Below are 288,358 nucleotides of genomic sequence, written 5' to 3'. Positions count from 1 at the left end.
TGCGGTTAGCCGCTATTCAAGTCTAAATGTAAGGCTCGCGACCTTTAATTATAGAGGTCAATGAAGCTAAGTGGTCAGTACCATATTATATTTACAAAAACAATGAAACATCCGAATTTTACAAAAATTATAATTTTGTAAAAATTAACGAGAATTATGATTTTATTAACAATGTGCGATGTATTGAGGTACCTAATACCAAGACATGCGTATATCATCCTCATCTGAGGTATTACACCACGGTTAGTTAGCCTGTCTGTGTTTAGCTTTGTCTTTAAAGCTATACCGAATATTTATAAGGTTAAACGTTATGATAATAACAGCTTGTTTGTATCCGAATGAAATCTACGAGCTCGTACAAAACCCTATCACCAATTTATATAAAATTCATGTATATTTATTACGAATCGACAAACTGTTGCAAGGTATTGAACATTAGAATTATGTAACAAGCGGTGAAATAATATGCAATTTATTGAGACATTTATTTCGCGCCATGAATTTAAATGGCGACTGTCATGGCCGACGCGCGGTGAAAATTAGGTTCTTAATTGTGTACAGTGTATTTAAAAGTCTGTAACTACAACCGATTTTAATCAAATTTATATAAAATTCAAACAAAAAAGCGTGTGCATAATTTACTTATATTTATTTTTAATGCAGAGGATAATGTGAGATTTTTTGTATTGATGAAAAATAACAAAAAATGCTTTATTTATACCAGCATTTAAAGCATTTTATTAATAAATGTAAAAAACAAAAGGTCGTGCTTACCGCAAATCCAGTAAACCGAAACGTTTGACTTTGTTTTGATAATTTTTATACTTAATAACAAGTAATTAAAATATATTTTTATCAACTATAACAATAATGTACACCTATATCTAGTAAATCAATTAAAGTTACGTATATTTTAATTTATTTTAATGGAATAATATTTGTATTATGTAGTAACATTAAAATTCAGATTTACATTTTATTGTATCATAATTTCATTTATTTATATTTGAAAACAATTATTTTCAGTTTCAAAAGCCATAAATTGTAATATTTAGTCGCTAAAGAAGCATTACACTATTTACGCTCTCTCATTGATTGTCAAGATTATACCGAGTAGGTACTGGTTCATATCCTAAAATAAATATTGGACAACATCACATACATAACTTTGATCCCAATGTAAATAGCTAAAGCACTTGTATTATGGAAAATCAGAAGTAACGACGGTACCACAAACACCCAGACCCGAGACAACATAGAAAACTAATGAACTTTTTCTACATCGACTCGGCCGGGAATCGAACCCGGGACCTCGGAGTGGCGTACCCATGAAAACCGGTGTACACATCTTGCCTTTTCATTAGACTGTGAAAGTTAAGGGATAGATAATGCAGTTGTACTAAGCTGCAGTTTGCGTACATACTTATGTACGATATGTGATTATACGCAGTTTGACGAGACATCAATATGTTTTAATTTACGATTTATAAAAACAATTATTATATCTCATTAAATCAAAATATATTTAATTCAAATAGGTACTTTTGAATCGTCACTACAGAATTAGGTACATGCAATGTAGATTTTACCGAGAAGAACCGGTAAACAAGGTAGAAACTATTTTACAATAATTCAAAACAAAGTTATGTCAATCAATAACAATAACGAACAATAAAAATTTATGTAATATATCCAACCTGATAATGAACAAATACTCCGCGCTTTTTAACACGTGTATTTTAATAATCTTAAATTAAGTAATATGCTAATATATATATATATTAATTTAATTATCAAAGTAAAAAGATCAAGATACGCGTTACAAATGTATTTAATGTAAAAACAAGCCACAGCACAAGAGCTATATATAGCAAGAGGAAATATGTTTTAACGTATTGTCTAAGAAGTTTGTTTTGACTCATTCTCTATTATTTATGTTATGTCCCATTATGAAATCTAAATTGCACAATAGTCGAAAATTTATTTTTCCGTTTATAATAAAATTTAAGGTCAGACAATTGATTATATATATTTATTTGTTGTAAACTATATATTAATGGTTATTAGAGGCTTTAAATGCCTCATTTTATTATAGTTATTTAATTTTGTTTATTAAACATCCTATAACCTATTAACTATTGGTAAAATAACGTCATACTTTTAAATTAAAAAAAAGTGAATATTTTTTTACATTTTTACCGTAAAAATTTAGAAGGTTGCCTTAATAAATCTACCACCAGTTTGAAAATGAGCACCTGGGACCTGAGAAGAACCGACTAATACGTCATATTAATTTTATTTTATATTTTATATAACATTTTACAACTTAGTGTTAATAGTACATGCGTTAAAATTTGTGGAAAAATCGATCAATGTTTTTTCGTACGTTGTTTTAATTTCTTCAAATAAACATATTACATACATATTAAATAGAATATGTTTGTTGCTTCATTAACAAAATATAATTTGCTTAATTTTCCTTTTATGATTCACCTCGTGATCTGCGGAAAACGTAACCTGCGGATAAAATTCTACCATATACAGAGGAGCGTTTAGTTCCAATCTTTTTCCTTAAGTTTTTATTTTCCCACTTCGGTATTGATACATAACTTTTGAATACATAAATAAATGAATCATAAAAATCTTACAAGATACGAAAAATCATTATAAAAACGATACCCGCAACATTTAATATTTTCAAAAACAACTTTCAATATTATCAAAAACTAAGTTCTCTTTGTAAATTAAATTATATATATTTTTTTACTACTTTTAAAATAGCCCGTAGGTATTTAAAATTGACATAAAATTACTTTCAAATATCAACCATTTTTCAACGGTAGAAAACACCAGCATGTCAACCTACCTTTTTAAAAAAATATCAGTAATTGTATTTAAAAAAAAAAAAACAAGTATTGTGCGTCAAACATATACATATGTAGGTATTAAGGTATCAATATACGAACAGTTTTATTTCTATCTATGCAAACCATATGTAAGATAAAGATCAGATAATTAAATAGAACTATCAAATTAAAAATGGTATAGATTACGAAGTTTAAAGGTAAGTATATCATATACCCATATGAGTTACCATTACCCTCTTTACATTTACCCGAAATAAGGGTAAAATAACGATACTGTATATAGAGCCTTATTACACGAATATTTCATTTATGCGTTTATTTATTGGGATTTATGAATGTTATAAACAGAATTATTTGAAAATAGCGCCCTTCGAAGGCCGATAGGGATGACTGATGAGCTTAGAATACTCTAATTCCATTTTACTCTATCTCTACAGAGTATTAGCGCGCTCCTACTAATGTCACCACCTAGCTTATATATTTTAAGGAGCACTTTATTCATAAAGATACGTCCTCACCTCTACTCTCCATATAATATATATTTGACATTTATGCGAATGACAACAAGTCAATACAATAGCTGTCACATTAATGCAATACGTCACAGATAATCAAGAACAATTGGAATTCAAAGGACTCTAAAAACTATCTCCGCCCACGCTTCACGGACTGTCACCAACGAATTCCATTGTAAATCTATGGATTAGTATGAAAGTAGTCCAAGAGATACCTAATACTTTTGTACCTAAACAAAAAATATATATTACATTGCAAATATTCAATTGGTCCATGATACTATATTAAATTGAGATAATGAAAATGCAATTATAGTATTATAGTATTAGACATATTCTTCTATAAATATTAATATTAAATATTAAATAAATATTGGACAACATCACATACATTACTCTGATCCCAATGTAAGTAGCTAAAGCACTTGTGTTATGGACATCAGAAGTAACGACGGTACCACAAACACCCAGACCCAAGACAACATAGAAAACTAATGAAGTTTTTCTACATCTACTCGGCCGGGAATCGAACCCGGGACCTCGGAGTGGCGTACCCATGAAAACCGGTGTACACACTACTCGACCACGGAGGTCGTCAAAACGTAAGCATTTCATATCGTTACAACTTGTAACACTGTTTATATTCCAATATTAAATTCCAATTAATAAGTTACGTAAGAGATTTGAAGAATTCATTTGTGTTTTTATAGAATATTAAATATGAAATAATTCTGTTACTTTAATTTATTAAAGTATAATCTAATACCACGAATACTACTACTATTGGGCACCTACTGGCACTTATGATGTCATTTTGTGTGACACTAATGTTACTATAATGTTAATTTGTGTAATCATGTTTTATAGACCAATTTGTTATACTAATCGATTCGTATATAAGTTTGTGGACATATAACATTAACACTATGCCCTTATTGAACAAGAAATTATTAGAAATATAATGCCCTAAAACTATAGACCTGCATACCAAAGATATGCTCGCCACTTTTGATAATTTTTTCAACACGCGTTTACATTAAAGAACCCTCTAATAATTTATTCAATAAAAATATATAAATGTACATACATATTGTAGGTTTTGGTTAGGTTAGTAAACGTTGCAAATTCTTTGCGCAATTGCTAATATTTCTTTAAAAACTAATATTGTTAGTGCAACTAATAACTATGGCACTAATCCTGTACATTTTTGCTTACAGACCATCTGATTGTAAATCCCACCAATGGCTAATGCTATTTACAGTGTAATAAATAATATTTAATACATAATATTCCTTATACAATCAATGCGCTGCCCACCAGAGAAGCTAAGAAATGATATCCCTAATGTCTGTCTGGCTCACCTTGTATACCTGAACACATCAGACGACACTCAAATCACTTAGTAACAATGCCGTGTCGAATTATAATTTTACCGGCGAGTGAATCTACGAGGCGAAACTGGAAAACTCAGTGTACTCTTCCACGAGGTTTATTGCATTAACAGTCTTCGATATATCTATAATACGAGTGACCGGCGAATTGATCCAGTGGATAGCATTGAAGACTGCAGATCCTGTGTTCTTGCATCAAACGCAGGGACAGACAAATAACAATGATTCCCCCGGTCAAGTCGGATTTGACCGGATTATGAGGGTGAGAGAAAAATAATGTACTTATGTTAGTGCACATATTTGAATACTATAAAATCTTCTGTTTATTTGCTTATCCCCACTACGAATGCAGTCTATGACCGAAATCTGTCAGATGGACATCATCATTAATCAAGGAAACCGCTTATCGTCAGATCCATTTATTCGTCTAGTCAATATCGTATATGTAATATAAATGTTAATCTACTTTATGAGTTTGAATGCATACGAATATGAAAAACTAAACCTATAGTACCGTGTAGTTAATTTTAAAAGCTATTAAAGATGTCCGATTAATTAATATTACATTTAAGATCTGCAATTGTTTATTACAGTTAAATATGTTATTATTTTATAATAGAATTAAATTAAGCGCATGATGTGAGAATTTTGAGGTATTATGTATGTATGTATGTATGTATGTATGGATTCTATGCATGTGAAAAATAAAAAAATAAACTAAAAAATATAACGCGAAAAAAATTGCAAGTATAAGTTTGTTGTACATCTCATATATGTAAAAACGAAATCAATTGAAATATAATTTATTCAAGTAGGCTTGTAAAAAAAGCACTTTTGAATCGTCATTTAACGAACTATATTAAGTGAAGCTACCATCGGATCGGAATGTAGATTCTAACGAGAAGAACCGGCAAGAAACTCAGTAGTTATTTGTTTTCAACATCTAAAAATACAATCATGTTAGTTAAATACAATTATATATGTACGTAATATATCTGCCTGGAAGTCAACAAGCATTAACTTCACGCTTTTTTATCATTTATATAATCTTGTATCGAATAATATGCTTTCTTTTGTGAACGATTTGAATTTATGAAACGGCAAAGTTGAAAGGCAAATAATAATAGTAATTGAGTGACCTTTCTCAATCGCTGGTTGAAAGTATAAAGATAAGAAAAAAGAAAGAACTCCTGCAATGAATACAATTGGCGGTACCGATGGCCGATACCTGACCCCAACCGTATAGGACAGTAAGGTAAAAGTAAAAGAGACTACCGAGCACGAAAAGTTTATATATAATATGTTTTTAATGTATTTATAAGGATATAATGTCTGTAATACTTTAAAGTAATAGTTGGATAGAGGTGAGTTTCTTCTCATCCGACTAAAGAGTAACCCACTAGTGGTTTAAGACGAGACTATAGTCTCCCCTAAGGATAGACCCGTGGAATGTGGCATTGGCAATGTGGCAATCTCTTGTTGTCTCCATTCCATGTAGAGGACGGCTGTCTCTCGATTTTAGTGGGTAAACATCCCACATACTCCACGCCCAGTCGGATGGATACAACGTACAAATTCCTTGCCAATTACAAAAATAACTATAGAGTAATGTTTTAGTTTTTTAAAATTACTCTTTCTTAGATAAAATATAGTATAATACCTAGTTTTCAAATGAATTTGTTTAACCGCTTAATTTTTTTTATTATACACATTTCCGGAAAAATATCCGAACCCATTTACTTTAACATTTAAATATCAATCTATATTTACAATGAAGTAATAATACTTTGACAATAATAACAAAAAATATATAAAAAAAAACTTTAGTTTTTAACTTTCGACGTTTATCAAAAGTGAGCGATCTCCTGGCCTATTAATACTTGAGACTGGTCGTCCTTGTCCTTGGCGTCTTGATGATTTAGCGCTCTAGGCGCTGCAAGGGCTAAAATACTATGGAATTACAATATGTCTCCACCACACACTGACCTTATCGGAAACTGTCATCTAAATTATGGAGAAATTAATCGGGATGAACTAAAATATTCAGAATTACTAAAACATATATATTATATACTATAACATAGTAGTGTGTACACCGGTTTTCATGGGTACGCCACTCCGAGGTCCCGGGTTCGATTCTCGGCCGAGTCGATGTAGAAAAAGTTCATTAGTTTTTTATGTTATCTTGGGTCTGGGTGTTTGTGGTACCATCGTTACTTCTGATTTCCATAACATAAGTGCTTTAGCTACTTACATTGGGATCAGAGTAATGTATTTGATGTTGTCCAATATTTATTTATTTATTTAGTGTATCTACGACATATATTTTCGAGGGTTTCTTTAAATTATAACAAGCATTTTCACGTTATCAGTTACAATACTAAATATTTACAGGCCTTATATTAAGAAAACTACATTTACATTATAATTGAAGTATCAAATAACAAAAAAAACTCTAGGTTATGGTGTATTTTGTTGAAGTTTACAATACGAGTGTGACCCGGATGAAAGTCACGATGCATGCCATTTTTTACATACCACTATCAAGCAACGGCCCATCCGCATTGCTACTTAACGTTTACGTTAAACTACGTATAAATTAAAACGTAAACGTATTATAATTAAATATAGTTAAAGATACGATGTAGCTTTCTAGAATGTTCTGTTAAGTTATGTTAGTTAAGCTATCGACTAATATTCTTAAAAGACTTTTTTTTTATTTATGGGTTTAAGCCCAAATTTTTAGTCCTGAATACTAAAACTACAATACTATGAAATATTTATAGTTCAAGCTCTTGAATAGTAATCTTATGACATACATTATACGTTACTATTAGTAAGTAGATGATACCGAGATAAATTAACATAACAGAGTAAATTTTTTTATTGTTTAATAGGTAGGAAGACTAATATGCGATCACCACCTCCTATAGGACATTGACACTAAGAAATATTAAAATCTTAGGAACAACTACGATGGTATAAGAATATATAATCATTTAATGTTTGTTACTTTTCAAATACGTACTCAAACTGGTGTTAATAATGGTAAGGGTAGCACCTACTTACACATCCCATATTCTACCGGCAAACACCAATATTTAGTATAGATCCGGTTTTACGGGTGTAGGAGTCAGTTTAATTACAGGCACAAGGGATATAGCTCCTTAGTTGCCAAGGTTGGTGGCGCATAGGTGATGTGATGAATGATTAATATTTCTTATTACCGTATGTAACAGGTTACCTTTTGCCAGACTATCTACATTTTGACATAAAATACCGTTGTAACCTATATTAAAACCTTTTTTTGATTTAGATTTTAAAACATCATCATCAAATTATTTTTAAATCACAAAGTGACATAAATCGAAAAAATAAAAACTACTAAAATACTATTTTACACAGATTATATATATATAAACTAAATAATTAACCCCTATTCGTGTCACCATAATAAATACCGTCATGAATTATTGAAAGATTGATAATAATTCAAAACCAGCAAAGCCAACGAGGGTTCTGTTACAAAACCACAAGGGCTCCGCTGGCCGCATGACAATATTTAGCGGCTGTTGTAACAAAACGACATTATAAATACAAGTGCCGGCCGTGAGGCTCACAAGTGTGTGAGACGCCATAGCCACTGCAAAACGCGCGAAAGTTTGACGTTTGCATTCGGAAAAATTTAGTTACAATGTTCGTTTTGAAGGTTAGTATTCTTTGTTTTGTTTATTTATTGTAAAACGCTTGTTAGTTATTATTTTTTTAAACGGTTAATTTTTTATAAAAACATTTTTCTTTTTATTTTGTAATTTGTTTATATGTTAGGATAATTAGGGACGTCAAAAATACAAATATGTGTACAGCCAAAAAATAATAACAAAGAAAAGGCTATAAAGTACGATAAATAATCGTTAAAATAAAAAAATCAACGTATTGTGCAATATAGAAATATCATCTATTGTTTTAAAACCGTTAAATTAAATAAATATAAAATGCTTTAACATAATCACATAGATTATAAATAATTAAAAAATATATAAAATACGTAATACTCACAAATATTCATTAAATATAAATATTTTTTAAATCAACGTATTTATTTCAATCGAACCTTATATAAAGCCACTCACATATTTATTTAATAAGAAATCCCATAAAATCCTTACAAGATATATCTAGCTATAGCTTTAATCAAAGCAAAGCGTCAGATATTTTTGATATCATTTATGTCAGTTGGTATTTAGTTTAAAAAAAAAAAACTAGTTTGAAATAACATTCGAGTTATACCTTTTTCATGACACAGCGACTTTATTATATCGTTTAATGAGATTCGAGTCTTTTTTTTAAATGTATGTTTCGTAAAGAATATTATAATTGAATATTAGTATTAAATATTTAGTTCGTTACTTTTGATAAAACTATTATCAGCATTTACTCAATTGTTAATTTACAATAAAAGAAATACTTAAAATTAACATAATATAACAATATACGTAGAACATAAATAACTTGTACATTAGTTTTATTACAGAATGTACTGGTAATATTATACAAAGCTATCAAAACAAGGATAGTTGCATAGGAATGCTGCAAGGCATAACTGCGCGGGCGCAGCTTTACGTAACAACCTAAAGTAACAACTGGATCTAATGGTTAGGAAAATCGTTATAGTCTGTAATTTATAGGATTACTATATGATCGGCCATTTTATGTTGTGTATATTAGGTGAAATGTTGCGTAGTATATAATTTCGGTTTTCATAAATAGTATTCACTTGACCAACTGGACATAAGTACAATATAAAATATTTTAGGATCATTTTCTTAAACATATACATACGTAATATGTTATAGTAGTAAAGCTTTTTTTCTTATTAATTTAAAAACATATCTTTGATCAAAATTATCCTTATTTTTCGTAAAATAATAATAGCTTATAAAATTAAAATATGGTTTTTTTTTATAACTTCTGTTTCTATATATATATATTTCTATGTATATATTTCTATGTATATCTTTTATATGCGAACGTACGTATAGCTAATATGAAATTAAAACCAAATATATAATATACGAAATGATTTAGGCGTGTACATTTTGTTTGAGTTACAAAATAAAGGTTATACTGTTTTGTTTTAAATAATTTATGAGTCAGGTTGGCGTTTACATATTATTGTATTTATACCAGAGTTCGCGGATATATATCAATTGTTTTTTATCTTGATATATATCAATTAATTTTTTCCTATCTTCTGAACAACACTCATAGATCTATGCTTAAGGCCTGACTCTGAATGATTTCTTTTTATGATTAGTCGATTATAAATTAATATTAAAATGAAATTAGTTGATTTATCTCACAAACAAATGAAGATATAATAATAAAAGGTACTTGTTTTTAAGTGTTAAAATCTATATATATATATATATATATATATATATATATTGATTTTTAGAATTACATTAAATTATGTCCTGTTATTTACAAAACTATCATTAATTATAAAATCACTTCGCACCGGTTCCGAATTTTGAATCAACGAAAAATAGGCAAGGAACAAAGATGTCAATATTTTTATAGTAATACATTACATAAAATATTTATAAATCATATTCAACTCTAAAAAACAATATTATTTATTTCACGAGACTATAAAAAATATTAATAAATAATACGTAGTACTTGTAATTACGTCTCGACGTAGCGCGTCGTGTAGCAAGGTCGTTACGAAGATGCGTAGACTCATCTTCAATGATGTGTAGCACATCTAATAGATATTCTGAGTTATACGTCTACGAACTATATTACGGTATGTTTGACGTCTCGTTCGTTTATTACAGATACATTTAAAATAGTTGAATTGGTTTATATAATAATAATTTAGTACTACATAATGAACACAATTGATTTTGAATGTGAAGTGTATAAGATTGGTTTTATAAGGATGACGTCGACATAATATAAAATTAGTTAAGTTATCTCTTTGATATTGTAAATATTATTTTATTTATATTGCTGACTGTCAGCTAATTTTAATTTTCCGACCGTGACAAATACGAGCTAAGATTGATTATTCAATAAGTACGAGTCATGATCAGGTTATTATTGATTGAATTAAATATCCAATCCAACAACAAGTTTTCGGGTATTGTCTATTAGACTTATGGCTAACTAGTACATTGAGAAAAGTTAGTAATTTATCAAAAAAAAATTTGCTAAATAGTAATTTAGTTTCGTGCTAATGACTAACTCGGCCTGATTACACGAAACATTGATTTCATTCTTGTATATAACGATAGTATTTTTTTGTTTCTTAAGAGATTTATTATTTTTAAGTTAGTCAGCTTTAAGCCTAATTCTCAAATATACAATTAACTTGAATACAATATTTACCTGACCCTATAAAAATCATTTTATAAACTTCAATTGTAATCAACTATCAGATTAAATATTATATGTCTCCGAACAACTGCTTATACATGTGCCAATTTTCTTGAATATTTTGTCTATGAAAACAAACCGAACTAACAAAAAGTAGTCTTTAATGTCTTTGCAAAATACCTTCCTCTTTATATAATTTATACATGGACATTCCTTATAATCCATTTTTCTGGTAAATCCCGTAATCGATGTGTAATCGATGTCCAGATCCATGCTATCCCTATGCAAATACCATTACGATTAAATTAGTGTTTCTTCTTTGTTAGGTAACAAACGGTTCTTTTCGCTAACTATGTGAGTATAAATAATTAAGATTTTCTTTACTATTTCATTGACACGGTGTAACTTGTTACGTTGCCAGAACATGACTAAGCGACCTTGAGACGGCGAATTTCTTCAAAAGCCAATGTTACGTGAAACAATTAAATGTAACTAGGCCACACGCCCGGCGTTGCTTAAATCGCTATCGTCGAGAATACTAATAGCCTGTACGGAATAACAATAGCCTGGTTAACCGACTGCGCAAGACAAAAATTCGGTTATATTATATCTATATATGAATATATTTATTAATATAATAAATATATTATATCGGATAAATTAATGAAGAGGTCACAGATGGCGATTATTATTAACGGTATCCTGGACTATTATCAGATAATGGGGATTAAAAATGGAGGTCTTATTCATGACTGGCTGACTGTATAGCAACCAGTACAGCCTCTGAATCCATAGTCCTTTAAGACAAGGAAAATATGTTAGTGGATATTTGATAATTACAAAAAAAATATATTGAAATATGTATTGATTGATTAAAACTGATTCGATAAATAACATGGTCAGCGTTGTAAGGTTCTAAGTTAACTTATTTAAACTCAACCTCAATGCAATAATATAGCATTGTATTGAGTGAGGAACAAGACAATGTCTTTGCTAAATCACCAGCTGGGCATTTCCAAGGCGATAGTAACAATAATATATTTATTAAACAAATCGAGTAAAGCCTTAATAACACTGCTACTAAACCATATTATTCAAAAATATTAACGCTATGATTCATTGGAATGAAACTATGTATGTGAGTTATCTCCGTTATCTCCGACGTGAATGTTGTTGTTTCTTTACCGACGTCACATACGACCTTTTTTGATGTGTCATGAATATATGTATGGACAAAATCGATACCTTGAATGACTTCATTTAATGATTTTCCTTTGTTGAAAATAGTTGTTTAACCAAAGATAACATTGCGATAAATGTCATTATTAAAGATTTTCGTTGCTTATTGATGTAACGAGAATGCTACAGCTAAAAATCATAAAGCATTTATTAATATATATATATACATGTACTATTAAGATAACGTTCTATACACATATATATACATATAAGGACTGAGTCCCCTTATTCATCTCGCAAGCATTATACGAAGAAAGCTATACCGATTTTTATAAAACATCATACCACAATCTCAATAAAGCCTATTTATAAATACACACACTTAGAACCTATATAAAACTACAAGACAGGAAATAGAACACGATCAACAAACCCTATCCTCATTTTAAGTTATCAAACGAACAAAGTCATAGGCATAGCTTATTGATAAAAATATTAAAAAACAACAAACATCTATGTACGTAAAGCTATGTAGAACTACGTATATTAAATATTTAATTATTATTGACGTCGCATTCCAGAGGCTTCGACGGAGTAATAAGCTTTCGATATCATAGCGATGAATACGAGCAAGGCCGACCTCTTGCGAAGGTTTCATAAGTTTGTTTATGTATTCAAATACGAATTCCATCTTATTAGTTGCGTATTTGATGTACTGGTCGTTGTGTCATTGAAATTTAACTACGTGAACACAACTTAACAACTTAAAGTAGTTCACAACTGGGCATGTGCCTTTTCCAAAGTGTGGCAAAGCGGTATTCAAGTTTATAAATAATCAGTATTTGTAAAAAGTAAGGAAGATCGTCTTTTAATCCTGCTTCGGATATAAATCCAGTGTAAAGATTTGGCAGGAATTCCATCATTCATCCTAAAGGGCTATAGGAATGAAGGATATACATAGAGTACACCGCCTTGTGATATTTTCTATTATGGTATTATTTTATCTAAAAAATAAACCTCATAATTAAGATATTTTGTACAGATGTTACAAATAAATAAGTACAATTCAAATTCATTTTATTAGATAGTCAAAATAAAAAGTATCAACTACAGGCCGCTGTGCGAATATATTTCAAATGTACATAAGTTTATATCGTTTTCTATTATATTATATAAGAAAACATAAGTAGATTTATAATAACATGAAATTATATGCTAATTTTTAAATAATTACTTTATTAAAAATAATAATAAATCTTGTGTATATGTGAATTTTAAAACCCAGTCCGTTTTAACTTGAAAAAAATTTTATTCAATAATCTCTATTTTAACCAATTAACACATTCCCAATTAGTTAGATTACTTATCTTTATTTTTTGAAGTACGTTTCCGTGTTTATAGCGTTATATTCTAAAAAATATACTACAAAAATTGTATTAAAATGTAGACCATAAATGAGACTATCAAACATCATTGGAATTTAAACAAAAAGTGTCTACAAAACTTCAATAGAAACGATCACAGAGTATTCTTAAGTCGTATTGCGGGTGGATATCGGATACACTTACATAAATAAAATTATTAACTATTGATTGAAGAACAAGGATTTGAATAATTTTATATAAAAATAAAACCATAAATTGTTTATTTAATTAGAATGATATTGTATTTACGTACGACTCTATTATTTGTATTTAAGAATGACTTCAATTGCAATCAAAAAAATTATATCCTTGATAGAATTATATTTGTTAAGTCAACCTTGTAAAATTGTATTTGTTTCTTTGGCTTATATAATATGTAACAGTTCCGTAAGTAATGTTTTTTGAAAAAATAAATTATAAAGATAGATAAACAGATAAGAATACGGTATACATCATTGTAAGACGGTATTATCACTAATAGTGATCTTGCAAGCAAGCTTGACTAAACATACAGAAATGACTCAGATAAATATTATTATCTGGAAAGAAAATAATAATTTAAATCCGCTTTTTAAATATTTAAATGATCAAAATGATTTAAGTCATACTAAAATATTTTGCGATTGATTTAAATATATATGACACATGCGGGTTTCCTTATAAACCAAGACAAATATGTCTTCGCGGTAATTTCGAGAATGTATCATAAACACGTCTTAAGTATACATGAACAATATACTATGTTTACAAATAGGTGTATTATCTTATAAATATTTAGACGGACTGGTTTATGGGCCGCCAAGACGTATTTGCGCCCTAAGAAATTTTAACCATTCCTTGCATCACAGTCGCCAACCTAGAGGAACGAAGATGTCGTACCTGTAGTTACTGATATTGTTATAAATATTGGTTTATGGCGGAATGTACCCAGACGGGCTACCACGAAGCCTTATCAACTGGTAAAAGGCTTTCTCTGCTAATAAAAATATATAATGTACATATCTGAAGCAACAATAAGTTTTTATCACGCCTAACGTGTGGGTAAACACGCAGACAATTTACTACCTACTAATATTAAAAATAGTTCCGTATATAACAAGGTTAGCCAACATTCACTATTCTTTGTTGCTGATAAAACCAACGCCTTAGGTTCGGAAACTGTTCTAGATTTGTTTTCCGTTTTAACTGTTTATCAAAGGTCGAATACCGAAACACTGAATCATATTTTCGTAATAATTTTAAAGTCACTTAATTCTCACACTGACACGAAATGTTTTTTACCGCGTTAAACGCAGGCAAGGATCCTGTATGATTAATCAAATTGTAAAACCATATTTTTTTTAAGTTGTTTTATATAACAATTTAAAATGAGCAACAATTTCTTCTTTAACATATTAAAAGTTATAAAATACTCTTTAGTTTATTAATATAATTCTTATTAGTAAAGTGGACGTAACAGAATAATATACCTGTCTAGTGAGCCAGTAACATTTATCTAAACTGTTGTTTCTTTAAGTATGTGCTAATTTTCGTTTAACTTTATCTCTATATAGTTCAAAACAAGTCGCTTCCCGCCGTCTGTACACTTAGATCTTTAAAACTGAGCAATGTTAATGCAGTTTTCATAAATAAATAAAATAATTCAGGAGGAAGATTTATTTATTTATGTGTATAATATTCATATTAAAGTAGATTAAGTCAAGAAATTTAACTTTCCTAAACGGAGACATGAATTTTTCTTTTTATGTCTGTCCTGCGATCTAAAAGTGTTATGTAGAATTATATACCCTCATTGTACCCGTGTATATTCGACACAAGTAGCTAGAAATGTTATATAATGCTCTATGATTTGTTTATTTTAATGCGCAATCATAAATACTCGTTCCATTTAAAAAAATAATATCTCATATGATTGTCTATTGGCTCTATATTGAGAAATCTATAGGCAACATCACGCTACGACTAACGGGGACTGAACGTTTAACTTCACGAAATAGTTAAATTCATTATAAATAAATATACCTCGATGTTGTTTGTGCGTGCATCGTACCCCATAATTTTGTATGCAGTCTATCAGTCTGCCTCAGGCGATTGAAGAGTTAATACAAGATATTATACCTATCAATATAACGCTTTCCATTGTCTGCCTCGTTAGTCTAGTCTCTGATCTAGTGGTTAGGATATATGACTGCAAATCCTGAGGAACTGGGTTCAAAACCCAGATCGAACCAATAAAAAAGTTATTGGGTTTTTCTCTTAATAAATATCAGTAACAGCACGAAGTCTGAGAGTTGGAAGTGTGCATTCAAAAAGTACGTAAAGCCGTTGGTTCCGCCCCTAAACTCTTTCCGCTCGTGTCGGATTAGTCGTCCTACCAGATTATGAGTGAGGGAATTGAGAGTTTACCTGTGTTTACGCACACACTTTAACTTTATAATCTATCCAGCATAGTTGGCCGAAATTGGTCAGGACGATATTATAATCTATGTTTTTGTAACAAATATAACATTTTATATTTAATTTATTTTCAGGGAATGTTGCTGTCCGCGCTCTGCGCGTTAGCATACTCGCAAAACTACGGCCCGACGACGACCCCGGTGCCGATCCTGAAGCAGATAAATAGACAGAACGATGATGGATCATACAGCTATGGTTACGAAGCCGCGGACGGTTCTTTCAAGATTGAAACGAAATATCCAAGTGGTGACGTCGCCGGCAAATACGGATACGTAGACGAAAGCGGAAAAGTTCGCGAAGTGTCATACGGCGCGAGTAGCCAACGAGGATTCGAGCCCGAAGGTTTGTTTCATATTTTACTACGAACACACATACAACTCCATGTATTCGCATCTGTTATTTTATTTCTTTATAGATTTTCGAAACACCATCGGCATTTTCACAAATTGTTGAGTAAATGTCGGAAAAAAGTTTTTGTTCAGTGTGATGCAACACGACAGGCGTGTACAATACACATGTATAACAAAAAACTACACTCGTACATCAATATATATTTAAAATAAAAACAAAAACATGAACAAAAATATGAAATAACATAAATTACTACAAATTAAAAAGAACTAAAACATAAAATTAAAACAAAATATATAATTTGACACTAAATAAGCAAAGAGTAATAGTAGTAAATTTAATCGACATTCTATAAATATACTATGTTGAACGTATTGGAGCAGCGTGGAATAAGCTCCAAACCTTTCCCTCAAAGGGCTTAACCGAAGGCTTAGCCGTGCTGAGGAACTTCTACAGGTGTTACTTTACATCTGTTTGGCAAAACCTCCTTTTCTAGCTTAGCTACTTTCAAGCTGTTTAAACGCAGTTTATAGATACCAATCACATTTACAGCACAAAAACGGTATACACATATCCAAGGCCTAGTCAAATTTATTCATGATTAATACCGTTATGAAAATGCTATATTTAACAAATATATTCAGGTATGTCTGTTTTTTTTTTGTATTAGGTAGGCCAACGGGCAATTGGATACCTAATGATAAACGGTTACTACGGCCCATAGACATTAGCGCCGAAGAAATTTTAGCCATCCCTTAAATCTCCAATGCACCACCAACCTTGGGAACTAAGTCCCTTGTGCCTGTAGTTACACTGGCTCGCAAGGGTGACCTTCAAACCGATACACAAAGCACGAAACCTTACTACCAAGTATATCAGCCTATCACCAATTTGTATAAAAGTTATTGAACATCGCCAAAAAATTAAGTACCAATCATAATATTAATTATGTAACTGAACACTGATATAAAACACTCTCTTATTTATATGAAGTTTTTTTTATGAAAAAAAGACATAAATAATTGGCCTAATTGCGACCACAGGCGGTACTTGCCAATGTAAATGCATTACCAAAGATTATACAAGTAATTAACGGTCAAGTGACATTGAATCTAAGTTTACAAAAACTTCTAAAGTGGGTTAAGAACTACTAAAATTATATTACGCCATCGATTACGTTACCTACACTAATTTACTTGAGAAAGAAAATGAATGCTCGCAAATCAATCTAATTGATTTTGTAATGCGTGTAAAGGAAGTGTTCATAATTAAAATGATTAGAACCTTTGCGAACTAGAAAAGAATTAGAAACTTTGTAGATTACTTTGATACTGATATTTGTTAATCATTTGCAAGCATCGATACAAATGTGTCAACATTTCTAAAGTATTTGTTGTATATAGTTAACGCATAGCTCGAAAGCGAGATACTTTTATAAACACTCAGCTTTACTTCCTACTTACCTTATTTGGTGGTGGGGTTTTGAGTAAGCCCGTCTGTGGTACTAGTAATACTTAACAATGTCATGTTCCGGTTTGAAGGGTGAATGAGCCAGTGTAAACACAGACACAAGGGACATACCTTCTTAGCTCCCAAGGTCAATCTCGTCAATGGGCGGTGGTGACCACTTACCATAAGGTGGCTAACTCGCCCACCTACCTATATCATAAAAAATTAAATTATTGTAAAATATAAGGAACATAATAGCGTAAGAACAAATTAATTTTTCTTATTAAAATTTCCAATAGAGCGTAAATACTATTATACGAGTGTGACTCACTATGGGCAAGATGTGCGGATAGTACATTAATTTATATTAGAATTGCGATTATACTTAAAAGACGCGGATAAACAGATACCTCAAAAGTCGGATACGCGTTCCCGGGGTTTCGCAATTGTCTGTGCGCAGCGGTATTCACTAAATGTCAGAAGACCTACTAGCTCGTTTGGCCGCAAAAAATGATTGAAAAGAAAATCTTGATTGATCAGCTTATAATTAATCAGTTACTTTATACTGTTAATAAATTTGTGCTTCTTGTTGTATAGTTGCACAAAACCATTTGCTGGTTCTTTGCAGTCTGCCCTGGTTACCACTTAGTGGTTATACTACCGAAATATTTAGTAAGGGAATTGAACATAAGAGAAATTACAGGCACATAGATAGTACTTAACATATTAAACATGGTGACCATAATCAAAATATACTTTATTAAAGTAGACCTTTATAAAATACACCTTTGAATCATTACACACATATGAAAAAATAGAAAAAAAACTGGTGAGTCAATATTTTTCTCCAATAAAATAGGTGTGTTGAAAAACTACCCAGTTGAATCTATATATCCGACTAGAAAATCAATAAATACTAACGCTTTTTTTAGTACCTATAACATATATTGACCAATATACCAAATAGTTTACGAAACCAACATTTGTCATTTTTTTTATCATCCAGAATATTCCAAACTCCCTTCTCCAGTCACGAACGACTCGGCTAAACACAATTTCTATTCTGGTTACCTACGGTAACCTTCACGGTCTAGTTGTACAAGTAGTTGACCGATAATTTAGAATTAGGCATGAAACAGATTACATAACTATAGTCGTTCACGGTCAATTAAATTAAGAATGAAGAACGTTAAAACTTTTTGAAATAACACAAGTTACGCTCGAAATCTTTCCGTATATAAAATAATATACTAATTAATTACATAATGGATTTAAAAAAAAAATATTTATAATTATTTGTTGAGACTCATCATACACGTTTCATCAAAATGCAACAAATGACACGTTCAGCTTTACACCACGCAGGATCAATTCATCCAGGGGTTACATCGTTGAGGTTAATTATTTAGAAATTATTGATTAAATTATAAGTTATAGTTGTTATATGCAATCTCCTGTAATGTTACAGGCACTGGCATCATGGTACCACCACCTACATTACACGACCCATCAACAAACGCCTTGACCGATGGCCAAGAAGACGACGGCCAATACCGAGAGGACCCGAGGATCTACGAAGACCCAAAATACAACGGCCGAGCCCAAGCGAGACCCAGTGCTGTGAGACAGTACAAACAACCAGTCCAACCTCAAGCTAGCTTTCAATCGAGCTTCCAGTCCCAACCCCAGCCCACGTACCAACAACAACAGTACCAACCGCAGCAATACCAGCCACAACCCCAGTACCAGCAACCACAGCCCCAGTACCAGCAACCACAGCCCCAGTACCAACAACAACAATACCAACCTCAGCAGCCTTCTTACACGCAACAAAGCAGTCTTTTCAGTCAGTCTCCACAACAGTTTCCCCAAGAGAGACCTCAGAGCCAGGTCTACCATCAGCAGCCCCAGTTCTCGTACCAAGCGTACACACCCCAACCTTACCAGAACCAGAACTACCAATCTCAAAATTACCAAACCCAGAATTACAATCCCTTTAATGGTCACCCAGCACAAAACTTCGACCCCAACACAGGATCATACTCTATCAATTTCACTGGTTAGTTAAAAATTTAGTTACTAAGAACATACCTCATGGCGTTCTTGGAATAATTAGAAAAGTTAAGACTTAGGTTTAAAAATTAAATTGCTTTGGTTTGATTTCGAAAAATACGAATTTATAGTCTAGAATGGAAAGTATATTAGAAGTATCTTATTTATCTATATGTTTATATAATATATATATTTATATATGATTTCTATGTATTTATTTATATATTTAATCCCAGATTAAAGTTTATTTAAATTCAGTTATTTAATCTAAATTTCAATTTATCAAAGATTTTTTAATAATAATTTATTTTATTTACTTATTTATATCATAGAAATTATTTACATCACGTCTGATATATTTTCCGTTCTAAGGAATGACTCAAGTTTCATAGTATAAGTATATAGTAATCCCTCCGCTATTTGCAGCCATTTAAAAAAAATCAAGAATTTTTGTACAACAACGCATTTTAAGCCTATCCTCAAAATTATTAGTAAAGATTTTGTTTACTTTATCGTCTAATAACATTTGGTCTTGAGACACACACACACACAAATACACACACTCAAACGCATTAAGAAATAAGTACCGCTTTCATTTGTAAATATGTAATACGAAACTTACATGTATCTCTTTTTAACACAATTGCATTCATACTTTGGGGAGCATTTTTTATCTCTTTCTAAATAAATTCAATTAATCTTCGCCATATTACATATCCGTGTCTTAAGATTAAATGTTATTTTGCATACTTAGTACTAGTCAATATTTCGAAAATAAATATTTCGGTACATTAAGCTTTACATAAATTATTTTTATGAAATATATTTTCATATTGATATAATTATATGACCAGTGAAATTTTATATTAAGCTATGTACGTATACTTTTTATACATTTATACCTAAATATATTTTTGTTATGTAATATTTATATAATTATATATATGTTTCATATTCATATGGAATTTAACTTTTCTGTATATTATATATCTTTAATGTATATATCGTTTTAATATATTATATTTAGTATATTTATACTCGTGTATATATTATTATTTCATACAAAGATAATAAAATAGTATACTATATATATATATATATATATATATATATGTATGTATATTTTATAAAATATAGTAGTTTTTTATGTTTAATATGTTTATTAATAATTAAATAAAATCTATTTATATTTATGAAAATAGTATATAATTATAGAACATATTTATATATTATAAATAAATCATTACTTTTTATTATATGTAATTATAGTAGTTTTATATATTTGTTATATGTATCAATAATTCAAGGTATAGTGCGAGTTGCGCGCGCATGTTTCAATATGGCTGACGCGTCTCGTGGACGAAGTTATACGTGTTCAGGGTGTAAATAGTTTCAATAAATACTTACATAAACATTGTTATTGTTTTCTTTCCCGATAAAATAGAAAGTTAACATTCGCCCCTAAATAATTCATTTTATCGATGTTATTTATACATTATGAAATAACTTTAGAAAAAGATGAAGTGACATTATGATTTATAAATCAATACTTTAATTTTTGATTTAAACGTTTTTTTTTTTTAATTTATCGAATACAGAACGGCATATGCCAAACTGCCTATTTGGTAATATTTGCTTATCAAAAAAAAACAAACACCAATTAAAGCGATGATCATAAATAATCAAATTAAATTGTATGTCGTCTTAAAAAGCCTGACATAAACTCACAAATTGATTGCGGAAATGCCGCTATTTTAAGTTATAACGTTTATTGACGTAATTATTTATAAATTTCACTTTCGATCTTTTGTTGAGTGTTTTTTTATATTTTCAAATAATATTTAAAATATAATAATTTCTGTTACAAAATTTCAGTCACAATCTATGACGATGATTAAGGTGTGAACATGCAGACTTATAAGGTCTGTATTGTTATTAAAACATTTAAATGTAATTATATTTTTAATATGAAGCAATCCGGAGGCAGTCGTTTCGATGTAGTGGTTATCATCTATGAACTAGTTCTATGGTAACATTTAACACAAGCATTCCTTAAAAATTTGTTAAAAAATTATTACGGAACACAACAATACGACGTAGAATAAAAACGGTAGAATGTATAATAAGTGGTACCTGCCTAGCTCTACCACCAAGTGGTAGAGCCATCTATCAAGCAGCGTTTTTAGTATATTGGAATGAAAGAAATGGAGGCTGACAGACAGACAGTACAGACAGACTGTATTTTTGCTTTACTATTTTCTATTTTCAAAAATGCATTAAATGTCTAATTAATAGATTAAACTGTTAACATAATGTATACATTTGAAATAGTTCAAATTTCACCCTCAAATGTAATACTTGTAGCAAAAAATAATAATAATTATTATGACTGAATTAATTGGAATAATAAATCTATAGTCATAACTGTGCTACGCAAGATACTTATTACAAAGATGACGAATCTCGTTGGCCTGGTGACTAGCTTATTAAGCTCCCGAGGTCCTATATACAAACCCCGACTCGGATTAATAAAACTTGGTAAGATAAATTATTTAAAATTCAATTAAAGGTTTGAAAAGAGAAATTTTAAACGAAAGTAAACCATTTCCCTATCATTTTTTTTTATGGCATTGGTTGGCGGACGAGCATATGGGCCAACTGATGGTAAGTGGTCACCACCGCCCATAGACAAAGGGACTGTAAGAAGTATTAACCATTCCTTAAATCACCTATGCGCCACCAACCTTAGGAAATAAGATGTTATGTCCCTTGTGCCTGTGATTACACTGGCTTACTCGCCCTTCTAACCGGAACACAACAATACAGAGTACTGTTATTTGGCGGTAGAATATCTGATGAGTGGGTGGTATCTACCCAGACGGGCTTGCACGAAGCCTTACCACCAAGTGAATAAAAATTAATCAAACGGCAATCTAATTTCCTTAACTGGGAATGCTGCTCAGTTTGTCTACTCGCCAACCAATGAACATGATGGCCCAATGGTAGTTTATGATCTACAGTAATACCAAGATTTCGTATCGTATTTAAATGTCTAAATCAATCAATCAATTAAATTATACTTTATTCAAGTAGGCAAGCACTTTTGAATCGTCATTTAACAAACTATATTAAGTAAAACTACCTGTTCGGAATGTAGATTCTACCGAGAAGAACCGGCATCCTCATCCTCATAGTTCAACATCTAAAAATACAGTCATGTTAGTTAAATACAACGGGCATTTAAAGAATATAACGAATTTGATACATTTTGTATATTTAACACTATGTTATTGCTGCTAAATCAATGTAAAATTTAGAGCTTTCAACTAATTTAAAATGAAATAGAATTAGTTTTTTTTTAATATCAAAGAAGTGACATGAAATACTATCTTGTACCTAACATGCTTTAATACCTTTTATGGTAAATCTTAATGTATTGCTAATATATTTAATATTAAGATGTCGTTTCTGGTATACTTTAAAAGGGCTTACGTAAGAGATTCGACAAACAAGTCTAAATGAAATATTAATTTCTTCCGTCTTTTTTATGATGTGGGAGTTACAGAAATGTTAAAAGGTTAGTTTTAAGATGTTACGGCACTTACCGGATACTTGCATCATTAAATCTTATGATTTACAAATATTAAATATATTGTAGTTTGGTATTTTCTGTTTGTATAAAAATATTTTTGTCCAATATTAATTTTATTTTTCAAACGCTTAATTAAGGTTCATACAATCTACATATACAACAATTTATTTACATAGTTGAATAGAACTTCATAAGTCTCAAATATATTAATTTATTTTAACATAGTTACAATATATTACATAAATAATTTATAATAGTAAGAATATGTAATATAAAGTATCATATATATTATCATATGTAGTTTAATTTAGAGTATTTGTATCTTTGGTCGCATGCCACATTAAAAGTGATAAAAAAATATATTTTATTCATGTACTAGCTTGCGTCCTCGACTATCCTCAGAACATCACGAAATTTATGTTAAAATAAAATATGTAAATTTTTCATTACCCATTACCCATTACCCAAAAGCACAGACACGAAAAACTTTTTGTTTCTATTCATTTATCATATTTTATGTATTCGTATTGAACTCACCTAAATGAACTCCATGTTTCCTATTAATTTTATTAACATCGCTAAACCTGATATCCTTATTTTTAGGTTTCAATTTAAATAAAATTAAAATTATACAAATATTTTTGAGCAATAGAGATTACATAAAAAAGATATATAAATAAATATACCATTTTAATAGTTTCAGGGGAAGAAGGAGTAGGCATGTCGTACAGGTATTAGGTCCATTTTTACAGAAATAAAATAGCCTAAATGATATTCCAGCCTATAAACCATATCTGTGTCTAATTTCATTTAGTTCCGTTCATCAGTTCTGGCGTGATTGGGTAACAATAATCCATCTTTCCAAACACTCGCAGTTATAATATTAATAATATATACATTGTCTTAATATTTGGCTTACTTTGTAAAACTATAGTTCAAACCTTGATCAGTGAACGCTGCATATATGCACTGGTCTCATGGCCTCTCCCAAAGTATGCCAAAGATCCGGTTCTTCGCAACCAGTCTGGTCCCACCATCTTCTTCAGGTCACACTATATTGACCTAAAATGAGTATTGATAATTTTTATTCCGGTGATATTCAGATTCACTATCAAGTGAATCTACTTTTGTATAAAGGAAGTCACCCAATCGTTTTTTTTTTAAATAAACCATTCACCATTACATGCCATTAAATCTTTAAGAGTTTTTTAATTACGACGACCCTGAAATAATTTCCTTCCGATTAATGGTGACCATATACATTATGTTGATTTGTATTTAATTACAGTCGAGTATCGGAAGCTTAAAAAAAACTGTAGCCAGATTACCTTAAGTGGATAGCCTTATACAGGAGGGAACCAACAGAAGATATTTATATTTAAATAAATTCTTATATAGATAAAAGAGATTATAAATATAGAGTTCACCAGCATACTTCGTGGCTAAGCTTCTTGTGAGTATTGTGATTGACAAACATTAACTTTATTCATGGGGCTTGGCTATTGTATTTATGTACACCTGATAGTAACGCGACACCAACCTCGAGAAAATATCATATTATCTCCCTTGTTAGTTACACTGGCTCACTAATCTTTGAAACAATACTAAGTAGCGCTGTTTAGCGATAGAACATGTTGAGAGGGTACTGCCCAGGCGGGCTTGCACAATGCCCAACTAAGAAATAATAGATTAATTATTAAACTTTCTATTATTATACATTTTGCTAAAATTGCCATTGCTGATTAAAAGGTGAAGATTTTTTAGTTGTTAGTTCGAATATTTCAAATGAACATCAAATTAGCCCCCACCTAACCGATTACAGCAGAAACTTTATACACAATTTTGATAAATATTAAAACCCTAGGACAAAATAGTATAAACTTAATTCAAATCAAATCAATTTTATTCAAGTAAACTTCACAACGAAGCGTTTTTAAATCGTCGATATTAAAAAACTACCACCGTTTCGGAAAGCAGCCTCCAGCGAGAAGAAACGGCAAGAAACTCGCATAGTTGCTCTTTTCAAATAAACAGATTTACAATGCTGTTTTTTTTACAAAAATTAGTGTCCTGTGATGGAACCCGAGCCTAAATCCAGGCGTTTTTATCTAAAAAGTACTCTTTTAATGAATAATAAGATTTATTTATTAATTTAGTCTTAATAAACTTTTTAAATTTCGTAAATGGTAAATTGGTTACATTTCCCGGTATCTTATTATATATGCGTATACCATTGCATTGATAATAGCATCTCCCATCGATTCCTAATTCTTTCATTATTTTCCATTGTTCCAAAGCAAGCGATCAAACGCAAACAACCAGGTTCAAAAAAAAGACAAAGCACCAAAGGCTCAGGATTCCTCAATAAGACATTTGTTTAGATAGTAAAATGATGAAATCCGGTATGCAAAACAAAATATATATTCATAAGACTATTATGTCGTATGTTGACGATCATTATTGAAATATTCTTCGAAGTAATATGTATTGTTATCGTACAACTTTTTGTTAAAACCGTCCGACACGACACTCGTGTACCATTGTATATGGATAACATGTCAGGAACCTTCACATGTGTAGAGAATAACCGTGCGTTCCTACTCCATCGGATGAAGGATGTATGAATGCATGGAATACGAACAAAAACTAACATTCTCTTTTATAAATATACCAGTAAACCCAGCAGACGTTGTCCCGCCTTTGTATAATATCAATAGTCAAGGCGATCATTTGACTGGTATATAAGTTCCGCAGCGCCATCTAGTGACAACTTAAAACAATTTGAATAGAATCTCATTTCATTATATTAATAACACCACTGGGTCCAAGGGTAAGGAGGCATACCTCGAGTCCCGTACCCTGGTTGACCTCGGCCAAGATGGAAGAACCCTCACACACGTTAAATTAAAATATGTAAACAATTACAAAATCTAATAAAAAGACCCGCTGTGTTTTTCTCAGGTATCTTGTGTAATAATGTAATAATCAATAACGAAGTGTAGAGACTCTATCTCGCGTAAATGATTTTGAGAATGTGTATAGAACCTTCTTTATGATTTTTTTTTTCAGTTATAGCCAACTAGTGTTGTCATAAAAAGAGGCCGATATGCTTCTTTGATCTTCAAACTTATTTCACACCAGAACAACAGACAGAGTTACTTTCGCATATATAATACGTATAGAGCGTTTCGGAGAAGATTTTCGTACATAAAAACTAGAGGATACCGTCTGTCAGTTGTTCTAGTCAAACGTACATAAATAGTTTCCAAAACAATTTCAAATTATATATTAATATAGATTCCTACCAAATGTCAGACTAAATGTTACAAGGTTAACGAGAAAACCGAATTATAATTAACATGTAAAATTATTTATAAATTTAATAAGATGCAGTAATTATACCATTTACAAAGCTGAGTCATTAAAAAAAATGAGTCCGCTACTGGTAATATAGTTATAAAAATATATCATTAATCATCTTCATTAACAGCCTGTAAATTTCCCACTGCTGGGCTAAGGCCTCCTCTCCGTTTGAGGAGAAGGCTTGGAGTATATTCCACCACGCTGCTCTAATGCGAATTGGTGGAATACACATGTGTCATAATTTCTTTGAAATTAGACACATGCAGGTTTCCTCACGATGTTTTCCTTTACCGCCGAGCACGAGATGAATAATAAACACAAATTAAGCACATGAAAATTCAGTGGTGCTTGCCTGGGTTTGAACCCGAAATCATCGGTTAAGATGCAAGCGTTCCAACCACTGGGCCATCTCGGCTCCAAAAATATATGGAAATATTATAATGATTTATAAAAGTACTTTTGAATCGTCATGTTACAGTGTTAAAATAAATCTACCGTAAAGAACAGACAAAAAACTCAGTAGTTACTCTTTTCCACAATTTTAATCACATAGTAAAGAACGTTTACTTTTTTTAATAGTCATTAAATATAATATAAATAATATAATTAAAGTATTCACGTGACAGGTGAGAGGTGGGTTTTCATTTTCTACCCAGAGGATCGGAATTGAGGTTCGTCGGTTAAATGCTTCTGGCATTCTTGCCATTATTTCACGTAGTCATGGTTTATACATTACCTTTTTTAGTATTTGATTTGTAATTCTTATGTAAATAAAGTAATCTTAGATACTTACGTTAAAATATTAATTTACATAATCAATAAAAAATATATTATGGTAACTTTTTTAGCTTCATAACCCCGCGCCTTATTCGTTTATTTGCTCTTTGTTGGAACCAAATTCTAGCAAATCTTGATATCATAGCTTGTTATTTTTAACAATTTCTATCAAAGACGACACCACATGGGGCATATTGTGTTTTATCCCTAATTACAAACTCTTTAAACCCTCGTATTTTGTAACTCTTTCAATAGTCTACATACCCACTTATACATTTTCATCTTCAAAATTGGAGCAATTGCATATAACTATCTCTAATTTTACCGGCCTTAAAAAGTTAAATAAAAAAGTAGCGTATGTTCGTGTTTGGGGTTCAACATTGCTTCGTAGTGCAACAAACAGACAGGCAGAGTTCTTTATAATTTATATAAAGATATAGAAAACCTATGCGAATTGAGTGTTTTACGAATGGTCTTTTATAAAACGATATGTTTGTAGAATATAATAAAGCTTGTAAATACGATCTAAAACTTTTTATTGAGAAATGCTAGTCTTACGTTTTTTGTCAATCAATAGAGAACCGCCATGTTATCTCAATACAGATTAATGAATAAAACTAAACCGTCTGTGTTCAAATTACTCTGCACTTGCTAAATTTAAGCTTCGTCGATCTCAAATGTCACTTCCTTGTATAAATAAATAAAATGAATATCAAAGACAAATATATAGATCTTATTTGTAAGGGCGTAAGAACTATCATCCACGATTGAATGATAGCCGGTATTCTCTTTGGATAATTTAATAGTCCAAGCAACTTTTCAAGGTGGCGTAAGTGTCGGTTTAAAACATAGCCGATTATATTTACCGCTTGAATCAACATACAAACAGGATCTTGCCTTATTCATTTCGATGTACAGATAGATTTTAAGTGACTTATGTATTATATTATCGCATCTTGTGATTGGTCAAATTACATGATTCTTTTTTTTTATGATTGTATTTCCCAGGTGTTAATTTCGCTCGGAAACTTTTTATTTATTTATTTAATTTTTGAATACATTGGTACTATTTACTGTAAGATTGTGACCCAAATTTATTTCTTTTTCTGAACTTTACATTTAGAATACAATCTAAAATAAATTTATTGTTATTTTATTTTGAATAGTAAATATTTCAATATTACTAATACACGTTCATCAATCAAATAAAATTGCTAAAAAAATTAAAACTAACTTAGATTATTTTAACTAATTAAAAAACAAAATATCTTACTAATTACATTGGACAAAAACTGAAAACTCAAGATACATAATATAAAGACATTGCACTCCCTTAGACCATGATATTTTACCTACGTCCAATCAAATGAACTAACTTTACTTTTTTCTGAATGGTCATTGGTCGAGAAGGGCTGATGACTCATTACGAAATCAATGAAAGTTCAGTATTTAGTTCGATTAGCTAATCTAACTTTTTAAACCACTTTTTTACAAAAATAGACCAAGATCTAAGCGCCCAAACAAAATTTACCTCAAACTACTCAGTCACTACAGTAGTATTTTTCATTATTTGTAATAATTAAAAATAATAAGAAACCACTTCAGAAATGTTAAACGGAAACTAAAGGAAAATTCGTTGTTAAAAATCAATTTTCAAATTTTTATACAATAAACCGCGTAACTACCAAAATTATTCGAAATTCAACACAAAATACTCCATTATAAATTTATAATCGAACTTATTTTTAACTTTAATAATATGTTCAAATATTTATACGCCTATTGCAAAAAAAACAACATACTCTTTTAACAAACAATAATGTTGATAAATATACCGAAGGCTAAATTAAAAATGGCGGACAGTACCAATACAGATAAACTCGTTTAAAGAGATCAATTTGTTGTATCGATTTGTAATATTATTTATTATTTAACATTCTGTTCTGTTCAAACGATCCTTGATATCGGTGAACGCAGTGTGTATAGACCCTTTTAGCCATTGCTCAAGCCATCTCGTCACTAACACGAGACCGGTTCGAGCATGTCGTATGCTCTGTAAACGAAAGCTCAAGGTCAACTTGCATTTCCGTCATGAGTGCAACTGTTACAGAACCTCCAGGTTTTATTATGAATAATTATTATATAATTATTATATTCGTTAATTGGCTTAAAGGTTAAAACATTTCAATGTTGTTGTCTAGCGTGTCTTTGATTACTTTATTTGCACGTTTTTTAATTTTGATTATATTAATATATACATATAAAAAAACATAGTGGTTGTTCGTGCACAATACATATTTTTTTAAATTTATTATTTTCTATATTAGTCGGCTATGGTTGTGTTAGTAGGTGTTTATTACAAAGCCAAATATTGTTAAATCCTGTAACGACGTAATATATCGGGTGTTCTGTTTTAATTATTATTTTAATTATTTATGGTAGAGTTAATTATGTGACATTCTAAATTAATTAGTAACAAACATTCATAAGATCGGTAATGATTGGTCCTTTTGTATTATCACTGTTTCTATGAGATTTTAAGATTATTTTTCTGTCTGATTATATTTTTACAATATTTTCGTTGTATTTGATGTTTTTGAAATTTGAGATTTGATTTGGTCACACTAAATTTTCAAATGCCGCTCTTAATCTCCGCGTATATCTGGCGTACCGTAACAACAGGTCACACACGCACCATAAACAGGTGGCGCTACTTTGCGCTTACTCAAGATCGCGCGCGGATGGTAGTGAAAGCATAGTGAATATGACCTTGTGCATTGATTTATCAACATAGCCACCGCCTGCGCAAATAACGCGTGCCCTCGAGCAGACGCTATCATTTGCGCTACTTTTCGCTCTGAGAAATGAGTCATTTAGTTTCCTATATATATTTTTTTATATTTATTATACATATTATATTTTTTAACATATTTTGTAATAAAAATAGCTAGAAATGGGGGCAATTCATTCTGTAACTTGACTTCTCTCTCCTCTGCATCAACTCTGTATAGATTTTATAGTTTTACTAATTAAAGTAATTTTAGCTCATTGTCATATATTAATATAAATAGTAGTGAGTTTTAAAATTGGTATCATTGGAGCTGGATTCCAAACGGTAGATTTCTTGTACGCAGATTATTAGCCACTGGTAGTTGGGCACTTAAATATTACTTTACCGACACTGGGAATACTTAGAACAGTAGCTGTAAACCAGCTCTACCAAATGGTAGGTAGGTAGGTACTCATGGGTGTAAATACACCCAAGAGTTTTTGTAACAACATTGCTAAATTTATTGAAATATGCTGTTCATTATTACTTTGGTTGAAATTAGTTGATTTGAATCACAAATGTATGAATGTTGTACACAAGTGAGGACAAAAAAACACAAACAAATCACATACATATAAACGTACGAATATATTTCTAAAAATCACAGAACAAATACCAAATCCAGCGAAATCTAGGGCAACGCCACTGATTATTTATATTTGCAATAATAACCTGTATCTCTTTAATAGTGTTACATTGACGGTAATAAAATATTGCAACTTTTTAAGGTTATTTAAATTTATAGCCAACACATGCGTATTAGTTACACTTTATAATCTTTGAAGGAAATAAAGAAAATGCCTGCGCTTAACACACTTGACAATTGGTCACTAAATTGTTCTTTAATGACCGATTGTCATCCAGCCTAGACAAAGAGTCCAGCATCCTCACACAGATAACAGACCTATATGGAAGATATACTAAATAACAACATGCAGTGAAATAAAATTTAAAGTCAATCAAAATAATAGACATTAAATACGACTGCGAACATTGATAACTGTAGACATTTGTTTATTTAAAATATTAATAAACGTCATGACATTATATTCGACCTTACATTATTTTTCGTAGCTGGCGGAAGGTCTGATACACGAAAAAATAATTCACAGACTTTTATAGCTGTCTTACATGACATCAATCTTGGAACTGCTTTTGTTATTCAATTAGTTTCCGGATATCGTAAAGGGTACCTTGACGCATGCGCGTAACAAAACTACCCTTATCATAAGGGACTGAAGTTGATTGACTGTGATAGCATGGACGGATGTTATTCTCTCTTCTGATGCAAATACTGTTCATAAGAAAATAATATAATTAACACTTAAACAAAGTTAAATTTTGTAAAAAGTTAATACATATCTAATAAATTAGAATCACGTTTTATTTAAAGCGAATAGGAAAGATTTAACAAGTCCACCTCGAGCGGTTGCATTCTTTATGCTAAGGTCGCCTGCGCTTGCGCCGCCCGACCCTACTTCGATTAATATTACAATGTATTTAGATTAGTCTGTAACAAAGCAAGTGTAATATAATAAATGTTCTACAGCTGGACGAATGAAAGGGGTAGCCATTCTCAGGAATTTAATCCAGATCTCCATTTCACATTAGGTCTTATTTTTTCAGATTTTAGATCAAACGGGGCTTGTAATAAATTACATTATATATATCAACGTATATTAATAAACATATCTATTAATAAATGAAGGTCTTAAAACACAAAGAGTTTTTATATAAACTGGCGAGTGATATCAGATCTATCGAAAAATTAAATTATTTTAAGTTCTCCCTCTGTTCGTATTTAATAATATAATTTATTTTCTTAAGGTCTTTCGAAAAACGTGACAAGATTCGCTGGAAAACCTTGTCGTCTGAATATCACTCATCAATTAATATTCTTATAGTGTTACGGGCAACAACGTTAACAAAATCGAAATATTTATTTTAGTCAAGGCTGTTTAAGCCCTTACAAGCACCTTTAAATCGTTTTAGCCCATTTTACAAGTTTAAAACTTAGAGGCGAGTTCGGAATTTAGAGTTTACCACGTAGTAAATTATGATATAACTGTTTTTAATATTGTAGTACCAATTGCAGTTAAAATATTACCTTATAATAATTAGAGATGTTTAAGATTTATGTAAAAATTAATATATGTCATTATTATTATGGTGATAATGATAATGATTTCTTTATGAACATCGGCCACGCAAGCCTGTTCGAGTAGTCACCAGCACTCATCATGTACTCTACAACCAAGCAGCATCACTTACCATTTTTGTATTCCAGTTTGAGTCGTGAGTGATCTAGTCTAACTTCAGGCGCAAGGGACTATCGTAGTACCCAATATCATCGGTGCATGTTAGAAAAGATTACCTCTTACGTCGCCAATATTAGTAACGGTGGTGATAACTTACAATCAGTTGGTCGAATTATCATAAAGCGAACGGCTTTGCAATTTAAAAAAAAAGGAGCGCGAACCTTGCGTGACGTCATAATGTACAAGCGAAAACACAAGTATATTCTTTATTCTTTCAGTCTTATAATCAGATACATAGATCTCATATATTATACACATAATTATGTCGAAGTCCATTATAGATAACAAAAAGTAATATATATGTATTATAGTATTATATAATTTACCTGAAAATGGAATCATATCGATTACGGTCTAATAGTTCGGACAATATTAATTTAATAATATTCAACCGCAATCAGAGTCTCGAATTGTGGTATAACGTATCAAGTTTTCGAGTTCAATTTTGTTGTTTTATTGTTACAATGGAAGACTGAAAAGATTGTACCCTTCAAAAAAGATCACTCATTTTAATTTTTTGTAAGAAATTTTCATAAAATTACATTTCGTTGTCAATTTCTTTTTCGGACAAACTATGTATATATAGTTTCAGTTAAGTTTAACCTTAAAACAATTCCATATTCGACTTATTGACGTCAATCTGTTTATACCATATTCCCAAATGTAAATAGTTTGTGAATTGAATATTAACAACCGTTTGACAACTTCGATCAAAATTATATTTTTGATAAAAATACATTTTTAAACTTAAAATACATTGGTTACAAATATAAAATGTATTAATAAATAAATCTTAAAATACATATCGAGTGATATTTTACATTGTTTTATGAATAAACTAGTGACCCACTCCGGCTCTGCACGGGTGCACTCTATTAATAAATAAAATGATACGATATTAACATAGCACTCGGAAATAATGTAGATTTCAAACAGAGTTTTTATTTTATAATCGGTCATTAGTACCGGAGAACACTTCTCATACAAACAAACAAATTTTATTACTTTATTATATTAGTATAGATTGTATTGATTCTTTGTTTTTTATTATATTAAAGTGTACAAAGTTATTACAAGTATAAAGTCTATTATTAATAATAAGCCAATCACTTCTCGTGTGCACAAAATTGTATATGTCATGTATTTTTGTTTTTTTTAAATTTAGCCTCTGTTTTAATATTATAACCAATGATTTTATTACTTATTTTGATATTCATTTCATAGATTTCGACATTATACTGATTTTTTTATGATGTATGTTTATTTTTTATATAGTATCACTAACCCATATAAATATTACAATCAAATGAAAATAATAATAATCAGAAAAATATACATAACAAAGTATTATTAATCAATAAAGTATTACTGTTAGTAAAGACTGCTCGACGAGTAAACCTATTTTCTTTTAAAGTTGGATGGAAAGTGACTACCACCACCCATGGACATCTGTAACACCGGGGGGCTTGCAGGGATATTGCCGTCCTTTAAGAGATATATATTCTCATTTCTTGAAGGTTTCCAAGTCGTATCGGTTGTAAAACTGCCGGCAAAAGCTGAATTCACAGAGTTTTTGTGCGAGGCAGAAAATACTTTGAAAATAGCGCTTTTGTGGATTTTCGGACAGGTGATGCGGATGAAACTTTGACGCGACGCCCGAAGGTAAGATTTAGTGGCCCGGATTAATCCAAACAATTCCTCGGAACATTCATCGTAAAAAATGCGGCAGAAAATGCAGAGTGATCCAACATCACTACGCAAAAGCCAAAGAATCAAGCAGATGGGAAAGAGCTTGATATTCGATAGTCCGAGCCGTCCCCGACTCCTTGGTCTATTGGCGTCCCCGCTCCTAACACAAGTGACGAGCTTAAAAGGAGGCGTAAATAAGAATATTAGTAATTCCTTGATTAATTTGGGACATAGCTAGTATTCTTTATATATATAAAAAAAGATTTAGTTAACATATATAAATATTGATATTGGTATATCTGCCTGTCGCCATAAAAGTTGGCAATTATATGATTTTTTTATGGAGAAGATTTTTGTGTTTTGTTCATGTTATCCATCACGAATCGCCCGGAAAGTTGAGGAAGAAAAATATTTGAACGCCAGTATCAGATAAAATTATTTTTTATATAACAATTATCAGATAAAAAATATTATTTACAATTTGAAAGAGGCATTGCAACGCTAGGCCGGTATTAGCTATTTCTTTTTTCGTAAAGTGTTAGTTTGGGCAAGTGGTTCCCATCGCCCATAAATATCAGTACATTAAGACATATTGACCATCCCCTACATGACAAATGCACCATTGACCTTCAGAACTATGATATAACGTCCATTGTGCCTGTGAGTTACACTAGATCACTCTCCCTTCAAATTAGAATGCTGACACCCATGAGTGTGTGATACCTAACCAGACGGAATTGCATCCAGACACCATGTAAGTAGTATGTAATATAAAATGACATAGACAGAAACACGTGTAAAATAAAGTGTTCGGCGGCCTGCGACTTTCCCTTTATAAACCTAATTTCGTTGCCAAGTGTCAAGCAGAGCCGAGGCCGGTGTCCTAGGCGACCTAAAGTGACATAACACCAATTCGAATGCCGTTGGCATTGTGATCGATTGCGAACTATTACAAGCAATTCTTTGTTCATTGTATCGTGTGAATTTTTGAAGAAAAACTCTTTAAAACATTCATAAGTGAACGCTCTAATTTAAAAGATGCGTATTTTTCCTTAAAAGAATCAATGTTTATTGCATCTATATACGTTCTTATAAAATGAATCTCGAATCTGATCTTGATTCTCTAATGATATATAAACGAATCTAATATTACAAGAATATATTTTTGTATAATTATCACATAACTATTTCCGTTATATGCGTGCATTTTTTATATTTCAATTGAAACATATTTTATTATGGTTTTTCCAAAAGGACACTAAAACAAGGTCTTTATTATTATACTATTTAACTTGGTACTGTAAGAAATATAAGTCGTTTCTAATACCCTTTCCATTTCCCACCCTTGAACTGGAAAATTATAACAACCTTTCATAGTGAGAATCTACGTGGTGTAAGAAGTAACTATGCTAAAATTCAAGTTAATTGGACCTGTAGTGTAAAAGATCTCGTGATATATATTAATTAGATTTGGATTTGTTAGTGGCTTTGTGCAAGCCCGTCTGAATACGTACCACCCACTCATCGTATATTCTTCCACGAAACAGTATTACTCAGCATTGTTGGGTTCCGGTTCAAAGAGTGGAGAGTGAAACTCAATTAACTACGGATAGAATATCTTACTTCCCAAGGTTGATGGTGAATTCGTATTTTATGGAAAGGTTAATATTTCTTACGGGGCCTATGTTTGTGTACAATGGTGTCTACTTTTTTTTTAAGGCATAGATTGGCGGACGAGTATATAAGCCACCTGATGGTAAGTGGCACCAACTCCCATAGACACTGGCGCTGTAAGAAATATTAACCATTCTTTACTTTGACAATGCGTCACCAACCTTGGGAACTACGACGTTATGTCCCTTGTGCCTGTAGATACACTGGGTCACTCACCCTTCAAACCGGAACACGACAATACTGAGTACTGTTGTTTAGCGGTAGCACCATGTGGCCGCCCATTAATGTACCTTTTTATAAAATTAAAAAAACAGTGTAAATTTATTTAAGAGCAATAAAAGTCAACTTTATCTGTCACGTTAGAATAAGATGGCATTGTTTTTCATAATATCGTTTAATTTAAAGATTATGACATAGAATCAAAATCCCTGATTGGTGCAATATCCGACATGTGCTTCTACGAGCTTTTTGTAATAGATGTTCTATACGCAGAAGTAGAGCGAGAACGTTTCTGCGTTCTGCATCTCATCAGACACGTTTAGTCACCCCCTCGAACTGCTCAGCATACAGCGTGCGTTATCCCTTCTTTGCTCATGGACGACATTGTCTCGCAACGACAAAAGTGCATGATTATTTAACAGAAATATACCGATGTGAGTTTATATGAACGATACGGCAACGTGTTTCGGTAAGCAAACATATCGAAACCGTATTGAATGCTGCTCCAATGAATCAGGAAATGTTCACAGTTTACCTTGAGTTAATAACTTCAATATTAATTTAAACTAACTATAGGTCAAAGAAGCGAAATTCAGACAAAAGGTTAGGAATATGAAAAAAACAAATCTGCAATGGAGAAAAGCGTGCTATGGTAAATTTCTTTTCCGAGCGATAAAATCCACTCAAATCATAACTAATCAGGACAATACAAGTTTTGGAGATGCTATAATTATGACACCTCAGACTGGTAGAGACACACGTCAGACGTCGTCGAAAAAGTTGGTCAGAATTTTGAATTTAGATAACAAAATGATCCGCATTCGCTGTAAGATTCGATATTATGTAGGATTTTTTTATATTTATTAGAATGACAATAACAAACAACGTGATTAATGTTTTTAAAGATTGTCAGTGGGGAGATGTCAATTGTAAAGAATATAAGACGGTGACGTACTTTGATACACAGCCGACTGTTGGAAATATAAAGATTTAATGGTGTAACTCTCAGTGTGTGTTCCTTTGTTGAGTGTGGCACTTGGTCTCTTGGTCTTGGGTTTACCTTGTAAACTGAAATTAAAACGTTAAAATATTATATTGTCATGTTAAGCATACGATTTTCACGAACGACCGTTTGCTCTTAAGCGGTGTAAACGTTTCCAGTCCATCTCTCTACGCAATAAATTATATCAATTAGTAACGCCGTAATTCCGTTGAGGAAGTACAAATCGAGAAACACATAATTATAATAAATAAACAAGTAAGCACTTCTGGATAGGTACCACCCACTCATTAGATATTCTTCCACCATATAGAAATATTTAGTATTGCTGTGTTCGGGTATGAAGGGTGAGTGAGCTAGTGTAACTATGGCACAAGGGACTTATAATCACGGTTTCTAAGGTTGCGTTGACGATATAAGGAATAGTTAATATTTCTTACAGCGCCAATGTCTATGGGCGGTGGTGACCACTTACCAACAGGCTTGGTCGTCCGCCTATCTATATTATAATAAAATAACAATATATACATCTAATATATATCTGGAGCCAAGATGGCCCAGTGGTTAGAACGCGTACATCTTAACCGATGATTTCAGGTTCAAACCCAGGCCCCACTGAATTGTCATGTGCTTAATTTGTGTTTATAATTCATCTCGTGCTCGGCGGTGAAGGAAAACATCGTGAGGAAACCTGCATGTGTCTAATTTCGACGAAATTCTGCCACATGTGTATTCCACCAACCCGCATTGGAGCAGCGTGGTGGAATATGCTTCGAACCTTCTCCTCAAAGGAAGAGGAAGGAGGCCTTAGCCCAGCAGTGGGAAATTAACAGGCTGCTAATGTATGTATGTAATACTTTATTGAATAAACAGTGAAATTGCAGGAAGAGAGATTTGAATTTAATTAAAATGTAGAGCTGAGACTCAAAACTCGTTCAGAACATTTTGTATTCAACGATGTATCTGAAGATACTTTTAGCACTTTGCTATTCAAGAGTGCATGTCTTATTCGAGTCATTTCCGGTTAATATATAAGTCAAAAATTTCTTCCGATTTATTTAGATTTCCCTATGCCAAACATTACTTAAAATAGTCTTTAAAAACTCAGAGCGTATCTGAATTGACCATCAATTTTGGCTTACAAGAAAACATTTTCACCGAATCAAATATAAAAAAATAAATGTTCATTAATATAAACAATAACAAGACTGTTATTATTTAAATATCATAACCCTTCTGATTTTTATTACATATTTGTATAATTATTTATAATATAAAAAAGGAGGTTACCTTCATATACTTGTGTGTAACTTAGTGTCTATGGAGCCATCTTTCAAGAAGATACAGTTATGATTAATTAGTCTGTCAATGTAGCAATGTTGCCATAATTACTTGATATGGGCTGATTTCTCGGGGCGCAAGGGATTATTGCATCCCCTGTTCGATAATAAATAAACTAAAATCAGTGAAAGGCCCGCACGAAAGGTATATAAGGGGCCAGCGCGCGCACCGCGCCTCCGACTTGACGACATGACGGCGTTAGTGAGATTGGTACGTTTTATTGTTCTAAATTTGATTTTTATTTTTTTTTTAATTTTAAGGGAAAGGAAGATAATCGAAAAAGGATTCATTAGTTCTTTTAGAAATATAAATAGTAATAATATAATAAAAATATTAGTAATACAAAAAATATTATTTAAACACAATTGTTTGTTTATTATTATTATTTTTGATAATCACTCTTTACAAAAAAAAAATGTATCTATTTTCGGTACAAAAAAATATCTATGTCGACATCAAATTAGATATAAATCTGAGACGTTTTTTTAACTTTGATTGAAACTCCTTGACATAATAATTGTGTAAGTGTGTCCGTGTAAAAGTGAATTTCTTATTAACCCATGAGTGATAGCATCTGTAAGTGATAGTGAATTAGGTTCGCCGTTGTGATAATGAAAGTGTTTGAAATTGTGCAACAATATTACTATATAAAATAGGGCAAAGTGTTAGAAGAGAATTTATGCATTGGGTTCCGTACTGATTTCTAGTAGTTAAGTTAACTATTAGATGTTTCTTTTAAAGGCATAAGGGCTTTATTAAAACCATAACTTAACGCACATTTATATGCGAATATTCCTTTGACGTATTAATTTGATTAACAACTTGATTGTCTCAATTTCTTATCGTTATAGTTGATTTGTTTAAATATTATATTGTAGTTGATTAATTGTTTTTATTTTATTTGTTTCCGCTGTCTGAACGCACGAAAAAACTCCACGGCGTATTTCAATCATGTTTACAATGCGTAAAATTGTTTTGGTTTTTTTTTTTAATAATTGGCTTTTTATAGAAACCGTGAATCACTTGCGACGTTATTACTTTATGTGAAGTTTACAAATACAATGTATTATTACAATGTTTTGATATAAACAAATACCTGTATATCACAAATTTTATAAGTATCAGTCATTACGTCTGATGTTGAAATAACCGATATATAAAAGCAAAAAATATCAAGAATTATGGACACTGAAAACTCTAATAAGTACATGTACGTAGAAAGCAAGTTTTGTGCAATAAATTTGTCATGTTGAAACGTTACATGACTGAACAAACGTTGCAAAAATATCAATCTTGAATTACATATCGTAAACAAGTTCGGTACAAGAATAAATTGCAGGGAATTACAATACGTCTGATTTTATAAATACCTTTTATATTTAACGTATCTTATGCTTAGTATTTATATAGAAACAGTTTATGTTAACAATTATTTTCATTGAAACTTATATAGATCAACTTCAATGTAAATTCTTGAAGACTATACCTATTTAAAGAAAAATATATTCCATTGCATCAGGTATAGAAAATATGAAATAATATGATATATTTCAAATAATGGTTTATTTTCAAGTTACTTATCAAAATTAATTTCAAGTGTATTGAACTATAAGTTTTTCAAAATGAAACCTGTGTGTAACTTACCTATTAAAATAGTTCACACTAATTTAATCCAAGAGTTTCATTTGGTCTGATTCGGTCATCTCTCCTTTATGTATACAAGTTAAGAGATAGAAATCTCTCAAGAGCCGTTGTCTTGCTATACTTACTAAACATAGTGGCTTTTTTGCAACAACATATAAATTGTGACATTCCAAACACGACCTTGTTATTATATTTAATTGAACATTATATAAAGATATTAAAACAAAAAATATATATCCATTTGCCTTTTAAATCTATAAAACATGACAAAATAATTAAAAATTCCAATACAAGGTGATCTTGTGTACATAATTCATTCAATATACTTTTCCATAACGATAAAAAGTTTCAGAATAGCCACTTCGTTTATCAATACATTATCTACCTTATTTTGATTATATACGGCTCATTTTTAAACAAAGGGAGGAGTGTTGCTTGAGTTACGTGTAGGGTAGCCAATTGCCAGGTATTTCGAGGTCTTATTGTCGCATGCCTTCATAAAAGTGACGGGTTTATTAATTAAAGTAAAATTATATATCGCTATTACATGCAAATTAATAAAACTTAGAGGAATTTCAATAGTATGCGCGTTAGCCAGGGTCGTCTTTTCGGGGTGGGTACGGAGTTGCATCCTTGACTGAACGTTTTAAAGTGGGGTACTCTTATTACAGAAAATATATTCGTTATTTAGTCTCTGTATATAAGTGGTAGAAAGCGTCCAAGCAGGTATTTCCGATACGATTTATTTTTACGATTATTATTATTTAAAAAAAATTATTTGATTACTAAATTAATAATAGTATCTTATTATTAATTGTTTGTTTTAATTATTGCAAACATTATAAATATATTTTTTTTAAGATTAAATATCGAAGGTTTGACAATTCTAAATCACACGCAAAATGCTTTTATTGTACATTAAATTTATTTGCTAATGTTTTTTAAAATGGAATTTTTAAGTGCCTATTTGTATATAATAGAAACAAAATAATATCTTGTATGCTTTTAACTCTAAATATAGAACGACAAAAGATATCTGACTTGTTCTACACACTATAATATAATTATATTATGATTGCCTATTATTATCGTATTTGAACCAGAATATAAGTAATAATTATCATCATAATTAATTGCTTAGTTACAATTTATAATGATTTCCATAATATGATGAAATAAATATTTTTAAAACTGGCAACCCTATAAAACGTACGTAACTCAACTGTCCATTGATTGCATTAATGATATTAACCATTAGTTTCGGATATACTACGATGGCACAACTGAAATAAATAGTGCGTTACTGGCAGAAAGTACTGACGTCTTTATCAAATTGAAACGCTGATTAAAAAAAAATGACCTATTTTCGTTAAAATTGTATTGCATTATAATTTAGTTATTTTTATTTATGAATAATTTCTAGTACAATATACAAATACGGTTTGAAATAAACGTAAACGAAATAGGTTTGTGAAAGTAAATTAATCTTAACATCATAATAATCATTTACTATTATTTTTTCAATATATTTTTTAAAGTTTGTTTTAAAAATACTCCACTTTCGATCAAGTTCAGACCTGAAAATAATTTAATGTCAATGTCAATAAATCAATGAATATTCTATCAAAATATATATTTACAGTGGCAATGTTGTTGAATATAATTTTATTTTAAATAAGTATTTTTAAATAAATGAATATTACTCGCTGCCCGGTTTCATACTGATAAAATTTGTACAAAGTCACGCTACGACCCACGTGGTCGGAGCAGTTAAATTATACGTGGGAGAACCCGCGTGGAGCAGCTAGTATTATAATATAGATAGAGACTCAAGGAAATATTTCTTATCTAAGCACGTGTTGCCATTCGCCGCTCATAGCCCCAACATCTACTAACAAATTGACAGTTTATCATAATGGACACGAAGCGCAATCGTTGCTGTCCAGTCGTCCTGTTATACAAACGCAACCATCCAGCTGCGATTCGGTTAAAGTTGGATCGGAAGATAATCCGGATCGTATTGTATCCGATATAAATAAGTAGAACTGGTCCTCAGTTACAATTAAGCTGGCGTTCATTTTTTGAATAGTCGCAGTTTGATCGACTATATTGAAGAACGTATCATTACGGTTATAAGTTATTAGAATTGGCATCCAAGTCATGCAATGCAGAAAACTTCGCATTGTTCATGTTATCCTTGATTTCGGTTAGGAACTGTTTGTACTTTATGTTACGGATATAACATAAACTAATTTCGTATATTACCTTTCCATTGTGAACGACTCATGAATAAGTCATTGAATGATTTCGATGAAAAACAACGTTGATAGTTTTGAATATAGAATGATCTTTACAAATAATAAAATGTTTAAAAAATGCAAGCTGGTTAGTGAAAAGAATAGTAAATTATATTTATATACAAGTTGAAATTAATGATGATAAAGTACGCTGCTGGACTCGCCAAGCAAAAGACAGGATTGAATGGAAATCTTTAGAGGATGCCTTCGTCGGAAGACAAGCAAGAGATTAACGACCTTGAGCATATATTTAACTTCAAAAGTATAGGACACATTCAAAAAAAAAAGTATAAATAGGAACAGCAATAAAGGCTTTATTATTATAAGTACGCTGTTCTTACTTAAATGAATAAGTCAATGATGTTATGTATTTGAACTGTCCAATCTCAGCAGAATCATTGTTCGTGAACAACGTTATTAACAGTGTACTAACTATGGTGCTTCTCATCATTCTGTTGCACATAATTTGTAATCTAAACGTATCATGTCTTATAATTTAACAAAATTGAAAGTTTTCCTAGTATTTTTGAATCCAAATAAAGGAAAGAGATAGCAATATTTACCTAATATTATTTTTATTAATATACAGCTTCACTAAAATCAATCAAATATGTAATATGTCATCCTTCACTAATATGGCTGATCGGCAATGGTTCTACTTATAGTCTGTGATAGATGAGTCAATGCATGCCTTGTAACCCACCATTCATCACCTATTCAACTGCCATAGAGCAGTTAGTATTGCAGTGTTGCGATTTGAAGGGTTATTGAACCAGTGTAATCAAATGCATAACATCTTAGTACTCAAGGTTGATGGTCCTTTGAGTGTGTAAGTGATATTACAGTGCCAATGTATATGGGTGTTGGCTTTGAAGTTATGTTATATCTAAGGAATGCACTGAGTATTAAAGGCATAATTTTAAGGTAGGTGAATTACATCTGGATCCAGTTGTAATTCCACAACGCCCTGCACTACCGGTAATTAGATACTCTAGGAATTGTAGGGCCTCCATCAAATATGCTCTATGACGGGAAAGTCTATTTCATATCATACGTCACTATTGTAATAAGAAGTTTAGTAGTACTCGTTCAATTAAATAATAGGTTATATTCATAAATATTAATTAAAATTACATATATGTATGCCAAATGTTTATTTTTTAGTACCAGCTAGGTTTGTTTTGTTGTTTATAAAAAAATAAAAAATCCTTAATTGTATGGCGGCGCACTTTCGAAGCTTCACAAAAGATTTGTGCTAAAGCACATAGATATAGCAGATTAATGATTATCTAAATATTTTAGTATAATAAAAATATTGTGAGTAAAATTTTTTAAAATGTTTTTTTTTTTTGGATTGGCTCCTTTTGCGGAATCATGACCCGACATTCAACGAATTTTTAAAAAGTCAAAACTTCAAGTTGTCGGACATATCTCGTATGTCATACTTTCGTGGTCACCGGTGACAGGCCGCTGAACCGTGGCCTCTAACGAGACTACTTTCCGATTCGACGCCCTTTGTATAAATTATTTTACAAATTATATCACAGACAAAGAGCTTTGTTATTGGATATAGATTTTAGTTTTAAAAAAAATACACGGGTTGTGTCTTGTTAATAACTTCCGGGTTAATAATCTTAACAAGGATATGTTAGGTTACTATTAAAACATTATATTTAAATATATATATGTAAAAGCAACAATAATATTACCTGCTGTTTTATAATATTTATCTGACATATATACTTAAAAATATATTAAATAAAAAATCCAGAAGTGGTTACAATGTCATGGTTGACAGATGACAATGATCATTCCTTTCCGACCAATAAATTTAATTCAATTAATAATTTTAATTTTTTTTTTTTCATTTTCTGCATAAAACATTAAAAAAAGTTTAAACAGTCATACGAGAGTCCGTATTAATAAATATAATTTTACTAATATCACTAATTGACAGTGATGATTTTAGCATCGGCTTGGAAATGAATAAAGATTCAGACGTAATATTAAAATACGTAAAAATTCTATTTTTGAACTTTAAGAACGGTTTTTTGCTTACGGCTATTTTAAACCTAACGACTTTATAGCCTTGGCAATTGATGATTTTAAAGCTAATTAAATGTTTATAATATATAATATACCTACTAGGTTAGTGTATAAGTAGAATGTAATAGAACCACTTGTAACTTTAAATTTAACTGTAAAACGACGATTCAATATGACTTGTAAAGGCATAAAGTTTATTTTGATTATTATTTGGAATCATTTAAAAGAAATTGCCTTTATCTACATATAATATTTAATCTATACATCGTTAATTAAATTGGAATTTGCATGACATATTTAATACGATTTACGACATTATACATTATACGGCGTGGAGAAAGAATTTTATTTAATTGCAGATATTGATTTTGAAATTGTCATAAAATACTTTAAAATATCTGTGTCAACATTATATTTCTGATAGTTAATTACTTTAAGTATTTAATAAATAATTATAATGAAGGAAAGATTGCGTGTATTGTATTGCTCGTTTGTATTTTGATTTTTAATAGCTTGTCTATCTGTCAGTATGCTATATATTTGGAAAAAAATAAAGAAATATATAATCTATATTTATTTCTTTAATTTTTTTTTCAAAAATAAGATCTTTACGTATAATTTTTTCACAGATAATTAATTTTCCCGACACTATAAAGTGGTTGTTTTAATTTACTTAATAAACATATATCTTTAAAATACTCTTGCACCAACTCTTAAACACGTGCCAATCGCCATTTTACTAAGCACTTTTTTTATTCGCAACAGCGGAACAAGGTCGGTTGGTAATCGTACTAAATATTTTAGCAGGTAACATTATCACGATATTTATACAAGCAGATATAAAGTAATAGACTGTTTCTGTGGCAAAATTGTGTTCATTGTGCGTGTAAAATGTTTCCCAACCTTAAGAAATACGCTATTCGTAGATACTGTTGAGCAAAATTGCGGAAACGAAAGTTTGTATAATTAACTCATAGCGATACTCGCGACAGGCTTCACTTGATTCATTTGTTTAATAATAATGACTATTAATAATATAATGAAGATTTCATTGATTTTAAATTGACGACCTCCGTGGTCGAGTAGCGACACTCCGAGGTCCCGGGTTCGATTCCCAGCCGAGTCGATGTATAAAAAGTTCATTAGTTTTCTATGTTGTCTTGGGTCTGGGTGTTTGTGGTACCGCCGTTACTTCTGATTTTCCATAACACAAGTGCTTTAACTGCTTACATTGGGATCAGAGTAATGTATGTGATGATGTCAAATATTTATATTTATATTTTATTTTTTAAATAATTAACCCTTTATGATCAAGCCTTTCCGGACACTCATGACATTTTTTCTTCTTAGTATTGTTTTGTTCCGGTTAAAGTTTGAGTGAGCCAGTGTAACTACAGATACAAGTCATAATATCGTTTCCAAGCTTGGCGGTGTTAAGTGGTTTATATTTCCTCGTTCGCTTATCTACAGAAAATTAAAAAAAAAATTAGATTAAAAAAAACTATACACAAAACACATCGTGACTTACATATACGTATTCAACTATATATATATCTATATTTACTTTAAAATCAACGGAATTTTTATTTACAATTTTGAATTAAATTTCACAAAAAGATTAGTCAATAAATTAACAAACTACTGATAAGTAACGCGATGGGTATTTTATGTCGTCAAGTGAAATATTTTCGAATTTACATAACGTAACGTACATCGCTACGATGTCAAAAAATTAAAAAATAATATCACATCAACATTATTCTATTTAATGGAGAATTACCACGAAGTTTTGCATTAAATAGAGTATAAAAATTTTTTAATCATATATCATAAAACATATCCTAGTCTCTAATTGCGAGCGACCTGAACCCGAATTAAAAACTTTATAAGGAAACATAAAGTTAATCCACTAAGCCCTTTGTTTTAAATTTAAATTGTTTTCAATTATTTTTTTATGGCATTTGTTGGCGGACGAGCATATGGGCCACCTGATGGTAAGTGGTCACCACCGCCCATAGACAAAGGCGCTGTAAGAAGTATTCACCATTCCTTAAATCACCTATGCGCCACCAACCTTGGGAACTAAGATGTTATGTCCCTTGTGCCTGTGATTACACTGGCTCACTCACCCTTCTGACCGGAACACAACAATACAGTGTACTGTTATTTGGCGGTAGAATATCTGATGAGTGGGTGGTACCTACCCAGACGGGCTGGCACAAAGCCCTACCACCAAGTAAATTTAAATTTTAGGATTACTCTAGACATATACTCATCGAATTCTATAAGTTAAATATTTTTATCAAAGTCAATTTGATGTTTTCCAGGCTATCCTTGCAATATGCTCGTGCGCGCACGCTCAGTACGCGGAAGAGCGAGCGCCGCGGTACATCGCCTCGGAGCCGAAAGTCGCTCCTACGCCTGTTCCTATACTTAAACAAATTAACAAGTAAGTAACAAATTCTATTTTTGGTATAACACATAACATTTAATTTATAAAATGTATCTTTAATATTTTCTACTAAACTATTTATTATTATTACAAATGAAGCATAAGAAAATTAAGTGGTGTTTGTTTGGGTTTGAACCCGCAATCATCGGTTAAGGTTGCACCATAAAGACTGAGCTGTCTTGGCTATTTATATGCTTATGTCTTCAAAAATAATATTTCATAATTACGAATAAATGTACTGTTTTAATAATATCGGCTAAGAACGGCTGCAAGAGTAATACCTGCGCCGATGGTACCATAGACCATGAGTGTGGGTGCAAATTCAGATGTAATCTATGTTACTTGACTGTCATAATTCAATGGAATAACAAAACAAACACATATTAGACGTCGACCAACCGCTTAACGTGCTTTCTAATGAACGGAAGTCAAAGTCAAAAACCTTTAGTTACACCTGCTGATTGTCAAAAATTTACCATAGTGTAACACTGTCAGTTCTTTAGGTCTTTGGATAATTTTAATAGCAGAAAACCCCTTAACTCTTCTCTTCGAGATTTTGAACGAGGGATTGAACGGAGTACCTTGGAACTGTAGCAGCAGCAGCAGCAATAAACTGACAAATTGTTTCTAATTCCAGGCACAATGAAGACGGCTCCTACACATATGGATATGAAGCCGCAGATGGTTCCTTCAAAATTGAGACCAAGTCGCCAAGCGGAGAAGTCAAGGGGAAATACGGCTACAAGGACGACACGGGGAAGGTTAATCTCAGTTTACTTTCTTTTTTTTCTGTTAATTTTGTTTAAATTATTTACGTGCACTTAGAGTATAAAAATTGTCACGAGTTGGCTGGAAAATCTTTAGCATCAAAACTTTAATTTTGACTGTCACTAAATTCTAAATTTTCTTTTATTCATAAATTAAATAAGGCTTATTTACAATATACAACAATATATACGTGATGTCAATAAAACACTGCTTACCGTCGATAGTCTATTAAAAATATACATAAACCAAAAATAATTAATATTAGGTAAATAATATAGAAATTAAAATTTGATTTAAGTTAAATACATCAGCCATAAAAACCAGAAAAGGAAAAAAATAAATAAAAATGTATTATTTAATTTTTCAGGTCCGCGTTATCGAATACGGAGCCAACAAATACGGCTTCCAGCCAGCAGGCGAGGGCATCACCGTGGCGCCTCCCACCCTCGTCGATGAATCCACACGTGACGAAGGCCTAAGACCTGGCAAGGGACAGGTATTACATTTACAGTAGTTTTAAAACTAAAACATTCTTTAACAATTTATCATCAATAAAATATGTTCCAAGATTATTTCTTCATTGAAGTATTCAAGAGTGCTAAAGTATATAATGCTATATTCTTAGAGATAAGATCTTGGCACTATTGGCACATTATGATTTCCTATAATAGCGGATAACTTTTTAAAATTAAAAATAATTCTTGTATTCCAACAATCGGTATTGAATATCAAGAGAATTAGCACTAGTACACATCAACACAGTCATGAAGTCACAACCCTTACACAAAATCTTTTTTTTTTAACTTAAAAAAAATATAATCGATTTTTTTGCTGTCTGTACGCGTAGTCGTCTCACGCACACTAAGACATATTGTAAGTACGAACGACACCCATAATAATTCACGCCGACAATAATCATTTAACGCGGAGGGGCGCGCCTTCGTAAGTGAATTTATATGCAAGAAATTATATTAACAAAAAATATATAGTCATTATCATTATAGTAATTAGATATATAATTATAATAAAGGTATTTTTTATTTATTTATTTTTAATTATTTCGTAACATAGCATATTTATATTTGAACGATATATTATATAAATGAAATACGCATGAAATTAATATTTAAACAGTTTTATGTCAATCAGTAGTTGTGCGCATTTGTCACATTTCTAAATAAACACTCAAAAATCAAATTATGTAATATTAAAAAGACCAAAGCTTTTTTTTCACATTGTGTTTAATTCTATTCAAATTTATTTATTACTTTGACTTGCTAATTATAATCACCTGCTAAGTGATCATTAAATACAAAAAAAATATTAAAATTATTTTTAGAACGGACGTTCTCAGTATCGCGAACAGTCTGTCGACTACGACTATGAGGATTCCGCACCGGCGCCTACCCCGCGCCCCGCACCTCGACCTGCACCCCGCCCCGCCCCGCAACCCGCCTACCGCGCACCCCCTCAACAGCAATACAGACCTGCCCCTCAACCAAAAGAACAATACAGACCTGCCCCACAACCGCAGGAACAGTACAGATCTGCCCCACAACAGCAACAACAATACAGACCTGCCCCACAGCCTCAGCAACAGTACAGACCTGCCCCACAACAGTCTCCCACACCTCCTAAGGTACACCTTCATATATCTATATACTAGAATGTGAAACTTTAACGAATTTTTGAATTGCAATTGTAGCAAAACACACCTACAGTTGTATTTTCTTGTATAGGTAATTGAAGCGTCAATATCGCAATGGGTTATGGGTGGTCTAACGACTAAATGTCGCAGGTCTGATCCTAACCCATTGGGCTATTGCCACTTCTAGCACTAGCTTTATGATTAATTGCAAGGATAAATGGGGATATTAGTGACTCCTTAAAATTACATTGCTATTATTCTTTAAAAAATCGATTACTGCGCAAATGAATATCAATAAAAAAGTTAATTCAATAAGACTATTCATTTCATTAGAGTTTATTTAAATTTTTTAATTTCTTTATTTTCGTCTAAATAACTAACTTTATTATTTTACTTTAATACTAACTCATTTAAAACAATTTAGCCGGCGTTCTTCGCGGGAGCGGCCCCGGTACCAGCCGAAGACAACTTCTTCAACCCTGAGCCAAGCCAGCCGAGACAGCAGCAGTATAGGCCCAAACAGGACTTCAGACCTGCCCCTCAGCCCCAGCAGTTCTCCCCCAAGCACACACAAGTGGATTTCAACCAGGACTTCAACTCAGCTCCTCAATCTCAACCGGGTTATCAATCGAACCAGAGGAGTCAACCGTTTTCGATGTTAGATCAACTTCTAAAGGAGTATGCTCTCCCTCAGGGAGGAGCCGCACCCCTTCACGATATTACGTTCGGATCGTACTAGTTCGAATAATCGATTACATTTTGTAAATATGTAGTGTACTTTTAATTAAACGAATTTTTAAATTATATCCTGTTTTTACTGACTCTCATAGCCATTTTAATACAAAAATAAATTAATTAAAAAGTTATATTTTAATAAATCTAATTTGTTTATTCTTAAATTATAATAATTCAATAAAATTCGTACCTATGAATAACAAACATAGATCTAAATATATTTTAGAGTCTCCTAAGTAAAATGAAATCAAATATATTAGAATACTTAAAAGTCGATTTACGATAATATAATGTAGTTGCACTTATTGTTAGTTTTGGATTCCTCCTTTTTGAAGTCGGTTAAAAATAGGTTTCAAAACGCATCATGGCTTTAATTAGTAACATATAAAGTCTAAAGTAAAATAATAAGTAATATTATTCAATGTCAAATCTTAATATAGTGCACTGAAATGGCGCAATACATCTAACAAAACACTCTATTGTTATGAATATTTTAACTAAAGCACCGCGAGGCCGTGGGATCGATTCCCATGCATAAAATGAACAATAACGATATGTAAAGATTTTTCTCATAACGTTGTGTAATGTGTACGATAACTCATGATAGGCACGTGAACAGATAACAAGAAGTGCTTTAACAACGGATAAAATGATTATGTCTCTATGATTATGTTCTTACATACCTAAACGTCTAAACCGTTTCGAAAAATAATAATTCTCTATAGTTATATAAGTGTCCTCACACAAAGTGCGATTAAACAAAGTTTATTAGTTCTTTATATCGAGAGATTCATAATGACAGTTAAAATCTTAAGACTTTTATATATTGGGGGCCATTTAAATATCTTTTTATAGAACAGGATAACTGATGGTAAGTGGACACTATATCATTCATAGACTGACGTTGTAAGAAATATTAATCATCCCCTAAATCTTGGAAACTAATGTTATATCTCTTGTATCTAAATTTACACTGACTCACTCAACCTTCAAACGAACAAACACTGGTTTAGCGTTAGAATAAATGATGGGTGGTGTACATACCAATCATACAAAACAATCTTTCACTACCCACCACGTAAAAAATGAGTACTATTATCACGTGAAATAAGGTAAGTAAACAATAATCATTGTTTAATACAATGATTATTTTAAAAATACAATATAAACACGTTTATCTTGAGTTTAGGTTGAATGTACTATAAAACTATTCTGTAGTTTCAAGTTATTTTTTAAGAACGGTTCATTTAACAAACAATTGTAACATTCAATACAAATACTTATACCTTAGCTCGCGTTTTCAGTGTCTTAGTGATTAATAAGTTACATATTTATATAGCCCACCGAGATATCGTGGCGAACAGTAAAGCACCCGAACCTTCAAAATATTTGTTACGGTTGTAATAGCGCCACGAATAAGACCACAACTTGACAATTTTTTTTTTATCCTAATATATTTGGACACCTGCTTGCTGTAACTGTAAAGCCATTACGATAAAAATATCGTTACGAAATAAGACAAACAACAAACATAAAAATACTTTAAACTAATATCACGTTAAAAGTTACGACAACCTTTGAAATGGCATAATGGATCAATATAAGGAGCCTTTCAAAGGTTTACAGAAGACTACAATGTCCCTTGTGGTTTTTGTGCTTGACTGAGTTTATGTGTTTATATATATATATTGTATTTGGTATTATTTATGAAGAGGATACCAGAGGTTTTCATATATACACAGAACCATATTAACCATGTCGGGGCCTCAAAACAATGTACATCGCAGGGCTTCTCTTTAGCTTCCAAAAAAATTTTTTTTTGCAATGCAATTTTATTCACAATTACAATGTACTATAATAGACAGAAATTTCATTATCCTATTCAAACAAGAGCAATCTTTCTTTGGCTTCAAAAATTTCATTAACCAATATATTTATTAAAGCCTTACTTCCCAATTTCAATCTGCCTAGAAGCCCCTAGCTCATGCGGGGCCTCTAGGCAGTTTCCTTAACATTATCCGTATATAATAAAAAATAATCCAGTCATGTTCATACATATCAAATAAGGATAAGCTTCCGTTGCTTCAGTTTACTAGAGGACTTACATTTTTAAAAGCTTTTATTTAACATGTATATATTATTTCTATAAAAAAATGTAGATACTCGGCTGCAAAGCAAGCCTGTTTCAGGAGGTTTGTCAGACATTTCACTGACGAACGGCAATGTATTGTCGTGTATCGGCATATGTAATGCCACCGAAAACAATAAAGCAGGGCAACTAGAATGCAAAATAAAACTCATTATTTCTATATACATACTACTTTAGAAATCTCATAAATGTCGAGTGTCTGTATCTCTATTTTCTGAACCTAATGTTTTGAGTACATTTGGAAAAACATTGTACGCCTCGACTCATTCGATATATATATATATATTTATTTGCTTCATTTTATTATAAGCGATGTGTAATGTCCCGTCATGTCAGATATGAATTAAGGTAGAGATTTTTTTATATATATTGTCCTGGTCGACATACGACTCCACTCCACCTGATGGTAACTTAAAAAAGTGGAGTCCAAGCGCGAAGACGATTAGTACAGTCACGTATAACGAGCTGCATAGTTGATGTTTAATCTATTTTCTACTGATATTAATATTTTTATTAAAACGTATATTTTTATAGATTCATAACTCAAAGAAATTACATATATTTAATATAATTTCATTTAGCCATAAATATAAAAAAGTAATAGTCATTTTAATCGCTTGAATCTGTGTTCCACTTTGATGTATCATAATCATCTATGTATTGCGTCTCGCGAGACAAGTGTGGGCGTTTTAGTACGACGTGCCACTGGAAACAATGGAAATTGTGGTCGCAAAATATTACACACATTCATTTGTCGTTCATGTTGCTTTACTTGCAAAATAGCAAAATTAACCAAGTTTTATCTAAGTAGGTGCAATCGTAATTTGTTTCATTTACATGGCTGTTTTCTGGTATTAAAATTTGTTAAACGACAAAAATTTTATGTGTAATATATTAAATGTTTATAAAATTGTTGACTTGGGAATAAGTTTTAACTTAAGAATGTTTCAATGAAACCATTCTAGTTTTTTCTGCGAAAGCGTAAACCAGCTTAAAGATAAACAAACAGTAAAAGTGTTCATTTTGACTTCTATATTGTTCACTATAGTATAATCTGCAGTCAAGGCCCTTTGAAGTATTACTATGAACTGATTAAAAAAACAAAAATGGAATTGGGTAGGGCATTAAAAATTCCAAATTAATAAAAAAAAACTTTATCTACAGTATAAAAACATTTCTACGATCTATGTATATAATATTCACATTTGAGTGTAAAATTAAAGATTAATACTTTTGACTCTAGTTCTATCGTATCACTTGAAATAATTAGTTTCCATGTGTAGGTTTTGGATTTGTAGAACCTTCTTCTCCGAGTATTTGAACATTTCTTACCTGTTTCCTCGGCGGCGCTGCGGTGGTCAGCTCCGTCGCTGGAGGTGTCGTGGGCACATAATCAGGATTGATGGCCAGGAGTAACATTTTAAGTAACAAAGCTTCTCGCACTTCTACTGGAAGATATTCTACGGGTTCATCTATGTGATTAGAAGCAGAACCTTGGGAATCGTAAGGTCGGGAGTACCGTCTCCTTGGCACGTATCTCTGACTCTCATATTGAGGATCATCATAAGTGGATAATTGATTGGAGTATACATCTTGTCTGTATTGAGGATCGTACCTGTAGTCGTATCGTTCGTCATCCTGATAATGACGGTGCTGCTGATAAGCCTCGTGTCGATAGGATGGAGGCTGGTATGGTGGACCAGGCATGATCTGATCCATAATAGCTTGCAGGCGATGCTGTCTCATTATCAGAATATGGAGCAAGCGTTTAAAATCACGCGTACTCACTGGGGCAGATATAGAATACGTCTCACTTACCGGATCGTATCTCTGATATAACGGCTGCGGACGGTATGAATTTACATACCTTGGCTCATATCCTTGAATGGGCACACCTCTTTCATCGACCGGTATTTGAACTATTCTAGGAGCTGGGCGAATTTCGTATGGAATTGACGCAGGCTCTTGAACCGAAGCCTTTGATTGCGGAGGTTCTTTCACGTATTGCGTGTCCAATACTTTATCTTGATATTCATAATGGAGAAAGGGCCGCTGGTTGCCGATTGGAATTGGTGCACCCGGATTGTCTCTCAAATACTCCTGAGTTCTAAACTGAATCGGGGAAGGCCTATGATATATAGGTTGCTGATAAAGCCTTTCGTCTGGCTGTCTTTGTGCTGGGATATGAATTGATGGAACCGGATTCGACGTAACCACATTTTCATGGTTGAAAACTCGGCCAGTGCTTGCTTCTAATGTCGTTTCTTGATCATCCAATTGCGTATCTTGGTACTGCTGTTGAATTTTTTGTCTTGCTGCTAGTAAAGAGTGAATGGGTATAAGCCTTGGTCGTGCTGTAGTGGTTGTAAATAAAGGCCGCACTGTACCATGTGATAGATGACCACCATAGACATCAGTTGAATCATCCCCCATAGATTGCTGTAGACTCACCATGTGATGATTGGAACTCGTTCCTGCTAATTCGCGTCTAGTAGTGATAGATTTGTTAACGTCTGGCTCTTTTTCGATAACATGCTCATAAACTGGTTTCAATGTTTGCGGTGTAGCTGTAGTGGTTTGTTTTGTAATAAGATCATCTTTCACTGTCACCGGCACTGGCTTTGATAACTGCGTTCGTGTTTTAATTGCATCCTCTTTCCTGTACAAATTTATAATACTGGCTGTTGTTTCTTCACGATTTTGTTTATCAGTAGTCATTTCTACTGGCCCTCGGGTAGAACTGGAACCCGGTCTTCGTCGGGGTATCGCTTGTATAACAGTTCCTCTCGTAGTTGCACTGCTTCTTGTTGGATAAACAGCGGTTGCTAGAGGTCTTCGTGTGGTTGATGAGACAGTTTTATTGACTCTCACTACCATTGTTGGTGTACTAGACGTCGTACTGGTCGTAACTGGTACCGGTGTACTATCACCCGATGATGAATATGTCACACGTTTTATTTCACCATCATCATCAACATATCCGAACGTTCCTTTGACATTGCCTAAAACGTCTCGGCTTTCGATCTTGAATGTTCCATCGTTTGCCTCATACCCAATCGTGTAAGATCCATCTTCGTTCAATCTTCGTATCTGTTTAACTATTTCAACTTTAGTCGGATCAGCTGTTTCGCTGGCCGTGAGGATTTCTTTGGTTGAATTAATTGGTGATTCAGTAGAAGTAACATTTTCTGTCACGTTAGTAGCTGTCGCTGCTACTGTTGTAAAACAAGCGAGGAGTATAAGGAGGTTCATCTCGGTAGGACGACAGCAGCCGCATGACGGCGCTACGGCGACCGCCGCATTCACTAGTCCCCTATATAAAATAACGCCCCACTTGACTCCCTAGCGTGCGAACACCTTACGCAAACACCTCTATTGTTGTCACTTTATTATCTGAAACGGAAAATCTTTTTTCTATGCATATACTTGCGTTGTAAGATCGCAATTGTTTAATTGTCCATTCGAATAAAGTGCGTGAGCTGTGGACATTATTAAACCTATTTAATTCACTTCTTGCGTATCGAGTTCACATTAAACTAAATAATTCACCTGATGTCCATTTCAATTTTCACAATATTTTCTTTGACAGTATTCACACGGTTTCGTTCGTGCTAATTACGAATGTCTAAGAATTATGAACGAAATTTACTTTCAAGGTTTCACTCGCCTGCTTGAAATGAGCAATGATAATGGGATCGTTGCGGTGACAGCAAAATGGGTTTTTGATAATTATTATTAAGTTTCTTGAGCTAAGTTCTAGCCTATTTTAGTGTGTTTTTACTTTAAATTTTCAACAACTAAATAAAATGGATATAAAGTTACATTACCAATATATTCTTATGATTTAAAATTTTAGTAATTTAAATATTATAATCTGTTTTTAAAGTTATAATTGTTAATTGAATCATTAAATTACAACTACAATAAACATAGTTAAACCGGAACTCTAGAATATATAATAAGAATTTCTTGAATATACGATATCTTAGAAGTATTTAACATACATTAGTGTTAATTACATGAAATATTTAAGTAAGATGATGACTGGGAAGATTTATTTGTAAATCAGTAATAAATAGAGTTACGACTCAGAAGTAAATACATAATTGTGCGCAGTTGTAGTAATTAGTTGCTGTTACGAAGCCCTTTGTTATATTTCTGATCATATCAGTTAAATTGTAGGTTTTAATGCGACCCTTCGTTCTTATCTCAGAATGCATGTTGTTTGAATAAAATATTTTTTTAAAGAATGATATACAAAATTTAACTTGGACCCGATGTCGTTCCAGCGTTTAGAGCAATTTAGCTCTTACGAAAGACTGCAAGATCAAAACAGAAAAAAATAAACTTGCTGATCAGGTGTTTAATTTGTATTATATTCTTATTTACCCCAATATGGGTAGTGGAGATAAAAATCGTTGGGAGCCTGTCTGCGTTTCTTACCGATAGGAATCGGATACCGAAATCATATTTACTAAATTCTTATAAAGTCTGATTTAATACAGTATTTTAATTCATTAAAAATAATGAACAACAATTATCAAGCTATTGACTCGACTTGAATTGACATAAAAAAAATGTGTTACCAATAAATATATTGCGTTGCATGGGAACCTTATGCACTGCATTTAACTTACGCGGTAGTAAAGATTTTTGCAAGCCTATTTTGTTTTCCTCGTTGGGAAAACGATTTTACGTTTATCCCTTACATGAAGTCGGGGGATATATGGGACTCGCCAGTGCCGAGGTCGCCCCAGCTTACGGGAACACCCGGTACCCACTTCCCCCTTACCACCACTACTTCTACCTAACCACCTACCCCTAAAACCAATGCAATACCGTCCTCGTAATATATACCTGGCCTAACCGACCTTTTTTTTCGCTTATATTTCTTTCCTAAACTTAATAAAGTGTGTTCTCCTGTTTTAACTTAATGTAAAGTATGTTTTGGATGTATAAATTGTACGACTTTTGGGGAGACATATAAATAAATAAATATATTAAATCTTTTAATAAATATACTGACACTAAATTTTATATTACAAATACTTATTTAACTTTACCTGTTAATCTGTGGGTCAAATCTTGCAACTGTAGTATAGCTAGTGCCATTCGATTTAGCTGATTTAAGAACATATTCTAAACCTACAGTATCATTTAGAACTATAAGTTATCATATTACTAAGACGAAGTCCGTCGCTGACAAGATGTCGCGGCCAACTGACCGGCACGTATGGGGTTTGGTATAGCTCAATTTGAGCTCATATAAGTTTTTATTTTTGTTTTCTTTGTTATATATATTTATTAACAAGTAAAGCTGATTCTTAAAACATTTAATTTTATAAATATTGAGCACGACGATATTTTTTTTCAATGAATTATTCTTATTCCAAAGCAATAAAAAATGAGTTTAAAAGAGTTCTAATCATCAATATGTGATTATTTTTATAAAAGTTTGCAATGTTTTTCTATCGTAGAATCGTGTATCGATTTCCTATAAAGCCTATATAAAACCTCAAGACGAAATATTTTTTAGTAAAATAAAATCATTTAAACTATTTTTAAACATACTATAAGTATTTCAAACGGGATATTTACCATGTTTTTTATTTTTATTTGGTGGAGCTCGATATTTCGACATTATCTACGAATATCTAAATTATCATTGTTATTCATCACCATCAGTATTAAAGTAAAAGATTCAGACATGTCACGATAGTCGCCCTCAATTCAATCGAAAAATAAATAATTTAATTTGTGCTCAATTCTAATCATATGGTTTATCTTATTGGTTTTATCAATTATTATTTATTATATAATAGTTTAAAATGTATTATATTTGTTATTTTTAATTATTATGCTTATGTTAAATTTATATTTTCAATAATTACATTGTGTAATATGATAATGCACGGTGAGACTACCTGTAAGTAGTAGAACCTTTGCCTTGAAAATTTTGAAATGTAATTTTTATTTTTTTTATTTTGGATGTGATATTGTATCTACCGTTGGTTGACCTAATGAAAATAAAATGTCTTGTTCAGTCTCGTGTATCCGGTTCATAGTAATAAAATTAATCATGTTAATTTAAAATCTTATATCATTAAAATTCAATTAAAAGCAAATCTGGGCGGACGCGAACGCAATTTTCTAAGACCATTTCACAGTATTTCATTATATTATTAAACTGTGTAAATATTGCTGTGAACTGCGCCATCTTTTGTTGGTAAAGTGAACTATTCCATGCACGTTTAAACTCATCATATGTGAAGTGTGGTTGTAATAACTATGTGTTAGTGTATATTGTGTCGAATAGAGTGCACTGCTTGTAGGTGAATATTATAAGTGCGGAAAAATCTCTTTTACATTTTCAGGATGATTTTGTTGTGATTTGAAGTTCAAAAAATATTCATTTTTTATATATATATTGGACAACATCACATACATTACTCTGATCCCAATGTAAGTAGCTAAAGCACCTGTATTATGGAAAATCAGAAGTAACGACGGCACCACGTACACCCAGACCCAATACCACGAAGAAAACCAATGAAATTTTCTGCATCGACTCGGCCGGGAATCGAACCCGGGACCTCGGAGTGGCGTACCCATGATAACCGGTGTACATACTACTCGACCACGGAGGTCGTCTATTATAATATTGATTCTATTATAGTATGTATATTTTAAAAATGCTATTATGGAATGATGATATTAATTGATTATTGTTTAAGCGTGTAATGTTTTCCTATAAACGTGTTGTCTGTGCCTTTCTTTATCTTTCTATTATTTTGATTGAGTCTAGTAGGTATCCGCTTGCGTGTTTATGTCAAGGCAGCGTCATTACGAAACTTGTTGGGTATATGGCACCCATGTGCCATGAAAAACACGTAAAGATTTAGTCCCGCTCCTGAAGTCCTTACGGTCGTCTCGGTTGCCGTGCCATCGGATGATGAGAGTGAGGAAATTGAGAGTGTATCTGTGTCAAACACTTGTGCAGTATTTAGGCGCCGTGGCCGAAATCGGTCGGGACGACATAATTCTTTAATGTTTTATGGCTATTATCATAGTTTGTTATTTTTTGATGCTATAAATATGTCTAAGGCTATGTGTGTCTTGTGATGTCTATTGATATTGAGGTTATTAAACTCGCAACTGCGGCAATTTTTTATTTCAAGAACGAGAATATGGACTCTACATAATGAAGACGAATAAGTCGGTTAAAAACAACCCTTTTACGACATATAACCGCTATAAAACATAAAAATATCTCTAAAATTTTAATTTGTCCGATATCACCTTGCGCGCTGCTGTTATTGTAATAATATTTAAATGTTTCATGTGATTAATGTGCAGTAAGTCCGAATGTCAAATTTCTCATAATGTTTTCCATCACCGCCAAGCACAACACGATAAACACAAAATAAGCATTTGAACATTCGGTGGTGCCAGCTTGAATTTGAACCCGTAATCTTCGGTTGAGATGCACGCGTTCTAACCACTGGGCCATCTCGGTATTTATTTCATCATAGTAGATTTTCATGTCTTGGGGCGGCAACAACGCCTTCCTAAATACAATTTAAGAAACTTTCTGGGGCGCCTCGCTCATGCTCCAAGACATGACCATTATCGGCGAAGAGCACAGCAACCCGCGGCGCCCGGTTGTTTATGCACTCGCGCACCCAGGATTAAAACAGGCCCAGTAACACGGTTGTTTTAATGAAATAGGTAGGTGTAAGTGCCACCACCCATACACTCGGTAAGAAATATTAACCATTCTATACATTGCCAATGCTCTAGCAACCTTTGCGAACTGAGACGATACTCACTCGCCCCTCAAACCGGAACACAACAATACTGAGCTCTGGAGCCGTCTTTTTTGTGAGAGCTGCTTTTTTGGCTAGCTCGTCCGCTCTCTCATTGCCCGTCTTTCCTACGTGGGCTCGTAACCAGAAAAACCGCACCGTTCTTCCCTCCTCTTGGATTTCTCGTATGCACTCCTTCATCTCAAGAATTTGAACATCCGTAGAAAATGGCGACTGCATATATCTTTTATGGATACATAAGTCACATCAGAGAAATTAGTAAAAATATGTCGTATATTTATTTTAATTTATTTAACTAGTTAGTAAGTCTTAATTCTTATAAATATAACATTTTTTTTTCAAACCATTTCTGTTCATAAAAATGCCTTTGACTGCGTCCAATCCAGTACCGTAAGAAATTTATATAAACTGCTACAAGGTTGGATTGACGTGGATTATATCAAAATGTTCGTTTTAAAATAAACTCATATCTACATCAGAAATCCAAGGTCGTTGCCTAATTTCCAAACAAATAACAATACTCGGAATTACTATATTTATTATTTAATTATTTTTTACATACATACATTTATTAATTCTTAAATGTTTCGTTTCACTAATATATTATCCAAGTCAAAAACTATGCAACTGAGACGTAAGATCGACATACGGGTTTATATTCAATGAATCACATTACCTAATGGGACACGGCCTAGAAACTACAATAATCATTGCGCTGAATTCCGCATTCCTTATAACTATGTAATGAACATTACTATGATAATTAGATGACTCGGTATTTATGAGCTCCGTACACGAACGGCTCAGTTTCAATTTTGACTCTTATCTGATTGTCTTCATTTCATCAAATGCTGTATCGTCTTCCTTTTATTAAATGGTTTTAATTAATTGCATGTGTTAGTGTGTGGGTTATCTTGCAAGTGAATATTAAAACAGCTCCACACATTGACATATAGGTACGTGTACTACTGCTCCACATAACAAATTGACCTCAAAGTTTTGTTACAAATTTTGGAATACAAAATATTTTTCGTTTTCGAAATATGAAAACGTTGTTTAGAATAAAACAGATATTGAAATCAGATATCAATTACTAAATACTTATAAATATAACCAGCATTATGACACAGAAATGAAATGAAACATAAAAATTTTATAAGATTTTAAATTAACATGGTTATTTTTATTACTAACAGTATTTAAAACGGGATATTTACCATGTTTTTTTATTTTTATTTAGTCTCGTGAACAAGACATTCGTAGATAATGTCGAAATATCGAGCTCCACCAAATAAAAATAAAAAACATGGTAAATATCCCGTTTTAAATACTGTTACTAATAAAAATTTTAGTATCAATATTCACAAGTTAATTGTTTAAGAGGGTACGTGAATTGACTTAAAAATGTATTTTGGGTTTTCATGTATCATATTTATAGTATATAGAATATTCTCAAAAGGTATAATAGTAGACAACAATTTAAAGGACATATTATACTGCATACTATTATAGTCAGAATTTTAATATTTAACTCTTAACCTCAAACCTTATCTCTAGATATTAGACGATATTTGAATGAAAGCACTGATTGACGAATAAGACTTGAGGCGTGCAGTATTTGTAGCACACTACCGGCCGATAGATTGATGTTCTCGATACTAATTGTATAATATTTAATGATAAGACACTAATAAGATAAGACAGATAGCCTGTAAATGCCCCACTGCTGGGCTAAGGCCTCCTCTCCCTTTTAAGCGGCTTGAAGCTTACTCAACTACGACAATGTGGGTTGGTTTTCTTCACCGCCGATCATGAGATAAATTATAAATACAAATTATAATCTAACATATGCTCAATATCGTTGTAAATTTGGTAAATTAGTTAGAAATTTGTTTTATTGTGTTTAAATCTATTTTATCATCATGATTAGTCAATTATAATTCACTGCTGGACATAGTCCTCTCCTAAAGTGCGCCAAAGAACCCAATCGGGTCACACTACCTTTTTCAGGTCATCGGTCTACCTGACTGGGGGCGTCCTACGCTGCATTTGCCGATCCACGGTGTCCATTCTAGGACTGATCTGCTCCGACAGCCAATATAAGTGACAGAATACAATTTTAGATGTAAACAATAATCACATCCTTGTTTATGTCACCTATACCTGTTACCGTTCTTTTGGATTTTTAAACTAAAACTGACATTTTTCAAAATCGGTTGTTTTTTTACCAGATGCAGAAAATACAAATTTTTATTTTCAAATATTACTTATTAATATCGTGCCTCAAAAAATAACCTAATTTTTCAAAAATATAAAAATCTGATAAGAATTACACAGTTAATAATTGTTGAATTAATTTTATTACTTAAAATGATTATTAAAACATCAACTTTTTAACAAAAAGTATAGATAATGAGTTTTTTAAGGTTTATAATTAATCCTTGATGTTTATGAAAGTTAAGTAAAATTAGTAAGTAGAGAAGAAGAAAATGTGTTATTGTGATGTTATGTTCCGAGCGCTTGTGTCGTATTACTTATGAAAATATATAGGAATACTTAATACTACAAATACTAGGAATATCAAATCGAGATCAATGTTTCAACTACAGCCTAATATACTCAAATTCCCTTCGATGGACTTACGAACAACTCATATTTTAGAACCAATAGAGACAATAGTCCTTTTATTATTTTTCTTTTATAGTTTTTCCGTGACAATAATCAGAAGTGATGTTTGATATTCACAGCACTACGGCTACCTAAAATCTAAAGCCTAGCTTAACGTACGTACGTTCGGTGCGGAATAAGGCCAAGCTCATGTCTCCCAAGATTCGACCAAATAGTTCCAATATAACATAGAAAAATAACAACAATTTTGTGCGATACGTAAATATACTCCCCGTACTTTTTTGCATGTCAATTTTAATAATCTATTTTAATCAGAGGACCCCCTTTCTTAAGCTTGCCAAGACGAAAATCTCTTTAGAAGTAGCCTATCTCAACGTTTATATCGGTTGTTCAAAAGTATTCTTCCCACTGAAATTCCGGCATTTCTGGTAAATTAGACTTAAGTCAACTCGGCAAATAACTCTTCACCTTAATTCTCATTCGATCCTTGAGAGAAACTTCGAAAGTAGCCCGTACCTTAATTCTCTAAGTGACTTCAAACATGAATATTTAACACTGTAAGTATCCATGACATGATTGCGTATATCATTACGATAAGAAAACACTCATTAAATAAAAATAAAGTTGAAGTTCATATTTTTACCAGTTACTTATCAAATCTACGACCCTAGCTACTTCTACTTATGTCTTAAGTTAAGTCTTAAGTTTTTCCACATAAAGTGGAAAATGCTGCGAATATCTCGGACAATCTCACTCGATATAGTTAGTGGTATGTCATGAGATCTATGTTTTTTCGTTTAATAATTCATTCATATTAATAATTTTCTCGATTGTACAAGCTATTATCTAACTTGACGTGGTAATTTTAAATCAATCCCACCCAAAGTAATTTTTTTAGATCAATGGTAAATAGTCAGCCATACAGATGTATGTCCTCCTACATTAAATAATTAATTTTAAAAAAGGATTGTCATAAAAATAAAACTAAAACAATTTATTAATAAAATTATAATTTATTATAAAACAAAATATTACAAAAAGTTGGTATTTCGATTTTACAAAACGCTCAAACACAAAACATCGTGGACTTTCTCGTACAAAAGTGGTTTACAATTATATTTAAATCTTAAAACTAATTTTTATTTTAAGGTACTGAGACGCAGCATTATGTACACTCGCGGCCTGCCGCCTGTCCTTCGAACTAGATACCTCACCACACTGCACTATACGACTGATATTTAAGACTTGTACGTTATTTATGGCTATATGGACTCAGTCGATCGATAGATTTATCTAGCTCAGGTATTAAACTAAATATCTAGAGCTGAATGCCGTGACCTCTCAGAAAAGCGTCGATCTGTCCCGAAGAAGGGTTCTCTCCTCTCGGTACGTAGTAGTATTGTGGCGATTGGGTAGCTCTCTGAGGAGCTTGGGATTGAGCGAGAGCTAATCTTTGTGCCTGAGCTCGCGCCGCCGCTCTGTCTCTCTGCAGTTGACTTTGCTGAATTTGCTGCTGTTGAGCGAACAGCTGCTGAGAGCTTTGGAACTGAGTCTCGGCTTGTTGTCTCTGGTAGATCTCCTGAGCGTTAGCCGGTTGGAGTTGCTGTCTGTATTGGACTGGACTGGCTTGACCTGCACTTGAGGGAATCTGAGGGGATGGAACAAAAGGTCTTTGCTGTTGCTGTTGAGCAACGTACGGTTGAAGACGTTGGTTTAGGTTCAGTTCTCCCTTAGTTTGAGGTAAAGCCTGGAAGAGCTGCGTATCGTAATGGCCGCTGGAAGGATCGTAGACTAACTCAGTCGAGTACAAAGGATTACCAGAAGGTGAAGGTGCTGCATGAGTAGTTTTAGTAGGCGCATTTAATGAGGCTGGAGTAGTAGATGGGCCTTGATTATCACGGTGGAATTTCGCGAATTCTGCAGCAAAATCGATCTGTCCCGGTCTTCCTGAATTTAGTACAGCTGTCGGAGTAGGAGCGGGTGAGTATTCGGGCTCAGGGCTGTACTGAATCTGGGGCTTTGGTGTCACTTGTACAACTTGATGTGGTCTAAAAGTGGTCGCTGGAGGTAGCGCTCTGGGAGTAGTAACAGGTACAGGTCGAGGTGTGATAGCAATTTGCTGAGCTTGGTAAGTCGGTCGTAACGCTGGTCTAGCGGGCTGTGGGCGTTGAACCACACGTTGTCTGATGTGTTGAAGAGGTTCTTCTTCGGGTTCTTCATCAGCGTCCCTAAAGTCGTTTTGGAAGTAGGTAGTCGCTGGTCGTGCTGTTGTTGGCCTATAGGCTGGTCTGCTCGGATAATTTGGTTCTGGGTCATCTCTCTCCGCTGATTCTGGGGCTTGAGCTTCTTGCTCTTCATCGTCAGGTTTGTTCGGATCGCAAGGGTTACCTGACACGTAAGTGAACTCTCTTTTATTGCCGTCGGGGTCAATGTAGCCGTATTTGCCGCGGACTACACAGTCGGTGCCTCTTGTTTCTTCCTTGAAGGATCCGTCTGCCGCCTCGTAACCAAATGTAAAGCTACCATCGTCGTTCACCTAGAATTGGAAGGAAGTGTTTAATTAAAAATATGAACCTTAGTCCTGGTTTTGAGTTACAAGAAAATATTAAAAGAAGAATAAAAATTAAGTCTTTATTACGTTTAAAAACAAAACTAGTTTGTAATATATTGGAAAAACTTAGATACAATAAAACCTGCCGCAAATTATTATTGAGAATTGGTAGAATTCATTACTTTTACTCCGATTTCATCATTTTGAACCAAAACGCTTAATAGGGTAATTTTTATGTTCATTACAAATTATACATCATTCGGTTACATTTTCGACATATTTAGAGTGTTGTAAATGATAATTCGTAAATATGAAAGTTATAAAATATACCTTGTTATAGTTCCTGATAGTCTGCACAGGCGGCTGTTTTGGTCCTTCTTGCAGCTGAGATTGTTGCTGCTTCAATCTAGACGGAGCTGAGGATCTGTGCACTGCTCTCGGTTCGTATTCTTCATCAGCTCGGTCTTGGGCTTGGTATAGTCCATCGTATGCATCTTGCGATACTAAAACCACCTGTAAATTATAATTGTCTTTAAATGATTTTTTTTTAATCAAGGTCATCAAATTTAAGGCATAAATACTCATGCCCTATTACTGTAATGTTACGAGTTGAGTTTCAACGCGCATTATTCAAAAAAATTCTGTATACATTCTGTATCTTATGCATATGGAACAGAACAAATTTAACGTCTCGTTACTTATAACAAGACTGACAGTAACGAAACGTAAGATATTTAATATAATTAACTACGTCGATGTCATTAACGTTATTTGTTGAGTTACGTTCGACATGCTTCTGGAAGGTTTCGTATTTTCGTTCAATTAAATCTAGTTAAGCCGGATAATATTTCCAAAACATGACGATAGCTACCGTAAGTAAACTTGACTATGTATTTAATTTATAAAAAACCGTTACAACTTACTGCTTTCCGATTTTTCTCAGTAGAATCTACGACCCTAAACCGTAGTATCTTTACATTCAGTTTGGTTTTTCAACAAAGATAGAGTTCATACAGAACATTTTGATTTTGAAACAGTCAATGGAGGCCACGAGATTTGTTTTATTAGACATAAATGACACGAGATCTAGTTCATAACTAAATGCTTTTGTTAGCGTTTGTAATTGTAATTAGAGCCTTTAGAATATAGTTTTTATTACGTTTTTAAAATAAACTATTTTCTGTTAACTGAATATTAATATATAAAAAGCGTGAAATTGTAAACGTAATTGATAATGACACTGACATTCTCTTTCGACTATGTTTTTATATATAACCTATTTATAAAAGTTAAATAACCAGAGCCGAGATGGCCCAGTGGTTAGAACGCGTGCATCTTAATTCATTAAGAAATTTTCATGTGCTTAATTCGTGTTTACAATTAATCTCGTGCTTCGGCGGTGAAGGAAAACATCGTGAGAAAAGCTTTAGAAATAAAATATTATATTATTTCAGAATTCTAAATATAGATCTTACTTATTATATTAGGATATCTTTGTATTATTAATATGGTATTCAACCTTAAGAGTCAGAAGAAATAAGTAATACACAAAATTGAAATAAAACTTATGAACCTAATAACATTCCTTAATTATTTCTTTATTTGATAATTAATTGATAAAACTTGTAAGTTTCTGGAATGTCATTTAAACTTAAATATCCATTATACCATATTTTTTAATTAACCCTGTGTAGACGGATAACAATTACGATTGACTGCATTTTTACACTAATGTACTAAATCTCCTTTAGTTGTGCGAACTCAGCAACCAATCTAGATATGTATATTGCTGATGTTCAGTAAAAATACAAAATAATAAACGCCAAAATTTATAAAAATAGAATGTAAAAAAGGCACGGGCAACTGTGAGCCCGTGGAAGTTGTAAAAAAAATAAAAAAATAAAAACAATTTAAATAGTACAGTATTATCAAAAAGTCTACTCAACATTGACTTTTTAACAGTATTCTCGGTATTCCTATTTAATAATATATAACAAGTACTAGGAACATTGTAAATAATTTAAAAAAAATATTAATAGAATGTATAAAAACATAAGAAATAAGAAACAGAGACATACTTGTTGACCCCTTTCTTGTGCCTGAGGCTCGTAATCGTAAGCGTCTACTTGCTGCTGGAGGCGTGGACGGTGCCTCGCAGCCATCCCTGTCGCCAGCACGAGACATAAAACCTGAAAGAGAGAGACAGATATTTTAAAATAGCTGGTACTTAAGAACATGTTGATCATCATCATATTCATGACGTTTAATTTAAGTGAATGCAGATGTTTTTATAGCTATTGCATATCTAGCTTAAATTACTGTCCAAGCGGTAATTAAGGCTAGACGGTTTTCTCTTTTCCGCTCCTAAAAACTACATACACTGACCAGCCCACATGGATTGCGAGTATTATTACATAATTCATTCATTCATTAAAATTTTAAGTTATCCTTTATTAATGAACGTTCGAAAATATTTTTGACCATGAGGGACAGACACCCTACGATGTGGTAACAATTCACAATTTGTAACAAAACAAGTACAATAGTAAAAGGTGGAAGAAACCAAGTATCAATATGCTAGTATTGATTTCTGAAATACGTGTAACCTAAGCATCCGATCTAGATCTCTTGATACTTGATATAATCTCAAAACCTAAAACCTTCGTCATTTTATCTGCCCTCTAAAGGCTAATCCAGTAGCAACATTATGAATTATGTTTTACTTCGACGTCGTTGTTGAATTAAAATTTGAGAGGTCGGTGACTTCATTTTCTCTAAGGTTACCAGAAACATTATGAGTATAAAAAATTGTGACCAATTACGTCGCTAAAGAGCGTTGTTCTAAAAGATTGTCAGGTTGCAACTACCACCAAGAAATATTGTCATTGGGGATAAGAAAAAATGACTGATGTAAATAAGATGGCGGCAAGTTTAGATAGTGGCACTCGCCACATACTACAATATCTTATTTAACTGACTGTATCCTTAACGCAATGTCTTCAATGTGTACGTCTTCAAAAAATGTCTTAATGAATATGTATATACTTAATTAATATTGTTTTGAAATAACGAAACAATAAAAAATAAGTACTCGTAAATTGTATATTTAAATTAGTCTTGGGAATATTTCTCAATTCTCATTAGGTATAACTTTGCTGCAATTTATTGTTGAAACTTTTCAAAACATAATTCTACAATTAGCGTCTAATTAGCATTCAAATTTTTACTTCAAATGACAAAGCAATGATTGCTAAAAAATTATTGAAGCTTAAACGAGAAACTGTCGGGCGTTTTTAAAAACTTTTAATGTTGTTCCTAGACGATGACCATACTTTAAGTACAATTATTTTAAACAGACCATATTCATGTATGTAATATACTCATTGAATATTTTAGAAACTATGATTTTTCATTGTTTCTATAAGGCCAGAGACGCGGCTGTAACCATCTACATGCCCCGGGCTGGACATATATTGGGGTCGTGTATTTATATTCAGGGTCGGATAGGGGACCAGAGACGTCCCTTATAAAACATAGACGACATTTTTTTCGTTGTAGTATGATCAAGGACCGACTCTAACGTTATGTGTCAGGGGACTAAAGACATCAAAATTTGGCACCCTGGGCGTGCAATTAGACTTTTAGAAGAGCTTGGATTCGCTGTTTTACAAGATAGAATAACTATAATGTTACCTTCGTTTCGTAATGTGTGTGTACTAATTAAAACTTGAAAGAAAGTTCACTAGTTACTCTTTAGCTTAGATACTTATTGAATATTAATTAGATTTGTATTTCAATATTGCATAATTATTAAACACATTCGACGCTGTATCGTCGATAGTGTTTTTTTTATATTTTAATGAAAAAAAACAATTAAAAAACTCTTGTTTGTATCGTCGACAGTGTGATCTGGTAAAATTCATATTGAGCTATTTCGTTTAGGTCTAAATATTTTGGTATAACATACGTAATATATTAGTTTAATTATTTCGTAATTGTCAGTTTTATAACTAGAGTTACGCAATCCATTGCCTAATAAGGAAAATGTTTATAAATATGCGTAAGAACTGTAATTTTCTTTGCATACTATATTATGAAACTGTTAAGATCAGAATTAGGTGAATGAATCTAATTGTGTTTTTAACATTTCATGTAATTTCATTTAATAAAACATTGCATATAAGGTAAGACTTGCCTGCATCGTTGGTTTAATGTTATAAGGTTATAAATGTAAAGGACCTGGGTGGCCAAATCAATTACATATTTTTTTAAATATAATGTAAGCAATTACATATTTATTTTTAAATATAATAAAAGTAAATACTATTTAATGTTAATTTTCAAGAAGTATCAGTAATGCTCGGGTTTAGGACGCAGCGCGTGTGTTTGAAATTAGTCAGAATTCAAACGGTTTCGATGCAGTTAAAATTGCAGCTCTTGAGACTAGCTTTAAAAATCGAAGAAATTTTTGACGCAAATCCTGCAAAACAACCATTGGAATATTTTCATTGTGCTAAGTGTTTCATACACTAGATAATATACACTTATATTAATAATACAGTTGAAGTCGCATAGTAAAAAAACAATTAACGTTGATTAATTAATTAAGTTAGCGAGCTAATCTCATTTAAAAACTCACGCGATTTTAGTGGACGTGGATTACTAACTTTATGTATTTGAAATAAAAAGTAAAGCATATTTAATAAATGACACTCATAGTGGCACATAATACATACCATACTAAAATTGAAATTGTTTGCTAAGTAAAAATTGTTGGCATACCGACCTAGTTAGTCTGTGACATAATAGGGCACCCATGCCTCGGGGAAAAGTGAGACAGAGCAAAAAATATATTTTGCGTAACGTTTCAGGTATGCGGTGTAACCCACAAGTAGGCGTGGAACGATTAAAACACTCGTCTCGACTTGAAATGTTGCTTTTTATAGTGATCGAATTTTAATCATTCATTTGCTGACGTGACCAAATTAGAGATTAGTTTATTAAACCTGGTTCATATATTATTGGTTATAATTTAAGCGATCATTTAGTGAATACTTTATATGCATATTCGTTTTATTTCATGGTTTCATTTGTTTGGATATTGTATAATATAGCATCTCTATATGTATTTGCATGCCTTTCACAGTTGATGAATCAATTGAAATGAATCCATTTTAATCTATTAACGAGTGCTGGTTATCATTGATATGTTTCAGGATCTCCTTAGCCATTTCAACGTCCCATCAAATATTTCCACAGACAAATGTTTAATTTTAAACTTTTTCTAACATTTATTTTATGATCATACATATAAAGTTCGGTATCAAATGTTATCATAAACATTTGATAGCGAACGTTATGTTTATGATATAATGTTATAACATATTAAATAATGATATTATTCTCATGTTATATGTTACTAGTTAACCTATTAAGAGGAAAGGTCATGTAGCAGTTATGTGTCAAGTTAATAACTGGATACGATGGTGGTTAAGTATCGAATGATTTTATAAGATGTAATTTACTAAATTTAACTTACAATGAATTTTATTTAACTAACCTTCTCTGTACTATATTGGGAAAACATTAATTAATATAAAAAATCATAATACTTTTTCCGTAACTGTAGGTACTAACTTTATAGAATTTAGTGTTACAGTTTATTATATAAAAAAAAAATCGCATTTTTGATGTTACAGATTAAATTTATCAGCAGGTTAAATTTTAATTAATTCTATTAAGTATATTCTGCGTGCTGTTTTTTCATATAAATTAATAAAATTAGTTTTAACATATCCAAGCATAAATCGCAGTTTGGTTTTATTTACAGATTTTAATTATATAAAAATATCAATTCAATTGGTAAACAATTCATTTCGCTCATATCTCAATTATAAGATTACGTCATAGTTTTGTTTCACACAACCGGAACTGTCCCAATTTTCCCCGTGTTGATACTAACACGAGTGATACTCCAAGCAATGACGGTGAAAGCTGATAATGACTTTAAAATAATAGAGTCTACAAAATTATGATGAATGAAGGAAGACATGATTATAAAAATATATAGTAAAAATTGTCTATTATTATTATTTTTTTTTATTAAATATATCGTACATATAAATTACTTATACGTGACTTAAATTATAGATTACGAAATAGTGTAGCTCGAAAAAATAAAAAATCGTATTAATGCGGTACAGTGGTGTTTCCTTAGAAAATTTATTAACTCTACTTTTGAAACGTATCTAAATAGGAACATTTTACTATATTTATACTATAGTTATAACATAAGAATTTAATGTTTATTATTCCGTCGTGTTATATATTTAAAAATAATGTATTTAGCTAATAGGTCAACACGCTTAAATAATCAAGAGTTAAATTACCGCGAGATTCAGTTTTCTTAAACTTTTGGACGTTAATTATTTCTTTAAAATTTACAATAATCACAAAGTTCATATATGTGTAATTATTTACTGAAACGTGTTTTAGGAATTTGATTCTTATGCCCAAGGCAATAGGATCTAATGGCTTATATAAGCTTATTGTACAATAATAAGAGACAATAAGACGTGTAAAATTATTGTGAAAGTAATTTTATGTCGCATTGTTACGTGTTTTGAGATAAATTGTGAACTTTACACCAGTTATGACAATACGATTTTCACATTTTTATTACAATTTTTTTTTCGTCTAAATTCACACGTTACACGAGTAATGTGTCAAAACTTATTTATTCTATGTACATATTATGTAGAACGTATTTGCGAACGACGCAATTCTGAGGCGGAAAATCGTATTCTGTTTATTTGAACAATTCTTAACAAAAATAATATTATTGTAAAAAAAAAATTATAACCTATGTTGCCAAGGTGAAAAGAACTCTTTTTAATTTAAGAAAATTCTAAAATTAAACCCTATTCCAGTTACAATACATACTTTTTGCTTTACTTTATAAAAATAATTATGTATTAATGATTTAATGTTTATTAAAAAAATAATATAACAAACTCTTTTGCTTAATCAAGAAATACATTACGCAAGTGACTTTGAACTACCTAATATATCAATCAATTCAATCGAATGAGACGAAAAATAACTTTAATTATATCGATCGCTAATCACTAATTATTAACAAATTAATGTCAATAATTCTTATGCAAATAAATATATTATATCGATAATGATGAAATTAAATGTGATAATCTACGAAGTATATTCTAGTATTTCGTAAAACTGGATCGATCACTGTAATAAACTTACAGATATAGTAGTTATAGGCAATTAATGGAAATTACTCAAAATTATTGATTTCAAAATATCACACTTAGTAGTCGATTTGTAAATATTTCATAATACATTATCAGACTATGATTTCGGATTATGTGAAGAACGGATAAGTGGTCCAAGAACTAAAACAGATTACAAATTTACTAAAATCATCCTTAACAGACGACGGCGTGCGTATATTTTGGTGACGCCGCGCCGTTTCATATTAAAAAATTTTAATTTCATGATTATTTTAAGTTATTAATTTGATTTATTTAATTATTTTAGTATAGATTTTAAGATAAATATTATATATATGTGAAATTAATGTGTGTTTTGTTTTAATGTTTTCCTTTTAAGAAATCTATTTTAATTTGTGTTTGTGGTCTAGGCAGTCGATTTTTCGCAAAGCGTCGTTTTTTTTTTTTTTACGCCTGTCATGACGCTTTACCACACGTAGGTTATAGACTTATAATTCCAAAAAATATTTGGACTTCAAACGCATTTAACGTAGAAAATATCAACTATGGTCAATAAACTATTGATTCTCTATTTGTCCTTTGAAAGTTTAAAATTAAATTAACGTTAAACAATAGCCCTCTATTTTAAGGAAAAATTAGCGCTAACATCGTAATGTGTTGTATAAAGAACCATGCAATTGTTGCCTAACTTAGCGAAAGTTCCTCGTGTTTGCAATATAAATAGTTGTATGAATAGCGAACGTAAATAAAAAAAATTAATATCATCAGAACTCTAGCTTTATTGTAACAAGAAAACAAAATCATATTCGTTTTTTTTTTTCACAGTCGTTTTAATATTTAAAAAAATAGTTTTGAATATGTCTTTCTTGATTAAACTAATTAGTTTTATGAAACTGCTCATACTCTTGGCGATCTCGTAATGTCTTAATGCCGGGCTGATGCTTAATTGATATTGTTAGTTTTAGGAGCTAATTCCACCACGTTTGTCAATTTATTTACACATGCAAAATATATTCATCCAACTAATACAGATTTTATCACGATGTTCTCGACCTTCAAAATAAAATTCCGTGTCGATTACTCGATTTTGAATCCGCAATCTCCATTTAAGATCCACATTACCCAACCACTGGGCACCTTGGGCGCGTTGCCATATGAACAACTGACAAACTCTCACTTCGTTACGTAATAAACTATGAAGTCGTTGAAGTTGTTAAAAAACTGTTATCTCTGTGCACTAGTTTTCAATAAAGATCGTTGACCACTCGATTCCAAGAGTTAAAGTTCTACGAATCACGAGAAAGGTATTCGTCCTTAGCTCCGATTCAATAATGTCGCCTAACGACATTTCGCAGACCGTTTCAGTCCCACACGATAGTAACCTTAAGCTCCTTCTCCTTTGCACGAGATTCATATTTAACGCTAATTATACGTATTAGAAATAATATTGAAACCCTTGAAATATAAACATCCAAAAATAAATAAATGTTAGTATTAAAGAGACTATTTACTCGATCTCTACTCGAGTTATTAGATTCAAAATTATGTTGAAAATTTCAGTTCGATCAATAGTATGACTATATTCATTTTCAAAGTTAGCTTTGACAATAGCTCCAACATTTGATTCACAAATTTTAATAAGTGAAGTCAATAAGTAATTGTAGGTAAACTATAAAATATAATTCTATATAAATATGTAATTCATAGGCTATACATAAATGGTAAATAAAAACTTGTAAATAATATTAAACTGGAGTGATAATACCGTTTTATACTTCAAGTAGTAGTAGTGAACTAATAACTATTGTTGTTAAGGTGAAACGTGTTCCGTAATTACACTGGCTCACTGACCTTTTATTAACATTCATATCAACCAGTTATATTGAAGCTAATTTTAAATCTACATATGTATAATAAAATTTAAAAAAAAAGTTTTTTTTTTGTAAGCAATTGTTAAGATGTTTTATTTGTTTTCTCCGTTTAAATATTGATGTATATTAAATATACTTGATTGTTTTTTTTTTTATATTCTATAATATAAAAACCGTTCGCATCGCTTCGCTTTCCACGACGTGTGGATATATGATAACATACTGTTTGGTATCACGAAAAAGACTTTCTTAACTTTGCCGTTTCATAGACTCAAGTACTTAGTTTGTAAAAAATACATTGGTAAAGAAGGCATATTATTCGATACAAGATTATATAGATGATAAAAAAGTGTGGAGTTAATGCTTGTCGACTTCCAGGCAGGAGACATAACATACATATATAATTGTATTTAACTGACATGACTGTATTTTTAGATGTTGAAAAAGAGTAAGTACTGAGTTTCTTGCCGGTTCTTCTCGGTAGAATCTACATTCCGAACCGGTGGTAGCTTTACTTTAAATAGTTTATTAAATGACGATTCAAAAGTGCTTGTAAAATCCTACTTGAATAAAGTATATTTTGATTTGATTTGATTTGAATGCCCTAAAGAAAATTATTAGAAATTATGTTTTAAAACAAGTTTCAGAGTAAAGATTTATGTTCGTTTACTGATAAAATATCGATTATAAATTGTATCTGTGTGTCAATAATTCTAGCTACATTTCAAAAAAACTAAAGTAACACAAATTAAAGCTATTCGTATATGTGTGTCAAAAATCGAATTAAAATAATTATATTTACATACCCGTTTTGATTACACGATCTGTAAATATTATCAATGTACGTAATATTATAGGCTATGTCATAATATCAATAAATAATGTTACAATTAATATAAAAAGCATGTCAAGATCATACAAGTGTTCAATACTATTTTATAATAAGAGCTTAGTGATACGTCACATCGGTGTCAAAGCTAACGTACAGCCTCGTCAATCTGCATATGTGAGCTCTTATTCCGCATTCGTGCTTCGACATCGGAGGTGTACTTATTGAACTATCAATTCGAAACTTGACCTTAATATCGGCTTTGATCGTTCCATAATATGGAATTAAAATAAATGAAATGAATAATATATAAACACACAAACATATCATATAATCTTAATTATATACTTTGTATTGAGTAGAAAATAGACGAAAATCAGTTCTTACGCTTTTATATGGATCGTAAAATGAGTTATTTATTTGCAAATATATTTTGCATATTAGAAATGAAAATCAACAAATAGTTAGTATGTACATAAGTGTCTCCAGAATAAGAACCTTGTTTATTTATTCATTCATGTGTGCGTATAAAGTTTATGTGTGTGTTTGTGGCATTGATACAGCTGCAAGCCTGTGGTTGTTTGTGAAAAAGTTAGGAATGTTACGATGTACGACCCATGTCTTGAAAGTCGTTACGTCTAAAAGAAGTAATGGCGCTCTATAATTACGCTTTCGAAACTTCCTCTCGGATGCAACTATTTGAATAAATAAACGTCTATTTTGAATAAATTATTTCGATAAACATCGTATATAGAATTTGAGTTCACTTTATATATTTTGTATAAGTATTTTTGATAGGTCGAGTGTAAATATGCGTATACGCTAACTGAGTCGTTAAATTGATAAACTTGACGTATTTTTATGAAAGATAATTAAAATTAAATTGTTGAGTTGAGTTTTTGGAGTCTTTTGAAGCTAAAAATATATGAAATCTTACAAGAACTGCGAGTATGACGGCTAAATTCTTTGATTAGTTATCAATAGTAGGATCAATATATCGAACATGTCTTCGTAACTTAGCAGCCGTGCAAACGCTTGTGTCCGGGCCGATGTTGTATCTTAGTTTAAATTGTATGTGTTTTATTGCTAGACAGCATCACAAATCTATATTTTAGGATGGCAAATTGATAACAAAAAGTTTGCATTGAACTTTAAGACGACTTCTTCAATGACTTGGAATTTTCCGAACATTTTCACACAATGCTTGATTAGTTGAACAAAAATTTTACGCTCTATATATTTACATAATTTGAATGTTGCAAAATAATTTTATATCTAGCCAACAAAATTCTCTACTCTAAATACTGTTGTCTAGCCGCAGGCGACGTTACGTTCACAAATCGTGACCGCTTTAAAACAATTATATCTAAACATATTATGTAATACTTGAATAAACCATGTTCATTGAAAGCCATTCAAAGAAATGTTCTGAGCGAATCAGACTCTAATATGTCATTTTTAATAGCTTTAATGACTCAGTAGGAACATTAAGTTTATAATAGATTATGAACGCTTTGTTGGTTTGGTTGCTTATATTGCTCCAGATACCTGAATGAAATCCTGAATTCGCATTCTGTATCAGTTAAAACGGCACAATTGTCCGCTGTGCGATGTTTTATATTTTCATATATTTATACGTAGTGTCGTTTTTATTTTCTACCACATTTTTAAACACATATGCATTATCTTTAACATGAGCGGAAAGAGTTCAGACTCAGGACCAATGGTTTTACATGTTTTCCCAACAACACTTTCAACTTCTTTACTCCAGGCTGTTACTGAGGATTTTTCGATAGAATAACCCATTAATCCCTAATCCGCCCGACAATATCACACAACTTTATGTCAAAATATAACACCAATACTATAATTATCCTAGTAATGTAACATATAATTACTAAGCGTCTTCAACTGTATGCATTTCTTGGCAACCTGGAAATGATAAACCTTTTACAAGTCTTTCTGGTGATTGTCGTAAAGTTGTCTAAATGAATAAAACAAATTTCCAATCTTTCTTTTTAATAACAAAATAAATTTAAAAATGGTTCGACGTCCAAAAATAGAACATGATCCACTAATAACAATTTAGTAACAAGATAAATTTCGACGATTTGCGATCTGTGTGATAAATGAGTCTGTGTATCCCGCGAAGTTGTCGAGATTTTGCAAGTCCGAATGACGAAAGTTGTCGAGATTTTGCAAGTCGGAAGATCCGAGGATCGAAAGAAAAGCCGTCGTCTGAACGCAAATGACAAATAAATAACTATAATCAAATTACAATTTTGTATACAATTTCTTTCGCCACAAGCGTCGAAGGTTGACATTTGATCGGGTGATTGTAGACTTTTGCGAGATTAATGATCACCAAAGATTTCCTATCAACTTTGCCTAGATTTATGCTTAAATTTAAAAAGGTCGCTGAGTTTCGATAAAATTGCTGAACGACGTTCATAAAACTAATATATCAAGCAATAAAATCGAACGAAAAATCTATTATAATATTATAAATGCAAGAAGATCTGTCTGTTCCGCTTTCGCGGCCAAACCTCAGGCATTCTTATTCCTAACACCAGACGACCAATCCCTAGAATTCGAGTAGAATATAATTTTAATAAATATAATTGTTGGGCTAAGATCTCCTCTTCTCGTTACGAGAAGGTTAGGAAATTATCCATCACGCTCCGCCAATGCATGTTGGATGCGTGTTATCCGACAGAAGCAGGTCTCTTGTTGTTGAACTGGCAATCTTTGGTTACAAGATACTTGATCGTTTCAATACATGCACAATTAGTATTGGTTTAAATATTTTTGCAATTAATATAAGTAAGAGACTCCTCAGATATTCTACCGTCAAGAAGCATTAATTAGTATTATTGTGTTCGGGTTTCAATGATGATTGAACTGGTGGAACTACAAGCACAAGAAACGTAACGTCTTTGCTCCCAGTGTTAGTGGCGCATTGACGATGTAGGAAATGGTTAATATTTCATACAGTAGGGGGCAGTGATCACTTACCATAAGGTGTTCTATTTGCCATTCTAAAAAAAGCCATAATATAAGTCAAAACATTCAAAATATATTGAAAATGTTATTAATTTTAATGAAATCGATGTGAAAAGTTTAACATTTAATAAAATGAAGCTTAATTAAAATGTATACTCCGTAATATTATGTAAAGAATATAAAATAAACGAGCCGTCTAATAGATTAACCCGAGGCTTCGCTAAGGCTGGCGCTATTGCCTCTCGGCGAACCAAGTACCTACATAGGTAATCATGAGAAATGTTACTATCAATACGTATATAAGTAACAGGTTATTCTTAACACGATTTTAGATTCTATATATATACCCTTAGCTCATGAAATGGAATGTTTTTTCAAATGAAATTGTATTAATATTTGTATAATAATTAACAAATTAAATTGTCCGTTTTACATACCACTAACGAATAGACAAAGAACTATTACTGATGCCGATTAACGACCCATTTTATTGTCATAATTTGAGTGAACTGAGTGTTTCGTGAGCAAAATTACTGGAACGTGAGTGATTATATCTAGTGGTCAGTACTTTAACAATCAGCGAGTACTTGATTTAATTTTCAATTCTTTGTTTTCGACAATACACTATCCTTAATAATTATACACCAGTTGAAAATGCCACTACATAAGTATAAATTAGTCATAATCATAATCTATGTCATCATAGGTATACTGAAGACAAGTCCAATGTATGAAATATACCTTAAAAGGTAGGTGTTAGGAACGGTAGATCATGTTTGTACCCATGACAATATGTATGTAAAATTTCGCAATCATCGGTTAAGTAGTCAAGACGTCATAGCATAAGAAAATAAATTTCGCATTTATAATATTAATAAGTAAGCGTAACAGACTGTCAGACAGAGTTACTTTTCATTTATAATATTAGTATATATTAATTCTATGACGTGACATTTGAAGAGCGCCTTCTTGCAAAAAATGAAATATTTTTACTTTGATTATATTCATTACTTTTGATATATTTTGTCCGTGTCCGCGCTATTGTTTTATATTAGTTATTATTTTATTAAAACAACGATATATGTCAATATAACAATATTCAATTTTTAGCCTGATGTGTATGTTGTTAGTTTGGCGTTGACAGTGTTACAGGTTTGAGACCCGAGTACTGAGATTCAGTCGAGCAGTAAGCGTTCCGTCCAAAGGGTTCAAATATGTTGTATGTATCGGTCTTCTCGTTGCCAAAGTTATTGTGACCCCATGGTCTCATTCAGGACGTGTATAATACAACACAATCATAAATGCTAATAATACGTAAGTGATGAAGATATACATCAACATATGGAGACATACAAACACACAAATATCCTTCTAAAAAGTAGAAACGAGTACATTCAATTTGGAAATGAATTATTTACGAATTTTAAATCATTCTAGATTATTCTTAACTTATCTATCTATCTTAAACATTCATATCGCAAACAGCCTAAGATTTAGCAACTAGCGTACAAATTCTTTCATACACATGTATTATATTGAAAGCCGATAATATCTGAAAGCTTAAACAATACTTTAGATAAAATCACGGATAATACTCGTTACAACACGGCGGCTCTGTTTGGTCTTGAAACTATACAACTTTGCGAATGGGATATTGATCGTGCGCACAAATTCGTTCAAGTAGACTTAATGGTTTCGACTTTCAATAGCTTTAATTTCCAATTAAGTTATCATTTATCGAAATGACATTGGCAGAAATGATTAACCATATAGATATTTCATAGGAACTTATTATATAACTTGGCTTTAATTGAAACAATTATAGCCTTTCCTTGTGTTTCGTATGCAAAATAAACCACAGCGGTACTTAGACCACAAATCACTTTAAAATTAACGTAATAATAACTATATGTCGAGCTAATTGTACCGCTTTGAATGAGGAACAGGAACCCATTCAAACACACACATCAATATATTGTATGATTACCGCAAATTAGCGAAAGTTGAACAAATTATTTATAAAAAAAACACACACTTCACGACGACGTTCGATCTCTATTTCGAATCTCATTCAAAAAACATTCCTTCAACTCTACATAGAAAAGTTTAATATGCTTATAAAGATTTATTACGCATAAATAGACTCAGTGGAATCACTTTCGCTATGTCCGGACATTACGCATGCGCGGGGCGCCTTTAGAAAGCTATACTTAGTTTTCACTGACTCCGAACGAACTTATCACGTTAGACACGTGACTGTTTCTTGTAATATAAAGTAGAAAATAAATAGAAAATTTATCGAGCTACAAGATATTAATGTTATTTTTAACATAGCTTTGTTTATCCGTAGAGAATTGATAGTTATAATAGAGGAATTTTAGCCCTTCTTCCTCGAATGTAAATTACGATTTAATTTGAAAAAGGAATGTGTTAATGACTTACTCTCTAATTACTCGATCACATTGCTAAGATCAGGTTTAAAGGCTGTCGGCTTTCATCCCATTAATGGCACTACCTTGGCCATTTTTTTATCATATATTATTAACTATATAAAATTTAATAGATTTATGAACCGAATTTATTTTTAATCTGTCGAGTCTATTCTACGTACAGATAGAAAAATATTTTATTCAAGTAGGCTCTTGCAAAGACTTACGGCACCGATTCGGAAGTAGATTCAACCTAGAAGAACCGTTATAAAATTAAATAATTACTCTTTTCCATCATTTAAATCAGATATAATTGAGTATAATTAATTACGTTTCGTTAACCTCTCTAATTAATAAAAAATATCTATGCATCAAAATCATCGAATAGAACCTATACGCTTCGTGATCTATATAATATTTTAATAAGTAGTTACGCATTATTTAGAGGCAATTTTTTCACTTAGATTTCAATTAATATTATTAGTTCGCTTTAAGTATTTGCGGAATTTTGTTATAGAACCGTGTCCAAAGAAGATTGACTAAAAGAGATTGACTTGGTGGGGAATGGAAATTAGTATTCTAGTTTGTCTTTTACTTCTCGTGTTCATAAAATGTATATATAACATAGTTAGAATATCCTAATACATATGTATAGTAGACAAATGTATATATATATATATTTGTGTATATACTTTGTGTCTCTGTGTGACGTCCGTGAATCCCGCACCGTCAAGTTTCACGCGGTAATTCAGCAACGCAACCCTCGATTGCTCAGCTTACAATGAATATTTCTATTCATTAAAAATATAATTAAATTAATTGAGATTATCATCCAGTTGATATAGATATTTATTATTACCCATTAATTACTTATTTATTTATATTCATAGGTTGAAGATGTCAGTATTGTTAATAAACATTTTTGTCTGTCCATTCTAAGTTATGTGTTAAGTATACCTTTTAAAAGCGATGTAAAATTATTCTTAAATAAAGGGAGAATGTTATTTAAGTATAATACACGCTATCGGAAAAAACCTATCGCATAACAATGTGTAATTCACTTCGTATCGAAACGGTTGATTTTTTATGTAATTTCTAGTAAGTTCAAGGCGTTGAGAAGATGCGCCGGACGAGGCTCTCACAGTCGCATCGCAAACTTGCAACATGAACCTCGTGTCGCAACCGTCGATACTAAAATAATAAGGACAATTATATTGTGGAATAACTGACTTTTTTTAAACATTGCGTATGTAAATGTACGAGAGAATTGTATGATTTGGTAAACGCCGACAGACATTTTGTCATCGAATGTTCTAGTCGCTTACTAATCGTGTTGCTGATTGAAATTGAGCATCACATTTTTACTTAGGCACATTTTAAAGAAATATATGATTTTGAAATTTTTCTTCTTATTGGCTTTAGCTATATTTAAAGTATCAATGTCAAGGGTTATTACTTGCCTAAACAGTTTTCTAAATTCGATACGTATTGTACTGTCACAACATCGCTAGTTTAAATTTAAGTTGATAAGCAAGTCGTCACGTTGAGACAAAAAAATAGTTAACATGACCTTTATCGTTTAACAATATGAAAAACAAACGAAAATCAATCGTTTTAACGTTCGATCGAATTTTAAAAATACTTTTTTATACATATTGTAACGCAACAGTGACAACCTACTTTGTTAAAAACATATCGAAGGGCGTCTCCAGTCCCGAGATTATAAATAGACCGAACAGATCTTAAACGGACTATATACTTATTTTCAAAATAGTTTTCATATATAACAATTTTATATATACAAGTTATAAGTGTACTTGTCATTGATACATAATTGATAAGAATGAACTATACATCGAATGAAGAATGACCGTTTAAAACAACCTGATTGATTTAACCATTCGATCGTTAACAACAATAATAGAAATACTAAACAAAAAACGTGATTGATAATCTCGTGTAATTTCTCAACGCCATTAAACGAGTTATATCAATCAGTTGGATATGATACGAAATAAAGCAAAATTGACCTCGACCTTTGGGTATCATTAATCTGCGCCCGCGCCGCCGTCCGGCCGCTTTGCACTTTCACTGGACGCATAGCCTTGACAGTTCGACCACATTTATACTAAACTTTGTACACATACCGACAATATATGTATATCGATGTTTCCTACTGTTGTATTTACTTAATCATACAAATTTATTCATAGAATGTACCCATGCTTTCTTTATATGAGTTTAATATTAAGTTTATTTATTTATATAAATGCAATATTTTTTATAAGGCAACTTTTTAACAGACTCTCATCGAGACTGCGTGCGTGTTAAAAGACGAGTCCTAAATATTTTTAAAGGTGGACTTATTGAAATGCACATTTCACTTAATTAGTTATGCAAATCGCCGCTCTACATTCGCGACGGCGCCCTTCCTTTGATTTTACTCGATGACCTTGAAAGTTGGAATTATTCCACTGTATTTAAAAAAAAATATTCAAGCGTATTGTTAAATGAGATATTGTAATTTTTGTTATAAATTTCATTTGTCATTTATATTGCACGAATTTCAACTCTATCTATATTTAATCTTAGATTTTTTATCATAAAGGTCGTGAAAGAGTATTTAATACTTTATTGGTATATTATCTGGAGTTTGCATTTACTTTCAATGTTAAAAATAAAGCAAAATTTATATATAATATACGCATTATATTTTTATTAGTTATATAAGAATATAATATAATATATTTAACTTGCAACGAACAATGGGCAATGATGTTACGCTTTACGACACAAGCGTGAAAAATGATGTTCGAACAAAAGACTGCAACGCGCTACCTACTCACGCTCGAACAACATAAGCATTCATTAGATTCAACAAACAAACATTTAAAACATTATTATTAATTATACCTACCGAACACTTTGTGACTATTCTGATTCTTGTATTGCCAATGCGATGCCAAATATGGAATACTAGCTGCCCGTCTCGACTTTGTGTGGGTAAAATTCCTACAAAGTTACCCCTCCTATCCAATCCTCCTATCTGTAGCATGGATAACGTCATAAATTTAATCTGTGGTCCAAATTCTAGCTATATAGACTCAGTGGTTTTGGTGGGCGGTGATATCCGGCCACTTGGCTCTAATGCTATCAATATTACACTACGATATAGGTACCTTGATATTTGCGTGTTAATTTATTGTATCATCAATTGTTATTACGTACATTAAGTTACGTTAATTATGTAAGTAAAATATTACGATTATAGCGTGCACACGATTACAGTCATGGTCACTGCGTCCGTCTGTTTGTTCGTCAGAAATGAAATTGAACTAATAAATAAAAATATTAATTCCAACATTTTACGTCCATGGTCAAATATTATTTAAAAATGAAATTTATTATATGATTATATTTTAGAACCAAAGAAAAAAAATTTTAGTAACTGACGCGAAAACTGGCTAAAATATTTTAAATACGTAATTGACTTTTAAATATTGTATGGTGTATTTGTACACATATTTCAAAGCCTCAAATTCAAAAACTTCTATTTTGAGTCACATTACAAAAAATCTAATATGATTTTTTTAAATAAACCTAATAAGAAAAAAAGGCTTCTAAGTATAGCCTGTAAAGATTCCAAATGATAAACACTCATTAAGTACATGATAACTAAGTGATACTTGCACGGAGTCGAACGCGCGATCAGTTAAAACCCGCGTGTTCTAACATTTCAGCTCCCAGCTTTAAATGTAATCATTCGATATTCGCGATATATAATTCATACAACCTTGAAAGTACCGGAAGCCGCAACAATAAGCTAAGTTTACGATTACCCGTAAAGTGAATATGTTGCAATATTATACACATAATATATTGAATATCAAATATTATATTTTATTTCATGGAAGCCGAGTGGGCGCTCGAACAACGCCCGATTGTAAAAGGTTTCTCTGTAATTTATTCTGCTCCTAAGTTGAATGTGTTTGATCTATTATGCTTCTTGTGGTGTACACCGACTCAGTCACTTATAAAAAAGGGGCGATATAGCGTAGTGGTAAGGTTAAGTGAGGTTTAATCAAAGAAAGCGGGTTCAAGCTAACACTGTTTTATACGTGTTTAATCATAACATCGTGAAAAATCTACTACATGTGTGTCCACCAACTAATATGGGGGCGTGGTGGGATAAGCGCCAAACTTTTTCTTATTTAAAGAAGATCTCAGAAAGAAGAAGTATGTCGATATATTACAACAGATCCTGCTGATGTACATTGTTTCCTAATCAAGTATCAGTAGTAAGTTTAGAGTTAATTATAAATATTATATTGAAGCTAAAACTCTCGCATTTTACTTTATATTTTATCGAACCATTAGTGTATTTTTATGGTATGTTCAACAACTTGACTCCGTGTAATGGCTTTGTGCGTAACATTTGTTAGATATTTAGCCGCCAATTCTATAACATACGTGCCGGCGTGACGTATTATTTTAACCGTATAATTACAATCACATAAAGTATAAATATCAAATAAAGTTCCGCTCTTAACGAAGCATGTTTATTTTAAAGGCACGCTAAATAACAATACAAGTATTTAACAATAATACATACCACTTAGCCACGCACAAACAAGTGCGCCCAGCACAAACAGTTAGTTGTACATCTTTCTCATCCAGTAAACTACTAATTTAATTTTTCGTTTAACCTAAATATATAGAGATAAGTCATCATAATATTATAACGCCAAGCTTCCGACTCAGTAGTCAACGCGTCAAATCTGAGTCATAATATTAAAGAATATATTAAAAATAAAACAAACCGAGAAGTATTGTGCGATAAAAAATACGGATATGAATAAAACGTGTGGTTAATATTCGTTGATTTTTATGCAGGATATATAAGTAGGTAATTGTAAAACATTACAAACAAACTAAATGTTTCGACAATAATCCGTATCAATTCGCAATACGTTGGCCGGTTTATTTATTTTGATCTGATTGTAACTTTAAGCTTAATTAACCTATTTCTTGTGAACTCGATTGAATTAAGTTTGTTTCATTTTCATTTTGTTTGTTTTTTATTTAATTCATTAAATATATAAAAATGTTAAAGTAATTCACAACAAAATCATTAAGTACTTCGGAATTTCTTTATACTTATCGACTTCTGCTATTACTCTACATTCTTTAAAAGGTTAGAATAATACTGCAGCTTTAGAAAGGATATCGCCAAGGCCGGACGGTGTCCGCTGCAGACACGCAGACGTATGTATAATTGCGTATATCGATATACATATTACATGGTAGCGATTTAAAATAGTTTGACTTTAATTTTTTCTAACGAGTGCTCATATTTATTTGGTTATCAATTTGATTGGTTGATTTTTTTATGTTTTTGACATATTATTTATAAACCGACTTCTTTTTTGTTGGGACACAATGTTTCGTTGCGTTTATATTTGAAGAAAAAATTTAACAAGGGATAATGAAATACAGAATTAATTTATTTTACTTCGAATTTAAATTGTGATTTATTTTCTGAGATATGGTTGGAAGTCGTTTATGTTTCGTAATCATAGAATTTTAGTTAAATTTGAAATGATTGTGACTAAAATATAAAAATTAGTTACCGTACTTTACTTGGTAGGCTTTGTTCAAGTCTGACTGGATAAATACCACTTACAATTTACTCATCACAGATTCTACCGCCATACAGCAATATTTAGTATTGTTATGTTCCGGTTGGAAGGATGAGCCAATGTAACTAATGTACTAGGAATGAAGAACATCTTAGTTCCCATGGTTGGTGGCGCATTGGCAATATAAAAAATGGTTTTTAATCACCTACGATCAGGTGCTCATCACATAATATTTCGTTATAGTTATATACAATTTTATAACATTATGAAAATATTTATTTATCTTTTTATTTTATTATAATCATATTTAATACGCTCTCTAAAAATGATTTAGAGAGCGTATTAAATATGTTTTAAAGTTAGTTACCAAATATGGGTCAGACTTTCAACATACTCATGACTATGTAACTGAGGTGCACGAGATGAATATTAAAAAAAAAAATAAGTCAAGGAAAACTCAACAATTCTTGCCCAGATGTGTACCTACAATATATTCTACGTTGATCTAACCGAAGATCCATTGGGCGACCGCGTGTCGCAATGAGCGCCCTTCGTAATGTCCTTACAAGTACATTCCGCATAAAAATGCCGCCGGAAGAATCGTTAAGGTTACTGACATATCTCTCCACTCGTACGTGCCATCCACTTTTAATTCATGAATGGATGTTTACGGTCATGTGTGTATAAACTACATTCCTCTCGATTATACCTTGCGGAACACTAGAACGCGCATTGCAATCTTTTTTATTCGTCATTACTGGTTCTTGAGAATCCATTGGTATATTAAATACTTTATAATAAGCAGTTACCACTTTCTATTTCAGTTTAGTATGAATATTGGTTGATTTAGCATTATAAGCATAAAGGATCGAGACATTGAAAATGGCTATTAATAACTTCATATCTTCAAAATAATAGCATATTTGATGAGGATGGCATGTACTCCTGTCGCTAATAAAACTCTTTATTAATAGATTTTAAATTAAAAAAAAAACTGATTCTGGTATTTTTCCCGATCCACTAAACCCAGTTTATCTCGTGAAATGACAATTAGAAAGTAATTTTAAGAGGCTATTTGAATAATACCAAATAAGTTATCCCAAATATATAAATTTGGGACCATAACTTATATATATATGTGTATAAATTTCCGTACATACTCAGTGACGTGATTGCCGGTTACAATATTTATTATCCTCCCGTACTTACCTGTAAAAAGAAAAATTTTTTTATTATTTTATCATATTATATCTAATATCAAAAACATATAATAAAAGCCGAGTAACAACGAGAACACTCGACAAGACTGACTAAACACTATTGAAATAAATTACGAAAGTTACTACTTCAAAATAAATCGTTACGAGTACTGACATTGTGCATTAAAAATAATTCTAGAAAAAAATCGTGAGAGAAAACTACAATGTGTCCGCGCAGTTACCGCGGTCTCGTACGAGCGGCCTCTAAATTTGATCTCATAGCCGTCATTGTACAATTGAATACAAAATTTGTATATTTAAACCCTCGTACAGCGCTAAAAAACTCAATATTGAAACATTAAGCCAAATACTGTTATACTCTATAGAATAAATATAAACCTTGTAACACATTATAAATGTTTTGTCATTTAAAATAATAAAATTTGAGTGAGTCAGTGTACTTACAGGCATAATCTAGGTTCATTGCCGTTGTAAGGAGTGGTTAATATGTATATATATTATTATATATTATAAGTAACTTTAAAAAATATTGATGGAAACGATCTTTTTAATAAGTTTAAAACGTAATATTATTTATCTATACTAATATTATAAAGAGGTTAAATTTGTTTGTATGTAGGGGGTAATCTCCAAAAGTAGTGATCCAATTCTAAAAATGTTTTCACTGGTAAATTATATTCATATTACATAATTTTCCTTATTAATGAATTTCACCCGTGCAGTGCAGTAGGCACAGATACAACCAAGTATCTACAAACGAATATTTATGAGTTATTTCAGCGAAATCCTTGCGTGTAATTACAATAATTACAGGAAAGGATTTGTAATATTAAAACCTTTGACAACACATTAACAAAGGACTTTTGTCCAGCTTTGGGGATATGTTGTCAATATATTACCTAATATTATTTATATATCTAAATAAAGTGTCGCACTACAAAATAACTAATACAAATGACAACTTTATCAACTTGGTGTGATAGCTTCGCTTGCCACTCACGTCATACAACTTTACTAGTGTGAGTGTACTTTTATCGACGCGCTCATCTTTGATAGCATATCTACATATAAATAATTAATCAAAGTATATTTCCTATAACGCCTCTAATTCTAGTATAAGTGACTATTCATTATTAGGTTACCCATTTGCCTGTTTGCCTTTCCATTCCTTAAAAAAAAAAAAGAAATATTTCTTGCAGATATTATACGTAACACAAGGTTATGCATATCTGTAATTAGTTTTTACGTAATTAGTCTAATTTAATGTACAAATATTTCTTAATTAAATCAAATCCCGTAACGATGAATTCGTTACGGAATTTTGATTATTTATATTATTAATGTAAATAAAATATGATAATATATTTATCATTAAATAGTATATATATTTTTTTGGTTATGAAAATTATTACGTCAATCAATGTCACTAAAAATGTCAATTTTAGTAACAAACGTCAACTTTTTTGTTTTTTTTTTTTTGTTATGAAATACAAATGTTAATCTGTAACCTGTTCACAGCTGGTTTCGAGTGTAGTAGTAACGAGGTTGTGTAACCGCGTTAAACTGACTCGTAACAACCGGTCCGAAGGGCAGAATGTAGAGCAACTCGTAACACTAGATCAGTATACGCTTTTTGTTTATTTTGTCAAAGCTGTTGTTTCGTGTCCGTATAGTCTAGTTCTTTATTAATCATTAAAAAATTATGATTTCTTTTTATAATTTATTTTTGTATAACGCGTGAAGTTTTGTTCATAAATTAAATAAATTCCTTAGTTAACATAACTTTATTCTTATTGACTGACTGACTCATAAGTATTTAACGTTCATCTAAACAGTAGTGAACTTAAATAACTTTATACCAATTAAAATTAAAAATAGCAGCTTATCAAATCACGACTTCAAAGAATTCTGGCAAGAATGCTAGCAGTATTTCCTCGTTTAATAGCGATTATCTGGGCGTAAAATGAACCAGCTGTCCTGTTATTGATAGAGTTCAATAAACTTCGTTTTAGATATTTTAGAAATATTATCAATGTGGTTCAAGTGGTATCAGTTCAACAACCGTATTAAATTAATTAATAAATGTCTTATTTAATTCTTCGACAACCAAACTAAATTTTCATTTAACATAAGAAGTAGGTATATATTTTCAACTGTATTTAAATCTGATATAAATATTTAAATCCGAATGCTAATTTTAATTTTCATCACATTGATTATTAAAACGAACGCTTTCTATCGTATTGTTTGTATGGAAACTTGGTTATAGAAAGCGGTGAGAAATTTTAGCTCAGATTTATGTTATTAGATAATTACTACTTTCTCTGGTTTTTTTTTTATTTATATCATAGCTAGGTGGACGGACTAGTGGAACCTGGTGGTGTACTGATCACAGGCATTGGCACCTATGGAACTAATGCCCCACTAAACTTAGGAACGGACCGTTCAAAATGGAATGCAACAATACTAAGGATTGTTGATTGGCGGTAGAATACAAATATATAAGTAGAAAGTACCCAGACCAGGCCCCATGGATAAGAGGGCCCCCAGGTAAGTCAAGTGAAAGTCAAAAATATACGATAATGCGAAAGAATTACCTAATTTTATTAAATTAAACAGATCGTATAATTTGCGGCCCTGCGAATCCTGCAATTAATCAAACCCATTCAATTCATTTAATTCAAGTCTACATTCAGGTGTGTCTTAGATGGGCTCCTAAGTAGTATTAGCCTAGGGCCCCCTAAACTCACGGTCCGGCCCTGGCTTACACAGATCCCTACCTCCAAGTAAATTAAAGTTCTGTGTTGTTTTTATTAATTTAATTCCAAATGTTATCACGTAGTCTATTAGTATAACGTCAGAGATCATGTTAACATCGAACATATAAATGACTAAGTTTAAAATTTCTTCCTAACTAAAACTTAATCAGGTCAGCGATACAATTTCACTTGAAATATCATTGTTTTTGTTTAAAATTCATCTTGTGTTATTCTGTGAAACGTCACGATACCGACATACATACAAACGAATTGCTTAATATCGTTCAAAATTCATCCCATGTTCGGACGAGGAAAAATATCGTTACGAAATTTTCGCGTTACAAAGTAATTGAATTGTCAGTCTAACTAAGACCTCAAAAACAAACCAAACTTTTTCCTGCGATTTTTACTAATGGCCGGAGTGATTCATAGTGAAGGTAAAGGTGTATAATTCATTGTGGTTTTGTGTGAATTGGCGGAAATACGATTTTGTTCGTTGAAATTGTCAAAAAAAAATAAAACCGACAAGTAGAAATGTATATGATAACGTAAACATTTTATGTAAGTATAACCTTATTCTATCCAAACAAAGTCGGGACTCGTGGCTAGTATTAGTATAATACATTAAATGTTTTTCAAATAACTGTTGATTTTTGACAATGCCACTATATATTTAAATAATGATAACTGCCGTGGACTGTATGTGTGTCTTTGTGTTACGCACTTGCGCGTGACTCTGCTTTGTTGTATAACTGCATGTCAATGAGTCGTAAAGAACTTAAAATTGGTGGAAACAACTAAAAACTCACTGCAGCATGAAATTATGATTTGACAGAAAACAATACATCAAAATACTTTAAAGTTTAACGTTAAATTTCGCTTATTTAATATTACAGATAATAGATATAAGTTTTAAAGGATTTTTTTAATGGTAATTTAGAAATTTGAAACTATTGCTATGTAACCCGTGTGCCTTTACCTATGGAGTAAATTTGAAAGTTTTAAAGCGTAGTGAGCAACAAATGATGTCATTCATCTTTAGTAAAATTTTAAAAACGAAATTGATTACCAAATCAAATTAAATTCTCAAATCTTTATTCAATACTGAAGTATACTCTTATTGATATTCAAACTGCCACCGGTTCTGAAAAGAAAATACCCTGACCTAAAAGAAACTACAAAAGAAACTCAGCAGGTCGTTTTTTGTGATTATTTACATACTACATTTAATGTAACAAAGAAAAATCCAGACGGCGATCTTTGAATTCCCAAGGTGTGCTATTAACCATGAACTCAGTAATTGTATTATGTTCAATCATAAAATTTAAAATCAAAATCAAAATATACTTAACTATATTCAAGTAGGCTCATAAAAGCACTTTTGAATCCTCATGTTATAGTGTTGAAATAAATGTAAAACTACCACCGATTCGGAAATTAGATTCTACCGAGAAGAACCGGCAAGAAACTCAGTAGCTACTCTATTTCACCATGTCAATTACAGAGTATGCCAGTATAATTAAATTGTTATATATCCTACCTAGAAATCATTATCAATACTAAGCCCACACTCTTTTACCTTTAATATAATCTTTAATTTTACATGGGTGGTAATTCAGAGAAAATAGTACAGAGCAGACATTTCTTTCAAGCTAAGTTTGATATACCAGTTAAACTATAGCTCGTGAGCTATAGTTGATAATGATACTCGATTACCATTAAACAATAAGCTTGTTACAAAACATCGGCGCACGCATCACTGCTTTCCAAACTATGTATGATTAATAACTTGCACCATGCATCGCGAGTCATTTATAATTATTCGTTATGAGCCCGTGACTTTTGCTCCGTGAACGCTTATTATTTCATTAACTATTGTTTAAACATATTATACGTCTGCTTCCTTTCTTCCAAAATACGTAGTTCACTTTTTGTATATGTAAGTTTAATTCTATATATGTATAAAGCTGTTGAATAAAATAAAAGTAAAAAATGAAAACTTTTTACGAACTATGAATAAATATATTTTTAAATTTTAATATAAAACTACTAACTTAAACATTTGAAATGATTATGTCAAATAATTTATAAATGTTTATATATTTTGACATCTCGATACATGATTTCATTTAACAAAAGCCATGCGATAAAAACAATAATTGTACTTAGTATTTATAATATATATTTTTTGCTTAAACAAATAATCAATAAAACACAACCAGTACCAAAATAACTATTAACAAAGATCAATAATCGCACGATTTTAAATAAATCTATTGACTCACTTTCAATAACATACTTTTTATCCCCGACATTGAAGTTTCCAATTCACCGACTGCGTCGTGATAATAAAACATAGGTACCCTAAGTTATGTCCTAGAGAACACAAAGCTAAACGATAAGGTCCTATTGTCTTCGTTATGTCGCAACCTTGGTTGCTTTATGACCGAAACGAGATTTAAAAGAGTAATGAATCATTCTTCGCATTAATTATGAAAAATTCACACGTTATAATAGACAATTTGAATTTTATGTTTGAGGAACTGTGGCCGCTACTTACATATGAGATATGTAATACCTATACTTTTTGATGATAGAGATATCAATTCTTTGGGAATCCAAATTCTGTCAATTTCCTACATCTTGAAATTCTCACAGTATTAGAAGGATATTCAAGCATTGTTGCTGTTTACGTATACTTGTTGACGTTTCTTGAGAACATATGATGTTATCGACTACGAACTAATTATATCCTACGTGTTATTGCATACCGAACAATTGATTAAGTTCGTATAAAATAGAATCCTGTTCCTATTATCATAATAACAAAATGCTCTTTGAGGTCGTCAAATGCGCTGTTTATATAATATGAAGTAAATAGACTAATCGATCAAAATATGTCGTATATACAGCGAAGACGAAGCGAAGAGTACGAAGAGTACAAAGTATACAATAAAGTCGCATCAAACCGAATGATTCAAGGGTAAAGTGTAAATGTATAATGCATACATATTATAGCAGAGAAAAGCCGCGAGTTTCCTAGCCGGTTTCTTTTTCAATTTACGTATGTTTTTCAATCAAAAGTTGTATATTGACTCTTATTAATATATCTGCAATATATATAATTAACAATAAGAATATAAATATATCTGCAAGAATTTATTTCAGAAATAAATTGAGTAACATATTTTTGAGCTCTGTTTATGTATTTAAAAATCACTTAGCACAGATTTGAATACTTTATTTATTATTATTAAAAAAAAAAAAAAAGACAAACACATATTTACATATTATTCATACAGCTATCATTTATAAATATTCAGGGCGTCTTTAAGTAAACAGCTTAACAACTTTTTATTTAATTAATACTTGCATTTCCATATATAACAAATACCGCGAGGAAGTATTTAAGAAAAAAACACAAGCCCAAGGCCCAGAGGTTAATCAGGAAACCCGTATTGTACTCACGAAGCCAAGAACAAGCGTGACCAGTAACACGTCCGTGGAATCCTTTTGTATACGTTTTTCATTGTTTTTTTTTTATAATCATAGACAATTAAATGTTTACACGCATCATTGACCTCTACAAGAATAATTTGTTTATTACTAGAAAATCAAGTGAATACTGTTACATATACAACCTTTACATACGAATAACTGTTATAGCTACATGTTTGTTAACATGTAAAAAGACGAGCCAATTGACCGAGACGGTATTTAAATGTTCGACAGTCAACTTCGTCATAGGTAAAGTGTCAAAAAACTAGTACTTTTTAATTGTGATGTTACTATAATGAATTAAAAGTGAAGCTTACGCCGGTTCGGAATGTTGATTCTACAAAGAAAAAATGACAGGAAAATCAGTTGTTACTCTTTTCCATTTAGTAAATTTACGAAGTATATCATCATCATAAAAATAAAACTACTCTCACGAACTGAATTCCAATAACCAATTCATCTATTACTATTTTTCCGTAGAATAACTAATAAATGAGCAAAATAAAATAAATAATCTTCCTAAGTAGACTTGCACAAAGTCCTCCAACAAATAAAGTTCTAGGTATCTGTTCCCTTTCCACTATTAAAACAATTTGCATCTGTTTACCGCCTAAAGTCAATACAACATACTCCGCAAATAACAAGCGACCTAACCCAATCAAAGAAATTAAAATTTCAACAATACTTTTAAAATATTGAAACATGGCAATAAATGGCTAAAGATAATTTTGCAATACGCCGATACTTTGTCTGATTAACATTGTACAATACAATATAATTGTATTTGCGTTACTTCACCTTCAGTTCACGATAAACTCTTATAGATAGGAACAAGGCTGACGAATGATTGGTCATTATTACCATGGTCCATGCTAAACCAAAATCAAAATATACTTTATTCGTTAACTATATTATATTATATTCACAGTTTTTATAACAGTTTTGAGTTGTAAGTTGAGGAATTGTCAGCAGCAGTTTCAGGTTTGAAAGCAGGTAAAGACGAACTCTAAATTAATATTTACGGTCGTTTCGGATTTGTACTTTGCACAGCTTCATTCTCTTCAGAAAATGACCGTAAAATCGACAAGGACATTACCAGCGAAGAAATGAAATAGCCTCATTGATATCAAGTAATAAAAGAGATAAGTTTCATCTTTTTATACGTGTGGTAACAAAATATATCTTTATCGTTTTGGCGTGTCTCTGTAGACAGGCTTCGCGCAGACAAGCAAAAACCGTGTGAAAATAAAAAGCTCATTGTGTATTATCAAAACACGAAGAGAAACGACAATACGGTATGGACAAAGTTATTTTGCACATCTATGTTAATAATTATCCGATTATTATTATTATTATTATATGATTTTTTAGTCTACAACATATATCCTCAAAATTCAGATAATCGAGATATTACAATATTAAATCCTATAAAATTCAATGTCATGCAAGTTCAACGGGCGGCCATGTTTGACGTTTACGGGTGCGTTCAGAAAGCTTGTTTCAAATAATAATTTCGTACAGGGGTATGGAAACTTCTCTTTATAGATTTATACAGTTATAAATTTATAGATCAACTTTTATGAAAATGTTATATGAAAAGTAAAAACGAGCGAAGCCGGGTTTGTCATCTATTTCTAAATAAAATTACACACATTTTAAGATTAAATAAATAAATATTAAGATTTTCGATATATGTAAGTAAGCTAAAGTCTAAAAGGCTCATTATCACGAGACGTGTGACAGATTCCCACGTCAAGATGACGTTGAAGTACTTATCACGCAATTGTTCTATAATGTATGCTGATTTGCAGCATAGATCTTGTGTCTAATAGCGGCGCAGATTTCACGTTTATTTTTAACTATACGTACTGATTTATATTTAGAATTTATATAAGGCTTTGTAACAAGATATTTTTACAAATTTCAAGTTTAATAAATTCTCATGTAAGAAAAAAATATTTGATAAAATATTCATTGTTCGCCTATTTATTTGATAGAAATGAAATAATTATATTAGAGAATATTTTTTTAGTTTAGCAACACAGACAGTTTAATTGCTTTTAAGTATCCTGTCTGCTGTATCTATGTTGCCCAACGAAATAATAATTAAAATATAGTAACTCTCTCAAGACGTGTGTAACTTATAACAATGTCTTCTGCAATTTGAGAACTCTATAATCTTATTTATTTCAATTTAAGGACAATTAATTACAAACGTCGTTAAGTTTGATAAAGTCTAGAACAATAAAGTTTCGATCGATGCAATCCATTGTTAATATTTTCAGTGACCTGGTTTTTTATTAGTTTAACGATCACTATCTCATAGACTCTTACTTGAATTATATTTTAATAGTATGTTAGATTGAAAATCGTAATGACCTTGAAGATAAAACACATTTCAATTCTGATTTTTTATATATTTTTAAAGTCGATTATGGTATACATAATGAAATAAAAATATACACCAAGGTTTTTTTATTTTGGATATTTGATATTATATATTGATTTGATTGTTTATGTATCTCAAATATAAAATCCTGACTGAAATCCAATCAAAATACTCTTTAATCAAGTAGGCTTAGAACCATCATATTAAAGTATTCTTACCCTATGGTTGGATTTATAAAAATAATTAAAGTTCAGTACTAATCAACGAAAGCTTTAAAAGTTAATACGTCGTCTATATTATTTAGTATCATTACATATTTTGTTCTTTAATTAGGAGAACTCTGAATTAGAGTAACCACGTGCGATACTCGATTTAGCTAAACAAATGTACAATGTATGATATCTTACAAGATTTTCTTTCCAATAGAGCATAAAATGGAGCATGCCAGTTACTCGTCCACCAATATCATTCAAAAAAATATCTAGTAATCTATTTACTGGCATTACTTAACTATTCTAGAACCTAACTTGCTACGCCTACCTTCTATTTCGAAAACATGATTTAAATCTGAATAGTTCGTTCACCTCGTTGTCACGTTACTTGCAAATTGACTGACTCGCTGGTCTCGTGGTTAGATTATAAATCCGTTAGGTAGACCTAGAGGTTCTTGGTCCCCAGATTGAGACAAAAAAGTTACTGCGTTTTCATGTTCTTCCCAAAGTCTAGAAGTTGGTAGAACCTTAACTTTTTCCAGTCGTGACAGAATCTGGTATTTCCCATAATTATGTGTATGAGGAAATAAACTGCACCTGTGTTTGCGCACACATTTGTATAATATAATATATTTCGCGTACATCACTAGTTTTTATCATAACTTGCATATAATCATGGGATTTTTTTTTTGAGAAGTTTTTATAAACCTCCTACACGATTTGGTGAATCTGACCCGGTTCACAAGAAAACGGAAGTGCACGTTTGATATAGCAAAGATCGTGACGAACGTAACACGATTTGTTGAAATGTGAAGATACAAAAACTTTTCCTTATTTTAAATGCAGAATAACAATATTTATTCGACACTTAAATAAGTTCCTTATTTAAAAAAAAAACTATTTATAATAACTAATCACGAGCTTGAGTTAATGTAATTGCTTTAAAATAGTTCGGTTACTTTATGATTCATTCATACAATCATTCATTCAATTTGTACTTTTAAATATTTACATAAGTTATTGAATATCAGCATTAAAACTCTTTGGTTGGAGAACTCTGTTATTTAAAACTTTGGGACTTCTATGGGATGTTAAGATGTACGGCGAATTTTGTTATAATCAAATTATAAATTGCATGTAACATTAATAACATAAGCGATGACTTTCAAATTTTAATAAAAAACATATAAAATTATCAATCGATCTTTAGATTCAGTAAATCATACCATTCAATCAATGTAAATGATACAGGAAAAATATGAGGACGATATTACATAAATAAAGCTATAATTATATGATGCAGAATGTCAAGCAAAAATGTACAAGTCATTTAAATGAAAGCGAAAGTTATTTTTAAATGTACGTCTGAATAAATGAACAATTTCGCTAACTGTAGCTACGTAAAAACATATTAAAGTTAGCCGTCCACTTGGATCAGTTTAATATAGCGTTACTTTATGCTATGCACAAAAATATAGCCGGTACAATTACTATGAATCATTATTTTAAATTATTTAATTAAATAAATAGTTACCACGTACCGATAGTGAATATTGATTATATCTATTGTGAATATATAAATATGAATTTGCAATGTATATCAATGTATATAATTGTTAGCATTCTTACTCTGTTAACAACAGCCCGAAGGAAATCACTATATCCAAGGTTATAAATAGCCCGAACTGCCTTACATAACAATAAATCATTGACTATAAATATCAAGATTCGAATTTGTTACCTATATTTTTAACATAACGCTTTCATTAAAACCAGTCTTGATATTTGCAATACTTATAAACAAGTAACGGTATTATTTTATGTAAATGTTATATAAAGCTGATTATGCGTAATATATTTGTTTATCTGTATGGAACTTTATTTCAAGAGATTTTTGTTATATATACTTACATACATATGTATATAAAATGATATTATGTTGGTTCATACCAAAGAGCTTTTAAACACGCAGTGTATATTATATTTAAGTGACATGCCTGTATTTGTGCACACACCTGTACACGTCTATGCCCTGTATAGTTGGATATAAATGAGACGGCAAACCAAAACAACAGGAGATCAGACACAATAAATTTAGGCGCAGGACAAATAGCATGTATGAGGCATGCACTGCTTATGAGACAACAGAAAAAAAGAAACCCGACTCGACATTCGAACTCGACATTTATAGGATTGACAAGTCTAACGCAGACTAGCTTTTAGGCAGTTTATTTCTTCATAAACAATATGGGACGTAGAAAAATTACAAAAAAATATGAACAAAGCTGCGAGCACAGCTTATATTTGATAATAATCTAAGCTTGATTTGCAACTCATTGAAATATTTGTGTCGTAACGCTTTCGATCGTCGAAAGTGAAAACAGCGGGAAATAGCCGCTGTAGTAAACCAAATATTATCATAGCCTGGAGAAACAGTCATTGTTTACTTGCTAACAATGTGAGGTAGGAAGGGAAACGATATAATTTGTAATTATATTAAGACATTTTACATATACATATAATTAGTATTTTATATACTGTAAAAAGTTATTCAATATCTTCTCAAATAAGATTTATTTATTTCAAACAAAACTTAAGCACCCAAAATAGTGAGGTGCTATAAATTCAAACTCTCTACCATCAAGATACACGTGTTCTATCGGCTGTACCAGTAAGGCTCATCATAAATTGAATATATAATTTTATTTTTTATTGTTGGTATTAGAAATATTCAAAAAACAATTCTTAATAATTTAATTTAATGTTATTTCTACTATACTTTTATATACATACGTAAACTGTTTGTTTTTTGTGTGTTTAAAGTCTTAGAAGGCATATATGTCTATTAAAAAATACTATTAGTTTGTTTGCTTTAGATATATAACTTTATAATATGACTAATTTCAACTATAATATAAAGTGAATGTATAATTGTTTGTTAACGCTTTAGCAAGAAATAGTTGCTAATAATAGGGAGGTGGTGCAAAACATTTACGTATTAATATTTTTTACACTTTTAATAACTTATCCTGTTAGCGACTAATCATGTAACGCAGTCATGCAACTTAATTTGCGCTTCGGAATAATTTGTTAAATTTATGACGAAGGAATCAATTACTTTAAAAAAAAGGTATAGCTCTAAATAGTGAATCATAAATTATTCATAATTCGAATGAACGAGAAATTTGAATATTTTTTTACTTTTCTTTAACAATAAAAAAAATATATTATCTATAAAAACATAAGTACAAATCCAAATTATAAAAAGTACAGTTATCAGAAAATGAAAGTGCGCATTTGGCGGTCTTCCTTAGACATGTGTAATTAAAAAAAAGTCTTATTGTTATGATTTCATAATAATAGGTAATACTTTTTCAAAAATATTTTCGCCTAACATATTAAAGAAGAATTTATATATGCTTGTTTGTAAATGAATTAATTAACTTACAAACAGAAATAAAATTATATACTTAATATTTCTTTAATAAATTATTTTAAAGCTTTCAAAATACTTCGTTGATTTTTCGTGTTTTTCTCATTGGAATTACTAAAAATTAGAAATAATATTTTTTTTAAATCAAATTTATTTCAATTATTATCTCTACTAAGATAGAAAAATTATAACTTAAGCTATTATATATTTTAAATTATTGCACATATTTTAAATCTAATCATTAGAAATTATTTGAAAAAAGAAGTATAAGACTTTATTTGAAAAAAATATTTGACTTAAACCAACTGATACTCTTTCATTTACTAGGTAAGCTTTTATGGTATAATTTTGATTTTAATGGGAAATCAGAGCTTTGATTTATTATCAAACACTGATGAATGATTAATCATTATATACTGTTGACCTTAACATATAACCGTATAAGGTCATTTTTTACTAAAGAAAAGAATTAAGATAAGATATTTTTTTATTTATTTTTTTATTATTTGATGTCGCTAGATTTTAATTCCAGAAATATATAATAAAAACAAATGGCTGCTAGAAGTTATTGTTAGGCATTTGTTATTGTATATTTTTTTTCTATAAACATCAAGTGCGTGTACATTCCCACCATTTCAATATCACAAACCCGCTTCACTTGACCCGTGGATCAACCAAAAGGTCTAAGTTGTTCGACTAGAGAAAATATTGCAAACTTTTATAGTTTCCTCGATATTTATTAAACAAAAATTAAATATGCAATTTAAAATATAGCTGAAAGAAAAATGACTTCTATTTCAATTCTATAGTTTTAAAAAACTTTGATATCATAATATAATGTTAGCGTAAAATAGGAGGACCAGATCGATTCCTTCACTATTAAAAAAAAATAAGGCCTAAGTAATAAACATGTGACAATATGCATAGAAGTGTGGTTTAGAACCACCGCTCACGGTACCACGCTAGACACAAAACACAGTCACTTTATTTAAAAAAAAATAATATCCGAAAAATCCTGGATGCGTTCTGAAACCACAATCCTACACTTAATTTTGACACTTACGTAAATTTTGGCGGACATTTTGTAGGTCAACTGTCACTTGTCACTCGCGAGATGGGCGCATGCGCGGAGAGACGCGCGGCGAATGGCGCCAGAAGCGTGGCGCTCGTTATATACTCGCCCCCCCAAACTATTATTATATTAATTACGTTTAAATTTTCACTGTACAAGCTCGATCGATCTGGATTTAACGCTTCCTAGTTCGATAATCCCGAATCGAGTGAGTTTTAAACGGAGAAAGCGAAAAAATGACTAGTTTTGCTACGCCGGCGTTGCGTTTTAATTGTAGTGCATAATCTTGTGAACTTAGGCTGTAACAAGTGTTAAGTCACGTTTATTTTGATTGACTATATATATATTTTAAATATGCGTACCGACAATGCTATATGCCATTTCTTAAATAGCATATAGGATGTCAAAAACTCAAAAATCTATTTACATATTTTATCAACTTCTATTGAAGTTATAAATTAGTATCACTTATAATATATGAAAACTTAAAAAGGCAATATTTATAAATATATTATTTTTAATTATAACATAATATTTTTTTAAACCTAATTAATTGTTTCAATTTATATAAAAAATCCTCGCCACGTATCAAAGGTTAATGGTATCCCAGAAACCAAGTCACGCAAGTATCAGCGACAAGTTTAAACATAGGACTATATTTAAACTCAATCGGATAAAAAGCTTAAGAATACATGATGTAAAAATAAATATATTTTTTTACATTTTCATTTAAAAAAATAATGGTAAGATTCAAACTATTCATAATAAAAGATTAAAAATTATATGTTTTTTTTTAGAAATACAACTAGATTTTTAAATGCCGATTAAATAATGAAAGACGTTTGTTTCCGGATTGATATAAAACATGGACGAAGTGACAAAATATCCTATAGTTTTTAATGAATAATAATTAATTAAAAACCTTGAGATACTTATAGATACGATAGATAATACAAAATGAATGTCGAAGAAAAGTAAAAAGCATAATTGATATAAATCATTGTATAAGCAAACTGTACTATTAAGCAATATTTTTATTTACCTTTCTACTATAAAAATTACGTCTATTTACACTTTCATATTTCAAAAGCAAACAACATAATAACAATATAGTTGCAATTAACTTCATAATTATTTAAATATTAACAATCGCACTAGAAAAAAAATACACTAATGTCAAAACACAATCCAATATAAAAGGTATGCTTAATACCCCCTTGAAGATCTCGACCAATGATATCGGGTAATTTCGGTGTCAATGTTGTTTATTTGAACTCCTCCTATGGTTGGAAAAGATAATTGTAGGACTATACAAATAGACCGCTAGAGTAGGCTCAGTACAAAGGACATCTTAGAACCGACGACTGATTATAATTGAGTGCTTATTTATCTCAATGGCTTCCATTTCCAAATTAAAAAACAAAACTAATACACACACATCCATACAAAACAACGTGACGGTAAGGCTAAATTGTAAAGCTTTAAAAGATTCTAGTAACTGAACTACCAGTAATTGTGTTCTTAAAATTCAATTCTCACAACTCTTCAGGATGAAGTGTAAACAATTTTGCGGAATATTTTGGTAGCAAAAATAATTGTATTTGGAGTAATTGGGTTAGTAATTATTCTCTTGAATGTAATTATACAGATGGATGTGAAGTTATTCCCACAACAACGACTCGGTAATATTAGAGGCTTGCCATATTCTCTTAGATTTGCAATTATGTATACCTTTAAAGGTGTACTTTAGTTATGATAATGGTTGATTCTGGTTGAATATAACGCTACTATTAGTGCAAAGGGTGAGAATTGTTTTAAAAGGGTAAGATATGTATAATGTCATATGAGGCATTTTTATTTTTGCTTATGTCCAATGCAAACCTTCTAAACCAGCTGAAAACTATTTTCTGTATATCCTGCTTTTTATCTATGTATATAATATAATTCTTTCGTACGTGTGTATGTCAGTGAACTTCTCATTTAAAAGGTTGGTTTAGATTAGACCCAGAAAGTTCCACACGGAATAAGGCCGAATGGCGCCGCGATCAATTTCCAGGAATGCAATTCATATTTCACCGGTACAAAATTTAAATAGTCATTGTTCGTTTACTTCAATTGTATATATATATATAAATATAATAAAATAAGGCGCTGGCCTTGCCTTAACATTCTAAATTGCCAAAAAAATACTGAAATTCAAATCAGAGAGAATACAAAACTTTAGCAGACAGTATTGATCTTTCTGACTTACGAATTACATGTGAATCTAAATAAAAATCTATGCGGATAAAACAACAACGGGCTCAAATTATGTTCAAATTATTCGAAGATACAACAGTGGCCTGAAGTAACAATGATTTGTTAACGCGACCAGATTCGGTCGCTTGCGAAACAATGTATGCGTTAAAGTATGCATTATTCAGCACCGTGGCGCGCGGATTTGTAAGCGAGCTTAGGGAGTTCGAAACGAACCCATGGACAGAACCATTGATTTGTGCAACACATCGTGATCTACTTGGTTTTCGTACTATTGTTTTGAGTATCAAAGAGGCATATTCTTTATATATATTCACGACTACAGCGCACTCAAGCAAAGTCCACTAAGATGTTGAATCAGAGTTGCTGCCTCCTACAAACAATTATTTTATTTACATAAAAGCGCCTCTTTGTACAAGCTTGATAGGTACTTACCCACTCTAATTATTTTTCTACTCATCATTAGTAGTAGTAGCAGTAGTTCCCTACTTCTAGACAACCAACAAAAGTACAATGTGCTTAGCCAATAAAGAATACAGAGAAGAGTAAAAGTCATGTTTGTTGTCCTTTCAACTTTACGCTACTGACATAGAATATCGATTGTAAAGTAATTAATATCGAGTTCTTGACACAAAATTCACTCGAATCGGTAATCATTCATGAATAACGCTAGCTCATGTTACTAACAGTAATATTGTTGCGCAATGACATAGCCGTACTTTGTTTAATATAATTACCCGATGTATCGACTATAGAGCCTAGTTATTTATAAAAAAAATAAATGAAAGTGGCAAATTACGGCTCATATTTCAGAATAAGACTTATATTTTTATAATACTATTATATAAAGTCGTACAATTGTCAGTTTAACAGTAGAATAGGGTTGGGCTAATATTTTATTAAGTTCTAACAAAAAAAACTACTTCAAACAATTAGAAAGAAAATAAGGAACAAAAAATTCAAAGCCAAAAAAAACTTATGTCGTATTTTATTTTTATTTTAAATGAAACCATATGAAAAGTACACCCTTCCAAAAATGGTTTATAAATGACAATGTTCTGAGGTAACAAACTTATAAATATACAATGTAATTGACAACCCTTTTTTTCTCGCTGTCTAACGGGCCCCCCACAATAACTTTGGGGATATTAGAGATTGTCCGTTTCCAGTGGAAACGGCTGGTGCGCCCCAGCACACCGAAATAAAAAGAACATAAGAACATCTCTTGCGCATGCTACAATGATGCATTGGTTTACGAGAAACTATCAATATAAGATCGGAATTTGAATACCCGTTGGAAACACTTCCTTTCCTCAAATAGCATGTAAATCCGTAGGTCCTGCGTCTGAACTCTTTCCCGTCGTGTCGGTTTGCCGTATAGGGAATAGAGAGCGTAGTTTGCGCACGCACTTTTATTTTTTACATCAATCACTGGTTTACACCGTCAGATTATGTATTGGCTAGTTATAGCATAGTTTCGTTATCATATTTATTACAGAGAATTGAAAATTATTTATTATTAATAACTTATATTTACTTCTTCAAATATTGGTAATTTGTTACTTTAAGTTTATAACAAGAAGCATCAAGACCCAAACCCAGGCAGGCACCACTGAATTTTCATGTGCTTAATTTGTGTTTATAATTCATCTCGTGCTCGGCGGTGAAGGAAAACATCGTGAGGAAACCTGCATGTGTCTAATTTCAACGAAATTCTGCCACATGTGTATTCCACCAACCCGTATTGGAGCAGCGTGGTGGAATATGCTCCAAACCTTCTCCTCAAGGGAGAGGAGGCCTTAGCCCAGCAGTGGGAAATCTACAGGCTGCTAATGTAAAAATGTTGTTTAGAAGGATAGAATATTAAATTTCGCGATCAGTACGTAAAAACCATTTGGTCCAGTTATAATTTTTGAGCTTCAGTAGCCCAGTGGTAAGAACAAGTGAAACTCGATAGAAGGTCGCAGACTTAAATCCGGCCAGTCACAATCCGAGATAGCATCTCTCAAGTGTCTCGTGTGTCAATGTCACGCTCAACGGTGAAGAAAAATTAAGCGGGAAGTCTACATTAGACGGGTGAAATGGACTGGAGCAGCGTAAAGCATTAACTTTAAAATAAATTTACCAACAACCAGCCTTATGTACCTAATATACAGGATATTTATTTATTTATTCGAAACACCATCGGCATATACACAAAAACAATGCAATTAAAAGAACATGGACCGATGCAGCGTGATACACCACAACAAGTATTTACAACACTGTTAAATTACAATAACAAAATGTAATAAACACTTTAATTAAATAATAAAAACTTAAACTAGCACAAACTTCGACAAGATAACGGCTTAAAACGACTTATCCTCTAAAAACACAATTTAAAACAAAATTACAACAAAAACAATATTAATATATCACTAACTTTATGTAAATATGAATCAATTCAAATCTATTAGTAAACTTTACAATAAAGCAGTTTTGAATCGTCAATATTTCAACTCTTCCACCGTATCGGAAAGCAGCCTCCAGCGAGAAGAAACGACAAGAAATCCAAATAGTTGTTCTTTTAAATAACCAGATTTATAATGCTGTCATTCAAAATTAGCGTTCAGTCAGTCCTGTGATGGAACCCTTGCTATGCGTCTTTATCCAAAGAGTAATCTTATATTGTAAATAATAAGATTTATGGATTAATTTGGTCTCAATTTTTATTATGTATGTGTATACAATTGCCCAAAATCGTACTCTTTAACGTATGCAAGAAGAAAACAGGCTACAAGTTTGTTTTTATTTCTTGTATGTATATCAGTTTTTATGGGATATAATTACGTTCATTTTTTCAGGCTTAATATCGCCTTTCATTCAAAAATATTGACGGTCAGACCGAAACGACCTTTGTATAAAATATCATAGTAATATTGAGTGTAACGTGTAGTGCGGCTAGTAACCGGATATAGTGTATCATACTCGGCGACTGTCGTGAACGAATAGATCTATTGTTTTCACTTTCGCTGCGCGGGCGCACGGTATCATGTCAAGGTCGTTATTATTCGAGAGCTTTCTGTGAACATTTTTTATCTACATTGGTGTTTTTATTTTATATTTTATTATAGAAAACATTAAATATTAACCATTGTCTGCCCCGTATTGTATATGCTTTTGTTGTGTCCGATTCGAGTTTGCAACCTAGTAGACCAGCTAAATCATTTATTTAATTGGAGAACATACAGCCGTTAATAAACAAAAATAACAAATACTTTAATAACTATTATATAAATGAAAAAAAAAAACAAAAATGATAACATCAATACATATAAAACTAAGTGTCTGTAATAAAAAAGCCAGTGAGTTAAAAAGTTAAAAATTACTGTCTCTGCAAACATTTCTGTCATGTATCGCTTAACATTATTATGCTTTCTGAAGAAAACATCAAAATCTTCACAAACTTCGACAACCTCATTAAAACTAGCAGACGCTCTTATCAGAAAAGAATTCTGCCTATAATTTGTCTTAGCCGTTAAGACATGCAGTAGGAGCTGACGACGTCGATTTATGATTTTAGGAATTAACAAAACATATGAACATAAAAGATAGACAGAAATTACTTTATAGCCGCATTTGTAATATCAGTATAGAATACCTATGCTTAGCATAAAAACAATCTCATATTATATATATATATATTCTACCTATACCTAACTAATTATGTGTACCGATAATAAAGCTAACTACCGCCAAGAAGCAAAACTTTGTAGTTCGTTCATTAAAACGAGAACGCTTATTTCCCTTATTTTAAAGTATTAAACTCTAAATATTTAATACTGAAATTTAATACTTGTGTACTCAAAAATAATATGTGTATGTATTTATTTCAAACAAAGGTTTTTAACTATTTATAATAATAGTTTTACTTATAAAACAGTATTGTACTATTATAGTGATTGATTTTTATTATTTTACTGGTAGAAAAGTAATAGCAAAAATTGTAAATAGATTGTTTAGATATTTATTAATGAAATGCCTGTTGGACAATATAGTGTACTGGATATTTGATCGATATTATGGCGTTAGTTATATCCAACAGAAACACAGGATATACCTATTACATTCCGCAAAACCAATTAGTAGTTATAACTTAAACGAACAACGCATACTTATGAATAACGTCTTTAAATTTAATAACAACTATTTATATTTAGACATAATCGCTTAAAATAAATTACATGTGAAAAATTGTCAAAATCTTGTCCCATCAACTGTCATACGTTCCAAGAAAAAGTAATTATTTTGAAGGGAAAATAGACTAAGAATACTTAATTGCTTGCTTTAAATATGTATTGTTAGTATAAATTTAAATTAAATATGCGAACGAATTTATATATAAAAGGTAATTATATATTATTTTATTACTTATGTGCAAATTATTGTATAATTCATATAATTAGGAGATTGTAAAATTATATTTAGAGAGAAGGGCACGTTTTGACACTATTATACTTACGTAACTATATGAATTAATCCCCAAGACAACATATATATAAGCTTCTATACAATATTATTAATTCCTAGTATGAACCTACATATACAAGTACATAAATTTTTTTTATGAATTCGAATAACGAACAAAGCAAGGTCGTATAAAGTCCGGCTGTCTATCCGTCGCCGGGGGTGTGCGTCATACATTTTTCATTTATTTCATGCTTTTTGCATTTTCGATATCTTTTGTGCATAAATACCCGAGCTGAACATTACAATTACTGATAATAATATCACTCAACTATACTTTAACAATAAATCTTACGAAATATAACATACGTAACAATAAAGATTACGAGTATGATTGTTTAAAATACAAGTAAATCCATTCTTGGTGTCTCCCGACCTCATTGTATTCACTTATCATTTATACTACCATTAAACATGAATATAATGGAATTGATTTACACTATTTTTACTATACAAGTGCGAAATGCGTTAATAAGACTAAGACTTCTCCAATGGAATTTAGAATTAAAATGTTAAATGTTTTAATATTATTTCTAAATATATGTTACTTATTTTATAATTACAAGTTTCCCACGCTTGTCGAAGTGTCTATTTTCCTCGAGTCGTAACGAGGGCGTGGTATCAATTTCGTGACGGTAGCTTTTTGTACAAAACCCAATCCACCTTATAATAGTTCAATAGAAGTAGCCAATATTTTAAAATTAAGTTGTTATTTAACAATTTTAATCAGAAATCTTATTGATTAGATATATAAATGTATACATAATGAAATACCAATCAAAATGTAATTACTAGAAGTATCTACTAGAAGAATATTGTTTATTAAAATAAGTGATTCAAGTAATTCAGTAGCCGGTGTTCTTGTTCGTATTACAATAATCGCTAATTTATCTCATTACAAATATTTATATTCAAAATATTTAAGTTAAGCCGGGTAGAATAATATTATCTAACATAATATTTAATTGCCTAGAAATTTTAATACAGCCTAATTTTCAATTGCGTAAATCATAAATAATTAGGAAAAAGTTACAAGATTATGTAAAAAATTCCGAACACGGGTCATTCAAAACGCGTGCAATGATCAGTCGGTTATATCACTTCAATTTGGCGCTAAAAGTTGCAAATGACAGATGTCAAAGTATCAAATTGAGGCAAATGCATTCATTATTCAGCCCGTAACACTATTGCGATAGTTACGGGCACCGAAACGAATACTTTACCACGAGCTGCATCACAATTGGAACAAATGTATCATTGTAAATGAAACCTTATGTACATAATGATAAAAGCGTATTTTTAATTATCATGGCATTTACACATGCGTATGCATTGCTTCGATGTTTGGCCGTACCAGATATGTCAAGGACTCTTGCAAATAACACTTTCTTTGAATAAACATTTTTAAAAAGATTGGCTGAAGATCCTTTTGTGGTTTAGAGTTCACGTTAGTTATATTTTGTTATGCCTTAATACGATCACGTAGAACCATTCAGTCATCAGATACATTATTGTCGTCAAGTTTTCATTATGTTTTTTTTTTTTTGTTTAAGTGAACGGGGCGGAGTTATTACAAGAAACAGATCAATTACAATTATCTTAATTTATGGAATACATGTCGTTTCTCATGATATTCAATTATTAAGTTTTAACCTACTGATTTAAAAAATCTACACGCAATATATTAACAAAGTAAACAAAACATATTACATTCTTAATTATAACATTATCATATAATAAATAAATACACACAAATTATTATAAATCAAAACGGAAGATACTGCTCTGAGAATAACATGAACCTCGAGAAACGAGACGGCCAGTAGGTAGACCAGACCAATGGTCAGATAATATTAGGAAAATTTAAGGTATAGGATAGTAAGAGTTAAAGCATCGGATATTCAGGCCTACATCCAGTTGCGTATGATGATGTCTGTTGATTATGATGGTTGTATAAATCCATGGTTCAAACAAGTTCATTGCTCTCCCATCTTTTATCTTAAATCTCTTGAAGGTTAAAAACCTTACAACATGCAAAAATAAATTAATGTTCCTGGAAATTAAAACGAATGTTGTCTTATTATTCATCAGAAAACAACAATAGCAACAATTGCATCTACACGAAGCTGCACTTTGTATTTGCATAAAATACACAGTTGATGCGCCTACGCATTGAATTATTCTTATTAATGTTATTTGAATTCAACCATTAAAATTACTTTTATATATTTAAATTTAAATATAATGAAGCCTCTTATATTATCATGATATAAGATTTTTAAATTATAAGATGTCGAATTTTATTTAATAAGGATCATATAGCCGAGATGGCCTAGTGGTTTGAACACGTACATCATAACCGATGATTGCGGGTTCAAACCCAGGCAAGCACCACTGAATTTTCATGTGCTTAATTTGTGATTATAATTCATCTCGTGCTCGGCGGTGAAGGAAAACATCGTGAGGAAACCTGCATGTGTCTAATTTCAACGAAATTCTGCCACATGTGTAAAACCAACCAACCCGCATTGCAGCAGCGTGGTAGAATATGCTCCTAACCTTCTCCTCAAATGGAGAGGAGGCCTTAGCCCAGCAGTGGGAAATTTACAGGCTGTAAGAGAGGACCATACGTGTTGATACGAACAGTAGAACCGACCCGACATGTAACCGACCGATGGCTGTAACGTAATATTACTTGTTACGAAACATCCCATTTTACACAATAATTACATCTATTATATACTAAAGTAACAAAACAAAAGTAACAAAAGATTTTTTTTGTTTTAGTGTTACTTAGTCTCGCATACTGACTCAATAATACTAAAGCAAAAAAAAAATACTATTTACATTATATTTCGTTGACAGCGTAACATTTAATTTTAACATCTAAAATAAAGCATTACATTTATTTCAATACAAGAACAGATCTTTGATATGTAGATAGTCATTTTCGGAGGAAAAAACATTCCTAGAACACTCCTTAAATGCTGAAGATATACCTACAATTAACATATATTAATTAAAAAAACAAAAGTAAATAGTTTAATTTACAATAGTCTGTTTTTTCAGTGTGGTCAATTACTTACAATAATAATAATTAATTAAAATCATATCCTATTAAAAAAACCACGAAAACAGTTTCATATATCGGGATAAAGATTAATTAATTATCTATAATTAAATGTATACACATAGACTATCTCGATTGTCTATTGTGATGTGAAAGAGACACGAAAGAGATTGTCCAATGAAAACCTTGACAAATAGCAAAACGAATAAATGAAAACGTCACGTCAGTCACAAACCATTGCTAAAATGACGTATGTAAATCTTTTCAAAAACTAAACAAAATATGAATAACATCAAAAAAGAAAAACATCCATAAACTTAAATTCTAAAATGAATAAATATGAGTCAAGCGTTCACCGAATCAATGAGAAACAAAATTAAACCAGTGCCAAAACCGATAGTTTTGGATAATTTATCGAAAACTTTAACGAAAATAATAAGCAAATTAAAAAAACAAAATAAGGTTAAGGCGTGTACAAAACCGAACGGGGATTGGTCACAAGTCGATACCCGGATCTGCAATATCGTCACTTGGACCGGAGCGATCGTTATCACGGCTGTGATCCTGAGATCGCTGTATTTAATGTATATTAAACCAGAAGGAACATAGCTCAGAAAAGGTTGGTACGAGACCATTTCTTCTGTTATTATTTATATAATATTATTAAATTAGAAATAACTTTATAGGCCACGGATGTAATTAATGGATGAAATGATGACTGATGAACGGATGAGGAATGGATGTAATTGCTGATAGTAAAGTCATACGAAAGAAATGTTTTAAATATATAAGAAAGCCTTGCTTAACTCTATATCGCTTTCGTGGCCAAACCACGGCACCGAATTTGGTGAAATTGTGCATGAAGCATGAACCCCAAGGAAAGACGTTGGCTACTTTCATAACTGAACACCTGACGAACGACCCCTAAAGGCATGCGAGGCCCGGGCGACAACAAGTAATACGATAAACTCGCAGCCATCCATCATGAATACTTTTTTCTCAGAATATAAAACTAATTACTAATCACTTAAAAATATTAATATCTCCAAATTTTTCCTTTTAGACCTACAAAAAAATGTAACCTCTTGATCCAGTGACAAATTATCATATAAATGTTCAATTTAAGGCCAAAGCAGAATAAATTGTATCGCATTAAGAGAGCTATATACTTACGATCTAAAAAGAATTGCGCAATTCGTGCATTCAATAAACAAATATATAACATCATTATTTGGACGGGTATTCTGTTCGTCATATTGCTGGTCCTGAGGATCTTGTACATTCATTATGTGAAACAAAACAGTGCCTACAGTGACACGCAATTATACTACCGAAGATGATTTGAAACCGTAAATAACATTTGAATGTGAATTGAGTTCGTCAATGTAATAAAGCTTTAAATTTATATTTGTTTCAATTCTAGAATTTAATTTATTACCTAATAACTAGAAATAAAAACTCCTTAAGTTGCAAATCCCAAAGAAAAATTTAATATATCCAATACGACATTGCTCTTATGACCTATTGCGGTTACGGTTCAGGAGATACTGTATAACAAAATTTTGAGTGCATACTTACGTAAATCAGACATGAAGAGATGAGAAGAGAAGAGAAGAGAGATCAGACGCATCATAATATGCTATTTGAGTTTTCTGCAACACGTCCCCGTGTTATCCTGATAACATATACAGAAATTAATAATAAAATATATATATTTAAAAACAACGGGGCTCGAAATAGTTCAATGTCATTCGTTCATTAATATTAAAAATATGTATGTCATGTTGTCGCTTGGTTATTTAAAAATTTTAATACACAATAAAAAAAACTATCTACGACATTTTTAGGTCACATTGATTCTAAATTTTAGCCATAGATCAACGAATCAGTTAAAACGCTATATCTTAGCTAAATCTTTGCGGTAGGACTTTGTGCAGGCCCGCCTGAGTAGGTATCACTCATCACAATATATTGTACCCAATCAGAAATAGAGGGAGGCATTGTAATTACAGGCATAAGGGACGTAAACTCTTAGTTCCCATTGTTGGTAGTACATTGGTGATATGCCAGCTGCCATCAGGAGGCCCACTTGCCAGTCCGCCTAACTAAACGACCTGAAAATGATATAATAATATAATATAAAAAATAATAATGACAATTTTTTTTTTTTTTAAGTGCAAAATGTTTTCACATAATCAAATTTTGCCTTGAACTTTGTGTTAATGTTTCCGTAACATTTAATTTTATAATACGTGTTTAACGCGTTTGTAACCTAGGATTACTCATGCATGTGATTATTTTTGAACGGAAGTACAAAACCCATCTATTCATAAATCATAGTAAATTATTATCGATTGTATACTGAGACGCCATTTAGTAATAATTGTCAAGTAAAGGTTGTTTGTGTGTATTACTTCAGTAATAAAACTGTCAATTTTCGCAACACTAGACCAGCGATACACCCGACAGTTAGTATATCTAACAGGTTCGATTTTGACCCCTTGAGGCTATTAGCATTAATGGAGGGGCAAATAGAAGTATGTACCTGTCTGTAATTACATTGAAATGTAATCCTGATTCCAAAACGATTTAAGATTTATTTGAATAAAGAATATTTTGATTATGTTTTTTTAATCAATATCACGTTACAAGCGCCGCAAACGTAGACTCGCAGTACAGTCGGCACTCGCGACTTGATGTAGCTATCTAGTCTATGACTATGGGTACAGTAGTCCTCCCAAAAATGACAAGCATATCTTTATAAATATTTTAAGTATTACCAAAACATTTAATAATAGAACAATGAACATTTACACCTTATATATTATATAACTTAGATACAAAACGTGAAGAAATATAATTCGCATATAATGTGAAAAAAAAATCAAATCATTTTCTTTCTTTACTCGATAAACACGTACAACATAACGGCATGTCTATCAAAATCGGCCCAAACGATAGACACAACAACAATTTTATACACATTTATAGTTTTCTAATATGAACATAAAAATATATCTTAAAAAAGTTTCTTGATTAATGCCTCTTATATGAAGGGCAAAAGCGAAGAGAAACCAGAAGTGATCATTAGTATGACACCTAAAAGGATATTATTTAAATATATAAAATCAAATAGGTATTTATCGTAATTGCCAATATTAATCTAATAAAAATGACCTGATATATTATTCAACGAATTTATTAGTCATCCTTGAATCCGTTTTAATTAACATATGTTATATACCAAAGCGTTAAAAAAAAGGCTTATATGCAGCTAATAAATTGTCTCTATTTTGAATTAAGTTTTGTCTTTCAACAAAAATATCTAGTGATTTACTACGAATGCGTTCCCAAGTATATTTCACTTGTTAAATGATCATATAAAAAGATAGACCAACATATATTTTATAATTATTTTAGTCTTTTCCCATTTTAATGTCAGCAAAACATTTTAAATAAGTACAATAATAGAAGTTAAATTTATAAATAAATTTCTATTTAATAAATGCAATCACTTGCCACGAAACAATTAAAAAAAAATGTTTCTATTCAAATTTCTGTCGATTTTTTTGTTAGCAGTCACTAAAATACGTTAATCTCGTTCTCATTTATGGGGTACCTTTTAAATTGACTCGTAGGTTTTAATTCATGCTGAAAGTAGTCTAATGACAGGATGTTTACTACGCTACCTTTGTACTTTAACATCAAGTCATAGGCACCAATAGTAGAAATTAATATCACTTTTCTGTACTTAATATTATACTCTTTTTGTCTTCCTACCTCTAGAACAAATGTTCTTAGCCACTCGCCTGTATACCGCATGTGTTTCTCTTGGAATACTATTCGTTCTAATTGTGATATTTTTACCGACCTTTCTATGTCTATCTCGGTTCTGCTGAACCTTTAAATTTTCTCGTTCAGAGAGATAGTACGCTACTGATATCGTACTAAACTTTAGTATAAACGTTTATCTACGTGTATGTATTTACATATATAATTCACAACCACTGTATTAAGAACTCTCAAAGTTTAATTTATTAATTTTTTCTATAATCTGACACTCGATATTGTTTTTAAATTGATTGTAAGTGTATTAAATGTTAATAATACAATAAATCATATAACGTTCATTTTTACTAAACCATTTTATATTAAATATTCAAACTCTGATTTACTGTTACTATAATAACACGAGGGCAACCAAAAAGTACCAGTCGCATCAAATATAACCTTTTACCACAAAGCGGTCAAGCCTTGTCAAAACATGACGAATAGTACCAGACAAAGTACAGAATACTATGCCTTGACCCGAAGTAATAAACAGGCACGCCCACTTAATTGTGTAGGATATAATGTTTACTGGCGAAATGTCAGTTTCTAAGATCAAGCCCACAATGGACGAATCATGAACGAGATATGAGATATGGTTTTGTCTGAAAAGACTCGTTATTCGTAGCAAATGTATTGGTTTATTTCCTAAGCGAAGATTCGATCTTTCATACAACTATAACAGAATTGTGTTTGAAGACTTATGTTTAAATGAATTTTTGAGAAGCAGATGAGTATTGGCAACCGATAGTTAATGGTCAGCTTCGCCATAGACACTGGCAACGTAAGAATTTTAAACACTTTTTCAATCGTCAAAATGCCGGCAATTACCAACAAACGGATCTAAGATATAACTAGACTAGTGTATAGGAATTCGACATTTAGTTCAAAGGATGAACTAAGTATCGAATATTCATGTTATTGAACATGTAGACAAATTTGTGAATATAGATCCGTACATGTAAACTCAGGAGAACCACTTGTTATAAATAAACTTGAATAAGTATTATGTATCAACAAAATCCAAGCTCCTATTGTTTTTGCTTTATCTAAACACAATACGTGCGTAAATACAATAAAGTTATAAATCAATTTTCCAGAGTCAAGTGCAAACCTTTTTAAAATCAAACATTTAATTTTTAAGGTATATTCTTTAAGTCAATTTATTCTGACATTATTGAACTATAATTATATTTATACGTACCTATTCTGAAAATATTAATATTATGTAGTCAATAGATATTCATACGCTTGTTAAACACGAGCAAAATTATAAAAAATCTTTGGAATAGGTTTGGTTACGTGTTAATTACTCTCAACGATATAATTTAACGACTATATGAAACTAAATATAAACATTTCTAAAATACTTCTGGAGTTTACGCCATGTGAGCGGACAACGAATTGATTAATATAAAGTCGCACACTAACGTTTTGGCAATATTTATTTATAAAGCAATAACTAAAAAATAAAATTCAGTCGTTCACTTAAACGGAACCCTTTAGCCGTTCTAACGTTTCATTAGGTAACGCTTCGGCCAATTCATAAGAATTGTTCAGTGAAGCAAAGGTCGAAGTTCAAGGTTCAGTTAGCTATCTGATAATCTAAGGCCACTTCCCTGAAGTTCTTGCAAAAAAATTTGAAATGATTTTTGAAATATATTAACAAGTCTATTTAAAAATGTAATAACAAAAGATATAATCGTGACGTCCCAGTGTACGTTTACCTACCGTAATTTGTAACCAAAGGTTACGAGATCAAATCAGCAAGCTCAGGCGATTTCTTTAGATAGTAAAGTGTGTAAAGAATTCCTTTATCAGTATTTGTCGGATTAAATAATGTGTATCTATTAAAATATATATATTTTATTCTATTTATATAATTTGACCGTAATATAAGAAAGTTTTGCCCGGCACTGGAGATTGACTTAGACACCTTAGTATCTTATAACTTGTAGACAAGTCAAATCAATTTGACCGAATAGCAGAGGTCAAGCACGACTTGTTTTTTGGATTTACATATAAATTTGATTTTTACTCATTAAATTATTATTTGTAACCTATAATACAATTAGTGGAAGGGTTTTTTGCAAACCCGTCTGGGAAGGTAGCACCCACTCATCAGATATTCTACCGCCAAACAGCAATACTTGTATTTTTATGTTCAAATAAATACAAGTAAATACAGCCATGTACCTACTACACTAAATCATGCATCTTGTTTAATAAATACAAAACGAAATAGATTCATTATAGCGTTACATATTTCTGTCATCCAACTATAGTTGGTAACCTTGCACAATATATTATATCAGCAGGCCCTAAATACAAGCTGATGTAAGAAAGAAAGCCATGTCCTAAAACGGAGTTCAAAGCGTGACCTGCATTGATACTATCAAATTGCCGCCTAAAATTACGTAGGTCTACATAGCCTTAGGTATGAATCATATTTCTAAACCAATGATATTTATAGGGTCAAATAAATGTCAGTAAACAGTATAATAATATGTATCAGTGAAAAGTATTGAAAATATCTTGGCTAATTCGTTCAAGAACAACTGACTGTTCGTGTTAAATGTTATATTTATTTTTATAACAATAATTCCCCTCGTGTTCTGCTTTGAAGAAATATATCGTGAGGGAAACTTCATTAGTCGAATCAATTTTTGCTAAGTATATATTAATGCTTCGTTCTAGTGGCATAATTTATAAAGCAACACATCCCGAGGTTGAAATCCCGGGTCAGACTACTGAAAGATTTGATTTTTGTTTCAACAAATTTACTCGATGGTAGGGCTTTGTTCAAGAATATCAGGGTAGGTATCGCCTACTTATCAGATATTCCACAGCCAAAACGCAATTTCTTTTAATCAACTATTATTTGTTCCCAAGGTTAGTGGCACATTAATGATGAGTATTTCTTACGGCGCCAAAATCTATGGGCGCTGGTGACATTTACCATCAAGTTGCACATTTGTCTGTTCAGCTATCTTACTGCTATATCTTTAAGCAGGATTATTTCTTATCGTTATCAAAATGTAGTTTAATCGGATTATGAGAAAGAACACTTTTACACTGCAATATTTCCTTCTCAGTTGGTTAAGCCGTTGAGAATGACCGCCATAATGGGAATCTGTCAGGAAGCAATAACCATAATGTTGGGTACATTATGGCCACACAGCAGCATAATGAAATAAGCTCCAAATTTGCTCCTTAATATGAAATGAACCTTTTTACCCAGTAGTGGATCGTTTACACACGGCTACTTAACTTTTTTGCTAAATTCATTGAACTATAAGGATGGAAGTTGCCGTAATTAAATATTATATATTTTAAACATTAACGATTTTATTGAAATTATTTAAGCGGGTTCAAAAGTAGTCAACGAAGTTTATTTATTAGAATATCAATTGAATAGAGAACACTTTCATTAAATCATTTTTAATGTTATTTTTTTAGGAATAATAAGTAAAGCAGAAATATTTTAATAAAATTTCAACCTCAGACAAAACAAACAAGTAAAAGATCATTTTATATCATGATACAATTGCATTTTTTTAAATAACATATGATTCACACACATATTTTCAATATTATATCATATTTACTTTAGTTCAAATTATATATGACACGATAAAAGATGGAACTTAAGACAATAATTATAAATAATTTTTGATTCTTAATACACTATAATACACAAGACAACATTCAATTCATAAAAGAAATAGCATATTTTTATACTCATATTTTTAAACGCGTTGTATCGTAATATTGGCAACCCTGTTAGGTCTTTAATGTTAAATGTCACTTCACATGTCAATCGACTAAAAATAATGCTGAATTTACATGTGTAGGATTATAAATAACGCATTATTTATAAATAAAATAACTTTTATAATATAATACTAACGACTTTGTTTCTTATTGTCATTTAATGCTGACAAATTAAGAAAACTTAACTGAAACAGTTTACTACATTGATACTGTTACTCAATCAAAACATTTTAACACTTACCGCTTCATTTATTTACATTGTGAACAATTGCTTGAAAGATAATTTTATAGCGATTGATAATATTAACAATTAAATTTCAGTTTTTATTTTCACCCCGTAGTTTTTCACATTTGTAAGAATTTCTTCCTTTATCCCAAAAAACATGTCGATGCCACATAGCAGCTCTAGTACTACGAGTTCGAGCACTAAACGCAAAGAAATATACAAGTAAGTATAACTATTCTTAATTACAACATGCATTATATTTGTAAATAAACCTTCCATTCAAAATACCGTAAGTATGAAATTATTCATATTTATTTAAAAACAAACAATTCTCAATAAAAATGTCCGTGGTTGGTATTTCCCAACACTGCGATCTTATCATGAAACAATTGAATTTTGTCACAGAATGCAAATTGTTTATTTAAAATTAGATAAAAAAAACTAAACTCATATCTTACTTAGTATGTGCTTAAAAAAATGTATAAAAATGAAAATACAAGATGAGTGTATTGTAAATGTAGACAATACTTGTTCTTTTAGATACCAGGCACCATGGCCGTTGTACTCCATGAATTGGTCGGTCCGCCCAGATAAGAGGTTCCGCCTCGCACTTGGCAGTTTTGTAGAAGAATACAACAATAAGGTAAAGCATTCACTCGCTCATATAAAACATGTATCGCCTATATTATCTAAATATATAATACATTACTAACAGTATTTAAAATGGGATATTTACCACGTGTTTTATTTTTATTTGGTGGAGCTCGATATTTTCGACATTATCTACGAATGTCTTGTTCACGAGACTCTCTCGTTTTAAATACCGTCCATCCGTTTTAAATACTGTTAGTAATAAAAATAACCATGTTAATTTAAAATCTTATATAATACATTATTTACATCAGAGCCCTTTACTAGCTAAATATTACATTGAATGATATAGTCATAACACGTAGCACATCATTTTATATTAATAATATTACATAGATATTTGTGCTTTTATATAGAGGAACCATTGTTTTTTAGTTCCTTAATATATATTAGAAATATTAAGAAATATATATTACAAAACCTAGTACATTATGTCTGAAAATTAAAAACACAATCATATTTAAATCATATGTAGTTTGATATCAATTGTACCCTTGCATAATTTAATATATTTTAAGTAATATTTAATGAACATAAATCTTATAAAAACAGGTACAAATAATATCTCTAGATGAAGAGACAAGTGAGTTTAGTGCTAAAAGCACATTTGACCATCCTTACCCGACCACGAAAATAATGTGGATTCCAGACAGTAAAGGTGTCTATCCAGATCTGCTGGCAACTAGTGGTAACTATTAAACTTTTTTGTATGTCAAGTATAGACTAGTAGTACAGACTAGAAACATAACAATGCTATAAGATATATTAAGCCTATAAATGCTGGACACTTGAAATAGGTCTATTACACCATGCAGCACTAATGCAGGTGACAAAATTTCATGTGAAACTAGTTGTGAAGAAAGAAACCATGTTTCCTCATATCCATCATATCACATCCTTCACCACTGAATACAACATAAATTATAAACTGACTACTTACTTTAGGGTGCCTGCTCTTGTTTAAATCCGCAAAAAAAATCTTCCAGGTGACTATCTGCGCATATGGCGAGCAGGCGAACCTTACACCCTATTTGAATGTGTACTGAACAACAACAAAAACTCTGACTTCTGCGCTCCACTCACATCCTTCGATTGGAATGAAGTAGATCCAAACTTGATTGGTACGAGCAGTATCGACACCACTTGCACTATATGGGGTCTAGAGACGGGACAGGTATTGGGAAGGGTGAACGAAGTTTCTGGACATGTGAAGACACAGCTTATTGCCCATGATAAGGTAATATTGAAATAATGACAGTTACTTAATCAGTAGGGACCCATAATTGCAGTAATTTGGATAGTAGCATCTGATTTCCATCTCAATTTTCATTTGATAAACTTGAGAATTTTTAAAAAAAAATCTCATGTTCGTGACAAAACGGTTCTACGATATTTTTACTCACTAAATGTCTAGTGAATGACATTGATCAACGTGGGTGGTGTCCGCAGGAGGTGTACGACATAGCCTTCAGTCGCGCGGGAGGCGGACGGGACATGTTCGCGTCGGTGGGAGCAGACGGCTCCGTGCGCATGTTCGACCTGCGACACCTGGAGCATTCCACTATCATATATGAGGTATGTAACTGCCTCCCAGTTCCGCTTCGCATGTGTTTCGATTCATATCTACCGTGCATATAACACGCCAACATCTTCATTGATTGTATTTATTTCGGTAAAGCTTATAATGCTATTTCATTTTTAGCAGGGAAACAAACAGAATAGTATTACATAAAATAAATAAGTTGATCTCGTCCCCGGCAGGACCCCGCGCACACGCCGCTGCTGCGGCTGGCGTGGAACAAGCAGGACCCCAACTACCTGGCCACCATCGCCATGGACGCGTGCGAGGTCATCATCCTGGACGTGCGCGTGCCCTGCACGCCCGTCGCGCGGCTCAACAACCACCGCGCCTGCGTCAACGGCATCGCCTGGGCGCCGCACAGGTACGGCCGCTCTTAGACGTTACACGGCAATCGAGTCATCTGTGTGTCCTTTGAGCTTTTCTTTTTAAACATATTTTCACTGTTTCGGTTTGCCTTCTCCCGAACGTCTTGTGCTATATGTGTGTGTGAAATAATCCCTGCCATCGGCCACCAGCTCGTGCCACATCTGCACGGCCGGGGACGACCACCAGGCGCTCATCTGGGACATCCAGCAGATGCCCCGCGCCATCGAGGACCCCATCCTGGCGTACACGGCGGCCGAGGGGGAGGTCAACCAGATCCAGTGGGGGGCCACGCAGCCCGACTGGATCGCTATCTGCTACAACCGGCACACCGAGATACTGCGCGTCTAACTGCGTACCTGTACCGCCCCACTGTACTCGAGCCAGTTTTTACCCACCCACGATCTTTATTTTATTTCGGTTCACCGCTGGTATTTTACCTAAGCATGACATAATTCTGTCCATTGGTGCGACGTTAAGTTTTCCTAAACATCCTCTAGAATTTATTTATTTATTTTGTTTGTTCTTTTCGTTATTAGTCTTCCACTTGCTTTTCTCTAGGGTAACTGGGTTTATTATAGTATAGTTTTAAAAAGGCAGACGACAGGAGCACAATTAAAAAAAAAAATCTTTAATGATATAAAGGCCACAATAATTAAGGTAAGTTATATAAAAATCGCTTAAAGTCAATAGAATCTCGAACACAATGGAAGTATTTTGGTACTCAGTAATACCATGAAAATGGTGGAATTTAATTACTTAAAGATACTCCAGGACGATAAATAAAATGAAAATTAATTAAATGCTTTAAAATAATCTACTCTATAATAAAGCAGGTTTAGAATGAGTTTTGTTTAATGCTAAAGCCGGATTTGAGTTAATAGTATAATAGACAGAATCATTAATAATAATAATGTTGTGAACAATCACTGTTTATTTACTAAAAGTGTTTATTTCTAAGTTGTGCATAAATAATATTATAACTTGATAGGAAAGAATAATAAGTTAAATAAAATATATGACTAATTGACCTAAATTCAATTAATTTTTTACGTACTCCTGTTATTGAATTGATCGTCATTTAACATTCTTTTTCTTTAATAAATTATTTTTTTTTAATTGATTAATATTAATTTGCAGTTGGGTAAAAATTGGGTATGATGCAAAATATATTTTAAGACTGAAAATAATGATTGACTTGTTGAAATAAATCTTGCATTTCATATTTATGTATGCTATGATATTATGTACATTATTTATATATAAAGATTATTAACCTTATAATCTTGGTGTGCTGCACGATAGCTACGCTGGGCATTCGCCAATCGTCATGTACACTTTCCTAGTGTGGGGGTACTTGTCGCCAAATGTTGGCACTATTTTTTCAACGCGTTCTCAGCTCTAAGTCTTTATATATAAATAATGGAAGCATTTATGTTTATTAAACCATTATTACGTATATGTAGGTAGTGTATGTCAACTTCGCATTTAGACAATATACCTAATCAATAATTAATTAACCAAAAAACATATTTAACAGCGCCACGAACTTGTCTGATCCGGTGGCCGAAAATAGAACTAATTTAAAATTATCTTGCTTTATTTTGTTTGTATTTTGAATATATATCTTGTCGCTATTTATATTTATGATTATATGATTTGCGTAATCCATATCCAATCCATCGTATTTATATATTCAAAGAATAATAAATAATTGCTTTAAATATGAAGTAGCAACCCTGAACAAAAGCAGGGACGCTCACACGGAGCCAGTTAAGTTTGTTGGCCTTTAAAAAATAAATCATTATATATCAATAAGATATATTTTCTTTCAAAGTTTACTGAAAAATATTTCCAAAAATTTGTTTTATAGGATTGTTGTATAATTATGTGTATCTTTGTCACAAGCAGTGTGTAGCTAATTAATGCAATATTTAGTGATACATAATGAAATATACTATACATACATAGATTAATAAATACTATTAGGGGAGTCAAATCAAGATCGGTTTATAATATTATAGTTTTCCTATGTTGTACTTGACATTTTTTTTCAGTTAAGATCAATAAGCTTCGTTACAGCGATAAATATTAATTTGTAAAAACAAATGCTAGTATATTTCGATTTGGACACACAAAGTGAGTGTTGACCATCCTTTTCATACTGAGTTCTTTCATAGAATTTCCATTTTCTTGAGTCTCAATACTCGGCTATAGACCCATCAGCTACATAATAAAAAAGTTCTGACAATCGGCCAATTTGACTCGCTAGTTGTATTTATTTTGCTATGGTAATATTTAGAGCTAAGGGTATTGCCGTAACAGTTACCACAATTATGAAATTTCATATACTATATTTTAAAATGTTACTGATATATAAACATCTGTGTTCATAAAGTGAAAAAAAAATGTTTAATAGCTATGTAATCAAAAATTTTAAACATTTAATGTGGTAAAATTTACTTTTGATTGTTTTCGATTGTAAAATGTAATTCATCTTCTGGTAAAACAATTGGTGATGCTAATTTAAGTATTTGCTAATTGGCGCTGTGATCTCAAAATTTGCTGAACTAATTTGAATTATTAAAAAGAAAAATTAGCAAAAGAAATTATTTAAGGCATTAGAATAAGGACTAGATTAATTTTATTAATTTATATACAAAATTAGTATATAAGGTTTTCTTACACGATTAAATAGTTACAGTACATATTTGAGTTTATAATACAATAAAAAATCTGTTATCAAATTTGATAAAATTTAAAAACAATAAGAATAATCTTATCAAAATCTTTGCCCTAAAGAAAATTCTTCGTAAATTTTTAATAATGAAGAAGACGTTCTTGGCCTGAAGTGCTTTAAGACATGTTCGAAATGTTCCATTGCCACTTCTGGGCAAGCCAGATCTTTTTCCAAAGCTAGAAGAGCTGCTTCGTGACATAACGCTAGCAGTTCAGCCCCTGAAAATCCAGCCGTCCTTGTTGCTAAGTTATGCGGATTAACATCGTCACTTGTACTCATTTTGAATAGCTTTAATTCAATTATTTGAAGCCTAGTTTCGAAATCCGGTAATGGAACATATATCAATCTATCCAATCGTCCAGGACGAAGTAACGCCCGATCCATTCTGTCGGGACGATTAGTAGCTGCTAAAATAGTGACCGAGTTTAGGGGTACCACGCCATCTAATTCCGTTAAAAGTTGTGCCAAAACCCTTTCGTGTACACCCTCCTTATCTCCCCTTTCCCCACCGATGGCATCCATTTCGTCAAAGAATATAACCGAAGGTGCGACTTGACGTGCTTTCGTAAACAGATCTCTCACTGCGCGTTCGGACTCCCCTAGCCATTTTGAAAACAATTCGGGTCCTTTAATAGACAAGAAGTTCAGTCCGCTTTCTGTCGCCAATGCTTTCGCTATCATAGTCTTGGAACACCCGGGGGGTCCATATAATAAAACGCCTGACGGTGGCCGAATACCTAACCTTAGAAAACTGTCTGCATGTTTCAATGGCCATTCCACTGCTTGGCGCAATTTCAACTTCAAATCGTCTTGTCCTCCGATATCCGTCCATCTCACATTTGGGACTTCTATTAGCAATTCTCTCATTGCACTAGGTCTTACAATAGTTAAGGCGCTTACTAAGTCTTCTTTCTCTAAAATATCGGCAGATCTCTTTATACATTTCATCGAAGCCTGTGTACATAAATTAACTAAATCAGCAGCCACGTAGCCATGAGCCAAATCAGATATTGCGGCTATGTCATGTGAGGGAATCTTATTAGGGAGGTTTTTGAGCAATGCATATAAAATTTCCTTTCGCCTTATTTTATCAGGAATCGGTACTTCTATTTCTTTATCCAACCTACCAAACCTTCGTAGCATAGGATCTATCGCTTCCGGCTTTCTCGTGGTTGCTAATATGAATACTTTGCTGGTCTCTTGGTGTAGGTTATCTAGTAAGGAAACGAAGGCTGATGTGACGCGTCTCTCTTGTTCCGTGCTACCCGAAGAACGTCTCGGACAAATAGTTTCAATCTCATCGACCATAATAATGCATGGTTCGTTGCTCACAGCTTTTGCAAACAAATCTTTCATTGTTGCTTCTGTTTCACCGAAATATTTGCTAAATATTGTCGGCCCGTTTATTTCAATGTGGTGGCAATTAAGATTGTCTATTAGATATTTACATATAGCTGTTTTTCCAATTCCAGAGTGACCATAGAGTAAAAGACCTCTGGTTGCTTGGAAGCTGGCTGTAAATTTAGTGGGAATAAAAGAAATTCCAATGAGAGTTTTTATTTCATCAATAATATCATCCACACCCCCTAAGATTGGAGGTTTCTTTTTTACACTTTGAACATTATTCTGCTCTATGTTCCAAGCAGTATTATCATTCAATAGATACCATGTGGTATTTGCATCTTCGCTTACTGATTTAATGTTTACAAATTCAATTAGTAACTTTTTACCAAAATAATAATACACTAATATTGTGCCTACACTAACATAATGATTGTTAAATCTTTCTTTTAATATGTCACTTATGTCTGTATCTATTTTATGGTTTTTTATTCTTATTGAAACACATGAGGCTTGTGCAACAGTTTCTTTAAGAACTGATACTATAACTTTTTTGCTGTCACTACACCATGCTCCAGTGAGATCTGGAAAGTGAAAAAATATATTTTATTGACAGAACAATGATACCTTATATCAATGGAGGTCATGGTAATATTAAATTTAAACAATATCAACCACTAATCACCTTTCACCATCAACACCATTAGTCATGTGCCTGTTCTGTCAGCACAGTTCAGTCTGTATGCTATTTAATATATTATTATTCCAGAATACTTTGTATTCAGTTTGGTTCTATACAATCTTTTCATAGTTTCATATTTCAGTCAACATCAACATACATAAATATATATTATTTTATATGATTATCAATAATACATTATTAAGATGCTTAGTAGTAATAGCTTAAAGCCTTAAACTATCCATATAATTGTTAAATATATTTTTTCATGCAACTAAAACTGATCCAAATTTTCAGAACACACTGATCTCATTGACAGATCACAGGTTTAAATTCAAGAAAGTACCAAATAAGTTTTCACATGCTCAATTTGAATTTATAATTGATCTTATTCTCTTTAATGGAAAACATTGTGAGGAGTCTTCACTGTGTTAGACAAAATTCTACCAGACATATAGCCACCGACAACTATTAGAACTGTTTAGTGGAATCACCTCTAAATCTTTTCCTTAAGAGTGGTGAGCACACTAAATTTTGAGATATTTACAAGCTGCTATTCAAAATAGCTGCATAATAGAACCTGTATAAATAAATTATTTAAAAGAATATGTTAGTGTCACTTTACAAATTCCAGAGAAAATTACCTGCAGCAGGTAATATAACAGCAGCGGGCGCAGAAGCTTTCGAGGGCCACATTCTCTTTACAAGAGTGGGGGCACCATCTCTTTTCAATGCCAAAGGTTTACCAATAACTGCCCCTATCAGAGTCCCAGCTGAGGGATGTATAAAAACAGTATCTTTGGGAACATTCTCTGGAGGAGTACTAGCTCTTTCTAGCCAAGTAAACAACGTTTCTCCTTCGACAAACGGACATTTAACTTGATCTTTGCCGCAATTTAACTCGATGTGAATATTTTTATCATTAGTCAAAATATTGCAGTGACACCTTTCGCATTCAACCCATAATGTTTTTTTCGCCTGTTTAGGTGGCATTTTCTTTTACAACATAAATATTATTCACACAGTCTTTACGTACTTTTCTTATTTCTTTGCCCCGATTTTAGGTTATTTCAATTAATTTAAAATTATGCATGAACTGCGTCAACTTGACGCATTGAACTGCCACTGTCATTTTTATAAAACATTTCAAAACTTTTGTGTACCGACATACATGCGATAATATGTAACAGTAAAATATTTTTCTAGCACGTGAAATTAGCGAAATAAACTGTACCTTTTTGGCACAAATGGCAATGTTGTTGTTTTGAATAATTGTTACGGACGTAAAGTTCGCTATCGAAAATATTTTCTAGTAGTTAGTATCCTAGATCCAACTATATTAAAGAGTACTTAACGACAAATCTAAAACCATATTGAAAAAGCTTTAATATTCCTTGAATTGATATTTCTTTGAAGAACCAATTTAAAAAAAAAACTATGAACCTTTTAAGGGTTAATACTAAAAACAATGTAACAGAACCCAATACGTATATTATAATGTACAAAAAATATATATAAATGGCAACATTAAAGACATTGGCATTTGTCATTATTTCATTATTCATAAAATGACATAAAGTGACAATCCAATTCCAAATATAGGTAGTCGATTTTCACAAATAATTAATAACCGTGCCATGATAAAAATATCAATACCACACAGCTATTTCTGTAAAAGATCTCTAGATGTTTAGAATAAGGGAATGCTAGAATTGGCTACAAACTGCACAATTAGTGATAGTGGAAAGTGAAAATACGTGGTAAAGATGACTCTTGCTGAGTTTTTTAGTTGTTCTTTATTAGCCTTCGGGCCTCCTCTCGTTATGTTTTCATTAACAATAGCCAATGATCCGATAAAAATTATTATTATGATAGCAGCGGCGTTCGGTTGGCTAGTTTCGTTTTTACTTTCATCCCTGATATGGTACGCAGTTGTTCCACTACGAACTTATTTAGCGTTTGGGATGGTATTTGCGATAATAATACAAGTGAGTTGGAAACTATTTATTTGTAAACACTAAGTATATGTGTTATGTATTTCATGCCCTTGTTTTCTACATGCATTCATTTCTTTTAGGAAGCTTTTCGATATGGAATGTATTTACTTCTGAGAGGAACAGAAGCTGGTTTGAAAGTTATATCTGAAAATCAGGAAACTGGGAATAATAAGTTAGAAATGGCTTATGTTTCTGGACTTGGATTTGGTACAATGAATGGAGCTTTTGCCTTAATCAATGTTCTCGCTGACTCTGTAAGTATATAAATTAATCAAATGCTTTCTAAACTTTATATCACATTGTTAAGTTATAAAATATGTTGTTTAAAAATGTTTTTATTCTAATGCATAAGTTATACAAAACATACTCCCAACACACATTTCATATATTATAATTTCTTAACATATTGAATCTTTAAAACTTGTTCTAAAAATTTTCATTAATTATATTTATTTTGCAAATAGGAAACATGTCTTATTAAAAATTTATATGTGATGTACATCTATTTTCATGCTGTATATTTATTACAAAATTTATTAAACCATAATTATTTCCAATCTAAAGTCCAGTCGAATTGTTGTTATTTTATTTTTACTAGTGCAGGTTTAACTTGAAAAGATTATCATAATATTTAAAAAAAAATTATAAAATGTATTGATGGACAAGCATACAGGCCACCTGATGGTATTTGGTAACAACTACCCAGAGTCTAGTGTCCTAAATAATTAACCATTCCTTAAACCTTCAATGCACCACTAACTGTAGGGTCTAAAATATGATGTCTCTTGTATTTATAGCTAAACTGAGTCATTCACCCTTTAACCTAGAACACAGCAGTACTAAATATTGCTGCTTAGTGGTAAAGTATATGATGAGTGGGTGATACCCGCCTGCCACTAGATTACTAAGTGCAGTTACTAATTTAAAAATGAATGACCAATTACCAAGCTCAATTCTTATTACATTTTGTTCTAATGTAGTAAAAAGATAAATTTACTTATGAATTGCTCCTTTCAATCAGATATAATTGTATGTTTTGATTTACAGGTAGGTCCTGGTTCCCTTGGCCTTCACAGTGGCACGGAATATTTCTTTGTCACAAGTGCAGCGATGACACTTTGTATGACACTCCTGAACACATTTTGGAGTGTGATCTTCTTCAGTGGATTAGACAATAAGAACTATCTAAAGATATTATGGGTTATTGGTTCACATTTCCTTGTTTCTGGATTGAGTTTACTGAATAAGAAAGAGTTGTACATTGTTTCTATTCTACCTTCATATGTTATACTCATCATTACCGCCTTGATTGCGTTTAGATGTGCCGGAGGTACTAAACAAGGTTTAATTCAAAGCTTTACGGGCAGACAATAATCCAAAAATTAATCATTTTAGCCAAGACATAACATTTTTATTTGAAGTTTCAAGAAAATGTATAATACTAATGCTTTTCTGATTTCTAGTTGATTTTACTTGAAATTTATTTTGTGTCCATTGCCCCAACTAGAATTCATATAAAGTAGTAGTGAGTTGAGATGGGGAAATTACAATTTTATGAGATTAAATAGATTAGATTTAAAAATATATTAAGATGATGATGATGAAGAACCATCATACTCAGATATAATTACTAAAAAATGTTTCTTTTGTCTAACAAAAAATCTTTATATAAATGTTTATCTAAGACAGAAATATAAATTAATCATTCCTATTGTTAAGCACTTTCAAATTTCCCATCTCAAGTTGCTGCCAAATTATTGTTTAAATCAAATGATTTCTTTTTAATAGTCATTTCAAGAGCACCATAATAAATAACAAAATTATATTAATCTTAGGATAATTTATTTCTTAAGTAATATTGTAATTAATCATTCCTTAATAATATAATTTATTTTAAAATTGGACGGAACAAGGTTGAAATGTAATGTTCCCAAGATAATATTAAGACTTTTATAAAATAAATAAAATTTGAAGAACATTTATGTTTTTTTTATACACACAAATATTTAATTAATAGAAAGCCTGAAACCAAGTAGCAATTCATTTGATTATAATTTGAGTAAAGAATAAATCCTAGCATAGCCTTAATAATGATATCTTGTTGAACAAGTTTATACAATGTATTAAATATAATATATAAACATACTGAAATGGTACTATGATATATTGTTAACAATAATTTCATAAATTGCATGATAAAAAAATAGGAGTTTTGGCAAATTAAATCAATCGCAAGGCAAATGTACTGGAATTATATGTTTAGGAGGCAGTATTTTCTTCTTCTTCAGCAAGTTGAGTTAACAACGAATCTATTGTCCACACTGTATCAGCTGTATCTGACTCTGCCTCGGGAATAAAAGACTTGAGCACATCTAATGCTGCATCAATTCCCTCTACAGAACCACTGACACCTACTTCGGCTAGTGTATTAACTGTTTCAGTGTCTTGATGATCAGGTCTAAATGAAACATTAAGGAATATAATTTTTTTTTTCTAATGGAAACATTAAGAGTCAATTTTTCAATAGAATTCTTATTATTTTATATTATTGCTTACACAGGCGGTTTAGATATTTCTTTCTCTAGAATATCTTGCAGGTCATCCAAATCCGGTATAGTCGGGATGTCATCGATTGATTCGGACGATTTCTTAGGCATAACATAATTACTGTAACACATTTACAAGTTTTAATTAGGTACCTAACTAATTATTTTTTAGATCATAACAAATTAATCATACCGGGCCTCAACAGGCGGCCCTTCCGTCCAAACACCAATTTTTCTGGGTTCAGGTGCATTCGAGTCGAAAGAGTCATTCATTTTGTTGTATAAGTAGCCAAATATATATACACTGAAGATTAAAATACAATCCCTATTCGATATTATTAATCGTATCTCTGTAAGAATACAATAACTTTTTTATGGTTCAAAAGTCTCGCTTTACTATTTACTGTTTTGACAAGTTGGTTACTATTGACAACGAGTGTTGCTATATGTTTTTAAAAAATGCTTAAACAAAAAAAATTGTTTATATGTTTCACCAGTTATTCAATTTCTATACTTCTAGACTTGGTCCTGTTCAAGTAGACACGCCCAAATCCTACCGTCAAGCAGCATTATTTATTATTGTTGTGTTTCAGTTTGAAGGATGAGTGAGCCAGTGAAACTACAGGCACAAGTGAAGTAACATCTTAGTTCTCTAGATCGGTGGCGTATAAGCGACATAATAATTTTTTTTTTTACCGCACCATAGTCTATGGACTTTGGTGGTTACCAAGTAACCAAGTTACCATTATGGGGTGATACATGTCACTAAAAAAGCCGCTATTATGGTATTTGATGGAACATAGTCACATCTGACATTGGTATAAAAAGCCGATACATATAAATTATTTGGCCAATTTAGGGTTTAAAACTACGTTTCTTGTGTTACACAATTGCATTGTTCCTAGCAGAATACAATACAATTTATGTCCTACTGAAAGAAATCAAGGGAAACTAGCTACTAGCTGCGAGGGGGCGCAGGGCGTACTATGGCCTACGAGCAAATATTAGGTCCTTACATATGAAATTAGCGTTTTGTCTTACTGACCAATTTGATCTGAAATATCCTTTAAATACCTCTTAGGTAAAGAATTCCAAATTAAAATTTATAAATTAATTTAGCTGGTACATTTGAGTTTTAAAAACACTCATTCATTTGTTTTTTCCTCTTTATTTTTTTCTTTGGCGCCGCTTATTACCGCACTACGGAAAACATGAAATATCAATATATTTACGAGTACGAGTTCTACCGTGGCACCAATGCTGCAGAAACAACTCGAAGAATTAATTCTGTACGACGCTGGTGTCGCAAAAGAAAGCACGGTACGTGTTTGGTTGGTCAGAACCAACCCCGTGGACGGCCAGAGACCCAAGTAGAAAATGAAGAATTAAAGGCTATTGTGGAAGCGGATCCATCACAAATGACTTCAGAGATAGCTGCAGGCTTCGGGAAAGTAAAAATCTTGAACGATGGGTACCTCATGATTTGAATGAAATAGCAAACACGCGTCGATGTGCTGTGCTACTTTGCTCAACCGACACAATAATGAAGGGATTTTAAATCGAATCATTACTTGCGATTAAAAGTGAATACTGTACGATAATCGGAAGCGCTCATCGCAATGGCTGGAGACTCAGAAAGTTACTTGTGACTGTTTGGTGGACTAGCGCCGGTGTCGTTCACTACAGTTTTCTAAAATCTGGCCAAACGATTACGGCAGATATCTATTATCAGCAACTGCAAACCATGAAGGAAGAACTAGCTGCTAAACAACCGAGATTGATCAATTGCTCTAGGCCACTGCTGCTTCAAGACAACGCAAAATAACACACTGCACAATAAACAACCACTAAGTTAGAAGAGCTACAATTGGAATATCTGTGACATTCACCGTACTCCCCGGACCTTGCTCCAACTTCTTAAACAACAAGTAAAAATTCAACTCCGATGCGGTAGTCCAAACCGCCTTCAAAGAGTTTATTGCTTCTCGTCCCCATGGTGTGTTTGTAAAGGGATCAATGAACTACCTATGAGATTGAGATGGCAAAACTGCATAGATAACAACGGTGCCTACTTTGCGCAATTAAATATTTTACAAAAAAAAAAGACTATATTCCTCCCGTACAAAATGCCAATTTCATATGTAAGGACCTAATACAACGCATACTTCACTCTCATAATTAAGCACGATAGATCTGAAACGACCGGGTGTGCAGTCTTTTAGTTTAGCAGAACTAACAGCTCCACGTGCTTTCTGAGGTGTACTCTAACCTGACTCCGGGTTACTACTGACAATTTCTCGTTAGAATAAACGATAGGAAATTTATTAGCTTTACCTGGGCTTTGAATCAATAACTCGCCTCTAGACAATTGAGGAAGCAACAATTACAATATATTCCAGTAGAAAATTGCAGTTAGTATAATTTCAAATATTGTGTTAGTTATTGACTATTGTTGTAAAATATAATATCTGTACTGGTAGTCGATAATTGATTCATATATTTAATTACCAAACAAATATACATATAAACTATAATCCGAACAAATAAAGAAAGCAATCCGTTTCGACATACAAATTGCCAGCAATAATATTTTCAAACTTATAATAAAAATGTATGTGAGGAATTGATAATAAAAACACAATATTGTCAATTATTTAATTTTAAAGATGACAACATTTTTTCTTTACACATTAAATGCGAACTTATATTATTGCACGTTAAAAAATCTACTGTGATGTGTGGCAAAAATAAAACAAAAAAATTGAAGTAATGTCGTAAGTATATCACAAGCACCTAAAGGGTTGTCTTCAGTTGCTATTTATGGTATATATATGTTGTGATGTTTTATTTCAATAAAGCCTGCCTTTTAATAAACGATAAACGATAAGCGGATCATAACTGTTTCAATTAAAAAAATACATGACCAGAGGCTAAGGGAAATTTGTTGAAAATATTTTACAATTCATAAACACTTCAATATTTGGTAACAATTCATAGTTTTTTATCAAATAATCTTATTTGCTAGACTTAACTCAACAAACTATAACAATAATAAACAGTAAATTATATCTCATAAAATTCACAAAAATAGCAATCTCTAAACATCAGCAAATACAATAAGTAAGATACATTGAAATTTAATCAATAAAAATATAAATCTCGATTGGCTTTAAACATTTAGATTCCTTTCTTTTAAATATTTTATTTCTAAATTGCACGTACTTAAGATTTCAACGGAACTGCTCCGTGACAATGGTCTTCCCGAAACACGTCGAGTGTTCCGGGATCAATATCCAAAATAAAATCGGATTAGTTCATATATTATGCACCTGAAGTTCCATAGTAAGTTCAGTAGTAATAATTGATTTGTATGCAAATAAAATGAAACAATGATCTTGCTGAGGTAAATCAATATTAAATCGAAATCATTTTATTTTACAAATGTATTTGCTAATATACGGACAAAATAGCACAATTAGTTAATAAATAAAATATTTAAAATATATATATGTATACTTTTTCACAGGTTTATTATGATTCAAAATGATTTGTCTCTTTTTTAGAAAATATACTTTGATTTGATATGTTGTCTTTATTATTAATTCATGTATATAACTTTTAGTTTATTGGAAGACTATATTAAGACTTAATTTTTTTTTTGTTTATTTTTTTTAATCGTTAAAAGTAATATATATCTATTTACGAAGAAAAACATAAATAAAGTAATTTTAAACGAAAAGTTACTATATGAGAGACATTATATTAAATTGATGCAATTTACAAACACACATAGAACGTAGCGTTTCGCTCGTCAATGTGTTTTTTGGTTAATAAAAAACATTAATTAATTAAAATTACAAAAAGACTTACTATTATACATTTTTTGTGATACTCGTTATTGAAATGTTTCCAGTTGAGATTTAGCGCACTTCCTTATCGAATAACATATTGTTTTGTCTTCAGTCGACATAAAAGTATATCCGAATAGTCATCTCTAATCCAATAGAGGCGGTATTGGACACTCACGTGTGACGCTCGGCGTGAATTTTAACATTACATTGTTACACCTAACATTTCGTCATTTTTTATTTTTAAGAACTCTAGGAGAAATTAAATTTCCTGAATCTCGAGAATGCCACGAAACGTCTGAAAGGAGACGCAAAGTCCGTCGGCACGGAGTCACTGCCGCAGCGGGCGGTACGAGAGAGTGGGGGCCGGACACGAGGCTCTCGGTCCCCTCGCGGGTCACGTCTCGTCAGCATCCCCTTGGGCGCACGGGGGGCTGCGGCCGTCAGTGCAGCAGGTCGCTGGTGGAGAGGCGGTTGAGGCTGTCGCTGAGGTCGGGGCCGCGCTCCAGCAGCGACGACAGGCCGGACAGCTCGCCCGAGTTGAGCTGCGGCATGACGTCGCCGCGGTCCAGCAGCAGCCCCGACAGCGACGGCGAGTCGCTGGCCGGCGCCGCCAGCAGCTCCTGCGGAGTGTTATTATAGTAGCAGGGCGATCGATTATATCGGGTACGACTTTACGATATCTATCAATATATTCAGCCCGGGAGTGCATAGTTGGAGCTCTATTTATCAATATATAATAAGCTGAAAAGCTTCAACTCTAGTTCTACTGAAGTCAGGGAAGTTATCTTGTAGGTATCTTAAATGTTGCATAGCGGTGCACTTCCTTTATCTAGTACTGCTAGTTACGTTAGATCTATTTTCATAGCGGTAGATTAAATAAAGTTTTTAAATCAACATGGTTATTTTTATTACTGCAACTATTTAAATCAGGATATTTACTATGATTTTTATTTTTATTTGGTAGAGCTCGATATTTCGACATTGTCTAAGAATGTCTTGTTCTAAATGTGAAAATTTTTAAATACTTGTCATAAAATAAAGTTATTGTGTTTTCTCGACTTGACAATCCAATGTTAGAGTGCATATGACTTCTTGCGTGCTGACGGCGAATGGTAACTGAAGGGCTTGTTACTGTTGAATGATAAATCTCTATGAATATAAATAGCCCGTAAGAGAAATAGATAGAAAGTAACCTGTTGCTGCTGTTGCTGCTGCTGCATTAAATTAGGAGAGATATGCCCCATGCCGGGCGAGACGTGCCCCATGCTCGGCGACATCTGCCCCATGTTCGGGGACATCCCGCCGTGAGTCATCGGGGAGATCCTGCCCATGGACGGCATCACTTGGCCCATCGGGGACATTTGCATGTTGGGGGACATGGGTGGCATCGACTGCATATTCGGCGAGAGGGTTTGCAAGTTCGGCTGAATGTTCTGAAGATTAGTCATTTGTAAGTTGGGCGACATGTTCGGCGAATGCGACTGCATGCTGGGGGACAGCTGCACGTAGCTAGGGCTCCACTGCATGTCCTGCCCGTAGCTCACGTGGCTGGGCCCAGCGATGGACATCCCTTGCATACCCCACTGCGGACAAAGCAATATAAAACTTATAATTATGCATTCTTCTGAACAATTTCGGTTACGTTTATCATTCTCAAGGAAAATTAACCAAAGTAGAAGTTTTAAAGGAGCGACTTTGTTTTCCGCACACAAATACGCAACTCTCTATAAGTTCGCACCGCAGCACAAGAATATAAACACGGCCACTATCAAAACTCCAGACGTCTACTGATAAGCTATCAATAGTGACATAAAATAACTCTTTACTGACTCGACTCGGGATTTAATGATCTGATATGAAAGATCTGCGGCCTTATAAACTGCGACCTTGAGACGGTTACTAGTGTATCAATTTTAAAATGACCTGATAGGGGTTATCTTGAATTTGTTCATTTTCGTAGGGCGGCGAGAACACTCTCAGCGGACTGTTCATTTGGTGTGGTGGAGTTTTATCTGATAAAAAAAAAAATTATAACCAAAATATATATGTGTTTAATATTCATATTTACATTAAATAGACTTTACTATTATTGATAGCAAATGTTGTAGGCAATGCCTAAGTTAACGAAAAATCTTTAAATATATAAGTCTTAATTTGAATGTCACGTTTAAATATATTTACAGACATCATAAACACTCACCTCTTGGCTCCGACTTGATGTGTTGGTCGTTTCCGTATCCTGAAAAATATAAAACTTTAGTTAACTCTGTTTAGCTAATAACAAAAAATAAAGAATATAAGAAACTAAAAGCCGAATCGTCCCTTACAAATCTACGGTCATACTATATATTATGCAATTGTAACACATAGTAACATATTCATTAGATACATATTTCTCAGTTGTGACCGCAGCTTTACAAGAACGCTTCGGCTTGTTAGCTAAAGCTTGGCTCATACAGGACACTGCACGGCATGTTACATTGTTCTATATCAACTTATTTTTTATTATTATTATATTGCAATATAACGTGCAGTACAAGGCCACGTGGACCCAGTCTTACTAAAAGAATATATCAACTTTAATACCATTGCAATAATTACAACATAAGAAACACAAAATATATATATATAAAGCACACTAAAGCAAATAAACCTACTTAAAAACTCAAGATGGCTGACGAGATCTTGAACAAAAACATAAATGTAAAAGTGAAATTAGTGATTTCAAAACAACATAGAAATAATGATTCCACGATCACATTTACAATAATTAAATTAATTAATTTATAAAAACATGCAAAAATAAAAAATAATGCTAATATGCATATGTGTGTTAAGAGAAAACGTCAAACTCCAAACGAGAAAGCCTACAAAACCAACTCGAACAAAAAAAAAAAGGGACGAACAAAAATTACAATTTCGTAGTATTATGGTCCATGCAGTATTTTCGGCACAGAAGCGAAGCCTCTGCGCAGCGTGCGATCCGAAGTTGAACTTCATTTCATTTGCTTCTTCGACAAGTGTATACGCTTCATTCGATCGTATTATTTTATTACATTTGGTACAAATTTTTATTTACTATGAATAAGATGAACAGATATCAATGGTTAAAAATTAACTAACAATAATAATAACAAAAAATGTGTACTTAATTTTTTTTTAATATTGTACAAAATATAATAAAATAGTAGTTATGTGTAATGCCGTCTATTTTTTTTAAATGATTAAACACTAGCTCAGAAATAAACATCGACACCCAAACGCACAGCCATGCATAAAAATATAACGGTACCTTGTATGAATATCTTAGGTGCTTTTTCTAGGACAGTGAGAAAAAACATCATCTTGTTCTTAATTTTATTAGCAATATAATATAAATTTCACGCATCCAAGCTATGCTTTTTTATATCTTTTCCGTTATAAATGTGTACAAAAATCTCAATATTTCAATCGCAAAATTTAAATATTTTTACATTATGTGATTGAAATCATTTAACGTCATAATATTTTTTATCAAATTTTTAAATATACATTTGTAAATTCATCTAAAGCGTTACAATTATTTCATACATTTTCAATGCGATATGTATCTGTTTAATAAAAATTATAAAAACAAGACATTTGAAAAATTGTTAAATATAATAATATTATATTTTTTCTTAATAAAAGCTGCTCCACAGCCACAGCCAGTTACAATGAAGTATAAATCTCAGATTATAAAAAAAACAACAACTGGGAATTTATATTCGCTTTTTTGCTTCATTATGGTGTTCCGAACAGCTTTTGTTTTATAATCCGAAATAAAAAATTAAATAAATATAAACAATATAATGTCACCTGGGAGGGACTATTTCTTATACATAGTATTAAAGTGCTGCCCTCCATAGATCGTAGTGTTAGAGGCCAGTAAGCATGAGGCCAGTTGGTAGAATATTTATATTATATAAAAATATCATTGTATTATAGTTTTTTATTTTGAAACCAAAACGTACATAGCCGAATTTACCTTACTCTGGGACCAAATGGTTGTATATATCAGTTAAAGAGCAGATTTTTATATCTTTTCATATGATTAATTACAGAAAACATAATTTTTATATATTAGTTTTTGTTCTTAAACTGAATAATAAAACATACATTTCGATCCCAATAGTAAGCAAATAAAAACACTACGCTAATACATAACAAAAAACTTCAATATTTAATCTTTTTGAATCAATCTGTATTGAAATTTAATTTATTTTTGAAAGTCCAAATTAGACAATATTTAAATGCAGATGTTAAAACAATTTCTATATAAATAAAACTGATTAAAATTCAATTCAATGTATTTAAATATAATTAATACAGTAAAACTAGATATATTCCATTTTTTTTACTGGTAATTATTCAGGATTTGTTAACAAAAATTACTCCTATGTGAATGATCAAACATGATTATGACTTAGAAAAAAGTTAAAACTTCTATGTAACATAATATAGAAAAATGCACACGAATACTCTAAGTTGTAGTGGAAATTACACAAGAATTAAAATAAATCATACAAAAATTGTTATTTGAAGAAACAATTCGTAACAAACACTCATAAATCAAATTAATTGACATTTAAATGACACATATTCACATTAGCATATTTTTCATGTTTATTTATAACCTTGGAGAAATGCTATGCTATTCATAGCGTTCTCAGGTTGCTTTTAGATATATTTTCTTCATAAATTTCATAAATCTATTTGGTTTTTTATAAGTTTCAACTAAAATACGATTGTTAGTTATATTTCTCACTAATACACATTGTATAGCGAGTGTGATTTACGTACCGATTTGTCTCTTTCTGTTATCTGTGATTTGACATTCGAATGACAAAGACAAAACATTGTGTTACTATGCAACAGCTATACAATGTTTATTAGTAAGACCATTAGGCTGTCAATATGAAGGTGAGTGAGAAGCAACGAATGGTTTATCCTACTTTTACGCCTCAACGCCTCAACTAACCGTCATGTCTGTGCACACAGGTAGTTTAAATTCACAAACAGACAAAATTTAATTTTGAGATATAAATAAGCACCAATTTATTAATTATGTTAATTAAAAACAATATCTAACATAAAAACCTAAGGTAAAAAAGTATCTACCCTAAAACTCGCTTAAACATCCGAAATTCAACGATAAATAAAAGTAAAAAGAAACATTTTAACAAATCAACGATTAAATTACCTAATTTCATTAGCTTAATTTTGCTACGTTATAAATATTTAAAAGTTAATTATAAATATTGCTATCTAAAGAGCTATGATATATCGCTATTGTTGATACAAACGACCACATGTAAAAATGATGTTACAATTACATAAAGTCGTATGTTACAGTTTTTTTTTAAAATGAATTGATTGCCTTGAAAGATCTGTTAGTTACCATGGCAATAATAGTTAAAAAAATAAGAATATTACACAACCCATGCAGATAAAAATGTGTTTGAAAACGACCACACCCCCATTCGGCTCTCGCACGCGCACACTTGCAATCTATCACACATCCGCGAGTGAGCGACGAGCGACAGTGTGCGAGCGAGAGGGGAATAGAGCCCACGACATTTGCAGTCACTTTGTAATAAACCTATCTGTTATAGAGCGCGAATAAATTACACACCGAGAGCGGGCTTTCAGTAATAAAAACGGACAGCGCTACACCTTTGCACCATTTTTAAGGAAATCTACCGTTTTTATGCTCTATCAAAAGTACTCAGTTTTAACATACAACATTTTGTACTGAGAGTGTATTATTGTATTTTATTTTTTAAATTTAAATCAAGCTCATTGTAATCAACGAACACGTTTTGCTGCACATAGTTATATAATAATTTATACTTATAATGTAAATGAGTTACACTTGAGGTCTATTTCAATCAAATTTGTACAAATATATATTATTTATTTTATACTTTTGTTTTTGTACAAAAGTGATTAGAGTAGATTTCTCGATTATGTTTGTACCGGTTTCACGCTCCACCATCACCAGCAAGCTAAAAATGTGTACGTGTACTATAAACCACCACCATTAAACAACGCTGGACTTGAAATTTGAACCCACAACCAGATATAGATTTTTTTTAAGTTAAAATTATCCCATATATTTGTTTCCAATATATAAATTTGTATGATATCAACAAACTTACTGTCTTGCTCGTAAGTCTGATGCGCGACAGACGGCGATAACGTCTTCAATCTCTTATGCTTTAAATAACTCGTATCTAGAAAACATTGCAAAAATGTTATTTTCTTTCAATAGTAAATGATTACATGTCACACGGTATATTAAAATTTCACTCGACACAATAACAGAGCAATGAGAGTAATGTGACCGACAAGACGACGGGGAGTATTTCAGAAATACCAAAGAAATTCTTTGGCGGGGTCTAGACCACGGCACGCATTGCCGAGGGCGCGCGGCCCAGGGAGGGGGGGCGGCGTCAGTTCCGGGGGGCGGCGTCGACGGGCGAGTAGTAGCAGCTGGAGTCGTCGAACTCGGAGGCGGTGGCGTGCGGCGCCACGGCCATGTACAGCGCGTAGTGCTCGGCCTCCGTCAGGTCCAGGTCGTCCCGCAGGCGGCGGAAGGCGCCCGCGTCCAGCGCCAGCACGCTCTCGGCCACCAGGATGGTGCCGTCGGGCGGCAGGTCGGGCGGCAGGTCGGGCGGCAGGTCGGGCGCCTCGGAGCGCGAGTCGCCGTGCAGCGAGATGTGCGTGACGCTGTCGGCGGCGCCCAGCGAGGCGTGCGAGGCGAGGTGCGGCGGGGGGCGCAGGGCCGACACGCTGCTGACGGAGCGGCCCACGGGCCGGCCGCGGCGCGGGCCGTCGGAGCGCACGCTGGGCGCCGGCGACTTCTCCCTGCGCCGGAACAGGCGCGACAGGAACGAGCGCTTCTTGGGCGCCGGCGGCAGCACGGGCTCCGAGCGCGCCAGGGTCAGCTCGCCGCGCGCCAGCGGCAGCTGCTTGCCGGGCTTGAGGATGCTGTTGACGGACGTCTGGCTCGCCTTGAACCCGTCGGCGGCCTTGCGCACGCGCTTGGGCGGCAGCGGCGGCGCGCGCTCCTCCTCGGGGTCGCGCTTGAGGGGGGTGAACTCTATGATCGGCCCGCGGTACGTCTGCACCTGCACGTCCTCGTAGGGCGCCGCCTCCGGCTCGGCGATCGGGATCGGGTTCCTGAAGGCGAGCTGCAGGCTGGTGTACGTGCCCGTGTCGTCGAACTCGTCGACGTCGGTCTCGTCGTTGAGGATCGTGACGTTTTCGAGTCGAGTTCGATTCTTCGAGTATATCTCGTCCAATTCCGCGACCTGATCGAGGAGGTCGTTCAGACTCTTCTCGTTGGTATCGACCGCCATGCCGTCGTCGGCGTCGACCGCCGGGACGCCGTTCGTGTCTACCGCTGTGGCGTCGTCGGCGTCGACCACCATGATGTCGACGGATTCGACCTCAACGGGGTTTTCGACGTCGGTCAGTTCGACTGTTGGGGGATCCGGGGAGTCGCTGGTGGAGGATACGAGATCCTGCTTTTCGGGGGGGTTATTGTTATTTCCGTCGGTGGGTTGTGTGGGGGAGGTGGGTTCGGTCAAAAGAAGAGAAAATACACTGAGATCCGGGAGGGGTTTTCTCGCAGTACCTTGGTATTCGGGGATGTATTCGAAGGGTACGGCGTTGCTTCTTGCGTTGTCTGATGTCCTCTTCAGCTGGAGATACACCTGAAAACATTTATGACTTTGTTAACAATTTAGTTAATTTACTTTAAGGGCTGTTTCCTATAGCAAAAAAGTAGCTGATTGAGATTGCTTCAAATTTGAATTGAATTGATAAAATTTGTTTTTCTTAATTTTAGTCTTCTCTTAAGGCTCTCGAATTGTTATTAACGAATACTCTACTCATTTACACGTAATATGATGTAATAGGAAACGGTATAATTTGCATATATCTGATATGTATATAAATAGCTTCTCAATGAAAGATACGATCTGATTCCGACGTGAGTTGAACGGAATAGTACGAATACGATTGATGCATTGGATGATCTGACACTGTTGGAGAAACGCCAATGGTCAAACAGATCATTACCGTAATGAGCTTTGTATGGAAATGTAATAAACGGGAAATGAAGAACCGACATTTTGGGTCAGCTTCCGGAATGTTTAGATTTTTGATTAATTGAAGTTAAGCAAACGAACAGTCTGAAAATGCCCACTGCTTGAATACCTTTTTGAGAAAAAGCTTTGGAGCATATTCCAACACGCTGATCGCGCGTGGGATACACATGTGGATGATTTTTATTCCATGTTTTCCTGCATGGCCGACCACAAGATGATTGTTGATGATTACAAACACAAATTTAACAACCGCGGTTTCGAATCCGCATATTTCGGTAAAAATTCACGTGCTCATTCGATATTTCGATTTAAATAAACTGAATTAAAAATGTATTGAATAATTCTGTTCCTTTTCTAAGTCGCTAACAGAAATCGTGTCGTTGGAATATTTGATGACTAATACGATCGTTTGAATTAAATCTAACTATGTAAATACCATTACAGTTTGGAAGGAATCCTCTAAAACGTGATATGTATAAATAATATTTACATCACCAATATTTTTTCTATATGATAATTAAACAAAGAATTAACTTCTTCAACGGGATTCAATGTAACGAATTGATGGTAACATCTCGTACAGAAAATACATCGCCATGTAACTGCAATTTGTATCGTTCTTCTGATTGGAGTAAGTGTAATAGAATATTCTAGAAGTCGTTATTAAGACATTTAGTTCAATCAGCAGCACTTAAGCAAAAAGTAGAGCAGGAGTTCGACGATTAAGTACGAGTAGCAAGCTGATGGAAGGTTCGATCACGATGTCGTCGCTGGATACCCTCACCTGCACATGTCGCCGCTCGCTGGGGTCGCGGTAGGGCGGCGTGTGGAAGGCGATGGCGACCTGCCTGTGCACGAGCACGATGTTGGCGCTCTCCTCCCACACCACGTGCTCGCCCTCCTTCTGGAAGAACACCACGGCGATGTCCTCACGCGTCACCTGCAACACAACCAACGGTTATGTTCCGCGTCTTGCCGCACCCAGAGAAATATCTTGTTCTCGTCGGCTATGCTGTAGATGAGACTATTCCCAAACCTTACAATCGCTAAAATACTGACGACGCAAAAACATGCTAATATATATCACAATAACTAACCTTTTCACAGAGAAGTATCAGTTCAGTTCCTCCTTTATGGAAATCGGAGCACTGACTGAGCCGCATGATGACGAGATCACTCATAGCCTTCTTGTCGTAGATGACATCTGAGACCACGGGAGGCAGCGAGAGTCGTATCTTCCCGGTCCTTTCATCGTGGATGAAGACTTGGAAGCAAAGTCGCACTGCATTCAGGTCGATGCTCTGTGGTTGATTCCGGTGGTTGTAGCCCGCTAGTGAAGGATACGACGATAAGATACTTGCTTCAATTTGTAAGAAATACATAGTACTCCCTATTGGGCTTGCTATGGGCCTGAAATACCTAACATTTGCAGAACATACTTCTATTCAAAATTAGTAAATTTAATTCAATAATATATTATCTATATAATTTCATTACAATATTAGGTATATATATAGTTGATTATATAATCTTACTTATATGTATTAAGAGTATATATACAGTAAGTAAGCGAATTTCAAAAATTTGGCGCACTTTCGACTGAATCACTATCAGACTACCTACCTATACTAACATGGCGTACTTTCTATTGTGTGGTATTGTATAGTATAAACAGATGTATAATCAGCATACAGGTTTGGTAGCTATTTCTATTAAAAAAATGCTCTGTAGCAAATCCGATTTGGGAAATTAGCGTTTACACTCCTATTATTTGAGGGGCACGTAAAGTTTTGTGGCTGAACTCTCGCCAGTCATTACGTGAGTAAGGGAATAGAAAATTATCTAGTTGTACACTAATATAAGATTCAATTGTCATGTACGAAATCAATCAGATGAACATTATCATCACATATTGGATACCGCAATATATTTAAATGTTAATGAGAGGTTATGAAAAGAACCAAAAAAACACACTAATTCATTACATGAACGAGACGAAAAACATATTTGTATTAATTGTCCCGACTTCGAACGGAAAACATTTCCAACTCTCTTGACTTAGTAATATTAGGTGTGTGTTGATAGTCAGTCAGTACAAGTCAGAACAAACAATTTTATAAGTATAATATTGAAATGAACTGGTACCTATTAGAAATACAGTTCAAGTGGCCACAAGACTGCAACGATACGGCTAATTCTATGGAAACAAATCGACTTGAACGTTTAGAAAGGTACTTGAACGAAACATTACTTATAAGCACTTGAATCAGATGGCCCAGCAGCTAAACGTAAAGCATGGAAACGAAGAAAGCGGGTTCTAACTCGATAAACATTGAGTTTTCATGTGCAAGTAGAAGTCTGAATTCCTGTTTATTTCGTGTCTAGCGTGGTTTAATAACCTCGAACCATCTCCTCAAGAGAGGAGGATTTTTGCCCCGAAGGGATATAAGCAAATACTTATAGGGTAAAAGTTTTAAATATCAATACTCGCATACAGAGGACAATAAATTTAAATGGACGATATCAAAAATATACCATAATTTATATATAAAAAATAAATTAAATCGTAAACAAATTAATTTCATTATTTAGCAATTGTTTTTTATTGAATTAATCTTTCGTATGCATGATTAATTTTTAAGTCTTTTTATATAATTTGACTAATTTTTCTTTTTGCATGTTTATTTTTGCTCTTTTGGTGTAATGTTTTCAATTGAAAACTTTATTGGTTTTTATATTTGTTGTATCCTTTCAATACATTGTACCTACGTAAATAAAATGTTAAAATACTACTTCTTAGGAATACTCGAGATCGCAGACAAGTAACACATAGATATAGAAATTTAGTTTTTTTTAAATATAGACTGCGATCGCTGAAGAGTTGGTTTGTTAACGGATCAGTGTATTAACTACCTCAGCGATCATCGTGAAATTTCGCATACACGTTGACAGGGACACAAAAAAGGACAAACGCTACCTAACATCTACCTAGACACTAAACAAATCCGCGGGCGGAAACTAGTAGACTATACGTGGACTTTTCGCAGCGATCTAACCTATACAAATAGCAGAGCCCACAAGATGACCGTGTTACGGATTCGGATATTTCGAGCGAGCTATTTTCGCGCCTCTAGCAACGCCCCGAGCGACGATCGGTTTCGTAATAATTTAACTGAACTCTTATACATCGCGTATTAACGGTTAAGATTTATAGGCTCGTGTTAATTAGGTATTCGCTCCACGTATTCGCCATCTGTCTTTCATCTCTGCTAATGTTATAAAAGAATAACAATATTTCATTGGAGGAAGTACCACCGTAATGATTTTATAGAGTATAATGATTTTCACTGTTATGGTATCACGTGGATCTGATCCGGAGTTCAATCACTGGCTTTTTTATGTATATAGTACGGCTTTAACCTAGCGGTGAAAACGTCGTTTTGGTGCAAAAATCATGTATCACACTACCACATTCATTTAAGACAGGAGACCTGTGCAAAATAGAGGGGAATTTGCAGGCTGACATGTTTTCAATATGAGTATTTTATAAAAATACCTACATACATACGTCATTCAAGTAGGCTCTTTCAAGCACTTTTGAATCATTAATATACAGAATTTCATCAAAATGTTAAAGTACCACTGGCTTGGAATAAAATCGCCACCAACACAACGAATACGAACTTCATGGTTTATACCTTCTATATTGATCTAATATTGGGTGGGTCATATGCATTATACGTCAATGATTTAAATGTATTACTAGGCAAAGTTAAAATGTTGATGCCCGGTAGAATACGATAAGTGATTTAGCTAAAAATCATAAACTATTTATTGTCTTTATTTCTTAACAGTGTAATAGCATAAATCTATATACTAAACGATGAGTACTAACTCGTCACAAACACCCAACGCAATAAACTTAATACTCCACTCGTAAATCTAATACTAATCTACATGCATGTCTGTTCGTATAAATAGTTACGGTGTTATAGTTCGTAAATAAAAAACAGCGCGTGTAACTTATTTAGCGTTGATAGAAATCAAAGCTATTTTCCGTCAAGAAATACCTTGAAATATACTCTCACGGCGTCTCGAAGAAAATTCTAGACTATTTTTTGGATGACTGTCAAATTATGTATGTTTTTAAAAATATGAATGATTGTTGTGTTCTTTCGTAGAACAATGTACATGCCTTTACAAAAGGTTCCAAAAAAAAAAACGTTCCAAAAATTCAAAATTCCAATTAAGAACAGACGTTCTTTAATCTCATTAAAGATCGTTTGTTTGTTTGTTTAATAACATTAGAGAACGTTTGTGTGTGTGGAATCTTGGGAATGACAGGATCATCTCCAACTAAACATACATTTTCAAACACAATCACTGAATTTCCTTCGCTGACTCGTCTAGTAGATTTTTGTCAATCCATAAGCAATGTAAAGTTTCTATATTGAATAAATAATTTAGAATTTGAAAATATTAAATTATGTTTTACAATTTTCCCTGTACTTTTCAACAGGACTTCAAACGTTCACCAAATAATTTGCAATTATTACGTCACGGCGAGCGATCGTTTAAAGGTTCGATAACAAAAGACTACCAGCATCGAGTTATTCTTATGGCAACAATTTAACTACAATTTTTATTTTATATCAAAAAGCCGTAACTGTTTATTTCAGGGAGCAATATAGAAGACTGAGTCGCCACAATGTAGCAGCCACATGGACGGCCTTGTCGAAAATAGAGGCGAACTCAAACAATAGGATTTGACGCCAATGTAAGTGTTTGCGTGGTCAACGTTTTAGCTACTAGTTTCATATTGATTTTCTTGATTGTAAATATTTTAGTTTACTGCTAAAGTTTGGAGCAATTATATTTATTTTCATTTCATATATCTAGGCGTCTGGCTAATAGGCCAGGTGGTGGTACATAGTCACCACCGCCCATAGACACTGGCCCTGTAAAAAATATAACCATCCCTTACATTTCCAATGCGCCACCAACCTTAGGAGCTAAGATATCCCATGTGGCTGTAAACTGGCTCACCCGCCCTTCAAATCGGAACTCAATAATACTAAGTATTACTGTTTGGCGGTCGATTATATGAACCGATAGTACCTATCAAAACGGACTTGCACAAGGCCCAACCGCCACATGAAAGAAAATATAATTTGAACACCATTGTTTAAATCTTCGTTTAAAATAACCAAAATATTCTTCTTCACTACTTTGGTCATCTAAGTATTATATGGAAAGCTGATACATTAACCGTACCATATAAGGAATAACAGTCGGTCACAGCCAGTTATATCCCAATGCCGGCAGAGGTCCCCATTAAGGAAAAGATTCGGAGAGTATTCCACCACTCCACACAAGCCTGTTAGTAAATAATGATAAAATGAAAATATTCTGAGTAAAATTCCATAATAGTCTTTTAGTTGGCAGGCGTCCATAGCGTTTACCGTTTTAAATTAACAATATATCGGATTTAGCGATCGCAATGCTTCCTGCATTAAAACACATGTTATGTTATGATTGATGGCTTTTATTGTAGTGCGACCATGACTTTGTTGTTGTGATACTTTTTTTTATGAAATCGATAAGCGGACGAGTAACTGGACCACCTGATGGTAAGTGGTCACCACCGCCCATAGACAATGGTGCTGTAAGACCATTCCTTACATCACTAATGCGCCGCCAACCTTGGGAACTAAGATGTTATCCCTATGTTAGGAACTATGATGTCCCTTGTGCCTGTAGTTACACTGGCTCACTCACCCCTCAAACCGGAACACAACAATACTGAGTACTGCTGTTTGGCGGTAGAATATCTGATGAGTAGGTGATACCTACCCAGACGGGCTTGCACAAAGCTCTACAACCAAGTATATAATCGTGTTTTTTTTTTATAATAATTCGCACTCAAGTGGTCCCTGAAAACTATTCGAGATAGAGCATGAGTTTCAATTTTCGAGAAACAGTATCGTGTACATACAATCAATGCAACGGCGTTTCATCGCGCGTACAAAAATAAGTGGGCGTTATAATGGTATACGTTAGACCATTGAGGTAACATAACAAAGATATAAATTTAAACAGAAGCTGTCTACTCCCCCTCCACGTTAAATGAATTAATTTTTAATAAAATAATGTTAACAAATATAATCGAGTTTGTATTGTTTTGCTGCCATTACTCTTATTCGTCTTACGCACACTAATAAGTCTTGTAGTCACGAGCGTCACTCACCTGTTGCTCGCCGATAACGGTTTAGCTCGGCGGGCGCGCTTTCGTGAGTGAATACTATACGTTTTGTAATCACTAATCAAAGAATAGTATCATATTTTTTAACCCAAAGACTATAAACAAAATATCAAATTATTCATTTACAATTATTAGGGCAACAACAGTTCTAATTTGTATAAAGTAACTGTTATTCGACTGTTGATTTATGACCTCTTTTTTGAGAATTTATGGAGCTTATACCACCACGCTACTTCAATGCGAATTAACATCGGACCATGCAGGTTTTCTCCCGAGGCTTCCCTTCACCACGGATCACAGGATGTGCAACAGTCTGGTTATGTGTAAGTACTTAGGTGGTAATCTTATAATAACAAAAACATATGGATCCTCGTCTCGTCGAGCAAGATTTTAGGATTCAGGAGGTTTAAATATGTTCGGAACATTGCCTACAAGTTTATTCTCACGGCCATTCCTTCGATCTTCGGACACACTAAATATTAGTGTATATTTCAATGTCAGAAGCAGTAATATATACGGAACCTTCGATTTACGATTGCGACTTAATTAATACAACTGTTTATGTAGATCTCGACCAATGATGTCATATCAATTCAAGGTTGAACTTGTTTATTTATATTTACTGTGACAATTTTGTTATGGACATAGGTGTTTGTTCGCTTAACTTCGATGTACGTTTTAAGCACAGTACTCACTTCTGAAGGGGTCCACTCGGAGCCTCTCTCTAGTCTTGAGCGCGTCTGCGATGTCTTTCCGCTTGACGCACTGTATGCCGAGGTTGCTGAAGGAGACCTGCGGGTTCTCCTCGTTGATGGTCGTCTTGACGGTGCACACTCCATTCTCGCAGCGCTCCCGACCCACCAGGTTGTGGGGGTGCGGTCTGGGGATAAAAATAGGATCTAATGTTTTTGTTAACCAATGTTATATTATCTCATTACTTTTGGATACTTTCTGCCAATAGAAGTTGTTACGAGAGACGTATAAAATAAACCGCTGTTGAACTTTCTGCATTTTGATAAGTGTTAGGTTACACAACACATATTTGTAAATTCTTCAATCGGTACTATTTAATTCATTTTTATTGTCAATTGAATATTATTTATACGTGTGACGTGTTATCAAACAGCAAATTTGAACGTTGACATAAAAAAACTCGTAGGAAGTAAACGTTAATTTATCACATTTAATATTGTTTTAATTATGTTGAATGGCGACGCAAAAAATTCACGAAACGATAGTCGTACAATAACAATATTTATGTGTCTTTTTATATGTTTATATAATGATATAGTATTAATATATAATTGTCGGATTTTTTATCATATACTTCATAGATAGATATTATGCATTAAATATTACGTTCCAAATATAATAATATTTATATAGTTCAAAACAAACACAAAATATGAAGAGATTTAGTTGGAAATCGAAAATTATAAAATTAAATTAAATTATTTTTGCCATAATTTTTTTCCATTATTCGACATAAAAAAGATATGTTCTGGACAAACAGACGTCTTCTAATAACACGAATATTAAAAAGTATCCCTAAAATAGCACAAACGGTAAGGGATGAATGCGTCACTGACGAGATGTAATGTATTCGTTACGTGGGCGTTACGTTGCCGAGTCGTGGGGTGACCGTGACTCACTATTACGTTCCGAAACTTCAACGTTTAATGTTCACCGAAAACGAGCTTCCATTCATAAAGTAACCTCGTAATTAAATGTTATTTTAGTTTATTATTCAAGACTATCATATTTTTATATTTAGATAACTTTAAGACAGTATGTTTTAAAAAAAAAACATTTAATTATTTTTTTACACACACAACAAATACACTTACTTGTAGGGCTCCTCTCTCGTGACGCAGGACACGACGACGATAGCTGGTCCTTTGTGTCCACATATCTCTATCGTGGGGTAAGTTTTCCTCTCCGGCGTGCTGTTCACGCCAGGAATCGAACCCGCTGACCGGCCCTCACATTCGTATCGGAACCTGAGAAACATGTTGCATACGTCAGCAATAATATTAAAATTATTAAATAATAATATATATATTTCTATACACATAATATACATCATATCGATTGGAATATAAGGGAAATTATTTAATATATCCAGATTTGTAGTTATTATATGATACCAATTTGAGTCCATATATTTATCTCTAAAGAAATATTTATATAATATTTATTAAGCGGCGGGCGTCCATTGATTTGTGGAAATATTAATTTATTCTTCATACTTTCCAAGTCTCCATGCACAAGTGCTTTTTTTTATTCACTCTTATAATAAGATGAGCAAAAAACTGTACATATATAATAAGATACCTGGAAATATAATCAATTACAATAATTTAAAAAGTTTATTGAGAGTAAATTTATAAATAAATCTTATTATTCATTACAAGCATACTTTTAAAAAAACGCCTAGATTGAGGATCGGGTTCCATCACAGGACACTAATTATTATGAAAAACAGCATTGTAAATCTCTTTATTTAAAAAGAGCAATCATTCTTGCAGTTTCTTCTCGCTGGAGGTTGCTTTCCGAAATGGTGGTAGCGTTTAAATATTGACGATTCAACAACGCTCCATTGCGTTCTAACCACTTGGCCATCTCAGTTCATCTCAGGTAGATAGAAGGCTTTTGGAGAAGTTAAGTGTCAAGGTACAAATTTAGAAAACGCATAAATCCTATATACGTACAAATAAAAAGCAATAAGTTTTATTCAGGGGCTGATAACACGTGCCTTTCAATTAAACGCGCCGTGGTTCACATTAGGTCAAATAAAATAGACACAAAATTGATACCCATTGCGGTATAATAATACACTACCGTATTTTTTTTAAGCAAAATGTATTCACGCGAACGTGCACTCTATTCCAGTATACACAATGTCCATAATTGCGTAGTAAGCGGTTCATTATCGGCGGTCGTCTATACATACTATAACAGGAAAACAATGTCAATTACTCGTGTGACTTGGTATAATGCCACTCTAAGTACATGCAGCTGGCTTATTTTTTATATATTTTATTTCCTAAGTTTTTCCTCTATTTAGTTTACATTGTAGCAAAAAATATATAGATTCATGAATGAGAATAATTGTGCATTTGTGCATTGAGTGAAGTTACAGTACCTACACATGTGTTGCTATTAGAAATTATTAAGTCTATGATGTTAGAATTAAAATGGCAACGATCGCTTGTCTCTTACATCCTTTTGTTCTGACATATGCATTAAATCGGAACTACTTTTGACCGACATTGTAGCGCGTATTTTAAATTCTATTAGATTTATAAGTGTGATATTTGGAGGATGTGTCCGTGTGAGGTCCTAGGTTGAAAAGTACATATATTTTATTTTTGAATTGCGATAAGCAATTCAGCAGAATCCTTTATTAAAAAGTACTATTAACGCGGCTTCATACTCGTGCTGCCGATCTTTGTTCAAGAGTCTTAGGTAGTGGCTATTTGCTGTTATACTTACCATCAATATTTATATAGGTTCGGAGTCAAGATTCAAGGGAAGTCCCCGTGATTTTAACTAGACATTCGTCGTGAAGGTCACATAGCTGAAGTACCTACATTAATTCGTTTCTAATACTGTCAATATAAGTAATCGTATAAATATAACTTATTTATCTGAGATCGGCAGGGAAATCTTAAGATTTGGGTCGGGAAGATCCTAAATATTATGACAGAGACAATATAGAAGGTCAAAAAAAATGATGTAGATAAATTATCATCAAAAAATGAATACATTTTATATTAAGATTATTAAGATCACTTAAGATTAGAAGAAAATGATTTTATCTTATAAAATTCACGGACGATATATATGTTAGTTTTGGTCAAAATATCATCTGTTGTGGCGATTCTGCATGAGAGGAACCGTCCGCACGTATATTAAAAAGTGCAAGTGTGTGTCCAAGACTAAAGTCGACATTTGTTTCTTTGACATTTAAAAAAAAATCCGCTGAGTTTATTTCGCTGATTCTTCTCAGTCCGAGGTGTTAATTTCCGAACCGGTGGTAGATTTTTGACTATCAATAAGTAAGTGAAACAGTTCTATATTGAATTTTTAATTTAAGATTTTTGATTGTGACTTTGAATTCGATTAAGTACTAAGGAGAAATGTTAGACAATAATGATTGCCGATTGAATTGAAAATGAAGAAATTAATATTAATTATTCAATATACGTATTAAATTTTCAAAATTATATCTGTGTGCCGTCATGGCTCTTGAATGAGATATACCCATATTCAACCAATGATAGACATGTTTAGACAATTTTTAAATTTGATTTAAAAAATAAATTGATAAAAAATTAATACCATAATAGGATTACAGCACAGTTTAATATATATGATATCATAACATGTCTTTTGAATGTTTTTTAAATCAATAAAAAATGAACACTTGTCCACGCGTGGAGTGAATGAACGCCAGCAGTGACGTAGCGTCTGACGCGTGCCTAAATCGGTCTAACCCTAGCACGTCGCCTGCGTCATTGCGGTCCGCTGACAGACACACAATATGATTCGCCAGAATTTTCAGATAAAACTATCATTATAATGATGTGATTAAATTAAATGTAAGATACATAACGGTATACCTATTTAATAGTTGACGAACCATCATACAATACTTTTCGATTAGGTCAACCAGTTTAGATCCGATATGATACGGAAGCTGTAACGATGTTTTTTAAGAACAAAATAGAGAGTTTGTTATGATTATTTTATTAAGATTTAATATATATAAATATATTATTGAATTACGTAATTCTATACCAATCGGAGGAATGAATGATAATCAAATCTTAGATTTAGATATTCCCTGCGATTTCCTAATAGACCTGTTATATCGTGCACAAACAGTTCTTGATTATTATATTTTTATTTATAATGCAACACAGTTCCAATTAACTTCTTTAATTTGGCCCATTAAAAAATTTAAGGCATGTCATAAAGACATTCATAAATAAGGTGTATTTATGAATGTAATTAACAAGATTGTATTTAAGATAAAAAACGTGTGGACTTAGTATTTTTTGATTTAGGAAGGATATATATAAATTTAATAGTACTTTAATGACACACTCTGAAATTAGGATGGTGGAAAAGAGTAATCACATACTGAGTTTCTTGCCGATTCTTCGACAGAATCTACTTACCGAAACGTTAGTACCTTTACTTTCAATTCAACACTGTAACATGACGATTCAAAAGTGCTTTTATGAGCCAACTTGAATAAAGAAACAAAAAAATATGTTGATATTTTTTTTTCTGAGATTATTCAAGATTGGTTGGGATTGGTTGAGAAACCAATGATATTGCGTCAATTCTATGTCAATGTATCTTTACTCCTCCTATGATTGGAATAGACTGCATATCATTCCTTTAAGTGGAACAAACTTCAAAATTTAATTAGATAGAATGAACACCATTCCACTATCAAATTAATAAAATTGCTTATAAGATATATTCTTAAAAAAAACGTGTTTCTTTACGAAACGATTAAAAAACAATTAAAAAAGGCTAGACGATTCAAATGAACTTCCTTATAAAATTGTACTTGACACTGAATGAATAAAAATGAATGAGTAAATACCTCAAGGCCTTGCTGGCTGGCTGCTCGACGATCCGGACAAAGGGCTGCCCTGCGTGGGGCGCCGGCGGTCGCGGCATCTCTACGCCCGCGCCGAAGAGCGGGTCCGCCCTCGATATCGCGTCGACTGCACGCAAATACATTTCATTATCATGATGTAAATCATTTATTATAGAAAGTAGTGCTTTTGTTGTATATGTTTACACATAGTTATTTCATAACGGTAGAATGCTGATCTCTAGCAGCAAGCTTTTAATTTTAGAGAAATATTGATGGTAATATCCTTCCGACCGAGTACGGCCACGGCGGCCGCTCTCGAGCGAAACTAGCCAACTGCGCAGGATATTATAGTGCAGAAACACAAGTGCACTCTCTATTCCTCTTCACTCACCCAATTCGTCATCCGAGGGGAAGGCGTATCCGATAAAACCAGAAACATTTAAGGACTGTAGGACTGATGGCTTTACTTAGCATTCTACCGACAAACAGTGATATAAGTAATTATGTGATTCGGTTCCAAGAGTGAATGAGCCAGTGTAATTACTGGCACTAGGGATAACGCATATTAGTTCCTAATATCTAAGGCGATGGTGATCACTTAATATCAAGTGAACAATTCCTTAAAAGACTTCCGACTTGGGCATTGAACCCAGGATATTGGGATTCGGGATGGGATCGGTCTTATTAACTAGCCATTAGACCAACTATATCCAACACGGTGACCCTAAAAACTAGTAGAAAACATAAACGTCAACCAATATGGTAATTATGAAATAAACTTCAATATTATCATACAAAGTTCGTGTAATACAAAAATTAATCAGAAGTTTATATTGAGTAGGTATAATAACGAGCAATAAGAAAAAAAATTAATTAACACATATTTTTTTAAAAGTTGATTAACAACTGAATCATAATGAGCCGAGCAGATTTTGGAGCCCAGTCCCAATAGCTCCAAATAAATAAGTATATAAAAGTGTTACGTTGCCCCGTCATAAGCACAATGAGCCCCGGGTGCAAGTAGAGCCTGACGATCTTCCTTCCACCAAAAATGATTACTAATTGACCTTCTGGGGAACCTCAATGTTCCAAGATAAAGCACGTTAATAAGTACCTACATTAAAATGATTTTTTTTTTTCCAAAATATTTGTGTCTCATTTTAAACCAACTTATCTATTTTTTTTCTTAAATTATTACTTTTTTAATTTACATGTTGTTAACAAGCAAGAGGCCTTGATAGAAAGTGACTACCACCGCCTATGTACTTCCGCAACACCGAGGGGGCTTGCAAAGAGACTTTAAACGATCGACGATGCGCATTTCTTTACGCAATTAATCCATTACTCAAGAAAAAAATAAGTAAAACAAAACCTATTTCAAAAAGGGTTGTCAATATTTATCTACTTCGTTTTATAATAGAAACTAAATTAATTATATTAACCTTTTACGCAAAGTACTAGGTTACATAGTTTAAAAAAAATATATATTTATAGATATAAAATTTTTACATTTTTTTTCATACTGATATGTATTTTTTTGTTTCATCGTTGATTATATTTAAAAATAACCAAGGTGAGAAAGTATAATAATTTATAATTAAAATATGCAAATTCGAAAAGATATAGGTTTCGATGAAGCAAGAACAGGATATGAAATCTTATAGCAGTTCAATACAGCTTACGCCGAGATGGAAAAACCAATATTTAGTGAAAGTTGGCGTTCCAACGCAACGAGTTTGAACTGTAAAAACAGTCTACTTCTGTCTGTATCATCCAAAATTATTTCATAACAACAGCTTAATAGCGTAAATGTTAACGAAGGTTGCGAGTTCAAACCCGGGCAAATACCATTGGATTAACATGTGCTTAATTTATATTTGATTAATTTCTTCTGTTGATTTATTTATTTTATCGATATTCCAGGCTGTTATTTTTATTTCACTTTTAATGGATTTAAGAATGACCAAAAATAATGATAACATTTAAGTACATTCAAGACTTTTTAAAAGAAGAAGTGTTGATAATAATAATCATTTATTGTACACCAAATTACAAAAAATAATGTTACAAAAATATTTATTAAGATATTCTGTTTCTAAACAGACATCCTAAGGGTAGAAAGAAATATATATAATATTGCAAACATACATAAACAAATAAAGTGACATGCTATATATTACATTTAATAATAATAAACATTACATATAATATATATATACTCACTGAAATATAAAAGATAAATACATATATTCATTTAGACAGTACAATATATTAAATAAGTTATAGATATATACTAAAATTTTAACATTTTGATAACTTACACAAGGCGCTGTTTACAGAACACAAACTACACAACCCTATTGCTTAACTTTTTATAAATAATTCCGGTAATGTTTAAGACGTGGCGTCCACGGCGGTATTATCACATTTCATTGATAACAGTTCTTTATATGGGTCGGATATTAATATCCTGGGTATACCTTAGGTATTACCCAATCAAGGGAAAACGTGTTTTAATCGCATCATAAATACAAGAGTATTTCTTATTCATAATTCCATGCACGGTTTAAACTAACGCTTTATGTATTTCCCATATTGTGTACGATTACATAATGGGTACGTAAATATTACATAATGAACATATGTATCTATCGTATAATAAATAACGGTCACTATAATACGTCGACAATACGTATAACTGGCTTTTGAAGAGGCATAAATTAGATGAGTCGATTGGTTCGACGGTTGGGGTCAGTGAACTATGTCTGCGTATCTAACGCATGTCCTTTTGTACTATGAAACAGAATACTGAGATCTGAAATTAATACTTCAAACGATGTCGATATCTTCAAAGTAATGACCTATGGGAAGGACTCGTGTGTTTATAATAACAGCCTGTGATGATCCTATTGCTGGACAGATGCTTCGTCAACGTTTGAGGAAGAAACCTTTTCCTCTGTGAGTTTCATTATTACTAATTTAAAGAAGACAGATCAACACATGATTCACCTGATGATCAGTACTCGCCCATACTCAAGTGGCCAACTCTATCAAGTTCTCTTAGTACCTTAATTTTATTTATCTAGAATACAAATACTGAAATAGGTCTTACAAGGCAAGTTGTGAGGACATTATTCTGCGGTTTTATAGATACCCGACAGTTACAGTTTACGTGCAGGTAAAATCAGTATTATATCCCGAGCTCAAATAAACATTCGCCAACTATCTATTCGCCCGTATGGTGCTCATACACCGTACAACACGCCGCACGTATTTTTCTATAAATATCTCGTAACATTGCTCAAACTATTGGTGCGAATACCAAAAAACAATATTACGTAAACTGTATGGAATATTTAATATGTTTTTTTATTAAAAAAAATATTATTTATGACGTGCCTCGCCTTTTTCGAAAAAACCAATTTAAAATTGAATAAAATATTTGTAATTTAATAATTCTCCGACGTGTAAACTTTGAACAACGAAATAACAACGCTTAAAAATTTAGAAATATGACTGGTAATTCAAATGAGTTTTTCTGTGAAATTATTAGTAATGGAAAAAGTGGAAAATCTTCGAAATAGAGCCACATAACATATGACAAGCAGACAATTATAAATGTGCATGTCACTTTGCTAATGTATACACACATTTATGTGTCACAATAAAAACTTTTTAGTTTAATCAAAGATTATTTTTGCATACCTTTGTTAATAACACTTGAAGTACATACTTATTTAATCAAAAAGGAAATCATAGATAAAGTGAGAATTGTCACAGGAACTGAAACACATAGCGGCATATGTAATTGTACTCGTAACGAACTCTATTTCAATTTCCGTCCGAAATCGTGAAATCACAAGGACAAGGTTCGTGATAAGCTATCGTAACGCAACATTTAATACACTTAACCGATCGTATCAACTCCTCTGATTAAACGTGAGACGTTTCAAGTCGTTCGAGTGTTCATTGCCATCGCAAATGCGCCACCAATCCTGGTAACCAAAATATGATGTCCCTTGTGCAACATTATAGTTTGAATAGGACATAGTTTAAAGAGTGATTGAGCTAGTTTAGCTACAAAGCTCAATAATCCTTCAAAACATATCAATACTAAGTACTGCTGTTTGGTGGTAGATTATACGATGGTCGAAATATTGAAAATTGCATGTAATTTCGTCAATATATGGATATATATATATACTAATATTATAATTATGTTAAATAAAACATTTTTTGTGTAAAAGTATATTATGATATTACTAGTCTAAAAAACTTCTGGATCAGAAGTAACAAAGGCTAAATTTATATAGGACTCGTTATAGTCACAAACTGAATTGTTAGTGGGCAAAACCGCGGACATAGCTCGTATAAAATAAGTACTAACTATAATTTAAAAAAAAAAACATTATTCGATTACAACCATGTTTTAATTAAGCATAATGATTATTATAACAATTAAAATAAACAACATTATATAAGGAAGTCCAAGATTCCCCAATGGGGATCTTGGAGCCAATGCTCAAAATGTGTTTTTATTCAAGGTTAAGAGTTCAATTCCGGGTTAAGCGTTAAGCTTTACGAGTGTTGTAATTCAACACCTATAGTATAAAGGAATAGGGAAACTACGATATATTGAAAGAAATCTTGAGACGTGTTTGTACCAAACTCCTATTGAACTAAAGCGTCGTATCCGCCAGGACAAGAAAATAATTTCTTTCTTATAATCGTTGCATATTTTGCAGGAATCGCAATCGATATTTATGTTCGGTTCCTATATTTAACGAATCGTTATTGTACATCTGTAACCGATTATTTTAAGTTACGATAAAAAAAAGCGTGGAGTTAATGCTTGTTGACTTCCAGACAGGAGACATAACATACATATACAATTGTATTTAACTAACATGACTATATTTTTATATGTTGAAAAAGAGTAACTACTGAGTTTCTCGCCTGTTCTTCTCGGTAGAATCTACACTCCGAACCGGTGGTAGCTTTACTTTAAATAGTTTGTTAAATGACGATTCAAAAGTGCTTGTAAAAGCCTACTTGAATAAAGTATATTTTGATTTGATTTGAATCAAAATCGATCACTTAATTCCTTACTAAAGGTTTTGTCTACGCATACATGCAACGCAAAAAAGTTTTTGTGTAAAACCTCGTAGACACTTCGAAACGTTCGTGAGCACAAAACGAATAGTAACCGGGCCTAAATCTTTAATAGTACTCTACATTACATTGTCAACATTTAGTGTTATCAGATAGGTTTTAATTAAAAGTCATAACCATTATTCGTAATATACACAGCATACTATTATTACCGACTTGATTTAGGCTGGAGATTTTGATGGGCCAAAATTCAAACGTCCGTTTATAAAATATTTTCCTGTTATAGCCCATTCCAATGGAAGTATAAAAATAAAATCTTAGATTTACGTAATTCATTCGATCTGCTAATACCACAGCGATATTGTGCACTACTTAGAGTTTATTATTAATATATATTTTATTTAAACCACGACACTATTGCACTTAAATACTTATTTTCACTTTAATTTTACTTCCAAAGCTTCGTCGACGTTCAAAACGCAATTTTTTCGCAAATCCATAGTGAATATCATAGATTGATCAAGCTCTCGAAAAATGATATCGCGTTAATTTACTGTCAAATGTTGTTTATTTCGCTTTTTTCCTGTTATGGTTGGAGTATACATAATGACATGTGCTCACTTCTATTATCTCGGTTAGGTTAAGTTACAGACAAGTCAGAATTTCTTTTTTCAGACGTCACATATACATACGAAAGAATAAACTCGGATCGCATCGAAAAACCTAAAACACAAGATTAGTATATTTATTTTATTTTTTACATCCTTTTCAAACTTTATTTCCTGAACAATATATTATCGCTTTGTTTTATACACTTAGCATTAGCAACCGTTAAGAGTTCAGAGTTTAACAATACTTGCTTAAAATAAACCGATACAGACCATATTCCTATTTCCTGTAGATGATTCAAAAGGAATTCCCTAATTAGCAACGACAGGCCTACACAGTCATAATTTAAACAATTTAAGGAACACGTCTTGTTCTAAAATTTAATATTGTAAGTCTCTGTGACCCGTGACCCGTGATCCGACGATCAGCGATAAGCTCAACGTTATTATATAATATTTATAATATGTAATTTTTAGTTATTCAAGTTCGATATGTCCCATTGAATTAGTTAAATCTCATATTTATTTTACGTTAATTTAATTACTATATTTTTTTTATACTTTAATAATATTTATTTTATCAGCAAATTGCACTTATAGTATAAAGATGTTTGTTTGTTTACGTTACTCTATAAATCCAATCCATGTATAAAACTGTAATTTCTAAAGCATGATGGTGTGTTTGTCTGCTACTGGGGGCCAATTCCACTAAGTCATAACAGAAATTATTCGTACCAACTTCGACTACTCACAAAAATTAACCTCAGCTTTATCGTAACCGAGGACTAATCCTACTTATTTATATCGATTTATTTTAGGGTTTGTCATCAGGTTTAAAAAAGCAGCCTGTCCATCATTGAACTTCAAGCTTGCTTCTTACCCAATTTCATAAAATTCGGTAACTGACAGACACAAAGAGTTACTTGAGCATTTAGAATATTAGTATAGATCAAGTGAAAAAGTAAATAGATTTTTAAAACGCTAACAAATTACAACGGTTTATATAAATACCAAGAGTGAGTTCCCCCGGACAAACATTTCACGAATTAAAAAGGATATTTAAGTGCAAAATACACTTTGCATATTTGCATGTACATTAGTCATATATATTAGTATAACGGAAACAATGAGCTGATACATTAATTAGTGCCGGAAAATTAATGAAATAAAAGTAATACAGTATAAAACAATTCCACCGAATAATATTTATGAGGACGTGATTTGATACTCACTGACATCACTAATATTCAGGTTGGGTGGCTGTTCGCCGACCACTTGCTCTACAGGCAGAGCACCCTCTGCAAAACAAACAAATGAACATACGGTCATGTTTCAAAACCTAATGGAGACTGGTACACATAACAAACACTATATAACCAATATGTACAATATATTACACTATAAAGCTCTACTTCCATTCAATCAGTTGCTAATATTACAACGTGATACGCTCAAGCCCGCTCAATAATACTCAAGCTCAATATGTGCAAATATATTTAAATAAAGTCAAGCGAATGAAGCGTGTGAAAAATAAGTCACCATTATTGATGCTTTTCGATTTATTATTTTATTGTATCGTAGGCGGACGAGCAAATGAGCCCCCTTAGGGTAAGTGGTCACCACGGGCCGTAGACAATGGCGCTGTAAGGAATATTAACCATTACTCACATCGCCAATGCGCCACCAACCTTGGGAACTAAGATGCAATGTCCCTCGCCCTTTAAACCCGAACACAACAATACTGAGTACTGCTGTTTGGCGGTAGAATTACCGATGAGTGGTTAGTACTTCCCAGACGGGCTTGCACAAAGCCCTACTACCAAGAATGAGGTATTCGAATTTTGGGAAAGAAGTACTTATAACATTCACCAAATAAACGAATAATATAATTACGTTACAAATTGATTTCCTTAAACTAGGTGAAATAGTTTTTACAGCGAATCAAATCAATTTAGTGACATGGCAGTAAACGGTTGAAGTATTTATAAAATAAAATCGAGTAAATTATTAACGTGCAGGAATTATTACCTAATGAGAGCACTCCGCAAAATATTGTCATTTCGAACAGAATTATCGTCACACACCACGAGAAATGCGGAATGAACTAAACTAAACTATGAGTACGTGTCCAGTTTTATGTCGAGACAGAATAGATTACGAGCGCGGGCTGTCGTGTCACGGGTCAACTGTAGTAGCTGCCCCTGTAATTGCAATATTTATGGCAAGAAAAATATTTGGACATGACAACATACAGTATATATTATATAACACAAATTGTTTTGGTAGACATTTAGATCAATAGAAGGTTATAATATAACAGATATTATAATTAAATAGAAGACTAGCTACTCGACCCGACTTTGTCCCGGTGAAATATGAGTTTATTTGCGTCTCGAGCGTTTCGTTGCGTTTAGGTGCGCAGCGCCACCTTTGCTCACTTTCCACTATCCACACAAAAAAATACATCAAAATCGGTCCAACCGTTTAGGAGTTCAGATACATACACACGTACAGAAGATTAATATTTATAAAGATGAGGATAAGAAATATGAGTTTATTTATTGTTATAAGAAATAACAACAGTATATTCACAAAATAAACAATAAGCTGGAACAATAGTAGGCTATATGGATTTAAGGTAGTAAAGAGTAACTAATAAGTTCCTTGCCGATTCTTCTTTTTGCTAAATATTAAAACCGAGCCATAGTATCAACATTAAAAAACTAAAAATGCTTGTAAATACCTACTTAAATAAAGTGTAATTTAATTTAATTTAATACGTCATCGTTACGAACTTTAAAAAAGAGCAATTAATACGAGGAAAAGTAATGACCGTACACTACACTCTTCTTAAATTAAAATTTTCTCAAGGCGAAATGGTCTTGGAAAATCGAGATCGCGTTCGCGGCGAAACGATATTGTAGAAGCTTTGAGCGATAGAAAAAAAGTGGCATACTTTTATAAAAATTAGTAGATTTTCGGACTTAGACCACTTTCGAATTATTTTATTTATCGATCTAAAATAAGAATAAATCGTGGAAAAATATATCATTGTGCTCAATGTTTATTAAACCAAGTATTTTGGAATCATTTTTACTAGCTTCCTCAACTCTTGTTTTTGTTATTCTTAACGCTCGTTACATAAATGAGAAACGAAAAAGAAATATTAGTAATATGCGTTCAAATTGAGCTATACCAAAGGTCTTATATGCTGGACAATTGTACGTTTCAATGAAGGATCTCGCCTTAACGGGAAATGGAAGTCGACATAATTTTTAAGTTCTCATTCGATTTGAAGGCGAATGGACCCGTATACGTGTATCATCTACTAATATTATAAACGATAAGATTTTTAGGTTGTAGTATTGGCGAATTAGAGAATATTTTGCTCAATGCTATGTAACCGTGATGTTTACATTTCGTTTGCATATGGAAGGCAAGCAAATGAGCCACCTGATGGTAAGTGGTCACTTCCGCCCGCAGACATTGATACGATAAGAAATACTACATGTTAATACATAACGTATGTGTAAATGTTTCTTATTTTACAATTTACAATGAAGCATGCGACCTTAAGTACTATCACTATGCCTGTAACAGTATGGGAAATATTTTTTTTTAGATCTTGAAAGTTTTTTTCTCATTTAATTTGCAAGCAGAATACATTCTGTGGCGATCGAAAGGCGGGTTATGATCAAGTATATAATTATGAATTGATTTCACGAGTAATATATTTAACAAAAAACAGTTTTGATACAATCAATGACACAACTTTGTACAATTATACGTAACAAGATTAAAATCGTAACATGTAACACTTGATGTGTCATGTGTATCATACAAAGTTCGCTTCAAAATAAAACAAATTCTCTCAAACCGTTTATTAGTTATTTGTCAATTGCTAGGCTTTCTTTTATATGTTTTAAGTACCACGTATTAATTTCAATCATTGCTCAAACTCGTTATTAAGAGTTCAATGTAACCTGAAAAGAAAAAGTGAACACAATAAAATAACCCAACCACGAACGGTTTTAAAATTGTCTACAGTAGCAAATATGTAGTGACGTAATATGTACGTCTGCCGTATGCCAGTGAAAAAGTATATGTACAAAATGTCTATGACTGTCTGCTGGTTTCAAGCTACCCGTGCCAAATAATACAACGGTCAAGGGGTGATAACATACTTTCGCATTGTTAAATAAATTCGTACACCGATTTATTCATTGCGAAATAGTTTAAATATATATTACCTTTTTGTAAACAAAATGCTGTCTACGCCTTAAATTTATATTATTAAGAAATAAATTAATAACAATATTAGGATAGGACATTTTGGTATGGAGCACGGTATGACGTCAGCTGACTACTTTAGGTAACTGTTAAGAACGCTATCGAGATTATTTATTTTTACAGTGTACTCGTTGACCAAAATTTGTACCGCAATACGAAATTTGCTAAACAGTCGTGCCTGGAAAATATTTATGAGTAAACTGGTATACCGTTTAAAAAAGAAAATGACGTTTAATTTGATTAGAGTCACAGATTTAGATAATTATTTAAAGTATGCCTAAATATTTTAGAAAATGTAATGGACATTACATTACATAAGTTTAATTCAAGACGTAAAATAATATGCATTTTAGTATCTGATTGCTTTTCTGAAACTACACATAATCACTGCCGCCTGAAAGTGTGCAAAGAAATCAAAAAAATCAAATCAAATAACAGCATTAGGAACTGATAATAATAATAACTACGCGTTTTCGTCTTGGCCGGCCGTACTCAACCACAACTAGGATTATCAACGTAAAAGATAATAAATATTGTGCATAAGTTCGTGACCAAACATATAATAAATCGTAATTAAATGGCACGCAAACCCGAAAAATAACTTCTAAAGTCTAAGCATTTAACAAATGGGTCGACTCTGCGTTCGAATCTGGTACCAGAATCTAGGAGTGTGATTTCTCATAAAATGGCGACTAGAACGAGGAAGTCAACAAACAACCATCGACGGTTATTATGGAACATTATAACAAAGCCATTAGGCAAGGCATCGTCAATTATCTAATTGATATCGTAAGAATAATTTGTATGAGAAGCGGTCTGCTTTTTTTTTAACTTTAGAAGAGTCCAACAGATGTGACGAAAACAAATATCATCATTAAAGTTATTAGTGAATAAAATTGCTTTTGCTAACCATAACAGCATTCATATTAATAAATAAGTTGCTTTTTTCCCTAACTGAACTAATGTAAAAAAATATATACCAGACGCATGCAGCGCGTATCGTATCAGACAGTGTCTGACTTCGGTAATCAGTTTTGCTTGTAATGTGTATAAAAAGTAAACACGTATATCGAATATTAGCAAAAGAAAGCGGCTACAAATCTGGTTGAACGCCAATACTTTTTTCTTAACTTAAATGATATTAAACGAGTTGGCGCATGAATATTCACCAACGCAACAAACAAACTAGCAGTACTAATAAGCACGATATCTCCTTAAGACGACAGGTGGGATCAGCCGTGAATCAGGATGATATAACCCGGCTCCGTAGCAGAAATGATATCCATACCACTGCGCCTGTACTATTCTATATGAATGTATTATGTTATTGTTTGAATAAATTAACATTATTACGACCCGTATTTCCCTTATGCATTTTTTTACCTTACACGTAGAAAACTTCTCTGTATCGAGTCTATTGATAATGTAATTCCGTGTAATGTAATTCTATGTATGATATAATACGAAACAAAAACAAACGACCGAATAATTAAAAAAAAAAACAAACAAATATTTAAGTACAGATAAATAACTATTATCAAGTGATCGTAGCTATTCTCTTGGATTATTTATGTATTATCTAGAGTGTCGCACTACAAATAACTAAAACAAACCGACCAACTTCATTAGGTTAGTGTGCGTGACAGCTACGCTTGACACTCGGCAAACGTCATACTACTTTACTAGTATGCGTGTAGGTACTTAGTGGTCAACTTTTAACCACATTTTTTTTACTGTTTCAGCTTAGAAATCTGTGTAAACATATAAATAATCGACGGCTGTTCTATAGCTTTAATACGTATCGGATAATTAGATACTTTTAATAAAAGAAATGATGGGCTACGTCTGCTATAAATTAATTTGATAAATCATACTTACGTAGATACACCATCAATAACATTACGGTTCTTTATTGACAGAGGAACCTTAACTTTATTACAAAAAATGTCTTTCAATTGTAGGTTTTATTTTTTTTTTAATTAACGTTACAGTAAAATATCTAAAAATAATCCGACCTAAAGATAAAAACTTATAATTTTATTTATACAATAATATATATATTAATTAAATTAAATATAAACAATATAATAACGTAATTTAAAAAAATAATTTAAAGTATATCAGAGAGTTACTCAACAAAACATATCAAGACTTATCTTCGAAAAACAAAACAATTTAATGTTAATGAGAAGAGGTAATAAGTAATAATAGCACGTTTACGGTTAATTAAGTTGTAATATTATTTTATTATACCATATAGGTACTATAACAAATATCTATTCTCAAACGACCCGCAGTATTCCAATGGCCGTACAGGTCGAGTTATACAACATTATACATATTTTTATAAGAATTCCAAATTTAATAATTGCTTTTACGTAAATTATATAGCTATTGAGAATGAATAAATTATTTTTTGGTCTGGTAATACTGTTTTATGATTTTCAGAGATACCTTTTAATTTTTAAAACTAAATATTTTTGTAGTTGACAAACAATGATTTAATGTAATTAAATAAACAACTATCGCGCATAATAAAATCACGCTAGGAACCATCAGCAATTTTGTTTCCCTAAGTAAGCCGATGATTCTTTCCATTATTTGAAAACTTTAAATAATTAAATCAAGTTTAAATATGTATATAATTATTTTTCTAATCGATTAAAAAGTTTTTTTTTTTTCATTAATTTGAAACTTACTGGCTTATTCTATTCGAAAAAAAATAAAAATATATATTATCTATTTAAGTACAATAATACTAATACATAAAACCTATTTTAGTTCTGCAAGTATTTGCGATTATAAAATAACCTAAGATCGACGTTTTTGTAATCTTATTAAATTATCATAATTAACTATGTCCACAATACTGTTGATTATTTTGATATAAACAGTGACAACCGATATATAAATAAACACGAAAGGTATAGATAAGACTCGTGCACATGGCGCGGAGCGTCGCAACCGCATCGGCGCCGCGGCCGTACCCGGTATGAGTAAAAATCGCATACGACACTGAAGCTGACTACTGCGGTGCTGCCGCGATACTTTCGCCTCACTATACGACTGTCAATATCATTAAACTTAAGCACCTATTCACATGAGTATTGTTACGTCTTATAATATGTTTTATACTCATCCAAACATATTTAAAAAAAATTAAGTTTTCCAAGATTATAGAATTGAATTGTCTCCAAGCTCAAACAAGGTATATAAATATACGTGTTACGTTTTCTACGTTCATTGCTTTGTTTTAGCTGTTGTTTGTAGATAAGATTTAATAACTTTTTATATCATTAGCATTATGTACACAATTAATTATTGCACGTCGCCCCAGTTAATTTCCTTACTTGACTATTCACTATTCAATGCTGGAATTTGCGGTTTACACGACGCCGGTGTGACTTGGTGCGGTTTTAACGAGTAATTACTGAGTTTCTTGTTTGTTCTTCTCGGTAGAAACATTTCTTAATGATGATTAGATAGATGTTAAATTACCTGCCTGAGAACTTGGGTAAAATAATAATTCTAATTTCCATAAATGCTTCCTAAGCAGGTGTTTATATGATAAACCTATGTTCCAAATTTCAACTTTCTAGGGTCAGTAGTTTTGTCTGTGGATTGATTGAGTCAGGACAAACTATTCTATGAGTATTGATTAATCTTGTAAAACATTTGGAGATTTTATAAAAGCTATAGTTAAAGAAAATTTGAAATGACAAGTATTCAAACTTAGAAAAGTAGTACACACAAAAAAATTATAACATCAAATAATTTAAATTCTGTGTATTTAAAATAACAAAAACTTCAAAATTATTGAACAACATATAACATCTTAAATTACAAATAAAATAAAGATACTAAAACAACAGGCACAACTCACACGCATGCTATGAAGCAGAGTCGAAGCCAATGGAACATGTACAATGATCGACAAAAACATTTAAGTTAGAAAGGATTGCTCATGGGTATGAATACTTTTTTGTACGGTATTGTAACATGTATTCATATTTGTTTTTAAAAAAGGCAGGTGGACATGCAAATAAGCCACCTGATGATAAGTAGTCAAGACCAGTGTGGTTGTGACATCTGTGCTTTAAGAAATTTTTACCATTTAAGGAATGGTTAAAGTTTCTTGCCTTGCATTACCAATGCACCACCAACAATAGGAACTAAGGTGTTATATCCTTCGTGTCTGTAGTCACAATAGCTCACTCGTCCTTCAGACGAGAACACAACAATTTTAAGTATTACTGTTTCAAATATTGTATTATTATGTGATAAGTGGGTAGTACATGCTCGTCTGGGTATTGGGCTACACTGGGCTTGTACAAATATCCTACCACCTAGTAAAATTAATATATATAATAAAATAATTGTAAAATTTTATTTGTAAAGATGCCAAATTACTATTGAAAAAACTAAGCTAAAAAACTAAGCTTGTAACAAAATAAATGACTATGTCCCCTTAATCTATTCTTTACCATAATAAAATTAAAAAGTATGAAGAACATTAATAATTATTATAGAAATTGCATGCTTTGATATCTTTCGTTGTAATATTTGACAAATGCCTATTTGATATTTCACACATTATGACATTCCTAACACAAAGTACCTGGTGGTTGGTAACCTATATCTTGTAGATAAATAATTCAAATAATTACAAGCTATTTGTAATATTATATAATATTCACTAAACTAAACTTGACTGCAAGTTAAAGTTTAATAAAAATAAGTCTTGTAAAGTTTTATCAACTGTATCCTGACTTAATATGAAGGCTAAATTGAAAGTAATTGAAAGGATATCTAGTGGTAAACATAAAAAAATAATACAAATTTAAAATATACAATTAATTCTTGGCTTAGATTCATAGGTATATAATTTTATGCTCGGGCGCTACAGTTATGAAAACCACCAAAAAAAATTCTCATTTATCAATCTATTTTACTTTTCTTATAAAACAGAATTACTTTGTAAATGAATTATTCTCATCTAAATATATATATTGAGAACTATTTTGCTATATTTACGTTCATTGATTACCACTTTAATCTAATCAATTATTATAAATATTAGGTGTAAGACCCTATGTTTAAAGTGTGTGCACTTTCAATCCAATGCATAGGTAAATTAATCTTTGATAGATTTAAGCAAATTTAAATAGTAAATAATTTTATTTATATTGTGTCTAATTTAAAAAAAGGTACTTCATAATTAAAAATATAATACATTAATTGAACTAAATAAAGTAAATAATGCAACAGGAAATAAATAATCGTAAAGCGTCTTGTTATATTTAGTACTTAAAGTATTTTAGTTTTATATATACAAGCATAAGTTTTAAACTTTAACTACATAAAGTTTTAACCGCCAATAGCCGCCCATACTACAATCTATGAACGTTGATGCAGCCAGATTTTAGGATATTTATAGAATCACACGCAAAGCTGACTAACAGACCGAGAAGGAAGCTATTACTTACAGAACTGGCTGAAAATTTACTAATTAAGAGAACTTAGGTATTGCGGGTTGTTAAGTTAAAGGAAACATTTCAACTACGTGCAAGGTGCGAGGCTCGAGTGTCAAAGAAACGCAAACCGTTCGAGACAATTCATGCATTTCTGTGATATACATGGTTTACCTCCGCTGTTGTCCATCGCACGTTTTACGAACGTGTCTCGTCCACGGACACCTCACAGCGGTCCTTCAGACGAACACATTTATTTTAACGTCATAACACTGGCCGTTTTGCACTTTGCTGATTAAGTCTGTAATCGAACTTTGAACTCACTCAACCTCACTTAATAATAGAACTATCGAAGTAAACACGCACGATAAACTTTGCGAAACGTAAACTAAAGACGTACCTCTTCGAACATGATCCTATAATAACTGTCTCTTCGCTCGTCCAAGGAACTAGTTATCAAGGTCTCGTCTCGATCACAGCATGCACGGTTCCAAGAATTAAGAAACAGGTTATATCGAAACGCGACGTTATTATTATTATCACTTTATTATTACAATAATAATAAAATAAACTGATACGTTTTTGCAAATTATATTTTGTGATTATAATTTGGAAACGATCGTCTGAAGTTACAACTTTTGCGGAGTGAACGTCTATGTGATAAACGCGTCTGTGTGCACCAAAGCAGAACGTCACACTACTATTGTCTGACCACGATTGGACACTAGAGGTCACATGGCTGCTGTGCGACGTGTTACAACGACGCATGCGCACTGCGAATTTAAACTTTTCTCCGTATGTGAGACCGAGAGGGAAGTAAATTATTAAATAAATATTTCCTTTTCATTATGAATAATAATACTTATTAATTTTTGTTCATAAAACATTTTGAGCATTATTATATTTTCTACATATAAATATAATTCTATGAGTATTTCTACTAATAATGTATATGGTATTAACTCAATAGGAGCCTAACTATTTTTTTAGGGAAATGATCAATTAAAACTACATATAATATTATCAAATCAAACCGACAACGTATTAATTCATATATAATAATGATGTAAAATGTTTTCGCTTTTCCATTGTAGTTCGAACGGATGTGTTCCATGAATACTAAAAAAGTATTTTACATACCTGTAAATATTTAGTTAGGAGATACGAAAAAATATTTTCTAATAAGTACTTAAATCTAGTGGGGATATTATGGGATATCATATAAGGCTCTTACCAATATATTATAAGTCATTTATAATTTAAAATTTTTAATTTTCCGTAAATGATATTTAATGAACATAATTAGGTAAATATTATATAATCAAATCTACGAATGTCAAAATAGATAAAAATATAATTACTTGTCTTAAATAGTCGTGGAGCATTGATATGACTACCAAAGTGAGAAACACATATTATTAAAATTATACTCATATAATAATATAACATTATATATATGTATCACTTATTTTACAAGGAATTATACGTGATATTATAATAATGAAGGTTTATATGGTACTTACCATTTAAATATACTATGATTATCCCACTTTAAACAATTATGTAATGTTTATGTTTATGTTGTCAACTCGTTGCTGGCTGTAATTCTCGTTTTTCTCTATCGTGTCAAATTTCACGGGTTTTCCTTTTTTCAGGTGTCTTAGAATTATAGATATTATTGACAATATTTTATTCGAGGTAACCGGTAAAAAAGTTTAAAACATTATGTTACAAGTATTCCTTTTTTATGTTACCTATTTATTTGATATTAATCATTTTATATTTCATCATGTTGAAATAAAATTAAAAAAAAATCATATTAACCTTCTATTTCAGAATATGAAAGAATATTTCTTAGGAAAGCATATGACTCATAAGGCTTTATTAGATGATCCCAATTTTCAGAGCGTGGGTGCCACTTTCTTACTGTATTTCAGTGAATTCAGAAGGGATGAGTCATCGTACTTATTGGTTGATAATTTTATTTATCATGAAAATGTAATTCAAACTTACGATAAGATCCATAATATATTTGTAAATCAATCAAACCAAATAATATGGATTACTTTCAAAACTGTGTAAAATAAATCAAACACGTGTTAAGGATTTAGTTTAAGTGTTTTTATGTCTGTTTTAATTTTTATGCTACAGGATTTTTTTTTCATAGTTATTAATTTTATTGTTATATTTTGTAAAATAAATATATGGGGATGTATTTCTCAGGGCGCATATTAAGTGAAATGCACAGTTTAGAGATACGAGTGTCAAAACATTTGATAGCCACTTTTAGATTTTTTTTTCTTGCAATTTTAATGGATCTACCCTCGAAACTTTTTAGTAAGTAATAAATTAAATAATTGAAACGGAAGCTAGACAATTATATAAAACTTTAGTATTTTAGTCCTTTGTTATTGTTATATTACATATGAGTATAATAATGGATATTTTGTATCTCTTTGTTACATTAGGATAACTAATTTAACAATAACAAAAGCAAATCATTTGCTTGTTCGATATGAGTGGCATAATTAATATTATACGTTGCATTTAGAAAGTTTTAGTGTTGTAACTTGTAATGGCGCGAAGCGATATGACTCAGTCAGTCAGTCCGGCGCGGCACCGCGTCGCGACTCGGTGGTGTCGCCGACTCGCGGCTGTCACTTTGCGTGTGGCGCCAAATGCCCGCCACGATTCCTATTCGAAATTTAAAACTTATAACGATCCTTCCACCCTGCAAAATTGCGTAGTATTACGCGTTTTAAAAGGGTTCGCAGGGAAAAAATAGGGCTAGGTTCTTGACCTGCCTTAAATATTGAATAATATTACTGGGGTTAATAATTTTGTAGTACACAGTTTTGATATTGAACAAATGAATAGGATGCGTTAATTACCTCATAATATAAGAGTAAGATATAAGAGATAAATCTTATTGTATAAATATAGGCTCAAAATGGAAATATATTTTCAGTGATGTTATTATTTATAACATTATCTTACGTTAGATATTGACCACACTTCAACTTCTAACTAACAGTAAACAATTATGTTCACAATAAATCACTTATAGTTATATATCTCTTATGGATAATTTTAACCTTGTTTATGTCAAGATATTTTATTGCAAATTGTCTTAACAAAATAATTGATATTATAGTTATTCAGGCGCGTCTATTGGTAAAGAAAATTATCCATAAAAATGTATTTTTTGTGTATAAATAGCGACAGGTATTATAAAGAATTATTTTATTAGTATAGATTATAAAAGCCTACACCGGTAACGCTTTCCTGCCCCGCGTAGCGCCGCGACGCCGGGCGCCGCTGACGGCGCCGACCGCGTGACGCCGCACCCTAGTCCCTACTCCCTTTAAATTATTCCTGATTGTATCGAATATAACCCTCCGTTACTTTTGATATATTTAGTTAGTAATATTTAAATAGGCCAAGACTACATCGGATTATGTTACTGAAATATACATAAAAATATTTTAAAATGATCAGAATTGGTACTATAACGAGAAGAACAAATTAAAAATTAAATAATAAGGAAAATATGAATAATTTATGTTTATTCTTTGGAAAATAATTGGTATTTAAATGTTTATTTTTTTAATTCGGTCATAAATGTTCGATCTTTGCTGATTTAATAGTTTTTTTTTTGTAAATATTTATATAATTGATACGTCAGTTTATCTTATCATAATTGAAGGTATCGATAAATGGGTAAATTATCAATGCAAATAAGGGCTAAGGGCTTAATTTTTTATTAAGTAAGCTAATTATGAGATACGGCGTAATCACGTTCTAGTAGGTATTATTTAAAGCACCATGTGAGGTATCTCTATATATATATATGTTATCAAATCCAAAATATATAAAACTGCAAGGCAATTCATTATTTACAACTTTTTTTATTAAATATTAATAATTATAGTATTCAAGAATTAAACATGATTAATTACATTTGACATTTGAAATATTTTGGTAAAACAATCCTAAAATAATTTAGCGACCTTTTCTTAATCCTAGTAATGGCTTTATGCATTCCTATCAATATTATATATAATAATACTACTTAAAATGAGACTGATATAAATATGTCTAATAATCTGTAATGTGTAGCTCTGGCAATAGAAAATGGCTTATTTATAACAGAACACGGTGGTTCAAATAAGAGCGCAACTTAATTTTCACGTACTAAATATGACCTTATAAGAAAGTTTCGAAGTATGCATGTGACAAATGTAAATCTGCTAAATGTATCCGTCAGCAAAAGAGCTGAAGATTCCTCGGCCCAACATGGGACATTTACGAACTGTAAATGTTTCTCTGCAAGAAATTTAAAGTAACGTTATCATAAAATTCACAATTTCAATAAATTTACATTTATAAAGAAGGATTTAAGTGGAAAAAAATTTTAAATAGATACATATGTCGTGACAAGATATGTTTTATAAATAAAATTCAAATAAGGAAACAAGTCAAATCAATCACAATTGTCAAGAGTGTATTTTATCTTTGAAAGAAATATTTTATTTATATTTCTACATATTTATTTCGTCAATATTTAAAAGGTAAGGCAGATTTATTAAACAGCATATTTAATGTATTTATATAGATAAAATTAAACGATATTGGTATCTGATCGGAACATTTAAGTTTTAGTAAGTAGCTTGTGTAATGTGCAACTGGAAAAGCTTCGTGTAAATCTACGTTTTCTATAACAGTAGATAACTCCTTATACCGAGGTACTCTTATAACAAAAAGAATCATTTCTTTTAATACTGTTGTCTATTGTCAAAAGTAATTTACGTGTAGATTTATGTTGGTAATTTACAAAGTTCAATGCTGGAAACACTTTTCGTTTCTTTTTAATTGTATTTAATATTTAACTTAACTATTCTTCTGTAATATACAAAATATGTAATCTCAGTATCTAATATAGTTTATTCCGAGCATGTAATCTTTAAGACAGCATTAGCAATTAATGACGCAATCAAGTCGCAACAAATAACTAAATAAAATTCTATTAGTACGTCATACTGGATATAATTATTTAAAGACAACTGGATTCCTTTGAATACAATATGATTTATAAAAAAAAAAAAAATATCGCCAGTAACCAGATAATTAAAGGTGACCAATTAGCATTGAAAAATGTCGCTATTTAACACGACGTATTGTTAGTATTGTATATGTCTATGGATAGATGTACTTATAAAAGTCAGTAGATTTGCTAATCGTATATTCCTGTTATTGATCTATATTAACATAATAAAGCTAAAGACAGAAAACAGCCTCTTGTTTAAACGCGTTAATCTCTGGAACTGCCAATCTGATTTGAAAAAACGTTAGCATTTGATAGATCAGTTCTTGAGGTAGATTATACCTAAAATATAATTATATAGTCTTCATTCTGTCTTCTATTGTAGCATCAATTTGTTGAAATATCGCAGAAAAGCCGTTGTATTTTATCACATTATATTGCTTCCAGTTTAAACCCAAGTTATATTTGAACTGCTAAAACTTTTAATTCTATAATCACTTTAAAGCGAAATACCACTCACTGATAATCACGAAATTTGAGAAACTACTACACCTAACTATTTATAAAAACTTGAAATTTGGCAAGTTCCTTATAGGATGTAGACATCCGCTAAGAAAGGATTTTACGTATCTCGACCCCTAACGGGGTAAAACGAGGGTTGGAAGTTTGTGTTTTATAAATTTCGCGCGGGTAAAGCCGCAGGTTCAGCTAGTAAATAATATACAAAAAATCTCTCCCTATACTTATATGTTGTGATACAATGGCTTACCTCTAGATTTTTTGTTCTTTGTCTTATGACGTTTGTCTTGTAACCTGTACGCCGTATTTTGTAACAGTATCAGGATGCCCGAAGGATTGAAGATTTCACAGAGCGTGTCGCCGGCAACCAGGGCTGGCGCGGGTGACATCTCGGAGCGGGAATTGAACAGGGAGCGGTGCCACTTGACCACTCCTCCTGCGTAAGATTTAAAGTTATTTTTAATATAAACCTTAATTATTTAATATTAAGGGACATATAAAGAGTTTGCCTTGAGTTATTTAAAAGTAAGATTGCATCATCGGTTGATGATGCAGCCAGACTTCACGCATTGATGGTTGACTGATTGGTGAATTCATAAACTCCTAATGTTTGCCCATGTACACACCTGGGCTATATCTAGGATACATTGAAATACAAAAATACATTGATTTATAGAATTGTTTCAACGAACTTATCATTATTGTATCCAACACCTTCATTAATTTTTTTCGTAAGTAAGTTTTAGTTTAACTTGAATATAGATAATATTTGAGGAGATAGTGAGGCTCAAATTTTGTTTGATAATTTGACCTGTTTAGTTTAATTAGGGACATAAGTATACATATGTAAACAAAACTGTTTTGAGTAGCTAGTTCGATATCATAATTCTACATAATGAAATAAATAAACGCCTTTGCTATAAATGTAATGCAGTATGTATTTTTATAATATGTTATAATCATGTTTGGTATACTTTAAAAGCATTAATGGTAGGAGGTTCGATTCCGCTCAAGCCGTCGTCGTCGTCGTTATAACGTGTCGCATTTTTCACGTAATAGTACAGTACAGTATATTAAAATGCGTGACACGTTACTTTATTATATAGAATATTTAACATATTGAACATAAAACATGTTAAAAGGAACACGATAATATTTTGACACAAAATGCAAATATTACATTAATTTACACACAGCACATGTATGTATGTATGTATGTTTATGTAACACAATGTTTTGCTACTAATTTAAAGCCGTACATACCGTTCTTTTTTATATAATAATGTACGCGAACAACACTCAGTCACAGCACAGGTATAACTAAATTCCAAATACAAATGAGCGAGGTATAAGTATTTTATCTTAATTCCAACTCCGAGGAGCGATCGCTCTCGCTGCTCATAATATTGTGGTATTACTATGTTGTTGTATATCGTGTCATCCTCATCTTTATCCACGTAAGTAAGCTCCACGTCATGGGGAACCGATGTAGTCATTAAAATCGATCCGAGCAAAATATAAGGTAAATTGTTATAAAAATATTAGAGTGCACGTGAGTTGAATAATTTAAGGAAAATCAAACAAATAATGAATAAAATGTGGTATAGTTATAGTTATGTAAACATATCAGTACATAATACACACATAAATGTAAAACAATCACCACCATCGATTCACGTAGGTATGTACACGTACAGTAACGACCCGACGTCTGATCCACATAGTACACCACATGCCATTTAGTTTTGACGTGAAATAATAAATAATTGAAAACATATATACATATTATATTACGTGGCAGGCAATAAAATAAATTTAATTTAGAGCTACTCGGGTTGAGTTAAGTCTAATTAGAAGGACCGGTAAGAAACTCCGTTAGTTACATCATTTGTGTCACATGTAGACTTGGTCTTAAATTGTCAATAATTTTGGTCCGTTTCGTGATAATTTAGCCGTAAATAAATGTACGAGCAAAATATATAGACAGAGCAGTACACGGCTTATGTTACTATTCATTGATACGTATTATTTAAATATATATCATCTACCTTTATAAATTATGAGTTCTACGTCTTAATAGCCAATAGTTGTTTACAACCGTTATTACTATCTTATATATCTTTCATTCATTCATCATCATTAGCAGCCTGTAAATTTTTCACTGCTAGGCTAAAGGCCTCCTCTCCCTTTGAGGAGAAGGTTAGGAGCATATTCCTCCACGCTTCTCCAATGCGGGTTGGCGGAATACACATGTGGCAGAATTTTGTTGAAATTAGACACATGCGGGTTTTTTCAGGATGTTTTCTTTCACCGCCGAGTACGAGATGAATTATAAACACAAATTAAGCACATGAAAATTCAGTGGTGCCTGCCTGGGTTTGAACCCAAAATCATCGGTTAAGATGCACGCGTTCTAACCACTGGGCCGTCTCGGCTCATCTCGTGACTCGTATCTTATGTATATGATCTTACTATTATGATACTGTTGATTGATATCGTACACTACAAAATAGTCCAAACAAATAATAATATACACATATATGTATACGTACTATAAAATAAATTGTATTGTATTCTGTGTCGAAGCGTATATTTCTTTGGACTTTGAATCATTAGTGAGTTGCCTGACTGAGAAAGAAGCGTTTAATTGAGGCACCCGTGTTTAAGCCGGTTTTATTAAGACTCAAAAAAACTAAAATAGCAATATACCTACTACACACAGCCGATTATATTTTGTAGATTAAAGTAGGTTAAATTAGATTTGAGTAAAATAAACGCAAGGAAAAATATGAATTTATCCTTTATTTCTTTTCATTTATTTTTATTTTTAATGCAGACGTGTCCAGAGAATCCTTCATAAAAAGCAGTTGTTTTCGACGCCCGTCAATAAATTTACGGCAAAGAACACAACCCCTAGTACTAATTTAGCGAGGATACGCAGCTGTCTCGACGAATACTACCAGACTCCTCCTAGGCCAGCGAAGATAGGCCCTAAAGCTGTTTCTATGGAGGACTTGACTCCCACCAAAAAAGTCAAAAGAGAAAGGTAATTAAATATATTTAAAAAAATGATTTAATTAAGATTTAATAATAGGTACTTTTGTGTGTACAGTACAGTCTATTCATTATTTTTTAAACAATTATATTGTCTGGAAATACCACTTCAAAATATTTGCACACACAAGTTTTGTTTACATTTTTAATAGCAGCCTGAATTCCAACCTAGCTTTCGCTGTGTATTGGAAGTCAGTTCCTTCCCAGATTTTAGGTATAATTTTTATTATAATTATACATACTTGTTTCTTATTATATTAAACAAAAAAATACTATTTGTGCGTACGGAAGTAATAATAATAAATAAGAGCTGTAAATAAATAATAATAAAAAATAGGTGTCATTTCCAGACAGGACAATGTGGTTTGTTCTTTTCGTAACTGCGATTCAAATAATTACTAAGTAGTTACTATTTTTCACACTCATGAGTGACTTTGATTCAACATTTCATTTTCCTGTGGGGATGACTCATGTGATGAACTGCTTACAATTTTTATTTGGCCGTTATTCATAAATTACACCTTTAAATTAAATTATTCTCAATTAGGAATGTTGGTCATCTAGCTGTACTGAAGTCTCCTGGGTTGCACGGCGTCGATGCAGAGCAGGCCGCTGCAAGGATCAGCAAATTCATGCTTGTAGTTTCATGGAGAAGGCGTCGTGAAGAAATACGATGCGTGCGAAAAACATTAGAATTTCAGGTAAATTTATTTACGCAAAGTCAATTAATCCTTCATAAGGCAAGGTATTCGAGGTAGACAAAGATTGCGCTCGAGCGTCGTGTTGGATCTAAATTGTTTTATCACGCTTTACGGAAGTTTTTACACTTACCCTCATTTGGTTATTGGTTTTTGTTTCTCTGTCGCGATATAATATTGAATACGGCTTGTATATGGACTTAGTTTTCACCGGCACCGGCGAGTCCCACTTACTCCCCCCCCCCTCAACATTTTAATGTTAGATTCGATTTATATGCGATTAATTTATCTATTTATTATTGTTTCGTGACAATCCTTAACGTGGGAACCAAAATTAAATCGTATTATTTTAGACGTTATTTTCATTTCAAATTCAATTAATTGCTTAGTATGTTGTTTAATGTTTTTCTTTGTTTCAATTAAAGGTAAGTTGCTCGGAACGCCTGCGCATTCAGGTGATCACGCTGAAGTCTCTACTGGACTCTGACAATGCTAAAGTCCGGCTTGCGATAAAAGAGCTGGAGAGATTGAAACAATTATTAAAAGAAAAAGACCTGGAAAAAGCCATTCTGGAGAAGGTAACATTGCATTCTAGTAACGGTATATATAATTACTCCAATTTATTCATATATGTTTTTGATATATTTAATTTAAAAAATTGAACGAATCAATTTACTTAAATTTTAATGTAACGTACAGCTTTAACTTTAGTAAAAAATGTTTCTTATGAATGTAATACATATATCATCTTCTACATACAAACAGCGAAACATATGTCCTTTTGATTAGTATAATTCGTTTAGTACTTATAATATATTTTGTTATACTATTATATAGGAAAAAATCGCACTAGAGAAAGATGTTTGCGCGGCAGAAGATCGGGCGTCTGAAATTAGTGTCGGTAAATAAACGTCATTCTTATTTAAATTATTGTCATCCTATCAATCTAATTATCCTAAGGCATTTATTCAATTTTATAAATATTTTTCATTGTAAAAGCAAAAATAAAACTTTCAAGCGTTTCAGCGTACCTATCCCTAACTATAAAATTACAAAGGCGAAGACGACGTAATGATATAACATTATTCCGAAGGCTAGCCGAGTGGTCAGACAGAACACAAAAGGCTAATGTATATATTACGCTTGCGCCCAGGCTGGCGGAGTTGCCGCAGCGAGCTGGAGCACGTGCGCGCCGCGGCCGCGAGCTCGGAGCGCGCGCTGGCGCTCGAGCGCGACGCGCTCGCGGACGCGCGCGCCCGCTGCGACCGCGCCTGCCGCAGGGTGACTGAGCCTTCAACTTACGACTTGCCGCGTAGAAGTCACACCTGCAGTCCATGTGACGAGGCCTCCTTAAGATCCAAGTCACTATACTGATACCGATTCATATTCTTGTGATTTATTTGAATAGCTTTGCTACGATAAATACGTAAGCTGCGGACATATAAAACAAATAATGTGATATAATTTTTTAAATAAAATTATATCACATTATTTAGATTCCACTTTTATAAATATGACAAGTAATTTTCAGGTATAGTAAATATAGTAACAAAAATAATGTAGCCAGTAAAGTAATAATATCTTAAACTCATTAATTAATCCTCTTTAATCTTCATTCGTCCTGTTAGATAGCCATACTAGAAGACGATTTATCGCATCACGAAACGTTACTGTCGGCTAGCGAAGCACAAGTCACGATATTACGTAATGACATTAACAACGGGCAGAAGCAACTCGACCGGGCTCGAGAAGAACTACGACTTGAACGAGAGTGAGTACCCACACTTTTTTATTCATAAGATCCATAAAATTCAAATACAATTTAATGTTTACCTTTAACTTGTTCTTCCAATTTAAAGCACCAAGCATGGTAAAATCGAATAATAACTTTGATAACATATAAACTATCAATTTCCGTTTACAATACATGTCTGTCTTTTTGCTCAGAGCACACGCTCATTGCTCTCGTGAGCGCTCAGCACTGAGCACACGAGTGGCGCTGAGCGCACTACAGACGAGCACAATGAGCACCGAAATAGAGCAAATGCGAACGGAGCTTACACGACTCGAGAGGGAACTGAAGACCACACGCGAGCAACTGGATTGGTGGCCGAGACCACTAACTAGGTAAGATTAAACTTGTTAACTATCAGTGATCATAGGACCTAGTACATATTAAGTACCTTAGTAAATTTATTATTCAATTTAAAATTAGTTGGACTAATTCAAAGACATTCATAGTTATGTTAATAAGAAAAATACTACTCCTATGATTAGACAAATAAGAAACTTAAAATCAAATTCGTCTAACCCTGTAAGGATGCTCGGTGTCGCCCGAACGTGGATTCGCCGTCCCATGTCAATCTCAGATGCAGTAATATGGATCCTTATTCCAGCAAGACACGGATTTTAATGGAATAGAAATCGATTTAAATTAATGGTGCACTCACTTAGGCGATTTAAAAAATCATAACAAAACTTAGACAAAGAAAAAATAAGAAATATTTATACCTAGTAAAAAGACAAAAGTTAATTACAATCTTTAATATGTTTTTTTGTCACATTACCATACATATTTTATAGTATTAGCTGCATAAAGTCATAATCGTATGTTACATTTTTTATCTGTTGCGGCATTTTGATATTTGCGCGGGAAAATGGAGTAACAGTCAACAGAAACATAATTCAGAAAGAATAGGAAAGTTGTATATTTTGCATTATTTAAATTATATTGACAATTGGTTATTGAGCAAAATGTTTTTGTATAATATTGAAGATTTGGTAAGTATGTATTCGTTACTTTTATCATTATTGTTAATTATTTATATCTTTTTGATAGGTAAGTATTGTTAGTCGTTATTATTAAGGATTTGTTGTTACTTTAGTTTATTAAAGACCTAATTAATTTTGATAAAATAATAAATTGTTTTATTTAATATTGCTTAATGCCGTGAAAAATTCATTTTTATTATTGAATCCTGTTATTCCTACGTTCAAAATTCTCTCGATATTTAAGTATTATGATCATTTGGAATACAATTTTAAGAAATATTCTTTTAAAGGTTTCTGATGATGTAAAGTTCAGATATCTTTACTTATTCTATTTTTTTAAGATATTTATTATTTATTTCGCCGAGTATCGTAGGAATTTTAAAACAAATTAAGCACTTAAAAACTCAGTCGACTAGGGTCTAGTCACGTGTAGCTACATTGCAATTTCGGTTCGTCACGGTTATCAGCCGAAAGTGGGTTCGCTTTCGATTGATAACTGTTTCTAATACAATCAATTAAATTGTGGGATAAAAATAATCGTGTTTTTGTAACTTATGTTTTATTGTATCTTGGTATTTAATCGTGGTAAATCGAATGACCAAATACTGTAACAATTAGGGAACTAAAATTAAAACAACATATCGTCATTTTTACTTTAATCGTTCAGTCTTACATTTCTATTCAACAATCAACTACAAAATATCAACATTTGGAATGATTTTCTATATCTACAACTTGAGAGTATATAGGCCTTAGATACGGGTTGTGTTAAAAAATAACTAATTAAACGCATAAGGATAATGAAATCATTTGCAATTTCAATATGTTGATATGATTAATCTGTCAAATTATCATAATTACAACAAATGATATATTAAATAATATTATTTGTCTCAATAGTGCTAAGTTTTAAACGAAAAAAAAACTTCACCAAAAACTAAGACAAATATACACATGTTTATTTTCATATTAGGATTTGACATAATATTAGTGAGGACTAAAACGAAAAGCCCACAAAAAGTTAGTATTTTAAATATCATAGCCATAGTCCAATTTATAGGATACTTTAAAACCAAGTCAAAGTAATCGTTATTACGTAATTAGTTTTTTACCTACTGATAGTAGCATGAATAATTTTCGCTTTGCCACCGGATTTAATATCTCCTTATGTCAGATCTCAATACAGTATATAGGTAAATACTTTTTTTGGTACTCAGTGCAGTTTTTTTGGTAAAGCTATAATTGATTTTTTTACCCACTCCCTCTAGGCCACTGTTTCACGTTCATGTTCGTAGCAACAGTACAAATAAACATAAATATTAATCAACTCTGACTGAACACTACCCGGTTACACCACCATGAAACACTAATATTAAAACAAGTTATACGCTAAAATTCTTATCACTTCCCGTCTTAATTATAAATGCGTTTGCTTCTGCCATACTTCCATCTCTGTCCTACATAATATGCAAAGGAATAACGTAATATAGAAAGACAAAATAAAACAAACTTATATTTACAAAAAAGAAGTTTTTAGAAAAAGACGATTTTACGATGACTAGTTTCATAACAGACTTGGCAATAACAAATAAATATATATTTGAAGCTTCATTATTTTAGGCCACACTAGTGTATAATAAGAGCACAACGTGTAAATAATTTAATTAGATCTAAGAACACTTATATTTGTTGACGACTTAATGCTTAATAAAATATCAATTTTAGTTTACACAGTACTAATGTACAATTGCGCGTATTTTGATCAAGCCAGATTATCTTATATTTATTGTTATTTAAATATGAGATTTCTTCTTATTGCCTCTTTTTTTCTAATCTATCCGATATACTATTACGTCAGAAATAGATAACAAAGTGAGCTTGGAAGGAAGCTTTAATGTTTCTAGTAAACCCTGAGATGGTTTGTATATAACTATCCAACATACACTACTTTCAGACAAAACATTGCGAAAAAAATAATCTTTTATTAGAATGACACTGAAAAGAAAACATTTCTGTTTTTGAAAATGATTTGCGTAAGTGTGGATTCACAACAAAAAATAAAATATACGAAACGATTTTTGATGTATTTTCCAATAAAACTATTTCTATTTTGTCATGTATTTGACAATGTTCCTCACAATATAATTCCGAAAAAAACACTCGCTGGAATGGATCAGATCGACAAATACATTTCATTCAATGCTCTAACCGGACCTATATCGTTAAACATATTCATTAAAGACGTATGAGGCTGTGGCATTCTAAGTTCAATTTTTTTGCAATTGTTCTGAAATTTGTCAATCGCCTTCAATAGCATAGTTCTTGGTGTGATATTATTATCACCTATGTGCCTGACAAATCTGTGCAACCGACTGTTTCTACAAAATGCTAAAGTCTACTGACTGTTACAATATTAATGTGTAAAAAAATAATAATTGCCAAATGGATATTTTCTTATCGCCAGAATTTCCAAAAAAAAATGATGAAAAAATGTTTACTTAATAAATTTATGTTATCCTAACTGCGTAAATGTTTCATAATGCATTGTTAATTAATCAATATTAATATGCATTAGTAATTTTATCCTAAACTTAGTTATATTTAGACCGCTAGATGTCATTCGTGCCATCATATTTTATATTTCAACCATAAACATCTACATCTTTCTAATCAACGGAAATAAACTAATGCTACTTAGTCGTGAGTTACACAGCATCTTGTGATAACAAATTTATTACGGTAGTATAAGGAAGCCAGTTTATAAAGCTATTTACAAAAAGTCTATTAGATGTGTCTAGCTTGCTAAATATTTTAATAAACAATTTCATTTCATAAACACGAGAAACAATATGAAAATTTTTAATATCTTTAACAACTTTTTTTGTACTACGTAAATGTTACGTAATAGAAGTAGTTTTTTTTTATTTTCCTTTATTTTAGCATATTTATAATTATTAAATTATAAATCCAAGCATAAAACACACACTTTTTGTTCGAAAATCGTTAAATCGTGATTTTAAAATTCTTGCAACGAAGCCAAGCGACGATTGTGCCCTATGTGACGGATTGGCTTTATTGTCGCTTTCAATTCCAGACGGCGGATATTTACGATGGATGGACCGTATTTAATTATTAAATATTCTCCTATCTCAATTAATGACAGTATTCAATATTGCCAGTACAAACTCCTACGTTCACAAACAGCTGCACACTGACACACATCCTACATTGAGGTTAGGCTGCTTTAATAATAGTAGTGTATTTTTATTTCTTCATGTTAATAATTAGATATTCTAATACACAATACATCGAAAAAAAAAACTTTGCAACATTTTTACAAATACATAAGTATTACTTTGGTAAAAGTATTGGTATTCATATCGTTATTATGATTAAATAATAAATAAAATTAACAAATAAATTAAGAAATTTCGAAAAAAAAGAAAATATTATTTACAGTATGACTAGCTGGAGATCATATCGATGGTATTAAACTCTATAAATAATTTATATTAATAAATTAAAATGTATAAATATTTAACAGATCAATAAAAAATAATAGTTTGAAAAACTTTTCATAAACAATTAATTATTCGACTTGAAAATAATATAGTACTTGAGTAACTGATGTGTTAAAATTTCTGCCACACAACCAGATCACAACATAGTACTGCTAGTATATAGCTTTCGATATTATACCGATATGGATTATCCATTAATTTTGCATCTCTATTGTAATAAACATGTTTTATATTTAGTCGAGATCAAATTGTATTTTAACTCTTATTTACATTAAATATAAATTCTAAGTCGTTTTGGTAATCCTCTAGCCCTCGAATATCTAACAATATTAGTCACGATTCAATTGCACACAATCTCAGTTTAACGGCTCTTAGACTTTTTTATTGCAAAGACATCACAGAGTGAGCATATATCTAGTACCTTTTAAAATAGTTAATGAATCGTGTACAACAGAATTGGCACCAATATTTTATTAAGAAATATATATTATTTTTGTTTTATATCCGAAATAAAAGACTTGCTTTAAAGACTAATAGACAACGACGAGACATTGCGATCGCTTGTATATTATTGTCTAATACAATTAATAGACCGTTGCGAACTTTTGCCGTTTTCAGAGACTAGTTCACCATAATCTGAGCTACCGACACTCCAAAACATTCATTTCCATACATAGCTCCCCAATAATATCATACTCATCAGATCGGATGGAAAAAGTAAACAAAAGAAAAACAAGACGCATCGCAGCGCAGGAAGGCCTCAGATCATGCCGAAGCCCTCGCCGCCCTCGTTGATGGCCCACAGCAGCGCGCGCACGAGCTGCTCGTACGAGTCGTAGTCGGGCAGGCACAGCTGGTTGAAGCACGTGTGCGCCGTGGGCAGCGCGCCGAACGTGGGCGCCGCCGTGATCTGGAAGCGCGGGTTGAGCTCCTGGAAGCCGCCGGGCGGCAGCTGCGCGCAGCCCGTCGTGAACTGCAGCAGGCGCGCGCGCTCCTCGGCGCTGAAGCTGCCCACGGCGGCCCACAGCCACGCCAGGCGCCGCTGCCAGTCGCGCCCCGCGCCCGCCAGCAGCGCGTGCGCGCGCCAGTCCGACACGCACACCTCGTCCGTGCCGCACGCCAGCAGCTCCAGCTCGTTCTCGTCGAAGATGGCCAGCAGGTTGTCGGGCACCAGCAGCGTGAGGCCGCGCAGGAAGGCGTCGGTCTCGGGCCGCCAGCGCGCCGCCAGCCGCCACTGCGCCAGCGCGTCCAGGTACTGCAGCTTGTTGTCGTTGCGCACCTGCCGGCCGAAACGCGCTCTGTACTGCCGAACGTCGCACGCCCGCCTCGCCCGCTCCCTCGCCAGCACTGACCCTGATCGTGGCGCCGTTGGGCACGAGGTCGCGCGTCTCGATAAACTTCCCCGAGGAGTCGTACACGTCGTCCGAGAAGTAGATCTCCGGCAGGGAATCCGGGGCGTCCAGATCCGTTTCGAGAATATACTTAATTTTGGATAAATACAACTCTGGATCGTCTTGTTCGAAATACTAAAATAAATTAGAAAAATTTTAATCAATAATAAGAACGTAAAGTAGTAGAACCGGCGGGCGACGGGCGGCGTCACCTTGTAGTGCACCCTGAGGCCGATGATCTGCGCCAGGAAGGACCGCGCCAGGCGCGCGCGCACGAGCTGGCGGTAGGCGCCGCCCAGCGCGCTCTCGTACAGGCACTTGCCCATGATCTTGCCCGCGAACTCGAAGTGCTTCAGCTGAAACCGCGCACGAGTCGCCAGATGCATTAGCGATGCCGAAGGAACATTCAGGCCTCCCCCTCGGTGTCGACTGACAAAAGATCTCACTGATTTTCTTACGATATTGATATATGATCCTCTACGAGTTTATGTAGTTGTATTGTCTAATATAAAGTTTCTTTCGCTTATTCTCGATATGATGAATTTTCGTCGGTAGCTGGAAGACGGGAAAGTGCTCGAAGGAGGCTCCTTGAGTAATATTAAACTGCTTATGTGTATACTATTAACGAGACGAAGCGATCGAGGTGATGCAATTACGAAAGGGCGCTCGGGACTCACCTTGAGATGCGGCGGACGGTCGGGGTTGGGGTGCACGAGGCCGGCTGGCGAGTCCTGGCACGACACGAACAGCCCGAACTTGGCGTCGAACAGCTGCGCGCACAGCTGGGAGAACCACTCGCGCCGCACGCCGCCCCAGTCCACGCCTGCGACACGCACACCGTCACTGCGGCCCCCGCGCGGCCCCCACCCCGCCCGCTCTACGCACCCTGCTCGCCCTGGAAGCTCACGTCGAAGTTCTTGCACCAGTCGGCCAGCGTGAAGTGCCGCGTCGCCTTCAGGCTCGAGCGCACCAGCTCCGCGCGGTTCACGCGCAGCGCCAGCTTCTCGTGCGGGTGCCGCGCGTGCGCCTTGCGCACCTCGCTGTAGAAGAAGTCCTGCTTGTTCTGCGAAAGGGGGAACGGTCAGACGGGGCGGGCGCGCTCGAGGGCCGCGGCGGAGGCCGCTCACCTTGAAGCCGTCCTCCCCGCCGCAGTTGGCGAGCAGCAGCTGCGTGAAGGCGGCGGCCAGCAGGTCGCGCTCGGCGCTCCACAGGCGCAGCGCGGGCTGCACGCCGTCGTCCAACGTCAGCTCGCCGGCCGGGCCCGAGCCCTCCGCGCGCGCCGCCAGCTGCAGGCGCGTGGACGGGCACAGGCGGAACGACGTGATGCGCTTCGGAATGAAGCGCAGGATGTAGTCCTTCACGAGCAGCTGCTTGGCGCTCAGGCAGCACAGCACGCGCCGCGCGCGCGCGCCCACCACGCGCGCCTCGAACGCCGCGCCGCGCCGCGCGCCCAGCTGCCGCTGCACCGACGCCGTGTCGCCCGCTGCCGGCCACGCACTCGCTACACGCCGGGCTCGACCTCGGGCCCTTCGAGGCTACGTTTCTTATTCGATATCCATATGGATTGAATCGAATCGATCTTCTCGATTTTTTTCTTTCGGTGAATTTATATATAAAAACTAGCTGTTACCCGCGGCTTTGCTCGCGTGGAAATTGATTATATTACAGAATAATTTATAATATTATGTTAATTTAAGACCTCATCTGTGGTTCGACATTCGTGGGCTAGATACACCCGACTGTTTACAGAGCTCACTCTACTCCGGCCATTTTAAAAATTTTTACCTTGTGCTTTATTAATTGTCATGGTGCAGCTTACTTTAAGTGCAAACTGTACTCTTTTGAAATTTAAGGGGTATTCTGATGGTATCAAATATATTCGATTAATCCAGTGATAACTGTAACCTATGACATTACGATAGAGAACCCTTACTATTAGTCTGGTACCGTTGCATAATTTTTGAGGTCTTAAATTCCTAAGTAACATTATAGGCGCGCCAATCTCCTGACAAAAAAAATGACGGACTTCCAGACTAATCTATAAACGAAATTTCTACCCCTATTTCAACCCTTAGGGGTAGAATATCCAGAAACTCTTAAATACATATCTACTCATTTCTCATCAGTAGCCCAAAAATAAATGTTATTGCTTATAACTTCAAAAATGACTGATTTTCAGACTAACCTACATAAGAAATATTAACCCCTAAGGATAGAATATAGAAACACTTAAATACATACCTACTCACAAAAAATGTCGGACTGCCTTACAAATTTTCAACCCTTATTTCACCCCATTAGAGGTAGTATATCCAAAACCGCTAAAATACATATCTACTTATTTTTAATCAGTATCCCAACAACAAAGATTCGGGTTTCTACCCTAAAAACTAACGCACTTACGTAGAAATTTTCAACCCTTATTTCGCCCCCTTAAAGGTAGATTATCCAGAAGCGCTTAAATACTTATATACTAAATTTTTATCAATATCCCAAAAATAACGTTTCTTCTTTTTACGTTAATAAATTACTGACTTCCATACTAACTTTCAACCGTTATTACACCCCTTTAGGGGTAGAATATCCAAAAACGCTTAAATATGTATGTACTTATTTTTAATCAGTATCACAAAGGTAAAGTTTCATGTTTCTACTTAAAAAAATGACGGACTTCCATACTAACTTTTAACCCTTATTTCACCCACCTAAGGGTAGAATATGCAGAGACGCTTCAATATATATATATACTGATTTCTAATCAGTATCCCAAAAATAATGTTTCATGTTTCTAACTTCAAAAATGGCGGACTTCCAGACTAACCTATATACGAACTGGCTACCCCTATTTCACCCCTTAGGGCTAGAAAATCCAGAATCCATTAACTACGTATCTACTAATTTTTAATCAGTATCTCAGAAATGAAGTTTTATGATTCTAACTTAAAAAATGACGGACTTCCGTACAAACGTTCAACCCCTATATCACCCACTTAGGGGTTGAATTTCCAAAATTCCTTTCTTAGTGGGTGTCTACTCAATAAAACGATCCCACGCCCCAAATTTCAAGACCCTAACTTTAATAGTTTAAACTTTTAAGTCAGTCAGGACTTGTTATTATTATAGATAGACCTACTCGCTACCGGGGGGAGAGCTAACTCTTTAGGCATCATTGATAGCACCAGTCGATCGAACGTAACACGCGGGAGGAACGGCATACCCGTGAGCACGATGCAGTCGAACTCCCCGTTGAGCAGCAGCACGCGCTCGTAGTACACGGCGGCGCGGAACACGCCGGGCCGCGGGAAGCACAGCGCCAGGCTCACCCGCTGGTTGACGGCGTCGTACTCGAACGTGGCCGCCGCGCCCAGCGCCGACTCGGGCGCGCCGCCCAGCGGGGCCAGCTCCACGGAGAAGCCCTGCGGACGGGAGGCTGTAGCGCGCGCGCGGCCGGCGGGCCCCGCGCGCGGCACGTACCTGGTCGGCGGGCCGGTCCAGCGTGGCGGGGTTGTCGAAGCGGTCGCGCGGGTGCACGTGCAGGCAGCGCGCGCGCTGCGCCGTGCACACGAGCGCGCCGTGCGCGCGGCCCACGCGCGAGCGCCGCGCCTCCACGCGCCCCGCCAGGAACCACTTGCGGAACGGGCCGCCCGCGCCCACCTGCCCGCCTGCGCACCCGGGCCCACGTTACGGCTTCGGCTTTAGACTGCTTATGAGCGTCACTTGTAGGACTAGGGAGGATGGCTTTGTCGTAAACCTTAACATTTCATTCGATTACCGAGAGATTATTCTTAAATCAATATATATTCTACCTGACCTATTGTTAAAAGCGATCGCAACATAAAAAATGAGTATCACGTAACACAGAACACTGAAAGCGTCGAACTCACCGATTAAAATATTAATAATGTACACGCCGGCCGTGCGGACGGTGAATTTGACGCGCGCGATGTTCGCCTTCGCCGGGTCCCCCGAGCCCAGCTCCACCACCGCTGTTATCTAGTCGACAGTCATCATTTTTAGTGATTAGTGACTCCCATATTCCCTAACCTGTTATTTTCTTTATTAAAACGGTACTTCTATTTACACGACTGCTATAAAATGGAGTGCACGATTCTATTATCAGTAATTCATTCCAAAAATGTTCTTTTCTGACAAAATGCCCTTTCCCTGAACCCATCTGAGCCTACCTTCCTAGTTCCATGCGAGATATTAACGACCAGCTCATCGGTATCGCATATGGGATAAGGCTGACCATTACGTTGGAAGCAGAACACCGTAAAGCACATCGTGTCTCCGACAGCCTGGGGTTCTTCCCAACCCCATTCAACCTGGAAATGAAAAATACAAATACATTATTGAATTAGGCCATACAAGAGATAAATAAGAATTTTTCGTGCACTCTACCAGATTTCTGGAACTGTAATACTTGGCGAAAATATTATTTTATTCCAAAAAATCTTCGAAAATAAACGCAATTTTTTCTTCAATATTTTTTTGGTCAATTATTAAATCTCCACGCCGTAATTACAAGAATACTAACTATAACATCTTCGTGTATCGATATGGCGATTAGTAGAAAGTCCCACACAAATATATTTTAAACGAATTCTCTACCTTACAACTTGGTGGATGTAAGTATTTTCCGGTGACATATTGCAGAAGAGAATGTTTAGCCTCGGGAGCCAGAGACGGCTGCGTCATAGCAGCCAAAGTGACCAGCCCACATACCGAGATAGAGACTACTAGCATGCCTCCTGCAAGAAAATTAAAAAAAATAAGTTTAATCGCGTAACACGATTGCTTTAGTTTAAACTTTAAAAACTTTTGAATCTAATTTCAGCACGTTTTAAGAATATAACGATTACTTACCCCATGTCCAAGCATCTTGATGCTTGCTGCTCTTAACGACTGCACTCCACAAATCGGACTTGAGCGACTGCAGCGCCTCCTTGCCAGTTGGCAAACTCTGTCTCGCTGCGGACCAAGCATTGAAGTCCTTCGGATCGATCACGTGCCTGGCGGTCGTGTCTTCCAACCAGTATACGTCTTCTAAGGAGGAAACATCCAAGCTGAGAAGCCTGAAACGGTTTATTACTGGTGGTAAAGCTTCACATTATTCTGGGTAATAACCACCTATTACTCAATTGTTCTACAAACCGTGTTCAAAGTAAGAACAGGCACAGGGAACAAATTAATAGATTAAATGGTTTGTAGCTGAACAACATTAAAATGATTTTTACTATACGAACATTCATAATGCCATTGTTTATGGTCAGAAGTAACCATTAAGTAGCAGGTGCTTTATGCTAAGAATTTAAATGATGACATGTATATGTGGAACAGATGCTCGTAAATGAAAAGACTTTATTTGGTGATAAGGCCACCTACCACTTGCAGCATTATTAAGATTTATATTGGTTTGAAGGATGAGTGACCCAGTGTGCCTACAGACACAGGCGACATAACATATCAGTCCCAAGGTTAGTTGCGTATTGGCAATAAAAGGGATGGTTAAAATTTCTTACAGCACTAATGTCTAAGGGCAGTAATGACCACTAACCATCGGGAACAGTCCTACCAACGAAAGAAAAAAAATATGTACAAAATTGTGGCGTTTGCAACACTGATGCCATTTATAATATCATCAACTAGATGTTTCTTACAAAATCGAAAGAAATATTATGTCTTGAACATTCTCCGCATTTTACCCTCGGAACTATTGACTATACGAAGACGCGACTTTAATGTTACAAATTTTTCTTTACTTCTCGAGTAAATTTCAATGCTTGTCACCGTGTTATTAGCGATTCGAAGCTGAATTTTTTAGCTTACGGTCATACCTCTATTACCTCTATTGAACCAAGCTGGATACACAGATATTTTTCAGTCACTTAGTAATTGATGTGGAACTTTTATAGTATATAAATGATTTATGTAGTGAAAGTACGTTTCAAAAAATATTTGTATGTGCCATAGAGGCCATTTTGTGGAAATATATTTGAGACAGGATTTATTTTACGTGAGCCGAGATGGCCCAGTGGTTAGAACGCGTGCATCTTAACCGATGATTTCGGGTCTAATTTCAACGAAATTCTGCCACATGTGTATTCCACCAACCCGCATTGGGGCAGCGTGGTGGAATATGCTCCAAACCTTCTCCTCAAAGAGAAAGGAGGCCTTAGCCCAGCAGTGGGAAATTTACAGGCTGCTAATGTAATGTAAATTTATTTTACGACCATCCTGAAGGATCTCCGCGAAATAAAATGAAGGGAAAATACATGTTACCTACGTAGGATATTATCATAGAAATGTTTAATGTAATGGTTCATAAAAATGTCATATATAAAACTGATACTCGTTATGTCAAATTATTTCGATTCGTTTCAACAGTTTGCCATTTAAAAACCGCATTACTAAGCAATTACGCAATGTCACATCATTTGTCAATTTTATGGCGACTATATTTTCAGTGTAGGCCTACCATTTCCACGTCGCACCACAAGTGTGGTTGTGCTGGTTAATGTGACCCACTCCTAGATTCCTAATTATATCAACTATTTTGGTAAAATCCCTCCTGGAATGAAAATGAATATGGGTCGCAAAACACATTCGTATGTGTATGTGGTTATGTCAAATAACAATGACTTTAAAAAAAGAAGCACAATTAGCAATTAATACAAATTCACATGACAAACAATACAACAAAGTAACATTAGTAATATGTGGTTAGTCGAAAACTACAAATCTGATGCAACACGCATATCTTTGCTTGTACGGTTCCTTAAGAAGTGCGATCCCGCGTAAATAGAGACGAGAAATCTCGGTCGAGAACAACTCGGCATACATTTGCCAACACTATTTACTTGCCGGGTTTCCTTTGTACCTACCGAGAAAAGAGAAACTAAACTTCTCGCTTACTGGCGATTTTGAAATAAACATGTTTTACAATTATGGAATAATATTTGAAATAACAATAACAGAACAATGATATACATAACTACACATTCAGCTTTAAGCTCTACATATAACACAGGAACGTTATCTCTCAATGAATTAAGTAATTAAATGATTTATTATTTATGGGTAAATTATTAATGACTATAGTATCAGCGCATCAACTAATAAATGCTTTAAAATAAATAACTAATAAATGAGTTAAATTAAAATGTATAGAGTATTATTCCAAAACAATAGAAATTTTAAAACTGTATCTGCTTAAACAAGATTCTCACGAAGTTGATGGCACAAATTTAATTTGTATAAAATTTGTAAAGCATTTATTCCAGCAGTAAATTGAAAGAAATAAATGAAGAAAGATTATTTGATTACTCTGTGAACGACTGGATTAAATGACGCCAAGATTAGTCCTGCTTGCGACAGATATCTCGTAGTTTTGCTAGCCCTCGTCTTTAATGACATGATGGTGATTATTTTTTTTATATTAGAATGAAATTTATCTAGCCCTTTTATTTTTATTATTTTCTACATATGTTGTTGTAAAGTCTACTTAAATTCGAAGTAAATAAGAAATTCAGATTCTATTTTACTCTGTATTTTATTTTCTTTTTTAGAATAAGTTATATACTTACTGATTGTATTGAGTATTATTCAAAATTGTAATGAACATACATAAAGTTTTATTGAATTTATAATAAATTATAAATGAATTAAATATAAAAGAAAATTACAACAAGTAATGTGCTTGTACATTTTTAATTTTGAAACAAGTTTAGTTTTATCACTATAGATGCTTCGGTAAGCATTAGTTTCATTTTTAATTTGATTTTATTTATGCTATAACTTTTCTCGTAAAAAACTTCGAACATAACGTTTAAGACAGATTATAAAAAATCAAATAAAGCGCCCGCGAGGTATTTGGTGAAATTGCAACATTTTTTGAGTTGAAAACGTTATTTCATTCAAACTTTATTCCTAGAAGAGGTTTCACTTCTATCGTTAAACTAACTGAACCCGTGGGTTGATCCGTTTAGCATTCAATTTGTGGCAAATATTGTCCTAAATCTGCCATCGTGCCCTTTCAAAGTTTAGTCATAATTATTGTTATTATTTATATTAGGTATAGACGCATTAAAATATTTGACTTGAAAGTCGCCCTTGTGATATAGGTCCGCTGATTATTTAAGTTCTACTAAACACCTTATTTTTGTAGTTCATAGTATTTATATATGTATAATGGAACATTATACCCACCACCCTGCACGCGAATAAAGCAGTTTGGTTGCGCTGTTCTGACATCTGATCACAAAACCCATTATTTTAGTCTAAAATTTTCATATTACAGAAAATATATTGCACTGTGTTAAATAATTTGATAAATTAGCTTCGTCATGGTGAAAGAAATATTTCAATCTGTTCAGTTGTTATTGACTGTATCAATTACAAGAGAACAAATCTTTTCACCTGTCTTCTTCCCATGGAATATAGGGATCTAACATTTTACTGGGATAAAAAGTCGCCTATATCATTCCTTGACCCCTTGACTACCACTATAGAAAAATCATGTCCGAAAATCTGTGTACTGTGACTATATATCTATCTCTGTACAAAATTTCATCCAGATCCGTTCAGCTGTTCTGGCGTGGGCGTGTAACAAATATCCATTCATTCTTTCGCATTTCAAATCAAATCAAATTCCTGTATTGAATATAGCAGTATTACACTTACTTATTGATTGTCAAATTAAACACTACCACCACCGGTTCGAAACACTTCCACCGGTTCGAAAAAGAAAATACACTGACCTGAGATGAACCGCCAAAAGAAACTCAGCGGTTTTTTTTTGTCAATTTGCGATTATTTACTTTCTTCAAGCGTTCGTTAACATTTTTTTTTATCAACAGACGGACTTTAGCAACGGAGGCAACTGTTGTAGAAATGTATAGTATTAGTAATATTAATAAGCAGCGTTAGTCTGCTGTGGAGTCTGTTGGACTGAAACCTAAAAATTCGATCCCACGGACACGATTCTGATATTCCGAATTTATTGCAATCAGCACTGGAGCAGCGTGGTGAATTATAGGTTCAATTTACATATTTAATTATTAAAATAAAGAATTTAAATACTAATAATGGTCCAAATTAATAGCTTTAAAAATTAAGGAAACCAAATACTAACTTGACACTAAAATCCAACACTACTTAAATCATTTTATTTATTAATTCATTAATAAAACGAACGTTATGTTCAAATATCTACATAAATAAATATATAAATTAATCCATTACTATCTTAAAAAAGAATATTACTTAATTTATTCAGTTTCACCCCCTCCCTATTTAACCCCCACTGGTACCTAATTCTAAAAACCTTGATAACACAGCTTGTTATTTGTACCGATAGGCCTAAAAATATGGCAACATTATTTGGCGGGTAGCCCCGCCATTTCATCCCTTATTATTCCTTATATTAGTACTTTGTATCTTTTTTTCAATAGCCTACATACCCATTTGTACAATATTATCTTTAAAATCGAAGAACATTTATCCCCAAATTTATCACCATTAGAAGGGTGAATTAAAAAATAGTGGGCCCAAATCGTATTGGCCAAAAATTGGCAAAGGCTTAAAAATTCTTTGTTAAAAAATTATTGGAATAAATATTTCTTCTATTTCAATAGAGTGATATAAAATACGATTATTATTTAGTACAAAAATATCGTTATTATGAACCAAATTGCGTTGTGGTACAACAGACAATCTGAAATTTAAGAATAATTAAATTAAAATGACAAAATTGTTATTAAAATTCCTGTGCGACTTAAAATAATAAAAGGAGTTCATTGCCTAGGAACGCCCGCGTATCACTTCTGACATCTCATCATTAGATTCAAGTTTATTATTGAAAAATAGAAGACCGTTTCACTGATCAGTTTAAAACTATATCGAATTTATAGGAAGTCGATGCGCTTCGCTGCCACGAGAGTTCAAATACCGATACGGAATATTCGGATGTACCTACACGTTCGTTGGGAACATAATTCGATTTAGAGACCTGCAATGCTTTTATCTTTGACCTTCATTGTCAACTTCGCAACCGAGTACTGTAGAATGCCAAATTTTATTAAAAAGCATAATTTATACCTTTATTCGCATTTTTATCTTTAAAATATATAATTTTATTATTCGATGGGTTCATAAAAACTTATCTGGCTACGATCCGGTCTGCCCGAACCTATTTTTATTCGTGGCAAAACCGATTAAATTATTCTACTGCGAAATATTTTGTTTGTTTTTTTTTTTATAAATAAAACCAGATATTTGAGATCTAGCTACGAATAGCAGTGCATTGTCCGTGTGTGAGCACTTTATACTTCTTGCAGTGTCATTGATAATGATCCAGGGTGATTACTTACTATCAAGTGACGCATTATCTCGTTTGCCAGCCTAACTTTCAACTTATCATATTATTCATCTAGCTTTCATTCAGTTTGATTTAAACTTAATAATACCTAAGTTTCGTCGACTTTTTTATTTTAGAGACAATATCAACATTTATGAAAATATAATGTAAGTACATAAATATACACAGACATCCTTCTAAATATACCTTCAATTACAATCGAAATCTGGAGAACTGGGAGAATCAAAAAGGTACTTGTAAAACCACGTCGTCCTAATTTAACGAACTCACTACAATATATTTCGAAAGGGAAGTTAAAATGACCTCCGACAGACCGTCTGAGACTTCATCGGACACGAACACTCAGAACATAACAGTTTACGATTTTATCTGCCAAATTTTAATGTAGAAATATACTTTGCGGAGTTAGAAAATCGATTTTAGTATTTTATTGTTTCCATAATAATTACACAATTACATATGTCTTCGATAAATATCATAAGATAGTAAATAAACTGAACGCTACTGAAAGTTCCTGTTTTTCTAAAACATCCCAAAACGAGTACCGAGGTTCGATATTCCAAATAAGTCGATCAGCTCTTTTTACAATATAACTACAATAGCCATCACCATGAAGGTTTTTTCTTATAAGTATTTAAACAAATATGCGATTATATATAATCTTTATATACGAGAAATTATCGCCTCTTATAATAAGCGTATAAATCGATATCTCGAATTCTAAATTATATTAAATTGCCTTTATGTCGGTTGGTATAATAATAACGTTATTTATATCCTAAATATATGCTTTAATAAGAATTTATAGACCTTAAATAATCTAATTGTTTTAAAAGTCTTAACATGATCAGGTAGATTATATTAATGGATATGCTAAAACAACTTTTGCAGTATTTGTGTGTATCACATAACTCTGAAAATAAGTCATTGTACTTAAATACGAAACAATGCGCTTCTAGTACATAATGAGCAAACTAGTGCCAGGTGATTTTATTTTAGAAGTTTTACATCTCGCACGTTATGAAAAAATATAATAAGTAGTGTTTTTTTTTTTTAACAAAGGTAACATTAAAATTATACATATAATGAAGTTGCTCGATATAATTTCAATAAGTTCACAGTGGTAAAACCCAATTAGTGAAATACATTGTACATTTAAAACAGTTAAGGATTCGGATTAGAAATCAATACTATGGTTATAATTCTTAAAAAAAAACACGAAGTAATTAATGAAATGAATACTCGATTGAAATGGTCCGACGTTGTAGTAAACGACGGACGACGCTGCGCCGGCCGTCCGTGTTACAATTAATTTTGTATCGCGGTCAAATATTCATTCGCAATTCCACTTTATATCAGACCAAATAACAAAACTCGTTTATTACGACAGTTTTATAATATACAATTCTGTTCTATTGTTATATTAATCACTGAGACGTGGGAAACGACGGAGTCGGGTACATATATTTTAACGAAAAAAATTACGTATCATAGTTTAAAAAACGCTTTAAAATATTGAATATGAAATTAACTGAATAAAGTCGTGCTTGAGAAGAAAATCTCTGGTGTGCTGCCGATCTCTGTCGAGATGAGAAAGAAACTTAGATGAAAAAGTTATTTCATCCTTTCAGCGATATAGTTTTTTATAGTTATATTTGTATCTTCACAGACAGGTTATCTGTGTTTGGAGTGTCTTCAATTATTTATTTTACGCCTGCAACGTTTTGTTACCAGCCAACATCACAATTTAATTTTTAGGATTATTATTATTTTTATACATGGCATTCTTATGCAATATAAATGTCTGTCAATTTAGGTATCTGTCTGCATTAGAAGTCGTAGATTCCAGAAAATATCTTTCGGAATGTCTCCTTGATATTTATTTATTTGTAAGCAACAACATTTACAATTATATAATATTTATTCTTTTACTTTATTAATTTTATATGGTCTTGATGGTAATCGGCCAGTCTGTTATTAATCGGATCATCAGTCCAGAATGTCAATGGTAGTCGCTATGGGCCTTCTTCACCAGTTCTCAACGTATCTTCGTTGTTTAACGACATAAATCACGTAACAAATAAAAATAAAACTCTATTCCCTTTGGTCACGACATATTTTGTGTGTATCACATGACTTCGTAAATAATTAGTTATACTGGAATACGAAATAACACGCTTCTAGTATATAATGAGTAAGTTAGTGGCAGGAGATTTTGTTTTTTAAGTTATACTTCTTTTGGGTACCTCATTGGGTTCGTTATGAAAAAATAATGTATTTATAATATTTTTTTATGACGCACGTGCACATGATGACTAAAACTACACGGTGAAGTTGCTCGATAAACAACCAATTAAGTATAAGTTCACTCGAAATAGACAACTTCATACCTTACCTTATTTTACAATGTTAATATTTTATTAAAAATCTTATGAAAAGAAAAGAATTAAGAAAAATACGCAGAACGGCGGAGAATTTCAGAAACTTAAGCGTGTTTATGACGTATTAGTAGTATGTTCCGTATCAAAAAGCATTACAATAAACGCTATGCTTTTGTAATATATATATTTTTATTACTGATTCCAGTTCGAATTGAATATTCATAGTTAAGGACGTCACAGGACGTCTATCGGGTCAGCTATAATATTTATAAAAACAGACAACTCTACGACTGATAAAAGTTCTTGACAGAAATTGTCTAATATTTAAAAAGTTGGTTCTGTCTTATTTTCTATCGTTTTGTATCACATGGATATCGTTAAATAGATTTTATTTAAACTTCTTTATGACTTAATATGTAATAGACTTGCACATGTAATCGGTAACTTTTTAATCCGTTTTCGGTCCAAATTTTGCAAATGAAAGTGGACATAGTTTTGACACCTATATAACTCATATCCCCATATATAATATATTACTTTTCGATACACAATATAACCAATACTTATTACCTGTGTACTAAAAAAATGTATATACAAAAGTCAAAACCTAGATAGTATAAGCCAGCTTAATGAAAAATGTCGCTTAAAAATTGGCTTGTCCATCCCACATACAAAGCAATTTCCAACAAAAGCGAACATGAGACAGAATTTAGAACGCTGTGACGTGACATTGTTATTAAATTAAGTTTTATAAAAAATATATTGACGGCTAAATTACAAAATGAACATATAAACTTTTTTATTTAGATCAGAATTTTTTAACAAAATACACCGACTTCAAATTTAAATGGAACCAAATGAAAAAACCCTGCACAAAAATTCTTGGATCATAAATGATGGAGTTCTGAGTTCTGAAACGTGAAAAAAGTAACAGAATTGATAACCTCCTTCTTTGTTGAAGCTTAAATTATTTCTTTACCAAAATTAAGTTAACCGTAGGAAATAATACTTTGAAAAAGCCAAAATATTCTAATAGAACCAATATCGAATCCAAGGTTGTCTGACTTTCCTCATCGTGCAGTACCTACTTAGATAATCAATGATATATCCCCTAGAGAATTAAATCTAAAGAAATACCTAAAATTATCATATATACGAAAATACTAACATATATCATATTTACTACCTTTAATATAAAGTGGAGTTTTTTTAGGGCGTTATATATCATTTAATTATTGCCGACTGTCGGCACTGTTCACACTTCTTCTCCATTCAATTTTAGTAATAAAGAATATCAGCAAACACAAAACTATCTCAGAACCCGTTATTTGATCCAGAATAATTGAATCAATGTGACGTGAATGCGACACATACGAACATCCGTCATGCTAGTAACGAAATGCTCGAAGCAGAATAGCCGATTCGATAAGTACCATGCCACTGAAACGTATGTACGTATGCTCACCAACGAATTTCTTTGTTATCCACAATGTACGCAAAATCACTTGGCGAGCAACCTCCTTAAAGAACTTAAAAAAAGTAAATATGGGATTATTATTTAAAATATATTTTGAAAAACAAAAAATATGAATCATATTCTATGATCGCCGAAGAACAATCATATAATGAACATAATGAAACATGAGATTGTAGAATGGCTAAACTTAAATGCTCGCGTTTACATACAAAACCTTTTACGTCCGTAAGTTACGGGTAACTCGGTGTGCTAAGATATGATCCGCACAAGCTGCGAGCTGACTCGGCGAAACGTTATTTATGGCAGTCAATTTCAACGTCATTTATCATCGCTTTATCTCGCTAATGGTTTAGTCTTTAGGTTTTTTTCTAACAGAGCTCGGTCAAAACATAGCTGTAATTTTTTAGTTTACGTTTTAATAACCTGCTCTGAATAGTATACCGGATAAAGCCAGACACAGGACAATAGGACCTATTGACGTAATCCAGACAGATTTCATGGTAAAAATAAACTCAAATTACATTATCAAATTCAAATGAATGCCTATATATGACAGACTGACTGATGTACAGAGCACATATCCAACTGCTGGACTAAGACCTCCTATCCCTTTGAGGATAAGGTTTGGAGCTAATTCCATCACGCTATGCAAATGCAGGTCAGTGGATACACATGTGGAAGAATTTCAAGAAAATAATTAAGAGATATACTTATTAGATTAACGTTGATTGGTTCGCTTGTATTCTATATATTTTTATCATACCTAATAGGAACAAAACATATTTAAACTAATCCAAAAGGAAAATACATTAAAACGGCATTTCATAAGTGTAAAATGGCATTTGAATTTGTTTTGACATAAAAATTAACTATTCGAACTGCAATGTACTGCCTGCATAAAACGCGCTATTACGTAATTTATTTCATCGACCTTATATAACTAAAAATACAAACAAATTTTATTATTTAATATAGAACAAACAAGTAATGACAATAATAATTATTATAAAAGAATTACTGCGTGCTACGTGACCTAAACTTTAAAAAACACAGTTTGATAAAACGTCACATCATGTACGTGAGGTTTTATTACTGATCTAGTAGCTAGAGATATAAGACTGCACATCTCAAGGTCCTCAAGGGTTCAAAACCCAGAGCGGGCCGATAAAAAGCTATTGGTATTTTCTGTAGAAAAAATCTCAATAACAGCTCGGAATCTGGAAGTGTGTGTGCCTCAGTGCCATATATATTATGGTATATTATGACAGAGAATGCATCTGTGTTTGCACACACACTTATGCACTATAATATGTCCTGCGTAGTGGGCTGGCCATGGTGGTCAATCTCAATAGAAACTAGCCGGTTAGGACGGTTAGGACGACATCACATCATCAGACACTCCTTTCCAAATTATACGCATTATTAGTGACTAGGTTATTGTATTATTCTCAATTTTTCCTTTCTACTTGTATCATGTCTGACTTAATATCAGTTTCTCACATTTTATTATGACGGATTTTGTTAGGAATGATCAGCAGATAAAGAATATTTCTGACACTTCAATGTATCCTTTTGTAATCATTGTATTTTCGTTAAAAGCATAAATGCGTTGAAGAATTAAGTCTATTTTAAACGCTCCATTGAAATGTGGGCATTTGAAACAGATTCTATTCATATTTTTATACGCGATAATGAGTCTGTTTCAGATTTATGAAAGGCTGTGTTTTAATGAGCAGAGCTTTACAAAAACGAGCGTCGAGCATTCGAATATTTAAGATCCAAACTTTTCCATAATTAAGTGTTGTATGTGTTTCTTAAGAAAGTGCCCTTGAAACGATTTTTGGAAAAATATTATATTTATAAAGATAATAATGTATGCGATACAAACAACATTTAACGACTGGTTTTTTGATTCATTTGTTAAGTTAATTTCCTTTTAGTATAGCGCTATGAGAATACTACATATTGAGCTGATAAAACTTACTTGGAATATGCGTGCTGAAGCTTGTGAGTGGCCAGCCACTGCCTCAGGACGAGTCTTTGCTGCAAAACATGCGCCGCACGTCGTAATCTTCTCTCCTCTGATGCGGGCAGTTCTGGTAATCTTTCCATATTCTCCGGTGACCCGCATCCAGAGAGTGTCGATATTCCTACAAGAATACGTAAATTCCTGCATATACAAGCCACAATTTTTTTAAGAATTGATGATAACGATACAGTTGTTAATATAATAAAAAGAATTATTTATTATAATGAAAAGTTAAAAAGTTAGTAATAATAAGTTAAAAAATAATTTTATTTCAATTGCAGACTTCCTTTATGAAATGAGAGGCTCTATGACAAGGAAAATTCTTCAACCTACTTATATACTCCAATTCCTAAAATAATATATTGTATGTAATATTTATTAAGCGTATCGCTTGTACATAAAAAATGCACATTTCAAGTTTTCTTTAAAAGAAATAAATAACAAGGTCATATACAATATAAGCGCTATAACTGTTTAATAAAGAAGTTTGTTGTAGGAAGGTAACTAGGCAACAAGCCGACCTTCGTGGTAGCGCCGCACTATACAGAATATAATATATTTTTAACATGAGACACATAGTCGTTTCGACAATGAATTATATTTGAACTATATAATAGACACTTACAAGAAAAAAAATACGAATTCTAAAGAATAGTTCCGTTCACAGGCCCACCTTGGGCGCCACTCTAAGAAGTGTCATGTATTCTTACTTCTTAAATGTTACAAGTTTTGCGTGCATTACTTTGCATATATGGCGTTTGTAATAATATATAAGTGATACCATCTGGCGTTTCAATTCTACACAGGGAATATCAACCACGCAATAAACATTCAGCGAAAAAATAACTGTCAATTGTCACGCAATCGTAACTTTTTACATTAACTATTATACTTAGAAAAGCAATATAAAGAGTTCATATAAAAAAACATAATGCATTGTTATTTGACGTCGTTTATTATACCGAGAACTAAAGTAACCGACACTCATAAAGCAAGCGATAAATAAGCATGTGGTTGTATTGACCTTAAATAAATAATATCACAAGTCGTACTATAACGTAAAAGTTATAAGACGCAATATTGCCCATTATAATTGCGTCTTGTAACTCTAGTTATCGAATTAAACGGTAAGTTAAATCAAAACTCCATTATAGGTACATAAAACGTTCAGAACTTAATTACAAATAGTCCATCAAAAGAGCGGCGTTCGAAAATTGCACTGTATCGTGTCTCACGCGAAGGCTTCTCCAGTCGAACTTTTCTTGACCTTTCAAACTAAATAACTTAAAACTATCTTTTCAGCTTTGCTCTTTGTTTTTCAATTGCTAAAGCTGATAGAGTGAATTATTTATATGCATACATTTATATGTAAAATGTGTACATATGGTAGCACGGCACCATGAAACAATAGAACAATATCACAAAGCAACATTGTCCTTTTGACCTCTCCCACAGTTGCCAAAAGCAGTTGAATGTAAATATCATTATTAAAACTCTTAATAGTTCGCTTATAATCCTTGATCCATAATAATAATAAAAGATATAAAGGATTCTTTATACCATTCATTTTAAGATTGACTTCTTAATTGTAAGCAGTTTTGTTAAGTCTTCTTAGAAATGGAAATTAAAATACCACTTCATTTAAAAGAACATCTACTTTTCTTTAATTTTAAGAGCCGTTAAATTCATCTTGAATCGCCAATAAGCCCGGACCAAGAAAAAAATTATATGGAACATAATTTACTCCAGAATGTCAAAAGTACGAAGCATATTTAAAGAGCAGAGAATTCCAACTGTTTTTAAATTTAAAAACGAATAACGTATTTTATGCAGATTTTAATGTTTGACAAAGACGAGGTCTAGAGGGCTGTTTGAAGAGGGCGGTTCAAGTTCGAGAGTTGTTCACGTCCGACCCTCAATCGCTACACGCTGACTACGAAACACTGGGGATAAGTAGATATAGTATGACTGATAATATTCACTATGTATGTTTCCAACTACATATATGTGTCTCTTATTTGATACACATAACAGTTAACGGCATTACATACAAATAAACAAAAATATAACCATCAAGGGCTATTACTTTCTATAAATAATAATAAATAAAGTACGTAATATAACATTTTCTTTATAACACACGTAGATTAAATGTATTTTATGATTAAAATGTATCAAACAGAAAAACTTGGCTACTTTTTTTACTGGTATCGAGATTCATGAAGTTAGTGGCTTAGTAGCTACTAACTTCATGAATCACACCTTTTAAACCAACGAGGGAAAATAACATAAATACAATGACAATAAATCTGGTTGTTGTTTATAAGTGAAACTTTAAAATAGTAATACAAACTCCATTAAAATCTAAGATTCACTAAGACTTATACCACAAGTATTTATGTCCTATACATATGTGTATCATACAATACTCAATATATTGCTTCTCTGAATAAAATAATATTATATTCGAATAAATAAAACACTTCTAGTAATAAAAAATAAATAAATATAAATACTTATTTATTCGGACTTAACGTTGCTGCGACTTAACATTTATTTCAAGATCTGAACTTCGAATACCTTTTTCAAAATGTTTAAAATTTTTATCACAATTCAATGTTTACAACAAAGCCAGCGTTCCAGTACCCATATTTGTCTAAGTTTTGCCAAAATTTACTGTGATTTTAAGAAAAACAACATTATTCATTTGAAAACTTACACCACAAACAAACTCAGCGCGGCTAAAATTAATGATACAAAATACTGGACAACGACTAGTGTGTAATATAAGGGATAACGCAATCGATGCACTTGTTGCTGTAAGTAGGGCACTGAAATGGGCCGGCGACCGGCCCCGGGTTGCAGGTACCCTGGATATTTGTGTAGCTGTCGTCATATCGGATCAAAGCCCTCGTAACCGATTCCCATGCAAAAGGCGAAAAGCAAAGCCATCGTTATTTCTAAGCAGCCACCATTATCTCGTCTCTCTATATGACAAATATTACTTCAAAAGAAAAAAAAAAACGAGCTGTAAAAAGGAAATTGCAAGCTCTTAATGTAAATCACGTTTTGTAATCAAGTTATTCCTAAACCTTTTACAAAATTATCTGATATCCTTTTGTTTAAGGGAAAAGGAAATCGTTCTAACGAAGCACAGTAATTTTTGACAATGTTACTTTTAATATTATACATATTTATATATAAATATGCAAAGACAAAATAGTTTTTAACAGAAACAAAATCGTTATAGTGAGGAGAACATCCTTTTTTTTTTTTATTAGTATTTCCGAGCCTAATAATAGAAAATAGAGGAAAACAAAAATGTTCAAAACATGCAAATTCTTATATAAATGTTTTCCTAATAATAACGATGGAATATCGGCCAAAGGGCGAACATTATTGTTATAAAAACTATTTTATTTTTATTTTTTAATACATATTGGGCAATGGCAACGACCATTCTATTGGGAATATGTCAAATAATTAAACTTAAAAGTGGTAGAATGGTCTTTGTCTCAGTCTTATTGTCTTTGATTAATTAATTATATAGATATTAAAAAGGCGTATAGCTGGAACTTGTTGACTTTCAGGCACGTTATATTATTAAAATTTTAATGTATTTGATTAACATAATTTATATTTCTAAAGATTGTATTTGTAAAGAGTAACTAGTGAGTTTCGTACCGATTTTATTTTGGTAGAATCTACATTCCGAACCGTTGTTAGCTTTAGATTTAATACAATTCTATCAAATGACGTTTCAAAAGTGCTTGTAAACGCCCACTTGAATAAAAATACATTTTGATTTGTTTTAATAAAGGGAAAAGGCTTTAAATAGGTAGAAAAACATAAAATTAGACGTATAATATTCTCAGTGAAAATCAATAAAGCAATTACAACAAGAGAACCTGTTCAGAGGGATCTAATTGTACGGTGGACTCGAACACAACTGCATAGCGCTGGCTTCCCGCCAAATTCGCCGCCATCATGGTCAGGGATGCGCAATAAAACTACAACGCTATCGGAATGAGACACTTTCTTAAATATCGACAGATTGTAACTTAAAACATAGTTTAGCCATTTTTATTTCGTAGTTACAACTTTATAATAAACTGTTAATATTATAATAAAACCCAAAATATTTTTATTTTAGTATTTAATTACCTTTAGTCAAAAAAGTGTTTAAAGCTACATATATCAAATATATGTGCATCGTAAATAAGCGACTACAATAGTGTATCATAATTATAAGTAAATAATCTTAACAAATAAAAATAAATCATTGTATGTTTGTCCATTTGTCAATATAAACGTTTTATACTGACCCTTGTTCTACCTGTCAGAACATTATTCTCCCCGGAACTTGTAGAATAAGTATTAATACAGTCGTAGAAAAAACAATAACAAGTCTAATTTGTGGGAAGTACTTTGCTAATTACTATTAATAATATTTAATTAATTCGTCTCTTTTCTTAATACATTTTAGGAATATTTCAATAAGTAAAAAGTAGTCAAATTATCTATGACTAAATGACACTCTCATTCATTTTATTTGTCTATGATATTTGACCGTACGCCAGAAAGCTATGTCTTATGCATGCCGAAGGACACTGTAATAAAAAATAGTAAAGAATGTAATTAGTAGTTTCACAAGACAGTAGCTTAATAGTAATATTAATAAAATAAATACTAAAAAGACTATCGACTATCGATTTTCGATATACACGTATACAGGAATAAAATAAAACGCTGTCTGTGTAATCTATTATAATATGGTGATCGAGTCTTAAATCTATAAAGTTTATTTTTATTGTTGGTATCGAGTAATAAAAATGCTTTAATTATCTTGTTCATTGTTCAGGTTGAAAGGAGTTATTCGCGTCACAGCACTACAGCCGCTGAAAGGGGTTTCGAGTCGACCACACACTCCACAACCTGGTTTGCAGCGGAAAAGTCAATTAGTTGCAATATTGTCGTGAGTGTGCTATGCATACCTTTGTTTAGGAAAATTAAACTCAGAATTCTATTTAGACGCAAAGGAATAAAAAGATATTTTACAGTTGAAACTTAGCACCTATAACTAATCACAGTAATCTGATTACGACGACCTTGACTGAGGTACCTATCAAAACAATAGAATTGTCTATTCAAGGATGTTTTCTAAGCCGACTCCGGTCTTCAGATATCATATTGAATACAATTAGTATATAGGAGATAAATTATACTATGAGTACAAAGAAACACAATTGCAACTCGAATAGCTCAACTGCCTCGCTTTACTAGTGTTTAGCTTATTTGAGGAATTTCGGAAATACAATTCCTGGGTGAGACGAATAAAAAATGTTGGATTTTCGTTAGCTATTCCTCGTAAGCAACCCAGAGATTGGGACAACAGTGTTTATACTACAGTTGATTGAACTTACGCTTTGAGAATAGCCGTTGTTGCCGACATTGGTTAGAAGAACTTCATCATTACTATTTGCACAGCTGTAGGCAGAATAAATATTCATATTTTTAAATAATATCACCTTCCCATCCTTAGAATACTTTAAATGCTTATTATAAATTTTAACAAAAACGAGGCACCAGACTCCTTTTTTTTTCATCGAATACCGTAAACGAAGGTGATAACATTCCGCTTCAATAGAAGTGACCTTTTTAAAATTAGTTCCAACCTTCAACGAAGGTCTTAATTTTATAACATTAAAATTAGATTTCAGCACATTGGAATATATTGCTCACATACATATTCAGACAAAAATGTTCTACCTATTTTATTAATATGAATAGTAAAAATATTATAAATGTACTACAAAAGGCAAAAGTCATTACATTTGAATCTTCGGAAATCAGATTATTTTGTTGGTGAATTACGAAGAACCTATTTTTAAAGTAATGTATTATTGTATGTTTATTTGTTCTCATATATTACTCATATGATATTTGTACTGGAACGTTTATAGACATAAACATGAACAATACCATAATTAGATTAATTTTATAGTACTACTAGTCGTCGACCTAAGCTTCGGTCGTATTTTATTAGTTAGTCATGTATATAAGGTGTTAGGTAATTTCATCAAATTCGGTTCAGTGGTGTGGCCGTGAAAGCGTAACAGACAGACAGGCAGACTATTTCGCAATAATAATATTAGTTCAGATAATTATGCACTTAAGGAAAGCATCAGAGTACATATGCCACCTGCTGGTCATCTTTACCCACAGGCACACCGGTTATCGCTGCCAACCACAGAATCAAAGATGGCTTGTTCACTGGTTAACTCACTATTTAAATTGAAACACAGCATTACAAAGTACAGCTATTTAGCGGTAGAATAATGGCGAGTGGGTGGTACCCCCGAGACGAGCTTGCACAAAGCTCTTCTGAATGCATTGCTATATTAAACAACAGTTTCTTTAACTATTCCTCAAACATGAGAATATAATTACTAACTATAATTACTCCTTACAATAACGAAATCGCGCGAGCACGTTCTTGTCAAAAAAAAAATGTTTCTATTCAATGCATGCTGTGATTGTATCAATTTTATCAAGAATTATCTTAAGGCTAGGGATTCGCAACAATTTTATAGTCACGTCTTAGAAGCTTTTACAAAACATTCTATGATTGTATATGTTGACAAAGAACATCAGCTACGGCACTTCTATTTATACTTAGAAAGTGAAAACATAAATACATAACATTGTTTGTAGCTCTATTGACAGATAATTGTTATAATTTTAAACCGAAGCGGACTAATGCTTATTCGTAAGTATTATATAAATAAAACTTTGTTACTTAACAAAAATACCATGACATAACAAACTGATGATTGTGACTGCCTTTATACAAATTGCACTAATTTATACCAGAATCGTAAGTTGTTTTGGTCTTTGACGAATAATGTATCTATTATGAAGATGACAAAGGAATATATAATGAAAGATTACCTGAAAATGTTGACATTCCTGACAAAAGAGACAGGCCGGAGTGTCGGCTGTGAGAAGGATGTATCATACCGATAGAACAAATCTCAGAATCCTCGAATTGCCACATTTTGAGATCGAAACTTTTAGTGTTATTAACGAATCAAAGACGAGTCACAGATCGTCGCGATCTATGAATGAGTTCGACCACTTTTACTGCAGAAGTTCTATTGGGACTTTCTGAATATTTTTTCGGTAAAGTTATAATTTAAAATAGTTCAAAGCTACAGTTTTTATCACATAAGAGCGGAATGCGGTCATATTTAGTGATGTGTGGAGATATGCATAAGGAAGAGACGTGCGCGCGGATCCGTGTCTGCGGTACGACTGAGCGTTGGGCGGGCGGAACTACCCTCATCCCTCTTTTTATTTGGCGGGTGGCGGGTGGTGGGTGGTAGAGTGACGTCAGGGGCACCGCGTATTCCAAAACCTTATCCTGTTCATGTTTCGACAATACGAATTAATTTTTGATGACCGTATTATCTCTTTATTTTCAAAAGTTGATTAAAAAAATGTAACCCTAACCTCAAATAATTGCAAAAAATGTGTGTTTGTTATGTTGAAATACAAAAATGTATATTATATTCCCTGAAAATTTTAACCTAAAGCTGTTTCTTTTACTGGAATAATTGATTTTAATTATGTCTCTGCATATCAATGATTTTTTTTTAAGATTGAATAATACTTAATATAATGTTTTATTTTAGTGCCATTTATGAGCTTCAGTATTATTTATTTGATATCAGATACTTTAATAAAATTGCATCAATATATTGTGTACCAAGGTATTGTTGCAATTTTATAAAATGTAATTTAAAAAAATAATACCTGTATACCAAGTACATAAAAGCCTTGATGGGAGATTGTAGATGACTACTTCATTGTCATATATGCTAAAAAGGTGTAGATACTGTTAGTCATTATTTTAATAATTCTCTCAAAAAATGTGTGATATAATATTAACATTATTTCTAGTAGAAAGAACATATTAATTGCATTTGTACATGTCTGCTCAAAACATATTTAAATATAAAGTTTACAGATGCTCATAATTTATAGCAATAAAAATACAATATAATGTAAAAAATTCAATTGTTGTAGTAAATAAAAAAATCTGGCTATTTAATATTATAGCTAAGTATTAATTTATTTTATGAAGTAAAATAATTTTACAAGGATTTATATTTATAGTAACTACTTCCTACCATTATTTTAAATGGTTAGTTTTGCTTAAATTTTATTAAACCTTTATATATTTATGTTATACAAAAACCAAAACATACATTTACATCTTGGCTTCGTCAAGGCTAGTTTATTTAAAAATAAAAAAAAACAATTCATATGAAAATTTAATAGGCGTTTCCCTCCTTGATGTTTAATAATCTATGCAATACATACCGAGATCTTTGAATAATTTCTTATAGTCTCCAAGATCGTTTTGTTCCAACCACTCGTCGACTTCAGAGCTTCCATTTTCAAATATTTCACTTAAAACTATTCTAGTCACATAAACTAATGTTAAAAAAAAGAATACTGTGCCACAATATTGCACCCGTTTTAGCATATTAGTAACTTTTAGTCATAAAAACATCGTTTATCGCAAAACAAACAAAATTCTGCACCTAAATTTTCGCAAGTTTTGACAAATGTCAGAGGAAAGTACTACAAGTACAGCCTACTGGTATAATGTCATTGTCAAATGTCATGTGCGTTCCATTATTGCTAAAAAACAATCTAAAGTTGGCTAGTTAGTAGGCTTTTTTTATATTAGTCTTAGAATCCTTATTCGGTGATAAGAATTTGCCCAAGCCTGTCTGTATAAGTACCTACCACTGATCAGATATTCAACCGCCAAACAGCAATACTTGTCGTTGTATCGGTTCGAGTAAACCATCAGCCAGTGTAACTACTGCTCAGTACAAGGGACATAACGTCTACTTTAGGAGTTTAGTTTCAAAAAGGAATGATCAATATTTCTACCGTGCCAATGTCTATGGGTGGTGGTGACCACTTACCATTAGATGGCCCATTTAATAAATTCGCCTACCTTTATCGTAAAAACATAACATTGTGATGAAACTGCTTGATTAATAATTTTTCAAAAATAAGAAATATCAAAAACATTATAATCGATAATTATATTTTTAATCCACCTTGAAATTATTGACTATTGATATTGGTAAACTGTATGGTTTATTCTAGAACCTATAAGAATAAGTCTTCTTTTTATATGAAGAATCAATAGAAAGAATCTGTTAATTGATTTTACTTCCATTTAAAATTTTCATATTGGAATAGATTTTTATACAAAAAATTCAAGTAAAAAAGGGGGTTTTCAAAAAATTAAACAAACATGAAACATTAAAATGTAAAATACATATATATATTTTAGGCATATCACAAGGGGTGCTTAGACAGTCTAAGATCTGCATAAAGCTAGGTGTGTAGATCACATAACTAAGAGAAGGTTTTGGAACTACTTAAGCAAGGTGATTTTAATTCTTCAGTTTAATCTTATCAGCAAGCGAGCAGGACAGTCCTGTTCCATCAGGCTCAACATTCAGATCTTCAACTGTACTGTCACTGATGACCATGGAAAAACGCTTAGAGCGGAAACCGCCGAGTGGTGGGAGATTAGTGCCAAGGTCCAAGGCCTTGATGAAATTGCCACTCGGATCTGCTAGCATGCGAACCTAGAAAATAATAATTGTGTCAAAAGTAATAAAAATATCCATATTTGTTTCTAAATTCCTAAAAACAATTAGTCAAACAGAAGAGTATTTTACTCTTTTCAGTCAATATTTGGATTAAATATTTAAGAGCATTCAGGGTAATAAATAATGTACAAGTATTACTGGCCAGTGTAGTAGGTTAGAGGTCATACAACAATCAATAAAGTTTACATAGAAACACCACTTATCATCCACTGCTTACAATATGTTTTATAAATAGGTATGAGTTTAACAACATATTTCTTTTTAATGAAATATCAAAAAAACTATATTTGAACATATTTTCTTCTAAACTAAATAAAATAAAAATCAACATTAAAATTTCACATGTTGATTTATATTTTATTTGGTTGCCGACAATGCCGACATTTCAGATTACTGTCGGCCATTTAAATATCGGTAGAACAAAATCTTACTTTTCCTTTGGTGTTGTGTTGTGCACCCCATGCGGCCATCACATATGGATCATTAACAGATACACACACTATTTCCGAAACTCCCTCCGATTTCAGTTTATCAGCGTTCTGAACATAACCAGGCAAATGTGTCTTGGAGCAACCAGGAGTAAAAGCTCCAGGAACAGCGAAAAGAACAACCTTTTTTCCAGCAGTTATTTCGCAAATGTTCACTTTATTTGCAGGTGAATCCTCGAACAAATCAACAGCCGGCATTTTGTCCCCAACCTTAAACAATAACATCAATCAGAGGTAGTTATATAATTTTAGTACCAGATTAATTAAAATACTTACCTTTACTGGAGCCATGGCGAAAAAAGTCGTGTGTACCGCTCTACTAGACGCTTGTTTTACAAATGCCGAAGCGTTTCGAATAATAGACACAGCCGTGAAAAACATTTGTGATTGACTGATTGATAATTAATTTTTAATCTTTGAAGTTTGGTTTGAGTGTTTGCTTTTTTTACTATTTATCTATTGCTATATTGAGCTATAGACAAGATTATATAAATTAATGTTACCTGCCTAAAATTAAAAATGTGCAATTAAGCATGATTGACTCTTTAAAAAATCCTAAAACTATGTCTGGACTGGTTAAAATATCAATCAATGGCTCAAGTTCTAAACTATAAGACTTATCAACTTTAAATAATACATGAACTTAATAGGGTAATATAGAGAGGAAAAAAAAATGTTGTGCACATTACTGTAAGCTCTTATCATCATGCGCTCTTTCCGCCGCCACATTATTCTCCACTCCCTTGTATGTCATTAGTGCGAGGTCCGTGTTATGGGGCTTTTTATTTATTTATTTATTGCATTACTAATCTTCTACATCTTTTCGATCAGTTTAACATGTAATAATATATACGACGCTAAAAGTTGGTACCACCATTAGTAGTAAACTATCATTATACTCAATTTATAGCCAAATTCATTCACTGATGAATTCATATGGAATTCCCAAATTACGATAGCATAATTAAGCATAGTTTCGTAACAGACGGACAGATATATTATTATAAATATATATATATATAATATGTGGAAATCGTAGGTTTTATAATAAAATTTTACTTTAAATAATACATTAAGATAAAAAGAGTCTAAAAAATAGTTCGATTTGAAAAAATGCCGTGCGCAAATGATTGAATAAAAAAACTCCTAATATCAAATATTTTGTAGTGAAAAATCCAAAAACACTTATTTAAAAAAAAAATCGTTGTAGTTTCATACTGTTAGTTCTTGTGAAGTTTATTTTTAGATATTGTAATTTGTATGTTATCTTTGCTATCTTTTATCTGTGCAAAATATAAAATTTGTTCGGTTGTCGTTTGACGATTTGATTGACGTTGTTAATGTTTGATTCTTCTCAATTTTGAGTGCTTTTCTATTTTATTATTAGAATATGATGATTAATTTACTATTTCATACTGGAAGATTTTGAGATTTTCCCGTGAATTAATAAATCCACAATGGAGGCGCCTTCAATGGACACTATTTACCAGGCCATTAATGCCTTGTATGATAACCCCAACCCAAATGAAAAGGAAAAGGCCTCGCGATGGTTAGGAGAAGTACAAAAATCTGTGAGTATTTCTATGTTTTAGTACAAACCGGTTTTTTATTCGATAGAAATATATAATATGTGTTTTAGAAATTTATTTATTATTGTTTTGAATTAAAATTTACCACGTTTGCCATTTTCCAGATTCATTCATGGAAAGTAGCCGATCAGCTTTTACAACAAAAGAAAGATGTCCATTCGTGTTATTTCGCAGCTCAAACGATGAGATCTAAAGTGCAGCATAACCTTTCGGAATTGCCTCAGGAAGCCGTGGTCTCACTCAGAGATTCTCTCGTAGCTCACTTAGAAGGAATCTCTCCCGAAACAAGTTCAGCAATAGTCACTCAACTTTCATTGGCCTTAGCTGATTTAGCGTTGCAGATGACATCGTGGTCCAACTGTGTCGGTGATCTCATCAAATTATTTTCTAACAAAAATGACTTTGTCCTCTTAGAAGTATTAACGGTATTACCTCAAGAAATCGATTCATCAAGTTTAAAACTCGGTGAGAACCGCCGGGAAGAAATCAAATCAGAACTACGAGCAAATTCTCAATTAGTGACATTTTTCCTTAAAGAGTGTTTAAATAGTTCCCAAAGTACTAATATAGCATTGAAAATTGTTAAATGTATGACATCATGGATCCAGGTTAGGGCAATGAGTATACAGGAAGTGCCTCAGAATGCAGTTATTGGTTTCAGTTTGCAGGTTCTAAGAGATCACAATTCTATTAACTTGCTGCACTCTGCTGCGTCTGACTGTATCTGTGCAATACTTCACTGTTTAGAGGATAATAACAATAATACAGAGGTAGAAAAGTTACTGTTTGATAGTGTTTCCTCACTAGAAGAGAGCTATCACATGGCAGTGGCTCACGAGGAAGAGGAGAAAGCTGCAAACTATGCTGGAGTGTTTACAGAACTAGCAGAAACATTTTTAGAGAAGATAATCTTGTGTGCTGCAAATGGTAATGCACATTTTGCGATGAGATCTTTGGAGCTCTCACTTGTGTGTGTTGGACATCATGACTATGATGTAAGTGCAGAAACCTTTATGGTTATTTTGTGATAAAAAAAAATGTGCATCGGTTTCACATATAAGCATTAGATATGTGTGAAATGTAAATAAAGAAAAATGAGACCCAGTCTAATATAATTTGTAAAATCTGTTATATTTATTACAATGTTCTAAATATAAGTGGAAATACAAAGATAGGGATTTCAAAGAGATTTCATTGTAATTGTGTAGTGATTTCAAACTAAAATTTGATTTCAAATCATTGCCAGATGTGTTTGTAAATTATTGTTTAGTTCTCAGGTTTGGCGGTTCATTTGGAATCAGTGGTCACAATCAATAATACACATATTGATTATATATCTAATAATTTTGAAGTTCAAGGAACATCACTTGTTACCAAAATTATTTTTATGTTATTACTTATGCAATAACTATTGTCAGATTGTTTTGTGAAGTGCTTGCACTAAAGTTCTATTTACTAAATTAATATAACTGATAGTATTAATTTTTTTATACTAGAAATGTTTTAAAAAATATTACAGGTTGCAGAAATCACATTTAATTTATGGTATCGTCTATCAGAAGAAGTTTATGAGAGAGATTATCAACCACTAACAGACGTATTCAAACCACATATAGAGAGGTTAATCGAAGCATTGGCCAGACACTGTCAGTGTGAACCTGACCACACACAGTTACCTGACGAAGGAGATGAATTCTATGTAAATTGACATATTCCATTTTTATACATTGCGTAGCAAACATTTGTGAATAGAATTCACAAGATATATTAATACTACAAAAACTTAACTGCTTCAACTCTGTATAAATATTTATATGTATATTGAAACTTTCAACAATTTGGAAGGTTACTTATATTTTAAAAAACTTTTCCACAGGAATTCCGCATGAAAGTAATGGAATTAATAAAGGATGTTGTGTTCATTGTTGGGTCAAGTTCAGTGTTCCGACAGATGTTTGCAGTTCTACAGGCTGACTTGCCTTGGGAGCAAACGGAAGCAGCTCTTTTTATCATGCAATCTGTAGCTAAAAATATATTGCCGTAAGTATGAAGGAAATTCCAAATTAAACTTAATTTAGTACTGCTTATATAATGTGAGAATTATTGTAAAGAGTATTGTTAATATTCATAAAAATTTAAGATGCTTAAGTCAAAAATGTGTTCAAAAATTTTCGAAGCCTCTAGCTCATTTAATAATAATATAATACATATACTGATCATTTACGTAAATTTTTATTAATTATTATGATAAAATTGGTAGTTTTAATTAGTTTGCCTTTTTATGGCTGAAATAATGTTTGTAAATTGAATTTAGCAAATATATGCCTCTGTAAGTAGTGAGATACCAATGTTATATCCAGCTTTGTATATTTTTCAGTGAAGAATATGAATATGTGCCAAAAGTGGTAGAAGCCATCCTATCGATGCCCGAGGGCACGCACCCGGCGGTGCGGAAGACCTGCATCCTCCTGCTGGGCGAGCTCTGCGAGTGGATAGAGAGGCACCCCGAGTGCCTCGAGCCGTGCCTCCAGAGCCTCATCGGAGCACTGCAGGACCAGACACTGGCGAACGCGGCGGCGACGGCTCTGCAGGTGACGCCCCCTCCCCCCTTACCCCGGGCCGCCTCCTCCCCGTGCCGCCGCCGACTCACGCCGTGCCCCCGCAGAACATCTGCGCCGCGTGCCGCAGCCACGCCGCGCCGCACGCCGCCACGCTGCTGCGCGCCGCGCGCCGCGCCGACGAGCTCAGCCTGGCGCCGCGCGCCGCCGCCGCGCTGCTGCGCGCGCTGGCCGCCGCCGTGGGCCGCCTGCCGCCCGAGCAGCTGGCGCTGGCCATGCGCGAGGCGGCCGCCGTGCAGCTGGAGGGGCTGCGCGAGCTGCTGGCGCGCGAGGCCGAGCCGCGGCGCGGCACGCGCAGCGACCCCGTGCTGTGGCTGGACCGGCTGGCGGCGCTGTTCCGCGACGTGGACGCGCCGGCCGGGCCCGCCGCGCACCCCTGCCTGCCCGCCTTCCGCGACGCCTGGCCCGTCGTGCACGAGGTCATGAACAAGTCGGTCCCGGTTTATTTTAATCACCAAACGATTCTTTCTGAATTATTGGGTTCTGACAGTGTGTGAGGACGTGGCCCTGCAGAAAATAAATTGCAGATTTTAAATTGCACATATTCACTTGCGAATGGAGTATAAAAATTCCAATTAATATTTTTTACATTTTTACTAGTCCGTAAAAATTAAAAGCAGTAATTTTAATATGCAGTAATAATATAATGTCTGGCCTCATATGTGAGATCCCAATAAGAAGAAATGTTAAGAAAATAATAGTTTTTAATTTTATTGCATATAAGCCAGAGAATCATTAAAGTAAAGACAAAACCGTCGGTAACATCACCGGTAAATTATTCGAGAGGCCGTCCGCAGATACTCGCGCGAGGGCCGCATAATGGAGCGCGCGTGCCGCAGCGTGCGCTTCATGGTGCGCAGCACGGGCCGCCACGCCGCGCCGCTGCTGCCCGCGCTGGCGCAGGCGCTGCCCGTGCTGTACGCCGTACGCGCGCACTCCTGCCTGCTGTACCTGGCCGCCGTGCTGGCCGACGCGCTGGCCGACCCCACCGACGCCGCCGCCCAGCGCGCGCTGGCCCGCCTGCTGCACGCGCTGCTGCCGCCCGCGCTCACACTGCTGGCCGCGCCCGAGGCGCTGCGTGACAACCCCGACACTGTCGACGACCTCTACCGCCTCTGCGTGCGGTGAGTGCGAGTCGCCTGCGTCGATACCCCCGCCCTCGTCGACCTCCCCGCCTGACCGGGCTCGCTGCACAGGTACCTGCAGCGCAGCCCGGGGGCGCTGCTGGCCGCGGAGGGCGTGCTGCCGCAGCTGCTGTCGCTGGGCGCGCGCGCGTGTGCTCTCGACCATCGCGACGCTAACTGCTCGCTCATGAAGTTCCTGCACGATCTCGCCAGGATAGCTAACTCTACGCGCGAGGACGACCGCCAGGTCAAGGGTGAGACGCTCGCCCTGCCCTTTTGCATTTCTATAAAAGGTCAAGCTACTAATTTTATTATTTTTTCAGAGGCCATAAGCGCAACTCTGACGCAGTACGGTGAGACTCTCACGTTCGCTCTCCTCGAGGCCTCCGTTCTCCATCTGCACTCCTACATGCTCTCCGAGGTGAGATGGGTTTTCGAGTGTACATATAAATCGCAACACTATCGTTCGGGGGCGAACTGACGGCGCTCGTGTGGCAGGTGGCCGAGGTGATGCTGGAGCTGGTGTGGTGGCAGAAGCGCGCAGGCGCGGACTGGCTGGCGAGCGCGCTGCGGCGCCTGTCGCGCGCGCCGCCCGCCGCCACCGACCACCAGTGCTGGCAGTTCCACCAGTACGCGATCAGGTACTGCCCATGACAACGGCCTCCCATGACAACGGTTTTCAACATTTCTTTGTAAAACAAGACCGCAGTCATATATATAGACTGCGGTCGTCTATTTTTCATGACTCTGATATTGCGAATGACTGTTCTATCTGAGTGTCGTTTAATTATAATGAATAAAAGACTTGTGTTTATATATTATTATTATTATTTTCGTTTAATTTGAGATTTAGCAATAACTAGATTATTTTCTATGGGAGTTATGAGGTGTGCAGAGATTGTGCACTTTTGGATTTCTCAAATTTAGTTCATTAATTATTGTTTGAATATATTTCTATAAAAATATTGAACATGTTCTTTGCACATATTAAAAAAATAAATAATCATAACAATAATTTCAGGGCTGAGAAATGCAAGGAAATGACCCGATTACTTCGAGACTTCGCCCGCCTCTACCGATAGACACAGACATTACAAATTTGTTAATTGAGAGACGCACCACGCCAAGACTGAATCTTCCAGACGAAGCTTTTAAGTGTCCTGTTTCTTAAGTGATGAATTTATCAGTCGTTGTCGACATTCGTGGCTCCGTTAACCGGGATAACCTAACCTACACAGGAAAATGACACACATTGTCATCCATTATGTACAATACAGTTTTCCAAACGATGTTTCACAGAATACTAATAATTCTAACATCTTTATCTCACATGGTTTGCCTCGAACCTTTAACCTGTTTCAAGTGTTCTATACATTGAGGCCTTGAACCAACTTTAGACAATTATCAATTTTAAAATATATGAATTTTTAGTTATTTTGTTTACCAATAGGTAGTGTTAATATTGGTTCGACGTTGGTTAAATATAACTTTACATTCATTCAATAGAAATATGGTTACAATCTAAGTATTTGTTGGTGCCAGATTAATACATAAATATAGTATGTGAACAAATTATGTGATGCTTACTAAATAATATACTAATAATAAAGTCGCTCGTAAGAAACAGGATTCAAGTGTAAAAATTGTTAACGATTACAACATTTATAGCAAAATACAGATGTAGATAAGAAAAAATTATGAATATCGAATATATTGTGGTATGTTACTGAAATTAATAAAATATATTGAATTGAATAAAATAAAAACTTCGTAATTTCGTTAACAAGGTGCCTCTCGACCAGATTATATAAATCTCATATCAAAGCAATAATTACTAATATAGTATTATAGAATTGTTTCAACATGATTTATTTGGACGATTTTGATGTGACTTAATACGGTACCTTCGCTTCAGTTTCGCTAAAGGTTAATGAATTGCCTTGCGATAGGTAAGTACAGACACTAGAATATATTTTGTTATATTCTCTTTATTTGAATGTGATAAAACATGCAGTGAATTGTAAATATTTATTAAAATGTTTACCTTTTATATTGGCCTTTTATTTTATCTGTGACGACTAAACAGAATTAACCTCCAATTTTAATAAGTTATTTTTTCAATAAAATGTTTCACTTTACAAAACGCCAGGATGTGACTTTATTGCAAAACATACAAAAATATAAAATGTGTTACAAATATTAATTATTTAAAAATAATCATCTTATTTCAAAAATTTTAATCTGTTTAATAATATAATTTCATATAAGCGAAGTAATTTTACACTTATCATTTTATATATCGTTTTGTTACTAAGTATACCCCATTAGTACTGAAAGGAAGAAAATATAATACATGCCTATAAAATTTTTGTAGAGTAATGTTTTTATTTATAAAAGTATAAATGATTTCAATTAAGTTCAAAAGACTCTCGAACGTTCTATATATACAGTTATTTGTTACAAAGAAAGAGTACGGAATATTGTACGCCGACTCTTACTAATAATACATCGAAATCAATCACAACACAATATAGTACTTCCCTATATATATTTTGTCTAATAATGGTAATGAAATAAAAAACTGAAGCTAAGAATAATTCAAGGATAAAGTCTTCTGAATGCTTACTGAAACCTGTGTGTTCCACAAAGATTAATTTTGGGTGCTTTTCTATTTTAGGCGTATATAAGTGATTTTTTTTCGATCTTAATAATATTATAAATGAAGGTTTGGGTGGATGGTTTTGTTACTCTATCATTCCAGAACATCTGATCGGATCTGTATAAAGTGTTGCTAACACTCCAGCGCATCCCTCACACAGTCGGTGGCGCGGGCGGAAACTTTTGTTAAATAAGGACATTTTGCAGATCGCTTCTCTTCTGGATGTTTTCAACAAAGTTGTAAATCATAATACGTTTATTAAAATATTATGTTTATTCAAAATAATAAAGGTCTTTTTGAAAAAAAACCATGATAATCATTGTCACACAATCACAAGGAGCAAAGGTAAACTTATTTTATATACCACATCCCCGCCAACATCCACATCCAAGACAAGATGCCCAGTTTACAATGAACAATAAAAAATCTGATACAATACTTAAATATCTTTAATAAAATATTATTCATATAAATATAATATTCTTAATTATCACTTTTTCTTGCTGTTCTTAGGACTTGATAGGGTCACAAAACTAACTCTTCGAGGAGTTTTTGGACTTGCTACTGCTTTATTTACAACTGGCTCCTTCATATCTGTCACTTTTGCTTGCTTAAAGAAATTACTCGTTTTTGAATTCGGCACCTCAGAATGCTTAGGAGGTAAATTGGTTTTTACTGGAGATATCCTTGAGTCAGGTATAGATTTGTTTGTTTCTGCAGGTTTAGTTTTGTTCTCTGTTGGGGACTGATTATCTAACTTTGAGTTTTCTGTTTCATCATAAACTAGTTTGATGTCTTCACTATCTTCTATGACCATAATTTCATCTTTATTATTGTCAATATCCATTTCCTTAGGTTTTATTACGTCATTACTGGAGTTATCTGACCAAGACTGCATTGCTGTTTCAACCAATACATCTATTTTCACCGATGTTTTTTGCTGTTGGCTGTTATCTATTTTAGCTTTCTTGGGAGATCTTTCACTTTTTTTCACTGATAGATTTTCACCAGGTGTTTTGAATTTGATAAATGAATCTATTTTCGGTGTATTGTGAATTGTTGTTTGCTTTGTATCTGTTTTTATTTCCTCATTAGCATCTTTCTCATTTTGTTGTGCTTCTTCAACTTCCATTGGTTCTGAAATAATAATATAAATAAATACAAAGGGACTCAACAAAAGTAAAATTTGAGCCTTTGAATTGTCACTTGTATAATTTTAACAGATATTTTATGATCTACTATTAATAGTAGATCAACAGAAACATAATTATATTTAAATATTGTTACCTAGTTTGGATATGATGGAATGAGATATAGGTCATTAACTTAGATTAATTTCTCAATGGCTTACCTGCATTTGGCTCAGTTAATTCATCAGGTAAAAACTCTCCTAACTCGCCGTCATTGAAGGTCACGACGGAACAGAAACCGTCTGTGCTGGAAGCAACCAGACTGCGTCCATTCGGTGACCAAGTCAGATCTGTGAGCCTGTGAATAATTGTTTACGATAAAAATGCTATATTTATATAGTTATCTGAAAAACGAATTCTCTATGTGTTCTATTACACAATTGTGTTACACAATATTGCAAAGTGCCTGTAGTAATTTATGCCTGCCTTTGTGCACCGTACCTGGTGTAGTGCACGTTGGAGACGAGCGCGACAGGCGTGCGTTGCTGCGTGTCATACAGCACGAGCGAGCGGCGCGTGGCCACGGCCAGCAGGCGGCGCGCGCCGGGGAAGGCGGGCGGCGGCGCGCGCGGGCGCGGGGCGAGGCGGCGCGGGGACCAGCGCAGCGCCAGCGCCGGCTCCGAGCACGGCAGCACGCACACCGGTCTGCGGGAAGACAGCTTTAAGCTTATACCGAGACTTTTGAATCACGTTTTTGCTGATTGATGTCCACAAATTGTACAAATTCTTACAATCTATATGATTAATAATTAATTCATAATATACTCACACTTTCAATGAGTATCTTGTATAAATATAAACAGCATTCATGGGTTTCATGTCAAGTTTGCCCTGTTCTGGCTCAATCCTGCCAGCGGGCACTGGAATAGACATACATTTTCCAATTCTAATTTCAGTAATACTTTGGAGTTAAATAGATTTAAATATATTAAAATTTTATGAGTTTAGTAAAAACCAATTATTCAATATCAAAACTTTTAGGAAAATCAATAAATTTATTAATCTTACCAGCAATGAGAAGTCCATCAGGACTAAACTGTAATCTTCTGAAATATGTTTGCAAAGTATCATCATGATAAAGACGAACTTTCACATCATGTAAAGCATGTTCTTTTGGGAAGGGAAGTATTGCCTTACTACTGCGTGACACTACCTTCTTTGAGTTCACATCAAAGGTGCGGAACACTCTGGAAAATAAGTTTAATTGAGTTTAATTAGTTAAATGTACCACCATTTCAGGTTTACAATATTTCAAGTTATAGATAGTTTTAGAGTTTTAGTAGTTAGATAAGTCAAGTTAAGATAAATAATACAAACACAAAATTAAAAGTTATGAATTGTTTGATATGTTTTAATTAATTACAATGTATGTATGATAAATGCCAGGACTAAATTACCGATCAGTACTCGTAGTAGCTATTAGCTGGCCTCGAGGATCCCATGCTACTCCTTGTACAAAGCCTTTGTGGTCTGACACTATGGAGCTATAGCGACCTCTGCCCACATCCCAGATAAGTAATTTGTTGTCAACAGACCCTGATGCCAGTTGTAGTGATGAGCTGGACCAACTCATATCTAGCACATCTTCCATGTGGCCACGGAGAGTCTAAAATATTAAAAATCTTTCACTAAGATCTAATAATTTATAACAATGAAAAATTTTTTTTTAAAATACATGTAAATATAAAAAAATTTTTTTTAACAACCAACACATGAAATTTATCATGAAGAAATACCAACCTTATGAATTACCCATGACTCTTTATACTGTTCCTCACCTTCCATTGGTGGTACTGGATCTTCTGTTTTTTGTTTCCAAACAATAATAATTGATTCATCATCACCAGAGGCTAAGTATTGACCGTTTGGTGACCATCTCACGACATTCACCGCTTTTTGATGTCGTGTTAAATCTGCAGCTACTTCTAAATTTATGGATCCTTTTTCTGTTGTCGATATATACCATATCTAGAAAGATAAGATATAGGACATGAAACAGGACTGATTGTAACAAATTAAAAAAATATATGTAATAATTTGTAATAATAGCTTTTATATTTACAAGAACATGAGAATCGGTGCCTCCAGTTGCAAGTCGCAAAGGTTCATTAGGTTCAGATTTTGGCTGGAAGTCTACACTTAAAACGGGATCTCTATTGTGCCACGATATTTCAGGTATAGCGAATTTCATGTTTTATTCACAAATTGTTATCGGTATATATATACAAAATAAATGGTAAACTTAACACAAAACAAACTGTAAGTGCAAAAGTAAAATAAAAACAAACTTGTCACTTTTGGCGCGAAGCAAACAATTTTAATATTAGCAAATACCGTACAGATATATACAGATAATAAATGCCGATTTGGAAATCTGGTGAAATGTTAATTAAATTAAATTAAAGTCAAATTTTTTGTTCAAAATATGCTGGATTCACGTACAATTTAAATTCTCTATAATTGAACTACATAATAACTACAGTTCCAAATCTTATAACTATTACTCAAAAGACAGGAGGCTCTGCTAGTAAAAAAAAACATATTCAGTTGTCAACGTCAAACGATTATCTCTTTCTTTCTAGTTGACGTTTGGCTGGTTGATATCAGACAAAACGAAAATGGTGTGTGTATTTTAAAAATATCCTTTAAAATCTCATCAAACTTTTAAGAAATTCGTGAATTGATTAGTGAAATAATTATGTAGTGTCATTATCTTAACAGTGACGGTCATATTTCATTTTCGGCACTTATACTTTCAGGTGAACGTACCAAAACAGCGGAGGACATACTGCAAAAAATGCAAAGTCCACAAGGTACACAAAGTATCACAGTACAAAAAGTCCAAGGAAAGGCACGCCGCTCAGGGTAGAAGACGTTACGACCGTAAACAGCAGGGTTATGGTGGTCAGTCCAAACCCATCTTCAAAAAGAAGGTATGTTGGTGACTTATAACCTCTATTCCGTAAATAACCGATTATCGTTAACAGTTGCTTGTATATATTTACCGATTTATATTTGATTAATCAATTATTTATATTTATATATGTGAAGTATTTTAAATCTAATTAAATGTGTGCTAGACTTGTTGCTATAACTAGATATATGGTTTGTCATGGCGTACCTATTAATTGTTAATAACTAATTAGTTAAAGCGGCACGTAAATGAAACTATAAAAAAGTAAATTCATTATCATTTAAATGTAATTGCTTCTTTTGACACTATGATGAATAGAATAGGTATTGTCTGTTTGTCTTTGCATGTGTGTATGTAATATTTTCATCTCTAATCACCTTAATGTCATAATAAAAAATTTAATGAGTTTTTAATGTGTAATGTTTTTAATAGGCGAAAACTACAAAGAAAATTGTACTCCGTCTGGAATGTGCCGACTGCAAGGTGAGATCACAAGTTGCACTCAAGCGTTGCAAGCACTTCGAACTTGGTGGAGACAAGAAGAGGAAGGGACAAATGATCCAATTCTAAACTGCCTAATAAATAAGATTCCAAACTAAAAGGTTTTTTTATTTGCTAACACTAAGATTATATATAGACCCTACATTTACCTCATAATATTACAAAAAAGCCTACTTTGTGCAAGATTTTCGATTGCATCAAAACAAATTAATTGAAAGATTGTTCAATTTACACAAATGATATAAATATAGAAATAGGCAATTCAGATGTACCTACAATATTTAATTATCAATGTTATTTGAACTCCAACCATTTTTGATAATCTTTCTTTTTTTTATATAAAATAAACTAAGGCATTTTATTAAACCTTTATTAACTATTTCAATAACATAACAGCTCAGCATTGTACTATAATTATTATAAACATTAAAAAATATACTCAATTGTGTAGAAATACAATTTGGAATAACAGTTTTTCAATCTCAACTTATAAAAGTAATCATTTTTTCATTATTTTGTCTAATTCATTAGGATCTAGTCCTTCCAGTGATATTTTTAATTTTACAGCATCTATTGGTACACCAACTTGTACCATTTTAATAAATCTTTCATATTCAGGTTTAATTGTTTCTGTTGCATTTTTATTTTCAGGTTTATTGTCATCATCATTGTTTGTAACTGTTTCGTTTATTTCGTTTGGTGTTTGAACTATAGATTCCTTTGGTTTTAGGTTATCTATTTCTGTTGCTATTTGTGCTACTTCGGGAATTGAAGACAGCTGTGAATAAATAAAACATTTAAAATTGTTCTTTATATATATTTATCATATTCATTTAATTTCATACCCTTGCTTCTAGTAACACCATAGTAGCATTGATTTTTTCTAATTTCCTCTCAAACAGCATCAGTTTCTGTTCACATCTTTTGGCAAAATTATTTAAAAACTGGACTGTTGTTATTACAAAGTGGTTCACAAAAGCTAATGTACGTTTTTGTTGCAAAGCTGCAATCTGGAATTGTTATTAACATATTAGAATATTATATAGGTATATCGTGCTTATAGTGTTTTATTAATAAACATACTTAATATTATCATGATTTTGTTACATACCTTTGATAGGTCTAAGTTGGCAATTTCTTGATTTATTATTGTATCTTGCATTTTAAAAAAGAATTCACGGCGTATAATTATAATATTTATTTTTATAATTACTTTAACTAAAATGCATTAAGCATTAACATCTCATTTCTTTGCTAAATATCTACTTTTTTGTAAAAAGTGATCACAGTTTATACTTTTCCAGTTTCGTTAGTTTTATTTACTATTTAGTGTATAATTGGTCAATTGACGATTAAAGTACTAAATGTAGGTAATCATTTTATTCAAGAATAAAAACTAATGTTTAGCAATTTGTCAATAAAAATGAGTAATTGTAAATTAAGCACAGATTATAGTAAGTGTACGAAGAACAAAAAGTGACAATGAAAAACGCTTGGAAAGACAAACATAATAGTTTAAACAAACGGTTTTGTTTTAATAATGATTTCTAGTATTCATTAAAAATATTTACATCGTGAGTTACCATCCAAGAACATATATATTTTTTAAATGAACTAGAAATTTGCTCTGAGTGAGAAGTGACAACTTTTAAGTGACAATGAGCAATGACAGCTGAGAATTGACAAACCTAAAGTCATAACAATAGCAACGCGCTCTAGTTCCAGTTTATACGAAAATTCAATAATTTATAATTTTAGTCCAGGACCTAGTATCCCCAACACGTTCAGAAGTTAACTGTTTTCAGACCTTCCTACCAGATATTATAATAAAATGGCTGGGGAAGTCGTAGTGGACGCTTTACCTTATATTGACCAGGGTTACGATGACCCGGGAGTTAGAGAAGCGGTAAGATTTTAATTTTTTTTTTGTAATTAATATCGTATACAACATAGTAATGATATATTGATGAAGCAAATAGTAATAAACAAACAGGAATAACATTTTTAACAGAGTTGTAATAAGATGGCAGCAGTTTTTATTTGTATCAAACAAACGGCTTATTTTAACTTATTTTATGTGCTCAATATTATTTAACATTTTCTACGTATACCTTGTACGTACATATAGTAAATTTTGTTTCGCCCTTTAGTAATGATCATATACGACGTTTTATAATTTGTTGAATGATATTTAAAGGCTCTGGCAATGGTTGAAGAGGAATGCCGAAGATATAGACCAACAAAGAATTATCTTGAAAATGCTGGCCCAGAGCCAAGCACAGCATTTGAAACACCAGCACTTCAGAGAGAGATGGAGAGGGTCCAACAACGTTTGCCTATGGAGCCTTTATCCATGAAGAGGTAAATTTTCAATTCTTAATGACATAAAGGATGAGAATACAAACTTAAGTAATGATTTAACTCTCTACAGTTATTTTATTTATTTTTATTCAATTAAGCCAATCATTGTCTCACCATTTATTTAACAAAACCTTAATAAAACCCTTATACATATTAAATATCAACCAATTTTCAGATATGAGTTACCTCCTCCACCAGCAGGCCGACTTGGTGAACCAGCAGCCTGGGTGGAGGCTGTGGACAATTCTCATGCACAGCTCTCACATCAGGCAACTAGGGTACTGAACTTGGAGTTGCAGTTACATTACAGTACAGAAGCCTGGCGTTCCTATTTAAATGTTCTACAAGCTCTAGTGATCAGATCGCAGAATGTTCATTCACAGCTACGGTAAGGGAACAATACAATATGGAAATAAAAAATGTTAAAACAATTCCTTGTACTGAATACCTTATATGCTTTATGCAGTTAATCAATTGATTATTTTCGAATACTAAAGTTATATTCTGAATTGCTCATATATGTTTTTTAGGAAACAGATAGCAGCTGTAAATTGGGAACGTAAGAGATCCCAGACAGCAAGTGGTGCACGTCTGCGGGCCCTGCGTAGGCGATGGGCACAGCTGGTCTCAGATAACTATCGTCTAGAGAGGGCTATAACTCAGCTTGAGATACAGTTAGAGAAGGTGAGGTGACTCTTAAGAAACAGAAAAAATCAATTTCAATCAAGCCTTTTTGATAATTATTCAATCAAGTACTGTTACTGCTTCTAGATATATCCATAATAGATTCTATTAATGAAACAAATAGCACACTAAAAATTATCTTGAGAAATTTTTTTCTTAATCTTTACTAAAGTACATCACCTTCATAACTAACCAATAATTTATTTACTATTTAGGCAAAAGGTCAAGCAACAGCAGATGAAGCTCCTGAAATGGATATGGAAGCAGTCAAAAACTTGCCTGATAAACTTAATTCTGAAACAGAGAAAGAAGTACAGAAGAAAATAGAAGATATGTTTGCAGATTAAATCATTGTAATTTTAATACATTTATATTTATAAGTACATTTTTTATTTTTATTTTTACAAACCCACTTAATAACAACTAATTTCTTTGGCTGCTAAATCAATATAATATATTCAATTTAAAAAAATATTTTTATCTAGCTTATCTTAACTAGATCAAGCGAATAGGATTTAATAATTAAAAAATAATGTTAAAAAATAGTGTTAATAAAAAAATAATGTAACTGCATACTATTAGTTTTTAAAAGGTGAGTTTAAGAATGACAATAAGACCTAAGGACACCAGTTAATTAATGTGTTATTTTTGAATTATTAACCATTTATTACCTGTGAATACGAGAATGCGAATGAACTGTTTTGTCAAATTTAGATTGTCAGTTGTCATTTGTCAATATTATTTTTATTAAATTTAAAAATGGCGGACGATGCATCCAGCAGTAGTGCCTGTGCCGGTAATTCTGTTGATAATTCAATAAATCAAGATGAATTAATTATGAAACAGCAACGTGAAATAGAAAAAGAGGTAAAGCCAAAAAAACATACTTACGTTAACCACTTTTTAATTAAATTTCTTTCTTTTTTCCATTTACGAGGTAATAATGACACGATGTTTGTATTTGTTTTTAGATATCGGAGACCATTCCTCTCGTCGGAGATCTCGAAGCGCTATCGACTTTAGAAAAAGAATACAATGAAGACCCCATTTATTTGTTAAAAGTCAAAGATCTATCTGCTAAATACAAAAACATTAGGAGAACCAGGCCGGACGGCAATTGCTTTTTCCGTGCCTTTTCGTATGCTTATTTGGAGCACCTCCTCACTGATAAAAATGAATATGATAAATTTTACGAAATAGCAAAGAACTCAAAAGAAATACTTGTTGCTTTAGGATTTCCTCAGTTCACTGTTGAAGACTTTTATGAAACGGTAAGCTATTGTTATTTATTATACACATGTAAAAAAAAACATTTATTATTGCTTAGACAAAACAATGTTAACATTATAATGTTTTAATTTACTTGATAATATTTTTCTATTCATTAAATCATTGAGGATAATTTGCCAGCACTTGTAGGGTTTGCTGAGAACAATTTTTTAAATTCTATTGTGATGAAAGGCTTCAGACTATGAAGTTTTTAGTGGTATATTTTATTTTATTTTTTAAGTTTATGGAAGTCATACAAAGAGTTGGTGAACAAGCGGGTGGGTCCCTGGAAGAGCTGGGATCAATTAGAGAGGAACTACACGATAAGTTTAATAAACAGGGTTATTCAGACTATATAGTGGTGTACCTGAGACTCATTACATCAGGTCAGCTACAAACCCAACATGACTTCTATCAAAACTTTATTGAAGGATCTCGCACTGTTACAGAGTTCTGTAGACAGGTAAGTTGTTAATATTTAATATATATATAAAAAAAAATACAATATAAATATTGCATGTCACATTATTGTAAACATTTTTGTTGATATTTATATTATCTATTAACACTAGAAAGATGGCAAAATATTCTTACCAAGAAAGACTGCTAGGGGTCAAATGACCCCATGTCATAATAACAATGTATTTAATATGTGCAATGAGCATTTGATTGCAAATATGTTTGTGATCTTTAGAAAAGGCAGGATTATCATTCATAAGTAAAGAAAAGTGGCATGTTGTCATTTGAGTCATCACTGCTTGAAGAACTCGTTTCGGATGAAATTATCTCTTCTTCTCAATCGCATTTACTTTCCACATCTTCACCCTCACCATCTGACTAATCCTCAGGCAATGATTTTAACAATAATAATATTTGATGATCGCTCAGCCTAGACATTGTAAAATAACTAAATAACACAACAACAAGTAGTACGTTGGTATGATTCTATACAATTAGTTTCACATGTAACATCCACAGCTATAAAAGAATAATGTAAATAGTATGACCTACCTTCAAATGGATACTGTTTATCTTAATAAATCTTGGGTCAAATGACCTAGTGCCGTCTTTGTAGGTAAATGTTATGTTAATTTAATTCAGGATGATAATATAACAATAACATTAACAGTACATTGAAATATAAACTATTTCATTAAAAGTCACGGGAGGATGTAGCACCAAAACTAATAGTTTCGAAATTATCGAACGATAAACTTCAAAATGGGTCAAGAGACCCCTGCCCGTCTTTCTAGTGTTGAAACTGGCTGTGGCCAGTTGCCACTCTGAAAAATAAGCAAAATTAAATTCTGAAATAAGAACAGACTATTTACTATCATAATTAAATAATATTTGTTGTAACAAATTAAGTTGTTGCTTCGTAGCTTAAACTTTTCTATTATTATCATAAAAAAGTATGTATTTAATTTACTTCTTTGATAAAAATAAAGTACCTAGGTGGTCATACCCAGATCAACAACACAACACTGTAATTAATCATTTCACAACATTGTCAAGAATTTTAGCATAATTATGCAAAAAAATTAAAACATTTACTGTCATTTGTTTTGTAGGAAGTTGAACCAATGTACAAGGAGTCAGACCACATTCATATCATAGCTCTGAGTAATGCACTTAATGTCGGCGTAAGGGTTCGGTATATGGACCGTGGGGAAGGCAGCCAGGTATAAAAACACTGTATTTTTAATATATATTTTCTAATAAAAAATACAATTTATCTCACTAAAATATTCTTTGGAAGTTAATATACACACTAACTGGATAAAATTTTATTGTATTTATTGCCTACATGTTCTATGATCTAATCTATATTTGATAAATAAAAAAAAATATTCACAGGTGATTGCACATGACTTCCCTGAGGGAGCCAAGCCTCTTGTCCATTTGCTGTACCGACCTGGCCACTACGATATTTTGTATGCGTGATTGTGTTGCGCATTTAATACATATTAAAGTTAATTATCTTACTCATTTGTTGTTTTTTTTCAATAACATTATAAAATATGATAATTATATTTGACATGAAAATAGTTAATACATTCAAGTAAATTACAAAATGTAGTAAGGTATGTAATTCAACTGACTGTGTTTGATTTGTCTGGTTTAGTTAAATGCAAGATATTATTCTGTAGGAAGTCTCCTACAGAATAATATTGGCTGGCCAACAGCTACTAATGATTCAAAGAAAAAAATGCTAAATATTTCGTAAAAAGGCACTGTCTTGTCATATTATTTATTTATTAAACTTTTCAAGTTAAAATACTAAATCTTATTTATTACATTGAAATAAAGAACAAAGTAGAAAATTATGTCAAAAAGGAGATTATCTGCAGAAATAAACACCATCCGATTGTCGTTTAGGTTTCATTCCTGCAAAGAAAGCCTTAATGTCTTCTTCCTTGACAATTTCTTTTTTGTCTTTAAAACTTTTTAGGAAATCTAGTAACTTATCTCTCATTCTATTGTATTCCGTCAGAGCATTTATTTGTTGGATTCTGTCTAAAGATGATAATGCTTGCAATCCTTTTTCATACTGTGTTGCTGGTTCACCATTTATTTTTTGTTTGCCCAAGCTTTCATAGGCACTAACAGTGTCTTCAGGATCAGTTAAAAATAAAACTGAGAGGTCATTATACATTGATAAACATTCTTGACAGGTGCAGAGTTTCTGTCGGAAGTTTGATGGCCAAAATGTAGCTCCTTTGTATACTTTTTTTATTCCTTTCGGTCTTATGCAGAGGTTACCATCAAGTTTTGGTTTTTTAGCTCCCACATTATCAGAATTTTCTTCTGTGAACTTTCTTTTTTCTGAGCTGCCAGATTCTACTTCCTTATTACTCTCACTTTGAGTAGTTGCCTCCATAGAATTGTTATCTTGTCTAGGTAAGTTTTCCAATTTAATTTTATTTTCACCGGAACTTTCAGACTCTGTTGAAACAATGGTAGTTTCGGAATTATTAGGATTATTAGAAATATTTTCATTTGGTACTATGGCTTCATTAGAAATTTTATTTGTATCAATTATCTCATCACAAGTTTTAGAATTTTCTGCATTGTCAGAAATGGGTTCAGTTTCTGACTTTGGTTCATTTGTTTCCACAGGGTCGCTCTTAATATCTTTTGTTGACGAGTCTTTGTCAGTAGCATTATCATTATTCTCAACTTTAACTGTTTTTTGGTTATCATCTTCTGGATCAGCTAAAAGTCTATCTTCTTCCATTTTCTCTGCATTCATTGAAGTTGATTTTATGTCTTCTTCAATTTTAGTATTTTCTGCATCATCTTTTGCATTGTTTTCTCTTACTTTATTGATATTTGTTTCACTATCTTGTTGGTCTTTTGATTTTTCTACATCCTTAGACTCATTAGAAACATTTTCTTTATTAATTTCCAAATTATCACAGACCATAGCAGTGTCATCAGTTGGATCTTTTAAAACATTATCACTTTTTAAAACAGAGTCCACTTTAGTTTCAACTTCAGTAATATTATCTTGCTCACTTTGGTCATTATATAGTTCTTGTGTTATATTTGAAGTAGTATTTTCTGAAGATAAATTTGTTTGTGGGTCCTGTTCTGATTGGTTAGTTTCTAAAGGATTTTCTGTGATATTTTCTTTATCACTCTCATTGTATTTATTTTCATTTTCTTCTACACTTTCTATTAAGGCTGTATCTTTAGTAACTACACTAGTATCAGGTTTTTCTTCTGTTGTCCTATCTTTGGATTTATTTTCAATTTGATTTAATTTAGAGTCAGTAGCTTCTTCAGTTTTATTACCAATGCTTAATTTAGAATTATTTATATTACCATTAACAGTTACTATGTCCACCTCAATACTTTCTGTATTAACAGCTAAATCACTATAGTCATGCAAGAATTCATTTTTATCCATACAGATTTTACAAATCATTTCTGAGTATTGCTCATTGGCTGGAACTGTGGATTCCAGGTGTGATGCATGCAACCAGTCTTCACAAATGATACATTGAATCATTTCATCTTCAACAGTTGATTCAGGGTCAGGATAGGGTCTTTGGCAGGTACAGTATAAGCCACTGAAGTTTTGGTTATAATAATTGTCTTCATTTAGGTCAGATTTTGCAGAAGTAAAAGTACAGGGATGGGAATTGAACTTAGGATTGCCACAATCACATCTAAAATTACGTTTAGTGTAAAGTTCAATAAGTTCATGGTTTTCATGGCACATCAAGCTGCAAGCAAGACACACGCCAGCTCTCTTCTTTGGGTCTGATTTGGCTTCAGGGCAGCAGGTCAGGCATGCATATAAAGCTTGCCTTTTTATATAGCCCTGAAAATAAACAAAACACACTGGGTTCAATATGCGAGGCAGATGACTTCTACGTAAATATAAGTAGAAAGCAGAAGTATGGAGTAACATAATATCAATTATTGAAAAAATGCTTGTCTCTCGTCACACACACACGAGTGATTCAATAGGGTGTGATTACAATAAAATCATCATCAGAATATACTAATATAGATGAATTTATAATTAGACTTTCGAAACAGTTGCAACGGTTAGTAGCAGGTGTTTTACTAAATAGAATTGACCTTTGTTACAAAACAGAATCCAATTATTTTCCAGGCTGGACTTAATGAGACATACCTTAGAATAGGTGCAATTTTTATCGTCCGACGCTCCTAATACTGCGTTAGCATCTTCTTCAAAATCTTCCTGTTCTTGCAAGACGTCCATCATTGTAACAACTTTTTCTCCGTCACATTCGGACATGTCGGCATTTTCAGCCGTAGTTTTGATATCGCTTGCCATTTTCCAAAGTATGATAGTTTATATTTATACAAAGTTAACGTTGTGTAATTATTTTAACAAAGAAAGTAAAAGCCGGTTACAATACAAATGAGCGCCAACACTTTTATACGACATCAATGTCGACCCCAATAAGGAACGAAATGAACGAATTGAATGAAATCCTAATGACATTGGGTGACAATATAAAATATCGATGTTGCCAATTTGACATTCATATCGTTATACTTTTATATTTAACATACAAACTTAAAAGGCTTACATTCTTTTTGCCATAAAAATCGATTATTATGAAGGATTTTTCTAATTACTAGTAAGACAAACAATAAATTTATTTGAAATTATTATTTATACAATTCATATTTAAAGTAAAAATGGTACATCCAAATTTTTTCTTCCGTTCCCAACGTATAGAAAACCACTTTCAGGCGTTCGAACTTTATGAAAAAACATCATACCAGGCCAGTATAAACTTTTCAAATAAACAATACTTCCATTTTGCTCGAGCGACAAATTCCAACAGCCATTAGGTATATCTTGATCTATAGAATCTAAAAAATCCATACTATAGTTGTAGTCTGGTCTGGTTAAAAGATTAGTATTCCAACGATGCTGAGGTGGACGGATATGTAGATATGATTTAGTAAGTTTTGCTTCAGACGCTGTCAATCCATAGTAATTAGGATTTATAACGACAGTTGAATCAGGGTGTTTTATCAACTGCCCCCTAGAACAAATTTCAGCTTCCTCACAAATATTGCTTATCGTAGCAGCGATTCGATTCTCTTCTTTCATAAACTGGCATCGGTCGGGGTTATTCTCTTCCAATGCCTCATCTAATATTTTGATTTTTAATGAGGGGTCTCCACGGAAAGGGAAGGTTGTTAGTAATGAAAGATGCTTGTATTTCTTTTTCGCTTTGGGTAGCAAACCCCAGAATTTGAAATCCGTCGTGTAAAAGTACTTTCTGTCTGAGATGGCATCCTTATTCATGCCAACAGCGATGTGATAATCTGTATCAACTGCGTGGAATTGACCCCAGTATTGAACGTAAGCAAAATGATTTTCAACCTGCAGAAGTGTTAGTGAGTTCTGCAATAGTGATATTAGTTCGTTACTAAGTATTTTTCCATTGACGTTCACATATTCTTTGTACTCCCACAGCTTATGGACGTTCATTGTATTCTCATATATTTTAAAAGTAATTTAACAATATGTTTCGTATGTGAATTAAACTTTAATTATAAACATGTATTGTAATATAGTAAGTTATTCATATAGATAAATTATATGTCAACGTCCTTTTTTTTTCGAAATAGCTTTAAGTGATATGTGCCAAATGAATAATAAATAGGTTTACCTGTATATTTTAAAGTTTATTATTATCATAACATTAATAAATAAATATAATTATTTATTGTAACAGATTTAAAATTAAGGAACTTTTTAAGGCATTTTTTATCCGCGCTATAGTGGTTGTTGATGAGACAGTTATGGACGCTTTTACGGTAGATATTTGTTTTTTCTTAAGGGTCATCAGAAGGGGCCATGTAAAATGATTCTCATGTCTCGAATGACAATTACGCGACATCAAATATTTGCTAGCCCTCTGTTGGCCGTAATTCGTAATACGATCCAAAATGTGTCTAGTTTAACTTGAACCCAACATAGGAACCGTTCTGTAGTTGTGGTAGACCAACTTATTTTTTAAATAAGGATGAACTTTAGAGACAAATTACTTATTTTACGGAAAGCGGGCATCGTATTGCTTGTTTGTAGACTCCTGGGTAACATTTATAAGAAATATAACCGTTCCAATTTATGAGTGGTGTATTCAGACTTATTGAATGGTAGAAAAAAATAAAATAATATGGAAATTGTGCAGAATTATATTACAATATTTATTTATATATATTAATTTTAATCTATGTATGACATAAGTTTTTACTCAATTGAAATTAAAAAGTAATAATTTAATTAATACATCCCTCGCATCGCCTGTATTCATTAGGCGATGCAATACAGGTACGCTGTGGAATAAATTCCAAAACTACTGTTTAAAACGGAGAGGACCGAGGCCATCAGTGGTACTATTATAGCCTGTTACTTTAGTTTCATCAATTTTTCGTTATTCATAATTTTTTACCAAAAATACGCTCTACTGCAAAGCTAATATCAGGTTATGCTACAATACAACGTAAATTATCTACTCGTCGCAAGAGGGCACTTTATAAGTAAAAATTATGTTTGCAAGTAGATTGGATATTGTATAATCTTTTATTGATATTTCATACTTCAATTACTCAATTATTTGTATTTTTTGTACAACCACTTATAAAATTTTTATTGCATGGCAATTGCTTCTACTGTCTAATAGATGGCGGTAAGAGGACTAAAATAATTTTATTATACCAAAATAGTTTGACCCTGTTTCGATTTTAGAACTTCTGTGTTTGTGAAAATTATCCAAATAAAAAATACAAATAACAAGTACAAGTATTTTATTATTTTAGGCGTTTGACTACGATCCATGATGATATCTTAAAATATACATAATATTGACTTTTTATATGAAGTTTTTTATTTTATTTTAAGATGAGGTACATTTGTTAGTATCGATACGATATTTTAATATTGTATAAATAATCGTGTAATATTAAGGTGATACGGTAGATGAGAGACGCTCCAGTGGACTATCTAAATCGAGCAAACATTACTGTTTTCAGAGCGTAAATGACATTCTAATGCTACCGTTAAAAACCGGCAAAATATTTAACGAAACCTGCATGAAAATCGAGAAATATTAAGTCTACGCTGTTTTCCTTAATAGTTCTTCCCTTATTCTATTAATATAATAAATATGAGTAGTGCAACATATTTTTTTTATAAATATAATTATATACGACCCAACTGTATATATCCTACGCTTCGCTTAAACCATCCGAAGGTAGTCTTGAGCTTTATTTGTCTGCACAGACAAATAAATACTGCTACAAGATAAAATGTTAAAGAAAAACAGAAATTAAGATTTGATTTAAGTTTTATTTAACACCTCAATTTTTACATTGTTTTTAGTAACCTATTCTGATTTTCAGTTATTATTTCCGTTATGTTCTGATTTCATTTATAAAATTCAACCGCCACCAGCAATACTTGGTTGTTGTATTCCATTTTGAAAAATGAGTGAGCCAGTGTAACTACAGGCACAAGAGACAGAACATGATGGATGGATGATGGACTGTGGTGACTGCTAACGATCTGGTCTTTCATTTGTATTCTACCAATATCATAAAAAAAAACAAAATAAAATCCTACATAAACTTCTAATATATCTTTTATATACTTTTGATTGTTTTATAAAACAAGTAACGTAGGCATATTTTTCATCCCTAACAGACGTTTAACCAATCGAGCAGCATAATCTAGATGGCTCGTAACTACAAGTACTAGTTAGAAGCACCGATTTTCCGCAGCACGCGTGGCTTGCTGAGTACGCGATGCGCTATCTCGGTCGCGAGGGCGGCACGTGTCGAATCACGACACGGCACGTCGCTCGAGTGCCAATCGAAACACGTGTTTTGTTCTTTATTGTTTAATCGACTTGCTCAGCGAAGTACGTTTTACAACGTTTAGTGTAAGTGCGGAAATGTTCTTTTGATTTTGTAACGTTTATCAATTGCAAGTGCTTTTGTTCTTTGACGGCGTAATTTTTAAAAGAAAAGAGTAGAACATTAAAATCGATATTTTTATGTATGTGAATGTTCTGCATGCATGTGTTAAATTTATGTATAGTGACTTAACGCATTTCGTTAGAATATTTTAAGAAGAATTTCTATTTCCTGTTTACTTTATAAAATTTGTAGGTTATACGACAATAAAATATTATATGAAGCACAAATATGTATTTAAACATTATAATAGCTGTAGTAATCGTAATATTATAATAATTAATATTTACATTAAAATTAATACTTTAATACTAACTTTGTGTCTTGATAATTGCAAAACACAACTAATTTATTTTATCAATAATTTAACAAGCAATAACATTTATACTTTATCACAAAATTATATGATAACTCAAATGTAAACACCTTGCTGGTCCAGGAAAAAGGTCTCTATAAGGAGCTCCCTTATTTTTATCCCTTACTACCAATCACATGAGTCACAATAATGAACAGATGAGTAAAGTAGCGTCTTATTTAATATCAATGGTATCAATACAATTCGAAATTAATTTAAATCTTACTTATAAGCTTTGTAGTCATTTAATTAATAATCATTTCTTACTTAATCTGTTACATGCATGTAACTAGTCTTCCTAAACGGTTTGACCGATGTTGATAAATATTTTTGTGTGCATTGAGGTGGAGGGTAAATTGCATAATTGTATTTCTCAAGCTCTCTAAGGCAAAATTTAGCAATTTATAAATTACAGATTTGAGATAAGGGAACTGTTTGAGTTGTTATCATTATAATACGTATTATATTTTACTAAGAAGGTTGAAAATTATCATACATGCAAACGAAACAACGTCTTAAAATAAACAATAACTATTAAATGGTCTCAGACAACGATTAACCGCGTTTTATAATCGTATAATAGAAGAAACAATTTAGATTCTTGTTACACACTAGATAGTATTTAGTTATGAGGAATTTTATTCCTCGTTATAAGTTTTTTGTCGTCATTTGTTTGAAAATCGAATAAGAAAGAATAATATCATTCTTATATTGAGTCAGATGCAATTGGCATTCATATATTTTTTGTTCTCAATATATGCAAGACGATATAAATAAGAGATATTCTTATACAACTCCAAATCCAACTCACATTATGATATATGAATACAGATACTTTTGATAGTATCATATTAGTCTATACGTTAGCATCATAATATTTATCTTGCTTCAGAAATTTAAAAACTGGCACAATTAATAAAACATAGTGTCTTATAGCTTTCGCCAGCGGTTTATCCGAACTGATAGGACTTTTGAACCTTCAAGAGCCTACTCATTTCTTAAAGCCCGGCTGTGTACTTGCAAGCATTCTAGCATTGCAGATGAGGTAAGGCAACTGCACATTTGCCAGCTACGCCATAAAAAAAATTGTTTAGTGCGTGTATAGTTAAAAATTGAGTTATCTCATCGTTAATTCTAAATTTACATAAAGAAATAGCATTGTTTATCTAATCACCCCCTAAACAATGATAGCTAAAGCCTTGAACGGTTAGTACCACTGTGAAGGTGATTGTGTGAATTTATTTATGAATTTAATTTTATATACCAGTACATCTATTGTCAGATGTGTTTTTAATACTTTGGTTATTTATATTATCGGTTTCCAGCGAACCCATACGCGATTTCAAAGCTTTACAAAAATATTGGTCTCAAATAAAGCCCACAATACAATTCGCCATACGCGTTTCAATTCAGAATCAATCAGTTTCTCTCAGACTCGTTTCAGACACCGTGTCTGTTGCGCAAGTGGAGCGAATGAGCAATATCAATGTGTTCGACCAAAAACAATAAAGCCGTTCCCACAGCCTCGCCCCGGGCCGCCCCAGACCCTAATGCCCTGTTAATGCCCCGTTAATACTATGTACTCTATTTTGTTTTTTATTTAATTGTTTTCGAAAGAGGACGGCACTGCCTCGGGGTTATACGTTGCAAAGAAAACATACTTATTTATAGCTTGTTATTTTCACTGGCGTGTTGTTTTTGAGGATTACTTCTTGATATATTATTATGTAACATGATTCATTAAAATATACAAATCATAACAGGAGAGTAGAATTATTAGTTTTTTTATATTGCGCCTAACCAGAGTCCATTATATTCGAATGTGTTTCGTGATATGTACGAAACTTTTATTTCGTTTTAAGTTGTTTTATAATTGAACGTAGTGAATTGAATCAATTTAGTAACAAGATCGTTAATGATTTCTTGAATTTGAATGACTTATAAGTCGTGCATAAACATGTGCATGTCACACGACACATCGATTCTCCTCCTTGTATAATATCCAATGTACGAGTGTGCGAATAACAAACCACGTTGCTTCTGTTTGTACTTTAGAAAGTGTTACACTTTAACAGATAGTTTCTTTCAATGAAAGATAATTAATACCTTATCTTGTTACATATAATAGTATAACAATCAGCAATCTAACAATAGATTGAAACTTTAAATTCATTCCAATTAACGCGTAAAAATATAATTTCACAAACATTTATCCCAATTAACAAAATTCCCACAATCGATATCGCAAAATTCGATTACATTCCCACAATTACGGAATGTAAGAAAAGAAATGAAGTCATATATTCAGTCGAGTGGCGATTTCGTTAGTGACAAAGGGCGGGAACACTGGGCGCGGAACGAAATCACAGATTAAAAATTATTTGTGCTAAACATGCCGCCATTGTGTTTGTTCCTACGCGTCGCTGGCTCAAAACTAATTGCTCACGATTAAACGTTTGTTATGAAGATTAGGTGCAGTGAAATCTGGAGAGTCATGAGAAAATTGAAAGTTTCTGCGTTGATTTTTGGAGTTGCTATTGTTCTGCCGTATGTTATGTTGAATATTATGGAATTACAGCTAAGGTGAAAGCTTTTGTGATCGTAAATATTTCTTCCGTTAGATTGTCCCTTGTTTTAATTTTGACATACAAGAGACTATTTATCAATATTATAAATATAACATAAAATATAATTGCGTGTTTTAAAATAACTTTATAATTGTGTAGACATGATTTATAAAAAAATAAAAAATCCCAAGAGGGCCGCGTGGCAACGTATCTGGCACGCGTCTGACCAACGCGAAGATAAACTGCGGAACGAGTGTAACGTTGTTGCCAGCGCGAATAATCATCGCATGATGGGGTTGCAAGTTAAAATAATTGGCGCCCCGCGGGCAGACGCGCGCTAATGTTTTGATAATGACGACTGTCCGTATTGAGACATTTTGTTTTCACATTTGTATATTATTCTATGGGGGCGATGTTGTTTTGTAAATACGAATATTTTTTAACAATACACTTTGTTTTTGATTTTTTTAAAGTAAAATAAACATGATTACTTTCCGTATCCACGATTAAATATTGATTTTCATATTAGAAAATTTAGGATTAGAACTATTTTATAAAATCTGTTAGTGTTTTTATACTCAATCGAAAAAATTATCAATCTTTACATCTTCTTATTTTAAATTCTTCAAAGCCAAAAACGGTTAGTTTCGACATTCGTCAGACACCTTACGTAACAAAAGCCTGGGTAACGGTAGCGTCGAACAGACCCTGACAGATGGACTGACAAAGTGTTTGATGGATTGTTGTGGCTTATTTCAGAATTAGTTTTTACATGTGTAGCGAAACTCTAACGACATTAACATTTGATTTTGGTAAAATGAATATTCATATTTCATTCCATCTCCATTTTCAAATAACTATACTCGAGATTCTTTGACATGTTTTTTACAGATGCAACTCGAATGCTTCGTTTTTAATTTGTTATTTCACAGACTCTATAATGTAAATATAAGAATATTTTCTTGTAAAATATATTGATAAAAAAGAGATGAACAAATACAGGTATTCACTCCACTACTGTATGCAGTTATGGCTAATGGGCCATCCGATGGCAAGTCGTAACTACCGCTCATTTGTACTGTTAGAAATATTAACGATCCCTGACATCGTCAATGCGCCAATAACCTTAGGAACCCTTCAAACTAGATCACAACTATACTAGGAATTGGCAGTAGATTATATAACGTGGTCCACTGAGAAATGATTAATGGTACAGCTCTAAAGGACGTATAATAAATTCAGTAAATAAGTACAATACCTAACTATTATGCAGCGCAGATCTTAATTTTTTTAACGTTTGTAATGGTATTGTATCTGTGGGCAGAGGTAACTGTTTATTAAAATGTATATTTTTATTCAAATTACTGACTCTTATTTTATAAAGTCAATTTTAAAACCAATCAAAATAATGTACTGTTTATTTTAATTAAATGCGAAACATGCTAACCAATTTTAATTACACTAACAGCGGGAACATTATTTCTTATATCTCTGTTTTTATACATCCCGTTTTCGCATAACGCCTTCAATTTATTTGATCACGCATATTGTGAAGTGCCTTCTCAGAAAACGAAATTAAAATGTCAGAAGCTGTGAGTTCAGACAAAAGCCCATCAGACGCCACCACTTCAAACGTCAAAAGATTTACTTATAACCTACATAGATACTAAACAAACGAAATAAATTTCGTATCTATGTAACGAGCCCAGATAAAGGGTGCGGCATCTGCATGAGACTCGACACGATCAATTATGACCATTGTCAGAAACCGACAATACGATCTTAACACGTCGTCGCATATTGAGACATTTACTGTATAAAAGACCCACGCTCGACGGCGTTTGTGCTAATACTGATCTGTTTTGGACTTTAATGTTCGAATTTTAAAATCGATTTTTGTCTATGGTCTACTGTTGACAGGTGCGCTCGGGAACCGGGCCAACCTCCCACTGCTTGTCAACAATTAGACAGTTGTCGCACAAAGCGAAGTTACAATTCAGGATCACGTGTCGCGAACGCATGTAAGGACTTAATTAAATTGGCGTCTCTAAGAACTTACGAGGATGATTTATTCGGTGAGTTCGATGTTGGTCCCGGGGGATGATAAGCTATGGGATACATAACTTATCTGAAATATCGTGAGAAAACATTCTTTCTATAAACTGTATCATTGTATGTCTTTACATATGTCTGTTGGACGGTTTAATGAAAATTATTTTGTTAACACGTATTTGTTTGTTTGTTTATTGTAACGTAAAAATCTTTACATTAAAGATAAACACACACATACACATATATATATACAACAATACAATAATAACAAATCAATAATGATGACCATAGCGCTACGTGGGTTGACTCAACCCGAGCATTCAAGTCGTCCAGCACTTTCTCTAATCCTCTTTGCTAATTCCAAATGGTTCATACTCAACCAAAAGCGTTTAAATCGCAAATCCGTCACATTCGGACAATCAAACATACAAATAACAAAACTAAAAAAAACTCGAGGTAATCGTTAGTTTGGCACAATCCCGACCCCCCGGTGATAAATCGGATCGACTTGTTGTTAAAGGAGCTCAGCAGAAAGAAAAAAAAAAAAAAATCGCCGAAATGGACACGAGGCAACGAGGCGACAGATGCATCGAAAAAAGTCGCGCTTAAAAATCTCATTATGACTATTTGTGGGGGTTGAAAAGGTTAAATTGTTTCGTAAATTGAAAGAAATCGAGCGATGATGAACGGGTGGCATGTGGTTTATGCCCATTTACATAATTCCTTTAATCTATATACATTTTAATTTTCTAAATATTTATAGATTATTCAGTCTTAATAAGAAGGTGATTTCTATGTTAATAATATATTAATACAGAAGAATTACATACGAGTAATTGGGTCAAATGTATACGAGTATATTCAAATAATTTAATTAGTATATATATATTTTTTTAAACTTAAAATTTAAATTTATATATTATTTGGTAATTTTTTATTTTTATATTGGGTCATTGTGGACATGTACTGCTACAGATTCTACCACTAAAACCAACTTTGTATATAAATTATATGTATTGCTCACTGTAAAGTGAACTGTAAGGTTATTTATGAGTAATAAAGTTCTATAACCTGAATAAGTAATATGTATAAAATAAACGCATACAGCATACCCTGACTTTTCATATGTATTTCTTATGTACGTCACATAGAATACCACATACAAATACTAACAGAATTCATTCGTTTAAAATAATATATTGTTTAACGGGACGCGAGTTAAAACGCCAGATTCGTGTTAAAAGCAAACGAAATCAATTAAAACGAGCGATACTTAGCATCTTAATGCTCTTGTTTTCTTTATACGGAAACGAATTTTATTGTTTAGCAATAACGCGTATTTTGTATTGATTATATTGGTTTAGTTAGAACTATTTCAAAATATGTAAGTTGGCAACATTGCTTGTGTTGACTTTGAATATGTTTTTATTTTTTGAAATAATTTTGGTTTAGTAATGAAAAACATTTTATTTGTTGATCGATATCGATTTGTCTTGTCTCTAAATGATTTACAAGTTATTTGTGTAATGTGAGACAGTCGTGTTTTTTAAATTAACAGCCTGTAAATATACCACTGCTGGGCTTAGAACTTATTCCACCACGCTCTAATGCCTGTTTTAACCCACTATCATTGGTTAAGAGGCACGCGTTCTATCCACTGGACATATGTAAATTGTAACAAAATGAGTAAATATTATATAATTTGTTTAGAAGTTGGTAAGACACTAAAAAAAAAAGTGTGTCGGTTCGTAGTAAGTAATAATACTACTTTATACATCTTTCGTGTTGGTACAATGCAACAAGAACTACTTTAAATGACTTTACTCTGAACATAAATAAATTATTCCAAATGGCACGCTTTCTATGTAACCAGCTGTTCAGAGATTTTAAAATGAACAATACGCTACTAATAGGTTTCCAATGCGTGTTTCAATGGCAAAAAATGTCAGCGGGACGTTGCGGAATTCATTTAAAAAATAAACGTCTATAGCAGCATAACGGTTGCAAGTACAGAGTATAAATTATGTTGCTTACGATGTACTGCATGGTAGCATAGAAATTGTTCCATTTTTTTTGGATACTTATCCCGAGTTCCAAGTTTCAGGTTCTGGCAAGGATCAGATGGTGTTTTCTATTAAGAGATTGTCATGAGCCCGGAGTTATATAATATCTGAACTAGACTGTCTGATGATCTCGTTGGCTTAGTGTTAGGTTTTTCATTAAAAATATCCCAGTATCAACTTGTAGTCTGCAAGTCGGAAGTGTGTACACTCATCAAAACGCACGTAAAGCCTTTGGTTCTGCGCCTGCACTCTAGTCGTGCCTGGTTTGGCGTTCTATCGGATTAGGAGAGGGAGGGATTAGTGAGTGCACCTGTGGTTATGTACACACTTGAAATTCCAGGATAATTCCGTTGGGGATGACAGTCGTAGCTAACATCGGTCAGCAGCGCAATTCTGTATGAACTCATTCGGTATATGTACTGTAATTTTGCTGGTGAAATGTAAAAAAAAGAATGGTCCACTATCACTGTAACCCTGTGTTGCGTTGAGTTGACACGTTGGCATTTCTCGTATCAGGGAAACGATGTTAAAGGCCGGAGCTGTAGCAGAAATCCTGAAGCGAAGATACAGCACTAATATTCGTCTCTTACCATCAAATCATGAGTATATCTTTGTGCAGTTTGTAACCCTTGGACCTTGGAGTTATAATGTCTTAATTTAATACGAAAGTCCACCAGCGTCCTTTGTGGTCATTTTGTTTCGGTTGTTTTGAAATAAGTTCCCAGTTGATATACATTTTTGGAGAGCTGATAAAACGGTTATGTTTTTAAAATAATCTGCAGGACAAGTTTCATAGCGATGTCTTTTGTTTTTAAGGCATTTTTGCGAAAAAAAAAAATTGAAATAATATCTTTTTTCGTCTCGCATTTTTTAATTTGGACGGATAATTAATGTTTTAATATTGACAAATAATCAGTGTCTATTCGTTTTATTTTAAATAATATTAATTATTTTAAATATATTTTTGAAGTTGCATTTTTGACATATTTTGAAAAAATCTAAAAAACGTGATAACTCAAAAATGGTTCACTTTTGCTTTATGCATATGTGGGTTAAAATTATCGCAAATAATCACCCCTATTACCTCCTAACCGGAATACGTCGAATTACCAATAACCCTGTATATATATATATATACGACTATATGTATGTACTTAAATAAAATGTGTACAAATTATGAAGATCAAAACAAGAATATACGAACCTAAGCTAAATTCTTGAATTAGTAAATTTAAAACAAAAATCTATAACTTTTACCGGTATTTATAAATTTTTGATAATGTTTTTGTACTCACTATTAAAAGGAACTATGGTATGTAGGGCCAGGTGTGCGTGATAACTACCACTAGAGTGTTGAAGTGCTACTTGAATTTGGTACGTTATTTAAATTATATTATTTTTTATTAAAGCCACGGGTTGCTGTTGTGGCGTCATAATGTATTTTAATTTGTTACATTTCACATGACAAATAGTAAATACTTTTTGGTTATTTTTTAAACTAAACATAACATGTAAATGAATGTTTAATACAATTTGAATTTTATGGTACTGAAATATCTACCGGAGTAGTAAGAATGATATGAATCTAATGTTACAAATTTTCTTAAATTTGTTAATTTTTTTATTACAAAAACAATAATATACAATCAGCCAATCAATCAATTAAATGTCCTTCGGAAACGATCGACATACCTTTCTTTTCAACATCAACAACTTCGCCGACTCCAATATTGGTTTAATGAAAAAAATATTTTTTTCATTAAACCAATATCAATCAATACCAGAGATATTTTGAGATCAGACCAATGAAGGGCCAATTCAATGTCAAAGTGTTTGGAATAGGCTATTTATATAAAAAGTAGGATTTTGGTACCAAGTAATTGGCGGCTTTCTTTCCTCTGAAGACGAAGCTTTTTTCACAACTGTACACTGTGAGTTTTTGGGTGTACATGGTGCTGAATTTCTTCTGATTCATCCAAGTTTTCTTATAATGTTTTCATGTCTTTTCATGGTAAATAGTAACTAGATTCCAATGACATTGACACTGTAAGAAATATGAACAATCCCACCATGCTTTTTTATAGGATAGGTACACAATCTAGGACATGCAAACGGTCCACCTGATTTAAGTCAGAAAAGTTTAAAGAAATTTTAACCATTCCTTTCATCGCCAATGCGCCATCAACTTTGGGAAAATTGCCTTTTGCCTATATTTACAAATATGTGCTTGCAAAATCCCACCATGTAAGTTAAAGTTCCGCTGGGCACGGAATTAATTATACCATAAATATAAAACTACAATATTTTTTTAATTTACATTATTCCAGATAAACCTAACAACAATTTTAACGAAATTCCTTGACGAAAGTTATTTACTTTCCTATAAACAATTTTACTTTTTTTTTATTGTATTGAGTAATCAAAAGGGCAAGAGTCCTCGTTAGGTTCAGGGTTTGTATTCGTGACAAATGAATTTACCACAATGAGTCCGAGGGTCCTTTGTTTTCAATTTCAATTTTTCAAACGTTGCTCAATTGAGCGTTCACAAGTTTTTGTGTGTGCTTTTAAATATTTTCTTTTGTACGTTCTATAAATAGTTAATAGGTATATTATAAGTGTTAGAACGTTTGCTTGTAAGTTTTTTTTAATTAATTCAAGTAGTTGTAAGTGATCTTATGTTTTCAATAGTCATAGATTGGCAATAGAATTTAAGTAATGCTTATTTTTAGTAAATAATGTTTTTTATTTTCTACTCCATGGTAATGGTAAGCTTGAATTAGAAGTCAGTTCTATTTTAATCCAAGAGATACTGGTACAAAGAGAGACCATCCAAGAGATAATAGTATCTTGACCGAGACTTCAAAATTTATAATGAATCATAAAACATATATACTCAGTACAAGAAATGTATGCAAATATTATTTAAATGAAATGATTAAAATGAATGAAATGATTAGAATGAATTGATTAAAGACGTATCATTTTGTATGTTACCCAACAGATATTAATTTTAAGTGCTTAGTGATATGTTGATGGTGTAACTTTTCCAATAAATAAATAAATAAATAAATAATCGCATACGGAGAAGTAGTTGCTAGTATTTTCAAATATTTCGCTATTGTCAGCATCACGTATTTATCCTTACTTTTTAGGCATAAATATAATTTGTGCGCTGAATTAGTAAAGCCTTACGAAGAGGAACGCTTTCTCGCTTTGGTGTGTTGTGTGTTGTGTGTTTAATACTTACGCCTACGTTATAACGATGTATAATTATAATATTTTATATATAACCTTTCGTTTTTCTCAACATGAGTGAATAAGTTATTGTTTTGATATAGGTCCCACATTTATTTACTTTTACTAGTTTATATACTAAAACCGAACAAATTTTCATTTAACTATGTGGTTATTGCTTTAAAAGTGCAAACTTTGAGATTAGAATTAGTGACATAAAAGTGAAGACATGAAATTCACGAAATAGTACGATTAAGCCGAAAATAAGTAGCCGTATCATCTTAAGCAGGCGTCTCGGTAATATTGTTGAAATATTGATTAATATTGTCGCCATCTTGTATTGCCCCTCGAGCGGGAAGCGGAAGCGGCCCTCGTCACTTTCCGGTATACTTTTCTCCATTGTTAGTCAAGATGGAGTTGAGTGTTCTCGAACATTTTATTTTTTTAGTGTAATTTTTCACTTTTTTTATAAGTGTTGTGTGTTGTTTTAACTTATAATATATATTTTATGTTAGCTTGAATATTATATTTGCACTTTCGGATTATCGGTGGTAGAGCTTTGTGCAACTTCGCCTGGGTACCTCTACGGCCTCACAATATACAGTACTTACCTAATTAGGTATGCTTGTGTTCAGGTTAAAAGGGTGAGTCAGCTAGTGTAACTACAGACTCAAGGGACATAACATTTAGTTCCGCAGGATCGAAATTTACCACACATTGGGCGACGACGAGATGATTTATATTTTGTTTCTGTACCAACGTCGTACTTACTAACCGATAGCTTATTTGACAGTCTGCCAACCTATTTCAAATGAATTAAATAAAAAATGAAATTTCACATGTAGAGAGTATAAGATGTCAGCAGAATAAATGTCCGGTTGAGAAATATTGGTTATAGCGACAAATCTCAACGGAGAAGAGTCCATATCACAGTATACATCCGCAGAAAATATTTCAGTGCACACATGCGTAAACATCATAATTATTTATGTGGTATAATTAGACGGACTGGCAAATGAGCCTGACGGTAAGTGCCATAGACATTCGTACTTTGAGAATCATTCCTCATATCATCAATGCGCTACCAACCTTGGGAAATATTATGTTACTCCCACGTACCTGTAGTTACACTGACTCACTCACCCTTCAAACCGAAACACAACAATAATGACGATTGTTGGTTGTAGAATATATAAATAGTGGTGTGTATAATTGGGCGGTATCTTTTCAGAAGGGCTTAAAAGCCGTACAACCAAGTATAGGTACACTTCTTTGTCTTTGCTCTCATAGTCCGATGGGACGTAAATTAGGTAATCATACACTAGACACGTGAGGGACTTAAACACAAGACCACGAGATCTACAGTCTTATAAGTAAGGCACAAAGTTGACGTTTCTAGAAAAATTAAGTATAAGGTAGACTATTAATGTTTGTTTCAACTGGTATTGTTTGTTTATTAATTCCTCTGAATAATGTGCCATTCAATATACCATCTGTTTGTCTGCAATTGAGAATCATCGGTTAAATAATATATTTTTCAAATTCATTTTCTACAAACTACTCCATACCAAATACAATGCCGATCAACGTATCTGTATTCAAAACTAACCGCCTGTAAACAGCGACCTGCTGTGCGCGCGCGCAGGGCCTCCCGTGAGGGTGCTGGAGGAGGTCCTGCAACGCCTCGACCCAGTGGGAGATTAGTTTGGCTTTTTCATTCAATGTAATGTATAGCAGTTTTAGCTCGAGTTCGGAAGGAACAAAAATTTATTTCAAATGAATATATGGCGTTATTATATACTACATAAAATAATGCATATTCCAGAAAGTCTTCAGATTTAATATATGAAATGATTAATAGAACTGTTTGAATGATTATATTTATTATAACGTTTAATAGACTGTTAAATTTAAAGTCTAGACATTATTCTAAACTTTATTCAAAAACATCTTTGAAGATACATTGTATCGCATACACTAGTACTATATAACATACCAATTGTAAAAATAAAAGCTAAATGTAATCTGACTAAAATGTTACACTGCAGGGCTGTAGCTTCTTTTCCATTTTAAGGAGAAGGATTGGAACATATTCAACCACACTAGTCAAATGCGGATTGGCATATAAACATATAAAATTAAATTTTAATCGTATTTAATGCTTTTGCGTTGCATAGTTTTAGTTTAAAAAATAAATTATTGGATGCAACAAATGGGGTTTGAAAAACAATTGAATTATCGATACCCCAAAGGGTTACGGGTTTTAATTTAGGGTGAAATATTTATTCACACGTCTGATTGCTCCTGGGGCTTCATGTTTGTATCACGAGTGTTGATAGGCTTCGATGTTTTTCTTAACTGTATTGGAAAACTGGAAATGACATTTATTATTTTAATCTGCTTCGAAGTAATTATTTAGAAGTAAGTAATTTGAGTACTTGAGAAGAAGGTTTTTGTTTCTTAACAAATTACACTTTTATTAGAAATTTAAACGAAAATATAAAGAGATATCTGTCGTTATACTAATTATTCAAATTATGCAATTCTATTACATGTACATGTACATGTACACAAATGCAAAATGATGGCGGAATGCAATGCATAGGCTTTTATATAGAAATAGTTTATGTGACAGTGGCATATCCTACATTTTGTTTCCGAAAAATGGGACGAAGTAAATATAGTAATTATTCATTGCCTAAGAATACGTACGTATCTTATAAATCTACACAAATAAATGAAATTAATGTGTCTGTTTTTGACTTTTTTAATTTAGTTTTTTGCCTAAGGTAATCGTTAAAACGGCTTATATATGCAAATAAATGAATTTTATTATAAGGAGTATTCCAAGGTAGACCTTTATTTTATCAGTTGCATTAGCAGCCAGTAAATTTCCCACTGCTGGGCTAAAGGCCTCCTCTACCTTTGAGGAGAAGGTTTGGAGCATATTCCACCAGGCTGCTCCAATGCGTGTTGGTGGAATACACATGTGGCAGAATTTCGTTAAAATTAGACACATGCAGGTTTCCTCACGATGTTTTCCATCACCGCCGAGCACGAGATGAATTATAAACACAAATTAAGCACATGAAAATTTAGTAGTGCCTACCTGGGTTTGAACCACTGGGCCATCTCGGCTCTATCAGTTCAGTATCAGCTCTTTATCAGTTGAGTCACTCAAAACTTTATTGAAAATTAATTTAATGTATATCGCAGGTAAAACTGTAGGTCACAGCTAGAACATAAATGCTAATAGTAATATAAATAGTTACATCCATTTGAATGGATTTCTAACTACAACAATGATATCAGTGAATATCATTAGTTTCAACTTAAGTCATTTTAAGAATCGATCAAAGTGCAGGGAATTAGTGTATTATTGCTTTTAAACGTTAACAAAGCGTATAGGAATTATCCTAAATATACAAAGAAGTAAGAAATCAAACGTCCGTACATCGAAGTCAGTTCAAACACTAATAGAAAAACTGTTTAGTCTACGAGTTCGAATAAAAAGCTGTAATAGAGCCATTACACACCGTCGACAAATCGCTGATTGTTTGGGTCGCGAAGGTATTGTTGGAAATCAATCAGGACTGATTCAACCTTTTATAATACACCAATGGTAGAACTGATTTGTGCAAGACCGTGTAAGTATTATTTATTGGTCAGTTATTCGCAAAACAGTAATATTTGATACTTCTGAGCTCCGGTTTATTTTGTTCCGGTTAATATGTTGAAGGAAAGTTTCTTCAAAGGACAGACATTTTACCTAAATATTGACCTCAAGTTCATTAGTGAGAGCCAAGGTACAAATATAATCAGCCGTATTTTTAAAACAAAATAATAAATGTATTTAAATTCTATACAGCCGTTAAACTGCTCTAAAAAGTTCTATCAGGCAAATGACGATAGTTATATATTTAGGTTAGTTAGGTAGCTATATAGTTAGGCTTCCTTTAACCAATCGCTGCGTATCATCCGAAAATATAAATTTAAAGTAATTATTGAAAGTATTTCCGCTAACGGCGTCTCGTCTACATTTGTCAAAGGTGTGACAGATTTTTGACTATTTGACTAATGAATACCGTTAAGCACCTGGTGTGACGTCATCGCTGAGATGAATTTGACCCCAGATGCTTTTCATGTTCGCAGACACGATGAAGCTTCAAAGAGAAAATAATTTGTATATAAGTACCGGTGAAATATATACTATGTTAATATTAAAATGTTAGGACCGTTAGATTATAAAATCGTGTAATTCGTAATTAGATAGGTCGTGACCAGCCACAAATCACCAGCGAGTACCAGGGCTACGAGGCGACGGTCGCAGCGCGGTGCGACCGTCGCGACGCGCGATGGACCGAAACATTCGCAGTAAGCAGCGCAGATCTATAATTGCTCCAATCGCGATAAAAACACGCGCGGACGTATTTATTTATTTACTTCGTATTTACTGAAACAGAGAGAAAGGCGAGCGAGGGAAGTTTTCCTAGTTATTTTTGGACTTTTTGTGTAACTGAAAGGTTTTAATAATTTAAAGTTTTAACAAGGTAAATATATATATTATTTTAAATGCGAACATTTAAAATCATTTATACATTAAAATAATACTCGCTATTAGTTACTATATTGAAATTATTAAAATATATCGTGTCGTATTACTCAAGTTTTTTTTGTATTTCTTATCGTATAGATTAGACTTGAATATTCCCAGGTAGGCCTTTATGCCCGTCTTGTTGGATACCATAAACTCGTCATTATTATTCTACTGTCTCCATATTATACTCCAATGTTGTGTTTTGGATTTAAGGCTCAGTGAGCCAGTGTAATTACATACATTACATAAGGGATATAACATTGATTAGATCTTTTGGTTTTCAGAGATTTTACCGTGCAGGGAAAGGGTTATAATAGTGCCGAAGGCATTATCTAAAACAAATTAAGAAAATAAAAATATTAGTGAGTTAGTATGTTGCAGATATAAATTGGACTATATTATTTGGGTATACAATTTTAAGTAAATTTCAGCCAGAACGAAGCGAAGCAAACCCGCAGGCCGAACGTGTTGTTGCACATAATACAATATTTGTTTGAAACGAGAAAACATAATGTCTACTGCGGGGTTGTAGTCACCATGATTATTTAACCATCTTTCCAAAGCCATTTCTAAAATGTTGTTTTTTAAAAAATATCGTTTAATATTTTTAGTTTTGATGAAACTTTTGTGTCCTTCGATCTTTTTATGTCACAGACTAAAAATTACTTTTACATGCAACATTTTATTTATTCTTGACAATTAAATAATAAATTTGAAACTATATATATTATTATGAGTATGAGCACATGGGTCAAACGTGACACACGTGTATTAATTTAAGTAAATAATCCTTTGGCGTCGTAATATTTTGATTTGTAATTTATCTTTGCCTGTATGTCGACTAACACTCGATGATACGTACATAAAATTTATCCCATATTCGCCGAATCCATGGTCGTTCCACAGTGGGTATGTGATTGGCCAAATTGTTCAGAAACACGCGCGCGGTCGCCCCGCGTCGTGCTGAGAACGCGTTATACCGTGGTGGAGTTTAACTAGTAACGATCTGGCCTGTAGGGTTTGTCTGTTTGTTTCGTTTAATTATTAAGCATCGGTCTCTTGCTTGTGAACTTTATTATCAGCTCGATAGTATTTACATAAATAACATGTCACTTCAAAACTATAATCGTATGAGGCGTATCTAATTAAATTAGATAAGTTAAATTAAAAAATTATAATTTCTCTATCCTATTTACCTCTATATACTGTTATTATGATTAAATTGCTGGCTAGAGGCTAGTTTAGACGGATCGAGATCAGCTATAAGGATCATCTGTCAAGAAGTCGGGTAGATTAGGTTTGGGATTAGCGGTATTACTTTCAGTGACTCAGAAAGCTTGTGAAATCATTGATGCCACGTCTTGTATGTACAAGATCGTGTTAGTGCTTTCTCGAAAGACTATAAATGTTAAAGAATAGAGTGTGAGTCTGTGTTTACGTGCACACACGGGTGCTCTGTATCTCTTGACAAATTGAATAGTTTTGTTGACGACGACATTCTATAATCAGGGCTTATCGATATTATCTCCGCCTCCTTGAGCAAATGACCTCTTACCTTCCTACTTCAAACCTAACCTAGCCTAACATTGTAGGATCGGTGACATATCTATATATTGAACTCAGTACGTTATGTCATTGGTATTTATATTATTGTAGAATAATATTTCATTATTATCGAACCAACTCATTCCTGACTCCAGACTACTGTTCGTTTTGGAAGCAAATTCTTTGTGAATTAATACATATTCTGGTGCAGAAATTAATATAATATATATTGAAACTCATAAATACCATGTAACAGAGACGCAGACGTCGTAGATAAAACGTATGATAGTAGATCTCCAAAAATATACAAAGAAAACAGGCATAAAACTTGAAGGTGGTTTATCTTATTTCGTAATAAAATCCATACTAAAAATCCATTTCATTCGACATGTACGTAAACGTCCGCACAGAATTCTGATATAAAAACGTTCAACGGACAGATAGTGCGTTATATTAACGTAGTATTTCATCATGATTAAATATCTAGACCGTGCTATAGAGACGTAGAGTTTGTCTGCAAACAGTATAAAACAACGGCTCTATGTAGAGGCACGTAGCGAGGCGTGGCGAGTGGGCGGAGCTGCATCGCTATATCATATATATATGTTGGTGTTTGTACAATAGCCAGGTGAAGTATGCGACGCTGGAGACTAAAGATCGTGGAAACAATATGATTTTGTGTTTAAGTACCTTTTTGTAGTGTCATTATATATTTTTTACTTCACGACCTTTGTCAAATATTTCACTTTATAAGATAAATCTCTATCTATATGTAGCTGTATGCCAAAATGAATTACTTTTTATGGATCAACATTATGACGATAATTGATGTACATAAAGTGTTTTATACAATTTAATTTTGATAGTTATACATGACTCACCGTTAACTAAGTTATTTTGTTACGTTTTTTTATTTAGACTTAAAACGATATTTAATTTGAGACCTACCTACATATCTACTTCAGGTACAATATAGGTACAATAAAATATATTTTAAGATATATTTTTTGGTTCCGTACCTCTACGCCTAGTTACCATTTATTAGCTATTACTACCACCGAAAAACCATTATTTAAATTACTATATGAAGACGAGTGAGCCAGTGTAATTTCAGGTAGAAAGGGAAATAACACCATAAATGCTAACGAAAGGTTTATACTTCCTGTCAACTATAAGTGCTTACAATTTTTGGGGACTGATCACTTTATCAGGTGGACCATTTGCAATCTGCTACTTAAATAATAATAATATTAATATATATCTTATTTAGATTGTTAAAAAAGTCATCAATAAACACTAAATAAAACAAGCAACGATTACATTAATTCATTATATTATCTGTAATAAAAAGTATAAAAATGATAAAATATAATATGTATTTGTTATGATAAATAATGAAATAATTTATAAGGGCCAGGATAATAAACATCAGCCACAATATATCACGGTAACAGATCTGCAATGATGAGAAACAATTAACGGTAATTCACCTCCCATAAAGAGCGACCATTAAACCAGTTACACTAAATAAAATCCTAAACAACGCGTGTAACGTTTAAAAAACAATGTTTACAGGCCGTGATAAATCGAGTCATGCCATAATGTAACCCTAAACCAACCCTATCCAAACGTCTACGTAACCCTACGTGTTAAAAACCCTCCAGCGACATTTACAACCGAGTCGCGTTATAATAGCTCGTAAAGATTAGAGCATAGGTGTGATACTCGCGGCAAAGGTAAATGTGTCGCCTCACACGTATTCGAATAGGAGGGGTTCGATGGCTGGGCGGCGACGGAGGCGGGGCCTGGCTACCAGTCGCGCAGGCACCTTAGTTCGGAGCGAGCGGCTCGCGATGCCGCACAGCTATGAGTCCTCCGAGTTTTGCAATACGAGACCTGCTGCCCGAGGCTTCTTCGCGCTCCCCCTCTCCCTCCGACACCGAACTCGACGTGACAGGCACCGAGACTCCTCCGCCTGGCACTTCGACTACACCGGATGAAAAAAAGAATGAGAAACCTGCGTACAGCTACAACGCGCTCATCATGATGGCCATTCGAAGCAGCCCCGAGAAGCGACTTACGCTAAACGGTATATATGAGTACATTATGAAGAATTTCCCTTACTATAAAGAGAATAAACAGGGCTGGCAGAATTCTATACGTCACAATTTAAGTTTAAATAAGTGCTTCGTCAAAGTACCGAGGCATTATGATGACCCAGGTAAGGGGAACTACTGGATGTTAGATCCCTCTTCTGATGATGTTTTTATTGGCGGAACGACTGGGAAGCTAAGAAGGCGATCCACTGCCGCATCGAGATCTCGGCTGGCGGCATTCAAACGAGGCGCAATTCTGCATCCAATGTTTGGGAACCCATACGCATCATTGGTGGGACTCTATCCACCCTTACTGTCTGTTTACGGAAGGTACGCTTTGCCGAGCCCGTTGCTGAGGCTGCCACCGCCTCCACCGAGCCCCTATCACCAGCTGTATCGAAGGATTCACGGATTGTCACCACCGGTGAGTCCTCCCGGCCCCGAGTCAGATTCCCACATGGCTAAGCATAGTTGATCGAGCTGCGGTCTCCCGGTATCCTCGGGATACTGGTCCAGACGTGCCAGTGGCGATATCGAACTGTTTCGAAGTGTCAGACTGTGATAAATGGGCGCGCCCGTGTGTATTATAATCGTTTGTGTCTGTAAAAAGTGGTACCGCTATTTATTTATTGACGTAAGATTCTATTTAATGATTTTAATGTTAAGAGGCTAAATTTAAGTTATATTGCAATAAAATATGTCTTCAAAAAATATTACGTTTATAATTTTTTAAGTTCCTTGCGTTATTCGTTATTAATGGTGATACGACTTTTGTGTCGGACTTGATTAAAGTCGTTTAGGTAACATCGATTCAGCTGATTGTATATTGGAATATATAATTAAAACATTTCGATATAATTTCACGCATCATTAAATAAAAATGTATACATTCAATACAGTCATAAATCGAAATGTGTAAATTGATTTTAAAATGAATGTTGATGAGTTAACAGTTGAAAGTAGTTTTTACCGATATAATGAAAACAAAGTTTTACCAGATTCAATAGACCGGCTGGCGCTTTGGGTTAAGGATTTTATTTAACACATTTTACTTTTAAAATTAGATGAGCTTAAGATGGCAACATTAATCCATGCACACAATATACCAAATCTCATTAATTTTGGTACATTAATATAATTATCTTATTCATTAATAAATTTTTGTGATTCATCGTCATGAATTGTATTTAAGCGCAACAGCTGGTTAAGAATTTGTATTTAAAGAGAGTAAGTATAGAAGTATGACAGAAATCATTTCATTCGTTTATGCGGCAACATTTTAGCATTTCTGTTAAATGAATCAATCAAAAGTCCTACAAAATGAGACAAGAGAGTCTCACGGATAATGTGCCATCAATGTCTTTTTGTTTTTAATTTCTCCCTAAAACAAGAATGAAACCAAGCAAGCGTTATTAGTACAGTCATCTCTACTGACATTATTATTGGGATATTGTGTTCGTTTGTCAATTTTTTCAAGCACAGATGAAGAAAGTGACTTGTGTCTTTTTTTCGTCCAGACAGTCTCATAGTCTACAAGCCGGAGAGACACATTTGTATCTTGGAAAGCCTTAAAAATACAAATAGCCTTAAAACAGATGTTTATTAAATTTGTTATCATTCAACGTAAATTTGTTGTTTTTTGGAGAAACACGAAAAATGCAGTTGATATAAAAAATTACTGAGCAACAAGCTTTATTTATTTGCAATACTTCCCTTTATTTTCCGATATTATTAATGTTATAAAGTCATTAAAATATGTATAGCAATATTACCCCGATTTTTCGCGTAGCGCGCTTTTTTAATTTACCATTATAGTGTTAAGTAGGATAGTTAATTGATTAAAAATGCAAATGTAACAGAGTCATAAAGATGAACACACTTTGCAAAAAGATAACGAGTATGCGAAAAAAAAACAAAAAAAAATTATCAAAAAGTTAGTATATAATCTTTTTTAATAGATTAAAAAAAAAGCAATTGGAAAATGTAAAAATATAAGTGGTATAATTCCAAGAGGCCTGATTGTTTTTTATTTTAATTTGTAAATAATAAATAAAATAATTTGTTTCAAGTTTTTTGTAAGAAAGATAACTATTGAGAATGAAATTAAAACGTATCTAATAACATATACATTATATATATATTAGTATATAAAACAAATAAAGTTCTTAAAACAATGGCAATAGATTATATTACTTACGAAGTAAACGTAACATATCTCGCCCTCATCATATATTCGTGCGAATATATGATTAGGGCGAGATATATAAGTTTTTAAAAAGTTAAATACATTAAATATAATTCTAAATCATACATATATTATTTTCAAAGTAATGATATATGTTTGAATTATGAATTAGGAAAAATAATAGTTAAATATAATCTTAAATAATTAAAATAATAAGTTTATATTAAAAACAAAAATTTTTTTTTTTTCAATCTCATATTCCTTTATTTAACATAGAAGCATTACACTTTCTTATTGATGGTCAAATTAAACACTACCAACGGTTCGGAAAAAGGAACACCCTGACCTGAGAAGAACCGGCAGTCTTTTTTTTTTGTCAAATTAATTACATACATCATTGTATATGAATAGAAACAGTCAGGAGGCGATCGTTTCATTCCCAAGGTGTGCTATCAAACATAAACTCACTAATTGTTTAGTAACCTTTAGCACACAAGCGTTCCTTAACATTTTTTTTAAATTTGGCAACAGAAGCATTTTGCACGCTTTCTGGGATCCTGTTGTAGAAGCGTATACATTGCCCCACAAAAGAGTTAATGACTCTATGCAGTCGAGTAACAGGAGTAACAAGATTGTGTTTGTTCCTTGTACCAATGGTATGAGAATCACATTTTCTCATAAAAATATTAATATTTTTCCGTACATACAAAACATTACAGAATATATATTGAGAAGCAAAATTAAACCGTTATGATAAAACTGGCTACTAAAAATAATTATGTATATTACTTTTAAGATAACACATAAATACAAATTTCTACAAGTTTTTTTCACCCAATCAATTTAACTATAAGTTAATTAAGTTCAAAATGCTTCCGAAGAGTTGTTTAGGATACATCCAATCAAAATATGTTCAAAACATCTTAATCAACGGATCATGGCTACGATTATTATTTGATTGAGTATTAATGACGTTCGTAACACATTCCGAGAAATTGTGTGGCGAATCGCTTTAATATCTTCATTTAAAACCATCAATAGTTTATCTTTCTAACTTAAGACGGACTTACATTGCACTGCAAAATCATTATCGTTTCTTTATTGGTATGTTATAACTAGAATTGTAATCATGAAGAAACCTACATGTAAAACAGACACATGAAACTATCAAACTCGAAATAATGGAAAGATACACGTAAGGTAAGGCAAACACGTCTATGGAGATTGGAAAGGCAAAATAAAAAATGTTATAACCGTTTTGAGACATATGATTCGAAAATCAACATCAATAGTAAAACTTTGTTCATGGCTAATTCAAAGAGGCTTTTTTAGTATTTATTTTACAATATTAAATGAAACGATACACGAAATTTGTATATAATCTATGAAAATCCACAAATACTAACTGTGTGCATTTAGTATTATCGTCATTATTTAAATTTTTAAATTGAGTCAAAATAATAGGAAATCTAAATGACTACATCTTATATGAAACGAATATCCACGAAATGTTTTCAACCAATTTATATCAAAACATATATTTTTGAATATTTAGTGTGATCGCAGCTTTATTGAGGAGTCTTTTCCAATATTAGCAGATTCCTTTATTTATCATTGGTATGAAATAGCGGCGCTTTTACCCGATGGGTGATTAATTAAGATTGCTAGTTTGAATTTTATAGACATCGTATGAGAAAAGAAAACGAACCTACAAACGGCTTTCTAGCGGCTTTATAATGAAAAAACTATAACAGATAAAATAGTAAACATATTTTTATAACCTCAAAATGTTTTTAAGTTATACATATTCAACTTTAATCTTTCTCGTAAAAAGCCCTAGATGCCGCTAGCTGAACTAAGTTTGATTTTGAGTAATGTTAATACGCCAAAACTCTAGTCAAAGAAAAGTTTTTACTAAATAATAGATATATAAACAGAAATAAAGTAATTAGTGGATACACGTCTGTCAACATTTAATTCGCGTTCAGTTCACCTTTTGACTGGCAGTTTCTTCACAATATTCTCCTCTACAACTGAATAGGACATGTATCATAAACACAAATTAGATATACGAATATCTGCTTGGATTTGAATCTGCAATATTTGCAATCTCTGCAATCAAACGGGGCCAAATATATGATATGCACATTCTAATAAAAAAAATATAAGTACATAGATATAATCCAGTCTGACAAGAGGCCTGGTTCATTTTTTGCCAAGAGAATCGAAATTGTGATTTAACGAGGAAATGCTGCTAGCATTCTCGTAAATAAAGCTTATATTGTATACATAATAGATACATAATTAAGTAATATTTATTATAATAACAACCATAAACTTTAAATGTCATTATTTCGATGTTGCATAATTTATAATCTCATAAGTATATTCCATGATTCATACAGTTAAGGCTTCTCATTTATTTGTTAATTTAGTTATAATGCACTAAACAAGCAAATACAATCAAAACGACCGAATTATGGTCCGAAAGTGATTAAAAATATAATCTTTTGTATGTATGTATTGAGTCATCAAATTTAAATTAAAGGTGAGGGTATTCACTCTGATTTACTTTCGGTGATATTTTAATAATCATAATTAATGTTGTAGCTGATCAATTTTGTCTCGACTAACATTTTATTTCTCGTTTCAACAACTTAAATATAATTTTCGTTAAATAGTTATTACAAATATTGATACAATCTGGTGATCGTTAGCCGAGTGATTTGGCAAACGACGAAAATTAAACGTTGCGACGTCGCCAACAAAAACATGTCCACGGAAACTCGACACCCGTGTAATCCCTATAAACCCAGCCATCTCTCATTCGACACAAAACATCTTGCGTTCTAGAAATATTGTGAAAAGCTGCGTTGAACGCATCTCGCTATAAATCAGGCGACCATTTTGTATCGACTCTCCCGCGCTTTTTCCCGACCACAGACAATTAGGCGGTAACGGCAAACCATAAACAAGGGCTCGACTAATCCGCGGATTACCGTGAGCAGACACAAGCGGCGTTTGGCGAGCACTTCTTGTAAATAATTGTAAATCTATGTCAAAACGCAACGACAAATACATATGTTAGGGGATTACGGCTGGATTAACCCGTTTCACTGTTTTACGAGGCGCGTACTGTGCTGACGATTTCCTACAGACGCGATGCTAATCTCCGGTTAAATACGGCGCATCTTTGATTGGGAACGGCTCCTAAATTTGGATTTGTCTCTGTTTTTGTTGGACTGATCTTTCTTTTACTTCGGTATGCTCTCCAGGAATATCCAGGCGTCAGATCTTTGTGGAATTCGATGAAATATACTATGTTATTGTCAACATATTCGTTTATATATAATTCGCTTAATTATTTTATTATCTTATACTTTGTGGTTGGACTTGGTCTTGAACATTCATAAGGAATGGAATTGCGGTAATATTTCTCACAGTGCCAATGTCTAAGGGCGGTGGCGACCACTTACCGTAACCCATTTCCCCAAACACCTACGAATATCATAAAAAAAATAATAAAAAAATATAGAATTGCATACAATAATACTTCATAGCTTATACATAAATGTTCGTGTTATGAGATGAGTAAAAAAGGGTTAACACAATAATATTCTTTGTGTAAAAACATACGATAAATATATATCAGCTGTGACAGCGAATGAGTCAAATGGTAAGCTGGACCAATGAAGAGGAACGTCGTGTAAAGTCAAATGTCAAGTTGCGAGAAGATCGAAGTTATCAACTAATTAAAACGACTTACTATCACGTACAACTAAAGCTATTGAGTTTAAAATTTTGAACATAGGTTTATTTTATACCGTAAACATTCGCTAATAAGCGCATTAAGAAATTTCAACGCAAAGGAGAAGATATTATAGAGGTATACTTGTATGTAGTTTACTGACACGAAGTCGAGGCAGACAGCTAGTATATTTATAGGAAGTCACTGTCTCGTACCATTTTAATATCAAAGTAAACTGTCATAATGTGTTCGAATACAAATGATATTTTTTGCACACACGATTCTAAGCAATGAATGAACATGTCCACCGAAAATTCCGAATTAATCCTTTCGGACATTGTGGCTAATCTGGCAAAAAAGAGATTATATTTTCGCAAAACGGTCACGATACGAAATATTTATATTCAATATAATACACAAAGGGCGAGTTTTGTTTGTACACGTTTGGTTTATTTAATATTATATACGTTTATTTGCACACATTGATGTTTTCTATAATTTTACCCTTTGAAACGGATGTTTTTCTAACTTTGAATAGGATTTCGAAATGACTATAGTCTGAGACATAGTTATTACGGTAAGACTTCCATTCACAAGGTATTTGTAGTACAGAAATTTAGTTTGCTATTCACAAACTGTCACTACAAATAGATGAAATGTTAAGTAACGCTTATTTGCTCCGACGATTTTATTGTTGTGATAAAATTATAATACGACAAAAATATTCGAAAACCGATGAAGGTCTACCGAAGTCGTTCGTAGGAAGTATTTTATAGCTAGTGTACACGAGGACGGACTTGTTTGTACGTCCTGTCTATTAATTAAAGTAATGTAGCTGTGAACACAGAATCAGACGTGTAGAGATGTTTTGTAAACATTTTCATAGCGTTATGAACTCAAACTCTCTCTGATGTTTTTGTACAAATCTTTAGCGGCTGCGCTTCTTAGAACTATCTTACTGTTTTAAAAATGTTTACATTCGTTATACAAGAGGTCTTCGTTATAAAATACCAGTAATTCTAAACAAACAATTTCTATAAATATATAGAGGAATGAGCAAACGGCGATCCTTGGTGAAACGTAACTGCACTAGTGTAACATTATTGCCAATTCGTCACTGGCCTTTATGTATACACATTAACAGCCTGGAAATTTCCCACTGCTGGGCTAAGGCCTCCTTTCCCTTTGAGGAGAAGGTGGTTATTCCACCACACTGCTCCAATGCAGTTTGGTGGATACCCATCTGGCAGAATTTCGTTGAAATTAGACAGATGAAGGTTTCCTCACGATGGTTTTCTTTCACCGCCGAGCACGAGATGAATTATAAACAAAAATTAACCACATGAAAATTTAGTGGTGCTTGCCTGGGCTTCAACCTGAAATCATCGGTTTAGATGCACGTGTTCTAACCACTGGGCCATCTCGACTTTGTGTATATATTGATTTGCATTACTTGCATACATGTTGCATTAGTCCATTTAAAGAAGTCAAGCTCCACTATTGGGCTCAGGTTTCCTCCTTGCTAGGAGAATTGAATATCATTTACTCACGCTGCCAGGTTCCGGATTAATGTATCAACGGATATGAAACAAAATTTAATTCTACTGCAGATGACACACACGAACATGATATCGTCTTTCGACGTCGAGCGCAAGACGACAGCACAAAAAAAATCAGTCGTGCTTGCCTGGATTTGAACTCATGATCATATTGTAATATGAATCCGAAACGCCATCTCGTCATATCGTTTTAAAAAGTTTTCAAAACGTTACTATTTAAATAGAATAACCACATATAAAGCGACAATCATTGTAATTATTTTTTCGAAAATTCTCCATTTCACTTAGACAGAAAGCAATCAAGTAACTTAAGATTTCATTTAGATTTTTGATAACGATAAAATAATACATTTCCAAGGACAATTCAACGACACAATTTGATCTCCGAGTCCAGGCACTCACCTACATTCAGCAACTTATTTTTGATTTTTCCCCTGAAAATCGCTTTCAGCGTTTCATCGGAACGTGTGTTCAGTTTAGTTTCGCTAACGAGAACCAGTCGGCTACATCAAAGCTCGAACAATCGAGATCAAAGAGATCGCCGCTAACGTTTATCGATCGGTTGACTTTGTTCAAAATAATTTGGTAAAAATATTATCTAATGCTTTATCAAAACCTTTGTTCTGTTTGTTTAAAAGCTTAAGCGGGATATTTTATCTTGTAATTATTAGTCTATCTTGTATCTGTGACACTTTCTTTTATTATTAAAAAAAAAATAGATTTAGAGTCGAAGAAGCGATTTTATAGCGCTTAATTCTTATATATTGTATTTTTTGTAATTACTTAAAACCGTTAAAAATTAAATGAAATAAATACTGTAATATTACACAATTAACATGAAACAATACTATCATTATTAGTATTGAGGATAAAATAGAATGATTCAAAACATGTATTTGTGGCAACTGGTAACTTGTAACAAGTAAAATATTTTAATTTTACGAAGCCAAGAGCATTCTGCAACATACTAACGATGCCACGGGGTAGTAAACAATATGAGTTATTGTATACGTATAACTATTTATATTGTAACGGCGTCCTTTTTACGACTTATTTTATGTTTTTTTTTTTATTTACAGCTAGACAGATAGGCAAATGAATCACCTGTGGTAGCGGTATGTATACCATAGGTATTGCCTTCGTCGATACTCATTGATGTGGTATGTTCTACATTCCTTCCTTAAATTACACTGGCTCACTCATCCTTTGAACTAGAACACATCGACATAGAATATTCACGTTAAGTTGCAGAATAATTAGTTACTGGGGTCGTTTATTATCATCGCCAAACAGAATAAAATCATCCCATATGATAATTGTAACGAATGAGGATATATGAGAATATTATTTCTATAAATTTCCAAGCATGAGTTATAAAATTTACAACAAACAAATGAACCAATATACACATTCAAAGTAAACAGCTCACGAACAGTACGCAAATGACGCATGATTAATATTTTTGATTTTTCTATCGTCGCATCGATTGCACAATCACAAAGATCGTGAAATAGCTCCAAATCTTCCGCTAGAATTATGTTTGTTCGAATCAGATAAAATGACATTGTTTGCTGTAATTATAGTATAGTTTGTCCCGTATCCAGTTTCGTGTTTTAAAATATTTGGAACGAGAACAATTGTTCGGAAATACGATATTTTATTAGCGATTTGTCTGTAACGATGCAATTTGTTAGTGGCCAGGTAATGCTAGGGAGTTTTTTCGGGCGCGTGTGCGCATGCGCCGTGTTTGGAAGCTAAGATATATTTACAGATGGATTGTTGTGTCTTCGATTCGGTTTATTTCGATCTAGATATGAAAATAAAGGCATTTTATATCCTAATATTGTGTTCGCTATAGACATTACATCGATATTAAACTCTTTCAAACATAATCTCATTGTAGGTTTATTTATGTAAAGATTTTAATTGTTTTATCTCTAGGCATATAAATTGGTATATTAAAAACTTAACCAACATAATTCTTTTAATTAAAGATAGGTTATGAGATCCGGTCAAACGATAGCAACGGAATGAAATCGTTGACACCTTACCGAGAGAAGTTTCTAACTTTTTACAGATAATTAAGAATCGTTTAACATAGATTATTTAAATGACGCAGATAACAATATAATTAGATGTTGATTTACACGTGGTGTAGGTGCTGACAATGATTAATTTGTCAGATATAGAGGAAGTAGGTTAAATTTTTATTTTTATTGTTTTGAGTGTACCACGTATAAATATGTATTTATGGGAAGAGCTCTCCAGAGAGGAAAGAATATGTAAGAGAACTATTAATAATTTCACTGATTTCTAGCAGTAGTTTAGTAGTAAGTAAAAAAAAAAAACACTTACGATTGCAGCATATAATTTACCGAATGTATGTATATGAAATTATATTCAATTGTTAAAAAAAAATAGCAACATTTTGTTATATAATATTGTGAAGTTCATTAAACAATTGTATAATATATATGATTAGCAAAACTTTTTAAAATGTTTTATTCGGTTGAATTAGGATTTGCAAGAAGACATTCCTTTCATTATCAAGGTGGTAATAATGCATATTTGAAACTTACATGAAAATCAAAGCATACACGAAAAGCAAATTATAAGTATCGAAACCATTTTAGTTCAAACTAAAAAAGTCGTTGTTATGTCATAATATATTGTTTTACATTTTTATTAAAATAATATTCAATACGTCGAACAAAGTTTCTAAACTGTATGTAATAAAAATATTATCCATTTGTTTCGTAAAAGTTTTCGAACCTAATGGAATAGTAGATACCTCTTTGTAATACGAACATCCTAGACGTGTGGGCAGCTTCATCTCATCATCGTTGTTATTAAATTAGATTGTGACCCCTGCGCCGAGGTTAACTCCCCTAATTGGACCTCTAGCCGGACTGATTGTTACACACAATAAGGGACAGCAATTTACTATTCAAGACTTCAATTTACATCATTCGTATTGAGGTCAGATGATTGTTGGAGTATCTTTTTCATTTTTACCGAGTTTAAATATTTGACGCGAACTTCTATGACTCCTTGTATCGTCATGGTGGCTGAGGAGATAACTGTTCTTTTAGAATCATAAAAAATAGAAGAGTAGAAGAGTGTTTTGGGCTTCATGCTCAATGGATCAAAAGATTTTCAAGTGTTAGAATTTAGACTTTATTTTGTGCCAGCTCTATTGTCATATTAGAAATCTTTTGTGCTTGGTAGATTTGTCCACGTTTTACTTGACAGAAGAGAAATCAATAATTAATTAACAAAATTTTAACAGTTAATTAAAACCGGACATTCACCCCTCCTCACAAAGCACTTCACACTAGCGTCGGCCTAATATATGTGCGTCGGACAGTGACGTGCAACTTGTCGGTCAATATTCATAATTGGGTGATTTTAAACAGCACTCAGAGCGATTAGTTCGCACCAACTCACCCTCTGCTGGCGCAACAGGATTCTTGTTTCCAGGGCTTGTTGACTTCGAATTTAAATTTAATTTTATACTTATTTTTATCATTAAAATGAGTAGCGGTATATGCTTTATATTCCATTTGATTAAAAGAGTTTATTAAATTTGAAATTTTTTTTTTTTTTTATTTTATAAGATTAAGACCCAATTTTATTTTTATCTCTGTTTTAATTTGGAGGGTAAGGAGTGGGAAAATTAATAATAATTGGTTTATTTTATTGTTTTTGTTAAATTTGTGTTGAATTTAGATAAATTCTGAATAGTTGATTCAACAAAATGATTTATAATCGTTAGTTTAAGGAACATCTTACATAACTCGGTGAATGAATGGAATTTTACAGGCACCAGGGACATCAGTGTAATTACAAGTACAAGGGATATTTCTTATTTTCTAAGGATAGCAGTATTTAACAGAATAAGGAGAGACCATACGGTGGCCCATTTGTGAGCCTGCCTACCTGTTATAAATAATATAATTATTTTTTAATTATTTACATTTCTGTTCTTTATTTTTTTAAATGAATGTGTTTGTGTTTTATATATTAATTAAAGGACTATTATGTATTATTATTGAAGTATACAGAAATAAAATGAAGTTTGGTTGTTCAAAGGTTGGGTAGCCCTGGTCCGGCAGCACCCGCATGCTGGATCATAAGCGTTATTATAACTTGTCCACGCCGGTTGCTCTAACTACATTAGTAACCGCACATTGGTCATTCCCCCGCACTACAAACTAAATCATTAACTAAACAACTGTTTCCATGACTTCCTTTCTATCTTTAACTAGTATAGATTAAGAATGCGTACAATATTTTACCTACAGTACAATACAGTATAGTACTATTCTGTTAGAACAACAACAGCTCGACATTCAGCGCAGAAGACGATCGCGGAATGTGAGAAAGTGATACGCAACATTGTCTTTAACTCGCTGTCGCCGTTCCTTGTACCTGTAGTTCCACTGGCTCACTCACTCTTTAACCTGGAACGCTGCAATAATGAGTATTGCTGCTGTCTGCACACCCAGACGAGCTCGCACAAAGTCCTACCACCAAATAAGTAATGTCGAAGAAATATCCTATGGTAGATATCGTTAATATTTTACGTATTTTAGTTCATTTAAATTGTAATAAATAACGAGAACGTCAGCTATTCAAGAAAAAAAAGGGATAGAAAAAATATATGTTTGTATAATTATCACTATTGAGTTCTTAGTCTTGTTTAGTTACTATTTACAGTGTATACTGAGTATTATTACAGAGTGTCTGCTCGTGCATTGCTTTCTGGCGTACCGAGAGATAATGAGATTTAGACGTCCACAATTTATTAGTTTTTATTAATATTTAAAATTCCAAACAATGTTTAATCCTCTTCCTAATTAGTAACTGCTGACTAATGCTAGCTTTGGACTTCGATAAGACAAACCATTACTCTTTATTATATCTTAATAATCTACGTCAATGTTTTTTTAAATAATTACTGTGATAATTTAATTTTAAATTTGATTAAGCGAAAGCTGTTTGATGTGGAGATAAGATAAAAATGTTTATTGCACAAACACCAAAATAAATACAAATATATACCTACTATTTTGAAGTTTTGGTAATTAAATATGACAATTTTTTTATCTATAAAGTAGTTACTTGGATGGCGACATGCGTCACTCCACGGTAAGTGGTCACCATCGTCCATTGACATTAATCATTCCTTACAAGAGCAATGCGTAAGTCTTGGATACCGCGATGTTATATCTCTTACGCCTGTAGTTACACTGGCTCACTCACACTTCAAACAGGATCCCAAAAATAGTAAGTATCACTGTTTGTAGTATTTATGATGAGTTGGTGGTACAAACCCAAAATGACTTGCAAAAAGGCCTATCACCTAATGAGTTATACGTAAATGACCTTCTATATATTAAAGGAGTTTATCATTCAAAACTTTACTGTTTTTAGTCAACTTTAAGAAGAGGATGTCTATATTTGACCAGTGAGTCCATTTTTTAATATTACATTTTATTTTAATAAAAATTGCTGCAATTTATCAAAATTCTAATTATATTTTAACTTAGCCTTTGTTTAATGAATATAATAAAAGTACTAGTAGTAAAATGATTATTTTTTCAATTAATTGATATATTTCTTCGTTCATTTACGAAATCAAGTTTCAATAAAAATATATTTTTTTTTAATTACACTTTTACATAATCTGTGTCAAAATTTAATGTACTACGCATTGAATTTGAAAGTTTGGCAATTTAAGTACTGATATATTATATTAAACAAGTTCGAGATTAAAACATGATTTTCCTTAATTATTCAAATTGAAAAGTTGGGTCAAAAACAATATTTTGTTTTTTTTTTTTAACCTATAGTGTTAACTTTTTAGTGGGAATTCTTATAACATTTGTTGTTAATATAAAGAAGTAATAGGCGAACGTTCGGTTAACCTCCTCGGACCTCCTCTTCAATGGAGGAAAAGATTTGGACTTTAATCCATCACGCTGCTTCAATGCGATGTGGTGGAGAATCATATGGATGTTCGATGTGTCTCTTCACCTCTGAGCATTATAAATATATATTTTTTTGCTTTTTTATAACATTGGTAGACCCAATACTTACGTCGGCAATGAGCCAATCTGGATAACTAAGATGTCACGTCCCTTGAGCCTGTAGTTATATTATTTGAATACATTAATTATAAATAATATTTGGCATAAATGTTTGGCAATGAAATATGTGATGAGGTAGTCATCACATATCTGCAGGCCCTATAATAGAGTAGATAAACTTGAGATAAATATATTTAAGTGAAGATTTAGATTTCCTAGACACCGGGCCATCTGGCTCTCGTTACTTGAATGTTTTTTCACAGCCACAACTAAATTCCATTCTTTCCTTCACGCTTTGAGCTGGACATTGCGCCGGAACGGATTACTTTAACCCAGCTTAATAGACGCTACCCTTTATGCTGTAGCTGTATGGTCCAATGAAGAATTTCATTGGAAGAAGAAGACAAATAACTTGGTTATTAATTTAAAGGTTATTTTGTCATGTTTATGAATCAATCCTTAATTAAAAAATTAGCGTTTAGTAATAATTTACTGCGTACGATGAAATATCTCGATATGTTATTTACGTAACACGTATAATTTTAATAAAGCAGAAAATGTCCCAGATGTTTTACGCCAAATTATTAATATTAATACGGAGTTTTTACATATTATTTTGACGTTCCATTATGTTCTAAATAATAATAAAAAAATATGGTTATATCAAGATAATCTTTTCTGAATATGGTACTTTTTGCTTCATTTTATTCTGTAATGTGATTTGATAGTTAGTGTATAATGACATATTATGTACAGTAGAGCAAGGCAGAGAAGCATAAAGGTAACCCGTGGTAAGTGATCACCTCCAGCCATAGGCACTTGCTTTCTAGGAAATATAAACCGTTTCACACTATCAATGCACAGCTAACTACGAGTTCAATGTTAAGGCCCAAGGTAGGAGTTCAATGTAAAGGCCTTGTACATGTGCCTGGCTCACTCATCTTATATTGGATCACACTTTTTGGCGGTAGAATAATGAGTAATTAGGTTGTATACAGATTTGATTTTGAAAATAATGATAAACCGTTTAGTGGAGGTACAATACTAAACACTGTGATTCATATCTCGCTGCCCGTTGCTTGAAACTTGGACCAAACATAACATAACCCTCCCAAGTTCAAAAGGTCGTTCGTTTCACGTATATAGCTCATATCGTCTGATCTATGGGACGTCAATTAATAACAATCAATTTAAACCACATTACAGATTATATCAATCAACATTAAAACTTAAAATTGATCTAGGAGATTTATTTTGATTAGAAAACATTGATGATTAAAGTTGATTTTTTGTTGTTGTTTCGAAAGTTTTTTTCATTGATATTATTGGATTAAAGCTAAATGAGAGCCAAATTGAGGGTTTTATAGAACAATTAAAATATTTATAATAATTGGATTTATCATTTCTACTTTATCGTCATCCTCAGCTTGCGTTTGTCCACTGCAGGACATAGACGTCTTCCAAAACATGCCAGCGACCTCGACATCACCCGCTATTTTCCGTAGTACCGTATAGTTTTTATTTAATATTTTTTTGTAAATTAAGGAATTTATCAGATTCTTTGAATCTTGATTAGCTAGTGATTGCAAGGTAATCGTAATGTCGGATGATGATATGTACATTCCAGCTAATTTGAAATTATATTGTATGTAATTTGCTTGGGGGTAGGGCTTTGTGCGTGTCCATCTGGGTAAGTACACAAGTAGTAATACTTAGTATTGTTGTATCTCAGTTCTCAAGTTTGGGGGCGCATTGGTAATACCTTGTATTGGTTACATTTTGGTGTGGTTGTATTTTTTTGTTAGCCGAGATGGCCCAGTGGTTAGAACGCGTGCATCTTAACCGATGATTTCGGGTTCAAATCCAGGCAGGCACCACTGAATTTTCATGTGCTTAATTTGTGTTTATAATTCATCTCGTGCTTGGCGGTGAAGGAAAACATCGTGAGGAAACCTGCACGTGTCTAATTTCAACGAAATTCTGCCACATGTGTATTCCGCCAACCCGCATTGGAACAGCGTGGTGGAATATGCTCCAAACCTTCTGCTCAAAGGGAGAGGAGGCCTTTAGCCCAGCAGTGGGAAATTTACAGGCTGCTAATGCTAATGTATTTTTTTACGGCGCCTATGCTAAAGGCACGCCTGCCTATCAGTGCAATAAAAAGAAACCGTACGTCTTGTCATATTCTTCAACTCTTTAACTACTCAACTCGTTAATTTTAAATCATGGAAATGATTCGAAAATTTTAATAACTAATGATACCTGTGTATATCATCTTATATGTTATTTTGTTTTTAATTTTATGTGAAATTCTTAGATATTTTAATTAGCATTTGCCTTTGTATTAGCAGGAAAATAATTTCAGAGTCCCTTTCACGATTACTTTAATTCATTCTTCAATATAGTTAATGCATAGCATGTTAAACGTATGGTGAAGAGTTCAGCAACATTGAGAGCGGTTTCTCATCGCGGATGAATGGTCGTAGATCCTTAATGCAATTAGGATGAAGTTGATATTGTCAGTTAGTCAATTGAGACACAATAGTGCATTGTGAACGTCGGCAGATTGCCCACCAATATGCCCGTATGTCTTCGCACAGCAAAAGTTTTTATTCATTCTAAATGACTCTGTATCTGTACTATGTATTTATCTTTGAAATTAGTTCATTTGTACTAAAATATAAATAATTAACATTTTGTGAGCTCTGTGAATTAAATAAGTGGAGCGAGCATTACTTTTTAATTCGTTTTACTGATTAATGTCCAGCTTGGCGGTGAAGGAAAACATCATGAATGTGTTGAATGAAATTCTGCCGTCTGTATCCATTTACTCGCTTCGGAGCAGAGCGATAAAATAAGTTCTAAGATCAAACCACGGCTTAAATCCTGACAAGAATAAGGTATTTTTTTCATCAATGCATGGAATGTATATTAAAGATGTCAATGTTCCCTTTCAATTATAATATTTATAGGAAAACAATTAGCCAAGACATGTACAATCATGGAGGGTGCGGGCGTTTATGAGTGTAATGGAATAATTTGTATTTATAGTGTCTGTCCTCCCCCTCTCGTTCCCTCCCTCGTCTCCCGCATTCTATCGCTTTACGGGAATCTGGAAACATTGTCTATTATCAACACTATTATTATAAAGCCTCGTCCATATTATGATTTAAATAAGCAAAAGTATCGGTATTATTTTATTACCAAATTTCAAATTCAATGTTAAAATTTTGTTGCTATCGTTTCGATGCGATGACAAACAAACAGACAGAATAACTTTGACATTGATAAATGTCAGTATCTAAAGATAACACTTTTAAGAGAAAATTAAAATATATAAAAACTTTTTGTTTAAAGTATAAAATACTTCCCAAATTTCGCACTAATAGTTAATTCAATACAATGCTGTTAATTTTTTACTGTTTCTTATTGGTTCATTTTTATTAATAAAAAAATATTAACGTGTCTATCTACACCCTTACTCGATAAAATCTATAATTACTGACGCAAAGCTTCGTATTGTATGGAATTGGGACAAATGGAAGCGGGTTTGATTCAAGTTTGGTAACATTTTCTTGTAATTGTGAGAGTGATTTGATACATTATGCGGGATGTTTGTGTTCACTTTACATCATTTTTGTCATTATTTGAATTGTCGTGTTTAGATTACATTAATATATGTACAATTGTCGGTATTTAAATATAGTAGTTAAACTGTGGTAGGATCGAATCTGTTCTTAAACACCTAGAGAAAATATCATATTTTCATCAGTAAATAAAGTATATAAGGATATATGTTTTTTTAGGAAGGTCTTCGTGTCTGTGGACCCATGTCGTGGAAGCCAATGGGATTCTTGAATCAAAATTCTACTCCTTTTGTATTTTTGACCAATTACTTAGATATGTCTGTATCACTATGTAATATGTATATAATTATTTAGATTATATTAAACGTGACAGCAGTATTATCAGGTTCAATATATTCTTAGAAAATTGCACTGTTCCTGTTTTTTGGTATATTTTACATTCAAATGAAATATTCTATATATAATTTTGAGATTTTTTTAAACCGAGATTTTTCTGATACATATATGTTAATAAGTTAATATTTATTTTTTTAGGCAAGTGAATATGAATGTTAAATAAGAGCTTATTTTAAATATCCCATTTGTCTAATTTATTTTCATATTCTTCTTATTTGATTCAAATTAAGCTAAACTATTTAGTTAATCCGGCAAGATCCTTTTTGAATAGTATTTTAGATAATTCGCAACAAATCAGTAAAGAGTGACATGCTTCATACAAACTTACCAGACAGAGTCAAAATGTACAACAACATAGTTAAACTCGTCCGTGGAATAGCCAGAAAAGTCTTAGCTAATTGGTATAATTGTATTAAGTAGGATGTACAGCGCAAGGCGACACCGGAAGACCACCGCCGATGGCCACGTACTTAATGCTTTGAAGTCATTAACTTTGAAACTGGTCTCTTATAAAACTCGTGTTTCTTGAACCTAGAAGTCCTTTATCGAATATGGTGCAAATCATATCAGATTAGGTGATCGAATATGTCAGTCGCGAATTTTTTATCAGAATAATTTTGTACTGTTAATTTAATTGGGGTCAGCTAAAGTTTTTTTAATTTACCGGTCTATATAAGAACTACTTCGTTGTTGTTGTTAGAGAAGTATTTCTTATTAGTAGTTGTGGATTTTGTTGCAGATTGAGACAACCATTGAGCAGTCACGAAGCGACATCGTGGTGAACTTACTTGGTACGAGTCTGACCTCGCCCTCTGACATCTCAGAGAACGTGGTATTCGTTTTGTTTTTTTTAAAGTTGTAGTTTAAAATTTAATTTGTAGTATTAGATAAATTGGAATTCGAATTTAAAAATTATAATGCAAACCAGCAAGCACCAATGATTTTGTATCATATATATACCACGTACTTAGTATTTATAATTCATCCCTTGCTCGACGGCAAAGGAAAAAATCGTGATGGAACATGCATGTGTCTAATTTCAATAAAATTCTGCCAGATGTGTATCCACGAATCTGCATAGTAGTGTCGTGGAAATTCTTCTCAAAGGGAGGCCATAGCCCAGCTGTTGGACATTTACACGCTGTTACTTTGCTTTACTTCATCTTAACCGTCATTACAAACTACATAATTGTATTTCGTTAAATCACAATGATTAATAGGCTCTTACAAGTACTTTTGAATTTTCATTTAAATACATCTATTTTGATAAGTAATGTGCCCATAAGCCCATCAGCAAATAGGTATTCCACGTACCACCCACCAAGCTAGTATTCAGATCTGATAATGACGGATCCACAGTGACCACTTTTATCGTACCGTTCCACATCTTAATAACGTTTACTGCTGAATAAGAATTGAATCATTCGTTTCTTAGGTCGGGCGGTCGCAGTACCGCTAACTGCGCCTGCGCACTGACCGCGTGTAAATGTTTACGCCTCGCGCCTGCTACCACTCACCGTTTTGACAGGTCACACGAACATTCAAACGGACAGAAAGGATTAAGAAAAAATATATTTTTTATGCAAAATTTATATCTATTTCTAAACTAGATAAGGATGAAATTAGTTTGAATGAATATGTGCGTTTGTGTTGCTTTGAGATAATAAAGTTTTACATCGTTAGTAATGACGAACGTAGTAAAATTCGACATGTAATAATTGATTTTCGACCTTATGTTTGAATTTATTAGGTTGAGTTTGAACATAAACTTTGGAAATCATATGTTTTATGTAGTCGAACGCCGGTAATATAAGTGAGGAGCGCGTGATCCAAAGATCAAAGAGGTTTTGATCAATCCGATGCGCTGTCGAGCGAAAACGAATGGTTTTGATCGTTAATTAACGTTTCGAATAAGTTTAAAAAATATTTTTTGATTAATTTATAAGTAATACTTTGGGACTTATGCGATAACGATAAATAGCTGGGCGCAGTTAAATATATAGTGTAGCCTTAATTTCTGTAATTTTTGCCTGGAGAGACTTTTTATATGAACAACTTAAGATATGAACGCCATTGGCCTTTTTTTAATTAATAAATTTTAGTGTATCAAAATGGATGCACTTATAGACAAATTTAATAACATGTTAAAATATGTATTAGTTTTATTTATTAATATATAACTATTAAAAATTGCATTCACTCGAGTCAATTTGGATCGTTTAACGGGTAAATCAAAAGCGATTTAAATCGTCTGAATAGACTTTCAATCAGAATAAAAGTTTGCGTCTTTAAACTTTTGTGATAAAAATTTTAATTTACAATTTATCAACATACATACATAAGGTTTCGTTGGCCAAAAAAAACCCCTTTTTTGGTTTAAAGTTAATCCGAAATTTACACATTCAGAAAAAAATAGTTTTTCTTTACTTATGTTTTTATGAATTTCAATTTTTTTTACAAAATTGTATTTATCTACTAGTGTCAAATCATCTTATCCTTTTAATATTTTTTTTTAAATCATATATGATAAATTAATATCTAAAAGTGAAAATAATAAAGCACCAAGAGGTGGCGCGTGCGCATCTATTGGGCGCTTTGATGTAGCCGCTGTTTACGTGCTTTGCGCGCCTGTGTTTTCTATTAAACAAATCCACTCAGCTGGCCTAAACAGTCAAACATTTTATCCAACATGCCAACTAACCAACTATGGATATTAACAGCTTGGGATTACAAAATGACTTTGTACATTCCGTTTAAATTCACCAGGTTTTTTGACTCTTTGCTATTAATATTATAAAAAAGATTGGAAATTTAATCTGCAAATAAAATAATTATAAGGAATTGAATTATTGTTATACAACATATTATATCATAACAAGGCTCTATGAAGTATTTCACGATATAACTAATCACCGAATATTCATTCGGAAAAATCAAATTACACAGAAGCGCTAGTTTCTTCCAACGTTTGACAATTATTCAAAGATTGGTGGCCAAGATTTGTTGTTACTACATTTGCTCGGTGTGGCCCAATGAGCGATATTGTGTGTAAACATGATGTTTTGGTTTTTACGGTCAAGTGTGGTTCAAGTTATAAGCAAATATATTTCACTTTAAAATAAGTAATTTATCTTTTATGCTGTTATGTAGAAGAAGAATGTAAATTTTTATCACTTGATGTGAGGCAGTTAAGTAAAAATTTCCAAAATTCTTGGTTTAGTTATATCAGATGGTAATCCATACTTGTCATGAAAGACGGCAACGATCATAAGGATCTTAATAATTGCAAAACGTCTTAATATGTCTGTTTAATAATAATTAAGGTTTTGTTTATAAATGGAAAGAAAAACGTGTCCGAAAAGAAGACACAGAGATTGTTAATAGCTCCAATACACATGTAGGTGAGGTGACCCAAAAATCTCTCACTCCATATAAACCTTGCGTCACAAAAAAGAATATTCTGTAAATGACTTATTCATATCAATCACTCAACGTAATATTTTTTTAGATAGGTAACGGTTACGCTTATCGTCCTTCGCGACCAGGTCTCTCCTCCGTCACTTGTGAATTTCGTTACAGTGTTTACCTTGATCGCAGAGCACGAAATAAATTTATAAAAAGGTACTTGCGACAATTCAATGTTCTTTGCTCGGATTTGGATCTGAGGTTTCCAGTTAAAATGGGCAAATTCTATTTAGTCGACCTTCTTGGCTTTTAGTGGTTTTATAACGTATGTTTTTCGCGTTGCGCCTATGGCTTGCTGCGTGTCGGCTCACTCCACTTTGAAGTGCTATCGGGATATTTAGGTAGTGTTTGTTTATTTTCATATTTGCGGTGGCCCCGAACTTATAAACTGGCACTCGCTTTACTTTATAATTCACCGGTTGCTGAGTTTGTTGCTTTTCTCGGAAGATTTACCGAAATGTATTGAGTTATATTAGCCGTAAACTTTTGCATTCGTTAAACGTTTTTATCATGAGTTCGGGATCCAAGCGTTGTAGAGATTCGGTCTGAGATGTTACACATTCGAGTCCGTACCACAGTTATTGTATTCGTGGTATTACAAACATAATAAGTACGGCTAGTAATTTAGAAATTACAGCAACCGACTGTTATATATTTACATACGATACATTCAATCGGATTAATGGATTTCCAATAAATTCTAATGAATTTGGAGTTGTACGGATCAGTATCTATCCATGTGGGTAGCAGCGACCAACTGGTTATTTTACTACCAACTGGTAATTTGAATAGCTTGGTAACGTTGTTTTTGAATTTGAGAGACTCAAATTCAGAAACAACGTTATCACTACAAAGTATTTTAAATTAATTGAAAACAAATAATCACTTAAAGTAGTTCTAAACATTAGTGGTTCATTGCTTTTTTAGAAATCGCATTCTTTATAAAAAGGTTTGCTCATCTATCATTTAGTTTCCTTTTATGGGAACCAAATAAATAAGTTCACGTTGAAGATATTAAGATGTGTAACCATAAAAGTTAGAATTAAAAAAATATAATAGCATTTAGCAAACTTGCGATTATGATAATGGCGACTATTGTGGCTTCTTCGTATAGAAGCCTTACGTGTGCCATATTTGTTTTTAAAGGAAGTCTTGACTGACTCATCAATGGTCAAACTGTAAGCAATATCGTAAGTTTAGTTTCCCTAATTTGCATTTTTGATTCAAACATATTTAATGAAGGTTTTACACGACTAAGGTGAAACAAAAAGATGTGACGAGTTTAGCGGTTTAAGTATGTTTTATTTCGGATTCCCTAAACCAACAAAAGATTCACAGAAAAGGTGTTGCGAGCAGTGTCTTATGGTCACACACAGTTAAATATGCACTGTGTAAAACAAAATAGCAATGTTTTAAAAAAAATCCATTTATAAACTTTTATTTAATATAAAATATTCAGTATATTCAGAGTACTTCAGTATGTAGGAGATTATGTACTCATTTCTACCCAAAGCGTTGCAATGGCTTAAAATCAAAAATACATTTTTCGTGTCAGCCATCGCACATACGGATAAGGTCTGAGTGTTGGTTACTGTCATATCTCTATGTATATATATCGATGTAGGTAAAATGGGTTGTCCAAAGCCGCGCCTCCACTAGACCCTTAATGATATTGCCAGCTAAGATACTGCGGCCAAGTTATCTCAATAAGCCGGATGTCCACGTCACCGTCACTGCAATACATCGATTATCGTAAAAGGGAAATAAAAATAAATAAATAATCGTATTAAGTAGATGTCACGTCACATAAAGATTGATTCTATATAAATTATCCAAGTTACATAATATAAGAAGGCATGTTGAATCTTCCTTTTATATATAACTAGTGGTCAGTCTATGTCGTTTAAAGATAAAGTTAGTGTCAAAAATTATTTTTTAAATTTATTTATTTATTAATGGCATTCGATTTACATTTCTCGGATGAAATACTCAGTGACGATCAGTCGAAGGGCAGAGGAGCGGATGGTAATTTAACGTAAGTTCTCGTCTAGTTATCACAGTCCTATGAGTAGAATGATGAAACGTACAGTTTTGATCGCGAGGGCAGATCAATATTTGAGCTGTTACGATAAAAGCGCTCCAGCGTCCGGTGTTCTTTGATGTGAGGAAACATTCATCATTTTACACAGAAATTCATGTGTATTGACAGATTTACGATACGAACAGAAAGAAATCGTACAACATCGAAATGTTATTTTAATATAAAAACACATGAATCGCTTGTATACAACGTTCGTTTCGTTTGATTCCTAGCTTGACTGTAACGAATAAACTCACTTTTATTGGCGTTTCCTTTACCTTTAAACACTTTACGATATTTTATAATTTTACTTTATTGATTTTAGGCAAATAACCAGGTCCCAGACACCATATATTTCTAAATAAATTTAAAAACGACATCCTATTGATGTCAGTGAGCCAGTGTAATCATATGCAACAAGGGACATAACATCTTAGTTCCCAAGGTTGGTGGCGCATAGGTGATGTAAGGAATGGTTAATATTTCTTACAGCGCCTTTGTCTATGGGCGGTGGTGATCACTTACCATCAGGTGGCCCATATGCTCGTCCGCCAACCAATGCCATAAAAAAATACATAAAAAAGTTCATTACAATAATAGTAATCGACAAAATACCTCGTTGTCTCCTCACAACATATTTTGGAATGGGGTTTCCAAATTGTTTCGCTAAATTAAAAGTAAAAAAAAATGTAATCGTATATGTATTCATTTATAGACTTTATTTTTTATTTATATAAAAGCAATATGGTAATTTTTAATATAACTTTATTTAGTTACGTTTCGACAACAATACTTATATAATGACTTCACTTTGCCCACGTTAGTTAATCGTTTATAATACAAGTTATGTTTTAGAATAAAATTATTCACAGCATTCCCTGTATGAGTGGATGTGATACACGCTCGAAGCGTCCGGAAACCGTTGTTTAGGTGGAGCAGGTGTAATTAAATTATTAAAGGAAGTGATCTCTGTGTTTACTCTCTGACCGTTTGATCTGCCATTCGTTCAAACGAGGCGGTATTTTTACTCCTGAGGTTAGTGGTTCAGGTGGGAGGTAAGATTATGTTATTCTAACATTATGTATACCACACGCAGTGCCCGCGACTTCGTTCATAATCACGTTGGACATCGAGACAGTGGGATATCATAAAACTGAAGACTGAAGACCTTTTCAAAATAAGAAGGTGAAAAGATCAATAAGTCACCTGTTTATTAAACGTCATCACATCCCATAGACAATGTTAGAAATGTTAAGCATTTATTATGAAGTACAATAAATAAGTATCGTCAATGTAAACCAACTCTTATGGAATTAAGATGTTATATTAATCTATAGTGGCTATAATTTAACTCACTCAAGCCTAAATACAGCAATAAAATGTACTGATTGTAGATAATAATCGGCGCCTAGTGCTTTTAACACCTAAACTTAACTATTATTGTAAACAGCTGACACTAAAGTGTTATTGCGCTTTTTAAACGTAAAATGCGTTCAATTACAAATTTATTAATTTGAAAAAAAGGTTTCCCGCTGGATTCAATCACTAAGAAAAATCAAATTAATAATGAATATCAATTTTATTTGTACACATTTCTAATAAGGAACATTTGTAGTTATAACATTTAGCAAAAAACAATACAATATGATTATGACACGCCAAACGGGCAGAAAACTTCATTTGCGGATTTATGACTATACTGTTTGGCCTTATTGGCTTCGAGTATTATTACATAGCAGTAATGTATGTATTACATAACGAGAAATGATTTTCGACAAATCTCTTATAAAGGGCTGGTTTTCAGGGGTTTGAGTTTTTGAAACACACGATGCTATTACAATACTAAGTTTAATTATTTATATATTAAGATATTATTAGTCGATTAGCGTTACAAATAAATATTTTTTAAAGATATTATTTTAAATAATTCGGCATACATTTAAATCAATGGGATAAAGAGACAAGTCAATTTTAATATTATTAGTATTATCACACAACGATGGAGATTGATTAAAATATCTGACTACCCTCGTCATATTTTTATCTCGGTGTTTTTTTTGTAAATCGCGTCTGTAGTTGCGCGCGCGCACCGACGCGGAAATGACAGCCCGACGCGACGGACCTTTTATTGTTGTGATGGGAATTTTTTAGATCAAAATAATAATAAATAACAGATATGATGTCACTCATGTGTAGTGCGTTGAATGTGAGTATAATTTTTTAATAGATAAGAATGAATCGTTTGACTTTTTCCTGTAGAGCTGGTAGACGCAAGTGAAGTATGTCTTCGGTCAGAATGCGACATGAGGTACTACATTGAGAACATTTTTTTAAATTGTAATAAAATAATAGGTACATATTGTCTTCAGTCGATGCTCATTCGTCTCAATTTAAAAATATATCTAAATGTATTTCTAAGTAAGCCGGTGCATAAACAGTCACAAGGGACGTAACATCTCAGCTCCCAAGGTTACATAAAGGTACATTGATGATATAAAGAATGATTAACATTACTGACAGCGCCAATTTCTATGGTGACCGTTTCCATAAAAATAAGAAAAGTGAAAGTGGATAAACCAAACACAATGTTTGCTACAAACGTGGATCAATCTCGATCACAGTCTCTTCAGATTCAAATATTTCCAAATAATTATAAAGAAACAATACCACATTAAAAGTATTCAGATGGCGCGATAACACCGGAAGCAGTCGCATTATTTCAGAACGAATACTTTCTGGATGTGATGGATCGCTTTGCGTTGTTATCAGCCCATACTATTTAATGGTAATTTCGTTTTGCTATTCCAGCTATTTTATAAAACGTCGTGTTGTAAAGTCGTTTGTAAATAAGGGCTTCTTGACAAATTGCTTCCTTTAATTGGATCCATATTCATGTTATTTACTTTGTTAACAAATAAATACCACAATATTGACTCGTAGTTTTGACTTGACTTGTACAAACGCTTCAATAAATACATACATTATTATAAACAATAAGCATTATTTTTAAAGAATACAAAGCATTTTTACTGTTTATATATAAAACAAATTTAAAAATGGATGCACATTTATTCTGTATTTATTTTATAAATTAAGTAATATGATTTAACATTTTAAAAAAAGCTTCTGTTATTTTTTTTATGTTTTAAAAAGGAAAAAACAAATCCATCATTTTGTTTCAATGATTTTCCTGTTCCATTTTTTTTTGTTTTTTTATAAAACATAATTATATTTACAAGTAGAATTTGCTTCAAGGTATAATATGTATCGCCCCGACAACCTTTTTAGTTCTCGGTAGATACTGTACTCCGACCGGTGGTAGCTTTAAGTTTAATTATGCTTATAAAATATAGATACAGTTACTGACCAATGGAATTCCTATTAACGGATTTTTTTATGAATACCATGTATTCGTATAAAAAGTTAATATTTGAACGGTAAATCGATCATAACAGAGGCGATGGTTATCATGACGTATAGACGCCGTGTTCGGCTCTGACAAAACGAATTCATATTACTATTCTGTACAGCTTTCAAGTCATCGATGTGTATAATTGTGTGACAGATAATCGTTTAGCGCGAGTGGTAGCTGCGTCTGCAACGGTGTTTGGAGGTTCTATACTTAAATTTGGAATTATAGACCTGGGTTAGCTATAAAGTGGTGAGCATTTTTATTAAAATAAATTTTCTCCATGTTGATAGTGGATTTGGAATAATAAATAGAATAGAGACTTCTAAGCGGTGGTCAGTACTTACAGTAGGTGAGCTTAAGGTAGAAGTCAACGAGAAATAGTGCCGAGATATGTGTGCGACAATCATCAACGTTATTTATTAGCAGCGAATTGCGATTGGCTTAAAATAATATTTAGATTCAATTGGAGTAAAAAAACTAAATTCGTCTTAATCGTTAAAAATTCCTGAATTCTAGCGTTATTGTTATCACTGAGAGAATAAATGTTTCGCGTCAAAGCTTTCGCGATTGTAGACAGTCGATACGCTCTGTTTAGTAGCGTTCTGTTTAGAACATGACGACATCTAAATGTATATAAAATCAAAAGACAAATTCCCTCAAAAAAAATGTGCTATTTCACTAATCAGAGTATATCCAAGTGGGTACCATCGCGGACGAACTGGAGCCCGTCAGATACAAAAGACGAAAAGTTTCAGCATCTGTTATAAATGTCACTGGCCTAGCACTTCATAAATAAATAAATCCTCCTTCAAAACGTTTTGTTCTACGTCTCGTTACGTTCCTAACATTTTTTAACAAAAGCGGACGTTTCGGTTGCATTGTTTGTGATGTAAAATATGATGTCCACTTGTCAATTTCAAGACGGCAGCCTAAATACGGTGTAAACAATACCATAACTAAACGATTATGATCCTTACTACCTAAGGAATAAAATTTAATTAGTTTTAGTACGTTATAATTATTATAATTTAAGCAGTATTTGTTTTGTTACACAATACAGACTGAGCTACGAGGTTTATTAGGGGATAAGTGTATTAATATAGAACACGTCTCATGGGCAGCATTATACCATTTCACTTCCTAAGCAATTGAAAAATAATGATTAATGAAATTTAATGTGGACAATTTTTGAGCAAAGTTACGGAAAAAAAGAAATGAGCTGATTTCAATTCAATTGCAATGCGTCGAGAAAAACATATATTTAATTTTTTTTAAATTAACTGAAATGTGTAAGTGTATAATGTTTAATGTATTTATTTTAACTCTATTTGTTTATAACCAATGTTAATTTGAAAAAGAAACTTAACTTTGAAAATGTTAAGACTATTTGTTAAGACTATTGACAGTTTACCTTGTTTACGCTTATTTTACATTCAATTTAAATAAACTCTAATTATAGAATTAGCATCTGTTGATTACGAAACAAGTTTTATTTAAATTTGGTTAGAGTAATTCACGAAAAAATATTAGTTTATGCAAAATAAATGTAGCAATCGTGAAACAATGCACTTTTAAAACTAAAACAATGGCCGAGTGACATGACAGCCGTAGCTAACAAATATGGCGGCTAATTTTGACATATGAGCGCGCGTTTTCACGGCGCCACTGTTTCCGAGATTTACTGTTGCTCCAACGTCGTTATTGTCTCTCAATTGTTCGAAACTCGTTCGAAATTCAAAATAAATGAATGCAGCTACTGATTTGAATGTCAATTCCTACTAATACGGTTAAGGTGGTATATTTGTTTCTGCCCAAATAAGAGACAGTTACGTGCTTAGATATAAAGAACTGGTCTTCGCGACCTCTTAAAATGTTTGTCTGAAAATAAGAAAGAGATGGCTATATTGACAGTTAGTGATTTTTGTGTCTATCTCTTTACTCGTTTTGTTGAATGGGAAAAGTTATATTACTAGTTTTTTTGCTAAGAAGAGTCATGATGTTATGTTCTATTAGGTAATACGTAGCTATTGTTAGATGTAAACGACTGCTCTATTTTTAGAAAGTAATTTGTTACCTACTATAAATATCTGCTTTGTATTTTAAACTTTGGAAATAAGTACTATTGTAGAACTACTAGAGTATTCACTTTAGTTTAATTGCTATCTTAATATGTTAATTATTTTACACGAAATGTTAACTACGAAATAAATATTTTTTTAAATTTATTATTAGCTTTTAAATATTTTAGTATTTATATAATTCCTATAATATAAAAAACAATCTGTGAAGTGAAACTTCTTTAAAATCGTTGTGATATGAAACTCAACGATTCTGTAATGGCAAATGCGCCTCGACAAAGAGAAACAACAAAATATATAAATTTTATTTAATTATTAAGCTTCTGCCGTGTGTAAATTGCACACACATACTCACACATACTTTTATTAAAACACAACTCGCGCTTTACCGTTTTTAATCTTTAGTCTAAGGTTTCGTGTCGCACCGGCATAAATCGCGCCACGCGAAATAAAGCGGCGATCACACGCGGCGACTCATTACATCTTGATATACGACCCACATAGTGCGAAACATGTAATCGCTTAGGCATGTGACAAGTACAGCAAATAAATTTAAATTCCGTTTTAAATTATAAAAATACTTTAAAAAGTTTGATACATAACATTTAAAGAAATAAGTTCTTGTTTTAAGAATAAAATTCGTATTTTAAAAATTCACGAGCATGACGCAAATGAAATTGTAATTATGAATAAGAAAGTTTGTTCTTCTTTTTAGGATAGCGGACTAAGACAAAAAAGACTTAAAAACATTTGAAAATCGAGGGGATCTGCTTTTGTGATGATAATCTGTGAAATATACTAAGTGTATACTATTTTAGAAGCTACTGTTAGTATTTTTCGAGCTACTGACGGTGCGTGGGTCACTGTTGACTTCTTGTCTTGATTGTGACTTTTAAAATACCTATTCTGTTGAGGCCTAATAGCGTGTCCTGGAGCAGTTTCATATCTCTTATTTCATTTAAGTTTTTTTCTTTTGTGTAACAAAGAAATGTATTTTTAAAATGCTATATAATTTCGAAACAGCTCTCCTTAAGTTTTTAAAAATTGTTATTGGCTTTGCATAAGAAAAGGAGATAGACAACTGATTAATTATTTATTAAATAATTCAAACAGAACAATTATACGTGGAAAAAATACGTTAAATGTAATTTTAATTCAAAAACATTAACAAATATTATATACAATTTTATAATAAACTTCGTATTGCTTGTATGTGTATAATTACCTTAATTCACATATGTATATATCTGTGCCTGAATTATTAATAACCAGCTATTACTCGCCTCGCTAGGTGCGAAGTAAATTGTAGATTATTTTTTTCTCGAACGAATAAAATAACCCTAACGAGTATTATTCCAGTATGTACATTTACATACCAAGTTTCTATAGAATTCGTACCAATTTGAGTAACATACCGGGTAAATTGGACATGACATTTGATTACTGTTTATTTCATAAGATTTTAATGATACATACATTGTCACATTGTCATGTCACATTTAAGAAGATTCAATTACTACAGTTAACACTAACAGTGGTTTAACTTTATTTTATGGTTGGAAGATACTTAGCGTCATACGTCAAAGCAGTCAAAATAACGTAGGAACATTCGAGACATTTTTAAAATATCGGACTCACTTTTTTTTTAAATAATATACAATTAGAAAATTTCAAAACATACAAGCTCTCACTCAAAGATCAAAAAGTCATAAGAGATGTCGGGTGATGTAACAATGAACTCTCCGTTATAGGTCTAATAAAGACTCATATGGCAAATAATTCTTTACAGGCGTACTTATGGCCTGCTCAGGTCCACCGTACAATTATAATGTCTCTTGGTGTGGCCGTTAGTTCCATTAGCAAACTTTACTTAGCTTACCTTACTTATTACTTATTTATTGCAACTGCATAGACTTAAATTAAGCATAACCTGTAACAGCGTGGATACATGCTCGTTATAGCTGTTGTAATTATTGTACAACTTCAAGATAAATAGAAGCAATGTATAGCCTTGAATTTCAACGCTATTGTGCTGTTAATGTTAGTGTTTCTTGTGTGAAAAATAAAACTAGGTTAACCAGCGTCACGATTACTGCGCTATGTGATTTGGTCGTGCATTTTTTGTAGCGCCGATATTTGTCATATGATGTTCGGACATAAATAAGTAATTAAGTTAACTATCTAGTCATTATTATTAAAATAAATATTATATATTTTTATTGTAACGTTAGTTGTAAATCTTGAGATTCTGGGCACAGACCCCGGGCAGT

At 32.7% G+C, this 288,358-nt stretch overlaps 21 protein-coding genes and 1 long non-coding RNA gene across 32 annotated transcripts; 11 read left to right on the top strand and 11 right to left on the bottom strand.

The window, feature by feature from the left end:
* Nucleotides 1-8,296: 8,296 nt before the first annotated feature.
* LOC135193470 (activating signal cointegrator 1 complex subunit 2 homolog) lies at nucleotides 8,297-20,147 on the top strand. Its single transcript, XM_064216071.1, has 3 exons — nucleotides 8,297-8,482; nucleotides 16,292-16,559; nucleotides 19,486-20,147. Exons 1-3 carry the CDS (start codon nucleotides 8,468-8,470, stop codon nucleotides 20,079-20,081), a joined length of 879 nt encoding a protein of 292 aa, XP_064072141.1. The 5' UTR covers nucleotides 8,297-8,467; the 3' UTR covers nucleotides 20,082-20,147.
* An 18,845-nt stretch (nucleotides 20,148-38,992) lies between these two features.
* Nucleotides 38,993-50,531, top strand: LOC113393680 (skin secretory protein xP2-like). Its single transcript, XM_026630686.2, has 6 exons — nucleotides 38,993-39,082; nucleotides 47,187-47,308; nucleotides 47,949-48,072; nucleotides 48,447-48,575; nucleotides 49,419-49,718; nucleotides 50,152-50,531. The coding sequence occupies exons 1-6, from the start codon at nucleotides 39,062-39,064 to the stop codon at nucleotides 50,464-50,466; spliced, it is 1,011 nt and encodes a 336-aa protein (XP_026486471.2). The 5' UTR covers nucleotides 38,993-39,061; the 3' UTR covers nucleotides 50,467-50,531.
* A 3,218-nt stretch (nucleotides 50,532-53,749) lies between these two features.
* LOC135193484 (uncharacterized) lies at nucleotides 53,750-55,915 on the bottom strand. The gene has a single exon (XM_064216159.1). The coding sequence runs from the start codon at nucleotides 55,861-55,863 to the stop codon at nucleotides 53,878-53,880; it is 1,986 nt and encodes a 661-aa protein (XP_064072229.1). The 5' UTR covers nucleotides 55,864-55,915; the 3' UTR covers nucleotides 53,750-53,877.
* An 8,143-nt stretch (nucleotides 55,916-64,058) lies between these two features.
* Nucleotides 64,059-101,370, bottom strand: LOC113393660 (E1A-binding protein p400-like). The gene is made up of 4 exons (XM_026630657.2): nucleotides 101,215-101,370; nucleotides 67,695-67,805; nucleotides 65,947-66,129; nucleotides 64,059-65,601 (listed from the first exon to the last, which is right to left on the bottom strand). Exons 1-4 carry the CDS (start codon nucleotides 101,230-101,232, stop codon nucleotides 64,384-64,386), a joined length of 1,530 nt encoding a protein of 509 aa, XP_026486442.2. The 5' UTR covers nucleotides 101,233-101,370; the 3' UTR covers nucleotides 64,059-64,383.
* Nucleotides 101,371-111,294: 9,924 nt separating this feature from the next.
* LOC135193475 (uncharacterized) lies at nucleotides 111,295-112,463 on the top strand. The gene is made up of 2 exons (XR_010309256.1): nucleotides 111,295-111,677; nucleotides 112,122-112,463. It is a non-coding gene; the product is annotated as an uncharacterized LOC135193475 (long non-coding RNA).
* Nucleotides 112,464-118,686: 6,223 nt separating this feature from the next.
* On the top strand, nucleotides 118,687-124,190 carry Wap (wings apart). Its single transcript, XM_026630683.2, has 7 exons — nucleotides 118,687-119,108; nucleotides 119,427-119,529; nucleotides 120,090-120,225; nucleotides 120,524-120,774; nucleotides 120,987-121,112; nucleotides 121,299-121,480; nucleotides 121,635-124,190. The coding sequence occupies exons 1-7, from the start codon at nucleotides 119,044-119,046 to the stop codon at nucleotides 121,831-121,833; spliced, it is 1,062 nt and encodes a 353-aa protein (XP_026486468.1). The 5' UTR covers nucleotides 118,687-119,043; the 3' UTR covers nucleotides 121,834-124,190.
* On the bottom strand, nucleotides 124,110-127,280 carry LOC113393676 (ATPase family gene 2 protein homolog A). Its single transcript, XM_026630682.2, has 2 exons — nucleotides 126,887-127,280; nucleotides 124,110-126,147 (listed from the first exon to the last, which is right to left on the bottom strand). The coding sequence occupies exons 1-2, from the start codon at nucleotides 127,233-127,235 to the stop codon at nucleotides 124,265-124,267; spliced, it is 2,232 nt and encodes a 743-aa protein (XP_026486467.2). The 5' UTR covers nucleotides 127,236-127,280; the 3' UTR covers nucleotides 124,110-124,264.
* A 516-nt stretch (nucleotides 127,281-127,796) lies between these two features.
* On the top strand, nucleotides 127,797-130,215 carry LOC113393678 (gamma-secretase subunit Aph-1). Its single transcript, XM_026630684.2, has 3 exons — nucleotides 127,797-128,230; nucleotides 128,320-128,493; nucleotides 129,287-130,215. Exons 1-3 carry the CDS (start codon nucleotides 128,009-128,011, stop codon nucleotides 129,611-129,613), a joined length of 723 nt encoding a protein of 240 aa, XP_026486469.1. The 5' UTR covers nucleotides 127,797-128,008; the 3' UTR covers nucleotides 129,614-130,215.
* Nucleotides 130,216-130,358: 143 nt separating this feature from the next.
* LOC113393679 (intraflagellar transport protein 43 homolog) lies at nucleotides 130,359-131,120 on the bottom strand. Its single transcript, XM_026630685.2, has 3 exons — nucleotides 130,979-131,120; nucleotides 130,796-130,906; nucleotides 130,359-130,697 (listed from the first exon to the last, which is right to left on the bottom strand). The coding sequence occupies exons 1-3, from the start codon at nucleotides 131,056-131,058 to the stop codon at nucleotides 130,499-130,501; spliced, it is 390 nt and encodes a 129-aa protein (XP_026486470.1). The 5' UTR covers nucleotides 131,059-131,120; the 3' UTR covers nucleotides 130,359-130,498.
* Nucleotides 131,121-133,426: 2,306 nt separating this feature from the next.
* On the bottom strand, nucleotides 133,427-183,724 carry LOC113393674 (embryonic polarity protein dorsal-like). Of its 9 annotated transcripts, XM_026630681.2 has the most exons (14): nucleotides 176,961-177,094; nucleotides 175,948-176,133; nucleotides 161,606-161,671; nucleotides 154,657-154,780; nucleotides 150,881-151,033; nucleotides 149,729-149,913; nucleotides 143,869-144,101; nucleotides 143,556-143,711; nucleotides 142,297-142,375; nucleotides 140,816-140,890; nucleotides 136,837-136,875; nucleotides 136,560-136,648; nucleotides 135,830-136,219; nucleotides 133,427-135,256 (listed from the first exon to the last, which is right to left on the bottom strand). In XM_026630681.2, exons 2-14 carry the CDS (start codon nucleotides 176,084-176,086, stop codon nucleotides 135,077-135,079), a joined length of 1,908 nt encoding a protein of 635 aa, XP_026486466.1. In that variant the 5' UTR covers nucleotides 176,087-176,133; nucleotides 176,961-177,094; the 3' UTR covers nucleotides 133,427-135,076. The 9 variants fall into 9 exon arrangements, with proteins under 9 accessions (XP_026486466.1, XP_026486459.2, XP_026486458.2 ...); XM_026630674.2 differs by lacking the exons at nucleotides 133,427-135,256; nucleotides 135,830-136,219; nucleotides 136,560-136,648; ... (1 more) ...; nucleotides 140,816-140,890; nucleotides 176,961-177,094 and adding an exon at nucleotides 183,477-183,724 and having other exon boundaries at nucleotides 140,898-142,375; XM_026630673.2 differs by lacking the exons at nucleotides 133,427-135,256; nucleotides 135,830-136,219; nucleotides 136,560-136,648; nucleotides 136,837-136,875; nucleotides 140,816-140,890 and having other exon boundaries at nucleotides 140,898-142,375; nucleotides 176,961-177,102.
* Nucleotides 177,130-181,921, top strand: LOC113393684 (uncharacterized). Its single transcript, XM_064215943.1, has 9 exons — nucleotides 177,130-177,219; nucleotides 178,534-178,743; nucleotides 179,299-179,452; nucleotides 179,875-180,027; nucleotides 180,287-180,350; nucleotides 180,603-180,730; nucleotides 181,078-181,220; nucleotides 181,397-181,576; nucleotides 181,769-181,921. The coding sequence occupies exons 2-9, from the start codon at nucleotides 178,703-178,705 to the stop codon at nucleotides 181,860-181,862; spliced, it is 957 nt and encodes a 318-aa protein (XP_064072013.1). The 5' UTR covers nucleotides 177,130-177,219; nucleotides 178,534-178,702; the 3' UTR covers nucleotides 181,863-181,921.
* Nucleotides 183,725-185,608: 1,884 nt separating the features above from the next.
* Nucleotides 185,609-212,117, bottom strand: LOC113393673 (apoptosis-resistant E3 ubiquitin protein ligase 1). Of its 2 annotated transcripts, none has more exons than XM_026630671.2 (14): nucleotides 211,784-212,117; nucleotides 203,354-203,519; nucleotides 192,000-192,208; nucleotides 191,745-191,884; nucleotides 191,318-191,458; nucleotides 191,018-191,126; nucleotides 190,608-190,795; nucleotides 190,351-190,549; nucleotides 188,261-188,616; nucleotides 188,019-188,196; nucleotides 187,811-187,956; nucleotides 187,346-187,489; nucleotides 187,095-187,268; nucleotides 185,609-187,021 (listed from the first exon to the last, which is right to left on the bottom strand). In XM_026630671.2, the coding sequence occupies exons 1-14, from the start codon at nucleotides 211,947-211,949 to the stop codon at nucleotides 186,503-186,505; spliced, it is 2,835 nt and encodes a 944-aa protein (XP_026486456.2). In that variant the 5' UTR covers nucleotides 211,950-212,117; the 3' UTR covers nucleotides 185,609-186,502. The 2 variants fall into 2 exon arrangements, with proteins under 2 accessions (XP_026486456.2, XP_026486457.2); XM_026630672.2 differs by lacking the exon at nucleotides 211,784-212,117 and adding an exon at nucleotides 210,350-210,742.
* Nucleotides 212,118-212,741: 624 nt separating this feature from the next.
* Nucleotides 212,742-214,107, bottom strand: LOC113393668 (peroxiredoxin-5, mitochondrial). Its single transcript, XM_026630665.2, has 3 exons — nucleotides 213,867-214,107; nucleotides 213,534-213,800; nucleotides 212,742-213,078 (listed from the first exon to the last, which is right to left on the bottom strand). The coding sequence occupies exons 1-3, from the start codon at nucleotides 213,969-213,971 to the stop codon at nucleotides 212,881-212,883; spliced, it is 570 nt and encodes a 189-aa protein (XP_026486450.2). The 5' UTR covers nucleotides 213,972-214,107; the 3' UTR covers nucleotides 212,742-212,880.
* A 788-nt stretch (nucleotides 214,108-214,895) lies between these two features.
* LOC113393671 (transportin-3) lies at nucleotides 214,896-220,971 on the top strand. Of its 2 annotated transcripts, XM_064216026.1 has the most exons (11): nucleotides 214,896-215,161; nucleotides 215,284-216,174; nucleotides 216,699-216,878; nucleotides 217,056-217,219; nucleotides 217,557-217,770; nucleotides 217,845-218,227; nucleotides 218,595-218,921; nucleotides 218,994-219,175; nucleotides 219,245-219,342; nucleotides 219,420-219,562; nucleotides 219,943-220,971. In XM_064216026.1, the coding sequence occupies exons 1-11, from the start codon at nucleotides 215,048-215,050 to the stop codon at nucleotides 220,001-220,003; spliced, it is 2,757 nt and encodes a 918-aa protein (XP_064072096.1). In that variant the 5' UTR covers nucleotides 214,896-215,047; the 3' UTR covers nucleotides 220,004-220,971. The 2 variants fall into 2 exon arrangements, with proteins under 2 accessions (XP_064072096.1, XP_064072095.1); XM_064216025.1 differs by having other exon boundaries at nucleotides 218,994-219,342.
* A 1,040-nt stretch (nucleotides 220,972-222,011) lies between these two features.
* On the bottom strand, nucleotides 222,012-225,082 carry LOC113393664 (chromatin assembly factor 1 subunit B). The gene is made up of 8 exons (XM_026630660.2): nucleotides 224,833-225,082; nucleotides 224,511-224,738; nucleotides 224,168-224,376; nucleotides 223,779-223,957; nucleotides 223,540-223,630; nucleotides 223,212-223,415; nucleotides 222,932-223,068; nucleotides 222,012-222,717 (listed from the first exon to the last, which is right to left on the bottom strand). The coding sequence occupies exons 1-8, from the start codon at nucleotides 224,959-224,961 to the stop codon at nucleotides 222,071-222,073; spliced, it is 1,824 nt and encodes a 607-aa protein (XP_026486445.1). The 5' UTR covers nucleotides 224,962-225,082; the 3' UTR covers nucleotides 222,012-222,070.
* Nucleotides 225,083-225,274: 192 nt separating this feature from the next.
* Nucleotides 225,275-226,285, top strand: LOC113393670 (large ribosomal subunit protein eL42). The gene is made up of 3 exons (XM_026630667.2): nucleotides 225,275-225,391; nucleotides 225,530-225,703; nucleotides 226,117-226,285. Exons 1-3 carry the CDS (start codon nucleotides 225,389-225,391, stop codon nucleotides 226,252-226,254), a joined length of 315 nt encoding a protein of 104 aa, XP_026486452.1. The 5' UTR covers nucleotides 225,275-225,388; the 3' UTR covers nucleotides 226,255-226,285.
* Nucleotides 226,286-226,539: 254 nt separating this feature from the next.
* Nucleotides 226,540-227,577, bottom strand: LOC113393669 (WASH complex subunit 3). Its single transcript, XM_026630666.2, has 3 exons — nucleotides 227,297-227,577; nucleotides 227,031-227,195; nucleotides 226,540-226,963 (listed from the first exon to the last, which is right to left on the bottom strand). The coding sequence occupies exons 1-3, from the start codon at nucleotides 227,345-227,347 to the stop codon at nucleotides 226,685-226,687; spliced, it is 495 nt and encodes a 164-aa protein (XP_026486451.1). The 5' UTR covers nucleotides 227,348-227,577; the 3' UTR covers nucleotides 226,540-226,684.
* Nucleotides 227,578-227,878: 301 nt separating this feature from the next.
* LOC113393667 (pre-mRNA-splicing factor SPF27) lies at nucleotides 227,879-229,615 on the top strand. The gene is made up of 5 exons (XM_026630664.2): nucleotides 227,879-228,091; nucleotides 228,383-228,546; nucleotides 228,722-228,934; nucleotides 229,077-229,230; nucleotides 229,446-229,615. The coding sequence occupies exons 1-5, from the start codon at nucleotides 228,017-228,019 to the stop codon at nucleotides 229,575-229,577; spliced, it is 738 nt and encodes a 245-aa protein (XP_026486449.1). The 5' UTR covers nucleotides 227,879-228,016; the 3' UTR covers nucleotides 229,578-229,615.
* A 323-nt stretch (nucleotides 229,616-229,938) lies between these two features.
* LOC113393665 (ubiquitin thioesterase otubain-like) lies at nucleotides 229,939-232,488 on the top strand. Its single transcript, XM_026630661.2, has 5 exons — nucleotides 229,939-230,097; nucleotides 230,202-230,501; nucleotides 230,741-230,962; nucleotides 232,071-232,181; nucleotides 232,357-232,488. Exons 1-5 carry the CDS (start codon nucleotides 229,990-229,992, stop codon nucleotides 232,441-232,443), a joined length of 828 nt encoding a protein of 275 aa, XP_026486446.2. The 5' UTR covers nucleotides 229,939-229,989; the 3' UTR covers nucleotides 232,444-232,488.
* A 273-nt stretch (nucleotides 232,489-232,761) lies between these two features.
* Nucleotides 232,762-235,472, bottom strand: LOC113393663 (putative E3 ubiquitin-protein ligase UBR7). Its single transcript, XM_026630659.2, has 2 exons — nucleotides 235,148-235,472; nucleotides 232,762-234,829 (listed from the first exon to the last, which is right to left on the bottom strand). Exons 1-2 carry the CDS (start codon nucleotides 235,310-235,312, stop codon nucleotides 232,841-232,843), a joined length of 2,154 nt encoding a protein of 717 aa, XP_026486444.2. The 5' UTR covers nucleotides 235,313-235,472; the 3' UTR covers nucleotides 232,762-232,840.
* Nucleotides 235,473-235,672: 200 nt separating this feature from the next.
* LOC113393666 (radial spoke head protein 9 homolog) lies at nucleotides 235,673-236,503 on the bottom strand. Its single transcript, XM_026630663.2, has one exon. It carries the CDS (start codon nucleotides 236,486-236,488, stop codon nucleotides 235,673-235,675), a length of 816 nt encoding a protein of 271 aa, XP_026486448.1. The 5' UTR covers nucleotides 236,489-236,503.
* Nucleotides 236,504-257,215: 20,712 nt separating this feature from the next.
* LOC113393682 (fork head domain transcription factor slp2-like) lies at nucleotides 257,216-258,197 on the top strand. Its single transcript, XM_026630687.2, has one exon. It carries the CDS (start codon nucleotides 257,257-257,259, stop codon nucleotides 257,959-257,961), a length of 705 nt encoding a protein of 234 aa, XP_026486472.2. The 5' UTR covers nucleotides 257,216-257,256; the 3' UTR covers nucleotides 257,962-258,197.
* The last annotated feature ends 30,161 nt before the right edge of the window (nucleotides 258,198-288,358 follow it).

The sequence above is a fragment of the Vanessa tameamea genome, chromosome 10, assembly GCF_037043105.1.
Source record: "Vanessa tameamea isolate UH-Manoa-2023 chromosome 10, ilVanTame1 primary haplotype, whole genome shotgun sequence".
Classification (NCBI taxonomy): Eukaryota; Metazoa; Arthropoda; class Insecta; order Lepidoptera; family Nymphalidae; genus Vanessa; species Vanessa tameamea.
This window is presented reverse-complemented; position numbering and strand designations above follow the sequence as displayed.

Coding starts and splice junctions, on each gene's coding strand:
- LOC113393684 (XM_064215943.1), top strand. CDS start 178,703: ATGGAGGACTTGACTCCCACCAAAAAAGTCAAAAGAGAAAG. Junction 178,744..179,298: donor AAAAAAGTCAAAAGAGAAAG/GTAATTAAATAT, acceptor ATTCTCAATTAG/GAATGTTGGTCATCTAGCTG. Junction 181,221..181,396: donor GAACTACGACTTGAACGAGA/GTGAGTACCCAC, acceptor CTTTTTGCTCAG/AGCACACGCTCATTGCTCTC.
- LOC113393679 (XM_026630685.2), bottom strand. CDS start 131,058: ATGAATGACTCTTTCGACTCGAATGCACCTGAACCCAGAAAAATTGGT. Junction 130,907..130,978: donor GGGCCGCCTGTTGAGGCCCG/GTATGATTAATT, acceptor AATGTGTTACAG/TAATTATGTTATGCCTAAGA. Junction 130,698..130,795: donor GAAATATCTAAACCGCCTGT/GTAAGCAATAAT, acceptor TGTTTCATTTAG/ACCTGATCATCAAGACACTG.
- LOC135193470 (XM_064216071.1), top strand. Junction 16,560..19,485: donor ACGAGGATTCGAGCCCGAAG/GTTTGTTTCATA, acceptor GTAATGTTACAG/GCACTGGCATCATGGTACCA.
- LOC113393669 (XM_026630666.2), bottom strand. CDS start 227,347: ATGCAAGATACAATAATAAATCAAGAAATTGCCAACTTAGACCTATCA. Junction 227,196..227,296: donor CCAACTTAGACCTATCAAAG/GTATGTAACAAA, acceptor TAACAATTCCAG/ATTGCAGCTTTGCAACAAAA. Junction 226,964..227,030: donor TGGTGTTACTAGAAGCAAGG/GTATGAAATTAA, acceptor ATTTATTCACAG/CTGTCTTCAATTCCCGAAGT.
- LOC113393665 (XM_026630661.2), top strand. CDS start 229,990: ATGGCGGACGATGCATCCAGCAGTAGTGCCTGTGCCGGTAATTCTGTT. Junction 230,098..230,201: donor AACGTGAAATAGAAAAAGAG/GTAAAGCCAAAA, acceptor ATTTGTTTTTAG/ATATCGGAGACCATTCCTCT. Junction 230,502..230,740: donor TTGAAGACTTTTATGAAACG/GTAAGCTATTGT, acceptor TTATTTTTTAAG/TTTATGGAAGTCATACAAAG.
- LOC113393673 (XM_026630671.2), bottom strand. CDS start 211,949: ATGCTAAAACGGGTGCAATATTGTGGCACAGTATTCTTTTTTTTAACA. Junction 203,520..211,783: donor GAAATTATTCAAAGATCTCG/GTATGTATTGCA, acceptor GTATTCTTGTAG/GAATATCGACACTCTCTGGA. Junction 187,022..187,094: donor CCAACGGCGCCACGATCAGG/GTCAGTGCTGGC, acceptor TTCGGCCGGCAG/GTGCGCAACGACAACAAGCT.
- LOC113393671 (XM_064216025.1), top strand. CDS start 215,048: ATGGAGGCGCCTTCAATGGACACTATTTACCAGGCCATTAATGCCTTG. Junction 217,220..217,556: donor GTAGCTAAAAATATATTGCC/GTAAGTATGAAG, acceptor TATATTTTTCAG/TGAAGAATATGAATATGTGC. Junction 219,343..219,419: donor ACTCCTACATGCTCTCCGAG/GTGAGATGGGTT, acceptor CTCGTGTGGCAG/GTGGCCGAGGTGATGCTGGA.
- LOC113393666 (XM_026630663.2), bottom strand. CDS start 236,488: ATGAACGTCCATAAGCTGTGGGAGTACAAAGAATATGTGAACGTCAAT.
- Wap (XM_026630683.2), top strand. CDS start 119,044: ATGTCGATGCCACATAGCAGCTCTAGTACTACGAGTTCGAGCACTAAA. Junction 120,226..120,523: donor AGATCTGCTGGCAACTAGTG/GTAACTATTAAA, acceptor AAAATCTTCCAG/GTGACTATCTGCGCATATGG. Junction 120,775..120,986: donor AGCTTATTGCCCATGATAAG/GTAATATTGAAA, acceptor TGGTGTCCGCAG/GAGGTGTACGACATAGCCTT.
- LOC113393682 (XM_026630687.2), top strand. CDS start 257,257: ATGAGTCCTCCGAGTTTTGCAATACGAGACCTGCTGCCCGAGGCTTCT.
- LOC113393674 (XM_026630674.2), bottom strand. CDS start 176,086: ATGTCACCCGCGCCAGCCCTGGTTGCCGGCGACACGCTCTGTGAAATC. Junction 151,034..154,656: donor CCAGCCAGCAAGGCCTTGAG/GTATTTACTCAT, acceptor CATGTTTCTCAG/GTTCCGATACGAATGTGAGG. Junction 144,102..149,728: donor CCGAGTGGACCCCTTCAGAA/GTGAGTACTGTG, acceptor ATCCTTCACTAG/CGGGCTACAACCACCGGAAT.
- LOC113393660 (XM_026630657.2), bottom strand. Junction 66,130..67,694: donor CACAAGAAAGGGGTCAACAA/GTATGTCTCTGT, acceptor TATAATTTACAG/GTGGTTTTAGTATCGCAAGA. Junction 65,602..65,946: donor CTATCAGGAACTATAACAAG/GTATATTTTATA, acceptor TTCCAATTCTAG/GTGAACGACGATGGTAGCTT.
- LOC113393663 (XM_026630659.2), bottom strand. CDS start 235,312: ATGGCAAGCGATATCAAAACTACGGCTGAAAATGCCGACATGTCCGAA. Junction 234,830..235,147: donor AAAATTGCACCTATTCTAAG/GTATGTCTCATT, acceptor GTTTATTTTCAG/GGCTATATAAAAAGGCAAGC.
- LOC113393668 (XM_026630665.2), bottom strand. CDS start 213,971: ATGTTTTTCACGGCTGTGTCTATTATTCGAAACGCTTCGGCATTTGTA. Junction 213,801..213,866: donor TCGCCATGGCTCCAGTAAAG/GTAAGTATTTTA, acceptor TTATTGTTTAAG/GTTGGGGACAAAATGCCGGC. Junction 213,079..213,533: donor AACACAACACCAAAGGAAAA/GTAAGATTTTGT, acceptor ATTATTTTCTAG/GTTCGCATGCTAGCAGATCC.
- LOC113393667 (XM_026630664.2), top strand. CDS start 228,017: ATGGCTGGGGAAGTCGTAGTGGACGCTTTACCTTATATTGACCAGGGT. Junction 228,547..228,721: donor GAGCCTTTATCCATGAAGAG/GTAAATTTTCAA, acceptor ACCAATTTTCAG/ATATGAGTTACCTCCTCCAC. Junction 228,935..229,076: donor AATGTTCATTCACAGCTACG/GTAAGGGAACAA, acceptor TATGTTTTTTAG/GAAACAGATAGCAGCTGTAA.
- LOC113393678 (XM_026630684.2), top strand. CDS start 128,009: ATGACTCTTGCTGAGTTTTTTAGTTGTTCTTTATTAGCCTTCGGGCCT. Junction 128,231..128,319: donor TATTTGCGATAATAATACAA/GTGAGTTGGAAA, acceptor CATTTCTTTTAG/GAAGCTTTTCGATATGGAAT. Junction 128,494..129,286: donor TCAATGTTCTCGCTGACTCT/GTAAGTATATAA, acceptor TTTGATTTACAG/GTAGGTCCTGGTTCCCTTGG.
- LOC113393664 (XM_026630660.2), bottom strand. CDS start 224,961: ATGAAATTCGCTATACCTGAAATATCGTGGCACAATAGAGATCCCGTT. Junction 223,631..223,778: donor TGATGGACTTCTCATTGCTG/GTAAGATTAATA, acceptor TGTCTATTCCAG/TGCCCGCTGGCAGGATTGAG. Junction 223,416..223,539: donor ACAAGATACTCATTGAAAGT/GTGAGTATATTA, acceptor GTCTTCCCGCAG/ACCGGTGTGCGTGCTGCCGT.
- LOC113393676 (XM_026630682.2), bottom strand. CDS start 127,235: ATGCCACCTAAACAGGCGAAAAAAACATTATGGGTTGAATGCGAAAGG. Junction 126,148..126,886: donor TGTTATATTACCTGCTGCAG/GTAATTTTCTCT, acceptor TTCACTTTCCAG/ATCTCACTGGAGCATGGTGT.
- LOC135193484 (XM_064216159.1), bottom strand. CDS start 55,863: ATGAACCTCCTTATACTCCTCGCTTGTTTTACAACAGTAGCAGCGACA.
- LOC113393680 (XM_026630686.2), top strand. CDS start 39,062: ATGACGGCGTTAGTGAGATTG. Junction 47,309..47,948: donor ATACTTAAACAAATTAACAA/GTAAGTAACAAA, acceptor TTCTAATTCCAG/GCACAATGAAGACGGCTCCT. Junction 49,719..50,151: donor AGTCTCCCACACCTCCTAAG/GTACACCTTCAT, acceptor AAAACAATTTAG/CCGGCGTTCTTCGCGGGAGC.
- LOC113393670 (XM_026630667.2), top strand. Junction 225,704..226,116: donor AACCCATCTTCAAAAAGAAG/GTATGTTGGTGA, acceptor TGTTTTTAATAG/GCGAAAACTACAAAGAAAAT.